The 288,358-nt window shown below is 40.9% G+C and overlaps 5 protein-coding genes and 2 long non-coding RNA genes across 24 annotated transcripts; 3 read left to right on the top strand and 4 right to left on the bottom strand.

The window, feature by feature from the left end:
* Window positions 1-81,416: 81,416 nt before the first annotated feature.
* On the top strand, window positions 81,417-147,700 carry LOC124279981 (potassium channel subfamily K member 12-like). The gene is made up of 2 exons (XM_046715861.1): window positions 81,417-82,481; window positions 145,941-147,700. The coding sequence occupies exons 1-2, from the start codon at window positions 82,142-82,144 to the stop codon at window positions 146,813-146,815; spliced, it is 1,215 nt and encodes a 404-aa protein (XP_046571817.1). The 5' UTR covers window positions 81,417-82,141; the 3' UTR covers window positions 146,816-147,700.
* A 15,322-nt stretch (window positions 147,701-163,022) lies between these two features.
* Window positions 163,023-164,395, top strand: LOC124280007 (spore wall protein 2-like). The gene is made up of 2 exons (XM_046715887.1): window positions 163,023-163,504; window positions 164,260-164,395. Exons 1-2 carry the CDS (start codon window positions 163,023-163,025, stop codon window positions 164,393-164,395), a joined length of 618 nt encoding a protein of 205 aa, XP_046571843.1.
* Window positions 164,396-177,672: 13,277 nt separating this feature from the next.
* On the bottom strand, window positions 177,673-178,753 carry LOC124280087. Its single transcript, XR_006899574.1, has 2 exons — window positions 178,405-178,753; window positions 177,673-178,342 (listed from the first exon to the last, which is right to left on the bottom strand). It is a non-coding gene; the product is annotated as an uncharacterized LOC124280087 (long non-coding RNA).
* Window positions 178,754-179,192: 439 nt separating this feature from the next.
* LOC124280086 (F-box only protein 44-like) lies at window positions 179,193-187,635 on the bottom strand. Of its 3 annotated transcripts, none has more exons than XM_046715965.1 (7): window positions 187,442-187,635; window positions 186,093-186,403; window positions 183,968-184,072; window positions 182,259-182,358; window positions 180,702-180,731; window positions 179,907-180,039; window positions 179,193-179,681 (listed from the first exon to the last, which is right to left on the bottom strand). In XM_046715965.1, exons 2-7 carry the CDS (start codon window positions 186,346-186,348, stop codon window positions 179,487-179,489), a joined length of 819 nt encoding a protein of 272 aa, XP_046571921.1. In that variant the 5' UTR covers window positions 186,349-186,403; window positions 187,442-187,635; the 3' UTR covers window positions 179,193-179,486. The 3 variants fall into 3 exon arrangements, with proteins under 3 accessions (XP_046571921.1, XP_046571922.1, XP_046571920.1); XM_046715966.1 differs by lacking the exon at window positions 180,702-180,731 and adding an exon at window positions 186,690-186,697 and having other exon boundaries at window positions 179,194-179,681; window positions 182,229-182,358; window positions 187,387-187,634; XM_046715964.1 differs by lacking the exon at window positions 180,702-180,731 and having other exon boundaries at window positions 179,194-179,681; window positions 182,229-182,358; window positions 187,442-187,633.
* A 333-nt stretch (window positions 187,636-187,968) lies between these two features.
* Window positions 187,969-212,273, top strand: LOC124280088 (protein farnesyltransferase subunit beta-like). Its single transcript, XM_046715967.1, is given in 14 exon segments — window positions 187,969-188,086; window positions 192,306-192,373; window positions 193,691-193,766; window positions 195,200-195,291; window positions 196,476-196,525; window positions 197,250-197,352; window positions 198,627-198,710; window positions 200,998-201,084; window positions 204,011-204,140; window positions 205,505-205,637; window positions 207,705-207,747; window positions 207,749-207,814; window positions 210,289-210,403; window positions 211,597-212,273. Coding segments are annotated over 14 exon segments (1,260 nt in total). The 5' UTR covers window positions 187,969-187,984; the 3' UTR covers window positions 211,708-212,273.
* A 7,587-nt stretch (window positions 212,274-219,860) lies between these two features.
* Window positions 219,861-221,474, bottom strand: LOC124280092. Of its 3 annotated transcripts, none has more exons than XR_006899577.1 (2): window positions 221,448-221,474; window positions 219,861-221,090 (listed from the first exon to the last, which is right to left on the bottom strand). It is a non-coding gene; the product is annotated as an uncharacterized LOC124280092 (long non-coding RNA). The 3 variants fall into 3 exon arrangements; XR_006899576.1 differs by lacking the exon at window positions 221,448-221,474 and adding an exon at window positions 221,401-221,443; XR_006899575.1 differs by lacking the exon at window positions 221,448-221,474 and adding an exon at window positions 221,166-221,273.
* A 696-nt stretch (window positions 221,475-222,170) lies between these two features.
* On the bottom strand, window positions 222,171-243,367 carry LOC124280090 (protein max-like). Of its 14 annotated transcripts, none has more exons than XM_046715968.1 (7): window positions 243,238-243,357; window positions 243,042-243,122; window positions 234,080-234,208; window positions 232,555-232,569; window positions 229,886-229,900; window positions 225,685-225,808; window positions 222,171-224,797 (listed from the first exon to the last, which is right to left on the bottom strand). In XM_046715968.1, exons 1-7 carry the CDS (start codon window positions 243,274-243,276, stop codon window positions 224,628-224,630), a joined length of 573 nt encoding a protein of 190 aa, XP_046571924.1. In that variant the 5' UTR covers window positions 243,277-243,357; the 3' UTR covers window positions 222,171-224,627. The 14 variants fall into 14 exon arrangements, with proteins under 14 accessions (XP_046571924.1, XP_046571925.1, XP_046571926.1 ...); XM_046715969.1 differs by having other exon boundaries at window positions 243,045-243,122; window positions 243,238-243,356; XM_046715970.1 differs by having other exon boundaries at window positions 234,095-234,208; window positions 243,238-243,356.
* Window positions 243,368-288,358: the final 44,991 nt, after the last annotated feature.

Here is a 288,358-nt window from a genome sequence, read left to right on the forward strand (position 1 = left end):
ACTAAACATGTGTTGACTTTAACAATGGACACACACGCCGTTCAAAGCTAACCGTGCCTTGTCCTGATAAAACTTAGTTCAACAGTATCAGTGCTGTGTTACTGAGAATATAAGTGATATGAAGGGACGGTAGGGTAGACTAGTGGTCAAAGCGTTCGCCCAGCACGCTGTAGATCCTGGTTCGAGTCCCTAAATGGGTACAATGCGTGAAGCCCATTTCTGGTGTACCCCGCCGAGACATTCTCTGAATATTGCTAAAAGTGGCGTAAAACCGAACTCATTCACTCATGCTGTTGTACATAAAGACACATGTAGGGACGTGACCTTCTTGCACATACGTAACACGATGTTTGTCTGTTGTCCGCTGTAGTGGAGGGCATGGCTTTACTTGCTTGAAACGATTGCTTGTGATACATACTGTTGTACAGTTATCCAATATTTAGGTATAGTACGCAGCCATTCAACGTATTTCTACTCCTGGTTTTGGACATTGTTTCAGCGACGATTATGTGTAAGAATGTGCTCGCGTGTTCTTTAAGTGCATCATTAACCTTAAACTGATGACTTATCTGACCTCTTTTCTTCATTACATGCTCAGTTGGCATCGCAAAGTACCGGAAGTACCATCAAGCAGCTGACAGGTCATTTCCGGCCCCGCAGCCATCATGGTGAGACATTCAAGGCCAGCTACTGGAGGCTGGGAACTGTCATCATTCAGCCGGGTTTAAAGATCTGCCAATTTACTGCCAGAGAAAAACAACCCCTTGGAACACTACAACCATGACAGGAGTACTGCTGTGTGGCATCATGCAAGAAACAAATACTGACTTTTTATGTAAATTGTGAGTGACTGGTGCTACCGGTAGGGTAGGGCATACTACAACTCTTAGCACCCCCTGGGGTCATCACTTGTTTTCAGTGATCCATTCACATATGTTTAGTGATATTTTCCCATTTACATCGAGACTGGTGATTGTCCGGTGTTGCATGTGAGGGAGCCAACCTGATCACCTAATACTCGTCGCTACGAGGCTGGCATAATGCCGATAGTATAATCTTGACTCACTCACTCACCACCAATGCTTTTTGTATCCACTTTAAGGACTCTTGTGTTTTAATCAATGCGTACAAGCAATATAGATTTACATAGAAATCAAGGCCGTCGGAAAATCGGATTTGTTCAAAATTGTTACGTAGACGTTACAAGGCTGAGAGAGAGAACAAGAGATGTAATAAACTAAAACACAAGTTGAAACCAGATCATGCGTAAATCATCGACAGTTTCCTGATAATACTTTGTTCAACAGTATCGGTGCTCGGTTTCTAAAGTTATATTCTCAGAAGTTAATATACTGAGTGCGTCAGCCAGTGCCCAAAGTAAGTGATACATTTACCAGCATCTTCGTGTCGAGCCGATCAGATATGTGTAAAAGATATTACGTGTCATGTCTGGCTTCTGCCTCACAGCTCTTTGCAACCCGAGAGTAGATTTAATTTCAAATTTATTTCCTTCAGAAAGCTGCATGTTCGCGTTGCTCGAGGAATGTGAGGTGTTTACGTATTTTTATCAGAGCTTGCTCCGTGCAAAGAATTCATCAATTTGTAGAGTTGCAGGCGAAGTGTATTTTATAGGTTGAACGTGCGGGGCCGTAATCCCCAGCAGGCCGGCATCCCCTTGGAGACTACAGTGGAGTCTAGGCGCTGTTACAGTTAGGAAAACACAACTAATCTTACTCGGACTTTAAATCTTTCCAAGGATTATATTAAACCAGTCCTCTGTAATCAGACGCTTGCAGGGGATATAACAAGAGTCAAATTGAGGAAACTGGGGAAATCTATACTGTATACCAAGTGCAAGTTTTCACACAATCTGATTGTGGATGTAAGTGAGGGTTAGCGTTGTGTCTGATAAACCACGAACCTATTTCCACATTAACTGTGAGCTAAGGGCATTGGAATTGTACTTGTGTATCTATTCAGTGGCGTCTTCGTGGAAGTGAACATGTAGTTCCTCTTTAAGTATCATGTCCATTTATCTTGGAAGTGGATTTCCCGGCATTGAACTTGAAATGTCGGCTTGTAATATTCTCACTGGGCACGGTTAACCCCGTGGTCCAAAACGCCACACTACATTGTTTAGAGTTGCGCCCCTTAGACGTGAAAGCAACCTGTGATCGTGGGTTCGAATCCCGGTTGACCCTGATTCTGTTTCTATGTTCGTAAGCACCATACACATGGTTTGTACGCAAGTTTGAAAACGTCTGAGACTTCCATCACTTCGGGGTTCTCTCCCACATTAAACAGACACTCCGCGATATCAATAGAAATCTATCCAAAGCGTTGTTTAACTCATACATTGTCACCCATTACTGATTTTTAGATTGAATATGTTGTTTCAATTCTCCGAGCAAAGCTAAATGAACCCTCAGTACACTAAACTGTTATAAACACAGTGTTTAAATATATCATGGACATGAACTCGAATGGCTGAATTAATGAATTATTGTCCAAGAATATGGTGTCATTAACGAAGAATGTGATCTGTCACAAACAAAGAATATATTTTACTCCAATGATATATCAGTATGTTTTAAAGATTTCTTGGATTTCCAGAACACTGTCAATAACATGAACATAATTGCTATTTTATAGCTGGTTGCTATACAGAGACTGAGAATGTTGAGAGTACCAACCTCAATTTCCCAGTAATCCCGAAAACCACTTAGCTTGTCTTTGCATCCAATTTACCTCGTGAGTCGTATCAGTGTACCCAGCTGGTACACGTAAATCACACTGGGACTTTCACACAGAATGCTTGACAGTGGGGGTTCATAGGCTTGAAGCAGTATATTGCATCGAATTGTCGTCCTTTGCTACAAATTTGACGAAAAAACAAAGTCAATTCTAAAATATTGAAATCCGCGTATCAGAATAAAATTTTGTGGCATCCAACATACTGAACTGTGGCATCTGGAATACCGCTTTGCCTGGCTTGGCATCCGGTGGTATAAAGGGTTATCCTAAGGTGCACTCTTCACAAAGACAAATAATGAGAATGTTGATTTTGCTTATTCCTGAAACATGAAATAGAAACGTAGCATTACTGATTGAACGTTGTTAGCCAGATATCCGTTTAGTACTGTAGTCCACAAATGCATCCGTTACAACGTTTTGTAGCTTTATTCATCATTTTGTACAAGACTGCACGAAAATGTGCGGAAAGGACACTAAAGAAGAAAGCACATGCATGTTGTGGAAACCATGTATAGTGACAATGGCTATGAAAGGTCAAACGCAAGTCACCATTTTGCCATACGGTTGTCGACTTATTGGACCAGCCATGACCTTACACTTCTCTGGATCTGAACACGTCCGAGCATCTGTAAGAGAACTGGATAGACGTGTAGGTCAACGACAACATACGACACAGGCACCTTTACAACTGACCATTTCAGGCAGAATAGAGGAGAATTCCATGGACAGCTTTCCGTTATGTCTTCATGTGACCGTGGAATGAGTTTTGAAGATAGCATATGCGTTCCTTTGTTTAAACAGTGTGTTTTGTTCTGAAGTTATTGTGAAACATGCCATTGCTCATGAAGATCGTATATTAACATATTGAAGACTGCCAGAAAGCTGACATTGTGATGGTAATCAATGTGAGACATGACTGTAGCGTAATAACGCTGTAACGTCGTATAACATTAAGCCATCAAAGATGACATCTGCCAAATTACAATCGTGATACCTGTGGATTTGATGGGATTAGCAATGAAATATTATATACATCTACAAATATCAAATCGATTTCCCACTTAACACCGAAATGACTTTTAGTCTGTTTGACAGGCAATGTGGTTTCCTGATCACTGTACGTAACGTTTAAACTAGCTTGCGTCAATCACCAACATTGTCTTGAATGATTATAATGCTAATGCCTTTTTTCTTCATAGAAACTTCATATTTATTTTATGCTTATGATGTCATTTGTTAATTTAACCGAAAAATCAATTTAACTTTCAAAAGTAAACTAATTAATTTGCTGTTTGATTTGTAATTTTAAATAAATTGCCATTTCTCAACTTCATTGACTCACCTCACAGAATAAACCATTAAGCCCCGTTCTTAAGTAGGGAGCATTATGGCTGACAATTTCTCTTTCTTTAAAAGTCAAGTACTTTTTCAAGCATTTTCTGACACAATTTATTTTCTTTTGATCAACGTCCCAGCCCCTCGAATATCAAATCATCGGTTTGTTAGGCTACTTTGAATCTAATGGGAAACGTTTGTTAAGTGAATTCCGCTGTAAATTTAACTTCATTATTTGTAGAACACGACGTTTCGGAGTATATTCTTATCTTGCTCCTTCATTAGGTGGATCCATAAATTCTCGCCTCTATGTGTATCACTTCTAAATGAAGTTCAAATGCTCTTATGCAAATAACCCCTATCATGATGATTACTGCATACTATATCGATGCTCATTTATGTAGACTGTGAAGATGTGAGGTAGAAATGTGGGGTCGACTGTTTGGGGGGTAGGGATGGACATAAGGGGGCTGGCATTTCCACACTAGCTATGCTTGCAGCTAAATCTGTAAGACCAGAACATATCAATATCACAACATCAAGCCCAATCTATCTGTCACAGAATAAGTACTCCTTTCACCAAGGCATCTTTTTTCAATGGCTGACGGCTTCTTTTTCTTTAACAGTCAATTACTTTTTCAAGCATTTTCGCTGCACCTGAGTCTTTACGTTTGTCTATTTTAAATCTAATTGGAAGCGTTTGTTGAGTGAATTCCGCTATGAACACAATAATTAACCAATCGTGATCAAAAGTTGGTATTTGGTGATCGTGGTCTGTTTCACCACGAGAGACTGTTCAGACGAGATGCTACTCCTAAGACGGAATGGAGGACACAGGGCAGTAATCAGCCCGAAGGCGATGTTTATAGCCCAATTCACGCTTAATTGCAGCACGTCCAAATTGCTTCCTCTTCCTCAACTTAATAAGACTGCCAATTATGGCCTCGCTAAATACTTAATTTAATAATACTTGCAGATGGTATGTGGACTTAATGACGTCATGAATGGGATGTGACTGTGCTAAATGGGTTAGAGGTTAGAGTGGAGTCATGTTAAAGTTGTAAAAGCGGTTAGAGGTTAGAGTAATCATGTTACAGTTCTGACTGGGTTAGAGGTAGGGTTAACTCCTGTAACCTAGGTTAGAGGTTAGAGAAGAGTCATGTTACAGTTTTAAAACGGGCTAGAGGTTAGGGCAGTGTTGCATGGCTCCTATTCGAGTTGAAACCGGTCGGTGTGAGAGTATATCTGTCCACAGTAGAAAGTATTACCACTGTAATGACAGCGTTAATGTTTTGTATCCATGGTATCATGTGGCGATATCAGGACAACACAATTTAAAGAATGTATTGTTAAGAATGTTTTAATTAAACCTGATATCGAATAGCTGTTTATGCTTAGTAATGCCAGTAAACGTAATAGTCAAACCTGCATTTCAGTTTGTAATCGCAGATAGTGAACGTTTTACACCAATAAACTACGGTTATATCGAATTCAAAAGGGACCCCTATAGTTAGTACACATTGGGAATAAATATACAGCAAGTGGCCTGGACCAAGAAAACAGTTCTTTATATCCGTCAGTTCGTTACAAGCGTGTTTGTTATAAACATAGTTTACTGCATATAATTTTTATAACATTTTTGTGACTATGTAAATTGAATTTGTCCATCATATTTCTATTGAATAGTTCTGTACATTTTATCAGTGTTTATTTGTACAAGTCTGTTTCATATATGTACAGAGGTGAGACATTAAATACCTTTTGTAGGCCCTTATGATATAAAGACTGGGTAGAGTAGTGTGAGCAGGATCCATGAATCAGTTCCATGAGGCTATCCGTAATTATCTCTTGTCTTCAATCCACTAGTTCAATATAAACCACTTTGTTTTCCACTGGAACAAAACAGCCACTGTGGCGGACATCATTTGATATTTGTTTAAATATATGATGTGTTTATATCGACATCTGTTGACATACATTAAACTGTCTCTCAGTTATAACATGGCACCCACTTCCTCTTCAGCAGTCAGTAAAACTACCCTTTATCGATAATCATTCTTTCATGGAAATTACAGAAAACATATTTTGGTCAAAGGAAAACCCTGGTATATGGTGAATGAGTGAGTTTGGTTTTACGCCACTTTAACAATATTCCAACAATATCAAGGCGGGGACATCAGCAATGGGCTTTATACATTGTGTACCAATATGGGGGAATCAGACGAGCCTTCGGCGGGACTTTGCGAATACTTTAACCTTTAGGCTACCCACCGCCCCTCCTGGTAATGAAATAAGGATGTCGTGAACTGAAAAGGCAAATAAGGACGATAGTGTATGTCGACAGATGTTATGGCTGAAACAAGGGCCACCCCAGCTACTGAGACGGACATCATTTTGATATTTGTTTAAATATATGATAAGCTTATATTGATAACACATCCTTTCCGTTGACTTTACATTAAACTGTCTGTCGGTTATAACATGTGTCTTACCACCTCCAGTCTAATGGGTGGCACCCACTTCCTCTTCAGCAGCAGTGAAACTAGCCCAGATCGTGAATAGATAACACGTGTTATGGATAACAGCTTCATTTTAGTCTTTTTACGACGTTTCCAGAGCTAATTCTTATGTTACTTCATTGAATGTGTTATTCATAAAACGTGTCGTGTTTTATGCTTGCAATATGGGAATTGAACCCGAGCCTCGGCGGGATTTGCGAATACTTTAACCTTTTAGGCTACCCGTACCTCACCCCTCCTGGTAAATGAAATAAGGATGCTTAAACCGAAAGGCAATAAGGACGATAGTGCGTATGTCGACAGATGTTATGGCTGAAACAAACAGCTACTGGAGACGGGACATCACTTTGATACTGCCGAAATATATACAAGCTTATATTGATAACGGGGGCGGTGGGGTATCCAATGGTTAAAGCGTTGGACTTCGTCACTGAAGTCCCGGGTTCAATCCCCACATGGGTACAATATGTGAAGCCCATTTCTGGTGTCCTGTGATGTTGTTTGAATATTGCTAAAAGCGGCGTAAACCAAACTCAGTCAGTTATATTGATAACACATCCTTTCCGTTGACTTACATTAAACTCGTTCTGTCAATATAATATGTGTCTTACCACCTCCAGTTCAGGTGGCACCCACTTCCTCTTCAGCAGCATTTGAAACCAGCCCCAGATCGTGAATAGATAACACACGCGCTGGCGGACTAACAGCTTCATTTTAGTCTTTTACGACGTTTCATAGCCAATTCTTGTTACTTCATCGGAATGTGTTATCCGCAAAACGTGTCGTGTTTTATGCTTGTTCAACTTCTAAATGCCTTTTCGGCAACCACCGCCACTGACCGATTCTTTCATGGAAATTACTTTTCAGGAAACACTTTTCGGTCGCAAGAAAACCCCTGGTATATGACATGCAGTTGTTGTAAAAGTGAATAGAAACATGTGATGGCGTATTTTGACAGCCGTCCAGGGGCTGCAAACAGATGTTCCCCGGTGTGATGTTGAAGACGTTTCTTGCTTGTTTTCATTTTGTCTGCCACAAACGTGTGTATATACTTTCTTTTTGTCCGTCAGTATAGAAAATCCTAATTTGTTCCTTCTCTTCATTTCCACTGTTTGTCTCTTTTACCGACAGAACGATATTGGGAATCTACGTAATATTCGTGTCGCTGTTCCTTTTATCGACGCATTAAGTAATATTTAACATCGTGATTATTTTTCTAGTAATCAGATCAGGCGATCATGCTATCAGCTAAACCACATACCCTGTCCATCCAATCCCCTTTTAACCGACTCTACTACAGATAAGCAGGTTACTGAGGACATATTGCTATCTAAGCCCATTGAGCATTTGTTTGATACAATGCCCATATGAACTGTAATCTATTATCAAAGCCTCGCTATCAGGTAATTTATCTGGGCTGGGTGTTCCCATCACTGTATCCTGTACACGTGTAGGTTACATAACTCTCTATTGTATTAGCCGTGATGGTATGGTGACTGACTGTAAAAATGAAAATCATGCTAAGCCTGCAGTTTCATGTGTTTAGTCTATGAAGGATACTGACGAATATGTTTGTCCAGTCAACCGTCATTAATGGGACGCCAGGCGCCCTGAGGATAATCACTATCGTAACGGACACGGAGCCGAGGCGTGAAATTACGAAGCCTCGTGTTGTATACGAAAGCGGTATATAAAGTAAATACCACGCAATCATTAACTGGGTTTTAACTGAAGCAGCACAATGACATTAGCATTTGTCTATAACACTACTCCAGCATTTTTTAAGGCTCGAGTTTGGTTGATGCATGTCATCGTATCCCAAATGGCGCACTCTATCCTCTCAAAATGTCAGTCACTGGTCTGTTTGGTCCGGATTCAATTGTTACAGAACGTTGTGATACAGCTGGGACATTGTTGCTTAGTGTGGCGTTAAACAAAGAAACCATAATGCGGTAAAAACGGATAAAACACCTAAGCGAAGACAAAGAGAAACTTTGAGAGCAGGTTGTATGATATAAAGCTGGAAGTGTCCACCTAAGCCTGGGATGAGATCGTATCCCAATGGTGCGAATCTATGCTCAAAATGTCAGCTAATTTCCCTTTGCGTCCAGTAGATGATGGAAACTGGCTATGTGAGGCCTAACACCCGTCGCTATTTGATTTGGGGCCAATGTCTGAAAACGTCGTGCATAATCTTGACTCAATCAACTCCCCACCAAGAGTGAAATACACAAGTTGAATCCTGATCAATGCAAATCATTTCACAGTTCCTGTTGGGTCTGATACACGCGTTGTTCAACAGTATCGGTGCTCAGTTTCTAAAGCTATATTCTCAGAAGTTAATATACTCGAGTGCGTCAGCGAGTGTCTGAAGTAAGTGATACATTTACCAGCATCTTCGTGTCGAGACGATCAGAGATGTGCAATTTTACGTATCATGTGGCTTCTGCCTCACAGCCTCTTTTCATTTTCAAATGTATATCTTTCAGAAAAACTGCCGGGCGTATGCTGCTCGAGGAAAGTAAGGTGTGGAACGTAATTTCCCATCAGAGCTTGAACCGTGGAAAGAAATTCATCAATTCTCTCGCATTTCTGTCGGTTGAACGTGCGGGTCCGTAATCCCCAGCAGGCCGGCATCCCCTGGGAGACTACATATGGGGTCTAGGCGCTAAGTTACAGTTGGGAAAGCACAACCAATCTTACTTGGAATTTAAATCTTTCAAGGATTATATTAAACCAGTCCACTGTAATCAAACGCTTTGCAGGGGATATAACAAGAGTCAAATTGAGGAAACTAGTGGAATTCTATACTGTATACCAAGTGCAAGTTTCCGCACACAATCTGATTGTGGATGGGTGAGGGTTAGCGTTGTGTCTGATAAACCACGAACCTATTTCCAAATTAATTGAGAGCTAAGGGCACTTGATACTCTGTGTATCTATTTAGTGGCGTCTTCGTGGAAGTGAACATGTAGTTCCTCTTGAGGTATCGCTCCATTTATTTTAGAAGTGGATTTCCCGGCATTGAACCTCCTGAAATGTCGGCTAGTAATATTCTCACAGGGCACGGTTAGCCCCTGCAGTCCATAACGCCACACTTCATTGTTTAGAGTTGCGCCCCTTAGACATGAAAGCAACCTGTGATCGTGGGTTCGAATCCCGGCTGACCCCTGGATTCTGTTTGAACGTTTGTCAGCACCATACCCATGGTTTGTACGCAAGTTGAAAAACGTCTGAGACTTCCATCATTTCTGGTTTCCTCCCACATTAAACAGACACTCCGCGATATCAGTAGAAATCTATCCAAAACGTTGTTAAACCCTAACTCAGAGTGTTTAACACACACTGTCACCCATTACTGATTTTGTAAACTGAATATGTTGGTTCATTTCTCCGAACAAAAGCTGATGAACCCACTGTACGGTAAACTGTTCTGAACGCAGTGTTAATATCTCGTGGACAGGAACACGAATGGCTGAAATAATGACATACACGTATTGTTCAAGAATATGGCGTCATTCACGAAGAACGGGGAAATAATGTGTCATATAATTAGGAGATCTACTTTCATACTGCATACACAGAATTAATTTTATTCCAATAATATATCCGTATATTTTAAAGATTTCTTGAATTTCCAGAACACTGTTAATTATATGAACAAATTCACTATTTTATAGTTGGTTGTTATACAGAGACTGTGAGAATGTTGAGAGTACCAACCTCAATTCCCCAGTAATCCCTGAATACCACTTAACATGTCTTGGCATCCAATTTACCTCGTGAGTCGTATCAGTGTAGCCAGCTGGTACGTAAATCACACTGGGACTTTCACACAGAATGCTTGACAGTGGATGATCATAGGCTTAGGAAATATATTTTATCGATTTGTCGGCCTTTGCAAGAATTAAGACGAAAAATGAATTGGGAACTAAAATGTTGGCATCCGCGTATAAGATAATCATTTCGTGGCATCCAACATACTGTGCCGTGGCATCTGGAATACCACTTTGCAAAGCTTGGTATGCGTTGGCAAAAAGAGGTTACCCTTACATTCTCAGCGGATAATGAGAATGTTGATTTTGTTTATTCGTGAAACATTAAATACAAATGTAGTATTTATGATTGAATGTTCTCAACCACATGTTAGTTGCGTGGTGTAGTCCACAAACTTTTGATTTTGTTTATTCATCAAACATTATATGCAACGTTGCTAGTCATATGTTCGTTAAGTGGTGTAGTCCACAAACTTTTGATTTTGTTTATTCATCAAACATTATATGCAACGTTGCTAGTCATATGTTCGTTAAGTGGTGTAGTCCACAAACACAACCGTTGCAAACCTTTGTAGCTTTATGCATCATTTTGTACAAGACTGCACGAAAATGTCAAGGAAAGGAAACTAAAGAAGAAGGCACATGCAAGTTGTGAAAACCATGTATAGTGACAATGGTTATGAAAGGTCAAACGCAAGTGAACATTTTGTCATGCGGTTGTCGACATATTGGACGCGCCATGACCTTCCAGTTCTCCGGATCTGAACACGTCCGAGCATCTGTAGGAGAACTGGATAGACGTGTAGGTCAACGTCAACATACGACACAGGCACTTCACAACTGGCCAGCTCCTTGCTGGGAGGAGGAGAATTCCACACCGACGAGGTGAAGAGCAGTATTAGGAGCACACAGCGGTCACTTCAGACTGACCTGTGGGCACTTTTCGTGGACGGATGTGTCTCGTGGCAAAACAAGGCATATTACCGTCAAGTCAACATGTGACTACGGGAATGAATTTTGAAGCAGATGCGTTCCTTTATTTAAAGAGAGTAGTCTTTTTCTGAAGTTGTTGTGAAACATGCCATTGGTAATGAAGATCGTATGTTAACATAATACGAAGACTGCCAGGAAGCTGACAATGGGATGGTAATCAATATTAGACATGACCGTAGCGTAATAAAGTTGCAACGTCGTATAACATTAAGCCATCAAAGATGACGCCTAAGATGAAATCTACCCAATTACAATCGTGATACGTGTGGATTTGATGGGATTAGCGATGAAATACTGTAATATATATCTACAAATATCAAATTGATTTCCTACTTAACACCGAAATTACTTCAATCTGTTTCTACAGGCAATGTGGTTTCCTGATCACAATAACGTTTAAACTAGCTTGCGTCAATCACCAACATTGTCTTGAATGATTATAATGCTAATGCCTTTTTCCTTCATAGAAAATACATGTTTATTTTATGTTTATGATGTGTTTTGTTAATTTAACCGAAAAAAATAAAAATTAAAAAAATTAAACTCATCTGTAGGGATTATAATGCGAATGCCAATTATTTTCATAGAAAACACATGTTTATTTTATGTTTATAATGTCATTTGTTGATTTAACCGAAAAATCAATTGAATTTTCAAAATAAAAAACCCATTAATTTGCAATTGATAATAATATTCGATTAGAATAAACCATTAAGCCCCGTTCTTAAGTAGGCCGGAGCACTTATAACCTTGCATCCCCGCCCGTCCTTCCCAGGTTTTAATGCCATATTTACCACTGGATGAAAGGTGGCTTTATAAGCAGAGAGGATATATAAATATTTTTTCATATCACCCTTTGAGATAGACATGTTATTGTTCAAGGAAAGCCAATCTCGTTTTTCCCCCTGTACATATGCCGATATTTCCTTAGATTTAAAGTAAAACTTCCATGAGCTTCTATAGTCTGCTGCACTGTCACTGCGGTTTTCATTTGACACTGAAATACAGTAGTAAGATAACATATCTGGCTATTCCTATCATGTTTATTATTTCTTTTATGACTTAATGAGTTTCTGTTTTTGTTGTTGTTTTACTTTTACTGTATTCCTTTGCCGCGTGGATAAACCTGTAACATTGCTGACGTCAGCATGAAAAACAGGTTTCATTCATTTACTCACTACAATTCAAAATGGAAGAATGACGCTGAGGCTTGGCGTGACGTCAGTAATTAAGGTATAGAGTAATGACAAAAGATGGACAGCGTCCACTAGAAGACAGTAGAGATGTCATGCAACATCTTAGTTCATAGCAAAATTATGTATTTGGTTTGTAACTATTCTAAACAAATATACATATATATCGGGTAAATTAACAGTGAACTATTTCTTTTTTCCCAAATAAAGCGAGAATGTATGGATGTCAAGACAGGAGAGATGTCATGCAACAACTTAGTTCATATCCAAAGTATATACGCGGTTTGCACAATTCCAACAAATATACATATAACGGATATTAACAGTGCACTACCTTTTTTCCAAATAAAAGCGAGAATGTATGGATGTCAAGACAGCAGAGATGTCATGCAACATCTTAGTTCATATCCAAAGTATATACTTGGTTTGCACAATTCCAGCAAATATACATATAACGGATATTAACAGTGCACTCACTTTTTTCCAAATAAAAGCGAGAATGTATGGATGTCAAGACAGGAGAGATGTCATGCAACAACTTTAGTTCATATCCAAAGTATATACGCGGTTTGCACAATTCCAGCAAATATACATATAACGGATATTAACAGTGCACTACCTTTTCCAAATAAAAGCGAGAATGTATGGATGTCAAGACAGCAGAGATGTCATGCAACATCTTAGTTCATATCCAAAGTATATACTTGGTTTGTAACAATTCCAGCAAATATACATATAACGGATATTAACAGTGCACTACTTTTCCAAATAAAAGCGAGAATGTATGGATGTCAAGACAGGAGAGATGTCATGCAACATCTTAGTTCATATCCAAAGTATATACTTGGTTTTGCACAATTCCAACAAATATACATATATCTACGGATATTAACAGTGCACTACCTTTTTTCCAAATAAAAGCGAGAATGTATGGATGTCAAGACAGGAGAGATGTCATGCAACAACTTAGTTCATATCCAAAGTATATACGCGGTTTGCACAATTTCAACAAATATACATATAACGGATATTAACAGTGCACTACTTTTTTCCAAATAAAAGCGAGAATGTATGGATGTCAAGACAGGAGAGATGTCATGCAACATCTTAGTTCATATCCAAAGTATATACTCTTGGTTTGCACAATTCCAACAAATATACATATAACGGATATTAACAGTGCACTACCTTTTTCCAAATAAAAGCGAGAATGTATGGATGTCAAGACAGGAGAGATGTCATGTAACATCTTAGTTCATATCCAAAGTATATTCTTGGTTTGCACAATTCCAACAAATATACATATAACGGATATTAATAGTGCACTACTTTTTCCAAAAAAGCGAGAATGTATGGATGTCAAGACAGGAGAGATGTCATGCAACATCTTTGTTTATAGTTTTGCACAATTCCAACAAATATACATATCAATGGCATCAATAAAACACATTTTTTTTCTAACTAAGGGCAAGAATTGATGGATGTCAACTTCTTTATTTGTGGAAGACAACGTTTCGGAGTATATTCTTATCTTACTCCTTTATCAGGTGGATCCATAAAATCTAGCCTTTATGTCTATCACTTCTAAATGACGTTTAAAGACTAATGGAAATGACGCATAAAACCCCATCTGTCATAATCATTGCACACCACACCAATACTCATGTTTGTAGAGTAGGAAGGTAAATCACAGGTACAATTTGAGGGGCCAACTATGTGATGTTTTGAGCGGGTTGGGTGGACGTATGGAGCTGGCATTTCCAGACTAGCTATCTTTGCAGCTACATCTGAAAAGACCAGTAAATTTCAATATCAAAACATTGAAACCAAACATTCTGTTACAGAAGAAGTCCTTCTTTCATCAAAATATTCTTTATGGCTGACAATTTCTCTTTCTTTAACAGTCAAGTATGTTTTCAAGCATTTTCTGACACAATTTATTATTTTTTTAATTAACTTCCCAGCCCCCCTCGAATATCAAATCATCGGTTTGTTAGGCTACTTTGAATCTAATGGGAAACGTTTGTTGAGTGAATTCCGCTGTGAATTTAACTTCTTTATCTGTAGAACACGACGTTTCGGAGTATATTCTTATCTTGCTCCTTCATTAGGTGGATCCATAAATTCTCACCATTTTGTATATCACTTCTAAATGAAGTTCAAATGCTCTTATGCAAATAACCCCAATCATGATGATTATTGCATATTACTATATCGATGCTCATTTATGTAGACTGTGAAGATGATGTGTAAGGTAGAAATTGAGGGCCGACTACATGCAGGAGGTAGGGATGGACATAAAGGGGCTGGCATTTCCACACTAGCTATGCTTCTGCAGCCATCTGTAGGACCAGAACATATCAATATCACAACATCAAGCCCCAATCTATCTGTCACAGAATAAGTCCTTCTTCACCAAGGCATCTTTTCAATGGCTGACAGCTTCATTTTCTTTAACAGTCAATTACTTTTTCAAGCATTTTCGCTGCACCTGAGTCTTTACGTTTGTCTATTTTAAATCTAATTGGAAACGTTTGTTGAGCGAATCTGGATATGAACACAATAATTAACCAATCGTGATCAAAAGTTGGTATTTGGTGATCGTGGTCTGTTTCACCACGAGAAACTGTTCAGACGAGATGCTACTCCTAAGACGGAATGGAGGACACAGGATAGTAATCAGACTGATGGCGATGTTTATAGCCCAATTCACATTTCTTAATTGCAGCACGTCCAAATTGCTTCCCCTTCCTCGGCTTAATAAGACTGCCAATTATGGCCTCTACTAAATAATTTAATTTAATAATACTTGAAGATGGTATGTGGACTTAATGACGTCAAGTGAATGTCTAGATGTGACTGTTCTAAAATGGGTTAGAGTATGTTAGAGTGGAGTCAGCGTTAAAGCTGTAAGAGCGGTTAGAGGGTTAGAGTAATCATGTTGCAGTTCTGAATGGGTTAGAGGTAGGGTCAACTCCTTGTTACCTAGGTTAGGAGGTTAGAGAAGAGTCACGTTACGGTTCTAAAACGGGTTAGAGGTTAGGCAGTGTTGCATTGGCTCCTTACTCAGAGCTGAAACCGGTCGGTGTGGAGGAGCATATCTGTCTACAGTTGAACGTATTACCACTGTAATAACAGCGCTACAGGGATGAAGTTTATGTCTTTGTATCCCTGTATCATGTGGCGATATCAGGACAACACAATTTAAAAGAATGTAATTGTTAAGAATGTTTTAATTAAACCTGATATCGAATAGCTGTTTATGCTTAGTAATTCCAGTAATCGTATTAGTCAAACCTGCATTTCAGTTTGTAATCGCAGATAGTGAACGTTTTACATCAATAAACTACGGTTATATCGAACTCAAAGCGGGACCCCTGAGCTAGTTAATACATTGGGACTAAATATACAGCAAGCGGCCTGGGACCAAGAAAACAGTTCTTTATATCCGGGCTCGTGTCTGTTACAAGCGCGTTTGTTATGTAAACATAGTTTACTGCATATAATTTTTATAACATTTTTTGTGACTATGTAAATTGAATTTGTCCATCATATTTCTATTGAATAGTTCTGTACATCTTTATCAGTGTTCTATTTGTACAAGTCTGTTTCATATATGTATAGAGGTGAGACATTAAATACCTTTTTGTAGGCCCTTATGATATAAAGACTGGGCAGAGTAGTGGAGCAGGATCCATGAATCAGTTCCATGAGGCTATCCGTAATTATCTCTTGTCTTCAATCCACTAGTTCAGTATAAACCACTTTGTTTTCCACTGGAACAAAACAGCCACTGTGGCGGACATCATTTGATATTTGTTTAAATATATGATGTGTTTATATCGACATCTGTTGACTTACATTAAACTGTCTCTCAGTTATAACATGGCACCCACTTCCTCTTCAGCAGCAGTAAAACTACCCTTTATCGATAATCATTCTTTCATGGAAATTACAGAAAACATATTTTGGTCAAAGGAAAACCCTGGTATATGAGTGAATGAGTGAGTTTGGTTTTACGCCACTTTTAGCAATATTCCAACAATATCAAGGCGGGGGACATCAGCAATGGGCTTCACACATTGTACCAATATGGGGAATCGAACCCGAGCCTTCGGCGGGACTTGCGAATACTTTAACCTTTTGGCTACCCCACCGCCCCTCCTGGTAATGAAATAAGGATGTCGTGAACTGAAAAGGCAAATAAGGACGATAGTGTATGTCGACAGATGTTATGGCTGAAACAAAACAGCTACTGAGACGGACATCATATTGATATTTGTCTAAATATATAATAAACTTATATTGATAAAACCTCCTTTCCGTTGACTTACATTAAACTGTCTGTCGGCTATAACGTGTGTCTTTACCACCTCCAGTCTAATGGGTGGCACCCACTTCCTCTTCAGCAGCAGCAGTGAACTAGCCCAGATCATGAATAGATAACACGTGTTATGGATAACAGGTTCATTTTATTCTTTTACGACGTTTCTGAGCTAGTTCTTGTTACTTCATCGGAATGTGTTATTCATAAAACGTGTCGTGTTTTATGCTTGTCCAACTTCTAATTGCCTTTTCAAGAACTACCCATGACCGATTCTTTCATGGAAATTACTTTTCAGGAAATATTTTTTTTCGGTCACCAGATAACCCTGGTATATGACATAAGGTTGTTGTAATGAAACATATTGGTGATGGCGTATGTTGACAGCTGTCAGGGTTGCAAAATGATGTTCCTGACTTTGATGTTGAAGACGTTAAGGATGTTGGGAGGAACAATTGGAACCCTCTGAGACAATGCCTGAATGTTTCCATACCTGACGCTCATGCTGTGCGTTTCCAGTGACGATAATTTCTGAATCACACGTTATCGGTTTTATCCTTCGTGAAGAACTGGCTGAGAACTGATTTTCAGCCTGTGACCAAAAAAATAAATCCTAGCCTGAATCACACGTTATTTGATATCAATCACGGTATCTTCTTGTCCAGACTCTATTTATACATCAACAATCTGTTCTCAAGAACTCACATCGACATCCTGTAAACATTTAATTGTCGCAATGCAATCATTGAACTGCACTGAAGAGCCAAAAACCTTGTTATGTTCAAACGGAAAAGCAAGAAGCATAACCATGTAATCATTCACTATGATACCTGCTTTCTGTGATAATAGTGTATGCTATATACAGTTGAAAACAGGCTTTCATGCAAAATGCATGATTGTCAACAGAACTTTCACTAGATTGAAAACAGTTGCTGAGACACCTCACACCATTGGTCCAAACACACCTATGACAACCAGTATCATAGAAATCAATGTCAGATAACCGTTTCTTGCTTGTTTCATTTTGGCTGCCACAAAACGTGTGTATACTTTCTTTTGTCCGTCAGTATAGAAAATCCTAAATTTAATCCCTCCTCTTCACTTCCACCGTTTGTCTCTTTACCGATAGAACGATATTGGGAATGTATCTAATGTCAATGTCCTTTGTTGTTTTTATTCCTTTTATCGACTACAATAAGTAATACTAGTATTCCTGCTTTATCGTGATTATTTCCAAGTAATCAGATCCAGGTGATCATCACTATCAGATAAACCACATACCCTGTCCATTCGATCCCCTTTTAACCGACTATATAGATAAACATGGGTTACTGAGGACATATTGCTATCTAGAAAGCCCACTGACATTATTGTTGATACAATGCCATGTGAACTGTAATCTGTTATCAAAGCCTCGCTATCAGTGTTATCTGAGCCGGGTGTTCCATCATTGTATCCTGTACACGTGTAGGTTACATAACTCTATATTGTAATGATAGCTTATGGTATTGACTGACTGTAAAAATGAAAATCCATGTACAGGTTCATGTGTTCGTTCTGTAACGAAGGATACTGACAGACCATGTTTGTCAAGTCACCGTCATACGTAGTTAATGGGACGCCAGGCGCCCTGACGATAATCACCATCGTAACGGACACGGAGCCGAGAGGCATGGAGTACAGCCTCGTGTTGTATACGGCAGTATATAAGTAAATACCACGCAATCATGAACACAGGTTTTAACTGAAGCACCGCCATGACATTAGCATTTGTCTATATCAATACTCCAACACGTATGGTGGGCGTTAGGGAGACGCAGACAAAGTATATGCCTCCCAGCTGTAAAGGTTCACATTAAATGACCACCATGACATTGACTTTTGTCTATAACACTACTCCAATTTTTCAGGCTCGAGACTTGGTCGATGCACCTTATCGTATCCAAATGGCGCAGATCTATGCTCAAAATATCAGTAACTGGTCTGTTTGGTCCGGATTTGATTATTTACAGAACGTTGTGATACAGGTGGAACATTGCTTAGTGTGGCGTTAAACAAAGAAACAAACAAACAACACGATAAAACGGATAAAAACTAAACGAAGACAAAGAAACTTTGGGAGCAGAGTTGTAGGATATAAAGCTGGAGAGTGTCCATCTAAGCCTGGGGATCGGATCGTATCCCAATGACGCAGATCTATGCTCAAAATGTCAGTCACTGGTCTGTTTGGTCCAGATTCGATTGTTTACAGAACGCTGTGATACAGTTGAAATGTTGCTTAGAGTGGCGTTAAACAAACAAACAAACAAACAAAAGATAAAACGGTCAACTCTAAACGCAGACAAAGAAACTTTGGGAGAATTGTTGTATGATATAAAGCTGGAGTGTGAAACTAAGCCTGAAAATAAAGAGATTCTTGATAACAAAAAACCCCATCCAGTTTAAAAAAATAATTTGACCAGGTGATTACGGAAATCTGGTGGCATGTTTCTTTGCGGAAATACATACGTTATGCACTGCTTGTGACCCTTAAAAATAACAAACCGCCGCCGAAAGGCAAGCCAAAGCCCAAGGCAAAACCCGAGCCTAAACCTAAGGGCAAGGATGGTAAAAATAATAAAACATGTCGCAACTACCAAGACGAGCCCAAAGAATCTGGTGGCATGATACACTGTGTGTATAAGTGGTCAAACAGGATAAGATTGTTTGCATTGATTATCCCAAGAAAGCATGAAAATAGCTATGACGTCGATAATGCAAACCTTCGTGAATCCTGGGTTTACACAATAGCAACTAATTACCAACGTCGAGCGTGTGCTGAAGCCTGTACTTTCTTAGAGCCATCATATCAACGATTTACGTAACTTCACGTCCGTCAGCCACATCAATTTTCTGGCTGCAACTCGCCAATCTGCAGATCATTGTGTATCCTATAACACCCCAGTTTCAACCCGTTACACACACATGACAAAACACTTCATCGACTCTGCGGATCTGAGGAAGAGTAATTTCTGGCATACCCCAGATATGTTTATTGTTCCAATAACATGGGGACTTTACATTCAGTTGATAGGAGGATTAGGCAATTGTTGTGTAGCGTAAAGATCTAATAAGATAAACACTTGTACTGTCCTACTTGAGAAATATGCAACATACCAATGCTGCTAAACATGTGTTGGCTTATAATAATAGACACACACGCCGTTCAAAGCTAACCTTAAATGACATAAAGGGACGCTGGGGTAGACTAGTGGTTAAAGTGTTTGCTCGTCACGCTGTAGATCCGGGTTCGAGACCCAAAATGGATATAATGTATGTAGGGAAATATCTGGTGTCCCTCGCCATGACATTTCTGGAATATTGCTAAAAGTTTGGAATACATATTGTTTTATAGATATCTAAGATTTAAGCAACACTGCGCAGCCATTCATCTCCTGGTTTGGCGCATTGTTTCAACGACGAATGTGTAAGAAGGTGCTTGCGTTTATTAAGTGCATCTTTAACCTTAAACTGATGACTTATCTGACCTCTTTTCTTCATTACACCCTCAGTAGGTGGCGCAAAAGTACCGGAAGTACCATCAAGCAGTCGACAGGTCATTTCCGGCCCCCGCAGCCATCATGGTGAGACATTCAAGGCCAGCTACTACAGGCTGGGAACTGTCATAATTTAGCCGGATTTAAAAGCATCTGCTTATTTACTGCAAGAGAAAACAACCCCTGGAACATTACAACCATGACAGGAGTACTGCTGTGTGCATGAAACAAATACTGACTTTATGCAAATTGTGAGTGACCGGTACTACCGGTAGGGTAGGGCATACTGCAACTCTTGTGACCACCTGGAGTCAGCACTTGCTTTCAGCTAATTTCCCCTTTTCGTCCAGTGGATGATGGAAACTGGCTACATGGCTTAAATAATGTTGAAACGTCGTATAATCCTGACTCAGTCACTCCCCACCAAGAGTGAACACACAAGTTGAATCCTGATCATGCGCAAATCATTGACGGTCTCCTGTTGGGTCTTATAAACGCTGTTCAACAGTATCGGTGCTCGGTTTCTAAAGTTATACTCTCAGAAGTTAATGTACTGAGTGCGTCAGCGAGTGCCCAAAGTAAGTGATACATTTACCAGCATCTTCGTGTCGAGCCGATCAGAGATGTGTAAAATTTTTTACGTATCATGTGTGGCTTCTGCCTCACAGCTCTTTTCATTTTCAAATGTATATCTTTCAGAAAACTGCATGTTGGCGTTGCTCGAGGAAAGTAAGGTGTGAACGTAATTCTATCAGAGCTTGAACCGTGGAAAGAATTCATCAATTTCAAGTGTATTTCGTCGGTAGAACGTGCGGGTCCGTAATCCCCAGCAGGCCGGCATCCCGTGGGAGACTACAGTGGAGTCTAGGCGCTGTTACAGTTGGGAAAAACACAACCAATCTTACTTGGAATTTAAATCTTTTCAAGGATTACATTAAACCAGTCCTCTGTAATCAAACGCTTGCAGGGGATATAACAAGAGTCAAATTTCCAAATTAATTGTGAGCTAAGGGCGCTTGAATTGTACTTGTGTATCTATTCAGTGGCGTTTTCGTGGAAGTGTAGTTCCTCTTTAAGTATCACGTCCATTTATCTTGGAAGTGGATTTCCTGGCATTGGAGTAGAAATGACGGCTTGTAATATTCTTACTGGGCACGGATGGCGCTGTGTTCGAAAACGCCACACTTCTTTGTGCAGGGTTGCGTTCTTTAGACGTGAAAGCAACCTGTCATCGTGGGTTCGAATCCCGGTTGACCCTGATTCTGTTTCTATGTTTGTCAGCACCATACCCATGGTTTGTACGCAAGTTGGAAAACGTCTGAGACTTCCATCACTTCGGGTTTCCTCCCACATTAAACAGACACTCCGCGAGATCAATAGAAATCTATTCAAAGCATTGTTAAACCCAACTCACCGTGTTTAAGATACACTGTCACCCATTACTGGTTTGCTGACTGAATATGTTGGTTCAATTCTCCGAACAAAGCTGATGAACCCACTGTACGGTAAACTGTCCTGAACGCAGTGTTAACATTATCTCGTGGGCATGAACACGAGTGGCTGAAATAGTGATATACACGTATTGTTCAAGAATGTGGCGTCATTCACGAAGAACGGGGAAGTAATCTGTCACATAATTAGGAGATCTACTTTCATACTGCATACACAGAATTAATTTTATTCCAATAACATATCCGTATATTTTAAAGATTTCTTGAATTTCCAGAACACTGTCAATTATATGAACAAATTCACTATTTTATAGTTATTGTTATACAGAGACTGTGAGAATGTTGAGAGTATCAACCTCAATTCCCCAGTAATCCCGAATACCACTTAACTTGTCTTGGCATCCAATTTACCTCGTGAGTCGTATCAGTGTACCCAGCTGGTACACGTAAATCACACTGGGATTTTCACACAGAATTCTTGACAGTTGGTGATCATAGGCTTAGGGCAATATATTTTATCGATTTGTCTGGCCTTTGAAAGAATTAAGACGAAAAATGAATTGGGAACTTAAATGTTGGCATCCGCGTATAAGATAATCATTTCGTGGCATCCAACATACTGTACCGTGGCATCTGGAGTACCACTTTGCCTGGCTTGGTATGCGTTGGTATCAAGAGGTTACCCTTACATTATCTGCGGATAATGAGAATGTTGATTTTGTTTATTCGTGAAACATTAAATACAAATGTAGTATTTATGATTGAATGTTCTCAACCACATGTTAGTTGCGTGGTGTAGTCCACAAACTTTTGATTTTGTTTTTTCATCAAACATTATATGCAACGTTGCTAGTCATATGTTCGTTAAGTGGTGTAGTCCACAAACTTTTGATTTTGTTTTTCATCAAACATTATATGCAACGTTGCTAGTCATATGTTCGTTAAGTGGTGTAGTCCACAAACTTTTGATTTTGTTTTTTCATCAAACATTATATGCAACGTTGCTAGTCATATGTTAGTTGAGTGGTGTAGTCCACAAACTTTTGATTTTGTTTTTTCATCAAACATTATATGCAACGTTGCTAGTCATATGTTAGTTGCGTGGTGTAGTCCGCAAACTTTTGATTTTGTTTATTCATCAATCATTATATGCAACGTTGCTAGTCATATGTTCGTTAAGTGGTGTAGTCCACAAATGCACCCTTTGCAAACCTTTGTAGCTTTATTCATCATTTTGTACAAGACTGCACGAAAATATCAAGGAAAGGAAACTAAAGAAGGAAGCACATGGAAGCGAAGAAACCATGAACAGTGACAATGGCTATAACAGGTCAAATTCTGTCACCATTTTGTCATACGTGTGTCGAGTTGGCCGCGTCGTGACTTTCTAGGTCTTTGGATCTGAACACGTCCGAGCATCTGTGGGAGAACTGGATAGACGTGTAGGTCAACGTCAACATACGACACAGGCATTTTCACAACTGGCCAACTCCTTGCTGGGAGGAGGAGAATTCCACACCGACGACGTGAAGAGCAGTATTAGGAGCACACAGCGGTCACTTCAGACTGACCTGTGGGCACTTTTCGTGGACGGATGTGACCGTCAAGTCAACATGTGACTACGGAATGAATTTTGAAGCAGATGCATTCCTTTATTTAAAGTGTGTAGTTTTTTTTTCTGAAGTTGTTGTGAAACATGCCATTGTTCATGAAGATCTCATGTTAACATATTGAAGACTGCCAGGAAGCTGACAATGTGATGGTAATCAATGTGAGACATGACCGTAGCGTAATAACGTTGCAACGTCGTATTACTTTAAGCCATCAAATATGACGCCTAAGATGACATCTACCAAATTACAATCGTGATACGTGTGGATTTGATGGGTTTAGCGATGAAGTACTATAACATATATAACATAAAAATCAAATTGATTTCCCACTTAACACCGAAATTACTTTCAATCTGTTTCACAGGCAATGTGGTTTCCTGATCACAATAACGTTTAAACTACCTTGCGTCAATCACCAACATTGACTTATGGGATTATAATGCTAATGCCAATTATTTTCATAGAAAACACATGTTTATTTTATGATTATAATTTCATTTGTTGATTTAACCGAAAAATCAATTGAATTTTCCAAATATACAAACATTAATTTGCAATTGATAATAATATTCGATTAGAATAAACCATTAAGCCCCGTTCTTAAGTAGGGAGCACTTATAACCTCGCATCCCCGCCCGTCCTTCCCAGGTTTTAATGCCATATTTACCACTGGATGAAAGGTGGCTTTATAAGCAGAGAGGGATATATAAATATTTTTTCATATCACCCTTTGAGATAGACATGTTATTGTTCAAGGAAAGCCAATCTCGTTTTTTCCCCTGTACATATGCCGATAGTTTCTTAGATTAATGTAAAGCCTTCCATGAGCTTCTATAGTCTGCTGCACTGTCACTGCGCTTTTCATTTGACACTGAAATACAGTATTAAGATAACATATTTGGCTATTTGTATCATGTTTATTCTTTTCTTTATGACTTAATGAGTTTCTGTTTTTCTGTGGCTGTTTTACTTTTACTGTATTCCTTTGCCGCGTCTATAAACCTGTAACATTACTGACGTCAGCATGAAACAGGTTTCATTCATTTACTCACTACAATTCACAATGGAAGAATGACGCTGAGGCTTGGCGTGACGTCACTAATTAAGGTAGAGAGTAATGACAAAAGATGGACAGCGTCCACTAGAAGACAGGAGAGATGTCATGCAACACGTTAGTTCTTAGGAAATTATGTATTTGGTTTGCACAATTCTAACAAATATATACTCTCCCAAAAAAGAAACGCATATAGGAATTTCAACTGTATTTTATGTTTATTTTGAAACATCTTGTAGGCTTTATGAGTTAATGAAATATAAAGCGAAATTGCACACTGAGAATGCAGTGTTATCCGTCTTCTGGCACCAACTCAAGGAAAGTCCAGTTTGAGTGTCACATGGAGACGTGGTGGCGCTGAAGTCAATACCTCGTGTGATCACCGTGGGCATCCAGAACTGCACGGCATCGCCTCGGCATCGAACGAATAAGTCTCAGAATCTCTTGTTGCCCAATCGCAGCCCACTCTGCCTGTAGTGCCTGTGCGAGTTGCTGGAAGTGTCTGGGGCTGAGGGTTACGGCGTCGCACCCGTCTGTCCAGGGCATCCACAGATGTTCGATCGGGTTTAAGTCCGGTGATCTTGAGGGGCCAGGGGAGCACATTGATGTTGTGGTTCTGGAGGAAGTCTCTAGTGTGACGTGCTGTGTGGGGGTCTGGCATTGTCCTGTTGAAACAACTCCCTCTGGCGATCAATGATTGGAAGGAGGTGTGGGCGTAGGATTTCGTCACAGTACCGTTGAGCTGTCAGGTTGCCCTGGATCATCGCAAATCACTTCTCCTACGGCAGGTGATCGCTCCCAACATCCTGCGCCGCAGTGGTCGCCTCGAGGTCGCCCACTACGAGGGCATCTGCTACCGCATTCTGCCGGCGATATCTCTCCCAGAGCCGTGAAATGGTGCTTTGGTGAACATTCATGCGCGGGCAACTGCACGTTGAAACTGGCCAGCTTCAAGCAAACCATTGGCGATATGACGGTTGGCTTCACTTAGACGTGGCATTTTGCGTTCGTCAACAATATTCCAAATACAGTAAATAATCAACAGACAGCGATCAACCTTTTATACCCATCATTGAGATTATCTGATCCCCAACTTTCACGTGCATTGCATGTGAATTGTGTATTCTGTGACTCTACACGCCGAAATTGAAAATCATGCTGTTAAATACGGGTATTTTACGGATGGTGCGATTTGTTGTGATGTTTCAAAACATATACACCATAGGACTCATAAACAGAGCAAAACCTTTTGTAAAATGAATCACGTTTTAATTCATTGCTACATGAAATTGCTATTTTCATGATGCGTTTCTTTTTTGGGAGAGTATACATATAACGGGTATTAACAGTGCACCACTATTTTCTAAATAAATGCGAGAATTTATTGATGTCAACTTCGTTATTTGTGGAAGACAACGTTTCGGAGTATATTCTTATCTTACTCCTTTATCAGGTGGATCCATCAAATCTAGACTTTATGTCTATCACTTCTAAATGATGTTCAAAGACTCTAATCCAAATTACGTATAAAACCCCATCTGTCATAATCATTGCACACCATATCAATACTCATGTTTGTAGAGTGGGAAGGTAAATCACAGGTAGAATTTGGGGGCCAACTGTTTGATGTTTTGAGGGTGGACGTAAGGGGCTGGCATTTCCAGATTAGCTATTTTTGCAGCTACATGTACATCTGAAAGACCAGAAAATTAAATTTCAATATCATTTTATCATTGAGACCAAACATTCTGTTATAGAAGAAGTCCTTCTATCATCAAGATATCTTTTTTATGGCTGACAATTTCTCTTTTATTAACAGTCAAGTATTTCTTCAAGCATTTTCTGACACAATTTATTTTGTTTCGATCAACTTCACCAGTCCCTCGAATATCAAATCATGGGTTCGTTGGGATATTTTGAATCTTACGGGAAACGTTTGTAGAGTGAAATCCTCTGTGAATTCAACTACTTTTTTTATAGAACACGACGTTTCAGAGTATATTCTTATTTTACTTCTTCATTAGGTGAATCAAAATTCTCGCCTCCATGTGTATCACTAAAATGCCGTTCAAATATTCTAATACAAATACTTTCTAAAACACCTGTCATGATGATCATTGCACACAATGAAAGTGCGAGAAGTAGTGCGAGGTAGAATTTGGGGGCCGACTACTTGAGGGGTAGGGATGGACATAAAGGAGCATTTCAGACTAGCTATGGATGCAGCTATATCTGTAAGACCAGAACATATCAATATCACAACAATGTGCCCAATCATTATTTCACAGAATAAGTCCTTCTTTCATCAAGGTATCTTTTTTCAATGGCTGACAACTTCTTTTTTCTTTAACAGTGAATTGCTTTTTCAAGTATTTTTGTGACACAATATATATTTTTTATAAAGTTCCTGCACCTCGAATATGAAATAGTCTTTTGTTTGTCTATTTTGATCTAATGGGAAACGTTTGCTGAGTGGATTCTGCTGTGAACACAAATAACCAACATCAGCAATGTTACAGGTTTCTCGACGTGGCAAAGGATAACAGCCACAGAAAAAAAGAAACTCATCAAGTCAAAAGGAAAAATCAAACATGCTACAAACAGTCAAGTATGCTTTCTGAATTCTGTGGTTTACTGATGTGTAAAAGTACAAACCGCGGTGACATCACAGCACACTAAGAAGCTCCTGGAAAGCCTTACTTTGATCAGAGGAAACACTGGCATACAACAAAGGAGTTCCAACATGCACAGGGGAAAAACTAGATGATCGATCTTCCTTGAAAATAGCACGTCTATCTCAAAGAGTGATATAGCAATTATTATATATACAGCCCTCTCTGCTTATAAAGCCACCTTTCGTCCTGAGGAAAATATGGCAGTATAAGCAGGGTAGAGTAGGGTGGAGGGTGTGTAGGTTATAACTAGGGAGGCAAGTTCAGGACTTACTGGTTTATTCTAAAGAGGTGAGTCAGTGAAGTTGAAAAAAGTGAATTCATTTAAACTTACAAAGCGAATATTATCATCAACGGCAAATTAATGTGAAAGTCAATGATTAACAGTTTCAAGAATTGGACACAGAATGATGTTCTCATTAAATTAACAAATGACATGTATTGTGCTATGAAACAAATTGGTGTTAGCATAATAAGTATGAAAGGAAATGGTGGTAATTCACGCAAGATGACTTAAACGTTAATATGATCAGGACAACACCTCGTCTCTCAGTCAGATTGAAAGTAATTTCGTTGGTTAGTTACAAATCGATTTGATGTTTGTATATAAATATAGCATTTCATCGTTAAATCCATCAAATCCACACGTATCACGATTGTAATTTGGTAGATGTCATCTTAGGCGTCATCTTTGATGGCCTAATATTATACGACGTTACAACGTTATTACTACAGTCATGTCTCACATTTATTACCATCACTGTCACCTTCCTGGCAGTCTTCAATATGTTCACATGAGATCTCCACGAACAAAGCCATGTTTCACCACTTCTCTTTCAATAAAGATACGCATTTGCTATCTACAAAAAGCATTCGATAGTCACTAACGGAACGCAGCTCTGCCACGAGACACGTACGTCCACGAGAAGGGCCCACAGTTCAGCCTGAAGTGACAACAGTGTTCTCCTATTGCTGTTCTTCACGTCGTCGCTGTAGACCGAATAAGTCTACGGATTCTGTCCTGTGAAATTATCCTCCATTCTCCCAGCAACGAGTTGGCAAGTTGAGAACGTGCCTGTGGCGTGTGTTGACGTTGACCTACACGTCGATCCAGTTCTCCCACAGATGCTCGGACGTGTTCAGATCCAAAGACCTAGAAAGTCACGACGCGGCCAACTCGCACACGTATGACAAAATGGTGACAGAATTTGACCTGTTATAGTCATTGTCACTGTTCACGGTTTCTTCGCTTCCATGAGCTTTCTTCTTTAGTTTCCTTTCCTTGACATTTTGTGCAGTCTTGTACAAAATGATGCATAAAACTACAAACGTTTGCAACGGTTATTAATTAATACTACATTTGTATTTAATGTTTCATAAATAAACAAAATCAACATTCTCATTATCAATCTTTTTGAAGTGCACACCTAACTGTAACGTTTTATACCACCTGATATCAAGCCTTGCAAAGCGGTATTCCAGAAGCTACAGTTCAGTATGTTGGATGCCGCGAAATATTTCTTTAATACGCAGAAGCCAATATTTTAGTACTGTTATTTTTCGTCTTAATTCTTGCAAATGACTACAAATCGATAAAAGATATTGCTCTTAGCCTCGCATCACCTACTGTCTAGCATTCTGTGTGAAAGTCCCAGTGTGGATTTACGTGTACCAGCTGGGTACACTGATACGACTCACGAGGTAAATTGGATGCCAAGACAAGTTAAGTGGTATTCGGGATTACTGCAGAGCTGGGGTTGGTACTCTCAACATTCTCACTGTCTGTATATGCGCCAGTTATAAAATAGAAAAGTTGTTTTTGTAATTGATAGTATTCTGTAAACCAAAGAAATCGTTTTAAAATGTTTTGGTAAATTATGCATAGGTTAATCCCCTACAAGGTAGTTATTTAAATAACTACCGTCGTGAGTGTGATTAAACGGCTTACACCACGAGGGCATACTTATTTAATACGCGTGTAGTGTGTTAGGCATGATGAAGATTATCAAAATGAATACAATTTTATTGCTTTTTAATAGAAATAATTGCCCTAGGGCAGTTACATGTATTCAGTTATGCTGATAAAACACTTCCAAGAACAATGGACATAACTTTCCCTAGTGGTTTAATTTGTGTGCAGTTAGTAATGACATTACCTTGTCTAATTATGTGAAAGATCTCTTCCCGTTCCTTGTGAATGGCGTCATATTCTTGAAACTATGTCTATTCCATTAATTCAACCATGAGTGTTCATGTCCATGACCTATTGTTAACACTGTGTTTATAAAAGATCAGGGTGCTGTTCGTTCCTTAGCTTCGTTCGTGAAATTGAATCAACAAATTCAATCTGCAATCAGTAATGAGTGATAATACATGTGTATATCAACGAATTGGGTTTAACAACACTTTGGATAGAATTCTGAAGTGGTATAACGGAGTGTCTGTTTAATATGGGATGGAAACCCGAAGTGATGGAAGTCTCAGACGTTTAGGACGTATGTGAAAACCACGTGTATGTTGCTGACAAATATAGAAATCTTTTAAAATTTAATGATATTTTAAGTGCACATTATCAGGCGAGGTATGTCCATTAATAATACAAGTTTTATTCCTAATATATGATATTAATAATACGGAAACACACTCGGTTGATAATCTCTATGATCTCGCCCAACTATGTGAAGGATCCGACACGGCTCTTCCCCGTTCTTCGCGCATGACGTCATATACTTGAACAATGCATCTATTAATTAATTCTGTTCATGTCCGTGATATACTCATAGACAGACAGACATATATAGTTTATTAAGGTGTCACGTGAACGATTACATGAAATAAAATACATAGTAAAATATCGTTCACCCAGCCAATAAGGCTTATGAGACACCATACACAATTTAATAACTATGTACATTTCGTTTTAGAGTAAAATATAAGAGGTAGATCTAGTTTAAATGAATAACATTTTACAGGAATAGAGTCGTCTCTCAACATGTTATTCACAGTGGTTGATAAAATTAGCACTGCATTGTTTAATGAACTGTGTATTAATGTGCTTTTTCGGAGAATTGAATCAACATATTCAATCTGCAAATCAGTAATGGGTAAAAATGCATGTGAATATCGCCGAGATGGGTTTAACAACGCTTTGGATAAGAATTCTAGTGGTATCCGGAGTGTCTGTTTAATGTGGGAGGGAAACCCGAAGTGATGGAAGTCTCAGACGTTTTCCAACTTGCGTACAAACCATGTGTATGGTACTGACAAACATAGAAACAGAATCAGGGTCAACCGGGATTCGAACCCACGATCACAGATTTCTTTCATGTCTAAGGGACGCAACTCTAAACAATGATGTGTGGCGTTTTGGACCACGGGGCTAACCGTGCCCAGTGAGAACATTACAAGCAGAAATACACATCCAAGATAAATGGACGTGATACTTAAAGAGGAACTACACTTTCACGAAGACGCCACTGAATAGATTCACAAGTACAATTCAAGTGCCATTAGCTCACAATTAATTTGGAAATAGGTTCGTGGTTTATCAGACACAACGCTAACCCTCACTTACATCCACAATCAGATTGTGTGAAACTTGCACTTGGTATACAGTATAGAATTCCCCAGTTTCCTCAATTTGACTCTTGTTATATCCCCTGCAAGCGTTTGATTACAGAGGACTGGTTTAATGTAATCCTTGGAAAGATTTAATGTCCGAGTAAGATTAGTTGTGTTTTCCCAACTGTAACAGCGCCTAGACTCCACTGTAGTCTCCCACGGTATGCCGGCCTGCTGGGGATTACGGCCCCGCACGTTCAACCTATAAAATACACTTCGCCTGCAACTCTACAAATTATTGAATTCTTTGCACGGAGCAAGCTCTGATAGAATTACGTCCACGCCTTACTTTCCTCGAGCAACGCGCACATGCAGTTTTCTGAAGGAAAAACATTTCAAATATAGTCTACTCTTGGTGGCATAAGCTGTGAGGCAGAAGCCAGACATGACACGTAATACCCTTTACACATCTCTGATCGGCTCGACACGAAGATGCTGGTAAATGTATCACTTACTTCGGGCACTGGCTGACGCACTCAGTACATTAACTTCTGAGAATATAACTTTAGAAACTGAGCACCGATACTGTTGAACAGCGTTTATAAGACCCAACAGGAGACTGTCGATGATTTGCGCATGATCAGGATTCAACTTGTGTGTACGAGAGTTCACTCTTGGTGGGGAGTGATTGAGTCAAGATTATACGACGTTTCAACATAATTTAAGCCATATAGCGACAGGAATTAGGTGTTGAAGTTGGCCGCCTCATATGACCAGTCTCCATTATCCATTGGACGTAAAGGGCAAATTAGCGGTAACAAATATATGAATCGATCACTGAAAACAAGTGATGACTCCAGGTGGTCACAAAAACTGCAGTATGCCCTACCCTAGCGGTAGCACCCGTCACTCACAATTTACATAAAAAGTCAGTATTTGTTTCTTGCATGACGCCACACAGCAGTACTTCTGTCATGGTTGTAGTGTTCCTATGGGTTGTTTTTCTCTGGCAGTAAATTGGCAGATGCTATAAACCCGGCTAAACGATGACAGTTCCCAGCCTGCAGTAGCTGGCCTTGAATGTCTCACCATGGTGACTGCGGGACCGGAAATGACCTGTCAGCTGCTTGATGGTACTTCCGGTACTTTGCGCCACCTAATGAGGGTCTAATAAAGAAAAGAATTCAGATAAGTCATCAGTTTACGGTTAAAGATGCACTTAAAGAAAACGCGAGCACCTTCTTACACATATTCGTCGTTGAAATAATGTCCAAAATCAGGAGTAGAAATACATTGAGCAATCTTCGTACTGCGCCATGTACCCAGAAACAATCGTTTCAAGCAAGTAAAGTCATGCCTTCCACTACAGGGGACAACAGGCAAACATTGTCCTACTTTAGTGCAAGAAGGTCACGTCCCTGCATGTGTCTTTAAGTACAAGGGTGTGAGTGAGTGAGTATGGTTTTACGTCACTTTTAGCAATATTCCAGACATTTAATGGCGGGGGATATTTCCCTACTCACATTGTATCCATTGGGGACTAGAACCCTGATCTACAGCGTGACGAGCAAACACTTTAACCACTAGTCTACCCCAGCGTCCCTTTATGTCACTTATATTCTCAGTAACACAGCACCGATACTGTTGAACTAAGTTTTATCAGGACAAGGCATGGTTAGCTTTGAACGGCGTGTGTGTCCATTGTTAAAAGTGAAGTCATGTTTAGTAACATTGGTATGTTGCATATTTCTCAAAGTAGGACAGTACAAGTGTTTTATCTTATTAGATCTTTACGCTACACTATAATTGCTTAATCCTCCTATGAGCTGAATGTAAAGTCCCCATGTTATTGGAACAATAAACATATCTGGGGTATGCCGGAAATTACTCTTCCTGTGATCCGCAGAGTCGATGAAGTGTTTTGTCATGTGTGTGTAACGGGTTGAAACTGGGGGTGTTATAGGATACACTGATCTGCAGATTGGCGAGTTGCAGCCAGAAAATCGATGTGGCTGACGGATGTGAAGTTACGTAAATCGTTGATATGATGGCTCTAAGTACAGACTTCACCACTCGCTCGCCGTTGGTAATTAGTTGGTGTTGTGTAAACCCAGGATTACCAAAGGTTTGCATTATCGGTGTCACACCTAGTTTTATGCATTCTTGGGATAATCAACACAAGCAATATTTAGTTCTGTTTCCTTCTCCTGTTTGACCACATATACACTCGCTGTCATATCAGTGTATCATGAAGTGGCATGCCACTTTAACCAATGGTTTCGTAATCCTGAGGTCTAATTCATTTTGAAATCATCTTTTATTGTTAATAATCTCTTTGTTATAAAGATAATGGTTTAAAACCTTATCAGCTATTTAACGGTCACGATGTGGACTAAGGCTTAGCTCCACACTCCAGCTTTATATCATACAACTCTGCTCCCAAAGTTTCTTTGTCTTTGTTTAGGTCTTCCATCCGTTTTTATCGTTTTGTTTGTTTGCATAACGCCACTAAAAGCAATATTCCAGCTGCATTACACTGTTCTGTTAATAATCGAGTCTGGACCAAACAGACCAGTGGCTGACATTTTGAGCATAGATCGGCGCCATTGGAATACGATAACATGCATCAACCAAGTCTTGAGCCTGAAAATCCGATCCCGTTAGTCGCGTTTTACTCGCCATCATGGGTTCCAGAAGACTGCCGCAATCGGAGATTCCAACCCAAGCTCATAGAGTGTGGCACAAACTCGCCAGCATATACAGTCAGTGGCGTGGGATACAGGTAACAAATAATGGCTATTAAGTGTGAACGTTTACAGATGAAAGGCATATACTTTGTCTGCGTCTCCCTAACGCCCACCATGCGTGTTAGTGTATTGTTATACACAAATGTCAATGTCATGGCGGTGCTTCAGTTAAAACCTGTGTTCCTGATTGCGTGGTATTTACTTATATACTGCCGTATACAACACGAGGCTGTACTTAATGCCTCTCGCCTCCGTGTCCGTTACGATGGTGATCATCCTCAGGGCGCCTGGCGTCCCATTAACAACGACGGTTGACTGGACAAACATGGTCTGTCAGTATCCTTCGTTACAAAATAAATACATGAACCTGTATTGGTACTTAACATGATGTTACATCTTTGCAGTCAGTCAATACCATAACCTATCATTACAGTGTAGAGTTACGTAACCTACACGTGTACAGGATACAGTGATGGAACACCCGGCTCAGATAACACTGATAGCGAGGCTTCGATAATAGATTACAGTTCATATGGCATTGCATCAACAATAATGTCAATACGTCCTCAGTAACCCATGCTTATCTTTAGAGTTGGCTAAAAGGGGATCGGATGGACAGGGTATGTGGTTTAGCTGATAGTGATGATCGCCTGGATCTGATTACTTACAGATGGTCCTGATAAAGCAGGAATATTGCTGATTGTAGTCGATAAAAGGAATACAAGCAAAAAAAGGACATTAACAGTACATAGATTCCCAATATTGTTCTATTGGTAAAGAGACAAACGGTGGAAATGAAGAGGAGGATTAAATTTAGGATTTTCTATACTGACGGACAAAAGAAAGTATACACACGTTTTGTGGCAGCCAAAAATGAAACAAGCAAGAAACGGTTATTTGACATTGATTTCTATGATACTGGCGTCATAGGTGTGTTTGGACCAACAGTGTGAGGTGTCTCGGCGACTGTTTTCAATCTAGTAACGTTCTGTTGACAATCATGCATTTTACATGAAATCCTCTTTTCAAGTGTATATATCATACCCTATTATCACAGAAAGCAGGTATCATAGTGAATGATTACATGGTTATGCTTTTTTGCTTTTTCCGTTTGAAGATCACAAGGTTTTCGCAGTTCAGTGCAGTTCGACGATTGCATTACGGCAATTAAATGTTTACAGGGTGTCGGTGTGAGTTCTTGTGAACAGATTATTGAGGTACAAATAGAGCCTGGACACGAAGATACTGTTACGGTTAATAATTTGCCGTGACAAAAGGTTTAAGAGTCCCTTTGAACCAGCAAAATAGAACACAGACACGTCTAAAATATTCAATAATATATTGAACAAACAATGAGCAAACTACAATAAATGACAATGCAGATTCAGAAATCTAAAATATTGGGTCACAAATATAAAATACTAACTCACCAGAGTCTTGACATTTACAGCGAGTACAGATATACTAACTGAAGGTTGTTTTCAAAGACAGCAGTTGAATAAACCAGCACGGCTGGTCTTAAAACGTTGATCAACTTGACGATGGCAGACAGATGTGTATAACTCCAGTCATGTGTTAAATCCCGGCGCACAACTCAACAACCTTCCTTTATATAGCTCTTACACAGTTCTCGAGCATTCTAGCAAAACTAGGCTCCATCACTAATCTCTCAGAACGTTATGGAAAATTCCTAGGCATGACGAAAGCCGGATGTCATATACCAGGGTTTTCTGGTCACCAAAAATGTTTCCTGAAAAAGTAATTTCCATGAAAGAATCGGTCATGGGTAGATCTTGAAAGGCAATTAGAAGTTGGATAAATATAAAACACGACACGTTTACAGATAACACCTTCCGATGAAGTAACAAGAATTAGCTCTGAAACGTCGTATAAAGAATAAAAAGAAGTTGTTATCCATAAACAGTGTTATCTATTCACGATCTAGGCTATTGTCACTGCTGCTGGAGAGGAAGTGGAAAGTCAACGGAAAGGATGTGTTATCAATATAAACAAACATATTATCTATTTAAACAAATGTCAAAATGATGCCCGTCTTAGTGGCTGTTTTGTTCCAGTGGAAAACTAAGTGGTTAATATTGAACTAGCGGATGCAAATCAAGAGATAATTACAGTGAATTTCACGAAACTGATTCATGGATCTTGCTCCCACTACTCAGCCCAGTCTTTATAACAAACGGCCAACAAAATGGCATTAATGTCAGACTTCTGTACATATATGAAACAGACTTGCACAAATAAACATTGATAAAATGTACAAAACCATTCAATAGAAATATGATGGACAAATTAAAATTACATTGTCACAAAATTGTTATAAAGACTATATGCAGCAAACTACGTTTGGAACAAACACGCTTGTAACGAACTGACGTATATAACAAACTGTTTTCATGATCCAGGCCGCTTACTGTATATTTAGTCCCAATGTGAACTAACTACAGGGGTCCCTTTGAGTTCGTTATAACCGTAGTTTATTGGTGTAAAACGTTCACTATCTGCGATTACAAACTGAAATGCAGGTTTGACTAGTACGTTTACTGGCATTAATAAGCATAAACAGCTATTCGATATCAGGTTTAACTAAAACATTCTGAACAATACATTCTTTAAATTGTGTTGTCCTGATATCGCGACATGGTACCAGGGATACGAAACATAAACTGCATCCTTTAACGCTGTTATTACAGTGGTAATACTTTCTACTGTGGACAGAGATACTCTCCTGCCAACCGGTTTCAACTCGATTAGGAGCCATGAAACACTACTCTAACCTCTAGCCCTTTTTAGCCCTGTAACGTGACTGTACTCTAACGTCTATAACAGGAGTTTACCCTAACCTCTAACCCATTCAGAACTGTAACACGATTTCTCTAAGCTCTAACCCGTTTTAGAATTGTAACGTGACTCTACTCTAACCTCTAACCCATTCTGAAATAGAACAGGACTGGACTGTAACCTCTAACCCATTTAGAACAGTAACAACACATTCATGACGTCAGTAAGTCCACACACCATCTGCAAGTATTATTAAATTAAGCATTTAGTGAGGCCATGATTGGCAGCCTTATTAAATCGAGGAAGGGGAAGCAATTTGGGCGTGCTGCAGTTAAGCGTGATATGGGCTAAAGACATCGCCTTCAGTCTGATTACTATCCTGTGTCCTCCATTCTGTCTTGGGAGTGGCATATTGTCTGAACAGTGGCGAAACAGACCCCACTCACCAAAAACCAACTTTTGATCACGTTTGGTTATTTGTGTTCACAGCGGGATTCACTCAACAAACGTTTCCTATTAGATTCGAAATAACCCGACGAACCAATGATTTGATATTTGAGGGGCTGGGAACTTTATCAAAACAAAAGCCATTGTGGCACCATATGCTTGAAAAATACATTGACTGTCAAAGAAAAAGAAATTGTCAGCCATTAAATAAGATATGTTGATGAAAGAAGGACTTCTTCTGTAACATAGTGTTTGGGCTCATTGTTGTGATATTGGTATGTTCTGGTCTTACAGATATAGCAGCATCCATAGCTAGTCTGAAAATGCCAGCCCCCTTAGGTCCATCCCTACCCTTCAAGTAGTCGGCCCCCAAATTCTACCTCACATCTTCACAGTCTACATAAATGAGCATCGATATAGTGTGCAATGATCATCATGATAGGGGTTTTAGAAAGTATTTGTATTAGAATATTTGAACGGCATTTAGTGATACACATAGAGGCAAGAATTTTGATTCACCTAATGAAGAAGTAAAATAAGAATATACTCTGAAACGTCGTGTTCTACAAATAAAGAAGTTGAATTCACAGCAGAATTCACTCTACAAACATTTCCCGTTAGATTCAAAATAGCCTAACGAACCCATGATTTGATATTCGATGGGCTGGGAAGTTGATCAAAAAAAAGAATTGTGTCAGAAAATGCTGGAAAAAGATAACTGACTGTTTAAGAAAAAGAAATTGCAAGCCATTAAAAACATACCTTGATGAAAGAAGGACTTCTTCTGTAACAGAATGTTTGGTCTCAATGATTTGATATTGCAATTTTCTGGTAGATCAGATGTAGCTGGAAACGTATAGCTAGTCTGGAAACGCCAGCCCCTTTACTTCCATCCCGAATCCTCAAAATATCGGATAGTCAGCCCTGAAGCTCTACCTGGGGACTTCATCTGTAACAGAATGTTTGGGCTCAATGTTTCCACATTGAAATGTTCTTGTCTTGCAGAATAATTGATGTAGCTGCATGCACAGCTAGTCTGGAAATGCAAGCCCCGTACGTCCTTCCAACCCCCAAAATATCAATTAGTCGTCCCCCAAATTTCAACCTGTGGTTTACCTTCACAGTCGGTACACATGAACATTGATATGGGGTGCAATAATGATTGTAAGTGTTTTTTTACCCATAATTTACATAAGAGTCTTTGAATGGCATTTAGAAGTGACACACAGTGTATCCATCTGATGAAGGAGTAATGTAAAAATATACCCTGAAAAGTCGTGTTCCACAAATAAAGATACTGACATCCATAAATTCATGTCTTTATTTGTTTTTTTTAGTTTTAGAAAAAAACAACGTGGTGCACTATTAATACCCGCTATATGTATATTTGATGGAATTGTGCAAACGAGGTATATAATTTGGCCATGAATTGACGTGTTGTATTGAATTTCTCCTGTCTTCTAGTGAACAATGTCCAGCTTTTGTTATTACTCTATACCTTAATTACTGACGTCACGAAAAAACCGTAACATAATTCGTCCATTGTGTATTGTAGTGAGTAAATGAGTGAAACATGTTTTCCTACCAAATGGAATTACAAATTATTATGGATGCTGTCGAAACGTGCCAAAGGAGAAGGTGAACTTGTGGAATGTCTTACAGAGTGAGTTAAGTCAGTACGTGATGTTGTCATTGGTAGAATACATAAACTGAAAAAGGAAACAGACTTGGAATAAACCTATTCTGTCCCAACAAGCTGTCATCCAACGTCTGGCTGTCCTGCATGAAAGGTTTGTAGTTATAGTATGACCAGAAATTATTGAGAATTTTAGGAATATGTTTATTTGGATTTCTAGTATTAACAACCTTGACCAGCTATCAAGTGCTTGTTTTCATTCAAGAGAGACAACTCCGTAAATCCTTTTTCATTAGTTTGTGAAGAGTTATCCCCCTTTGTTTACTTGCTAGCAGACGACATTTTCAGTGATCCTCAGTATGGATGATTTAGAGAAGAGGAAGTTGATTTTAGAGTATTATAACAAGGACATCAGATCAGCTAAAGTGATTTCAAGTAGGACAGGCATCCCTTTGTCCACTGTTCATCGTGTTTTGAAAAATATTGCAAATGGATACGGCATTGAGCACCAGGGAGGCGCAGGTAGGCCCAGAAAATTGACTGTCGGTGACATGAGGCGGCTTGGTATTCTTGTTTCTAAAAACAAACGAAGGAGTTTAGAAAACTTAAGGCTGGATATAATTGATAGAGGAACTGTGGTTGTCTGTAAGGAGACAATTAGAACTGAGCTGCATGCGATGGGGTGGCAGAAAAGTCGAGGAATTCCATCACCAATCATGAAACCTGAACAAGAGGAGCGAAGGTTGAACTGGTGCTTACAACATAGAAATTTTAACTGGGACAATGTGATTTTCTCAGATGAAAGGTCTGTGTGGCTGTTTCCTAATGCACTGAAACTCTGGACCAAAGAAACTGAAAAACCTTTGTATCAGCGCCCAAAGTACAGTCCGAAATTTAACGTGTGTGGTGGCATATCTGTGTTAGGGGCAACGCCCCTCTGTGTATTTGAAGGGAATATGAACAGTGAGCGGTACACAGATATTCTCGAATAACATTTACTTCCATCTGCTGACGTGTTCTATGGAAATGTTTGGATTTTCCAGCAGGACAACGATCCAAAACATCGTTCAAAGCACTCACAGGCCTGGTTTCGGACCCAAAATATGACATTATTAGATTGACCAAGCTATAGCCCTGACCTAAATCCAATAGAAAATGTTTGGGGACTTATGAAGGAAAGTGTCAATAAGAAAAATCTGACAAATATTGCTGAAATGAAAGAAGAGGTGGTCCGATAGTGGGACAGCATGGACCACGACTTTCTAACTTCTTTGATCAGTAGTATGCCCCGCCGCATTGAAGCCTGCATTGCTACCCATGGTGACTTGACAAAATACTAACTGTTCACCTGTCTTTGAATCTGGAGTTATGTTCTGCTAATATTCACATTTAATACGTGAGTAATGAGTGAAAAAACAAAAAAATTACAATCTTAAATTCTCAATAATTTCTGGTTGTACTGTATTTGCACTGACAAGGCCTCAAATAACATAACCATTATATGTAAACATCATTACGTGAATTGTTTGATTGAGCTTAGTATACGTCTCATATAAAATAATGCCACATACATGTATAAGGCCAGTATATCAACTGTGTAAGATATCTGCCTAAACCGTTGAAGGGTGCTATCAACGTTTAACTTGACTCTTAAACCTGAAGACATGTCCATTCCTCCACTGCACTGGATTCCAAAACGACATAAAAATCTGTACAAGGAGAGATATATTGTTGGTTCCAGCAAATGTACCAACATATCTATCTTCAGAGCTTCAGGACAATGTTTCAAAAATGAAAGAAAATGTCATTTGAAGTTTACCGAGGAAACAATATGTGAAATGCTGGACTTTCTTATTGATAACATCTTTGTGAGATTTGGGGGTATAACATTTCGCGAAGAAGTAGGCATCCTCATGGACACCAATTGTGCTTCCCTTCTTGCGGATCTGTTTCTTTATGCATATGAATCAGAATGTCTGCTTGGGTTGGAAAAAATATAACAAGATAATTTGGACAAGAGGTTTAACTTAAGCTTCCGGTACATCGATGATCTAATATCGTTCAATAACCATCAAATAGTCCAATGTCTTCCACTAATTTACCCACCTGAAATTAAGGAGACAAGTGAGACGGCCTCAACTGTTTCTTATTTATATCCATGCATAAAAACACTCCACAAGGCCATATGACAAAAGGATGATTTCAACATTTCAACAGTCAACTTGCCTTTCATGTCAATGTTGACAGGGTTTTGTCGCTTCTATGTACGCTGACGTCAGCAATGTTACAGGTTTATCGACTCAGTAAAGGATTATAGTTAACGTAAAACAGTCACAGAAAAACAGAAACTCATCAAGTGATAAGGAAAAAGCAAACATGCTAAAATAGCCAAATCTTAATTCTGTATTTTACTGCTGCATAAATCACAGTGGCATCACAGCAGAGTAAATAAGCTCCTGGAAAGCGTTACTTTAATCAAAGGAAATGTCTGCAAAAGACAAAAGACTTAAAACATGTACAGGAAAATTGATTGGCTTTCCTTGAAATTTAACACGTATATCTCAAAGAGTGATATGACAACTTATATATACATCTCCCTCTGCTTATAAAGCCTCCTTTCGTCCAGCAGATTATATGACATTATAACCGGGGTGGGACGGGGGATGGGGTGTAGGTTATAACTTGGGAGGTCAAGATGAGGACTTTCTGGTGTATTCTAAGAGGTGAGTCAATAAAGTTGAGAAATGGGAATTATTTAAACTTAGAAAGCATATGTTATCATCAACAGCAAATTATTGTGTTAGTTGATGATTCACAGTTTCAAGAATATTCGACAGAGATTGTTTTTCTCGTTAAATGATAAATAACCAATGATTTCATAAACATAAATAAACATGTATTGTTCTATGAAACAAACTGGCATTAGCATCATAATCATACAAGAAAATGGTGGTTGGCGCAAGATGATTTAAACGTCAATCTGATCAGGAAACCACCTCGTCAGTCAGGTAGACTGAAAGTAATTTCGGTGGTAAGTGAGAAGTCGATTTGATATTTGTAGATTTATATATATAGTACTTCATCTTTAAACCCATCAAATCCACACTATCACGATTGTAATTTGGCAGATGCCACCCGAGCCGTCAATGTTATACGACGTTACAACGTCATTACGCTACAGTCATGTCTCACGTTTATTACCATCACACTGTCAGCTTCCTGGAAGCCTTCAATATGTCAACATAGAAACATGGCCAACGTCACTACAACGTCAGAAATAACTACACTCTTTGAATAAGGAAACACACACGTCACATGTACACATACCGCAACGCATCGCTCTGCCACGAGACACGTACGTCCACGAGAATGGCCCACAGGTCAGTCTGAAGTGACAACTGTGTGCTCCTATTACTGCTCTTCACGTCGTCGGTGTAAACTGAATAAGTCTACGCATTCTGTCTTGTGAAATTCTCCTCCCTTTGCCCTACAATGAGTTGTCAGTTGTAAAGGTGCCTGTGGCGTATGTTGACGTTGACCTACACGTCTATCCAGTTCTCCCTCAGATGCTCGGACGCGTTCAGATCCGGGCAATTGGAAGGTCACTACGTGTCCAATAAGTCGACAAACTATGACAAAATGTTGACTGACATTTTATAGCCATTATCACTATTCATGGTTTCCACAATTTGCAAGTGCATTCTTCTTTAGTTTCCTTTCCTTGACATGTTCGTGCAGTCTTGTACACAATGATGCATAAAGCTACAAAGGTTTGTAACGGTTGCGTTTGTGGACTACATCACTTAACGAACATGTGACTAGCAACGTTGTATTTAATGTTTGATGAATGAACTAGTCTCTGACTGTTTGAGACTGCACCTAAGGGTAACCTCTTCATACCACCTGATATCAAGCCTTGCAAAGTGGTATTCCAGATGCCACAGTTCAATATGTTGGATACCACGAACTTTTTTCTGATACGCAGATGCCAATATTTTAGTACTGAATCTATTTTTGACTTAATTCTTGCAAAGGCCACAAATCGATAAATATATATTGCCCTAAGCCTCTGATCATCCACTGTCAAGCATTCTGTGTGAAAGTCCCAGTGTGATTTACGTGTACCAGCTGGGTACACTGATACGACTCACGAGGCAAATTGGATACCAAGACAAGTTAAGTGGTATTCGGAATTATTTGAGAGTTGGGGTTGGCACTCTCAACATTCTCACAGTCTCTGAATAACAACCAGCTATAAAATAGTGAATGTGTTTATGCATTTGACAGTGTTCTGGAAATCCAAGAAATCTTTAAAATATACTGATGTATTATTGGAATACAATATATTCTTTGCATGCAGTATGAAAGTAGATCTCCTAACTATGTGAAAGATCACTTCCCCGTTCTTCGAAAATGATGCCATATTCTTGAACAACACGTGTTTATCACTAATTCTGCCATTCGTGTTCCTGTCCTCGAGATATTGTTAACATTGCGTTCAGAACAGTTTACCGTACAGTGGGTTCATCAGCATTGTTCGGAGAATTGAACCAACATATTCAATCTCCAGTAATGGGTGACAATGTATGTTAAACACTCTGAGTTAGGTTTAACAACGCTTTGGATAGATTTCTATTGATATCGCAGAGTGTCTGTTTAATGTGGGAGGGAAACCCGAAGTGATGGAAGTCTCAGACGTTTTCCAACTTGCGTACAAACCATGTGTATGGTGCTGACAAACATAGAAACAGAATCAGGGTCAACCGGGATTCGAACCCACGATCACGTTGCTTTCACGTCTAAGGGACGCAACTCTAAACAATGAAGTGTGGCGTTTTGGACCACGGGTCCAACTGTCTCCAGTGAGAATATTACAAGCCCACATTTCTACTCCAATGCCAGGAAATCCACTTCCAAGATAAATGGACGTGATACTTAAAGAGGAACTACACTTCCACGAAGACGCCACTGAACAGATACACAAGTACAATTCAAGTGCCCTTATCTCACAATTAATTTGGAAATAGGTTCGTGGTTTATCAGACACAACGCTAACCCTCACTTACATCCACAATCAGATTGTGTGAACCTTGGCACTTGGTATACAGTATAGAATTCCCCAGTTTCCTCAATTTGACTCTTGTTATATCCCCTGCAAGCGTTTGATTACAGAGGACTGGTTTAATGTAATCCTTTGTAAGATTTAAATTCCAAGTAAGATTGGTTGTGTTTTCCCAACTGTAACAGCGCCTAGACTCCACTGTAGTCTCCCACGGGATGCCGGCCTGCTGGGGATTACGGACCCGCACGTTCAACCTATAAAATACACTTCGCCTGCAACTCTACAAATTGATGAATTCTTTGCACGGAGCAAGTTCTGATAGAATTACTTCCACACCTTACTTTCCTCGAGCAACGCGAACATGCAGTTTTCTGAAGGAAATACATGATTTCAAATCAAGTCTAATCTTGGTTACAAAGAGCTGTGAGGCAGAAGCCAGACATGACACGTAATAACTTTTACACATCTCTGATCGGCTCGGCACGAAGATGCTGGTAAATGTATCACTTACTTCGGGCAGTCGCTGACGCACTCAGCACATTAACCTCTGAGAATATAACTTTAGAAACCGAGCACCGATACCATTGAACAACGTTTATCAGTCCCAACAGGAGACAATTTACGCATGATCAGGATTCAACTTTTTTGTCTGAGTTCAGTATTGGTGGGGAGAGATTGAGTCAAGATTATACGACGTTTCGACATTATTTAAGCCATATAGCGACAGGTGTTAGGTGGTGAAGCTGGCCGCCTCTTATAACCAGCCTCCATTATCTATTGGATGTAAAGGGAAAATTAGCGGTAACAAATATATGAATCGATCACTGAAAACAAGTGATGACTCCAGGTGGTCACAAAAGTTGTAGTATGCCCTGCATGACGCCACACAGCAGTACTCCTGTCATGGTTGTAGTGTTCCAAGGGGTTGTTTTTCTCTAGTAGTAAATTGGCAGATGCTTTAAACCCGGCTAAATGATGACAGTTCCCAGCCTGTAGTAGCTGGCCTTGAATGTCTCACCATGATGGCTGCGGGGCCGGAAATGACCTGTCGTCTGCTTGATGGTACTTCCGGTACTTTCCGGTTGAGGGTCTAATGAAGTAAAGAGGTCAGATAAGTCATCAGTTTAAGGTTAAAGATGCACTTACAGAACACGTGAGCACCTTCTCACGCATAATCGTCGTTGACAAAGTGTCCCAAACCAGGATAAATTCAGTCCTATGTCTAAATATTGGACACTATGTTCAACAACATGTGTCCCAAACAGTCGTTTCAAGCAAGCATCCCCTCCACTACAGCGGACAACAGACGCACAGTGTGTCAGTTATGTGCAAGAAGGTTGCGTCCCTACATGTCCCTCTATGTACAACCGCATGTGTGAATAAGTATGCTTTTCCGCAATATTCCATGATTATCTAGGCAGGGTAAACTGCACACGTACCCATGTGAGGACTCGAACCCAGATTTTCAGCGTGTCGAGCGAACGCTTTAACCACTAGGCTACTCCACAATCTCTTTGTATCACATATTATATCAATAACTCAGCACCGATACTTTTGAGTATTATCTGTCATGATTAGCATTGCTTTTTTAAGGGGTTTCTGTTTGCTTTTGATTGTTTCTTTGTTTGTTCAACGCCACAAAAAGCAGTATTCGAGCTATATCACAACATTCTGTATATAACCGAGTCTGGACCAAACAGACCAGTGACTGACACTCTGAGCATAGATCGTCGCCATTGGAATACGATGACATGCATCAACAAAATCGCGAGCCTGAAAATCCGATCCCGGGAGTCGCCTTTTTCACAAGAATCATGGGCTGGTGAAGACTAACCCTATCGGGGATTCCAACCCACGCTCTTAGAGTGTGGCACCAAATCGCCAGCACGTACAGTCAGCGGCTAGGGATATAGGAAACAAATAACGGCTATTAAATGTAACGTTTATTGATGAAAGGCATGTACTTTGTCTGCGTCTCCCTAACGCCCATCATGGGTGTTAGTGTATTGTTATAGACAAATGCTAATGTCATGGTGGTGCTTCAGTTAAAACCTGTGTTCATGATTGCGTGGTATTTACCTACATGCTGCTGTATACAACACGAGGCTGTACTTAATGCCTCTCGGTTCCGTGTCCGTTACGATAGTGATTATTCTCAGAGCGCCTGGCGTCCCATCAACTACATATGACGGTGACTGGACAAACATGGTCTGTCAGTATCCTTCGTTACAACATAAACACATGAACCTGTCAATGCCATAAGCTATTATTACAGTGTAGAGTTACGTAACCTACACGTGTACAGGATACAGTGATGGAACAACCTGCTCAGATAACACTGATAGCGAGGTACAGCCAGATTACAGTTTATATGGCATTGCATTTAACCATTATCTTTATGGAGATTCCAGATAACAGTATGTCCTCAGTAACCCATGCTTATCTTTAGAGTCGGTTAAAAGGGGATCGAATGGACAGGGCATGTGGTTTAGCTGATAGTGATGATCGCCTGGATCTGATTACTTGGAGATAATCCTGATAGAGCAGGAATATTGCTGATTGTAGTCGATAAAAGGAAAACATAACATAGGACATTGGCATAAGTTAGATTCCCAGTATCGTTCTATCGGTCAAGAGATCAACCGGGAAATGAACAGGAGGATTCCCTATACTGACTGACAAAAGAAAGTTTACATATGTAAACGGTTATTTGATATTGATTTATGCTGGTGTCATAGTTGTGTTTGGACCAAGAGTGTGGACGTTTTTCAGCCTTGCAACTTTCTGTTAACACTTATGTTTTTTAGATCAAATCCTTGTTTTCAAGTGTATACAGCACACACTGTTCACATACAGGGATTATCATGCTTCTTGCTTTTCTCCGTTTGAAATTAACAAGATGTTTCAAAGTTCTGTCAATAGTGTGTATCTGAACACAGCATCAACATTATAAATGCTATGCAAAACACTTGTATAAAATGCATCATAAGTGAAATACAAATTACTTTCAAAGCAATGGTTTTACACAAATACATCACCAAGATACTGAGAAGTATTTTATCTCAACATTACATATACTTCCGACAATAATGCTTTAGAATACCATGAACCAATTTAAATATTTGTGTACTGTTTATCCTTCATAAAATACATTATAATACATAAAACTAAACTTCAATTTCTACAAGACAAACCAGTGTGTTCCTGGTGAAGTTGTCAGCCAGGATGAAAATTACTGAGCATCTAGCCTTGGATAAAAAGCATGAGCTGCAACTTACAGCTAATGAGAAGTCGTAAGGCTTCTTCACAAACTTTCAGCCAATCAGCACAGTTGGTATAAAATATGAACTGAGAGCAATCCTTACATAGGTGGCAAGGCTCCAAATGAGAGGTACTGAAGGTCCCTACCTCATTATGAAAGTAACAATATTTTAAAGCTTATAATTAAAACCCAAACACCAAACAATACCAAAATAAATACGTTATTTACCATTTTCCAACGCCACTGACGAGTATATGCCGGCGAGTGGGTGCCACACTCTATGAACGTTGGTTGGATTTCCCGATATGGCTAGCCTTCCGGAACCCATGATGGCGAGTAAAAGGCGAGTAACGGGATCGGAGTTTCAGGCCTGATATGAGACTTGGTTGATGCATGTTATCGTATCCCAATGGCGCCGATCGATACTCAGTCTATGTCAGTCACTTGTCTGTTTGGTCCAGACTCGATTATTTACAGAATGTTGTGACACAGCTGAAATATTGCTTAAAGTTGCGTCATACAAACAAACAAACAATAAAACAAACAGCAAACACTGATAGAAAACAATAGCATAAAGATGGAAAACAACTGAATACACCCCAACCAAATCAAAGACGAAGAAACTATGGAAGCAGCTGTATGATATAAAGCTGGAGTATGCACCTTAGCCCTCACTCACATCGTGACAGTTAAATAGTTTAATAGTTTTTAAACCATGGCTTTATCAAAATGAAATTCTTAAAAGCAAAAACAGTTTTTCAAAAGGAATTAGATCAGAGGACTACGAAATTCTGAGTTAAGGTGGCATCACACTTCCATTAATGCGAGGCGGCCAAACAGGAGAAGGAAACAGTACTAAAATTGTTTTCGTTGATTATCCCAAGAATGCATAAGAAAGCTGTGACACCGACAATGCAAACCTTTGTAAATCCTGGGTTTACACAATAGCAACTAATTACCAACGGCGAGCGTGTGCTGAAGTCTGTACTTAGAGCCATCATATCAACGATTTACGTAACTTCACATCCGTCAGCCACATCGATTTTCTGGCTGCAACTCGCCAATCTGCAGATCAGTGTATCCTATAACACCCCCAGTTTCAACCCGTTACACACACATGACAAAACACTTCATCGACTCTGCGGATCTGAGGAAGAGTAATTTCCGGCATACCCCAGATATGTTTATTGTTCCAATAACATGGGGACTTTACATTCAGTTTATAGGAGGTTTAGGCAATTTATGTGTAGCGTAAAGATCTAATAAGATCAAACATCTATAATGTGCTACTTTGACAAATATGATCGAAATATTGTTCAAAGAGGCGTTAAACCTAACTCACAAATTCAATTAATATTGAGAGTACTTGAACGTCTCGAGAGACGGCATGTCAGATGTATTCATAATGGCGCGTACTTGTGTTCCTATGGGAGAGAAAGTGTTTGTCTCGCGTGGTTTGTTTCATGGACTTCCAGGACAGTGTGGCGCTGACATAATTCTGTAATCTGATGTAGGGAAGACAGATCTTCAGAAGACATGGGGTTTGTGTTAATTCTTCCGACAGATGCAGCAATGCTTGTCCGTGTTTTGTATAGAAACCAACTGACGAGATTGTCAGTGTTGCTTCACGAGCCCGATTGGTGACATTGTGTGTCTGTCTCTGGATTCCGATTGGTGACGTCATGTCTGTCTCTGGATCCCGATTGGTGACACTGTCTGTCTGTCTCTGGATTTAGATTGATGACACTGTCTGTGTGTCTCTGGATCCCGATTGGTGACGTTGTCTGTCTGGCTCGGGATCCCGATTGGTGAGGTTGTCTGTCTGTCACTGGATCCCGATTGGTGACGTTATGTCTGTCTCTGGATCCCGATTGGTGACGCTGTCTGTCTGTCTCTGGATCCCGATGGGTGAAGTTGTCTGTCTGTCTCTGGATCCCGATTGGTGAGGTTGTCTGTCTGACTCTGGATCCCGATTGATGACATTTTTTGTGTCTTGTTTGGAACCCGATGTTGAGATCGTAAGTGTTTTGTCTGGATCCCAACAGGTGAGGTTCAGAGTGTTGTGTGGAGCCCGATTGTCAGCATGTCCTATAAACCGAGACTGGTGAGGTTACCCCACTTCCCATGTCTAAACACTCCTAAAGACCACCACAAACAACATGGATCGACTGACGAAAAGAAAGAACAAGGTCAACTGACTACTATAAACAACAAGGATCCACTGACTACTATAAACAACAAGGTCCACTGACCACCACAAACAACAAGGCCCACTGACTACTATAAACAACAAGGATCCACTGACCACCACAAATAACGAAGCCCACTGACTACTATAAACAACAAGGTCCACCTGACCACCACAAACAACAAGGCCCACTGACTACTATAAAGAACAAGGTCCAATGACTACCACAAACAACAAGGATCCACTGACTACCAGAAACAACAAGGATCAACTGAGCACCACAAACAACAAGGATCAACTGACTACCACAAACAACAAGGATCCACTGACTACCACAAACAACAAGGATCCACAGACCACCACAAACAACAGGGATCCATTGACTACCCCAAACAACAAGGATCCACTGAGTACCACAAAGAACAAGGATCCACTGAGTACCACAAACAACAAGGATCCACTGACTACCACAAACAACAAGGATCCACTGACTACCACAAACAAGAAGGATCAACTGACGACAACAAACAACAAGGATCCACTGACCACCACAAACAACAAGGATCAACTGACTATCACAAACAACAAGGATCCACTGACTACCACAAACAACAACGATCGACTGACTACCACAAACAACAAGGATCCACTGACTACCACAAACAACAAGGATCTACTCCAAGCCTCAAACAACAAGGATCCACTGACTACCACAAACAACAAGGATCCACTGACTACCACAAACAACAAGGATCGACTGACTACCACAAACAACAAGGATCTACTCCAAGCCTCAAACAACAAGGATCCACTGACTACCACAAACAACAAGGATCCACTGACTACCACAAACAACAAGGATCGACTGACTACCACAAACAACAAGGATCCACAGACCACCACAAACAACAAGGATCCACTGACTACCACAAACAACAAGGATCGACTGACTACCACTAAACAACAAGGATCTACTCCAAGCCTCAAACAACAAGGATCCACTGACTACCACAAACAACAAGGATCCACTGACTACCACAAACAAGAAGGATCCACTGACTACCACAAACAACAAGGATCCACTGACTACCACAAACAACAAGGATCTACTCCAAGCCTCAAACAACAAGGATCCACTGACTACCACAAACAACAAGGATCCACTGACTACCACAAACAAGAAGGATCCACTGACTACCACAAACAACAAGGATCCACTGACTACCACAAACAACAAGGATCCACTGACTACCACAAACAACAAGGATCCACAGACCACCACAAATAACAAGTATCAACTGCGGCATACATAAATCCCTCTGAATACCACACATAAAACAGTTTTCCTGTTGATGCAGCAAACAACGTGGTTCTCAGGATGGTTCATATATTTAGGTTAGCGATCCATCGGGGCTATTTCTACTGTGTCATCTCCTCTTCCGCCTCATCTTCAAGGAATTCCTTCAAATTTACAAGACTTCTCTTCAGTCTGTGGGAACAAAGTGATTGACTCGTTGACGAGTGGCGGCGGAGGTTCTGCGGATTACAAGTGCATTTACCGGCTTCACCAACTCTTGATAACAACTCTTGACAACCACTCTTGATAACCAATATATTCAACGCATGATTGATTTGTTGGCTTGTAATGGCTGAATCAGAAACCACATTCATTTGTGTGTACTGAGAAATCAGAACTGCTCCTTTACTTGCCTTCGTTAACTCACACAGTCTCTGTCAAAAGAAAGTACGCGCCTACGTTAATATTGTCCTGATATTTAACAAAAACAAATTGTTATTCGTTACTTGATTCGAGGGGCATAGTTGTGTTTTTCACCTACATGGCTTAATTTTGCGGTGATTCGGTGATTAATTTCAGCCTAGTAGCGTTTTGATATCATTTAAACCTTTTGGTCAAATCGTATTTTCAAGGTGGCACTTTATTTTGTTCCGTAGTTTATATGATAGGATGTGCAAAACAAATCATTTCTAAGCAAAGGTGGGTTTGTGTCAACCCGAAAGTGTGGATGAAAACAAGGGCTTAAATTGTACTCAGGTAAAGTCCAATGGCCAAAAAGTTCCTGTAATTCTATTCTGAAAGCTTAATTACAACGGAATTACCGACAGCGAAATAGTGAAGGGTGATCAATATTTCATGTTACTGAAAAATAAGTCCCACAGGATGATACCTACAGCGAAGACTTCCCCTCACCTTGCTCAGGCGCTTCCGGTGTTTAAGTGGTGTCGATCAGTTACATGTGTCGCCTTTATCTCTGTCTCCGTCTCTCATTCTTTCTCTCCGTGCCTACCTGAGTGTCTCTCCTCCGTCTCTCCTCACTCTCTTTGTCTTTCACTCTCTGTCTCTCTTTGTATCTCTGCATCTGTATACCACTCTATCTCTCTCCCTCTTTCTCTCTGCGCCCCACTGCCCCTGTAAGTGCCTCTCTCTTCGTTCTCTCCGTCTCTCATTCTCTCTGTACCTCTTCATGCGTCTTATCTGTGTCTCTTGCCTTCTCTCACTCTTTTCTCACTACAGCTGTGAGTGCCCCTCTCTGTCTTTTCTCTAGATCTCTCTCTGTCATTCTCTCACTTTCTATCTGAGTGTCCCCGTCTGTCTCTCTATATGCCTGTCTCTCCAAATCTCACTCTCCCACTTTCTCTTTTCTTTCTTTCGGTCTCTCTCCGCCTCTCACTTTTTTCCTATCTGGGTCTCTGTATCTCTATGTTTCTCTCTCATACTCTCACTCTCTCATATTACGAGAAACAGCGTGTTGCTGGTCAACCCTGAGGTTATGTGACGACTATGAACTGCAATAACATATTTATTACACCTGTGGGAATAACAGAGCTACATTTTAACACCCGTCTCAATAACAAGGCTGTGTTGTGGAGATACAGTCCGTTAATCGTTCAATAGCGTCCCATTAATAAATTGATTCCATGGATTCTTAAAACCGTTTCATTGCATGTGACTTACGAATCATACACTCATTTCCCCCTTGCATGAGTTATTGATAGATGTATCTGCAATTAATTACCCATGATGGTAGAAGTCCAAAGAATATAGATTGATGTGGCGTCCCGTACTCATAATTGTCTGTTTACACTTGGGGTTTTCTAAACAGCAATTGGTTGATAGAAGTCTATTGAAACATTGGCTGCATCAGCCTGTAGTGTTTAAACATGCCTAGGACAAGCCAACTAGTGGTGGATAGTGTGAGAATTGTCTCAAGCAGATCACCTTCGATAGATAGTATGATCATTGACCCAATCAGACAGCGAACGATGGATAGTGTGAACATTGCTCCAATCAGAGGGCGTTCGATAGATAGTGTGGGCATTGATCCAATTAGAGGGCATTCGATAGATAGTGTGAGCATTGATCCAATCAGAGGGTCTTCTATAGATAGTGTGGGCATTGATCCAATCAGAGGGTCTACGATAGATATTGTGAGCATTGATCCAATCAGAGGGCATTCGATAGATATTGTGAGCATTGATCCAATCAGAGGGCATTCGATAGATATTGTGAGCAGTGATCCAATCAGAGGGAATTCGATAGATATTGTGAACATTGATCCACTCAGAGGGCCTTCGATAGATATTGTGAGCATTGATCAAATCAGAGGCCCTTCGATGGATAGTGTGGGCATTGATCCAATCAGATGGCCTTCGATGGATAGTGTGAGCATTGATCCAATCAGATGGCCTTCGAAACATTGTGTGGGCATTGATCCAATCAGAGGGCTTTCGATACATTGTGTGGGCATTGATCCAATCAGAGGGCCTTCGATAGAGAGTGTGAGCATCGATCCAATCAGAGGGTCTTCGATGGTTAGTGTGAGCATTGATCCAATAAGAGGGCCTCCGATAGATATTGTGAGCATGGATCCAATCAGAGGCCCTTCGATAGATAGTGTGAGCATTGATCCAATCAGAGGGTCTTCTATAGATAGTGTGGGCATTGATCCAATCAGAGGGTCTACGATAGATATTGTGAGCATTGATCCAATCAGAGGGCATTCGATAGATATTGTGAGCATTGATCCACTCAGAGGGCATTCGATAGATATTGTGAGCAGTGATCCAATCAGAGGGAATTCGATAGATATTGTGAGCATTGATCCAATCAGAGGGCCTTCGATAGATATTGTGAGCATTGATCCAATCAGAGGCCCTTCGATGGATAGTGTGGGCATTGATCCAATCAGATGGCCTTCGATGGATAGTGTGAGCATTGATCCAATCAGATGGCCTTCGAAACATTGTGTGGGCATTGATCCAATCAGAGGGCTTTCGATACATTGTGTGGGCATTGATCCAATCAGAGGGCCTTCGATAGATAGTGTGAGCATTGATCCAATCAGAGTGCCTTCGACAGATAGTGTGAGCATTGATCCCATCAGAGACCCTTCGATAGATAGTGTGCTCATTGATCCAATCAGATGGCCTTCGAAACATTGTGTGGGCATTGATCCAATCAGAGGGCATTCGATAGATAGTGTGAGCATTGATCCAATCAGAGGTGATTCGATAGATAGTGTGACCATTGATCCAATGAGACAGCCCACGATGGCTAGTGTGAGCATTGATCCAATCAGAGGCCCTTCGATGGCTAGTGTGAGCATCGATCCAATCAGAGGGTCTTCGATGGCTAGTGTGAGCATTGATCCAATAAGAGGGCCTCCGATAGATATTGTGAGCATGGATCCAATCAGAGGCCCTTCGATGGATAGTGTGGGCATTGATCCAATCAGAGGGCCTTCGATAGATAGTGTGGAGCATTGATCCAATCAGAGGGCCTTCGATAGATAGTGTGGAGCATTGATCCATTCAGAGGGCCTTAGATAGATAGTGAGAATTGATCCAATCTGACAGCCCACGATGGCTAGTGTGAGCATTGATCCAATCAGAGGGTCTTCGATCCATTGTGTGGGCATTGATCCAATCAGAGGGCATTCGATAGATAGTGTGAGCATTGATCCAATCAGAGGCCTTCGATGGATAGTGTGAGCATTGATCCAATCAGAGTGGGCCTTCGATAGATAGTGAGCATTGATCCAATGAGACAGCCTTCGATGGCTAGTGTGAGCATTGATCTAATCCGAGTGCCTTCGATGGCTAGTGTGCTCATTGATCCAATCAGAGGCCCTTCGATGGCTAGTGTGAGGATTGATCCAATCAGAGGGCCTTCGATAGATAGTGTGAGCATTGATCCAATCAGAGGGTCTTCTATAGATAGTGTGGGCATTGATCCAATTAGAGGATCTTCGATAGATATTGTGAGCATTGATCCAATCAGAGGGCATTCGATAGATATTGTGAGCATTGATCCAATCAGAGGGCATTCGATAGATATTGTGAGCATTGATCCAATCAGAGGGAATTCGATAGATATTGTGAACATTGATCCACTCAGAGGGCCTTCGATAGATAGTGTGAGCACTGATCCAATCAGAGGGCATTCGATAGATATTGTGGGCATTGATCCAATCAGAGGGCCTTCGATAGATATTGTGAGCATTGATCCAATCAGAGGCCCTTCGATGGATAGTGTGGGTGATCCAATCAGATGGCTTCTTCGCATCCAATCAATCAGATGGCCTTCGAAACATTGTGTGGGCATTGATCCAATCAGAGGGCATTCGATAGATAGTGTGACCATTGATCCAATGAGACAGCCCACGATGGCTAGTGTGAGCATTGATCCAATCAGAGGCCCTTCGATGGAGAGTGTGAGCATCGATCCAATAAGAGGGCCTCCGATAGATATTGTGAGCATGGATCCATTCAGAGGGCCTTAGATAGATAGTGTGAGCATTGATCCAATCAGACAGCCTTCGATGGATAGTGTGAGCATTGATCCAATCAGAGGGCCTTCGATAGATTGTGTGGGCATTGATCCAATCAGAGGGCATTCGATAGATAGTGTGAGCATGATCCATTCAGAGGGCCTTAGATAGATAGTGTGAGCATTGATCCAATCAGACAGCCCACGATGGCTAGTGTGAGCATTGATCCAATCAGAGGGTCTTCGATACATTGTGTGGGCATTGATCCAATCAGAGGGCATTCGATAGATAGTGTGAGCATGAATCCATTCAGAGGGCCTTAGATAGATAGTGTGAGCATTGATCCAATCAGATCAGATTAGTGTGGCATTGATCCAATCAGAGGGTCTTCGATAGATTGTGTGAGCATTGATCCAATCAGAGCATTGATCCAATCAGAGGGTCTTCGATAGATAGTGTGAGCATTGATCCAATCAGAGGGTCTTTGATAGATTGTGTGGGCATTGATCCAATCAGAGGGCATTCGATAGATAGTGTGAGCATTGATCCAATCAGAGGGCCCTCGATAGATATTGTGAGCATTGATCCAATCAGAAAGCCCACGATGGATAGTGAGGGCATTCATCCAATCAGACTGCTTATGATAGACAAATTCATCGCACAGCGTAGGAGGGGATTTCACCTGATTTCAACATGGCGGCCTCACTTCGGGACTGCTAACAAACTCAGAAATGACCTGCGGAATGCCAGAGACGTTAACTTTTCTTCTCAGGAACGTGAGGCTTGCATCCGTTCACCGAGGGCATGGATTCACATCTTTCTGACTCAGGCTAGTCTGGATTGAATTGAATTGCAGATCACGTCAATTACATAGATCAAGGCTGGATTCAGTACTCCAGGACTGGGCCGTCCTCCTCATTGACTGTATCACACTTTGAATCTGACGTTGAGGTATTGTGGTCCATTCTTGACGGAACGCTTGTCCCCAACACATCACGCATTCTGCGACCCATAATGTCCTCAAACATGCGTAATGGGATGGAGATTTGGACTCCTGGCGTGCCAAGGATGAGTTTCTATCGCCTCCAGACGTAAGAAATCACCAACGATGCGTGCACGATATTGCTTAGCATTGTCGACCATGAAGACTGGTCTTGGTCAGAGGATGGTCATCTAAATGACTTACAGCAGCCATGTCTACCGTTTCACCGTCACAAGGTCAAGTTTATAGTAATGTGAGAGGCACCCCCGTACCATCAGAGAACCCAATTACATGAATGTTTCAGCATTTGAGTGAGTAATTACGTTTTTTCGCCATAGTTAGCAATAATTATCAATATTACGGCAATACACCAGAAATGGTTTTGAAACATGATATCCATGTGAATAATCGAACCTTGGCGAGTGAGAGAGTGAATATGGTTTTACGCCGCTTTTAGCAATATTCCAGCAATATCGCGGCGGGGGACACCAGAAATGGACTTCACACATTGTACTCATGTGGGGAATTGAACCCGGATCTTCGGCGTGACGAGCGACCGCTTTAACCACTAGGCTACCTCACTGTCTCCATAACAAGTAAAATATCCCTCCCAAGATATTACGTATGTGTCCTTCTCGAGGAGTCTATCCACTTCTTCTGAAGCTGACACAAATCGTTCGATAAAAACTTAATATAATTTAATGAATGCGAATAATTACGCAATGTATCGACAGTTCAAAGGTTTCCTTTTATCGACGATCATGCATTGGGATGGTTATAGTGGAACAGAGACGGAGTCGGATGAAAAACAATTCGGCAGCCGCTTGTGATGAAATCTTATATGTCCCAGACTTTTACAATAAAATCAAATTAATTGGTCTGGAAGGATATCCTTTCGAAATCAACCTTGGGTACACTGTCGATTACTGTAACAGCAAAGACCGTCTCCTGATTCAGCTGAGAACATTGATGAGGAGGTCGTATCACATCAGCTGCTGCCCCAGCCACGTCTCCCTGCGCCACCATCGGCTCTCCGGCGTTTCCGGAAATGTGTTCCGAATGCCTGGTTGTTTAAACATTACGATTAAATTTCCATATTGACTATTTCCATCGTGTATTATTCCCCTGAAACATGTGCCTCTAATTGACCGGCTCTTGAGATCTTGACCTGTTTTATATTCCGAATGGTTCCAATGCCACTCATCAAAGAGTCATTGTTTCTACAGAGGCTGTAAATACAGTTTACGTGAGACAACTAGGATGATATATTCACGACAGTTCTCAGAATTTTCGATTATTTCATCAGTCATCTGTAAAGAGCATAACCACTAGCTACGAGGCTTCAATACAGCGAGTGAAATAAGCTGTGGATACCAAGTGTATATAGTGGGATAAAGCGCTGTCCTCCCCAGGGAATATTTAATATCATCAACAGAGTAGGCATAAGCGGGCCGCATAATCAATGTGACTGGGTAAACCTTTAAATGATTGATGGAAAGGCAGATTGTTTTAGACGCGTCCCCCATCAGGTGATCAAACTGTCGTAAACCTTCCCGGGTCTGGCAGTTGTAGCTGTTGTATCCCATGACAGCGTGGGCAATGGTACAGCATTTGTACACACTCCGGTGGGCGCTTCATAATATTGACCCAGAGATCGGGGATGGATGTGTACAAATTGTTCGTGTACACAACGGAAAGGCAAAACAATAAAGGTCAGAGATGTTATTAGTTACGTTAAGTGTTTTAACACCCCCAAGTGGAATGGATAAGGTTGCGTAGTGTATTATTACGCAGCTCTTGGGCTTTGAAATAACAGTGTAAATGTTTTAATTCGGGCTCATATAATGAAGCCGCTTTGCAGACAATCAGCTCTGTAGACTCACACAAAACACCAATTATGTTATTTTGCAATCCTGTAGATTTGAACAGTCACGACGTAAATTTGCGACACTACATAGTCACGCCACACGCAGTCACGTCACACACAACCAGTCACGTTACACGCAGTCACTTCACACACAACCAGTCACGTCACACACAACCAGTAACGTCACACGCACAGTCACGTCACACACAACCAGTCACGACACACACAACCAGTCACGTCACACGCACAGTCATGTCACACAAAACCAGTAACGTCACACACCCACAGTCACGTCTTACACAACCAGTGACGTCTCACACAACCAGTCACGTCACACACAACCAGTCACGTCACACACAACCAGTCACGTCACACACAACCAGTCACGTCTAAAAAAACAATCACGTCACACGCAGTCACGTTTCACACATCCAGTCACGTCTCACAACCAGTCGAGTCTCACACAACCAGTGACGTCACACACTAGTCACGTCTCACAACCAGTCACGTCTCACACAACCAGCCACGTCACACACACCCAGTCACGTCTCACACAACCAGTCACGTCTCACACAACCAGTCACGTCACACACAACCAGTCACGTCACACACTCACAGTCACGTCACACACAACCAATCAAGTAACATACAACCAGTCACACGCACAGTCACGTCTCGAACAGTCACGTCTCACACAACCAGTCACGTCTCACAACCTGTCACGTCTCACACAACCAGCCACGTCACACACACACAGTCACGTCTCACACAACCAGTCACGTTCCACACACACAGTCACGTCGCACTCAACCAATCAAGTCACACACAACCAGTCAAGTCACACACACAGTGACGTCTCACACAACCAGTCACGTCACGTCACAACCAGTCACGTCACACGCACAGTCTCATCACACACCCCCAATCACCCATTTTCTGTGAAAAATTAATTGCAGAAGAAGATTCACAAAGTGTTTGCAGTCAGTAAGTATCAATTTGAGTTTAAAAGGCAAAAGATTTTATGAACTGCAAAGTTGGTTTCAAGGACGTAACTTCTTGATTTTCAGCATAATTTTTGCAGGGTAGTGTTTATATAAAAGTACTTATTTAAGATGAAACTTGTTGATGTTTTATGTTGCTTCTGTAAAGACTTGAATGACAGCGTTTGTCATTTGTAAGAGGAATGTATCGAAACACTATTATTCTGGAATAATCTTGAAATTTGGCTAATCAAAATTTACCTAGTAATATTAAAGCATCAAGATCCCTGAGTTGGTTTTGCAAAAACTACAGACAAATTATTGAGTCACGCAAAAATCTGCTCAAAATTGTTATGTAGTATATAAATATATGCTTCCAAATTTAATAAAATCAGTGAAAGAAAGATTTCTTACGGAAAATGTATAAAGAAACAGTGTAATGAACAAATTGAACCGCATTTGGCAACCTCTATTCCCAGTGCACAGTGACTATTTTGAATGTTTCCTTGTTTACACACACATACTACCACAATACTGAGCTTCGAAAATCGAGGCCCTGGTTCTGAGATAAAACTATTTGTCCTGCATACCCACGGCCTGTGTGCATATAACCTTTAAGTATGGCACAATAGCCAGACTCATATATTGTGGCAAAATCATTCCCGTTTGTTGTTAATGAACCCGACCTGAGTATGTTAAATAATCGTTTATATAATGTAATTGGTAAGTCTCTCGGCAGGATATAGCTGACGGATAAAGGTTTATCCGTTGGGTCACGTAGGGATGCATATACAGGAACAGGTCGGCACTGCTTCCTGGATTAAAATATGGTGTCGACCTTGTCTATAGCCGACTGAGTCATAATTAACAAGTCATAGAGATAATATTATTATACAAACATCAAAGACATCAAAACTCAGTGTCTCTGTGGGGCGTAGCTGAAACGTTTTACAATTGACCGCCACAATGGATACATAAATACAGGTGTTCAGTGGAGGCGATAGACTATCACTGTCAGCGTCTAGACCTCTTTGTCTGGATCGACTCCCCACATGGGTACAATGTGTGATGTCCCCCGCCGTGATATTGCTGAAATGTTGCTAAAAGCAGGGTAAAAACAAACCCATTCACTCATTCACTTTGTCTGGGGATCTTTACCACATCTTCAAGTACTTCAAAATTATGTTTCATTTTCTCGGTGTGTAGGACGTATGGGCGCATTCGTAACGTTATGACCAGGCTGACCCTGAACAATTATGACAGCTCATGAATATACTAGAGTCGCTTCCCTTTGATAAAGGTCACCTGCTCCACCAGACGGAGCAATGGATTGTCGTGAAAGACGATCAGAGACAAAGATATTCTTATGTCTTAAAACTTTATAGTGAAAGCCTGTTAGTAGACAAATGTGTTTTTGTTTCTGAGGTAGCTACGCCAAGGTATAAAGACAAGTTTCAGTAGGAACTATATTATCTGTTGTCACTGACTGTGTGAGTTATCACTGAGCTATATTCATGCGCAGATTCAAGAAGCACTAATTTAAACATTAAAGCATAATATGATGAAATGTCATCAAGATTATGTGTTTTTGATGGTAAATAGCCTATCTATTCCTAATTCTTGATATTCAGCGCCCCAAAACCCATTCGCATGTCGACTCCTGCATATAATTGGGTCCGACTCCGAACCGCTCGCAGCGCTACGAATATCTTGACTCGTACGCGTTGTACATACGTACGACCGTCGACTCGCGCGTTTTCAGACGGACCCTGAACCATATCGTAAATAACGATACAGATATCGACGTTTTCACGCCTTCCTGGCCTCGTATTGTATCTGAGCCTGTTAACGTCTTGTCATTCCGCCACCAGCTGTTGTTACAGGCGATGATTGACAAGTAATGTGAGACATCTACATTTAGATGGTGTTTCAGCTGACCCACTTCCTGGTGTTGAGAGCAGCACGTGACATTACCAGCAGGTGGGGGTCAATTTCGTTTCCCTTGCAGTACAACAACAAAACAGCATTCCTACTTTTCATCTCACCTTCCGCTTTTGGCATTTAAAAAATCTCTGAGCGGAATGTAAATAGTAAGTGGAAATACCAAGGATCACTGCAACGATGGACTTTACAAAGACACGTTCAGTCGAACTGGCGACGTGGTCTTCAGATGTTCGTGTATCAAGTGTTCAGACATGTCGACCGTATGTCATGTCTATATAATTATACTGTGGCGAGGTGAAAGTCAGGGTCCTACATTAACAGCATTTCTCGCGAGCGAATTAAAGGCGGAGATCACATAACACCACCATTAACTCCAGCGAGATAAAGACGAGGGTCTCACATCAATGCTCTTTCTCTCTAGAGAGGTGAAGTCAAGGGTAGTATTATCAACACTCTATCTGTGTGGAGGTGAAGACCTGGGTCCCATATCAATGGTGTTTCACTCTGGTGAGGTGAAGTCAAGGGCAGTATATCAACACTCTATCCCTGTGGAGGTGAAGACTAGGGTCCCATATCAATGGTGTTTCACTCTGGTGAGGTGAAGTCAAGGGCAGTATATCAACACTCTATCTGTGTGGAGGTGAAGACCTGGTTCCCATATGAATGGTGTTTCACTCTGGTGAGGTGAAGTCAAGGGCAATATATCAACACTCTATCCCTGTGGAGGTGAAGACTAGGGTCCCATATAAATGGTGTTTCACTCTGGTGAGGTGAAGTCAAGGGCAGTATATCAACACTCTTTCTGTGTGGAGGTGAAGACTAGGGTCCCATATCAATGCTCTTTCTCTCTAGAGAGGTGAAGTCAAGGGCAGTATATCAACACTATATCTGTGGGGAGGTGAAGATATGTATGTATCCCAAACAGTCGTTTCAAGCAAGCATCCCCTCCACTACAGCGGACAACAGACAAACATTGTGTCAGTTATGTGCAAGAAGTTCGCGTCCCTACATGTTTGAAATTGCCTTCACACGTACCAATGTGAGGACTCGAACCTCGATTTTCAGCGTGTCGAGCGAACGTTTTAACCACTAGGCTACTCCACAGCCCTTGGTATCACATATTATATCAATAACTCAGCACCGATACTATTGAACTAAGTATTATCTGGCATGATTAGCATTGCTTTCTTTATCTAGGGGGTTTCTGTTTGTTTTGTTTGTTTCTTCCAGCTATATCACAACATTCCGCATATAATCGAGTCTGGACCAAACAGACCAGTGACTGACACTCTGAGCATAGATCGGAGATATTGGGATACGATGACATGCATCAACAAAATCGCGAGCCTGAAAATCCGATCCCGGGAGTCGCCTTTTTCACAAGAATCATGGGCTGGTGAAGACTACTCCTATCGTGGATTCCAACCCACGCTCTTAGAGTGTGGCACCAATCTCCAGCACGTACAGTCAGCAGATATAGGACACAAATAATGGCTATTAAATGTGAACCTTTACAGATGAAAAGCATGTACTTTGTCTGCGTCTCCCTAACGCCCACCATACGTGTTGGAGTATTGTTTTTGACAAATGGCAATGTCATGGTGATGCTTCAGTTAAAACCTGTGTTCATGATTCCGTGGTATTTACCTACATGCTGCCGTATACAATACGAGGCTGTACTTAATGCCTTACGATAGAGCGCCTGGCGTCCCATTAACAACGACGGGTGACTGGACAAACATGGTCTGTCAGTATCCTTCATTACAGAATAAACACATGAACCTGTAATGGTATTTAACATGATGTTACATCTTTACCGTCAGTCAATACCATAAGCTATCATTACAATATAGAGTTACGTAACCTACACGTGTACAGGATACAGTGATGGAACAACCTGCTCAGATAACACTGATAGCGAGGTACAGCCAGATTACAGTTTATATGGCATTGCATTTAACCATTATCTTTATGGAGATTCCAGATAACAGTATGTCCTCAGTAACCCATGCTTATCTGTAGAGTCGGTTAAAAGGGAATCGAATGGACAGGGCATGTGGTTTAGCTGAAAGTGATGATCGCCTGGATCTGATTACTTGGAGATAATCCTGATAGAGCAGGAATATTGCTGATTGTAGTCGATAAAAGAAAAACATAACATAGGACATTGGCATAAGTTAGATTCCCAGTATCGTTCTATCGGTCAAGAGATCAACCGGGAAATGAAGAGGAGGATTCTCTATACTGACGGACAAAAGAAAGTTTACATATGTAAACGGTTATTTGATATTGATTTATGCTGGTGTCATAGTTGTGTTTGGACCAAGAGTGTGGACGTTTTTCAGCCTTGCAACTTTCTGTTAACACTTATGTTTTTTAGATCAAATCCTGTTTTCAAGTGTATACAGCACACACTGTTCACATACAGGGATTATCATGCTTCTTGCTTTTCTCCGTTTGAAATTAACAAGATGTTTCAAAGTTCTGTCAATAGTGTGTATCTGAACACAGCATCAACATTATAAATGCTATGCAAAACACTAGTATCAAATGCATCATAAGTGAAATACAAATTACTTTCAAAGCAATGGTTTTACACAAATACATCACCAAGATATTGAGAAGTATTTTATCTCAACATTACATATATTTCCAATACTTTAGAATACCATGAACCAATTTAAATATTTGTGTACTGTTTATCCTTCATAAAATACATTATAATACATAAAACTAACCTTCAATTTCTACAAGATAAACCAGTGTGTTCCTGGTGAAGTTGTCAGCCAGGATGAAAATTACTGAGCATCTAGCCTTGGATAAAAAGCATGAGCTACAACTTACAGCCAATGAGAAGTCATAAGGCTTCTTCACAAACTTTCAGCCAATCAGCACAGTTGGTATAAAATATGAACTGTGAGCAATCCTTACATAGGTGGCAAGGCTCCAAATGAGAGGTACTGAAGGTCCCTACCTCATTATGAAAGTAACAATATTTTATAGCTTATAATTAAAACCAAACACCAAACAATACCAAAATAAATACGTTATTTACCATTTTCCAACGCCAATGTTTTTATATGCCGGCGAGTTGGTGCCACACTCTATGAACGTTGGTTGTATTCCCAGATATGGCTAGTCTTCCGGAACCCATGATGGCGATTAAAAGGCGACTAACGGGATCGGAGTTTCAGGCCTGAGACTTGGTTGATGCATGTTATCGTATCCCAATGGCGCCGATCGATACTCAGTTTATGTCAGCCACTTTTCTGTTTGGTCAAGACTCGATTATTTACAGAAAGTTGTGACACAGCTGAAATAATGCTGAAAGTTGCGTCATACAAACAAACAAACAAACAAACAAACAAACAAACAGCAAACACTGATAGAAAACAATAGCATAAAGATGGAAAACAACTGAATACACCCCAACCAAATCAAAGACGAAGAAACTATGGAAGCAGCTGTATGATATAAAGCTGGAGTATGCACCTTAGCCCTCACTCACATCGTGACAGTTAAATAGTTTAATAGTTTTTAAACCATGGCTTTATCAAAATGAAATTCTTAATAGCAAAAACAGTTTTTCAAAAGGAATTAGATCAGAGGAAATTCTGAGTTACGGTGGCATCACACTTCCATTAATGCGAGGCGGCCAAACAGGAGAAGGAAACAGTACTAAAATTGTTTTCGTTGATTATCGTAACTACGATTTACATAACTTCACGTCCGTCAGCCACATCGATTTTCTGGCTGCAACTCGCCAATCTGCAGATCAGTGTATCCTGTAACACCCCCAGTTTCAACCCGTTACACACACATGACAAAACACTTCATCGACTCTGCGGATCTGAGGAAGAGTAATTTCCGGCATACCCCAGATATGTTTATTGTTCCAATAACATGGGGACTTTACATTCAGTTTATAGGAGGATTAGGCAATTTATGTGTATCGTAAAGATCTAATAAGATCAAACATCTATAATGTGCTACTTTGACAAATATGATCGAAATATTGTTCAAAGAGGCGTTAAACTTAACTCACAAATTCAATTAATATTGAGAGTACTTGAACGTCTCGAGAGACGGCATGTCAGATGTATTCATACTGGCGCGTACATGTGTTCCTATGGGAGCGAAAGTGTTTGTCTCGCGTGGTTTGTTTCATGGACTTCCAGGACAGTGTGGCGCTGACATAATTCTGTAATCTGATGAAGGGAAGACAGATCTTCAGAAGACATGGGGTTTGCAGCAGGTGAGGTTCAGAGTGTTGTGTGGAGCCCGATTGTCAGCATGTCCTATAAACCGAGACTGGTGAGGTTACCCCACTTCCCATGTCTAAACACTCCTAAAGACCACCACAAACAACATGGATCGACAAACTACCACAAACAACAAGGCCCACTGACTACTATAAACAACAAGGATCCATTGACCACCACAAAGAACGAAGCCCACTGACTACTATAAACAACAAGGTCCACCTGACCACCAGAAACAACAAGGTCCACTGACTACTATAAACAACAAGGTCCACTGACTACCACAAACGACAAGGCCCACTGACTACTATAAACAACAAGGTCCACTGACCACCACAAACAACAAAGCCCACTGACTACTATAAACAACAAGGTCCACTGATGACCACAAACAACAAGGCCGACTGACTACTATAAACAACAAGGTCCACTGACTACCACAAACAACAAGGCCCACTGACTACTATAAACAACAAGGTCCACTGATGACCACAAACAACAAGGCCGACTGACTACTATAAACAACAAGGTCCACTGACTACCACAAACAACAAGGCCCACTGACTACTATAAACAACAAGGTCCACTGATGACCACAAACAACAAGGCCGACTGACTACTATAAAAACAACAAGGTCCACTGACTACCACAAACAACAAGGCCCACTGACTACTATAAACAAATAAGGTCCACTGACTACCACAAACAACAAGGCCCACTGACTACTATAAACAACAAGGTCCACTGATGACCACAAACAACAAGGCCGACTGACTACTATAAACAACAAGGTCCACTGACGACCACAAACAACAAGGCCCACTGACTACTATAAACAACAAGGTCCACTGACTACCACAAACAACAAGGCCCACTGACTACCATAAACAACAAGGTCTACTGACTACCACAAACAAGAAGGATCCACTGACTACAACAAACAACAAGGATCCACTGACTACCACAAACAACAAGGATCCACTGACTACCACAAACAACAAGGATCAACTGACTACCACAAACAACAAGGATCCACTGACTACCACAAACAACAAGGATCCACTGACTACCACAAACAACAAGGATCCACTGACTACCACAAACAACAAGGATCCACTGACTAGCACAAACAACAAGGATCCACTGACTACAACAAACAACAAGGATCCACTGAGTACCACAAACAACAAGGATCCACTGACTACCACAAACAACAAGGATCAACTGACTACCACAAACAACAAGGATCCACTGACTACCACAAGCAACAAGGATCCACTGACTACCACAAATAACAAGGATCCACTGACTACCCCAAACAACAAGGATCAACTGACTACCCCAAACAACAAGGATCCACTGAGTACCACAAACAACAAGGATCCACTGGCTACCACAAACAACAAGGATCCACTGACTACCACAAACAACAAGGATCCACTGACTACCACAAACAACAAGGATCCACTGACTACCACAAACAACAAGGATCCACTGGCTACCACAAACAACAAGGATCCACTGACTACCACAAACAACAAGGATCCACTGACTACCACAAACAACAAGGATCAACTGACTACCACAAACAACAAAGATCCACTGACTACCACAAACAACAAGGATCCACTGACTACCACAAACAACAAGGATCAACGGACTACCACAAACAACAAGGATCCACTGACTACCACAAACAACAAGGATCCACTGACTACCACAAACAACAAGGATCCACTGACTACCACAAACAACAAGGATCAACTGACTACCACAAACAACAAGGATCCACTGACTACCACAAACAACAAGGGTCCACTGACTACCACAAACAACAAGGATCCACTGACTACCACAAACAACAAGGATCCACTGAACGACACAAACAACAGGGATTCACTGACTACCACAAACAACAAGGATCCACTGACTAGCACAAGGAACAAGGATCCACTGAGTACCACAAACAACAAGGATCCACTGACTACCAGAAACAACAAGGATCCACTGACTACCACAAACAACAAGGATCCACTGGCTACCACAAACAACAAGGATCCACTGACTACCACAAACAACAAGGATCCACTGACTACCACAAACAACAAGGATCCACTGACTACCACAAACAACAAGGATCCACTGACTAGCACAAACAACAAGGATCCACTGACTACCACAAACAACAAGGATCCACTGAGTACCACAAACAACAAGGATCCACTGACTACCACAAACAACAAGGATCAACTGACTACCACAAACAACAAGGATCCACTGACTACCACAAACAACAAGGATCCACTGACTACCACAAACAACAAGGATCCACTGACTACCCACAAACAACAAGGATCCACTGAGTACCACAAACAACAAGGATCCACTGACTACCACAAACAACAAGGATCCACTGAGTACCACAAACAACAAGGATCCACTGGCTACCACAAACAACAAGGATCCACTGACTACCACACAAACAACAAGGATCCACTGACTACCACAAACAACAAGGATCCACTGACTACCACAAACAACAAGGATCCACTGGCTACCACAAACAACAAGGATCCACTGACTACCACAAACAACAAGGATCCACTGACTACCACAAACAACAAGGATCCACTGACTACCACAAACAACAAGGATCCACTGACTACCACAAACAACAAGGATCCACTGAGTACCACAAACAACAAGGATCCACTGACTACCACAAACAACAAGGATCCACTGACTACCACAAACCACAAGGATCAACTGACTACCACAAACAACAAGGTTCCACTGACTACCACAAACAACAAGGATCCACTGAGCACCACAAACAACAAGGATCAAGTGACTACCACAAACAACAAGGATCCACTGAGTACCACTAACAACAAGGATGCACTGACTACCACAAACAACAAGGATCCACTGAGCAACACAAACAACAGGGATCCACTGACTGCAACAAACAACAAGGATCCACTGACTAGCACAAGGAACAAGGATCCACTGAGCGACACAAACAACAGGGATCCACTGACCACCACAGACAACAAGGATCCACTGAGTACCACAAACAACAAGGATCCACTGAGTACCACAAACAACAAGGATCCACTGACTACCACAAACAACAAGGATCAACTGGCTACCAGAAACAACAAGGATCCACTGACTAGCACAAACAACAAGGATCAACTGACTACCCCAAACAACAAGGATCCACTGACTACCACAAAGAACAAGGATCCACTGAGTACAACAAAAACAACAAGGATCAACTGACTACCGTAAACAAGAAGGATCCACTGACTACCACAAACAAAAAAGGATCCACTGAGCACCACAAACAACAAGGATCAACTGACTATCACAAACAACAAGGATCTACTGACGAAAACAAACAACGGATCCACTGACTACCATAAACAACAAGGATCCACTGACTACCACAAACAACAAGGATCTACTCCAAGCCTCAAACAACAAGGATCCACTGACTACCACAAACAACAAGGATCCACTGACTACCACAAACAACAAGGATCCACTGACTACCACAAACAACAAGGATCCACTGACTACCACAAACCACAAGGATCCACAGACCACCACAAATAACAAGTATCAACTGCGGCATACATAAATCCCTCTGAATACCACACATAAAACAGTTTTCCTGTTGATGCAGCAAACAACGTGGTTCTCAGGATGGTTCATATATTTAGGTTAGCGATCCATCGGGGCTATTTCTACTGTGTCATCTCCTCTTCCGCCTCATCTTCAAGGAATTCCTTCAAATTTACAAGACTTCTCCTCAGTCTGTGGGAACAAAGTGATTGACTCGTTGACGAGTGGCGGCGGAGGTTCTGCCGATTACAAGTGCATTTACGGGCTTCACCAACTCTTGATAACAACTCTTGACAACCACTCTTGATAACCAATATATTCAACGCATGATTGATTTGTTGGCTTGTAATGGCTGAATCAGAAACCACATTCATTTGTGTGTACTGAGAAATCAGAACTGCTCCTTTACTTGCCTTCGTTAACTCATACAGTCTCTGTTAAAAGAAAGTACTCGCCTACGTTAATATTGTCCTGATATTTAACAAAAACAAATTGTTATTCGTTACTTGATTCGAGGGGCATAGTTGTGTTTTTCACCTACATGGCTTAATTTTGCGGTGATTCGGTGATTAATTTCAGCCTAGTAGCGTTTTGATATCATTTGAACCTTTTGGTCAAATCGTATTTTCAAGGTGGGCTTTTTATTTTGTTCCGTAGTTTATATGATAGGATGTGCAAAACAAATCATTTCTAAGCAAAGGTGGGTTTGTGTCAACCCGAAAGTGTGGATGAAAACAAGGGCTTAAATTGTACTCAGGTAAAGTCCAATGGCCAAAAAGTTCCTGTAATTCTATTCTGAAAGCTTAATTACAACGGAATTACCGACAGCGAAATAGTGAAGGGGTGATCAATATTTCATGTTACTGAAAAATAAGTCCTACAGGATGATACCTACAGCGAAGACTTCCTCACCTTGCTCAGGCGCTTCCGGTGTATAAGTGGTGTCGATCAGTCACATGTGTCGCCTTTATCTCTCTGTCTCCGTCTCTCATTCTTTCTCTCCGTGCCTACCTGAGTGTCTCTCCCTCCGTCTCTCACTCTCTCTCTTTGTCTTTCACTCTCTGTCTCTCTTTGTATCTCTGCATCTGTATACCACTCTATCTCTCTCCCTCTTTCTCTCTGGGTGCCCCACTGCCCCTGTAAGTGCCTCTCTCTTCGTTCTCTCCGTCTCTCATTCTCTCTGTACCTCTTCATGCGTCTTATCTGTGTCTCTTGCCTTCTCTCACTCTTTCTCACTACAGCTGTGAGTGCCCCTCTCTGTCTTTCTCTAGATCTCTCTCTGTCATTCTCTCACTTTCTATCTGAGTGTCCCCGTCTGTCTCTCTATATGCCTGTCTCTCCAAATCTCACTCTCCCACTTTCTCTTTTCTTTCTCTCGGTCTCTCTCTCCGCCTCTCACTTTTTTCCTATCTGGGTCTCTGTATCTCTATGTTTCTCTCTCATACTCTCACTCTCTCATATTACGAGAAACAGCGTGTTGCTGGTCAACCCTGAGGTTATGTGACGACTATGAACTGCAATAACATATTTATTACACCTGTGGGAATAACAGAGCTACATTTTAACACCCGTCTCAATAACAAGGCTGTGTTGTGGAGATACAGTCCGTTAATCGTTCAATAGCGTCCCATTAATAAATTGATTCCATGGATTCTTAAAACCGTTTCATTGCATGTGACTTACGAATCATACACTCATTTCCCCCTTGCATGAGTTATTGATAGATGTATCTGCAATTAATTACCCATGATGGTAGAAGTCCAAAGAATATAGATTGATGTGGCGTCCCGTACTCATAATTGTCTGTTTACACTTGGGGTTTTCTAAACAGCATTTGGTTGATAGAAGTCTATTGAAACCTATTCTGCATCAGCCTGTAGTGTTTAAACATGCCCAGGACAAGTCAACTAGTGGTGGATAGTGTGAGAATTGTCTCCTTCGATAGATAGATAGTATGATCATTGACCCAATCAGACAGCGAACGATGGATAGTGTGAACATTGCTCCAATCAGAGGGCGTTCGATAGATAGTGTGGGCATTGATCCAATTAGAGGGCATTCGATGGCTAGTGTGAGCATTGATCCAATCAGAGGGCATTCGATAGATATTGTGAGCATTGATCCAATCAGAGGGCATTTGATAGATATTGTGAACATTGATCCAATCAGAGGGCCTTCGATAGATATTGTGAGCATTGATCCAATCAGAGGGCATTCGATAGATATTGTGAGCATTGATCCAATGAGAGGGCCTTCGATAGATATTGTGAGCATTGATCCAATCAGAGGCCCTTCGATAGATAGTGAGGGCATTCATCCAATCAGACTGCCTATGATAGACAAATTCATCGCACAGCGTAGGAGGGGATTTCACCTGATTTCAACATGGTGACCTCACTTCGGGACTGCCACCAAACTCAGAAATGACCTGCGGAATGCCAGAGACGTTAACTTTTCTTCTCAGGAACGTGAGGCTTGCATCCGTTCACCGAGGGCATGGATTCACATCTTTCTGACTAAGGCTAGTCTGGATTGAACTGAATTGCAGATCACGTCAATTACATAGATCAAGGCTGGATTCAGTACTCCAGGACTGGGCCGTCTTCCTCTTTGACTGTATCACACTTTGAATCTGACGTTGAGGTATTGCGGTCCATTCTTGACGGAACGCTTGTCCCCAATACATCACGCATTCTGCGACCCATAATGTCCTCAAACATGCGTAATGGGATGGAGATTTGGACTCCTGGCGTGCCAAGGATGAGTTGCTATCGCCTCCAGACGTAAGAAATCACCAACGATGCGTGCACGATATTGCTTAGCATTGTCGACCATGAAGACTGGTCTTGGTCAGAGGATGGTCATCGAAATGACTTACAGCAGCCATGTCTACCGTTTCACCGTCACAAGGTCAAGTTTATAGTAATGTGAGAGGCACCCCCACACCACCAGTGAACCCAATTACATGAATGTTTCAGCATTTGAGTGAGTAATTATGGTTTTTTTCCGCCATATTTAGCAATAATTATCAATATTACGGCAATCCACAAGAAATGGTTTTGAAAACATGATATCCATGTGAATAATCGAACCTTGGCGAGTGAATATGGTTTTACGCCGCTTTTAGCAATATTCCAGCAATATCACGGCGGGGGACACCAGAAATGGACTTCACACATTGTACCCATGTGGGGAATCGAACCCGGATGTTCGGCGTGACGAGCGACCGCTTTAACCACTAGGCTACCTCACTGTCTCCATAACAAGTAAAATATCCCTCCCAAGATATTACGTATGTGTCCTTCTCGAGGAGTCTATCCACTTCTTCTGAAGCTGACACAAATCGTTCAATAAAAACTTAATATAATTTAATGAATGCGAATAATTACGCAATGTATCGACAGTTCAAAGGTTTCCTTTTATCGACGATCATACATTGGGATGGTTATAGTGGAACAGAGACGGTGTCGGATGAAAAACAATTTGGCAGCCGCTTGTGATGAAATCTTATATGTCCCAGACTTTTACAATAAAATCAAATTGGTCTGGAAGGATATCCTTTCGAAATCAACCTTGGGTACACTGTCGATTACTGTAACAGCAAAGACCGTCTCCTGATTCAGCTGAGAACATTGATGAGGAGGTCCTATCACATCAGCTGCTGCCCCAGCCACGTCTCTCTGCGCCACCATCGGCTCTCCGGCGTTTCCGGAAATGTGTTCCGAACGCCTGGTTGTTTAAACATTACGATTAAATTTCCATATTGACTATTTCCATCGTGTATTATTCCCCTGAAACATGTGCCTCTAATTGACCGGCTCTTGAGATCTTGACCTGTTTTATATTCCGAACGGTTCCAATGCCACTCATCAAAGAGTCATTGTTTCTACAGAGGCTGTAAATACAGTTTACGTGAGACAACTAGGATGATATATTCACGACAGTTCTCAGAATTTTCGATTATTTCATCTGTCATCTGTAAAGAGCATAACTACTGGCTACGAGGCTTCAATACAGCGAGTGAAATAAGCTGTGGATACCAAGTGTATACAGTGGGATAAAGCGCTGTCCTCCCCAGGGAATATTTAATATCATCAACAGAGTAGGCATAAGCGGACCGCATAATCAATGTGACTGGGTAAACGTTTAAATGATTGATAGAAAGGCAGATTGTTTTAGACGCGTCCCCCATCAGGTGATCAAACTGTCGTAAACCTTCCCGGGTCTGGCAGTTGTAGCGGTTGTATCCCATGACAGCGTGGGCAACGGTACAGCATTTGTACACACTCCGGTGGGCGCTTCATAATATTGACCCAGCGATCTGGGATGGATGTGTACAAATTGTTCGTGTACACAACGGAAAGGCAAAACAATAAAGGTCAGAGATGTTATTAGTTACGTTAAGTGTTTTAACACCCCCAAGTGGAATGGATAAGGTTGCGTAGTGTATTATTACGCAGCTCTTGGGCTTTGAAATAACAGTGTAAATGTTTTAATTCGGGCTCACATAATGAAGCCACTTTGCAGACAATCAGCTCTGTAGACTCACACAAAACATCAATTATGTTATTTTGCAATACTGTAGATTTGAACAGTCACGACGTAAATTTGCGACACTACATAGTCACGCCACACGCAGTCACGTCACACACAACCAGTCACGTTACACGCAGTCACTTCACACACAACCAGTCACGTCACACACAACCAGTAACGTCACACGCACAGTCTTGTCACACACAACCAGTCACGTCACACACAACCAGTAACGTCACACGCACAGTCACGTCACACACAACCAGTCACGTCACACACAACGTGTCACGTCACACAACAGTCACGTCTCACACAACCAGTCACGTTACACACAACCAGTCACGTCTCACACAACCAGCCACGTCACACACACACCAGTCACGTCTCACACAACCAGTCACGTCTCACACAACCAGTCACGTCACACACAACCAGTCCCGTCACACACTCACGGTCACGTCACACAACAGTCAGTCACAACCAGTCACACGCACAAGTTACGTCTCGAACAGTCACGTTTCACACAGAACCAGTCACATCTCACACAACCAATCACGTCTCACACAACCAGTCACGTCTCACACAACCAGTCACGTCTCACACAACCAGTCTCGTCACACACTCACAGTCACGTCGCACACAACCAATCAAGTCACACACAACCAGTCACGTCACACAGAACCAGTCACGTCTCACACAACCAGTCACGTCACACAGTAACGTCACACAGTCACGTCACACACAACCAGTCACGTCACACGCACAGTCACGTCTCACACAACCAGTCACCGTACACGCACAGTCACGTCACACACCCACAATCACGTCACACACAACCAGTCAGGTCTCACACAACCTTTCACGTCATACAGTGACGTCACACACAACCAGTCACGTCACACGCACAGTCACGTCTCACACAACCAGTGACGTCACAGACAGTCACGTCATCTACAAACAGTCATCAATGTGCAACACAACATTGCCACGTCACACACAATCATCGATGTGCAACGCCGTTGTTAGAAACAGTCATCTATATGCGGCACCGCATAGTCACACACAAACAATCATCAACGTGCAACACGAATAGTCACACTCAAACCATTAGCAATGTGCAACATTAATAGTCAGACTCAAACCATCAGCAATGTGCAACGTCAATAGTCAGACTCAAACCATCAGCAACACTAACAATCACACACAAACGATCATCAACACTAAATAGTGACACTCAGTCATCAATGTGTTTACTGCATTTGAAAAGATTTACTAAAACATTGCAAAGGATCTAGCCTTTTCTGTGATAAATTAATTGTAGAAGAAGATTCACAAAGTGTTTGCAGTCAGTAAGTATCAATTTGAGTTTAAAAGGCAAAAGATTTTATGAACTGCAAAGTTGGTTTCAAGGACGTAACTTCTTGATTTTCAGCATAATTTTTGCAGGGTAGTGTTTATATAAAAATACTTATTTAAGATGAAACTTGTTGATGTTTTATGTTGCTTCTGTAAAGACTTGAATGACAGCGTTTGTCATTTGTAAGAGGAATGTATCGAAACACTATTATTCTGGAATAATCTTGAAATTTGGCTAATCAAAATTTACCTAGTAATATTAAGGCATCAAGATCCCTGAGTTGGTTTTGCAAAAACTACAGACAAATTATTGAATCACGCAAAAATCTGCTCAAAATTGTTATGTAGTATATAAATATATGCTCCCAAATTTAATAAAATCAGTGAAAGAAAGATTTATAACGGAAAAATGTATAAAGAAACAGTGTAATGAAGAAATTGAACCGCATTTGGCAACCTCTATTTCCAGTGCACAGTGACTATTTTTGAATGTGTACTTGTTTACACACACATACTACCACAATACTGATGGTCTACTTGTTTGTCAACTGTACTTTACTATAACTTAATGTAACCATGGGAACGAAAACCACCGCCACCACCCAAAAAACAAATCCACACACAACACACAACTAAAGCAAGACAGAATTAAACACAAACCGCTGGTCGCCACTTTCTCTTTCCCCCCCCCCCCAACACACACCCACCACAAAAACACAAAACAAGGAAAGAAGTAAATAAATATAGAAACACACCAAAATTCATCAGTGTGCAATACTAAATTGCCACCTACAAACGTCATTTTACAAGTTGAACACTATATCCACTCACGAATAATTATCAGTGTGTAGCAGTACGTTATACATAAAAGTACAAAAAATATCATTGACATAACATATCCTATATAAAACCATCTACCTCTTTTGGATTATACATAGTCAAAAGCATAGATCTATAGTGTATTTGCCGTACGAAGGTCCACCGTATGTCGTAATACCCGAGCCTAGAATTTCAAAGCTCTCTTAGTGTTAAGATGGTCGTAAGTGCCATCAATTAACGTTAACTTTCAACTGTCTTAGCTCTAAGAGAGCTTCGAAAATCGAGGCCCTGGTTCTGAGATAAAACTATTTGTCCTGCATACCCACGGCCTGTGTGCATGTAACCTTTAAGTATGGCACAATAGCCAGAATCATATATTGTGGCATAATCATTCCCGTTTGTTGTTAATGAACCCGACCTGAGTATGTTAAATAATCGTTTATATAATGTAATTGGTAAGTCTCTCGGCAGGATATAGCTGACGGATAAAGGTTTATCCGTTGGGTCACGTAGGGATGCATATACAGGAACAGGTCGGCACTGCTTCCTGGATTAAAACATGGTGTCGACCTTGTCTATAGCCGACTGAGTCATAATTAACAAGTCATAGAGAAAATATTATTATACAAACATCAAAGACATCAAAACTCAGTGTCTCTGTGGGGCGTAGCTGAAACGTTTTACAATTGACCGCCACAATGGATACATAAATACAGGTGTTCAGTGGAGGCGATAGACTATCACTGTCAGCGTCTAGACCTCTTTGTCTGGATCGACTCCCCACATGGGTACAATGTGTGATGTCCCCCGCCATGATAATGCTGAAATATTGCTAAAAGCAGGGTAAAAACAAACCCATTCACTCATTCACTTTGTCTGGGGATCTTTACCACATCTAAAGTACTTCAAAATTATGTTTCATTTTCTCGGTGTGTAGGACGTATGGGCGCATTCGTAACGTTATGACCAGGCTGACCCTGAACAATTGTGAGAGCTCATGAATATACTAGAGTCGCTTCCCTTTGATAAAGGTCACCTACTCCACCAGACGGAGCAATGGATTGTCGTGAAAGACGATCAGAGACAAAGATATTCTTATGTCTTAAAACTTTATAATGAAAGCCTGTTAGTAGACAAATGTGTTTTTGTTTCTGAGGTAGGTACGCCAAGGTATAATGTCAAGTTTCAGTAGGAACTATATTATCTGTTGTCACTGACTGTGTGAGTTATCACTGAGCTATATTCATGCGCAGATTCAAGAAGCACTAATTTAAACATTAAAGCATAATATGATGAAAGATACATATCAAGATTATGTGTTTTTGATGGTAAATAGCCTATCTATTCCTAATTCTTGATATTCAGCGTCCCAAAACCCATTCGCATGTCGACTCCTGCATATAATTGGGTCCGACTCCGAACCGCTCGCAGCGCTACGAATATCTTGACTCGTACGCGTTGTACATACGTACGACCGTCGACTCTCGCTTTTTCAGACGGTCCCTGAACCATATCGTAAATAACGATACAGATATCGACGTTTTCACGCCTTCCTGGCCTCGTATTGTATCTGAGCCTGTTAACGTCTTGTCATTCCGCCACCAGCTGTTGTTACAGGCGATGATTGACAAGTAATGTGAGACATCTACATTTAGATGGTGTTTCAGCTGACCCACTTCCTGGTGTTGAGAGCAGCACGTGACATTACCAGCAGGTGGGGGTCAATTTCGTTTCCCTTGCAGTACAACAACAAAACAGCATTCCTACTTTTCATCTCACCTTCCGCTTTTGGCATTTAAAAAGTCTCTGAGCGGAATGTAAATAGTAAGTGGAAATACCAAGGATCACTGCAACGATGGACTTTACAAAGACACGTTCAGTCGAACTGGCGACGTGGTCTTCAGATGTTCGTGTATCAAGTGTTCAGACATGTCGACCGTATGTCATGTCTATATAATTATACTGTGGCGAGGTGAAAGTCAGGGTCCTACATTAACAGCATTTCTCGCGAGCGAATTAAAGGCGGAGATCACATAACACCACCATTAACTCCAGCGAGATACAGACGAGGGTCTCACATCAATGCTCTTTCTCTCTAGAGAGGTGAAGTCAAGGGTAGTATTATCAACACTATATCTGTGTGGAGGTGAAGACCTGGGTCCCATATCAATTTTTAATGTTATTTCTCTCTAGAGAGGTGAAGTCAAGGGTAGTATATCAGCACTATATCTGTGTGGAGGTGAAGACCTGGGTCCCATATCAATGGTCTTTCACTCTGGTGAGGTGAAGTCAAGGGTTGAAGTCAAGGGTAGTATATCAACACTATATCTGTGGGGAGGTGAAAACTAGGGTCCCATATCAACGCTATTTCTCTCTAGGGAGGTGAAGTCAAGGGTAGTATTATCAACACTCTATCTCTGTGGAGGTGAAGACTAGGGTCCCATATCAATGGTGTTTCACTCTGGTGAGGTGAAGTCAAGGGCAGTATATCAACACTCTATCTCTGTGGAGGTGAAGACTAGGGTCCCATATCAATGCTATTTCACTCTAGAGAGGTGAAGTCAAGGGCAGTATATCAACACTCTATCTCTGTGAAGGTGAAGACTAGGGTCCCATATCAATGGTGTTTCACTCTGGTGAGGTGAAGTCAAGGGCAGTATCAACACTCTATCTTTGTGGAGGTGAAGACTAGGGTCCCATATCAATGGTGTTTCACTCTGGTGAGGTGAAGTCAAGGGCAGTATATCAACACTCTCTCTGTGGAGGTGAAGACTTGGGTCCCATATCAATGCTATTTCTCTCTAGAGAGGTGAAGTCAAGGGCAGTATATCAACACTATATCTGTGTGGAGGTGAAAACTAGGGTCCCATATCAATGCTACTCTAGAGGTGAAGTCAAGGGCAGTCAGCACTATATCTGTGGGGAGGTGAAGACTAGGGTCCCATATCAATGCTATTTCTCTCTAGAGAGGTGAAGTCAAGGGCAGTATATCAACACTCTATCTCTGTGGAGGTGAAGACTAGGGTCCCATATCAATGGTGTTTCACTCTGGTGAAGTATATCAACACTGGTGAGTGAAGTCAAGGGCAGTATATCCACTCTATCTTTGTGGAGGTGAAGTCAAGGGTAGTATATCAGCACTATGTCTGTGTGGAGGTGAAGACTAGGGTACTATATCAATGCAATTTCACTCTAGAGAGGTGAAGTCAAGGGCAGTATATCAACACTATATCTGTGGGAGGTGAAGACTAGGGTCCCATATCAATGCTATTTCTCTCTAGAGAGGTGAAGTCAAGGGCAGTATATCAACACTATATCTGTGTGGAGGTGAAGACTAGGGTCCCATATCAATGCTATTTCACTCTAGAGAGGTGAAGTCAAGGGCAGTATATCAACACTATATCTGGATGGAGAGGTGAAGACTAGGATCCCATATCAATGCTATTTCTCTCTGGTGAGTTGAAGGCCGAGGTCCTGTGTCGACGCTTATCTCAAGCAATGTGACTTAGGTCTAAGACTAGGCCCCGTGTCAACAATATATACTCTCCCCAAAACGAAACGCATCATGAAAATAGTAATTTCATGTAGCAATGAATTAAAACGTGATTCATTTTACAAAAGGTTTTGCTTTGTTTATGAGTCCTATGGTGTTTATGTTTTGAAACATGACAACAAAACGCACCATCCGTAAAATACCCGTATTTAACAGCATGATTTTCAATTTCGGCGTGTAGTGTCACAGAATACTATGCATGTGAAAGTTGGGGATCAGATAGTCTCAATGATGGGTAAAAAAGGTTGATCGCTGTCTGTCGATTATTCACTGTATTTGGAATATTATTGACAAACGCAAAATGCCACGTCTAAGTGAAGCCAACCGTCATATCGCCATCGGTTTGCTTGAAGCTGGCCAGTCTCAACGTGCAGTTGCCCGAAGCATGAATGTTCACCAAAGCACCATTTCACGGCTCTGGGAGAGATATCGCCGGCAGAATGCGGTAGCAGATGCCCCTCGTAGTGGGCGACCTCGAGCGACCACTGCGGCGCAGGATCGCTACATCCGGGTACATCACCTGCGTCATCGAACAGCTACGGCGACCAGTACCGCTCGACAAATACCCGGATTGAGGAGGCTTTCTGCACAGACCGTCAGGAACAGTTCGAGAGAGGCTGGTTTACGTGCCAGAAGACCCTATTTTGGCCCTGTGCTGCGACAACAACATCGTCGACATCGAGTTCAGTGGTGCACCAACGTTCAGGCCTGGAACCTACCGAATTGGCGTAGAATCTGGTTCAGTGATGAATCACGATTTCTATTGCGGGTGTACAGACGTCGACGTGAACGTTTCGCCGACGCTTGCGTTCCCCAGGTGGACAGATTCGGCCGGGGAAGTGTTATGATGTGGGGAGCGATCACCTACCGTAAGAGAGGTGATTTGGTGATGATCCAGGGCAACCTGACAGCTCAACGGTACTGTGACGAAATCCTACGCCCACACCTCCTTCCAATCATTGATCGCCAGAGGGAGTTGTTTCAACAGGACAATGCCAGGCCCAACACAGCACGTCACACTAGAGACTTCCTCCAGAACCACAACATCAATGTGCTCCCCTGGCCCTCAAGATCACCGGACTTAAACCCGATCGAACATCTGTGGGATGCCCTGGACAGACGGGTGCGACGCCGTAACCCTCAGCCCCAGACACTTCAGCAACTCGCACAGGCACTACAGGCAGAGTGGGCTGCGATTGGGCAACACGAGATTCTGAGACTTATTCGTTCGATGCCGAGGCGATGCCGTGCAGTTCTGGATGCCCACGGTGGTCACACGAGGTATTGACTTCAGCGCCACCACACGTCTCCATGTGGCACTCAAACTGACTTTCCTCGAGTTGGTGCCAAAGACGGATAAGTCTGCATTCCCAGTGTGCAATTTCGTTATATTTCATTGACGCATAAAGCCTACAAGATGTTTCAAAATAAACATAAAAATACAGTTGAAATTCCTATATGCGTTTCTTTTTTGGGAGAGTATATAACCCTACTCAGGTGAAAACTAGTTTCAATTTTTACAATATTTCTCCCTTGCTAGACTAAGACTTGGGTCCACTATTTCTCTCTAACGAAATGAAGAAAAGGGTCCAGTATTTACACCAATTCTCTCCGGCGAGGTAAAGACTGCACCATACCAACACTATTTTGATATTAGGAAATGAAGACTTCGGTGAGCACCATCCTATCTCAGTGAAGGCCAGAGTCGTACAGCAACACCATTTTACAGCAAAAAAATGCAGTATTTGCAGTAACTAAGATTTATATTCATAATGATTGACATGAATATGCATTTGCGTTTATGGTGATATAAGCCTGTGTGCACTCTTCGTGTAAATCCGCGCGGAAGAAAGAAACAATTTGCATAACTACACGGTTTTTTTGCGTGTACATTTCCATAAACATTGAATTTAATTTGTGATTACCTCTTGTACAGGCTGTGCATTCTGTGTTTACGGAACGATTAGTCCGTGTTAGCAAAAATGGAACAAGATGTTTGTGTGTTTGCATTTGTTATGAATGAACTCATTTCAAAACACATTCATGCGATCCTTTTTGTCAATTTCTTTGAAAATTCATTTTGCGTTTGGTTCAAGCTAAAAAGCCCGGAATAGGCCGGGATTAAAAGAATAATGATAGATCATTTTGCACGTTCATTGTAGTGGTCTGTGTGTACTGTGTCCTCTGAAAGCCTTACTGGGGTAACTGTCTGTCTGTCTGTCTATCCCTACCTCTATCTATTCATCCATCTATCTTTCTTACGTCCATACATTCACCCAATCATCCATCCATCCACTCATCCATCCTTTCATCCATCTACCTTTCTATCTATCCATCCATCCATGCCCACATACGTATACCCCATCATTGATCTATCTCTCCCCCAATCTCTAAATCTCTCTATCCATCCTTCTATTCATCCATCCATCCTTATAATCTGTTATCTACCTCGCGCTTTACAATGCCGTTATATAAGTTGTAATTATCTTTCAGTGTGTCAAGGTGCGATTATCATGAGATGATGCGACAAATCAGCATCTGCTCTGATGAGGATGTGTCCTACATGGCACTGATCCCCGCAGATGACGCGCATCTGCTGTGACGACCATCCAGTGTTTATATTTTGATTGTATTCATCCCGTGGCAATGTTGCCGTAATTACAGGCCCAGCGCTGCCACCAAAAGTAGCTAGTGTTTAATGATGAGAGTTATTGTCGCACATGTTGCTGGTGAGCTGCTGATCACCCCGTCAGGCAGGCAGGCCGTCAGTGAGTCTCATGCCAGCCTATGCTGCTGCTTCACTCGCTCAGCCTACCAGATATTGACGATAATGCTGAGTTGTACGTATCCACTACTCTGTAGTGACAACTGACAGAGCCCGGGCGATGCCGAGTCATAAAGTCGGGATCTGTAGCGGACATACCTCCACCACTGAAACTTGTCACAGAGAGACGGTCAATGTCCAACAGTGATATCCAGAGGGCCTGTCAAGAAGAGATGCAGAGGAACAGGGAGGATGGAATATACGGAAATGGGGATAATTGAGAGGGGGCTCTGACAGTCTCTTGAGAGGTACATGACCTGATTAGGAGAGTGACGTTGCAGAAGCGGCTCGGGATGAGATACGGGTGTTTCGCGACTTCACCTGGAGTAATTGTTTGTGTTCGCCATGGTAAGGTTTACCCGGGCACCTGCTGACATGGCTTAATGAACTCAGTCCCGTTACGGGGTATTCTAACAAGCGACAACATTGCTTCTGAAAGTACTAAACGGAATGGGTCCAAGAAGGAAACTTAAAATGACTAGATGATACGTCACCGTGGTCAGTTTTGATACGATGGACAAGGCTTATGTAATTTACCTGACAACCTGTCACACGCTTATCTGATATATGTTTGTTTTTGTTGACAACGCAACGGTGTGACGGCATCCCCCGAGATCCAGGTGTGTGTGTGAGGATCGGTGTGGGGGCGTGGCGGGTATCAGCCCGGGAGTGTGGCAGCATGAGCCGGCCGGGGAGGAGGGGGTGCTGTGCTCTCCTTCACCTACGAGAAGACAACGCCCGTTTTATCCTACTGTTCGTAGTGATGGCTATTTACATGGTGGCGGGTGCCGGGATATTTATGTTGTTGGAGGCAGAAAACGAAGCCACGGAGAGGAAGGATTACCAGGATGCTGTGGATACCTTTTTGAGCCAGTACCCGGAAGTAAACCGGTCCCAGCTCCAGGCTCTTCTAGACCTACACGGTCGGGCGGAGACAGCTGGTATAGTGGGGGACAAGCGGCCACGTTGGGACTTCCCCGGAGCGTTCTACTTCGTTGGCACCGTCGTCTCAACCATAGGTGAGTCTTTAAAGTTAAATAACATTGACTTACATATTATATGTCTCACACACATCCAATGATGGATTTTTATAGACGGTGGGAGAGAGGAGGGGGGTAGGGGTGAGTTCGGAGTGCATCTGTTGTAAGAGACCCTTATGTTAACAGCATATCTAGGGCAATTAGGGACCCCAATCATGATGGAACCTCCATCAATATCACATTCCCCACCCCATCCCGACACAATCCCCCCATGGACTCCCACCACCATCCTTACCCCCATCAACACCCCATCCCCACCCCAGGTCAATCGTTTATCCGAATAGTGTATCCGCGTTATCGCCTCTGAATGCTTCCCAAGTCCCATCCATTCCCCATTTCTAAACAACTCCCCCATCCAAACCCCCATCAACACCCCATCCCCACCCCAGGTCAATCGTTTATCCGAATAGTGGATGCGCGTTATCGCCTCTGAATGCTTCCCAAGTCCCATCCATTTCCTCATTTCTAAACAACTCCCCATCCAAACCCCCATCAACACCCCATCCCACCCCAGGTCAATCGTTTATCCGAATAGTATCCGCGAATCCATTGGATTTCTAAACAACTCCCCATTATCGCCTCTGAATGCCCACCCAAAGTCTATCCATCCCATTCGCCCCATTTCTAAAGTCCATCCATTCCCCATTTCTAAACAACTCCCCATCCAAACCCCCATCAACACCCCATCCCCACCCCAGGTCAATCGTTTATCCGAATAGTGGATGCGCGTTATCGCCTCTGAATGCTTCCCAAGTCCCATCCATTCCCCATTTCTAAACAACTCCCCATCCAAACCCCCATCAACACCCCATCCCACCCCAGGTCAATCGTTTATCCGAATAGTGGATGCGCGTTATCGCCTCTGAATGCTTCCCAAGTCCCATCCATTCCCCATTTCTAAACAACTCCCCCATCCAAACCCCCATCAACACCCCATCCCCACCCCAGGTCAATCGTTTATCCGAATAGTGGATGCGCGTTATCGCCTCTGAATGCTTCCCAAGTCCCATCCATTCCCCATTTCTAAACAACTCCCCCATCCAAACCCCCATCAACACCCCATCCCCACCCCAGGTCAATCGTTTATCCGAATAGTGGATGCGCGTTATCGCCTCTGAATGCTTCCCAAGTCCCATCCATTCCCATTTCTAAACAACTCCCCATCCAAACCCCCATCAACACCCCATCCCACCCCAGGTCAATCGTTTATCCGAATAGTGGATGCGCGTTATCGCCTCTGAATGCTTCCCAAGTCCCATCCATTCCCCATTTCTAAACAACTCCCCATCAAACCCCCATCAACACCCCATCCCACCCAGGTCAATCGTTTATCCGAATAGTGTATCCGCGTTATCGCCTCTGAATGCTTCCCCAAGTCCCATCCATTCCCCGTTATTTCTAAACAACTCCCCATCCAAACTCCCCATCCTTACCCCATCAACACCCCATCCCCACCCCAGGTCAATCGTTTATCCGAATAGTAGATGCGCGTTATCGCCTCTGAATGCTTCCCAAGTCCCATCCATTCCCCATTTCTAAACAACTCCCCCATCCAAACCCCCATCAACACCCCATCCCCACCCCAGGTCAATCGTTTATCCGAATCGTGGATCCTCGTTATCGCCTCTGAATGCTTCCATGGGTGACCCTCAATTACTGTGATAATATAGATACACTATTTGTCTCACCGCGGAGGTGGTGTTACTGAAGACAATGTATCTCCATCCCAGCTGCTGCATCTACTCGCATAAAGACACCTGTCACAACAGCGTCATTGTCCTCCTTCCCATCTACAACAGATACTGGAGATTGTGTATCGATAGTTGACATACATGTTCTCACATATAACCAACATTTTAAACTGGAGGTTGTGTATAGATAGTTGACTTGAAACCGTTATAAACGGGGAACATTTGCCATTGACATGAACTTATTACAAATGAAAACATTTTACATTCATATACTCTAACAGGGAATAGTTAGATTTGCCATTTACACTTATCACAAATACATGTGTATATATTTGCCATTGATATTCTGTTATAACTAACATGTTTTACTAATATACATACTTACACTTTAACATTATACTATAACAAATACCAAAATCCCAGTAGCGTTTCAAGCATTTTACATACCCCGTCCTACCACTATCCAACTTGTACAGGAGACTTCTCACATACGCTACCCCACAACTATCCAACTGGTAGAAGAGACTACCTACATACCCCTCACCGCCACTATCCAACTTATGCAAGAGACTCCGTACATTCCCCACCCTTCCATTGTCCAACTTGTACAAAAGACTAACTACATGCCCTGTCTACCACTATCCAACTTGTACAAGAGACTCCGTACATATCCTGCCCCACCGCTATCCAACTTGTACAAGAGATTCCGTACATTCCCCACCCTTCCATTGTCCAACTTGTACAAGAGACTACCTACATGCCATGTCCACCACTATCCAACTTCTCCAAGCGACTCCGTACATTCCTCACCCTACCATTGTCCAACTTGTACAAGAAACTACCTACATACCCTGTCTACCACTATCCAACTTGTACAAGAGACTCGTACATTCCCGCTCTACCACTATCCAACTGGTACAAGATACTCCGTACATTCCCCGTTCTACCACTATCCAATTTGTACAAGATACTCCGTACATTCCCCGTTCTACCACTATCCAACTTGTACAAGAGACTCGTACATTCCCCGTTCTACCACTATGCAACTTGTACAAGAGACACCTGCAATAAATACGTTCAGGAAATGAAGACGCTGATCATTGGTCCCAAGTGGTCACTTCAGTACAAGCCATAACAGTCAGATGTTGTCTATAAGTAATCCCGCGTCCCCTCAGACCGTGTGTTGCCATGGCAACATATTAACGTTCTTCCCGTGTTTAAACAATTGGATTGTACCTCGTATTTGTAGTTCATTAATAACTATACAAATCTGGCACAATAAAAGCTACCAATTCTCAGTAAATTCAGTAGGTATCCCCTTAGTGATGCATCAGGCGGAACGTCAAGGGATTGGTGGATATTGATGTATTGCGTTTGCTCTTTTAGGAGTACAAGTGTGTGATCTAATAGCAGCAAATAGCCCTGCTTGTTTATATTCTATTTGCTTCATAAGACTTGCAAATGATATGCCGAATCCTTATCATAATGGCGCGGTCGACTGATGGCAGTTAGCATACCATTTCAGAGGCTTCATCCCCTTATCTTCTGCTTTCCTTACACAAAACATTCAACGTTGAAGCTCCTCGCGGACATTAGATCGGTGCGTGGTAATGGTGACCTTGAGTTGCTGCGGCAGTACCACGCCATTATGTGTTTTAATAGATTATTGAAGGATATCATATCGGATGGATCAGCTATTTTTACAATCGATATAAAGTCAGTTGGAGTATTTAATAGTGTTGTGTGCAATCCAGCATCGTCAGTAGTACTGTGATACAGCTGTAATATTGCTGACAACAGCACTGCCATGATACAGCTGCTGTAATATTGCTGATAACATCACCGCCGTAATGCAGCTGTAATATTGCTGATAACAGCACCGCCGTGATACAGCTGTGATATTGCTGATAACATCACCCCCCGTGATACAGCTGTGATATTGCGGACAACAGAACTGCGGTGATACTTCTGTTATATTGCTGATGACAGCACCGCCGTGATACAGCTGTAATATTGCTGAAACAGTACTGCCGTGATACAGCTGTAATATTGCGACAACAGTACTGCCGTGATACAGCTGTAATATTGCTGATAGCAGCACTGCGGTGATACAGCTGTTATATTGCTGACAATAGTACTGCCGTGATACACCTGTAATATTGCTGATAACAGCCCCGCAGTCATACAGCTGTAATATTGCTGATAACAGCACTGCGGTGATACAGCTGTAATATACCTGAAAACAGCCACGCCGTTATACAGCTGTAATATTGCTGACAACAGCACTATGTTGGGACAGTTCCACTATTGCTCGTTCACCCATCATTAAAAGATGCATTAGCATTTTCTGTACTTCTGTGAAAAAAGTACATGTCATAATATGTAATTATTACCGAAATGCATCCGGTGTTGTCAGATCATGGCAACAGTGTCAATATTTGTCACCAGCAGCAGAACGCCCCTTCATCAATTACACAGAACATAAACACCACGCTAACCATAACACACCTCCTCATATACAAATATTTATGACGCTCTTGAGCAGCTATAAATTATGTCATCACAAATAACACAGGAACTGACTGTGATTCTGTTTGAACTAACCAAACCCTTAATTGTGATCTGTAACGAATGACCGCCAGTAGTGGTGTTTTATCAGTGAAACAGAACCAGATTAGGATCGTTGACCTCTGCCATTAGAAACGCCGTTCGATGGTAACGCAGTGCGTCATGCTATATTTGCCGAATCTGACCTCTAACATGTTCCAGCACCAATGGAGTACTGTAAACAGTCAACAGTCACGATAGCGGTGTACAAGTTCAAATATCGTGTAAAATGTTGACTTGAATAAGTACAATTTGGTTCTACACAAGAACATGACTGACGTGACCTTGATCTGACGTGACCTTGTTTGGAGAAACTTGTAGGTGTGAGTGGAGACGTGTTTGCTTAGAGACCATCTTCATTCGAAGATTGTTGTTTGTTTTCGGATGATGAAAGAAATACTCTTTTGATTATTCTATTATTTGAAATTATCTTGTTCCATGGGGATATGTTACAAATCTGTTCTGGCACAAGAAGTCTTCGGCAATATGCCAGATGCGAAGGAATGGCTGCTGAGGTCTTCATGTCCTCGAGTAATATCTCTGTAATCATTGCGAATTAACATTCGTGAAACACTGAGACTGTACAGAGGATGTAGCTTTGTTTCTTTGGTGGTTTGTGAATAGGTCATACCGATTGTGGACATGAGATGGCCAATTTTGGTTTAATATCTGACGACGTCGGCGAAACCTTATTTCAATATTATTTCCAAGCATAACAGACTTGAACAAAACATGTGTTCGTTATTCATATTTAATCTTTGTTTCATGAATAAATGCATCTAAAAAAGAGCAACTTATTTCGCAGAAAGTTTGGTTGTAGCCATGGGCATATGGTAGTGTTCATGTGTATATTTACTACTACTACTACGACGACGACGACGACGATGATGATGATGATGATGATGATGATGATGATGATGATGATGATGATGATGTTGATGCTGCTGCTGCTGCTGCTGATTTGGATAATGATAGCACCAGTAGCGAAGGAAAAAGTTATTTGTCCATGACTAGAGAGAGTTTTTACTTGAAGTACACAGATCAAATGTTTGGTATCGGGTCGGATCCTTCCATTTGGAGTGATGAGCAGAAGCAGGTCCCAGAAATAACTAGGGTTCGATTAAGTGTACCATTGGTATGCAAGACAGTAAAATTTGAAAGCGATTCGTTGTTTGATTAGAAGCCAGTATAGACCTCTGTCGATAGGAGTGTTGTGGCTGGACTTCAGAAAGAGAGAGAGAGAGGGGGGACGAGCAGCAGCACTATCTCGGTTACGTTGAAATCGGTTGTGGAGAAGGTTTACATTTAGAACTACATAAACACTAAAACCACATGAAAGTCTTCAATCTTAATGATAATGTGTGCATTGTTTCAATGTAACTTGGTTACATGTTTATAATTCGTACGGGCGTTCTGTGGTATATGGGGGGTTTGGGGTTGGGGGTTGGGGGGTTGGGGTTGGGTGGCGTGTGGTGGTTGTTGGGGGTTCGTCCGTCATGCTGAAGACCTGGGTTCGACTCTCACATGGGAACAATGTGTGAAGTCCCTATCTGAGGGAATATTGCTAAAAGCGACTAACTCACTGTGGTATATGGAGTGTATTTGTCACATAACTGTTCCGTTACTGTGGTTACTCGTAGAAAGGGATATTTTTGTATGTTTCAATAATGTTCAAACCGCGTCTTTTAAGAATGAACTACAATATTTATTGTAACTGGAACGCATTTAGGTGTATTGACGAATCATCTAAGTGAGTCCATTATTCAAGTAAGTGATGTATATTGATATGGCCATTATTCATGTAAGTGATGCGTATCGACGTGTTCATTATTCATGTAAGTGATGCGTATCGACGTGTCCATTATTCAAGAAGGTGATGCGTATTGACGTGTCCATTATTCATGTAAGTGATGCGTATTTACGTGTCCATTATTCATGTAAGTGATGCGTATTGACGTGTCCATTATTCATGTAAGTGATGCGTATTGACGTGTCCATTATTCAAGAAGGTGATGCGTATTGACGTGTCCATTATTTAAGTAAGTGATGCGTATTGACGTGTCCATTATTCAAGTAAGTGATGCGTATTGACGTGTCCATTATTCATGTAAGTGATGCGTATTGACGTGTCCATTATTCATGTAAGTGATGCGTATTGACGTGTCCATTATTCATGTAAGTGATGCGTATTGACGTGTCCATTATTCATGTAAATGATGCGTATTGACGCGTCCATTATTCAAGTAAGTGATGCGTATTGACGTGTCCATTATTCAAGTAAGTGATGCGTATCGACGTGTCCATTATTCATGTAAGTGATGCGTATTGACGTGTCCATTATTCATGTAAGTGATACGTTTTGACGTGTCGATTATTCATGTAAGTGATGCGTATTGACGTGTCCATTATTCAAGTAAGTGATGCATATCGACGTGTCCATTATTCATGTAAGTGATGCGTATCGACGTGTCCATTATTCAAGTAAGTGATGCGTATCGACGTGTCCATTATTCAAGTAAGTGATGCGTATTGACGTGTCCATTATTCATGTAAGTGATGCGTATTGACGTGTCCATTATTCATGTAAGTGATGCGTATTGACGTGTCCATTATTCATGTAAATGATGCGTATTGACGTGTCCATTATTCATGTAAGTGATGCGTATTGACGTGTCCATTATTCAAGTAAGTGATGCGTATCAACGTGTCCATTATTCATGTAAGTGATGCGTATCGACGTGTCCATTATTCAAGTAAGTGATGCGTATCGACGTGTCCATTATTCAAGTAAGTGATGCGTATCGACGTGTCTATTATTCAAGTAAGTCATGTATATTGATAAGTCCATTATTTATATAACATATTTATGTCCCTCTAATCTTTCCGGTATTGCAAGGAATTCTTTAACCTCTTCCTGAGTTTTACAACTAACTGTTAAATACTTTAACGGCCGAACGATATAACAATCAGACATTTAAAATATCAGTAAGCACCGCATTTTCCACCAGCTCAATCATGATATTGACTCTCGTTTAATATTAGAGATAACATTTGCCTGTTCGATAGCATCATGGCTTTTGTAGATATGGTTTTCGAAATTGATCACGACCATCTCAGCTACATTATATGTGATAACGAGATGTGCCATTTAATACAGATGTATCAAGTTAACATTTACACATAAACATTAGTTTGTCGATGGCAGCTAAGTGGGTCAGACTTCCCGTCGCGATCCATATTCCAATATCCTTTATGATATATACACTAATTAGTACATAAAGTACAAAGCAGATTGCTTGTTTGGAAAGTTCCAAAAGCAGCGACCTATTGTGCTGGAGCTCTGTAGTGCCAATATGCATTTGATGAATAAAGAACACATATAATTACCATGGCATAAGCTGCAGGTTGTGATAACACTGTATAATGTGTTATATTAGCAGGGAGCCCGTATTCACAGCGTGGCAGCTTGTTTACAGGCTGGCAAGTCGACAGGCTGTTACTTATGTAACATGGTAATAGGCTCGCACGTTTCGCACTATTTCTGTTATTGTTAGGTGTTTTCTCATTTGTTACGTTTGTCGTTAGTTGTCATGGATGTTCAGGTCATCACTTCTTTGTTAGGTTTCTTTACAAACCGCCATTGCATTAAAACGGTGATCGGAAAGAAAACCACAGAAACAAATGTCACGGACAAAAGTCACAATACAATCATAATAATATATACTCATGCCAATAATGGTTGTCACCCCCCCCCACCCCAACCCCACCCACACCACCACAATTCCCACACCCCTCTCCAATTAAAAACTTGAAGGGGGTGACAACCATTATTGGCATGAGTATATATAAACACTGACCACAATAGATTTTTTATCTTTTTGTGTCATTAGTTTCTGATTCTGACTGAGTGTTAGAGCGAGTACACCGTGTTTTGTTTAATAAAGTGGTCTTTCAAATGTTTTCAAAACACTATGACCATAATTACTTTTCCATCATGTATTTTATTAAGGGCAACAAAGGCGGTTTGAAAATAGTATTTGAAGGACACATGTACAGTAAGCATGCAAGTCGTAACAACGAAATCTGGTGGAAATGTACAAAGAGGTACAGTATGTCATGAACTTAATAAAATTGGTTATTGTGACATTTGTCCTGTGACTTTCTTTCCTACATTCAATAACAAAGCATGGGTGCGGCGTCAAGCGACAAAAACATATTCTTTATTCATATTCTGTTCAATCAATCAATGTTTATTCAGAACACTGAAGGCCACGGATAAATAGTACAATACATAGTTTATACAATGTTCAACAGCTGAGCAAATTTCTCTTCATAATAGTATGATACATAAATAAAGCAATATTTTCAACTGATATACGGTTAGCAGCTGACAATAGCTAGTTAAAAATGTGTTTTGACGTTTTTTTAATGCTGTTCATGGCGGGTGATGTTGTTAGGACAATAGCTGGTTAAATATGTGTTTTGACGTTTTTTTAATGCTGTTCATGGCGGGTGATGTTGTTAGGACAATAGCTGGTTAAATATGTGTTTTGACGTTTTTTTAATGCTGTTCATGGCGGGTGATGTTGTTGGGACAATAGCTGGTTAAAAATGTGTTTTGACGTTTTTTAATGCTGCTCATCGCGGATGATGTTAGGACAATAGCTGGTTAAATATGTGTTTTGACGTTTTTTTAATGCTGCTCATCGCGGGTGATGTTGTTAGGACAATAGCTGGTTAAAATGTATTTTGACGTTTTTTTAATGCTGTTCATGGCCGGTGATGTTGTTAGGACAGGACATGCTAGCAAACAGGTCTCTTCATATCATTTTCAGCGATTTTTACATCTAGTGGAATCTGGTTTGGTAAATAAAAGAGTTTGGGAATATCCTTCCCATGACGTTTTATATTGGAGTGAGAGGGAGTGAGTTTGGTTTTACGCCGCTTTTAGCTATATTCCAGCAATATCAGGGCGGGGAACACCAGAAATTGGCTTCACACTTTGTACCCATGTGGGGAATCGAACCCGGGTCTTCGTCGTGACGAGCGAACGCTTTAACCACTAGGCTACCCCGCCGCCCTTGTATATTGGAACGAACGAAATTAATGGTTTAACGTCGGCTTTTAGCATAGCCAATGTCGCCGACGGGGTAGGTGGGGTTTGAAATAAATGAATTAATAGTGTGTTAATAGGGATAAACCACCATACCCCAAAAAATGTAAATTTTGGGGGATTAAACTTAACTGAGTTTAAAATAAAACAGTTATAAATATAATATAATATAAATAAGATAAGATAAGATAAAGTGGTCTAGTGGTAGAATACTGTATATTGGACAACAATGTGCAAGGATAAGTACACCTGGAATCGTCTACGTCTCACGTCACAGATCTGAACCTCTACAAAAACAACACAAAGCGGAATGATGTTGTGGAAACCTGTTTGCAACAACATTCAGATACAGTGTAGCAACAACATTCAGATACAGTGTAGCAACAACATTCAGATACAGTGTAGCAACAACATTCAGATACAGTGTAGCAACAACATTCAGATACAGTGTAGCAACAACATTCAGATACAGTGTAGCAACAACATTCAGATACAGTGTAGCAACAACATTCAGATACAGTGTAGCAACAACATTCAGATACAGTGTAGCAACAACATTCAGATACAGTGTAAACTGGCGTACAAAAGAAAGTACACACCCGGAGCTTTTGGATTACTTTCCAAAAACCGACGCAAATGTTTTGAAAAGAGTTTTTACAGTGATATATAAGTCACAGACTTTCCTAATATGTTGCCAAAACACCACAGATATCATGCCCAATTGCGCAGTTGCCAGTCAAAATCATAACACTTTTCAAATAATCCTAAAACACCAGGTGTGTACCTTCTTTTGTACGGCAGTTTATTATAATGAATCAAACAACATACAGTCAAGTCTCGTTAATCCAACTCTCGTTTATCTGACAATCGGCTTTATCCGACACTTTTGTTGGTAACAAATTGAATCAACGTAATTTAGTCTCGTTAATTTAGTCCCGCGTTCTGACTCCGAAAGCCCCAATTACAACCGTCTGTCGTAATCACTTACTAATTCGTCCCGTTAATCCGACACTGAGATTAGCAACACGTGTGATCAATTACCCGTGAATACACTGCCACGTGTCACTGAAGATGTTAAGATACGCGAGGAGCAATGAGGATTATGAACACAAATTCGTCCATCTGATGAACATCTTATAACTGCTGTAAAACAGGAAAGTGTATTTGAAACTGAAAGGCTAAACGGCTGCCTCAAATAGGTAAAATAGTGTCTCATTAATCGTATTTCATAACATATGCTAGCTTTGAGTGAGTGAGTTTAGTTTTAAGCCGCTCTTTGCAATATTCCAGCAATATCACGGCGCGGGACACCAGAAATGGGTTTCACACATTGTACCCATGTTGGGAATCGAACCCGGGTCTTCAGCGTGACGAGCGAACGCTTTAACGACTAGGCTACCCCACCGCCCCTGCTAGCTTTGAGACCCAGATCAGCTTAAGACTTCTTTGAAACTGAAAGGCTAACTGTGTATGGTAACGTATTACACCCAAACACTGCTTAACAAAAGAAAGCATGCAGAAATGATATGCTTGAAGCTAAAAATTAAACAAACAAGAAACAATTACTCGATGGTGTTGTAGGTGATGCCGTTGTAAATATTCAAGCCGTTGCATTTTGGCGACCGTTTACATCTTAGTAACATTTGAATATTTTATGGCTTTGGACGAATCCAATTTTCGAATGTAAAAATTGCTTTTCGCTGCAATTTAATTATATTTCACCAGTATTATCGACCGCTTGAGACAAAATATCTGTTCAGTCAGAGTCGTTTGAAACAGAAACAGGATGTATTTTCAGCCAACCCGCGTTTTTCTTTTGCAATGAGGGTGCCACGCAATTAATCTCGAGAACATCCAGCACGTCTAGTAAACGATTTAGTTGTTTTTGGTATGCCCTGGGGCATTTTATTGTTTCTTTTTGATTAATCATCCAAACGTGGCGTGAACCAGATCAATTGCAAACGCTTAATTTCGCTCTCAAATCTGTCCTGTTAACAGTTAAGCCTTCAAACGTTATCGTTATAATACGATCTTCTCTCAAAAACATGAGCATCGTTTGCCGTAGTGTAACAGAGAACATACTGAATAAGATTTATCCGCTAATCGCTCGGCTCAAGCGACTGGCTCGTTTATCATTGTGCCAATACGCTGCTCTCAAGGGGGAAGTCTAGCTTTTCACTGTGCGAATACGTTTTACCTGATTGCTGGTCTCACTGTGTGAATGCGTTTTACCTGATTGCTGGTCTCACTGTGTGAATACGTTTTACCTGACTGCTGGTCTCACTGTGCGAAAACGTTGCACCTGATTGCTGGTCTCACTGTGCGAATGCGTTTTACCTGAAGGCTGGTCTCACTGTGTGAATATGTTTTACCTGAAGGCTGGTCTCACTGTGCGAATACGTTTTACCTGAATGCTGGTCTCACTGTGTGAATACGTTTTACCTGATTGCTGGTCTCACTGTGCGAATACATTGCACCTGATTGCTGGTCTCACTGTGCGAATACGTTTTACCTGATTGCTGGTCTCACTGTGTGAATACGTTTTACCTGATTGCTGGTCTCACTGTGCGAATACGTTTTACCTGAAGGCTGGTCTCACTGTGCGAATATGTTTTACCTGAATGCTGGTCTCACTGTGCGAATACGTTTTACTTGATTGCTGGTCTCACTGTGTGAATACGTTTTACCTGAATGCTGGTCTCATTGTGTGAATATGTTTTACCTGAATGCTGGTCTCACTGTGCGAATACGTTTTACTTGATTGCTGGTCTCACTGTGTGAATACGTTTTGCCTGAATGCTGGTCTCACTGTGTGAATATGTTTTACCTGAATGCTGGTCTCATTGTGCGAATACGTTTTACTTGATTGCTGGTCTCACTGTGTGAATACGTTTTACCTGATTGCTGGTCTCACTGTGCCAATACGTTGCACCTGATTCCCGGTCTCACTGTGGCAATACGTTGGTCTTGATTCCTGGTCTCACTGTGCCAATACGTTGGTCTTGATTGCTGGTCTCACTGTGGCAATACGTTGGTCTTGATTCCTGGTCTCACTGTGCCAATACGTTGGTCTTAATTTCTGGTCTCACTGTGCCAAACGTTGGACTTGATTCCTGGTCTCACTGTGCCACACGTTGGTCTTAATTTCTGGTCTCACTGTGCCAATACGTTGGTCTTAATTGCTGGTCTCACTGTGCCAATACGTTGGTCTTGATTGCTGGTCTCACTGTGCCAATACGTTGGTCTTAATTTCTGGTCTCACTGTACCAATAATTTGGTCTTGATTACTGGTCTCAGTGTACCAATATGTTGGTCTTGATTACTGGTCTCACTGTGCCAATACGTTGGTCTTAATTTCTGGTCTCACTGTACCAATAATTTGGTCTTGATTACTGGTCTCAGTGTACCAATATGTTGGTCTTGATTACTGGTCTCACTGTACCAATGCGTTGGTCTTGATTGCTGGTCTCACTGTGCCAATACGTTGGTCTTAATTGCTGGTCTCACTGTACCAATAATTTGGTCTTGATTACTGGTCTCACTGTGCCAATACGTTGGTCTTAACTGCTGGTCTCACTGTACCAATAATTTGGTCTTGATTACTGGTCTCACTGTACCAATGCGTTAGTCTTGATTACTGGTCTCACTGTGCCAATTCTCTACTTGACCAAGCGACCAGGAGATGGCAGAACGACGTAGGAATATAGCCCTGGTTGCATGTTCTGGTGGACATGTCAGACTGTGCATACGCCAGAAACAGTAGGTTAGGTGGCCTTACAACCCATAACACGTGGGCTTGATACAGGTATTGGTAAGGTTAGACAAGGAAGGCAGAGATCAGTAGCTTACACTGCGACTTGGATATGCGTCCGTCCGTATTTATGTCTGGACTAATGCCGGTTTTATAATGGGCAGGGCACAAATGCCATCTTTCAATGAAATTTGGCATGATGCGCCTGAGGATCTAACCAACGACCATCCGTTTCTGGACAAACTTCTTTCCACTGGACCATGAAGTTCATCGAATGCGGAAGGCGATTGAGTCATAGATACATATGTAGGATAGGTGAACACGCCAGAGATACATGTATAGGTGATGTGAACACGTCAGAGATACATGTGTAGGTGAGGTAGACGCGTCATAGATACATGTGTAGGTGAGGTGGACACGTCAGAGATACACGTCAGAGATACATGTGTTAGTGAGGTGGACGCGTCATAGATACATGTGTAGGTGAGGTGGACACGTCATAGATACATGTGTACGTGAGGTGGACACGTCGTAGATACATGTGTAGGTGAGGTGGACACGTCATAGATACATGTGTAGGTGAGGTGGACACGTCATGCATATAAGAGCTGACCTCGTAACCTCGACCCATCTTCCACTCATTTAATTTGCAGAAGAGAATGTAGGCTTCTGTTGTCATTGGAAGAAGGCTTGATCGATGCCTATGTCCCTGAAGGAGACATATGTGTATTTCGATGTATGTGAGGTGAGGTGAGGTGAGGTGAAATTGGGTTTAACGTCGCGCTTGAGAATATTTCGCTCATATGACGACGTGCATGCGCGTGTATGTGTATGTGCGGCTGCTTGTACTAGCCCAGACTTCAGCTGGCTTTATAGTGCTAGCACAGAGATACCATGCCGCAGTGAAGCATGAATACCCCACTCAGACACATTATACTGACTCCGAGCCGACCAGTCCTTGTTGTACCCATTAATGCCGAGCGCCAGACAGGGACCAACAAGTACCATATTTTAACGTCTTTTGGTATGACGCGGTCGGGGATCGAACCCGCGACCTTCCGCTCTCCGGGCGGACGCTCTAACCACTACACCACTGAGGCGGTCTCTTCGATGTATGTAATTGTGTACTTTTAAATCTCAACCTCTGAACACCGTCGCGACGTATCAATGAAACATACATGTTATTTTTAGATAGATACCACAGTCAACTCTATGGTATTCGATATGATCTAATTTTGATATATCAAACAAATATGTCGAGCTTCCTTGAAGAGGTCAAACATTTGATAACCTCGCTTGAGAAGTATAAATGAACCCTAGCCCTCATCGTCGTAGATGTAGAAGTATTAAGTTGATTGACGGGAACGTTGGCGTCGATATGATGACAATAGCTTGACCCTGTGTGTGGCTACTACCAGTGGTCAGTACGGTCACAATTCTCACCCCAAAGCCACCGTCAGTCATTATCGATCACTCTCTAATATGATTTACCCCTCAGAATATTGATATTGTGCTTTCGGGTGAGAAGAGCACATGGTTAATCGGTGTAAGACAGTTTGTATTAGTCCTCAAACTCTACACACGTGGTTCTAGCTACTTACGTGAAATATTCATGCCAGTAGGACAACGCTTGTCCGATAACTTCTCTGTTGCGTATTTATTCAACTCTGGATGTTGTAGCAAGATCAATATTCGGAAAGCAGACTGCAATAACGGTATTTTCTGTCTCGGCGATGTGATTTAGAATAACAACCCAAGACCAATCCGTGTTACTGAACCATTCAAGTGTGAGACCAGTCGTCAACTGCGTGTCATGCGGACCTTCAATAGCTGGTGTTGAACCTCCCTGGCGTCGGAGCTCATGGTGCGATAAGCACAGTCTGTATGTCTGGTGGAAATAGAACACATACACGTTTGTTGATCTGTACATTAGATCCAGAGCTCTTTGGTAACTTGATTTTTCGGATGGTTTCTGTAAATAAATATATTATAGACGCTGTCTCGAACATTCTTGGTCAGAACTGGGATGGGTGAGATGGCCGTCTTGGTTATTAAGTTTGATATTTATTTTGGGATATTCGAGATGCTGTTTAGAACGCAACATTGTAAGAACAATGTACACATCATGGCGGTGTTCACCACAACAGAACATGTTAAAACGGTGCAAGACAAAAGCATTGCACGACAAAAAAGTACATGACAAGACACAACATAACATGACACAACCAACAGCACATGGTACATCACGACACAACTTCATACGATACATCAAGAAACAGCAGCACATGACACAACCAACAACACATGGTACATTACTACACAACTTTATACGATGCATCAAGAAACAGCAGCACATGACACAACCAACAACACTGTACATTACTACACAACTTTATACGATACATCAAGACACAACAGCACATGACACAACCAACAGGACATGGTACATCACGACACAACTTTATACGATACATCAAGACACAACCGCACATGACACAACACGACAGCATATGGTACGACACAGCAATGCAGCGCATGGCACATCACGGCACATGACCTAATACGAGACTACAGAACATGGCACATCACGACACATGACCTAATACGAAACTACAGCACATGGCACATCACGACACATGACCTAATACGAAACTACAGCACATGGCACATCAAGACACGTGACCTAATACGAAATTACAGCACATGGCACATCACGACACATGACCTAATACGACACATCACGAGTCAACATTACACAACGACATATGACCCGACACAACATCACGTGACCTAATATGAGGCTACAGCACATGACACATCGCGACACAGCAGCGCATGACCTAATACGAGACTAGAGCACATGGCACATCGCGACACAACAGCACATGACCTTATACGAGTTTAGAGCACATGACACATCGCGACACAACAGCACATGACCTAATACGAGACTACAGCACATGACACGTACCAACACAACAGCACATGACAGACAACAAAACAACGCGGTTGTGGTTTGCCAAACGCAGTCAGTTATGATAAGAATAAATATCAATTATGAATGAAGTAGAAATAATTGTTGAAACTCATCTACTTATATGGTTATAAAGTACTCCTCAATCATTGTTTGAAAACTACTTACTTATGAGCGATTACATATCATAAACTGATTATATATTCTATAGATACTAATAATCATAAAAATCAATTCATACATTGAAGTTGTGCGATGATGGAATAGTCGACGCAATGTTTGGGATCATGGTACACGTCTGATTGAGGACGACTTCAGTATATTTTCAGATGCTCTTATTTTCGGACACAAAACTGACTGACTGACTGAGTTTAGTTTTACGCCGCTTTTAGCAATATTCCAGCAATATCACGGTGGGGACACCAGAAATGGGCTTCACACATAACGCCCATGTGGGGAATCGAACCGGGGTCTGCGGGGTGACGAGCCAACGCTTTAACCACTAGGCTACTCCGCCGACCCTCGGACACAAAACAAAGCACTAGTGTGCTTTCGTTTAGAGGTTTCAATCGAACGTACATCCGATACCTATCAATTTCATTCGAAACCCTATAAAGAAACTACAGGTTTGAAATCGAAATTTAATATACTATTCAAACAAAGAAACGCATAACCCAGAAATCTGTTGCGAAAATGTTGTATTTTCAAACATGTATAATTCGACCACAAATAGACTTTAGCATATGAATTCTTTGTATCAGTTTAGAAGAAGGAAATGTCTATACAACAAAGTGGATAATTTTAGATAACGGAGACGTAGCACGAACCCGACGTCGGATTTCCTGGCTCTCAGTCCAATCTCTCTTAACCTGTTCTGTACAGTTTGACCGGATACCCTCCGAAGTCCAGACACCCTGGCTGCTGTGCTCTCACCCGTGGCAGTACGATCACGCAAATGTAGTACCCGGATGTACCGATCTTGGGCTACAGTGGTGACTCGAGGTCTGCCTGTACGGGGCGGTCATTTGTTGTGCCTGTTTGGTTGTAACGAGCTGTAAGCCGTGATATTGTGCTCAGACTAACATTCAGACGCCTGGCAACAGAAGATCGGTAATCTCCAGCGTGCATTCTTTCAATGGCGATGTTCGGTATCGCAGTGTCAAGACGTGGCGTAGTGATTTGACCTTGACACTCCTTGAAAACGAATGCCAATTTCCGAAAGTAATCTGGATTTTTATAGCCAGACAGTGCATGCCCTTTGCTGTACAATTTCAACTGGACGGTGATTTCTGTTTTTGTTGTGGTGATGCATTTTTAATCCTTGTAAGAAATCTCATAAAAATCAACATTTTCCGGAAAAGGCGATTTTTAACTTGTGCAATTGTGAAAATTCATGTTATCAACACTTTGGTTACATATTTTAACGATTGTATGAACACAATAATTAATTAATAGATTTATGAACACAGCATATGCGTTTCTTTTTAGTATTAATAGATGTTTTGAAAATACCACAACGCCAATATGCCGAAATAGTATATCTAATGCCATTTTCCCTTTTCATTAGTCGCTAACAACGGCGAGACTACATCGCTGATTTAATCTTGTTTATAATCAGAGACAGGAATCGATGCCAGACCCGACAGTAAGGATCAATGCCACGCCCGGAGACACCAAACATCCTGATTCCGGGACTAAATTGTCACATATCTGAATATTTTCCCTTTAGACTAAGAGAAGGCATCACTGATGCAAGTTTACAAGATACTTTTGGAAATCGTTTAATGATTTAAAAATTACTACTCAGGTCCCCAGCTTACCTTCCGACGGGTTTACGAGGTAGAATTGGCCTGTCGGAGTTCAGTATTGAATGAATGCTGTTTTCTGCCGCGTTTATCAATATTCAGGCAATGTCACGGGGACAGCATAAGTGGGCTCGCATAATTTACGGATGCTGGTGATCGAACTGGGCGTTTGGCGCGACGATCGAACGCTTTAACCACTAGGCCACCAACGTCCATGATGTTGTATGCCCTGAAGATCCAGGTTATAATTGGTCTTCAGCAACCCATATTTGTCGTAAGAGGCGACTAATGGGATCGGGTGGTAAGGCTCGTTGACTTGGTTGACACATGTCATCGTATTGAACATGCGTAGATTGATGGTCATGCTGTTGATCACTGGATTGTCTGGTCCAGACTCGATTATTGGCAGACCGCCGCCATACAGCTGGATTATTGCTGAGTGCGGCGTAAAACAACAAACCAACATTGCTTGACATAGAACAGTGGCGATGGTCCGGTCAGACCAAACAAATACCTCACACACACACACACAAATACGCTTTGCAGAATTTCTGCAGCGGATTTGCCTCTGTTGTTCAAAGGGCATCTGACAGGACAACGGAAGGTCGAGATCGGGTTTTCGATCTCACTATTCGGCATAAACAATACCAATAACAAATAGTACCTGCTGTTACGCTGCCTGCATCTGTGTCAGTTTGTTGTGACGGAGAGGCTGCTGTGTCAAACTACGGCTTGTTATCTCAGTAGGCTGGCACATGAATACATAATTGAACGAACGAACGAACGAACAAAGAAAGAACGAACGAATGAATGGATGAATATGGTAATTATATGTGCGTGTGTGCATGGTCTAGCCTTAAAATAATATTGGAAAAAAATAATAATGACTACCTCAAACAGTTCTTTTATTCAAGTACAGGAACTTATGCAGACCAGTCCAAGTTCCCGCATGAAATTACCTGTCACTTTCAGCATAAGTCATCATGTTAAAAATCAAGTTCTTAATAATTCTTAAAATAATATGGTCAATTTTAATGGCTTGATGTACATTTAAAAAAACACAAGCACTTACACAAAATCACCCAATTACATCTGCCAGATTATTCAATCAGCAAAAGGTGCTTGTTAAAGTACGGATTCTGATCTGGTGTAGTATAACCTGAATGAACATTGCTACATGAAAGCAATCGTCGTGAACCGACGTTAAACCAATATCACCTGCTACAGATTGTGGCAAGGAGATGTTCTGGAACCACCGTTATCGTTATCGATGAGTGTCCTCATCAGCTGAGAAGATGCAGATTGGTAAAGACTTGATGAAACCATAAAGATACCCCCATTTGAACTTACAAGACACGTACTCCACGTTAGAAATGTCTAATCAGTAATTTTCAGGTCGACAGGATGGGAACAACATTTTCCCACTTACCAGGGTAATCCTTATCAGTTATCTAATTATGTAAAGGACTTGTCGGTGAGAAGTCTGGGTTAAGGTCAGCTAATAATGACCAGTGTGTGGCAAGTGACTAGATCGATGACACCAAGATAACCGTCAGGACGATCTCGTCGTGTATCTGTCTTCGTGAAATAATTAAGCTGAAGCTTTACACATTCACGGCTGATACCGCGTCACCTCGCCCAGGATTGCTTCTTCTACGTCATTCTCTGTGGTAGATACTGTCTTCGAGTATAGTTTACTGTATAGCGAGTGTATTGTACGCTGCTAAAACTGATGGTACTCTACACTATAACAAAGAACTATTGGTTACAATACAGCAAGGAGTATTGTTTACACTACAGCGAAGTGTTGTTTACACTACAACAAGAACTGTTGTTTCTCTACACTGTAGCGAGAACTGTTGTTTCTCTACACTGTAGCGAGAACTGTTGTTTCTCTACACCGCAGCAAGAACTGTTGTTTCTCTACACTGTAGCAAGAACTGTTGTTTCTCTACACTGTAGCAAGAACTGTTCTTTCTCTACACCGTAGCAAGAACTGTTGTTTCTCTACACTGTAGCAAGAACTTTTGTTTCTCTACATCGTAGCAAAAACTGTTGTTTCTCTACAATGTAGCAAGGATTGTTGTTTCTCTACACCGTAGCAAAAACTGTTGTTTCTCTACAATGTAGCAAGAACTGTTGTTTCTCTACACTGTAGCAAGAACTGTTGTTTCTCTACAGTAGCAAGAACTGTTGTTTCTCTACACTGTAGCAAGAACTGTTGTTTCTCTACACTGTAGCAAGAACTGTTGTTTCTCTACACTGTAGCAAGAACTGTTGTTTCTCTACACTGTAGCAAGAACTGTTGTTTCTCTACATTGTAGCAAGAACTGTTGTTTCTTCTACACTGCAGCAAAAACTGTTGTTTCTCTAAACTGATAGCAAGAACTGTTGTTTCTCTACACTGTAGCAAGAACTGTTGTTTCTCTACATTGTAGCAAGAACTGTTGTTTCTTTACACTGCAGCAAAAACTGTTGTTTCTCTAAACTGAAAGAACTGTTGTTTCTCTACACTGTAACAAGAACTGTTGTTTCTCTACACTGCAGCAAGAACTGTTGTTTCTCTACACTGTAGCAAGAACTGTTGTTTCTCTACACTGTAGCAAGAACTGTTGTTTCTCTACACTGTAGCAGAACTGTTGCAGCAAGAACTGTTGTTTCTCTACATTGTAGCAAGAACTGTTGTTTCTCTACACTGCAGCAAAAACTGTTGTTTCTCTAAACTGAAAGAGCTGATGTTTCTCTGCACTGTAGCAAGAACTGTTGTTTCTCTACACTGTAACAAGAACTGTTGTTTCTCTACACTGTAGCAATAACTGTTGGTTCCCTGCATTGCACCAAGAACAGTTACTATATTCCGTATAGCTGTTTCAGCAAACGTGGTACAATACAAAACCTATAGCCCTATTCAGTTTGCCTTCTGGTGCATGTAACCTGCTGTGCTGCCATCTGTACAGTTTAAATTCCTAATACATATGTATGATTTCCAGTCAGATTCCATATAGCGTGCAAATGATGTACCCTTGAAGATACCCGTTAGAACCGATCATAAGCAAACTATACGACCAACGGGATAGGGTGGTCAACGGACAAGGTGGATGGAATGGTATCACAACTGCGTAGACCGTTGGTCCTATATGTGAAATAGTTGTAGGTGCAACGCAAACGCATAAAGGAACAAAACAAGCGTCTTGTTTAATTGACTGAACCAACACAACATCCCTGAACCAGTCTAGCCCTTGCCAATATCAGAATGTTAAAGCGTATTGGAAACTGCGGGGCACGATGAATGTCGAAACTACTATAGATTGAGAACTGGAATTCACTTAGTCACAGCCTACTTTGTTACAGATGCCTTACCCGAATATTGGTTACTTCACGAATGATGGGACACGTTTTGTGGAGCTGACGTTTTGTCAATTGATCGATCAGTTACATCCGCCTGTGTACATTCAAGCAGAGCTTGTTACGCGTGTATGTATGCTGTTAAAAGAGATTAAAAAACCCATCGGTTCATATATATAAAAGTATATGAATGAACTGGTCGTTCTATACTTCTTTTGACTACTTTATACCTTGTTTCCTTGCAATGATATCTTATCTTGATATGTTATGGGTATATGTGTATATTATAATCTTATCATAATGTGTATACGATCATAGTGAATATATTATGGTGTATGTAACCAACTGTAACCAACTGCCAGAAAATGTGAAATCATGTCACAATTTCTAAAGATTTCAAACTCTTGTCAAAACCCATCTCTTCAGGGTGGCATACCTCTAAAACTCTTTCCTACCTACTTCAAAGCACATTGAGCATCACATTGAACGTGAATATAGAGCTATAGAAATGGACTTTTAGTCATCTATTATATTATATTTAATTTATGTGTGTATATTGATACCTCAGCATGACGTATATACGACCATAATGGTTATGCTATGGGTATGTGTGTTGTAGTGTTCTTAACATACGGGTATACAGTCTTAGTAAATTGCTTTAGGATTGTGTGTGTATAGTTTTCACGACACGACATGTATTTCATCCAGTACTGACACGAGTGTATCATGTATCATGCCTAGTTGTATCCCCTATAGCTAAGTGACCTTCGGCATCTCGTCATGCCAATATCTGATACAGCAACTTTGTATATCTAACATGCTGTCTCCATGGCAACAGGTTGCAGGTGAAAACGGCATCAGCAAATGTCGAACACCTGGCTCGTATTCATGTATTACAGTATCCGTTTACAGAATCCGTTGAATTACATACGGAGCGTACACGTTTTAATATGATTACAGGATAGCAGAGACAGGTATGTTGGTTTACAGGAGAGTCTATAATACGAACATTAACTGATGCCAATGGTATCACTTCATTGTGTTCCTAATAATGGTAATATATCGAGATAGTGTTTGAAATTCTAATACATTGCTCGTACTGAACAACCTATGTAACTTAATAACGTCACATGATGTTGATATTATGCAAGATAACATGTTGATTGTATAATACATATTTGACACAGGTAATAAATGTCTGAGGCAGACAATGTAAGCCTGAAGCTGGCAAATCAATCAATTATGCTAGGTGATCAAAGAAAGTTAAGCGTAACCTTTGCACCACCGGAGGAAACACACGCAAAGGCGGGTCAATTCTTCATCTGACATGACATCTAAGTATCCTGATCTAAATATGACAAAAAGCAGGTAGTTTCTGTGGTCGCCTACCGTTATTCAAGAATATTTGATCATCGATATAGCTGATTCTCGAGTTAAACTTCTCAGCCCTTCTTTGGGTGGAATGTTTTAGACGTTGGAGAGTCAGATAAGGACAAACCTTATGGATGAACAGTTTCTTTATTCGGGTGATGCGACGTTTCGATACAGATGCTGAATACCTGCTTGACAACGGTACAATATCGGTATCAAAAGTTGTATGATCCCCAGGGAGTTGAGATTGAAAATTACGATGTGCCGTTGAGATTGGCATCCAATGATCACGGGAAAAACAAAGCTCTTTGAGCATGCATGCACATGGGGTTGTCTATAGCACTATATAAGTACCCTTCAGTACATTTAATGGTCATATCTGATGATCTTAATTTGTACCATGAAGTCACCATTACCAGAACAATGTCTGATCATCATAACGTAGAAAGTCAGTTCACACAATTAACACAGAATCACTTCTGATTATGCTTATAAATGCTAAAGCACAGTTTACAATATTATTATCGTAGGGCCACGCAAGCATTATCCTAACAAAAAAGGTTCAGTTCACCCCACTAAAAAAGAGCAGTAGCATATTACCCGAACGCAGAGTATCAGTTCAAACCACCATTGGAGAACATTATATTATAATCATGTTCACATCACTATCAGTGAATAATATCTGATTATCCCGTCGTAAAGGATTTTTCAGAAAATAATATCTGATTGTCTTAACGCAGAAGGTCTGTTCATAACGCCACCAGAGAATATAATACCTGATTATCTTAACGTAGAAGATCGGTCCATAGCATCACAATCAGAGAATAATATCTAATTATCTTAACGTAGATTATCAGTCCACAACGCCATCAGAGAATAATATCTGCTTATCTTGACGTAGATTATCAATCCATAACACCACCATCAGAGAATAATATCCAATTATGTTAACGTAGATTATCAGTCCATAACACCACCATCAGAGAATAATATCTGCTTATCTTAACGTAGATCAATCCATAACGCCACTAGAGACTGGTACAGTTTATTTTATAATTAATGTAAATTATAAAGGATACCCCATTCAGACACATTATACTGACTCCGAGCCGACCAGTCCTTGTTGTACCCATTAATGCCGAGCGCCAGGCAGGGACCAACAAGTACCATATTTTAACGTCTTTTGGTATGACGCGGTCGGGGATCGAACCCGCGACCTTCCGCTCTCCGGGCGGACGCTCTAACCACTACACCACTGAGGCGGTCACACACCGGCTAGACACATTACCTGTCAGTGTGCTCACGATTATCGGAGTGACCAAACGCAGGGAAAGAGAAACACAAATCAAGGTTTATTCCGCTAACCAAATCAAAGTAACTAATCTCAGATTTATAGAGCAGAACAGAATCAAGCCTACGTCTTATATCTGTAATGTAAAATGTGTCTGGCAGAAGTGGCCCTCGGGACAAAGACAAGCTCTGGGCCCCCAGACCTTTTCACCCTAAAACTAATTTACTCCACAATTTGCACTAAAAATTAAGAAAAATGTTCACGGTAACTGAACAAACCATTGACCATTGTTGTATATACTCTTCCCCTGAGACAGATCTGTAAGTGTTTAATCTTTCGTTAAAAGCTAACTCATCCAGTAATTGTTCAGCAAAGCATTTGTTCGGGAAAAAATTAAGAAACATGTTCTCGGTAAATGAACAAATCATTGGCCATTGTATAAAATGTTCTCCTCAGACCCATCTGAAAGTGTTTAATCTGGTGTTAATATTGTAAAAGGTTACAAAAAAGGCCCCTGTAGTCAGTCTGCTTCAGATATGATTGTTGAATGTGACAATACGATCGATTTTCGCATCTTAATAGGTGATGCCTGACTTTGCCCTCCAGCTCATGGAATCAGAGACTGCCCCCGACAGTCCCAGCATAATAATGAAAATCAATCATTTCCGTGGCTTCTTATTACGACTCAATCCTGACTTGCCTCCTCCAGGTTCTTGTTTAACTGACGACCATATGTTGCTGCTTTACCTTCTGTTGGCGAGTAGGAATACCAAATAATCAGAACATCTATGTGCTCAACGACCTCACTTGAATAACAGTGTGACAACAATACTCCTGGCTGCACCTGGAGAGCAATCGTGATGGCAGAGAGTCTTGTAGTGGCTGTTCACTCTGGACTGTAAATACGCAGCAAGTGTTTTAGCAACGCGAGGCCTCGGCGTTTTCAGAAACAGATGGATCTCGGGTTTAACTGCTGTACACGGGCACTTGACATAGCTTCTGGCGATGTGACACCAAGTAAACCGGGACTCATGTCGTTATATTTACAGCCACTTGCTGGTTGTGTTGGAGACCAGGAAAGAATTATTGAGTGGGACGCGAACGGATCCGGTCTGGCTCTAATGAGAGATTTTATAAGTTGATGCCATGGTTGACGTGACAACCCGACAGGTGTTGACGTGGCTAGTTAGCACTGTTTGAAGCACCTTCTACACCCGTTGAACCGACAGTGGTATTGGTGATGTAGCAATCTTGTACAGAGGTTTTAACAGTGAGTGAGTGAGTTCAGATTTTACGTCACATCGGTAGTATTTCAGCCATATCGTGACTAAAACAAGTTATAGATTCATAATGAAATATAGTTGCAAGCAACGATAAGGGCTACTTGGCTTTAGTTCTATCCATTGTATTTGGAGGCTAGAAATCATCGTCCAAAACGGAGCCAGACCCCGTTTTTGACAGGCGAGCGGATCTTTCAAATACAGCCGGGGTCGCTGGGGTCATGTATGTTTTTAAGAAGTTCTGGAGAAGAAATAGTTCACTCTTAAAAAGGCTGTATCTCAGTTGTTCTGGGGTCAACGGTCAAAACAATTTGTGTTCTGGAATCACCAAGACTTCATCTACCTTACCGGCACCTTTTGTGCAGAATTTGCACAATGGTTACTGGACATCAGTAGTGGAAAGTTTCGAATGCCTAGAGCTGATGGTTCGAGCTCAGCACATTTTGGGAGCAAACTACTCAGAAAACTGCTGAAAAACATGGCCAAAAACTGAAAACAAAAGTAAACAAACGGTACATTTTAGCGACTTGACCCGTCCAGGCAAAATTGTTGGGAATTCGATTGTGCAACTATACAAAAGATTTGGAAATGCTGGAACAATTAGTTCTTGAGATATTTGCTGTCAAACTTTTGAATTATCTCCCCTTTGGTATTGGGCCTAGAGCCTAGGGCCTAGAGATTTTTAAGGGGAATATCTTCACCTCGGTGGGCATCTGTGTGATTGTTTGTAAGCGATTCGGAGCATTGGTTTAGGAGGTATGTTTGGTACAAAAATCGGCGGAATAATAAATAATAATAATAATAATCCGAACGATTACAATAGGTCTCCTGCCTAGAGGCAAGGAGCCATAATAAAGGTCATTTTTTAAAAACCTGTCAACAAAGCACAGTAAAGTTTAACAGGACTGAAAAAGCCTTAGTTTCTGTTGGTTGTTCATATATGGACGTCTACGGCTTTTTCTCGCAATGAAGAATGTTTAACAACGGCCGATGTCTATTCTATTCTGTCTTTGTATAGAATTACCATCCTGTATTTAGGCACCATGTCACTCGCCTGTCTTTCAAATGCAGTAAACTACGTTTATGACGATCTCGCTTATAACGAACTGACGTATATAACGAACTCGCTTATAACGAACTGACGGATATAACGAACTGTTTTTACTCCCAGACACATACTATATATTTTAGTCGAAATCCGAACTTCGCTTAGAACCAACAAACATGAGTGGTCCCCTTCAGTTCGTCACAACCGGGGGCGGTGGGGTAGCCTGGTTGTTAAAGCGTTCGCTCGTCACGCTAAAAAAAACCCGGGTTCGATTCCCCACATGGGTACAATGTGTGAAGCTCATTTCTGGTGTCCCCCGCCGAAATATTGCTGGAATATTGCTAAAAGCGGCGTAAAACTAAACTCACTCACTCACTCTCGTAACAACCGTAGTTTACTGAATATAAAACTAGCTATACTACTCAACATTTTCTAAGAAGCACATGTTCACTAAAGATGACTGTTCTTAGCAAGAGTTGAACAGTACACATACATCTGCAGTTAGAGAGAAAGATAATGTTATGCCCTAACTCGGCTCATATCGAAATCAACATTTACCAAAAGACGTTAAAATATGGTCGGGTTCGATTCCCCATGGGAATGTGTGAAGCTCATTTCTGTTCCCCGCCGAAATATTGCTGGAAAGCTAAAATAAACTGTTCTCACTAGCAAGAGTTTACTGAATATAAAACAGCTATACTACTCAGCACATGTTCACTAAAGATGACTGTTCTTAGCAAGAGTTGAACAGTACACATACATCTGCAGTTAGAGAGAAAGATAATGTTATGCCCTAACTCGGCTCATATCGAAATGGGAGAGCGGAAGGTCGCGGGTTCGATCCCCGGCCGCGTCATACCAAAAGACGTTAAAATATGGTACTTGTTGGTCCCTGCCTGGCGCTCGGCATTAATGGGTACCAACAAGGACTGGTCGGCTCGGAGTCAGTATAATGTGTCTGAGTGGGGTATTCATGCTTCACTGCGGCATGGTATCTCAGTGGGCTAGCACTATAAAACCAGCTTAAGTCTGGGCTAGTACAGGCAGCCGCACATACACATACACACGCATGCACGTCGTCATATGAGCGAAATATTCTCAAGCACGACGTTAAACCCAATTTCACCTCACCTCATATCGAAATGACACTCTATAGTGAGGTGTGCTGAATATCATATTCCTATGCTACGTGGCCTGTTGGACGTAATGATATGGAAAGTGTTTCTCTTCGTTCGTGTTTCTTAGCAGAGAAGGTATCACTATTAAGATAAACGGTTATTCCATAATGAAATCTCCGGCACGCTCGCGGTGCCAATGTTGACTTCATTCCCTTCGACGATTTCTTTCCAGCGTTTGGTTAAATCATTTCGAAGAGCCAAAGAAATTCCTGTTTTCAAATTACTTCAACAAGACCGGTTATTCCCCTAATTTCTACTATATTCAAGGGTTTGATGGGAAATGTTAGAAAAACAAGTCCATTTTGAAAACACTTAATCCTATTACTCGATTCCTCAAGCTGTTAGCGTCAAAAATTGTTTGAAGAAAGTAAATAATTTATCAAAATGCCTTCCTCCAAGTAGATCTCTGCGCTTAACCGGTGTTAGTTAGAAGCATTCAGGGCGCCGATTCTATTCCATTACCAGGCTTCAACGTCATCTCATCAGCTTAGCCAGCGGTGGCCATATTGGGATGAATCAAGCACTTGACACACGCGATTCAGCGCTTCTAAGGTAGAATCACATCATAACCATTTCCGTGTCTGTATCACAGATTGCGTCTGTGTAGATACCTGTCTGTTACTTTCGGTTTACATTGCGATCAGGTTGTTACTAAAAAATTCAGTGTAAATACATTATGCACAGATACTAGTAGTGGATAAATTGGGAATGTAAGCAGTGGGTTGTGTGTGCCTAGTAGCTGATAACCTGGGATTTCTAGCAGTGTGTGTGTGTGCGTGTGTGTGTGTGTGTTGTAGTGAATAAACTATGGACGCAAGCCGTGTGTTGTGTGTCTAGTAGCTGATAAGCTGAGAATGTAAGCCGTGTGTTGTGTGTCCAGCAGCTTATAAGCTGGGAATATAAGCAGTGCTGTTTGTGTCTAGTAGCTGATAAGTTGTGAATGTAAGTAGTGTGTCGGGTGTGTCTCGTAGCGGATAAGCTGGAAATGTAAGCGGTGTTTTGTGTGTGTCTAGTATCGGATAAGTTATGAACGCAAGCCGTGTGTTGTGTGTCTAGTAGTGGTAAATTATGAATGTAAGCAATTTGATGTGTGCATCTAGTAGGTATTTAGCTGAGAATGTAAGCAGTGAGTTGAATGTGTCTAGTTGTGGACAAGCTACGAACGTAAGAAGTGTGTCGTGTTTGTCTAGTATCGGATAAGCTATGAATGTAAGTAGTGTGTCGTGTGTGTCTAGTATCGGATAAACTGGGAATGTAAGCATGGCGTTGTGTTTGTCTAGTAGCGGGCAAGCTAGGAATGTAAGTAATGTGCCGTGTGTGTCTCGTAGCGGATAAACTGTGAATGTAAGCCGTGTGTTGTCTGTGTCTAGTAGCGGGCAAGCTAGGAATGTAAGCAGTGCGTTGTGTGTGTTTAGTATCGGATCAGCTATGAATGTAAGCCGTGTGTCGTGTGTGTCTCGTAGCGGATAAGTTTGGAATGTAAGTAGTGTGTTGTGTGTGTCTAGTACTGAATAAGCTTGGAATGTAAGCCGTGTGTTGTGTGTGTCTAATATTGGATAAGCTGGGAATGTAAGCTGTGTGTTGTGTGTGTCTAGTATTGGATAAGCTGGGAATGTAAGCCGTGTGTTGTGTGTATCTAGCATTGGATATGGTATGAATGTTAGCAGTTTGTGGTGTGTGTCTAGTATTGGATAAGCTAAGAATGTAAGCAGTGTGTTGTGTGTCTAGTATTGGATAGGCTAGGAATGTGAGCAGTGTGTTGTGTGTCTAGTAGCGGGCAAGCTAAGAATGCATTTTCCTAAGCATTTCCCATTTCATAGATTACCTCATGTATTCACAGAATCAATGTGTTGGATCAACTTGCCCCAATCGGAAATAACAGGCACAATTACAAACGGGCCGGAAAAAATAGGCTCAAAACCGTTTATCATTAGACCCCTGAGATACAATAATTGCTTGTCAATAAAATATTGTCATCCTTCAAGTCAAAACTTTTCAATATATAAAACATTAAATACAGAGATCCATTAAGTGAGATTGTCCAGCCCCCAATCAACGTTCGACCGGTTTAACAACAAACTGGCTCTCTGCATTTTATTTCCATTGGAAGAAGAGAGATGGCTCACTTGGGGCTGGGATGCGACACCTTGCTGTACGATGCACATTCGTCGCAGTTGACTTTGATTAAATGTTATCACGTCAAACAAATTGTTTCCAATATAAAGCTGGCTCAAGAGAAATGAAAACCATCTTGCCAGAAGTTCATCGATCAGTCTTCAGCGGAGTGATCCCGTTCGAAAGGTGCGGATGTTATTAAGTGGATTACCCTCGAGTGCTTTGACTCCCGGAAAAAAGAGAACTTGGATGACCTTCTTTCTACTCAATGAAAGTCGAATTTCCCTTGATAACGATCCACACCCTCCATCTGTTGGAAAGTCGAGCTTTACTGGATGGCGATCAATTTCGGTTTTACCCCGAGAGTCGAAACCCCGAGGGTGCGACGCTTGCTAGGTGGTGATCCGATCTGCTCATACTAGAAAGTCGTAGATCTCTAGGTGGCGATCCAGATCCTCATACCTACGGGGGTCGAATCTCCCTAGGTTGTGATCCAGGCCCCTCATCCCTACGGGGGTCGGAGATTCCAGGTGGAGATCCATCGCCTCATCTCTACGGGGGTCGGAGATATCCAGATGGAGATCCATCTCCTCATCTCTACGGGGGTCGGAGATATCTAGGTGGAGATCCATCCCCGCATCCCTACGGGGGTCGGAGATATCCAGGTGGAGATCCATCTCCTCATCTCTACGGGGGTCGGAGATATCTGGGTGGAGATCCATCCCGCATCCCTACGGGGTCGGAGATTCCATCCATCCCTCATCTCTACGGGGTCGGAGATTCCAGGTGGAGATCCATCTCCTCATCCCTACGGGGGTCGGAGATTCCAGGTGGAGATCCATCGCCTCATCTCTACGGGGGTCGGAGATATCTAGGTGGAGATCCATCCCCGCATCCCTACGGGGGTCGGAGATATCCAGGTGGACATCCATCTCCTCATCCCTACGGGGGTCGGAGATATCCAGGTGGAGATCCATCGCCTCATCTCTACGGGGGTCGGAGATATCTAGGTGGAGATCCATCCCCGCATCCCTACGGGGGTCGGAGATATCCAGGTGGAGATCCATCTCCTCATCCCTACGGGGGTCGGAGATATCCAGGTGGAGATCCATCGCCTCATCTCTACGGGGGTCGGAGATATCTAGGTGGAGATCCATCCCCTCATCCCTACGTGGGTCGGAGATATCCAGGTGGAGATCCATCCCCTCATCCCTACGAGGGTCGAAACGTGGTGGCGATCCATCTGTCCATCCCTATGGAGTTGGAAGCTCTCGGGGGGGAGATGTCCCTGCACTATAAAACCAGCTTAAGTCTGGGCTAGTACAAACAGCCGCACATACACATACACACACATGCACGTCGTCATATGAGCGAAATATTCTCAAGCACGACGTTAAACCCACCTCACCTCTCTAGGGGTAGATCCACGCTCCTTTTCCCTTCAGGGGGGTAGATTATGACTAGGTGGAGATCCACGCTTCTCGTCCCTCCCCATCCTAGAAAGTCGAAGCTCTCTAGGTGAACATCCATCTCCACATCCCTACAGAGGTCGAAGCTGTCAAGGCGTGAGGAGCGGTGGGGTAGCCTAGTGGTTAAAGCGTTCGCTCGTAACGCTTGAGACCCGGGGTTCGATTCCCGACATGGGCACAATGTGTGAAACCCATTTCTTTTGTCCCCCGCCGTGATAATGCTGGAATATTGCTAAAGGCGACATAAAACTAAACTCACTCACTCACTTCCTCTGGTCCCTCACCATCCCCCACGGGGGTCGAAATTCTCAAGGTGACGATCCTCACTTCTTTATCCCCTCTGTCCTCCGGCGCTTGTCGAAGTTCAGTAAACGACAACGCTTCTCCACTCAAAGCTCACCAGGGGCGATCCATGTTTCCATATACGAGGTTAATTTAGGGAGTCATTGTTTAACGCGGTTGTATTACTGTCAAAGCAAAAATGCGTTTAGAACTAGAACCGTCTGTGCTCTGACAGGAAATCAATATAAAATTGCAGCATAAGAAGTAACACCAGAAGAGGATGGAGTAGGATCTGATTGCGACACAGGGAGGGAGATAGGGATCTCTCAGCATGTTCTGTTAGAACTGTGATCCTGTTTTCTAAACATAACCGCCTCTCAGACAATTTCTCAAACATTTTTCATGCATCATTATGAAATGTCGCATGTTTTTTTATATCCCGGATAACAGACACTCTGGCTTTGGCACAAAAATAATAATATGTAATAATATGTAGTAATAATCCATTTATAAAGCGCCAAACTCCTCACTAGGTATGCTCATGGCGCTAACAATGAATAGAACAACACATTATTACCCCGGATAACCCAAGCTGCCTGTGAGGCGCAAGGAGGTTATAGTCACATGACTTATACCACCGGGTACCCATTTTCTGCTGGGTGAACAGAGGCAAATTTGAACAAACTCACTTGCCTAAGGTGAGACCACATGTGTCACATGTGCTTCGTTGTGAGGTAGGAGTGATGTCCTAGAAATTCTCAGGAGTCAAGCTGCCAAATACGGTCACCCATCCAAGGACTCTCCGCACCCAAAGTTGCTGAACTTCACCCGATTTATGGCCTGAACAGGACCATACATGTCCAGGTTTATCTACATTACATCTTATGTAATATAGTCCGAGACACTTACGTGCTTACCAAGCTGCCATCAGAGAAAAAAATGCTATAATGCATTTATAATGTTGTTTAACAAATGCCAGCTGTATGTCGCCGGTCTGTAAATAATCGGATCTGGATCAGACAATCCCGTGACGACATCATGAGCACTGATGTCATACATCAGCCAGTTCAGCGAGCCTGACCACCCGGCTTCGTTACTGGCCTGTAGCGACAAGCGTGGGGTCCGGAAGATCAATTTTAACCCGGATCTCCACAGGACCCCAAGCCTAATGATCGAGTTTCAGCGTCAGCCCCTATGACAGTATACAACCCAAGCCACCTCTGAGACGCTAAAATATTTAAGAGTCACATTGCTATCTAATCCTACCGGGTACCCATCCACTGCTGGATGAACAAAGGCATATCACCAACAACGTCTCTTACCACACGAGACACAGCGTACGCTACATGTGTTTCACTGGAGTGCGTGACATTTAACCTCCCAAACATGGTTACCCATCCACCGGCTCTCCGCCATCAACAATTTTATGAAATCTGTATCTGAACAATAAACGAACTACAAAATGTTAGTTAATGCAACGTGTACCCCATATTTCCGAACAAAATTAAAAATAATTTTAAAAAGCATTGGAATCAATACCGACGTATCCGCCTTCGAGCAACGTACATGAACCTTGAGGCTCTCCATTTCTCAAACACGTGCTGCACTTTCAGCGTTCATGTTGTAATGCAATTACTCCCCTTTATATCTATGACATCGCCAGCTGCTTACTGCTAGTACCCTCTCTCCTGCTACAGTGACATATCATGACAGAACCGAACATAAACCTTTACAGACTTGCAAACATCCCCAGAGAATCCACGAACACCCCTTTCCACTGTTTTCCACTCATATTTATGATGGTTGATTGATAACTTCTGAGCCTGCCCAAGAAGGAATTGCTTAATTGTGAATTTTGTTTGTTATGGAGGCATATCCACAAGAGCCTGAGTCAGTTATGCAAATAGTTTCGCTGTTGCATTTAAGTAATATAAACAAGGGTCTGTGTCGTTCGGAAAATGGACAAACTTGAGGAACATGCATTGATCAAATATTTGCAAAAGAGATCTAGAAAACATTCAACGCCAACTATGAACATATAAATACAACAGCAGTGCAGGATGCTTTTTGTGCCACCATAAAGAGGTGGCAACCCCAGCGAGGAGTGCCGTAACCGTCCTGCAAGTCCTGTAACGCCAGCAACATAGAAATGATCCTGAGAATCTTTAAAATTATGATGGCCAACCTGCGAATGACCTTACACTATATGGCTTTTTGCAAAAGAGAGCACACTACATAGTTACAGAAAAACTACACTATTATCAGCTCTTAAGCTCCTAAGCTTCTGACAAAAACGCACCAGGAACAACTGACGGAAGCTGATCCAGAAAGGTTCTTGTAACAATGTGTGACAATGAGTGAAATACTGATCCACCACTTCGAGAGTCTGAATAAAACAGTCAAAACAATAGAGGCAAAACTGCAGAAACTCGCCCAGTTGCTAGAAAGGTTGTGTCATCTGGGTTGAAGACTGCAGAGGGTGTGCTTATTACGAACAATCTTCTAAGAGGAGACTTGGAAGCTGAGAAAATGTGTCTTCTACCCCGTACCATTGTACACATCAGTCATTACCTTGGCTACAACCTGAACGCCTCCAGCACCACCGTACTCTTCTGACCTCGCTGCGTCAGATTTCCCTATGTTCTCAAACAAGAGAAAGCTCGACTCGCAACCCATTTCAACTTGAAGGATATCACCATAGCAGCAGTGGATAATGTAGGCATAGGAACCAGCCGGTATAGCCGGGACACGTGTACCAACGTTACAGGGGTAATCATTTTAATGTCTTTGGTCGGAGACCATAGCGCATGTGAGACTCCCGACGTATCAATCATACTTGTAGCCTCAGGGAAATGGCGTACTATCCTCATTCTGTTCTATAGTAGCCCTAAGAAACAGCGCATTTACGGTAATAAGCATTGCTATATATAATCCAGAGAAACAGCAGATTTACGGTAATTAATCTGTTGCTATATATAAACCCGGATAAAATCTGCTGACTAACGCTAGGACACCATTGTTACTTACAGACCCGGGGGAGCAGCTTAGTAACATATCAATAGTTTTGCATTGACCTAGAGAAACAACGTATTCGCGTTAATAAAACCATTGCCGTATACAGACCCTATGAGCGTATTAGCGTTTATAAACAAATTATACATATTGGACCAGTATATCAACGTTAACTGCTCTGCTCCTATATATAGCCTCAGATAAGTCTCTGATGTATGTAAACCCTTGCAAGCAGCATCCTGTCATCAGTGATTGTTGTGATATATAGATATACCCATGAGACACAGATTATTAATGAGCAAGTTTTGGTTTTACGCTGCTGTTAGCAATATTCCAGCAATATCATGGCGGGGGACACAGGAAATGGGCTTCACACATTGTACCCGGGTCTTCGGCGTGACGAGCCAACGCTTTAACTCCAAGGTTACCCCAGTATCTTAGGGCCCGTTATACATTTTCTATGTTAGAGCAATGGGACCGACTTACATCTTTGTTGTCAGAGAACTGGGTCCGTCTTACATGTTTGTTGTCAGAGAACTGGGTCCGTCTTACATGTTTGTTGTCAGAGAACTGGGACCGTCTTACGTCTTTGTTGTTAGGGGAATGTGCCCATTATACATTTTCTATGTTAGAGAAATGGGACCGACTTACATGTTTGTTGTCAGAGAACTGGGACCGTCTTACGTCTTTGTTGTTAGGGGAATGTGCCCATTATACATTTTCTATGTTAGGGAAATGGGACCGACTTACATCTTTGTTGTTAGAGAACTGGGACTGACTTACATCTTTGTTGTTACAGAACTGGGTCCGTCTTACATGTTTGTTGTCAGAGAACTGGGTCCGTCTTACATGTTTGTTGTCAGAGAACTGGGTCCGTCTTACATGTTTGTTGTTAGAGAAATGGGACCGTCTTACATCTTTGTTGTTACAGAAATGGGACCGAATTACAGCTTTGTTGTTAGGGAAATGGGACCGAATTACATCTTTGTTGTTAGGGAAATGGGACCGAATTACATCTTTGTTGTTAGGGAAATGGGACAGACTTACATCTTTGTTGTTAGGGAAATGGTACCGACTTACATCTTTGTTGTTAGGGAAATGGGACAGACTTACATCTTTGTTGTTACAGAATTGGGACCGAATTACAGCTTTGTTGTTAGGGAAATGGGACCGAATTACATCTTTGTTGTTGGGGAAATGGGACCGAATTACATCTTTGTTGTTAGGGAAATGGGACAGACTTACATCTTTGTTGTTACAGAATTGGGACCGTCTTACATCTTTGTTGTTAGAGAAATGGGACAGACTTACATCTTTGTTGTCAGAGAACTGGGACCGAATTACATCTTTGTTGTTAGGGAAAAGGGCCCGACTTACATTTTTGTTGTTAGGGAAATGGGACCGACTTACATCTTTGTTGTTGGGGAAATGGGACCGAATTACATCTTTGTTGTTGGGGAAATGGGACCGACTTACATCTTTGTTGTTAGGGAAATGGGACCGAATTACATCTTTGTTGTTGGGGAAATGGGACAGACTTACATCTTTGTTGTTAGGGAAATGGGACCGACTTACAGCTTTGTTGTTAGGGAAATGGGACCGAATTACATCTTTGTTGTTAGGGAAAAGGGCCCGACTTACATCTTTGTTGTTAGGGAAAAGGGCCCGACTTACATTTTTGTTGTTAGGGAAATGGGACCGACTTACATCTTTGTTGTTAGGGAAATGGGACCGAATTACATCTTTGTTGTTAGGGAAATGGGACCGACTTACATCTTTGTTGTTAGGGAAATGGGACCGACTTACATCTTTGTTGTTAGGGAAATGGGACCGACTTACAGCTTTGTTGTTAGGGAAATGGGACCGAATTACATTTTTGTTGTTAGGGAAAAGGGCCCGACTTACATCTTTGTTGTCAGAGAACTGGGACCGAATTACATCTTTGTTGTTAGGGAAAAGGGCCCGACTTACATTTTTGTTGTTAGGGAAATGGGACCGACTTACATCTTTGTTGTTAGGGAAATGGGACCGAATTACATCTTTGTTGTTGGGGAAATGGGACCGACTTACATCTTTGTTGTTAGGGAAATGGGACCGAATTACATCTTTGTTGTTACAGAATTGGGACCGTCTTACATCTTTGTTGTTAGAGAAATGGGACCGACTTACAGCTTTGTTGTTAGGGAAATGGGACCGAATTACATCTTTGTTGTTAGGGAAAAGGGCCCGACTTACATCTTTGTTGTTAGGGAAATGGGACCGACTTACATCTTTGTTGTTAGGGAAATGGGACCGAATTACATCTTTGTTGTTACAGAATTGGGACCGTCTTACATCTTTGTTGTTAGAGAAATGGGACCGACTTACAGCTTTGTTGTTAGGGAAATGGGACCGAATTACATCTTTGTTGTTAGGGAAAAGGGCCCGACTTACATCTTTGTTGTTAGGGAAATGGGACCGACTTACATCTTTGTTGTTAGGGAAATGGGACCGAATTACATCTTTGTTGTTACAGAATTGGGACCGACTTATGACAATGCATACTAGAGAACTGGTACCGTACGTGTCTTAAATCCTTGTTGTTAGGGAAACTTTACCGTCTTGCACCTTCTTCATTGCGGCAATGTATGTTAAAGACTTGGAACCATTTTTCATCTTCTTTGTTATGACCGGAAATGGGACCAACTGTACCTCATCAAAGGCCCTCAGTATGACAATGCATACCAGAGAAGTGGGAACGTTTTACATCTTCTTTGTTAGAGAACTGGGACCGACTTACATCGTTTTTGTTAGAGAACTGGGACCGACTTACATCTTCTTTGTTAGAGAACTGGGACCGACTCTACATCGTTAAAGACGCTCAGTATGTCAATGTGTGTTCTGGGAATGTCTTGGAAAAATATGACCATCTTATATCTTCTTTGTTAGTGGGGGCCTACAGTACATCGTGAAATGCCCTCAGTATGTCAGTGGTTCTATGGTAGAGAACTGGGACCGTCTTACATCTTCTCAGACCCAGGGATGGGTAATGCGGGGACGGTAGAACTGTAAGCAGATGCTGTCAACACAATCACATATGTTTGTAGTCCTGCTGTCACCGACTTGCCCTGTATCTGCCCGTGCCCATCGCCAGTGGAATCCGGACACAAGTATTCACCAGGAAGTAATGAAACACTCCCTTGGACTCTGCAAATGCCGTGCCCATCACCAGTGGAATCTGGACACAAGTATCCACCAGGAAGTAATAAAACACTCTCTCGGACTCGCCATGTCCCTCTGAAGACATTCTCACACAAGAAGACAGATGAGCGTGACCAGACCCTTCTTTACGTCGTGAAAACGAATTACCAATGGATCCTGGAGCGGCAGGAAGTCCACTAATGTTTCAAATTACACAGCTTGCACAGCGAACAAATTGACCCGCATGTATTCTGAGTGGACAGTGCAGGACATGTGTGGTGGTCTGGAACACGTTTTGCTGAATAAGCATAACGACTAATCCCAGTGGCATAATGGCATCAACGTGCAAGACAAATTATAAGATGTATAAATTCAATATGTCGACGTGGTTGGACCTTTTGTCACCTAGCTATGGTTGTTGTCCGTCGTGAAACTATACAGTTTGCCTGACCACTACAAGAAGAAAGAGAACGCTATCTCCTGAACGTAATTAGTTCCGACATATCGAATCCATACAGAGCTTTAAATACAGTCATAAGCCCTGAACGTCAGCTCTCATAATGCGTTGTGCGGCGAAACGTGTACTTACAGTCACAGCGGCGTCGAGAATAGTGGCGGATATATTTCCGTACAGCACCGTTCCATAGTTTCATTAAAACAAATTGAATTAATATTTCTAGGTCGAATAACAAAGATGTATTTATCTTCCGTGTTAGAACATTGAACTTGTAACACTTCTATAATTGTAACTATCTGACACGAACAGGTAACGAAGAAAAGTGTGATGTGTGTGTGTGTCTATGTGTGTGTGTGTGTGTGTGTGTGAGAGAGAGAGAGAGAGAGAGAGAGAGAGAGAGAGTGAGAGAGAGAGAGAGAGAGAGAGAGAGAGAGAGAGAGAGAGAGAGAGAGAGAGAGAGAGAGAGAGAGAGAGAGAGAGAGAGAGAGAGAGAGAGAGAGAGAGAGAGAGAGAGAGAGAGAGAGAGAGAGAGAGAGAGAGAGAGAGAGAGAGAGGGTGGTGACAGTTTATAGATGTCAACTTCCATGAGGAACATGGCGTCTTGGAGTACATTCTGAACTAATCAGATCATACATCCGGTTTGTTTGAAGCTTCAGTTAGTCTAAATGAACATGTTCGCTTTGTCGTTAAATCTAGATTGTTGTCATTGCAATATCCTCCTGTTTGTCTAATGAAGCGGAGACCATTTATTGGGCACTTTGTACTTGTTATTTGCAATAGCACTGTCCTCAGTGCCCGTCTAATTCAGAATACTGCTGACAAATCGACAAACAGCACTAACAAAAGGGGTAGTTTTTCGGAAGAAGCCATCATCCGTGAACTGCACTTGTGCTTTTCAAGTTAGTGAGCCGAGAATCTAATTGACTGACTCATTCGTGCAAAGTTAAGTACTCAATTAAAGCCACTTGACTTCCCGTGGCGTCACACTATCTAAGAACTTTTCAGCTGACCGGTCATGGTTGTCCAGGGGTCGGTACTCTGGCTGTGGGACCTGCTTCAATGGCGGCTGGAACTCCTTCGTATCCCGTGTACCTGCGGTGATCAGAAATGACAGAGTACTTGGAGCACTTGTAACAGCTGAAATGCATCTGCTTCATCCGTAACAACGTAACATAGGTTGTAGGGGTGCGATGCGGTTTATGTACTGCATATGAACTATCAGCCAACACGTATTGCTATATCTTTATGAAGATCATTCTAATTATAATGTCTGTCCGTGTCATTTGATGAAGCAATAAATCTCAGTTCTGACCAACAATATAGAAATCTGACCTCTAAGGGTTTGGTGACCGACACTGACCTCGAATGTTGACTGACTAGTGGCCTGTCACGTGATCAACGTTGACTATAGTCTGTTTGCAGTGAAAACGCACCGATGAATTTCACTTTAAACAAAAAAGTAAATCAAATTAAGTGAAATTAAGATTGCAAATCCTCATAATTTTACCTTGCCAATTGAAAATTTAAATCTCAGAATTTTATTTAACTTAGGATAAAAGTTGTTTAACAAACGATCATAGATTGAAATCGATATTACTGGTTTGTATTACAAGGGGGTAAGCGCAGTAGTTGGAACAGTGAAACAAATGCACGTGCGGTATGTGAAGAGCGTTAACTTAGAACAACCCTTCTCGTTCTCGGTGGTCCATTTGATGTGCATACCCCCTTGTAATACAAACCAATAATAGCGATGTGAATCTATGATCATTTGTTAAACAACTTTTATCCTAAGTTGAATAAACTTTTGAGATTTCAATGTTCAATTGGCACGGTAAAATTATGAGGATTTGCAGTCTTAATTTCGCTTTATTTGTTTTACTTTTTGGTTTTAATTGAAATTCATCGGTACGTTTTCTTTGCAAACAGACTATTCGTTGGGTAAAAGCAATATGGAGTCTGCGAGTGTGAATAGACGGTTCGATGATCTTTCTGACAATTCCGATTGAATTGTAACTGTATCATAACAGGAGACTGCAAAAAGCAGAAATTAGACTTTTTTATAATAAATTGTGGCATAAAAACCTTATTATTATTGGCGAGATCATTATCAAATCACGGGCCGAATGACCAAACCGAAAGTGGCTTGCTTCGAGTCATCCGGTCCTTGTTTTCGTATAATGGCCTCACCAAAAGTAAGTATTTTTCCGTGAGTTCATACAGGAAATTGGTTTAAATTTTTCTTGTGAGCCTTTGGAAGATTCTTGTCGTATGTTTACCTGCGTCGTGGTGGGAATCTTCTATTAATCACATGACACTGCCTGGGCGCAACTATGATCTATATGCACATGAGCCTGTGTAAAGAGAACTATTCATCACAAACACAACTCCAGGACACAGATAACTCATTTCAAATGATGCCCGTTGCAGTTCCTTGTTTTGTCCTGCACTTCTTATAGACGGGCTTTACAGGTGAACAGTTGACCTACTTGTGTCTCTAAAGGGTCTGACAATTTGGAGTTTTCCTTGTTTCTGAGGTTAACGTTACATTACCAGTATTCTAGATCTCTGGGGGCAATGGGGGTAGCCTAGTGGTTAAAGCGTTGCCTTTATGCTGAAGACCCGGGTTCGATTCCTTACATATATACAATGTGTGAAGCCAATTTCTGGTGTCCCCCGAAGTGATATTGCTGAAATATTGCTGAAAGCGGTGTAAAACAAACTCACGACTCACTCAAGCTCTGAGACAGTCTTCTGTATAAGCTCAAGTCTGCATCTGACAATTCAGTGAACATCGATCCACTCACTTGGGATACATTATACTTATCAACCAAGTCAACGAGCCTGACAATCTGATTCCGCGAGACTAACCATCTGATTCCATGTACGAATAGCATGAGTTTCTGAAGATCAATTCAAAACCGAATCTTCATTGTGGAGCAGGGCGTTCTGACCTTTCAAGAACACCTGGCATTATCGCAATTCGTTGTGATTCTTACGCACATGCACGTGGTATAATAGTAGTACAATGGGCTCTGATTACAGTAGATTTCATCTGATTATGGAAAGTGTGCTGTTGCTTTTTTCTACAAATATATGCAGGTGTTGACAATGCGAAGCAATGGTTCGTTGTGGCGTTTCATCATCGTCTTTGGCAGGTCTTTCGGCACGAAATAGTACTGTATGTGTTACTTACGCTGGTGTTTGTTTGTCTGTTTGATGTTTAAATCCGCACTCAGCAATATTCCAGTCTGTAAACACTCGAATCTCGACCAGACAATACAGTGATCAACAGCATGAGCACCGGTCTACGCAATTGTGATACGACCACAACCAAGTCAATGAGCCTGACCACCCGATCCCGTTAGTCGCCTCTTACGACAAACATGGGCTACTGAAGATCAATTCTAACTCGGATCTTCACGGGTCTTTTAGGAGAGGGAACATGACAATCATATCATCATGCATTCTTGTTGATGAAGCGTAACTAATTTCTGGCAGCCACAACGGCGTCTTTCACTGGAAGTACCCGCACTGTTTCACCTGCTTCAAAGATCAACGTCCAATTAACATTGCTTTTTATCTATTTCAAGATTTCTTTTGGCGTTTTATTGAACTGAAATATACCGTCCTCCATCCCCGGCCGCAGTTGAAGAACAATCGACTGTTGCTAAGGTGGAGGGTGACGTTGCTAGGGTTGAAGGTGACGTTGTCGCTGTCGGCTGACGCTGTGCAGTACCCAAAAAGAAACAGAATACGTTTTAAAGAAATCTGAAATGCGATTAGTAGTTAGGAAGACACTAAGACTTCTGGACACCGAACTTGTGATGGTATTCCGGTGTAATTCACAATCTGATCATGAAAAGTGCAAGTTTCCTTTGAAAAAGACAAAGGCATGAGAAACGTCTTTCACATTCGACTTTCTTCTCGCAGAATCTGCATATTTGATGTTTATCGATTGTTGAAAATACAAACAAAGGTTATCTTGTTTTTCGCTAGACATGCCTCGTGTAAAAAGTGTTATGTAGTCAGTATACACGCAGGAGCTGAGTGTGATAAACATGCATGCCTAAATTGACATTGTAAAGCATTCACTCATACGTTGAGCATGTAAAGCATTCACTCATACGTTGAGCATGTAAAGCATTCACTCATACGTTGAGCATGTAAAGCATTCACTCATACGTTGAGCATGTAAAGCATTCACTCATACGTTGAACACGTAAAGCATTCACTCATACGTTGAGCATGTAAAGCATTCACTCATACGTTGAACACGTAAAGCATTCACTCATACGTTGAGCATGTAAAGCATTCACTCATACGTTGAGCATGTAAAGCATTCACTCATACGTTGAGCATGTAAAGCATTCACTCATTGGTTAAGCACGTAAAGCATTCACTCATACGTTGAACACGTAAAGCATTCACTCATACGTTGAACGTGTAAAACATGCATGGACAAGTTGAGTATTGACAATCATGCACTCATGCGTGTAAAATATGTACGCATAAGATGAATATTTAAAGCATGTACATGTATTCACAAGTTGAACATGTGAAGTATGCACTTACACTTCGAACATGTGAAGTATGCACTTACACTTCGAACATGTGAAGTATGCACTTACACGTCGAACATGTGAAGTATGCACTTACATGTTGAACATGTGAAGTATGCACTTACATGTTGAACATGTGAAGTATGCACTTACACTTCGAACATGTGAAGTATGCACTTACATGTCGAACATGTGAAGTATGCACTTACACTTCGAACATGTGAAGTATGCACTTACACTTCGAACATGTGAAGTATGCACTTACACGTCGAACATGTGAAGTATGCACTTACATGTCGAACATGTGAAGTATGCACTTACACGTCGAACATGTGAAGTATGCACTTACACTTCGAACATGTGAAGTATGCACTTACACGTCGAACATGTGAAGTATGCACTTACACTTCGAACATGTGAAGTATGCACTTACACTTCGAACATGTGAAGTATGCACTTACGCGTTGAACATGTGAAGTATGCACTTACACTTCGAACATGTGAAGTATGCACTTACGCGTTGAACATGTGAAGTATGCACTTACACTTCGAACATGTGAAGTATGCATTTACGCGTTGAACATGTGAAGTATGCACTTACGCGTTGAACATGTGAAGTATGCATTTACGCGTTGAACATGTGAAGTATGCACTTACACGTCGAACATGTGAAGTATGCACTCACGCGTTGAACATGTGAAGTATGCACTTACGCGTTGAACATGTGAAGTATGCACTTACACTTCGAACATGTGAAGTATGCACTTACGCGTTGAACATGTGAAGTATGCACTTACACTTCGAACATGCGAAGTATGCACTTACACGTCGAACATATGAAGTATGCACTTACGCGTTGAACATGTGAAGTATGCACTTACACGTTGAACATGTGAAGTATGCACTTACGCGTTGAACATGTGAAGTATGCACTTACGCGTTGAACATGTGAAGTATGCACTTACATGTTGAACATGTGAAGTATGCACTTACACGTCGAACATGTGAAGTATGCACTTACACTTCGAACATGTGAAGTATGCACTTACACTTCGAACATGTGAAGTATGCACTTACACTTCGAACATGTGAAGTATGCACTTACACTTCGAACATGTGAAGTATGCACTTACACTTCGAACATGTGAAGTATGCACTTACACTTCGAACATGTGAAGTATGCACTTACACTTCGAACATGTGAAGTATGCACTTACACGTTGAACATGTAAAGTATGCACTTAGACGTTGAGCATGTTAAGCATGCACTCATACGTTCAGCATGTTAAGCCATAATTAAATATTGATAGCGAATTGATATTTTACGGTTTCTCGTTTAATGTTATAAAATATCACGGGCCTAAGATGAATGTATTAGGTGGCAGTGGTAATGTTGGTTTTCCAATTGTTTATGAATTATTGGTAAGCAGTGCGGGTGTCTGGTGAAACACAGATTAACTCGTATCGGTATCTGATTGGATTGATGTCTCCTCTGATGGGAATCCTACACTTGGTAGTCCGTGATAACAATAGACTTAGTCTGCATCTGACGCCATTTCAAACTTTCTGTTGTTTGCTTGATCTATCAGCCACTAATCGCCAACACCAGGAAGGTTATACAAATAATGGAGTGTTCTGTCGTCTAGCCACGGTCGTGGGACCATCTACTCCTGTGGAGGGTGACGTTGTACTGACGTTGAGTGTTGCAGCCACAATAGGAGAGAATACAGGGACACCACGCTGGCTGCTTGCCAAATTCCACTTACGAAGATCTGGAAGAAAAACACATAGGGAAGACTGTAGACAGGCAGTGTTAAGTGGGAGCAAAATTAATGCCATTTCAAGTTGAAGGCTGATTGTTCTTGGAGCAGGGGAATTGCTACTGAATATACTTACGTCTGAAAAAATAACCAGACAGAATGGTAATTGAAGTGGTCGGGGTGGTTGAAATTATGGTGATTGTGTACATGTTTGCTGTTCATGGGATATCTGATATGACTAATAATTAACTATATAACAGTAAAACATCCAATAACGATATGACTGAAGTATTTGTTACAGGGCCCTCACTTTAACCCCCAAACAAACCGCATGAACATGTACCAGAAGGACTAAGTCATGCTGTCCCATTTAGAAGATAAAAAACGGTTTCATAATAATAAGCAGTGTTTAACGGAGATTGTACGATACGGTGCATGTGTTGATGCATTATGTGTACGTGGTGATCGTATCTTGTTCCATCATTGGCATCTGTCATAAACACATGCAAGTGCAAGTCAATTGTTCAAATAAAAATCTCATATGGTACAAGTCATAACAGGATATTGAATCGGATATATGTTTTGACTCTGATATGTCAAATTGGAAAATTCTTTGATTGGCATTCTAGAAGTTGAGTAGATGAAGAATGGGGACAATTTTTATGGATATACTGCTTCTTTATTCTGTATAGGCGACGTTTCGACATAGATTCACTTGCTTGACAACGACATTGGAATCTATGTCGAAACGTCGCCTATACAGAATAAAGAAGTGGTATATCCATAAAAATTGTCCTCATTCTTCAAATTTGGAAAAGTCTAAAATTTATTGCACTCCCTTATAATATCCTTTTAACCCTCCAGAACGTTCATTTTCAGAATGGAGTGACTTCATCTGATTAAAGCTCTTCATGGCTATCAGGGGCTAGACATAGTTACAAGTCATAATAGGGAACTGAATGGGGTATCTGTTTGGCTCTGACATGTCAAATTTGGAAATGTCTAAACTTTTTTTACACACCCTCATTTTACCATGTTACCTCTGCAGAACTCCAGGTAAGCTCACTCCAGGAAGCACTTCACTACTATGTGGAGCTAGACATATTTACTAGTCTAAACGAACTTTGGAGAGTCATGTTCTTAGACACGCGTGCACTTTAGATGATGCATTCCCTGCAGCAGATTAAGAATGGCACACATGTTATTAAATTGCTGTGCAATGCGACCACCACTCCCACAGACAAGACATTTAATTACATTTTATAACACTGAACAGTTTCGGGGTTTCTTGTTTTGAATGTGATCGTCTCACGCGTGGTGGATAAACATTTCTGAGCCCAGGGATGTTGGTCCGTGTTGATGGTTTTGGTTGCCAATTATTTTTCCAAAATAATCTCCTTCGTCAAGGTCAAGATGCCTGGAAGCTTTTTTTGTGTTGGTGTGAAAGGTCACCCAAAGCAGACTTGGTGCCGTCGTCATGTACACATCATGTCTGACAGACAGATACTTCTTTAAGATTAGGAACTGGCTGAATTCTTGCAGTGCCATCAGATGGAACAGACTTCACCTTCTTTAGAGTGGTTAGAAGCTTTCGTAACTGATTGTTGTTTAGTCTGTGCGATTGTAGTGTATCCCCCCATATCGTCCATGGCTGCAAATCGGTCCAGAAAAGCAGAGTTTGATCACGCGAGATGATTGGCGTTTCTCGTCAGCACTGTCAAGGTCATTCATCCAAATGTTCTCAACCCCTTCATAAGGGAATCTTACTTTTTTGGCTACGTTTTCGCAATTGATTGTTGGTTATTCTTTGAATGATTGTGGTTATCCCAGCGTCTCATCCACGGCTACAAATCGGTCCAAAAACAGTTGAGTTTGCTCACGCGAGATGATTGGGCATGTGGTGAGTCATCCATATTCATATCGTGTATTTTATCAACAATTTCATCAACATTTACATCGGTCGCAGTTGAAGGTCTTTCTGATCTTGGATCATCTTCATGTCTTCCTCCTACCCCCTAAGGTTGATGCAATCTCCGCATGGATGTCTGTTCGAGTTATCCTAACAGATGCTTGATGACACAGTGGTAGCCGGTTATGTCCATATTTTTATTAGCTCTTTGATGCCTACCAAAATATTATGGCTGTGTATTTTATGAATTTGTGTATTTGGGCAAGGTGCAGCGTGTAAGTTTGGCAAGTGATGTACTTAATGCACACACAACCGTAAGGATTTAAAATGCATCCTTCATAGTTACAACCTCTCAGTCAACCGTCGTATATTTCGCAAAGGACCAGAACAGGGATTTAATAGTGTTCAGATGACTTGGCTGTATCAAACAATGCCAGTTCTTTCATTCTACATGCAATACACTCAATCCAGTTGATGACAGTTGAAGACGCTGAAGCATCTAGTCATTTGTCTGAGACATTTGACTTAAAACTTGTGTGTTCTGAACATCTGGCGAAAAGATTCCCTTAAAAACTGATGTACTATACTGAGTGAGTGAGTGAGTGAGTGAGTGAGTGAGTGAGTGAGTGAGTCTGTGCGACGCCACGGTTTATCGGCTTAACCTGTGACGAAGTTACTCAACCGGGTTTTGGGACCTCAGGATAAAAAGATTGAATATCCCTGTTTACCTTCGTTTCTTGGAACCTCAAGCTCCAGATGAAGAGGTGTTGATTTGCTGTAATAAGAATCGATAAGGGTTAAACATAAAACAAACTTACTCCACGTCAGTCTTACCTTAAAAACCCGACACCGATCTAAATTTCAATTTTCCTACATGTAAAGATGTCGCTTTTTAACATTTAACCAAAAAACAGCACACAAAAAAATCACAGACCGTGCGAATCATTTGTCACGGAAATGTAAAAAAGTTTAAATCTCAACAGTAAAGGGTTAGACATTGGACATACATGTAAATGTTAGAATTGAAGCCGCTCCGTTGAAAACAAGAAATCTGAATACACAAATTCCAAGTCGTCTAAGACTACTTCATAATAACGTTTTGACATTATCAATAATAACATATGGGAACAAGGATAAATCACGAAATTGGCAAAAGTTTTAAAAGCGATAAAAGAAATATCTACTAAAAGTTTAGACGATTGTATAATTCTTACTTTATCATAAGCATGTACTTATGAAGACTATAAAATATTGCTGACATCTGTGATCCCGATAATGTTTGCGTATCCTGGCCCACTGATGATACCGTCACAAATACATGCAAAGGCAAATCAATTGATCAAAATTGCAATAAATCTAAAACTTCTCACGAGTTAAATGGTTTTTGATTGATTGTTTGTTGTTTAACGCCACAATAATCAATATTCCAACTATAAGGCCAGATAATCCAGTGACCAATAGCATGAGCATGAAGTTACGCAGTTGAGATACAATGACGTGTATCAACCATTTAAGCAAGTCTGACCATCCCGTCAGTTGTCTGTTACGATAAGCATGGGTTGCTGAAGACCAATTCTAACCCTGATCTTGATGGAATGGAATGGATTGTGTCAGTGGTACAAAACCATATTAACTGAACACGGTCGTCTTAGAGTCGTCTTGGAGTCGCCTTGGAGCAAGCTCTGACGTCACACAATTTAAAGGATGGAGTTTTCAATGCCACAAACCTCACCATAAATGTGTATCATCATCATGACGATTTTGCTGGTGTCACAGAACATCCACCATTGTTACAACGTCGTCGGCAAATCGTTTGACATGGAGCCGTCGTCATCAGCGTTGGGACCAACATCACTGATGCTCACTATCGTCCTTAAATGAGACCGAATTTAAAATACCATTTACTGTTTACCATAGGCGTACACAGGCGGCGTCCTGAACGTTTGAGGAAGCTGTTGTAGATGTAGATGTGATTCCATAATACCGTGGCGGCATTATGGGGCGGCTTCAATTCTAACATTTATGTCCAATGCCTAAACCTATGGGGCGCGGTGGGCGACCTGGCTCAGGCGTCAGGTTAGTGATCCAGCGAGGTTGAGGTGTCGGGATCGAGCCCGCCTGTGACCGGGTGTAAAAACCTTGGAGTCAACTTTGTGTGCAGACTCTTTCAGTGTTGTCACAACCCCTAGTGTATAGTACACAACCCTGTGCACTTAAAAGAACCCAAGAATCCGTTGGTATATGGCCAGATGGTGGCCACATGAATACGAGCAAACACCTAGTTGCGGGTACAGCAACGTGCAGTAAACTTGGACAAAGTACTGTGACTATGTGTCCCAGTCCACCCAGCTGTGAATGGGTACCTCGATAAGATGAGAAAGCCACAATAACTCGGTGCGCCTAGTGGCTGCAAGAGTTGTATACTCCCCAGGAAGTTGAGATAATACGATGTGCCGTTGAGATTGACATCCAATGATCGAGGAAAAAAATTACCAGCGCCTTGAGCACGCACTAGTTGTCTGGATATGTGCGCTATATAAATATCCAATTATAAAATTACAACGCTGCTGGCAGTAGCGTAGCCTAGTGGTCAAAGGCTACCACTCGTCTCGGGTTCTATTCTCCATATGGGAACGATGTGTGAAGCCCGTTTATGGTGTATTGCTCAAGCGGCGTAAAAACTAAAACTCCCTTGTGTGAAATCATGTTTAACGTCTATGCTTGTAAATAAGGGTACCGTAAAATGATGACAGTACCTAACCACAACAAGGCATTGAGGTCGGATGGGCCTGCTTCATCACCAAATAGAAGCTCAATTGAACATCTCTTGAATGGGCTAGGGTTAAAGAACCCACCGTGCTCCAGGGACCGACATCGAAGTAACAGTGAGTGAATGAATGAATGAGTGAGTTTAGTTTTACGCCGCTTTTAGCAATATTCCAGCAATATCACATCAGGGGACACCAGAAATGGGCTTCACACATTGTACCCATGTGGTGAATCGAACCCGGGTCTTCGGCGTGACGAGCGAACGCTTTAACCACTGGGCTACCCCGACCCCGTAGCAAGAGAATTGCAGGAAGCTGTAGCAAGTCAATTCAGTATTACCTGGACCAACGTCTTTTGTCATGTGACCGACACAGCTCGTGTGACAGCTGCTGCATAGGTCAACGTCTACGTCATTTTAGGTGACAGAATCCTCTATAGGTCCAGGGCGGTGGGGTAGCCTAGTGGTTAAAGCGTTCGCTTGTCACGCTGAAGACCCGAGTTCGATTTCCCGCATGGGTACAATGTGTGAAGCCCATTTCTGGTGTCCCCCGCCGTGCTGAAATATTGCTAAAAGCGATGTAAAATTAAACTTACTCACTCTACAGGTCCAAATCAGGGATATGTGACCAGAGAGGCGGTCAGCCTTCCTGAGCCCAACAAAGAAACTTTTCAGCAGCCCCTGTCTCTGACAAGATGGAGATAAAAGTAGCTCACTGCAAATGGTTTTTGATGGCTAAACAATGAAACGTACGTGTAGACTATACACAATCCACCTCGGGTTTCTGATATGACATGTATGACGTTAGACATCGTTATCAAATGTAGACAACAACGTAAGGCCTTCACTCTTTGTTTTCGTGAAGGCCTCAGACCAATAATCAAGACCACAGCAACGGATATTACACCATACATCAAAACTAAAATATACGAAGACAATATGTGCGTGTGCGTGTGCGTGTGCGTGTGCTTGATGCGTGTGTTTGCGTGTGTGTGGGGGTGCGTGTATATATGTATGTTACAATAAATATATATAATCAGTTAATATGTATATTTACAGATTTCTTCAGTGATTATGTATATTTACTGATTCCGTTAGAGAATATGTATATTTTCTGAATTTTTTAAAGGGAAATTTACGTATACACTGAAACCTACACTGATTCAATTTTCATATTTAGTGGAATCAAGATCTGATATAGGTACAGTTAGTAAATGATCAAAAGGTATATGTATGCTTGCGTACGTGTGTGTGTGTGTGCTTGCGTGCGTGCGTGTGTGTATGCGTTCGTGCGTGTGTAAGTGCGTGCGTGTGAGTGAGTGCGTGCATACATGTCCGTGCGTGTGTCTGACGCTTCTACAACTTGGTTCAACGTTGACTATCTTCAATGATATTAAGAAAGAAATGGAAACGTCTTGTCCATGCCTTGTTGGCGTTGAAGCAATGCGTTATTTGATATTTTCACAGCTCACTTTCCAAATGCCCGGATGTACAGGGAACACGTAATGTCTTTACGCCTGTCACCTAACTTCGCGTTAATTCTAAAACTGACAAGTGACGATAATTTGATTAACGACGCCGAGAATTTATTTATCGACGACGATCTGATATTAATTTGTCGATAACGACGACGATCGAGAACTACTTTTGATTAACGATGATTCGAGAACGACAGCATGATATTTCAGATCTGATGACTTCGCCGAGATCTATGACGAGATCCATATCGAGAACGACGAGATTTATTAACGACTTTGATTAACGATGATTCGAGACGACGATATTTATATCTGATATTGTTTTTCGAGATCTGTTATGATTTCGAGATCTGATGCCGACGACGAGACGCGCCGATAACGAGACGATGAGACGAAAGACGATGAGATTTGCCGAGAACGACGAGACGCCGAGAATTGATTAACGACGGACGACGATGACGATGAGACGACGACGACGAGCCGAGAATTATTTATGACGATGCCGAGATCGAGACGAAAGACCATTATATTTACGAGACCATTTGATTAACGATGCCGATTCGATAATTATTTTGATTAATTTATCGATTTAACGATGAGACGATGATAACGACGAGACGATGAGACGAGCGACGCCGAGACGCATTAATTGTTTAACGATGACGCCGAGCATTACCTACGATGAGACGAAAGACGATGAGACGAGGACGCCGAGATCGAATATGACGAAAGTTTATAACGACGACGCCGATAATTTACGGATTAACGATGACGCTTTATAACGATATTTATCTGATTTGCCGACGATATTTTGTTTTATAATTTACGATGCCGAGAATTATTTTGATTAACGACTGATTTCGGACGCATTTATATTTTATTTTATAATTACGACGAGCCGAGCACGATAATTTACGAGACGAGATCTGATATTTGTTTTTCATATCTACTTAATTTTATTTTCCATAATCTTAATTTTGATTAATCTATTTATTTCGAGCACGCATTTGATTACCCATTTATTTTCTTCGAGAATTCATTTATAATTTTATTTTCATAATTATTTTATCTGTTACAATTTTCTATAATCTATTTATATTTTTATATTAATTTATATTTCTTCTTATCTACGACGATGAAATTTATCTGTTTAATTTTCTATCTATTAATTGTTTTACACTTACTATATTTTTCTATAATTCATGACTAATCTACTTTTCGATCTTTCAACAATATTTTTTCGATGATCTGATGATGACGGTTTTTCTGTATTCATATTATTTTCCATAACTACTTTATTAATTCTTTTTCTATAATTCATTTGATCAACTACTCTCTGTTTCTAACTACTCACAATGCTCTAGCACTTCACACGTTTCTCCACAACTACTCTCTCATGGGAATCACTCACACTACTTCCTCCATATCCGGACATACACTGCCTTTCTGCCAACCAATACACTACTTCCACAAATTACCTTGATCAACTATCTCCATCTCTTCATGTTCAATTCCTTTGATCAACTATACTCTTCCATTCTCTCTAACTACCATACTACTTCTCCACAGCTACTTTCACACTGCCTTCCACAACTACTCACACAAGCTTCCTCCACAACTACTACAATGGCTCTTCACATACTGCCTTCCAAATCCACCACACACCACTGTATCCTGGACACACCGCTTTCCTCCACAACCACTACACTACTCTCCCACAAACTACTCTGATCAACTACTTCTCCATTCTCCTAACCACTACACCACTTTCCACAACTACTCACACTACTCACAACTACCATACTCACTACTACCACTACTCACTACTACTCACTACTACACTACCACTACACTACTCAATACTACCTCACTTACTACTCACACTACCACTACCACTACCACTACCATACTCACTACCACTACCACTACTCACAAATTACCACTACTCTCATACTACTACAACTACTCACTACTACTCACTACCACTACCACCATAACTACTACATAATTACTACCACACCACTACTCACTACTATCAAGCACACTACTCTCCACAACCACCACACCACTACTCCACAACCACCACACCACTTCTACCACTCCCACACATTCGCTTTCTACCACAGTCTACCACTACCATCAACTACCACACCACCACCACACCACTCCCTCCACATCCTCCTGCCACTACTGCTTCTCCACATCCACCACACACCGCTCCTCCACAACCACCACACCACCCACTTCCACAACCACCACCACCACCACTTCCACATCACACACACCTCTACTACTCACATACAACCACCTCCACCTCTTTCCACACACCGCCTACCACAACCACCACACAAACTTCACTACCACTCACCACCTCCTCAACCACCACAAACCACACTACCACAACTACCACCACTCACTACTCCACTATCCACAGTACACACTACTACTACATCACAATCACACCACTCCTCCTCCACTACCACCACACTACCAATGTATCACCTCCACAACCACCACACCTCACCACCACACTACGACATACCACTCCTCCACCCCTACCACTCACTACACCACAACCACCATACCCGTCACACCTACCACACACCACCACCTCCACAACCACCACCACCACCACACACCACTCCTCCACATCCACCGACCACACCGCTCACATTGGCCAACCACCACACACCTCTCCACACTACCACCACAACTACCACACCACTCACTCCCTCCACAACCACACACCACCTCACAACCACTAACCTCCACATCGGTCACACCTCCACACGACATACCACTCCACTACCACCTCCACGCACCACCTCCACAACCACCCCTACATCAACCCTCCTCCATCCCCTCCACAACCACCACACCACCACCACATCCAACACCACCCTCCACATCCCACCACACCACTCCTCCACAACCACCACACCTACTTCAACAAACCACCTCGATCAACCACTCCTCCCTCCACAAACACACCACCACCACCTCCACATCCGACACCACCGCACCTCCACATCCGACACACCACCTCCACAACCACCACACTTACTCCTCCACAAACCACCACACTCACCCTCCACATCCCACCACCTCCCTCCCTCCTTATCCCTCCACAAACACACCACCACACCCCTCCTCCACAACCACATCACACCACCCTCCACAACCACCACACCACTTCCCTCCACAACCACCACACCACCTCCACATCCGACATACCACCCTCCACCACACACACCACCACCACAACCACCACCACCACCTCCTCCACAACCACCACCACCACCACAACCACTCCTCCATCTCCTCCTTAACCACCACACCACCACCACAGCCACCACCACCACCCTCCACAACCACACCACCACCACCACCACCACATCCACCACCTCCACAACCACCACACCACCACCACCACCACAACCCACCACACCACTCCTCCACCACCACCCACACCTCCACATCCACATACACTCCACCACACACCGCCCTCCACCACCACCACCACACCACCCTCCACACAACCACCACACCACCACCACACCACCACCTCCACCACCACCACTGCAACCACCACATACCTCCCTCCACAACCACCACACCACCTCCACCACATCCCACATACCGCCTCCACAACCACCACCACCCACTCCTCCACAACCACCACACCGCTCCTCCACAACCACCACCACCTCCTCCACACATCCCACACCACACCCTCCTCCACAACCACCACACCACCTCCACATCCCACCACCACATCACCTCCACAACCACCACCACGCCTCCCACAACCACACACCACCTCCACATCCGACATAACCGCTCCTCCACAACCACCACACCACCTCCACATCCACATCCGACCACAACCGCCTTCCACAACCACCACACCACTCCTCCACATCCACACCACCTCATCTCCACACCACCACATACCACAGCACAACACTCTTTCCGGCCAAACTTCCTCCACAACCACCACACCACTCCTCCACATTCAAACACCGCTCCTTCTTCAACCACCACACCACCTCACAACCAACACACTCTCCTTCCACAACCACCACATCACTCCACATCCTCCCACACCCTCCACAACCACCACACCACCTCCTCCACATCCGACACACACAACATCCACCGCTTTCTCCCACAACCACCACACTACTCCTCCACAACCACCACACCACTCCCTCCACATCCGACACCACACCACATCCGCCTCCACATCTGACACACCGCCCTCCACAACCACCACACCTCTTCCACAACCACATTGATCAACTCCTCCTCCACAACCACCACACCACTCCTCCACAACCACCACACCACTCCTCCACATCCGACATACCGCTCCTCCACCTCCGACACACCACCTCCACAACCACCACACCTCTCTTCCACAACCACATTGATCAACCACTCCTCCACAACCACCACACCACTCCTCCACATCCGACACACCACTCCTCCACATCCGACACAACCCTCCTCCACATCCGAGACACCACTCCTCCACATCCGACACACCACTTTTCCACAACGTCCACACCTCTCTTCCACAACCACATCGATCAACCACAATCTGACCACCACCACAACCACGATCAGCCGTTCCCTGCCCACCATGCCTTCACCCACACATACCATTATTCCAGAAGTACACCCTCGCTAATTACCACTACGACAACCACGACAATTCCCTGAGGATTCTAATTCTTTTACTGACCAAGCAATAACATCAATATTGTCACTCTTAAAAACAGACTCGGAAACATAATCTGCGAGACATCTTCTTTCCCCAAAACATTGTGTAAATATTTTGGTCAAAATCTCCTAGTTTGCTCTTAGAAACAGCACGTCTCTAACAGGAAACGAAATATTGAATATTCTTTGAACTGTTTGAGTTAGTGAAACCTAAGTGTAAATGTTTGGCTTGTATCGATCAAAAGTTAAAGAGTAGTAATAGCGTTATTAATTGGTTGACCTAAGTATTCATATTTCCTGGGAGTTCCGACCAGGAGCTGGCCTAATTGGTCCTGCATCGACTGGCGCCTTATTTACTCAAACACCAGCAATGATCATATTTTGCTTATGTCAAGAATGCTATCGTGTATTAGAGGAATGTATTTGCTTTTCTCAGTGTTTTGCTGTACAAGTTGCACCTATCAAATATCCAATCTAGAGGGAGTAATAGCTTCTATACTTTAGTGAGTGAGTGAGTTTAGTTTTACGCCGCAATCAGCAATATTCCAGCTATATGGCTGTGGTCTGTAAATAATTGAATCTGGATGAGACAATCCAGTAATCAACAGCATGAGCATGGATTTACGCTATTGGGATACGATGACATGTGTCAACCAAGTCAGCGAGCCTGACCACCCGATCCCGTTAGTCGCCTCATACGACAAACATGGGCACTGAAGATCAATTCTAATCCGGATCTTCACGGGTCTTCTATGCTTTAAGTTACTGTTATTTGTGGCTTGAACAGTATATGAGTCAAGACTGACAAATTACTGTTGTTTGCATCTTGTGTTAACACTGACTAACTGACTGACTGAGTTTGGTTTTACGCCGCGGCGGGGAACACCAGACATGGGCTTCACACATTGTACCCATGTGGGGATTCGAACCCGGGTCTTCGGCGTGACGAGCCAACGCTTTAACCTTTAGGCTACCCCCCCCACCCCATCCCCCTGTGTTAACAAGTACCTTACTTATAGTATACTGTGGAGACAGTGGAGACGGCGGGGGTGATGGGAAGGGGAGGGGGGGAGTAGCGTCAGGATAGCGGTGACATAGCACAAATGCGTTAACGTGGGTTATGCTGGTACATGGCTCTAAGTTCAAACTATACATACAAATGTTTCGATTGATTTCTAAAGTGTCAGCGACATGGTTGCTAATTGTTTTAGACTATGGCACCAATACACTTTCATAACCATTATTTTCAAGATTCCTCTCCTCATGATATGATACTTAGAATTAGAATGACAGTTTGAGCCATAATGTCAATAAAATCATGCTCGTCTATTCCGATCCGGTATTAAACAGTCATCCGTCGGCCATTGTTGGTAATAGTAATTCTAAGCATACATCCCTGTAGCACCAGCTTGTGAATGTCTGAAACCATTGTTTATGAATCAGAAATTCTGTGTATATGATCCAATAATCATTTGAAAAGTGCTCCCAGAATTTAGATCCAATTTTGAATTTCGGATTATTCAAACTGCCTTACCCGAGGACTAACAAAACTGATGTCTGGCATTTTTATGTTATGAGGTGTGACTGAAAGGTTCCTAGTCCAATTTCGAAGCAGGTATAGTATACAAATACCAATTTGGATGTATAATATACAATGCGTTCAATGAGTGAGTGAGTATGGTTTTAAGCCGTTTTAAGCAATATTCTAACAATATCACGGCGGGAGACACTAGAAATGGACTTCACACACAGTCAGTGAGTATGGTTTTACTCCGCAATATTCTAGCAATATCACTAGAAACTAGGGCACTAGAAATGGACTTCACACAATGTTCCCATGGGGGTATTGAACCCTGGTATTCGGCGTGACGAGCGAACGCTTTAACCACTAGGCCACCCAATGCGTTTAAAGACTAGGTATCAAAATCTTTGAATGGCATTTAGAAGTGGTATAAATAAAGGTGACGCGTTTGTAACATCAATAACGCATCGTTTCGGAGTATATTCTTAGTCCTTCATTACATAGCTCTAGTATTCTGAGGTACGTGATGTTTCGGATAGGTATTGATGAATGCAACATTATTGGCCACTGCGATGTAATGAAGTACCTGCAACTGAAAGGGCTGACGAGTCGTCCATATGTGAAGATGCTAATTTTAGGGGATGATGCTCCTGTGCTTTAGCCCCTGGGGACAAGTGAGTTCAAAAGGGGGAGAGAAAGCCTGAGGGGCGATCCCAGATCCCAGGCATAATACAGTCACCTCTGACGAAACTGTAAAATACCTGAAATGATTATTGATTATCGATGACCTACCTCACGTGATATAACCATTGTGGTGGGCGTCTCTCACGACATCGAATTGACAACGTCTTGAAGAATGACCCGGGCTTTACAAAGGTTTCAGCACACTAGGTTCAAAGGCTTCTGTTCAGAAACGCTCATGGTCCATAATGTCTCGTGAGAATGTAGGTGGGGTTGAAGCAGATGCCGCTGATTGTGTTGAGCATGTGTTGACCTTGTGTTGAGCTTGTGTTAACCATCAACCAGTCAACAGTGAAAGCAGAAGCGATCCGTGAAGATCAATTGATCTTCAACAACCCATGCTCGTCTTAAGAGGCGACTAACGAGATCGGGTGGTCAGGCTCGCTGACTTGGTTCACATATGACATCGTATCCCAACTGCGTAGATCGATGCTCATGCTGTTGATCACTGGATTGTATGGTCCAGACTCGATTATTTACAGACAGCCGCCATATAGCTGGAATATTGTTGAAGAGACAAACAAAGAAAGAAAAGCAGAAAAAGGATTCTGTTCAACAGCTGGCAAGGTGACAGCTTTAGATTTCTGGGATCCCAAACGAATCCTGCTTGGGAACTCCCCTCCCGAAAATCAAACCTTTATTGGCCAATATTGTGGTAATCTTCTGGCACAGCTGCATGAGAATATCACGGATAAACGTCGAACAAAATTCGCTTATTTTGTGTTCAACCAGGACAAAACACCTGTACACATGTCCCTTTGGCGTAATACAGGATTGTGGCTTTAAGCTCATCGAACATTATTTGCATTGATCGCATTTAGTACTGCTGGAGATCCGCCAGCTCCTAAACTTGAATCAACAACTGTTTGGAAAGAATTATGCAAATAATGATGATGTCATCCCTTATGTGGAGGGCATTTCACCCCAGAAGGAGGAAGCCTTCTATCTCGCTGGGGCGGTGGGGTAGCCCAGTTGTTAAAGCGTACGCTCGTCACGCCTAAGACTAGGGTTCGATTCCCCACAAGGGTAAAATGTGTGGAGCCAACCGTGATATTGCTGGAACATTGCTTCAAGCGGCGTAAAACTAAACTCACTCACTCACACACTCAGAGTCTAAGCCGTGTGTTCCTGGTCCTCCAGCATTCATGACAGAGGTGTGGACCTGAGAGGGGACGATGTTGAGAACGTTATTAGCAAGACACCTCATGAAAACAATCTATTAAAGTTCAATTCAGGACTTCAGGCATCTCCGTTATGTGCATCAAACAAAGAAAATGATGTTTTTGTTCATTTTGTAAATCACCATCACACACGCGCGCGCGCGCACGCACGCACGCACGCACACACACACACACACGCGCGCGCGCACACACAACAAACACTCTCATACACACACAAACACAAAAGCAAACACGCACACAATCAAACACAAACGCGCATACACACAGGCACAAACACAAACACGGGCATATACACAAACACTCACGCGCACACACATGCACACACACACAATGGACGAATAGGCCGTTCATTGTAAACGATCACGGAAAGCCAGTCAGCATCTATGACCATTGCAAGATGTCACGTAAGATGTTGCCTTCAATAACCATCATTCAGTTACAAGTGATATAACCACAATAGGGGAGGTGAGGTAGCCTCGTGGTTAAAGCGTTCGCTCGTTACGCTGAAGACCGGGTTCGATTCCCCACATGGACACAATGTGTGAAGGCCATTTCTGGTGTCCCCCGCCTTTATATTGCTGGAATATTCCTAAAAGCGGCGTAAATGCAAACTCACTCACTCACTCACTATAACCACAATAAAGATAACCACTCTCAGCATTAGTAGAGCCTCTTTCATTAATATTTTAAAACAGGAAGACCTTAATGTATACGCCATTGTCATGTAGTAAGCTTGTTTCGAAACAAAATGATATTTCTGCTCACTTTTCGCGTTTTCAAACTTGTTTCCAATTTCAAAAACTTTTGCCACCTTATAAGCTATATTCGGATATTTTTCACTTTGTTTAATACAATTTGAATTCAATGTTTCTCATCAAGAAACTATTTGTTTGCTTTTTTGCCCATATTGTCGATTAGTCTTGAATATTTATGCATTAGGGGCGGTGAGGTAGCCAAGTGGTTAAAGTGTCCCCTCCTCATGCCGAAGACCCAGGTTCGATTCCCCACATTGGTACAATGTGTGAAGCCCATTTCTGGTGTCCCCCGTCGTGATATTGCTGAAATATTGCTACAAGCGGCGTAAAACTAAATTCACTCACTCATTATTAATGCATTAATCATTTAAATACATGGTAAATGAAATTTTATTTTTTTTCACTTATAAATGTAGTTTAAGCTTTTCAGCTGTGAGTTACAATTTCGTCGCCGGGTCTATTTCGTATGACATACGTCTGTAATAATGACTTTACCTGGAACCAAGGGGGCGTGGTGGACGAGCTGGCTAAGGCGCCAGGCTAGTTATCCAGCGAGGTGCCGGGATCGAGCCCACTTGTGACCGGGTGTAAAAACGTTGGAGTCAACTTGTGTGCAGACTCTCTCAGTGTTGTCACAACCCCTAGTGTACAGTAGACAACCCTGTGCACTTAAAAGGACCGTTGGTATATGACCAGATGGTAGCCCATGAATACGTGCAAATACCTAGTTGCGGGTACAGCAACGTGCAGTAAACTTGGACAAAGTACTGTGACTATGTGTCCCAGCTGTGAATGGCTACCTAGTAAGGATGGGGAAGCCGCAATTACTTGTGGCTCCCCAGGGAGCTGAGATTGTTAATAAGATGTGCTGTTGAGTTGACATCCAATCGATTTGATCCAGGGGAAAAGTACCAGCGCCTTGAGCATGCACACGTACGTGGATATGTGCGCTATATAAATATCCAATAATAATAATAAATAACCAATAGCAGGAACGTCAACATATCTTTCCGCAATAGAGCATGCGTCTACAATTACAAAGAAATTTCTCCGTGTCTTGCTCAAAATTGGTTTGATCAGGTTTAAAAGAGCCATGGCCCAAGAAAAGCTTTCTAAATCGATTGTCGTAAACGTGATTTGTGTTGTGGTTTATATGTTCACCATTGCGGACCCCTGCTATAATGACTATGTGGTAGTGATTCATAAGCACGTGCTCATCATATGTTCGTTAGTGTCCAAAGGACCTGATTAAAGCAGACATTTTGTATGATCATGGAAAGGGTTACTTTATTCACAATAATATTTGGGCGTGGGCGACAAGGGCGTGTCATCGGTTGAGAGGAAATAGTGTTCACTGCAAGATGCTGTTTGCTTTCATGACAACGGATGCCCCATGGTATGGAAGCGTATTAGTGCCAAAGTCACACCATTCTAACATAGGCGTAGATAATGATTACATCTATGTAGATGGTATTAACGTCTACCGTAGATGATTTGTTAAAGATATTTTCGTCAAACTTGCCTCTGTTCACCCAGCTGAAAATGGGTACCCGGTGGGATAAGTCATGTGAGTATTAACCTTTTTGCGCCTCACAGGCAGCTTGGCTTATCCGGGGTAATGATATCAGATTGTAGCCCTTTGAACGTGCCCCTCCGTGGTGCTGAATTCAGCTCATTACAAATTCCCTTATTGTTATTATTATTACTTAGATGATGTTTAATGTTTCATATATAATATCACATTCTATAGAGGCTCTATTGAGGTACTATCAGAACAATTAATAATGTGTCGAAGTTTTGTTAAAATGAATTTATTCGAGGTTTTTCTTTTTCATTTAAACGCTGTTACTTTGAAATAAAACACAGAAAAGGCCAACTTAAAATACAACATGAGTATTTTATACGTAGATAAAAGTATCATCTACATAATTAAATTCATCTTCCTTGATGAAAGTATCTTCTACATAGATGTAAGTATCATCTACCTAGACGAAAGTGCACTCTACGTAATAATAAGTATCTTCTACGTAATTAAAAGTATCTTCAACGTAGATGAAAGTATGTTCTACGTAGCTAAAAGCACCATCTACGTAGAAGAAATTTAAGTATTCAGGAGAAAGTATCTTCTCCGAAAATGATATCTAACATTCTAGAGTGTGGCCCGTACACGCACCCATACCACATATTTACAAGGCGCAGCAGTAATCTGCATTGTTTCGTCTGCCTGGTCGGGGAAGATCATATGATCCAGTCTGCAGTGGTGTCGTGATGCTAGCTGTGTTCAGAATTGTGATACCTACTACCAGAGTCACTTCCCCACCACAATAAAATGGTATAACATTGGGAACGTGGAACGTTGTGTTTATCAAAGTCACCCACGCACGAAAACTTCTCAGGCATATGTCATGACTTGATTTCTCGTTTGACATGTAATGACATGTGTCGTGGGGCGGCGTTATCCTTTGATGTATTATTCACAATATCCGATAGTCCCGCTTTGGTCAGAGAGAACGTACGTGTGTTTTAATTTCAATTTACACGAGTGAAGTGTAACTGAAGATTACACACACGACATAAAATGGTGATTTGTTCCTCCGGCTTGGTAATGTATCTTCCAAACACAATCTCCCGGCAACTCAGTCAGATAACGTGTTATCAAGAGCTGTCAACAAGACTTTATATACAGATCAGGGGATTAATTATCCGAGTATGAAACCCGTTGTAGTCAATCAATACCCATTACTGGCTGTCTCCATGTGAAGCGTGTATGTCTTCTATAACGCGAAGTTCTACAGATGTGTGCCTATTGCTTTGTGCAGTGCTCCGGTGTAGGGACAGGGTCGTGATTGCCATCTACTTGCTCTCTGATTGCATTACCGGGCAGTTACTCGGTTGAAGGTCTTTCATAACACAGATGATTATAACGTAGATCGAAATACTCAAATAGCTGTGTACTATGACTGAGGAGACCGCCGACACGGCGTGTTAGATCTCTGCTGATACCTCGTAACTTTGTGTTCTATCTCAACTGATACCTCGTAACTTTGTGTTCTATCGCAACTGATGCCTCGTAACTTTGTGTTCTATCTCAACTGATGCCTCGTAACTTTGTGTTCTATCTCTGCTGATGCCTCGTAACTTTGTGTTCTATCTCAACTGATGCCTCGTATCTTTGTGTTCTATCTCTACTGATACCTCGTAACTTTGTGTTCTATCTCAACTGACCTCGTAACTTTGTGTTCTATCTCTACTGATACCTCGTAACTTTGTGTTCTATCTCTACTGATACCTCGTAACTTTGTGACTGATGCCTCGTAACTTTGTGTTCTATCTCAACTGATGCCTCGTAACTTTGTGTTCTATCTCAACTGATGCCTCGTAACTTTGTGTTCTATCTCAACTGATGCCTCGTAACTTTGTGTTCTATCTCTACTGATGCCTCGTAACTTTGTGTTCTATCTCAACTGATACCTCGTAACTTTGTGTTCTATCTCAACTGATGCCTCGTAACTTTGTGTTCTATCTCAACTGATGCCTCGTAACTTTGTGTTCTATCTCAACTGATGCCTCGTAACTTTGTGTTCTATCTCTACTGATACCTCGTAACATTGTGTTCTATCTCTGCTGATGTCTACTGATACCACACACAAACACACACACACACACACACACACACACACAGACAGAGAGACAGACAGAGGTCTGCCTCCTCTCGCTCAAACCATATAAGGTAAAAATCCTACATGGTCTGTCTCAAACGATGCAAAATCAATCGCTGATTATAGATACACTATAAACTGTCTCTCTTGATACAACAAGCATAAAAGATCCGTCTCTGATTTTACAAACCATATTAGGGTGCAACTTTGCTGATAAAATCACTGTAATGTATCTCTCTGATGTAAAGCCCCTCGGGGCTATCTCTGATGATACAGAGATTCTAAGGTAACGTCACTAAGCGCTTCAAAGAAACAAAAGGGGAAACGAAGATAGCTTCATATTTCGAAAATATATTTAGACATCCACCTCTGCTACCGTAAATGTTCTAACTTTACTACATTGTATGTTGCAGGATTCGGGATGACAACCCCACAGACTGTACCTGGGAAGGTGGTGCTCATATTCTATGGGTTTTTCGGTTGTGCTGGAGCTATCTTGTTCTTCAATTTGTTCCTGGAGAGAATCATCACGTTCCTAGCCTACATACTGCGAGCCATACACGAACGGGAATTAAAACGGAAAGGTCTCATGAACGATTCACGGGACTCCAAGGACCGACGATCGTCACAGATATCCGAAGACGAGAACCTTGATTCGTGGAAACCCTCTGTCTACTGGGTCATGCTTATTCTCCTGCTGGGGGCGGGTATTGTCGCCTGTTGTGCCTCGGCTATGTACTATCCCGTGGAAGATTGGACATACTTCGAGGCAATGTACTTCTGTTTCGTGACATTTGCTACTATAGGATTCGGTGATTATGTAGTAAGCCAAAAAGCCAACTACATCAATGTCCACTTCTATCGTTTAGGCAACTTTATTTTCATTGTGATTGGATGTTGTTGCATATACAGTTTATTCAATGTGACTTCAATTGTGATAAAGCAGTTTCTAAACTGGTTGTTGCGAAGGCTGAACTGCCAGTGTCAGGTTCGAAAGCCGACTCGAACCCGTCGTAATGCAATTACCCCGGGACACTTACACAGGGGAACGAAGCCTCCTGCTGTTACTGTCGCAGAACCAGACGGCGACAGCGACTCTGAGTACAGGCGTAACTCAGGAGAAATGATATCTATGAGGGATTTCTTGCAGGCCAACAAGATATCTTTGGCAATGATGCAAAAACAGTTATGGGAAACTTCGCAGCGAGGAAACAGTTCTAGCGGATTCCAAGGCGGTGTGGGTCCTCTAGCAATTCTGAACCGGAAGTTGGGACAGGATGAAATCTGATCCCGGTGTATGACGGGAAATGTACGTTTTCCCTCCCTCAGTGCCCTATTTATAAGTGTGACAGTTATATACGCGAATTGTTTGGGGGATTTTAACTTATGTTTATCACGATCACTACTTGTGTATGGCTGTAACAAGATTCATTCGTCATCCTTGCAAGGAATCGCCTTGGGAAGTATGATGTCATCATGCACATTTTCAGAGCAAACTGTTGATTATTTTCTTCATATTCATATCAAATGTTGCATCACTTCGTAATGCAACACAATAACCGCCATACACATAATACACGTAATTGCAGCACAGTATAACACAATTATCTAATTGGTAATAACCTGATTGAGTAATAACCTGTTCTAACGGTAATTTCAATATGGCCGTCACGGTATTTTATGCAAAGGTCCGTGTGCAGTGATGTATGTAGAGACTTTGTGGTGGGTCTGGAAATATATTTGACGTTTTGCTCCGTTGATTAATAGTTTTAATCTCATTCACGATCATATTTATTTTAGTGATATCATATAATGCCGTTTTCATTAGTCATTGGTGAGAATCAAGTTGTTTCTTTGTCCAGGGATGCAAACCGATTAACGTTCCACGCCAATTTACCTTCATTTTAAATAGCTAAGAATATGTGAAGATCATTTGGGACTAAGTTCTAATCAATGTAAACCTTGTAAAAATTTCAGATAAGATGACATAATTTGGAATTAAAAGGATGTTGTGATTTAATATATCTCGTAAGCAAAGTAAATATGAGTTTTTCATATGAGTGACATCGAAATACGTTAAATATTTTGTAAATCTATACAATTCATCATTAATTTAGGCAGGCATCAATATTGAAGTCCTAGCATTTATACTTTGATTAAATGTTTTCGTCGAAATCGTGTGTATTGCTAAGTTTCTTTTCTTTTGGCTAAGGTCCCTACATGGGTACAATGTGTGAAGCCCATTTTTGGTGTTCCCCGCCGTGATGTTGCTGGAATATTGCTAAAAGCGGCGTAAAACCAAACTCAGTCAGTTTTGGCTAAGGCCATATAAATTCCGTGTAACAAACTCTCTTTTAAAGATGTGTGGTCCACATCTATCTTGATTAGTCCAAGAATTCCTGACGCATTAGCATACCAAAATAAAAAAATGCAATGAATGTATGAATGTATGGTTTCCGCCAGGTAAGCCATATTGAAAATTGTGCTTTGGGGCCATCGAACTGTATATAATTAGGCATAAATTATATGAATCCAAAAGCCCAATTTGAACATGCATCAACCATTTGTATCTGCATTGACACTCATTGAAAACGCATATTCGATGTTTTTGAAATAATTGGCAAACTGACACAAAAATCTAATTTAGTTGTTCTGGGTATTTAGGCAGATGTCAACACAACAATGTGGTTGCCAGTGTGTAGATCTCATCTCGATTCGCTTGTTGGACAGCATCAGAATCTCCGATCTGTAACTAATCCATCTTGAAACTACATCATTTTTTGAAGATATTCCAATGTCGAAGTAGAATACATGTCCCTTTTGGCCCATAAGAGCTACGGATATGTTTTAGAACGGAAATTTCAAGATATGTTCAGATGGCTGAAAAAAATGCTACCAACTCATTTCTTTCTAATTTGCGATGTTTGAACTTGCAGCCTGCCCATTTTCAATTAATATAAAAACGCTGAAGACCTCTGAAATAAGCCTTTTCAGCATTACCCATAAATTGAGTATTACCCATGAAGTTTGCAAAAACAGCATGGAAGTGGTGATTGATGGAAAACAAATTTTCTTTGGGAAGGACACATCTGATATCCCTTACGATTTCTGGAGATTTTCTTATACGTTAAACATCCTAGGGCAAAAACTGGCTGTCATCAAACATTGTCCGTCATCGCTAAGATTTTGTATTCTGGAGCAATTACGTTCCCCAGCTTTCTGACAAACCTGTTCGACTGGCATTATTTCCCATTGGAAACCATGTTATATTCTGGATTTTATACTTTTTCAGTTGAGAAAGCTGAACAATATGAGGAGTTTGAAGTCTTGCTTTTTTGTGATACAACATATCTTTCCAGGTTGTGTGTCGACAAATGTATGATTGAATATCGATTTTAGGCTGTAGCAATGATATAGGACATTGCCCTAACAGTGAGGGCCCATCTTCAGCAGCCCGTGCTTGTCGTGTGAGGCAGCTAACGGGATTAAGTTGTCGTGCACGTTAATTTCGTTGATGCATGTCAACGTATCCCAACTGCGTTGATCGATGCTCATAATGTCAGTCATTGGAATGTTTTGTCAAAATAGATTTTTCAAATCGTAGATGGAAAATTACTCAATGCTATGTTTAGATACAAACAAAAACATATTTTATCTTCGAGGACAGGAACGACAGGGAGACATTGAGAGGACTGATATCACACATGTATACCTTGTCATGAGCTTTGTGTGCATGTATGGATTATATGTTAGTTGTTAGGGCAACCAAGTTGTTGTTAGGGCGACGAAGGTCAAAAAGTCCATATAATGAATAATGCCAACTAAGGAGATCGTTAAGCTCACATAGTCGCCAGACAACGCCCCACCGTCCACGGGTTTCCATTGACTTCAACTAATAGGCCGTTTAACGTGACCATTCTGATACTGTGGACGAAGCCTTATTTCAGGTAAACATTACTATGACACGGAAATGGGTAGGTTTCAACCCTTCATTTATGTTTAATGACGTCGGAGGACGTGCCCAGCTCATTTAGTTTCCACAACATGTCCATGTCTTGTGATAATAAGCAACAAAACATGGCCTGTCTCACTGCACCTTCTGAAGAAACCCTCCATGGCGGACGGACAAATCAGTTTCTGGACTTCTTCCATCTCGAGCCCTTGTGACCCATCTTTAACCACGGTGCAATTGTCATCACAAGGATTATCAGTTCTCGGTGGAAATTTGCTTTGTCCTCATTTGCGGCGTGTTCCTTAACGACGTTCTCGTTCCATTTGCCACAATCACCAAAATTTGAATTTTCGCTGAAATCCGTGCTATGATCATTACCGCGGTGCCGCGACCCTATTTCCAATAACGTGGTTACGCGGACAATCAAGCCGCTGGCACCGGTGATTCCTGTTTATTTGGCTACTTAGACACACAGCGCCGAGAAGACATTTGGACAAACGCGTTTCTCTTGAATTATAGGACTTCCTGGAGTAGGTGGAAAATATAGGGCAATTAACGCGAAGAGCTGTTTAACACATGCTGTAATTCTTTTTGCATCGTAGGGTACAAAGCCTGGAATGGAACGTTACAATAAAAAACAAAAAAACGAAGAGACACATATACGTTTTACACTTGTTGTAATGATATGTTATGGTGACAATGTTCTTCATTATAGCAAACATTCACGCAGGTTTATACTGCTCAAAATAAGTTAACAACCACCTGATTCTTTCATATTACTCTAGTTAGAATGTCATGGAAGGTAGTGTAGTATGTGTCAAGACAAGACAAAATAACTATGATAATAATAACGATCGGTGATCCTTAACTGTTTTGAGTAGTATATAGCCAGAACAATCTAGGGTGGAATACATACATCTAGGGATGGACGACACGTAAATACTTGACACAATAACTATAATAATAAAAAATAGCAATCGGTGATCCTTAACTGTTTTGAGTAGAGTACAGCCAGAACACTGTAGGGTGGAATAAATACACATAGGGAAAGACGACACGTAGAATATTTGACAAACTAACTATAGAAATAATACAAATTAGTTGATCCTTAACTTCTTTTGAGTAGTATATATCCAAGACACTCTAAGGTGGAATAAATACATAAAGGGAGAGAAGATAAGTTAAACACTCCACAAACTAACTGCTGTAAAAATTACATAAATGAGTTGATCCTTAACGTCTTTTGAGTAGTATATACCAGGACACTCTAAGGTGGAATAAAAACATAAAGGGAGAGAAGGTAGGTAAAATACTTGCAAGATTTCTTGGAATTAGAGACTTCGAAGTTTCGTGTTTATATTGTTCCTCATGCCAACAGGTGACCAGTGTTAAGAATTCTGGGTGCATGATTGTGTAGCAAAGTCGTTCATTGACGTTCATACATGCATCAGGATGTTACCGTTTTCTTTTCCACCATCTTGGCATTGAAAATGTGGGCTGCTTTACGTTACTTTCTGCAATCACATCTTGTACAATAATGGTGAATGTTTTCTGACTAAAAGGCGTATCTGGACTGAGATTTGTACAGCATTTTGTATTAAACTAATTTCGTAATATATTTGTCCCATGTTGTGTTGAAACATTGGTCTTTCTACGTGCAGATCAGATCAGAGTGCATGGGTGGGTGAAATTGGTTTAACACCGCTTTGAGCACTGTTGCATTTATAACACGGTTGACGCATGTCATCGTATCTCAATTGCGTTGGTCGATGCTCATGCTGTTGATCACTGGATTGTCTGTCAAAGACCATTGTTCAACCTTCCACCAACAGACCTTCATGTTTCGACTGTGAGGGGTTCTCAGATAGTGAGAGAACGGTAGCTGAGATCGAGGAGTATATGAGAAAGTCCAGGGACAATGATTCTTCACCAGCTGATTGTGTTGTGCTTGTGTTGAGCTTGTGTCAACCATCAACCAGTCAACAGTGAAAGCAGAAGCGATCCGTGAAGATCAATTGATCTTCAGCAACCCATGCTCTGAAGATCCAGGGTAGAATAGGTCTTCAGCAACCCATGCTTGCCACAAACGGCGACTATGCTTGTCGTAAGAGGCGACTAGCGAGACCGGGTGGTCAGGCTCGTTGACTTGGTTGACACATGTCATCGGTTCCCATTTGCGTAGATCGAAACTCATGCTGTTCATCACTGTTGATCTGGTCCAGACTCGATTATTTACAGACCGCCGCCATATAGCTTGAATAAACAACAAACAAACGAACATTTATAAGTCGGCCTGCCAGCTTAATGTAAGAACACAATATCTAGTAAGTGAGTGAGTGAGTGAGTGAGTGAGTTTAGTTTTACACCACTTTTAGCAATATTCCAGCATTACCACGGCGGGGGGACACTAGATATGGGCTTCACACATTGTACCCATGTGGGGAGTCGAACCCGGGTTTTCGGCGTGACGAGCCAACGCTTTAACCACTAGGCTACCCTACCGCCCCTCAATATCTATTGGGACAGTTTCACCACTTTGGTAAAACCAAACATCACGCGTATAACAAGATTGGGCTATCCAGGATTCGAACCCTGGATCTGCATTTTCTGGCATGCCCAAGGGGCGCAACTCTACACAGCAAATAGCGGCACCTGGAAAGTATAGGCCACCCGGCCACATGGTGAGAACCATCCAAGCAGATGTATGTCCACCCAGGTGATCCACCCCAGGCAAAGTATGACGGCACATTGTATAATAGAGCACATACACATTACCTTCACTTGTATACGATGCATGTACAAATCGTTACAATCATTACTCAGTCCATTAGAGTCAGGTATAAAACGCCTGTCACAAGCGTTTTATGTCACGAACAAGAGCGACAGTAAACACACCTTTATTAGCGTGTCTTTTGTCGCCCACCCTGTCTATCAAAATGATAAATACCATTGCGCAATTATAAACAATGGGTTTAATTTGAATTATTTGACGTCAGCGCAAGAGAATAAGAAGTCTCGATATCCATCAAAACCTATTCCATTGTTTGGTTGGTTTGTTTGTTGTTTAACGCCGCACTCAGCAATATTCCAGCTATATGGCGGCGATCTGTAAATAGTCGAGTCTGGACCAGACAATCCAGTGATCAACATTAAGAGCCGCATCTATGCAATTGGGATACGATGACATGTGTCAACCAAGTCAGCGCGACCAGCCAATCCTGTAAGTTGCCTCTTACGACAAGCATGTGTTACTGAAGATCAATTCTAACCCGAACCTTCACGGGTCAAGACAAATTCTATCCCATTGGGCATACAGGCACAGTTCTGCTGTCGTTGGTACTTCCGAGGAGGCTGGATGCAAGCCAACTACAGCACCTGTCACGTGTCAGTTTCTCTGTCGTCTTAATCGAATGCAAATGTTGCATGCTGATCTTCAGGGAACTGTATCAACTCACAGCATTGTAATTCAAATACATGTTGCCATGGGCACATTCTTGTCAATTTCAATTTCCGTGTCACTGACGACGTTGTTGCTCTTTGTCCCTGTAGATGTAGTGAACACACAAGACGCAACGTGCCTTCTCAGGAGTATGGCCAAGTTGTCTTTACTTATACGCGTCGGAGTCGCTGCGCTTGTACACTGCGGACGAGCTTCGAAATTGACATAGGCAAACACCGTCATGTCGAACTTTGATGTGTCGAAATGACAGTTGTTTCGATGTTATTTAATGTTTGGTGCGGTCCCCTGCGTAGTCCATGTAGATTTAGTCATCGTTTGCGCGGATTGCGGATTGCAGTAACTTCCGGATTGCAGTAGCATGTGGATTACAGCAACATGTAGATTGCCGTAACATGCAGATTGCAGTAACTTACGGATTGCAGTGACATGTGGATTGCAGTAACATGTAGATTGCAGTGACATGCGGATTGCAGTAACATGTAGATTGCAGTAACATGTAGAATGCAGTAACATGCAGATTGCAGTAACATGTAGATTGCAGTAACATGTAGATTGCAGTGACATGTAAATTACGCAGATTGCAGTAACATGCAGATTGCAGTAACATGTAGACTGCAGTAACATGCAACACGCAGATTGCAGTAACATGTAGATTGCAGTAACACGTAGATTGCAGTAAACATGCAGTAACATGCAGATTAAATAACATGTAGAGATGCGTAACATGCAGTAACATGTAGATTGCAGCAGTAACATGTAGATTGCAGTAACATAGAATGCAGTAACATGTAGATTGCAGTAACATGTAGATTGCAGTAACATGTATTGCGGTAACAATGCAGTAAGATTGCATGTAGAACATGTACAGATTGCAGTAACATGTAGATTGCAGTAACATGTAGATTGCAGTAACATGTAGATTGCAGTAACATGTAGATTGCAGTAACATGTAGATTGCAGTAACATGTAGATTGCAGTAACATGTAGATTGCAGTAACATGTAGATTGCAGTAAAATGCAGTAACATGCATAGATTGCAGTAACATGTAGATTGCAGTAACATGTAGATTGCAGTAACATATTGCAGAACCACGTAGATTGCAGTAACATGTAAATTGCAGTAACATGTAGATTTCAGTAACATGTAGATTGCAGTAACATGCAGATTGCAGTAACATGCAGATACGCGGATTGCAGTAACATGCAGATTGCAGTGACATGCGGATTGCAGTAACATGTAGATTGCAGTAACATGCAGATTGCAGTAACATGCAGATTGCAGTGACATGCAGATTGCAGTGACATGTAGATTGCAGTAACATGTAGATTGCAGTAACATGCGGATTGCAGTAACATGTAGATTGCAGTAACATGTAGATTGCAGTAACATGCGGAGATTGCAGTAACATGCAGATTGCAGTAACATGCAGAATGCAGTAACATGTAGATTGCAGTAACATGTAGATTGCAGTAACATGTAGATTGCAGTAACATGTAGATTGCAGTAACATGTAGATTGCAGTAACATGTAGATTGCAGTAACATGTAGATTGCAGTAACATGTAGATTGCAGTAACATGCAGATTGCAACATGTAGATTGCAGTAACATGATTGCAGACATGTAGATTGCAGTAACATGTAGATTGCAGTAACATGTAGATTGCAGTAACATGTAGATTGCAGTGACATGCAGATTGCAGTAACATGCAGATTGCAGTAACATGCAGATTGCAGTAACATGTGAGACATGCAGATTGCAGTAACATGTGTAGGTAAGAATGCAGTAACATGCAGATTGCAGTAACATGCAGATTGCAGTAACATGTAGATTGCAGTAACATGTAGATTGCAGTAACATGTAGATTGCAGAACCATGTAGATTGCAGTAACATGTAAATTGCAGTAACATGTAGATTTCAGTAATATGTAGAATGCAGTGACATGCAGATTGCAGTAACATGCAGATTGCAGTGACATGCGGATTGCAGTGACATGCAGATTGCAGTGACATGCAGATTGCAGTGACATGCAGATTGCAGTAACATGCAGACATGCAGATTGCAGTAACATGCGGATTGCAGTAACATGCAGATTGCAGTAACATGTAGATTGCAGTAACATGCGGATTGCAGTAACATGTAGATTGCAGTAACATGTAGATTGCAGTAACATGCGGATTGCAGTAACATGCAGATTACAGTAACATGTAGATTGCAGTAATATGCAGATTGCAGTGACACATGCAGATTGATGACATGTAGATGCAGATTGCAACATGCGGATTGCAGTAACATGCAGATTGCAGTAACATGCAGATTGCAGTAACATGCAGATTGCAGTAACATGTGACAGATTGCAGTAACATGTAGATTGCAGTAACATGTAGATTGCAGTAACAGTAATGTGATTGCAGTAACATGTAGATTGCAGTAACATGTAGATTGCAGTAACATGTAGATTGCAGTAACATGCAGATTGCAGTAACATGTAGATTGCAGTGACATGACATGTAGATTGCAGTAACATGTAGATTGCAGTAACATGTAGATTGCAGTAACATGTAGATTGCAGTGACATGCAGATTGCAGTAACATGCAGATTGCAGTGACATGTAGATTGCAGTAACATGCAGATTGCAGTGACATGTAGATTGCAGTAACATGCAGATTGCAGTGACATGCGGATTGCAGTAACATGCGGATTGCAGTAACATGCGGATTGCAGTAACATGCGGATTGCAGTAACATGTAGATTGCAGTAACATGTAGATTGCAGTAACATCTAGTTATGACTAGCGCCGTGTGTCCTGATGCCTCCATACAACCTATAGGCAGCCAAAGCTCTGCAATGCCCCAAGACAAACAAGTTAGCTTCTGTTTCCAGGGCGTGTGGAATGTTACTGTATCGAGTCAATAGACCCTTCATTACGAATCGCCATTTTTCGAAACGGAATTTCTTAATCCGAATATGAATTTTGAAGCATGCTGCGTCTGGTTTAGTCACATCGCAGCTGTGAACTCATCTTCCACTGTTTTGCAAGTACTGGTCGTTAAACATACCTCTGCGATTCTCTTCTGCAGTATTGTTCTGTCTTAGCTTTCTGGTCTGTAGATAAAGTGTTTACCTGGCGAGCAGAAGGTCGGTGGTCAGATCCCGTGGCCGAGTCATATCATACAAAAATGTGGTATTGGGTTTTCCCACCAGCTTTTTTCGGCGCACGCCATAATGAAGAGCGGGGTATCTCAGAGACGTAGTGTATGAAACGGACACTTTTCCAGAATGGTTTATGCTGACACACGCACGCACGTACTACTTCAAATTTCGCCTCGTTCGTCTCTTTTGAATCGAAATACTATGTACAAACAGGTAAAGCATTTGTGAAGTCAAAGATATTGCAATCCCGATGTGGAGACGAGTGAGTGAGTGAGTTTAGTTTTGCGGCGCTTTTACCAATATTCCAGCAAAGACACGGCGGGGGACACTAGAAATGAGCTTCACATATTGTAACAATTTGGGGAATCGAACCTGTGTCATCGGCGTCAGAGGCGGCGGGGTAGCCAATTGCTTATAGCGTTCGCGCATCAAGTCGAAGCCCCGGTTCGATTCCCCAAATTGGTACAATATGTGAAGCCCATTTTTGGTGTCCCCTTCCGTGATATTGATGGAATATTGCTGAAAACGGCGTAAAATCCTATTCTCTCAGTCACTCTTCGGCGTCATGAATGAACGCTTTCATCACTACTTACTCCCGAGGGGCGGCGGGATAGCCTATAGTGGTTAAAGCGTTAGCTCGTCACGCCGAAGACCCGGGTTCGATTCCCCACATCGGTACAATGTGTGAAGCCCATTTCTAGTGTCCCCTACCGTGATGTTGCTGGAATGTTGCTAAAAGCGGCGTAAAACCCAACTCACTCACTCACTTACTCCCGAAAGGAAGAGAGCACCGCGTGAAACCGTCATCAGTACGGACATCCTACAACTGTGGCTGGGGAGGGAGGGAGGGGGTGGGGTGTGGGATCCCTCATGGACGCATGCTTCCATTACTATATTTTCCTCTAAAGGAGGCATTGATTTTTCTCCCTAGGGAGAAGCAGAAAAGACACTAACAGAATTTGCCAAGCGGCATTGGCAGAAAAGCTACCACTATTCCTTTGGTCAATTTGCCGGAATGGCATCTCGCGTGGCCAGGGCGTGTACAGCGTTACGATGGCGATAATCAAAGCGCCCCCGGGATTCCGGCAGACTGTCTTTACACGTCTCCCCCCACAAGGCACTGTATGTAAATCCTATCATGCTGCAATGATGCGTTTACTCACTGACAGATCCCATCAACACGCTGAGCGAGCGGGATACACTGTCTTCCTCTGTCAGTCGTCATCAGCAGCCGTCAATTCATGCCAACCACGATGCCGATCTTTTGGCCCGGATGTAGAAATACTAAAACTGAACCATGAACGATATCCCTATCAGCTAATGCATCTGAATGTTTTTCTTCTCTGAAGCCGTTAACAGTCATACTGAATACCAATGTTTTAGACATACTCATTCTCGAAGTCGCGGCGGTGGGGTAGCCTGGTTGGTGAAGTGTTCGCTCGTCATGCCGAGGACCCTGGTTCGATTCCCCATATGGGTACAAAGTGGGGAGACAATTTCTGGTGTGCCTAGCCATGATGTTGCAACCCGTGATGATGCGGGTTAGAATTGGTCTTCAGCAACCCATGGTTGTCGTAAGCCTAGGCGACTAACGTGGTCAGGCTCGCTGACGTTGTTGACACATGTCATGGTATCCCAAATACGTAGATCGATGCTCATGCTGTTAATCACTGGATTGCCCGGTCCAGACCACCAGATAACTAGGATATTGCCGGATGTGGCGTCAAACAACAAACCAAACCATAATGTTTCTGCAATATGCTAAAAGAGGCGTAAACCTTTACTCACTCACCCTATATGACTCCGATTCATCGTTCTGTCACTATTCACAATGTGCTCATTCGTAAACCCCACTTGAGCTACAGGTGGGTTAATTTGCCATGAATGAGTTTACTGAACCAAACTGAATCAGAGGATGCATTATCTTTTACAACCAAACCTATTGCTGAGGGATTTGTCCATTTCCTCTTGTGTATCGACCGCAACGCTAGCCAAACGTGCCCAACATGAATAAAACAGTTGTATTTCTCCAAAAATGAAAGAATATTCTCCCTGAGGAATGTTTGTCGTTTTCAGAAACCACGCACTTGCCTAATCTGTTGAAATCTTTAGGCTAAGTGATTACGTGCTGTTACATCCTTAGTTATAAGATATTTATGTTTTAAAACATTTGTACGTGTTCAGCGTGAGACTCGATGTACATTTAGTGATGAGGGTGGTTATTTCAATGTTAACCATATCTCCACCGAATGTATGCCCAGCTTGAGATTTTACGGACGTTGTCAGTGAATGAAACACATGATGAAATGTTTCACGTTGCTGGTAGTTATGAGAAGACGTTTTGGTGACACCGTACCACCACATTATCGGGGAGGAATACCAAATAACACTTTGCCCTAACACAGTACAGACTTGATGACAGTGATATTTTACAAGCGAATCAATTGTTTACCTGGGGGTGTTTTCTATACCGATAAATCGACTCCGTTTTAATGATTGATTGATTAGATGTTGTTTAACGCCGCATTCAGCAATGTTCCAGCTATATGTCAGCGGTATGTAAATAATCGAGTCTCGTCCAGACAATCCAGTGATCAACAGCATGATCATCCATCTACGCAATTCGGATACAATGACGTGTGTCAACCATGTCGGTGAATCTGACCACCCGATCCCGTTAGTCACCTCTTACTATAAGCATGGGTTACCGAAGGCCAATTCTAACCCGGATCTTCATGCGTTCCTTTCGAATGGAAACGACAAGTAACAATTCCATGACAGTAAGAAGTGAGTGAGTATGGTTTTATGCCACTTTTAGCAATATTCCAGCAATATCACGGCGGGGGACACCAGAAATGGGCTTCACACATTGTACCCATGTGGGGAATCGAACCCGATTCTTCGGCATGACGAGCTAACGCTTTAACCACTAGGCTACCCCACCGCCCCAATGACAGTAAGACATTTCTACAGAATACGTTGAACGATTCCGACTATAACATGATCATGTGTTTATGAATCACAGTCACATAGTAATGATTACAGGGGTTCGCAAAGAGGGAGCGTATCCTGCCTCACCGAAGTGCTTATACGCGTCGGTGCGTGAGAGGGTGCCCTCGCTTAATTTAACAGTACATCGAGTTGCAAGGTACAAAGTAGCACCAAGCACGGTTGCTCACAATATGATTGAGAATATAGTCGTTTTTGTTAAATAAACCTGATAACCTAACTTCTTAATGGGGCGGTAGGGTAGGCTAGTGGTTAAAGCGCTCGCCCGGCATGCCGAAAGCCCGGGTTCGATTCCCCTCTTCGGTACCATGTGTGAGGCCCATTTCCCCGAGGTGAGCGTTGAAGTTCGGGGCCCGAGCCTTAGTGGATCCCGCCTCGGGAGCAAGTCTTATTGGTGGTAGTAAATAATCAAACGGTAGCCTAGCTGTTAAAGCGTTCGCTCGACACGTTGAAAACCTGGGTTCGGTTCCCCTCTTTGGACTATGACGATTATGAAGATCTAGCATCGTCAGTTGATGTCCTCAGTGTGTGCTTGACACACATTGCCTGGTGAGTCAATTCAGATTAAAACCCAAGCGTATTCACAACCGGAAACCACATGGGCCCAGACTAGACGGACCTACGGATCTTGACCTCAAGTCTGAGAAAGTTCACCCTTCTGCTCAGGAAATTAACTCGGTCGGATAAAGTATTTAATCACGATCCCACCAGCGAGCCTTTGCTTATCACGTGGATTGTATTCATCTGTAAGCTATCGCAACTGTAGAGGAATCCGAGAATTAACTCAGCATGATTGACAGTCAGCCCCAAGGTCGGAATTTCCGGATAAGTGCTTGTCATCTGAACTGAGAGATCAAAACGAAGCGAGCAATATGACGTCTCCTGTCCTGCAGTGTTCAACTAGACTGGAGCTGGTGGCGGATTAATGGAGGCAGTTAAGTGGCGAAACCGTTCACTCGTCGACTGGTTTGATTGCCTTCATGGATTACAACGTATGAAGCCAACTTCTGGTGTCCCTCGCTGTGATATGGCTGAAAATTGCTGAAAGCGGCGTAAAACCATATTCACTCACTCACTCACTGCAACAGGGACATGTCTATTGAACTCACCTGAAACAACCTCAGCTAATTTCTATTTAACACTTTAGGTTAGAATTAAGGTTACCTTCACAGAGCAGTGCCATCTCGATTTACAATCAATGTCCCAACCTTAGCGCTGAATTTGGTTTGATGAACGGCGCCCAGAACAAGTTTGTTTTGATTCTGTGGGAACTTGTGGCTGCAGGAGTTAACAATGTTGTAGCTGAACGTGTCAGTTTATCCCTCCACGTTCGCAATCAAATATAGGAAATTGTCTAGTTATGTCATTTGAAGAAGTCGGCTTCTACAGTAAAATGTTGCAGTATTTTGCGTGACAAACGCAAACGGAGAAAAAATATCAACCTGTCAGCAAATTGAGGACATTTACAATATACCATTGCTCAGTCGTGTACCGGGGCGGTGGGGTAGCCTAGTGTTTGCTCGTCACGCCGAAGACCCGGGTTCGATTCCCTACATGTGTGCAATGTGTAAAGCCCATTTCTGGTGCCCTCAGCCGTGTCCGAAATACCATGCCATAGCAACACAAAGCTGTTAAGGTGACAAGGTGTCAAGGTGTCAAGGCGTGAAGGTGTCAAGGTGTGGATGTACACACGCACTCTACAATGAGACTGCCCGGTACGAATACATGTCTAAAGAACTAATGAGTAAAGTCCTTGGCAAAATCATTTCGTTTGAACAGAATGCAAATTCAATTGATTTCTCCTTATGGGCAAACAAGATGCAAGGAGGATTAACCATATAGAGAGCGCCTGTATAGATTATATAAGTAGTTCATCCTCGCCTGCAGTCTAGCACAATCAGCTTTAGTCTTGCTATAATTACAGATGTTGGAGAAGGTGTTTTGTGGAGGGTCCCTTGGTCAATCATTTAACAGTACCATACAACGTAAAGTGACATCAGAGCAAGTGACCTGGGATGGCCGCCGTCTGTTGATTGATTATTGTTTGTTATTTAACGCCGCACTCAGCGTTATTCCAGCTAAATGGCGGCGGTCTGTAAATAATCGAGTCTGGACCAGACAATCCAGTGATCAACAGCACGACCATCGATCTACACAATTTGGATACGATGACATGTGTCAACCAAGTCAGGGAGCCTGACAACCAAATCCCGTTAGTCGCCTCTTACAAGCATGGGTTTCTGAAGATCAATTCTAACCTGGATCTTCACGGGTCTGCATGGAATACAAATTGACTGTAAACGTGTACGGTGCAGACATTAAGGGTCTTCTGCCGTTACCGCATGGGAGTGCATTTTGTTTGTTATTTATTTCTGGTTTGTTTATGATGGGGAAAAAAGACTTCTTACACGTTACCGTCTGTAACGCGTTGACGTTGGTCTGTCCCACGTACTATACAAGCCATTATGCTGAAAGTATACAGTGATCGACATCGTGTCGCCCATTAGTATATTGGAGAGCAAGTGCGGTCATAAGCAAAATTTGACGTTCTAATTGCCTTTCTAAAATGGATTCAAGGATTCAAGGGTCAATGGACTCCAAGAACTCTAAGAACATCTCTTTCAGGTGTACTCATTATCCACTCGTAGTGGGGGATGTATCAAATTTCGTTACTGTTGATAATAATCTAAACTTTATATGTTACCCTAAATGCCTTGTTCGGATTAATTCCACATGCCAACTTAGTAAGAACTGACAGCCATAAAGTGCCATGAGCATTCGACATAGTTAAGCTCTGAACTGGCTTTCATTCTATGGCTGTCGGGTTGAAGATAAATGTGGTTTGAATTGCGATCAATTCTTGAAACGTGAGATCTGTTTTCGATGAGACATTGTCTGAAATTCAGGGTTTGTGGTCTTCAGTAATCCATGCTTGTCGTAAGAAGCGACGTCTAACGGAATCAGCGGTCAGGGGTCGCTGACTTGGGTCATGCATGTCATCGTATCCTAATTGCGTAGATCAATGTTCATAAGTCGATCACTGGATCGTCTGTCCTTTCAGACACGATTTTTTACAGAACGCTGTCATATAAGTGGAATATTGTTGAAGAAACAAAAGCCGCATTTATAGCATGTAATGTTTCTTTCTTGCAAGAGTGTAAGATCCATTATCCACATCACGTGGCCAGTATACAGTATATACTTTATTATTAAGGATCCATTATCCACATCGATCGTCAATCTCAACGGCCAGTATTATCAATCTCAACTCTCTAGTATACTTCTAGGCGCACCGATTATTATCCTAAAAATTCAAGCTGGGTGGACTAATAGTAAACACTATAAAAACTTATATACAAAAAGAATTAATAAAATTTCTGAGCACAGTCACGCAAATCGTATTCGACTTTTTATAACATCGTGTTCATTATCAAATGAAATGTTGCTGAAAACTTTATAATTAATCAGATGGGCAAAACAAAGAATTAATAAAATTTCTGAGCACAGTCACGCAAAGTGTATTCGACTTTTTATAACATCGTGTTCATTATCAAATGAAATGTTGCTGAAAACTTTATAATTAATCAGATGGGCAAAACATTCTTGTGAAAAAGGCAATGTTAACAGTACCATGACGCGAAGTTTTCACTTTGACATTGATCCGCCTACACGTAAGTGAAACACCTGTTCAAAACTCCACACATTCCTTAAGTTCACGAAGTGACAATAAACAACTGTTTTTCAAAGACGAAGTGTTTGGATTTCTGAAGTAATCTGAACTCGCGAACATCGGGCAATGACGTGTGCGCTTTAACAACTAGTGAGAGATTTCGAATCACTGGGTAATAGATATTTTAACATTAAGTGATTTGATAGCATGGCTCTCATTGGTCATCAGTCTCGCTGTCGTAGGGAAGGGGATGGGATGGGATGGGATGGGATGGGAGAGAGGGGTGGGGAAGGTAGGGGAGGGAGAGGGAGGGGGGGAAGGGGGAAGGAAGGGAATGGAGGGCATGGAGAGGGGGAGGGAGGGGCAGGGAGAGGTGTGGAAGAGAGGAGATGGGAGTGGTGGGGAAGGGAGAGGGGTGGGGATGGGGAGGGATGGATGGGAGGATGGGGATGGTGGGGAAGGGGAAAGGGAGGGAGGGAGGGTGGGGGGAAGGGAGAGGGGTGGGGAAGGATGGGAGGGGATGGTGGGGAAGGGGAGGGAAGGGGAGGATGGGGATGGGAGGGCGGGGAAGGGGGATGGGATGGAGGGGAAGGGACAGGGGAGGGAGGGGTGGAAAGGAGAGGAAGGGCGGGGAGAGGAAGGGGAGGAAGGGAGAGGGAGGGGGGAGGGAAGGAGGAGGGAGGGGAGGGGAGGGGGAGAGGGAAGGGAAGGGAGGGATTTGTCTTTCTGTGTGTAAGTGAGTACAAACACAATTCACAGTATCCAAATAACCAGCCACTACATTGCGACAGTGCTTCTTAATTCGCAAGACAAGACAATTACTCTAATGTAATTATATTATCATAATGGCTTCTTTTATGGACGCTAATTTGGCTCACCAATTAATATGACAGAAAAGCTAAGTAGCTAAATTCTCCCCACGGTGCCCTGAATCTTCTCAGAACCAGAGTCTTCTTAGCCTTGTGGTTCCTGAGAGGAACATCTTCGCTTTGTAATAATTACACTTTTCTTCCCTAAACTTACATTATTAAACACATCTCGAAATATGATAAGTCAAAATAGACAAGTATGCAAGTGATGGCCCTGAAAGTTCCAAACAGGGCAATTACACGTGTCTCTCCATTTCTATTTGACGGACGCCAATGGTAAGAGATGGTTGACCAGGCTCCTAGTTCCCTGAACGAGAAGAATGGCGATGGTGGCATGCATTGTTCCTTCCCTGGACGTCAATTATATCGTATTACGTGTCCATGGTTAACGTTCTCAGCATCGAAAGGAAACAAATTTGCTTTTTTCTTTGTGAAGTATAATTGCATTGGAACAAATTTATAACAGCAGTCCAGATTCTTGAAATTGTTAATTCCACTTTAGAGCGTTGGCGGTGATGATCTGGTACTGATGGTAGCTGTGCTTTCTGGTACTTGTCCTCACGAGAAGGGAATCAAATTTGTTTTGTTTTCTTTTCTTTTCTTCTTAATTCATCTTAGAGCTGATGGTGCTAATGGTGGCTGTGCTCCCTGGTGTTTGCCCTTCCGAGGAATTAGGACTTCTTTGCCGGCTCATCCTGGACCTGCTGCTGCTGCTGCTGATGATGATGATGCCGACTCTCCTGTGCCTGAGTAGAAAGCATAAGATGTACGCTGAAGAACTCGGATCGTAAGGGGACATTCTAGTCAACACCATCGTCAACGTCGGTCCTCTCGTAATGCAGGTCTTCACTTGAGGCATCTCTGAGAAATATAGCGGCGGCCTTGACTTCGAAAATCTTGACCTGCACCATCTCTCCAAATGTCACCTCTTTCGCTTGCGAACATCCAGGAGTTACAACGTCCGCATCCAGACGTTTGAGGACTGACTTTGGTGGTGTATCCACTGCCGTCTCATGCGCTGGAAATTGGAAATACTGATTTTTTAGCCATGGGGCGTTTCTGCTTAGTATGCACGACCATAACGATCAAAGATGTGGACAAAAATGTCATTTGTGCTGCCATCTTTTGAATATTGATGTGCGACCTGTGCATTTGTTTTGTAACATATAACTGTACATATATTGATTTTAAATGCTTACAAACAGTGACTAAATAAGAAGTAATGTTATATATATGTCAGCTTCCTCGGTGATGTTTCAGTCAGAGGTGGGTTATGAGGTTTGAAAAAAATTACACTATTAGCCAAATTATGTAGAATTATAACTCAGGGTACACGTTTGCACAACCCACACATAAAGCTACTCAGAACACCGTGGTTGCCAAGAGAAATGATTCTTGATTCCAATCCCGATTTGCCTTTAGTATTTTAGTATTTTTTTAGGGGAAGGACATACCCGTGTTCGTAGTTTCCACTTAAGTTTTAGATGTCTAAGATCTGCATCACTCCGGGATTTCCTCCCACATCACACCGACACACTGTGATTTGACCGAAATACTGTTCAAGGCGGCGTTAAACCAAACTCACTCAAGTCTTTCCGCATTTTTGATCAACATTCATCCAGTCAGAGACTTATATTGCAAATTAATCAAATTGTTCATTCTGAAATGTTGGGGTAATATTATCCTTTAGAGTGGTCATTATCATCTCACCATCACGAGCTGATTCTGTTGCTGCTGATGGGCAAGTAACAGCCTGTGAGCTGTTTCTGTCTTTCCTCTTTATTCTGAACACCCAAAGCCGATAACGTCTCTTCTTTTTCGTTGCCTTCTCTTTCTGGACATCAATCCGAGCTGATCTTCGCCCGACACACACCCTGAACACCTGTTGTTGAAACAGACACCATAAAATAGGTCTCTGACAATGTGTCTCAGACTAAATCATTGAATCCTAATATAACAAAACTTACAGTCAAAGGCGGCAGTGTCGAAGCTCAATGAACTGACGTATATACTTCGAAGATCAACATAACGGCACAATGTATAAATTAAAGACGGATTATGTTCAAAGGGAAATAGCCGTTAGTTCGACACCACTGGGTTCAGCTGTACTATGTGGACACTACAGGGGAATTGCATTATACCTGTACGGCGGATTGAAACCATCTGGTCATTCGTCCCATGGTCAATGTAGGCCACTGTGATTCTGAAATCAGAAAATAAACTCGTTTTAGAGAGTAATAGGCGTCTAACAGGCGGAATATACAAATATATAGCTCGTTCGTGTGCATGGTGTCAGGGTGTAATCGCTAATTCACAAATAGGCTGACGTTACGTTATCCACAGGGGCGCATGTATTTGGCGAGACAGAAGACACCAGGTAACTAGCAGAACGGTACTTATGCCCCGTTTAAAGAATAACCACCAAGTACAGTTAATGACACAACTGATGCATGTACAATAGACTATATTATATACTATATGATCAACATAACTGTTTATTACATTATTCCAGGGAGAGGGGGCAGCTGATCTGCATTATTACCTGGTATAATAAATTAAAAAGATCAGGGTGTCGTTGTACAAGCGATCTTAGCGCAGAGGTGACCATAACTCCCATACCTTACATAGACGTAGTCCACAGAACTACCATAGAAGGTAGTCTTATCGCTAAAGTTGGCTTGTACTAAAGCACCCAGGTCTATAACCCCACAGCTGTACTATGTACCCCGTCCTGAGCTACCAGGAACAAGTCAGATACAGCTGTACTATGTACCCCGTCCTGTGCTACCAGGAACAAGTCAGATACAGCTGTACTATGTACCCCGTCCTGTGCTACCAGGAACAAGTCAGATACAGCTGTACTGTACCCCGTCCTGTACCCCGTCCTGTGCTACCAGGAACAAGTCAGATACAGCTATACTATGTACCCCGTCCTGTGCTATACCAGGAACAAGTCAAATACAGCTGTACTATGTACCCCGTCCTGAAGTACCAGGAACAAGTCAGATACAGCTATACTATGTGTACCAGGAACAAGTCAGATCCTGTACTATGTGCCCCGTCCTGACCCAAGTCAGATACAGTCCTGTGCTACCAGGAACAAGTCAGATACAGCTATACTATGTACCCCCTCCTGCGCTATCAGGGAACAATGTGAGGCAGTTGTGTTGGACGGCATAGTCGTCGTCTTTATGGTGGTCTTGCCATTCCTTACCTCTCACCGCAGTTAAATCTGATCACTGTAAAAACACACGTCACACCCGTACTGGTGTCAGCATTGAAGTGAGCGCTACGGGAACAGAAGAGTGACGTCACAGAACAGACTGACGTCATATCCGTCACTGAGTCGTACAGCCATACTCCGGTGCAGCGATGACTTGACTGGCCGCATGGAACTCTGGGCAGGAGAGTACATGCAGTGGAAGATGATTGTCCAATGCCATGTATTTCATTTGTTTACGTAATAAACATTTCTTGTGTTGATGGAATGGCGGTCTACAAACTACAAACTTTACAAATTACATCACAATACCTCATTACGTAATTTGTGAAACTTTGTTACCAAAGACAATGCTCTATGACGTCATGACTCTTACTGGGTTATTGAGGGTGCACAAGCTCCTCTAAGTGTTCTATTGTCTCGGTACGCGATAAGCGCTGTTGGGAGTTTGTGCTAGCCGGCAGCGGCGCATTTTATAGCAAGCGCCAGTTTTTTTATGTTTAATGTTTAAATATAAATGGGAAGTAATAAACATATTGATGCTTTATTCAGTAATTTGCATCATTACACAGGAATTATTATATTGAGTACATTGATCGAATCTGCACACATCCACCGGATATCCATCGTCACATCTAGCATCATTCTCTTCCCACAGAGGTTACTTGTCATTTCTTCCTACGTAGGAACATATGGCAAGTAACGTCAGTGGAATGAGAATGACCTAGCATGGGACATCTTGTGCAATATATTAGTTCGTTCTTTTGACTCTAATGAAAACGACGAGAATTAGTTAGTTTGTCAGCCATACATACCGTGAATTCGACGTCTGACGCCTGACGTCTTCAGCCAATTTCAGTTCCAGCCATCTCGGCTCATCCAAGCCACTCGATCTTCAATCTAAGTATCTTGTTGATTACGGAATGGATCGAGTGCGCCAAATGGCACCGGGATCATTCGTAAATTGTCCGTAGATTAAGATCACGAAACACCATGTTTAACGGTAACCTCCATAGTGGTTCGTGACCTAATCTAGGCGAGTAGTGTAAGCCCGATAGGTTGCAAAGCTTTATATGTCAATAGTATTGAGGTGACGTGAGGTGAAATTGGGTTTTACGTCGTGCTTGAGAATATTTCGCTCATATGACGACGTGCATGCGTGTGTATGTGTATGTGCGGCTGCTTGTACTACCCCAGACTGAAGCTGGTTTTATAGTGCTAGCTCACTGAGATACCATGCCGCAGTGAAGCAGGAATACCCCACTCAGACACATTATACTGACTCCGAGCCGACCAGTCCTTGTTGAACCCTTTTATGCCGAGCGCCAGGCAGGGACCAACAAGTACCATATTTTAACGTCTTTTGGTATGATGCGGTCGGGGATTGAACCCGCGTATTCCGCTCTCCGGGCGGACGCTCTAACCACTACACCACGGAGGCGGTCCAATAGTATTGAGAGCTTGCCCAACTATAACAGCAGAAATCATGTGTAAGCCCGGTTTTTTCATAATGGTAGCTACGCCCCTGTAATCGACCCTTTCACTTCATTTCCGAGACCCTCAAGGAATGACTAGATATATTCATACGTTGAATAACAGTGTGGAGGTAATAAAGCGTACGACTTTATGGAAAAAACTTCTTGTTTATTGCATAGAGCGACGTTTCGGTATAGATTTTAACGTTTTCGCCTGAAAACGGTTTAAGACTCGACACCGAAATATTGCTCTGTGCAATAAACACGTTGTTATCTGAACAAGTCGTATGCTTGATTATTGTCTCACCAACTTGTAGAATGCCGATCTAACAATCCGAAGGTCGCGACTTCGTGTTCGACGGATTCTCACAAAAACATGTGACCAACGACAGAGACCACGCAATGTGTATCTACAAAAAGTAGGATGTACAACTCGTGGAACGAAATAGTTCACCAAAAACGTTTTGAACAATATTACAGTATTTGAATGGCATGACCGACGTATACATGGACGACCAGCCATTTTGCTGAAAGTCTACAGTCATGCAATCGGCGCAGTGTAGTAGGCCAGTGTTGTAGCCATTTGGGATTCGAACTCGGCTCTTCGGCATGACGAGCGAACGCGTGAACCACCGGGCTACCCGACTGCCCCCAGTGTCTTAGGTATACGTTAATATACGTTTATAATGCTAAGACCCCATCAGTGACAGTATACATGTATATACATTGAAGCGAACGCTTTAACTTGAGGCTACCCCGCCGCCCCTGCGAGGCCACAAGTGTGCAAGAGAATAACTGCAGCCATAACCGAAATTTGAAATTCTAATTGCCTGTCTAATATGGAATGCAAGCATTCAAGAAGTCAAAGGATTCCAAATTTAGCTCTAAATTATAGGAAGATATGTTTGAGATTTACTCATTGTCTACTCATAGTGGGAGATGCATCGTATTTCGTTTCAGTTAAATTAATCTGAACTTAATATGTTACCTTCAATCCTTTTTCAGATTAATTCCACAAGCCAACTTCTAGTAAGAACTGGCAGCCATGAGCATTCGACTTAAAAGCTCTGAACTGGCTTTCATTCTATGGCTGGCGGGTTGAAGAGAAATGTGTTTTAAATCGCGAACAATTCTTGAAATGTGAGATCTGTTTTCGATGAGACATTGTCTGAATAGTTGGATCACATCTGCCATGTGTTCCAACCAGGCTTAGAATTGGTCTTCAGTAATCCATACTTGTCGTAAGAGGCGACGACGAACGGAATCAGAGGTCGCCGATTTGGGCCATGCATTTCATCCTATCCTAATTCCGTAGATCAGTGCTCATAATGTCACTGGATCGTCTGTCATTTACAGACAACCGTCATATATTTTTAATGCGACGCTAAGAAACAATAGCCGCAGATATAACATGTAATGTTTCTTTCTTCCAAGAGTATATGATGCATCATCCACATCACGTGGTATTCATTGTATACAGAAAAGAGTTTCGCAAATTTACTTCAATAACGGTTTATTACATCGTGTATATCAGAAAAGAAATGTTGCTAACGCATTAATCAGATTTAAAAATCGTAATTCTTGTGAAAAAGGCAATATAACAGTAATAACGGTTTATTACATCGTGTCCATTATCAAATGACATACATGTTGCTAACAGATTTGCATTAATCAGATGGTGAGAGATATTTGAACATGAAGTGATTTGAAAGCATGGATCTCATTGGTCACCAGTTTCGCTGTCAGGGGGAGGGTTGGGAGAGGGAGGAGGGGAAGGGTGGGTGGGAGAGGAAGGAGAAGGAAGGTGAGGGAGGGAGAGTGGGTGTGAGAGGGAAGGGTGAGGGAAGGGAGGGAGAGGGGGGAGGAAGGGTGAGGAAGAGGAGGAGAAGGGAGGGACGGGAAGAAGAGGGAGGGGAAGGAGGGAGAGGGAGGGATGGGAGACAGGAAAGGAGGCGAGAGGGGAGGAAAGGGGAGGGAGAGGATGGGAGAGGAGGGAGGGGAAGGGGCCTCTTTGTGTCTTCGGGTGTTTTTTAAAATACAGCACACAGTAACCAAATAGCCATCCTCTACATTGTCTCTTTATTTGCAACACAAGAAACACTTCTGTAAAGTAATTAACTGTTGTACTGATTTCTTTTAAACTACAGTTTAATTATGGACGCTAATTTGGTTCAACAAAGAAAGTGATAGATACTAAAGAGGAAAGCTTGTTTTGGTAACATTTGGCACAAGTATAGTAATTGCACGTGTCTCTTGACCATGCTCCGATTTATCGTAGGCAACAACATGACTACAGGGAAGGTAGCATTCACTGTTCCTGAAAAATGCTAGTTTGTGAAGTATAATTGCACTGGCCCAAATATATATCGGCAGTCCAGATTCTTGAAATGGTTAATTCCACAAGCAAACTTTAGAGCGTGGGAAGTGATGGTCTGGCTGTGCTTTGTGGTACTTGTCCTCACGAGGAATGGGTCGTCTTTGTCGGTTCATTCTGGAATAGCTGCTGATGGCTGTGCTCCGTGGTGCTTGTCCTCGTGAGGCACGAGGCCTGTCTGTGTCCACTCGGTGCTTGCCCTCCCGAGGTAAGAGCCCTAATTTTCTCCACTCATCCAAGAGTTGTTGCTGCTGCTGGCTGTCCTCCATGGAGCTTGTCCTCCCGAGGTAAGAGACCTGTTCTTGTTCCCTCGTACGAGAGCTGTTGCTGCTGCTGCTGCTGCTGGTTGCTATCCCCCGTGGTGCTTGTCCTCCCGAGGTAGGAGGCCTAATTTTCTCCACACATCCAAGAGCTGTTGCTGCTGGCTCTCCTCCGTGGAGCTTGTCCTCTCGAGGTAAGAGGCCTAGCTAATTTTCTCCACTCATCCAAGAGCTGTTGATGCTGCTGCTGGCTGTCCTCTGTGGTGCTTGTCCTCCCGAGGTAAGGGGACTGTCCTTGTTCCCTCATCCTGGAGCTGCTGCTGCTGGCTGTCCTCCGTGGTGCTTGTCCTGTCTTTGTCGGTTCATCATTGAACTGCTGTTGATGGGGACAGTGCTTCGTAGTGCTTGTCCTCACGAGGTATGAGGCCTGTCTTTGTCTGCTCTTCCTAGAGCTGCTGTTGCTGGCTGTACACCGTGCGCTTTGGTGCTTGTCCTCTCGATGTATGAGATCTTTCGGTTGACCTTGGAGCTGCTGCTGATGCAGACTCTCGTTTAAAGCATAAGATGTACGCTGGAGAACTCGGATCGTAAGGGTCATTCTAGTTAACACCATCGTCAGTGTCGGTTCTGTCATAACGCAGGTCTTCACTTGAGGCATCTCTGAGACGTCCAGCGGCCCTGACTTTGAAGACCTTGACCTGCACCTTCTCTCCAAATGTCACCTCTTTCGCTTGCGAACATCCAGGAGTTACAAGGTCCGCATCCAGGCGTTTGAGGACTGACTTTAGCGGTGTACCCACTGGCGTCTCATGCACTACCGCTGGAATATGATATGTGGATACTTGATGTGGCGTATTTCTCTTCTTCAGTTTGGCTTCTGGTATATCTACTGGTTTTCCCCCAGCCCTTTTCTGTGCATGTCTGGCAGGAGGAATCTGCACTCTCTTTCCCAAAACAGGCCTGGTTGCTGCCTGATGTGGCGAGCTAGCCTTCATCCTTGGTGTTGACTGATACCCACCCGTCGTTCCCTTGCGCCTAGTTGAGACCTTTGGCTCAGCCTGCTGTGTTTCTGATAGTCCTGATGAATTGTTCTTGGTAGGCCTGGCTACTGCTAATGCTGCATCTTTCTCCATGGGCCCAAATACTGGTAGACGAACCATGTTTGTGGGCCTAGCTACTGATGGTGCCGCACCTTTCTCCAGGGGCCCAAATACTGGTAGACGTGCCATGTTTGTGGGCCTAGTGCCTAGCTCCTGATGGTGCCGCATCTTTCTCCAGGGGCCCAAATACTGGTAGACGTGCCATGTTTGTGCCGCATCTTTCTCCAGGGGCCCAAATACTGGTGGACGTGCCATGTTTGTGGGCCTAGCTCCTGATGGTGCCGCATCTTTCTCCAGGGGCCCAAATACTGGTAGACGTGCCATGTTTGTCTTCCTTCCACATGTTTTTGCCGACAAATGGCTTTGACTGTTCTTGATGTGAACAGAGTGTTGTTTTCCAGGCTTCTTGTTACCACTGGTAGTTGAGGACGCTCCACACCTTCTCTTCACAAGCTCTTGTCTGACTCGTCTGGAAGCGCTATTTCCATAGAGAGGCTTCTTTGTAGACGAACCAGTAACCTTTAAACCTGTAGGAGAAAGATTTAGTTATAATAAAGCATAACACCATGATCATAGATGTGGTGATCGCCAAGAGAAATGATTACTTCCGCTTTCAGTTTTGGTTCGAATCCCGGTTAGTCCTGAGTAGTTTTCTAGGGAGGGCATCACCATACCCGTCACTTCGGGACACCACTTTAAGCCGATAAGCCGTGATATGACTGAAATACTGGTCAGGGTGGCGTTAAACCAAACTCACTCAGTTTGGGCTAAACATTCATCCAGTCGGAGATTTATATCGCAAATTAGTCAAATTGTTCATTCTGAATTTCTTGGGTATTATTTGTATTTAGAGAGGTCATTATCATTTCACCATCACGTGCTGATTCTGTTGTTGTTGTTGCTGATGATGTCGGTGCTGCTGGGCAGGAAACAGCATGTGGGCTGCCTCTGACTTTCCTGTTTATTCGGAAAACCCACAACCGATAACTTCTCTTCTTTTTCGTTGCCTTCTCCTTCTGGACATCAGTCTGAGCTGATCTACGTCCGACACACGCCCTGAACACCTGGTAGTGAAACGAACACCGTGAAGACATCTCTCTGATGATGAATCTCAGAATTAATCATTTAGTCTTCATATAAAAATACTACAGTCAAACGCTGAAGTGTCGAAACTGAATGGACAAAAGAATATATGTCAAGGTTCAACACAAATTTGAACTCATGAAACTAAAGAAGGATTATGCAGGCACATAACTTTCACTTCGAAACAATATAAAGATGGATTATGCAGGCACAAAATTTTCACTAAAAACTTTCAGGATTCTAAACAAACTAAAGAAGGATTATGCAGACACAAAACTTTCACTTCTAAACAAACTAAGGAAGGGTTATGCAGGTACAAAACTTTCACTTCTAAACAAACTATGGAAGGACAAACTTTCACTTCTAAACAAACTAAAGAAGGACTATGCAGGCACAAAACGTACACTTCTAAACAAACTAAGGAAAAAAGGATTATGCAGGCACAAAACTGTCACTCCTAAACAAGCTAAAGAAGGATTATGCAGGCACAAAACTTTCACTTCCAAACAAACTAAAGAAGGACTATGCAGGCACAAAACTTTCACTTCTAAACAAACTAAGGAAAAAAGGATTATGCAGGTACAAAACTTTCACTCCTAAACAAGCTAAAGAAGGATTATGCAGGTACAAAACTTTCACTTCTAAACAAACTAAAGAAGGATTATGCAGGCACAAAACTTTCACTTCTAAACAAACTAAGGTAGGATTATGCAGGCACACAATTTTCACTTCTAAACAAACTAAGGTAGGATTATGCAGGCACAAAATTTTCACTTCTAAACAAACTAAGGAAGGATTATGCAGGCACAAAACTTTCACTTCTAAACAAACTAAAGAAGGATTATGCAGGCACAAAACTTTCACTTCCAAACAAACTAAAGAAGGATTATGCAGGCACAAAATTTTCACTTCTAAACAAACTAAAGAAGGATTATGCAGGCACAAAACTTTCACTTCTAAACAAATTAAAGAAGGATTATGCAGGCACATAACTTTCACTTCTAAACAACCGTAAGTTCGACACCTCACAGTTCGACACAACAATCTCGACTGTCCTTTGTGGATACTACAGGGAAATTACACAATACCTGTACGGCGGATTGAAACCATCTCGACATTCGTCCCATAGTCGACAATATAGGCCACTGTAATTCTGAAATCAGAAGACAAACCTTTTACGTGTATGTTTAGTACCCGTTATCAATAAGGACGCATGTATGTAGCGAGACTGTGCATATCGTGCATGTAACTAGGCCGGGGTGGAAGACACCCGTATCAGACAGGACGGGATGGACGACACCCGGTATCAGGACGCGTGGATAAGACGAAAACGGCACGTGGTGTTCGTGCCACTAGGTCACTTACCTCTCGGTGCAGTTGAATCTGATCACTGTGAAAAAACCCACGTCATTCACGCACTAGTGTCAGCACTGAAGTGAGCGCTACGGGAACAGAAGAGTGACGTCATAGAAAAGACTGACGTCACATCCGTCACAGTGCAGCCATACTCCGGCGCAGCGATGACTTGTGTCTGGCCGCTTGGAACTTCCCAGGAAGGAGAGTGCAGTGGAATTTATTTCATTTGTTTAATTAATGGATATTTATAGTGTTGATGGTATGGCCTAGTGTGTATCTACAAAAGTAGGATGACAGCTTAACTAATTGGCACAACCTGTGGAACGAAAGAGCGCACCTAGAATAAATGTGTGCGGGTTACAATTATAGAATTAAATGACGTCAAGCAAAATAATGAGCAGAGAAATTCATAACAAATTTTACACTTCCTGTGTATCAAGGAAAATCCCCGATTCAATATATATCAAACGCAGCTTCAAACTCAATACAAATCCAGATGATAACAAAGAAGTTTTCCAGCTGTTAGACGGTTAGCAAAGGTTTTTGTTGTGAAAACGAATAAGGGAACACATGAAAGTACAAGTGTTCTTTTATTTATTTCCAGAATTTCACCCACAGTGCAATACATACCTTGTGAAAAAAACTGGAAAAGAATAAAGGAAACACTTGTACTTTCATGTGTTTCCTTATTCGTTTCCATAAGTATATATCTTAAGAAGCCATCGGCATACTCATAACCGACACTGAAAATAAGAAACTTGAAATTAAACTATATAATAATCACTGTTTTTCTTCTACGCAGTATTGTTATAGAATAGAGATCTATTAGAGTGCCCTTTTTCATTTATTACAATTTTGAAGAATGTAAAGTCAGAAAATACTGAAGCGTCAAGTACCGCCGCTCGATGAGTGATGACATAAAGTAAACATGCAGGACAAGAGGTGACATCTTGTTCAGTATGGAGATATTGTGCAGAAAAGTATAGGTCAAGGTCATGAGAACCAGATAAATCGTGTGCATATTGTTAGCGTCAAGTACCGCCACGACAAACACGAACACTAAACTTCCTCAGGAATATGTTGGGGCGGTGGGGTAGCCCAGTGGTTGAAAAAATTATTCGCTCGTCACGCCGAAGACCCGGGTTCGATTTATTTCGGGTTCCGGGTTCACACCAACCTGGTACACGATCATAGGCTGTACATACCTAGGTTCGATTCCCCACATGGGTACAATGTGAAGCCCATTTCTGGTGTCCCCTGCCGTGATATTGCTGGAATATTGCTAAAAGCGGCGTAAAACCCAACTCATTCTCACTCGTGATATTGCTGGAATATTGCTAAAGCTGTAAAACTAAACTCAGTCAGTCAGTCAGTCCAATCCTAGTGCCTGTGATGGAGGATTCTCATTTTGACTGCACTTCAATTGGCTATAAGCGGATTGGGATTAACAGTCCAATGCTTGCAGAATTATAGTCTGTTCGAGTATGCTCCATGTTGTCAATCTATATTTTGAAACCATGGCAACCAGTCACCATCTACTCATTATACTGAGTAGTAGGTGTGAGTTAATTACATCTTGTATGGCAGGTCGATCCTCCTCATCAACAACTCTCCGGTGTTTGTTGTTTCACGCCCCCACTCAGAATTAATCCAGTTGTATGGCAGTGACCTGCAAATAATGTCCGGGCAAGACAATCCAGTGACCGGCTTGACCAACGATCCGCGTCCTTTAGTTAAACGGAAAACAATCGGCCTTGCCACCGAGTCACGGACCTGGCCACCAGGATTCATTTAGAGGCCTCTTAGCCCCAGAATAGGTTGCTGGGGACGTATTCTAACCCGCGATCCCCAAGGGATCCTCTCCATGATTCCCTTCACTCCCAGTTTGTAAAAATCACTCACTCATGCATGACTCACGTTCTGTGTCAAAACACTGGACAATCCCAGTGACCCAGCGTTGACCCTGATAAACCCCATCACCTTTGATTGACTTCGTAGTTTATTTGACCAAGACTGTCCGTACACATCATAGGTGCGGCTCTCCAGTTTAACAACTTCCTGGACATTCTTAAGGGCATTTAGTTTGTTGGTTTATTGTTTAACGCCACACTCAACAATATTCCAGCTATATGGCAGCGGTCTGTAAATAATCGAGTCTGAACCAGACAATCCAGTGATCAACAGAATGAGCATCGATCTACGCACATTGGGACAAAATGACATGTGGGTCAACCAAGTCAGCGAGCCTGACCACCAGATCCGTTTAGTCCCTCCTTACAAGCATGGCTTGCCGAAGACCAATTGTAACCCCGATCTTCATGGGTTTGACAATTCTTTGACTGAAACTGGGAGATATACCTTATTTTAAGGAAAAGCCTGCTAGGTATGTAACTAAAATAGCATAAAAACAAACATAACAAAACTCTCCTAGGCAGTATGTACTGCATTGGGCCTCTGGTCTCATCAGTGGATTGGTTGGTTGGCTTGCTCTTTAACACAGCACTCAGCAATATTCCAGCTATATGGCGGCGGTCTATCGAGTCTGGACCAGACAATCCAGTGATCAACATTATGAACATCGATCTACGCAGTGGAGAAGGGTAATACACATAATCACTGGGGAAGCTACACCTAAAACTTTGTCTAGCAGTGAAACACTTGATAACCTCTAACACCTGTGTAACAGTAATACCCATGGCAGACATTGTGCTTTACATCTAGGGCTGCACTTCATTTGTTCTATTCAGAGTAATGTCCCATGTTATCTTTAATTGACATTGGTTAACGCAGGCTGAATGAAGCCAACTCTGGAAGCCAGAAATGTGCTAACCTTTATTGACTTAGCTCACTCGGATATAAATACTTGAACACACTTTTAGCATAATTACTCTTTTAAGGTTTCATATATTCTAGTTTCTCACACTTGGCTGTGTAAATAGACTGACATCATCATCATCATCACCATTATCATCACCAATCATGTTTATCATCATCCTTACCATCACCAATAAATCATCATCATCAATCATAATAATCACCATCATCAATCATAACTATATAACTATTTTAAATTGTTATTTAGATATCTAAGTTTGTGTGTAATCACACTTCATGGACACATGTTTCATACATTTCATGAAGCAAGGAAATACTCTTTACACAGTTTAAACAATCACATATTTATTGAAATAAACAGTTGTTTAAAACAACAGTAAAACAACATGCCATTGTTAACAAAGTCTGTACTGTAACACAACATATCACAGTCCGGAAGCACTCTGTATAAATATCACAATCCAACATGTAAATGGTGAGCACTTGATAAAGATATCATAATCAAACAGGTGGAAATCATGAACACTATAACTGATACAAAGTCTCTATATGAGTATCTGAAAATTTCCTTTACGCTCATTCTGGAATTCAAAACATTCCCCTCCATTAAGAAAGTCACTGCAAAAAATTAACATATTTTTTCATGCTCTTTTCTCATCTGAAACATATCAGAATGCTATTATCAGATAGATAGAGTTTCATCTTCTACAAGGCACATGCACAGGGTGTAGTTCAGAATTCAGAACTACCTGTATGTCACTTTGCACCAAGATGCATGTGAGGTTCTTATTTGGAATACTGTGAGTGAATTTAGTTTAATGCCGCTTTTAGCAATATTTCAGGGAATTGAACCTGTGTCTTCTGCTTGACGAGCGAACACTTTAACCACTAGGCTACCCCACCGCCCCTGGAATACTGTGGACTGGGACAGAAAAACTACTTGTATGAGTGAGTTAAAAATTATAGTCAGTATGTCAATATTTCAGCCATATTGCGACCTACTTGTATGAGTGAGTTAAAAATTATAGTCAGTATGTCAATATTTCAGTCATATCGCGACCTACTTGTATGAAGAAAATGATACAGCCTGACCTCCCAACAAAAACAAAAAAGATTATTATCAACTTGGCCTTGAAAAGGAAAGAAGTTTCGACATTTATCAACTGTTCTTTTGACACCTTTTTTTCACATTATCAATATTACATTGGAGTTTTCAACTTGAATATTTTGAGCAGTAGTTAATCCCAACTCTGGTGTTATTTTGGTGACGTTTAGTGACGTCAACAAGACAAGGAATTGATCGAGTGACATCCTCGATAATCTCCTGGGTATACGTTACGATCACTCTCCACTATACCCTGGATGCATCCACGGCTTGGCACGATGATTTTAGTACCTCCCTTGGCTGGCTTTTTATCCAATCAGGTGTCTACGCTGGGAAGTTGAGTGAACCAATCACAACTCACAACTCATTTTCGCTTCTTAAATTATCTAACCGTTTAAACTTGGCAACACAATTGATGCAGAGGTACTCTGAAAGAGGTAAAAGGAGTTCTTTATATATTTTTTGAAAGTTTCAGATCTGTCAATTTGTCTGTATGTTTTCCTCAAAAATCTGACTGGCACCGCGACCGCTATCTTTGTTGACACTGGCAAGCTCGGATGTAACGGTGGCTTAGTTGATTGGCTACTGTGAGAATGCGGAGCCAGCAAAGGGAGGTAATATAATTATCGGGCCAAGCCGTGGATGCATCCAGGGTATAGTGGAGAGTGATCGTAACGTATACCCTGGAGATTATCGAGGATGAGGGAGTGAGGGAGTATGACTTTATGTCGCTTTTAGCAATATTCCTGCAATATCACGGCGGGGGACACCAGAAATGGGCATCATGCATCATACCCATCTGGGGAATCAAACACAGGTCTTCGGCATGACAAGTGAAAGCTTTAACCACTGGGCTACCAAACCACAAATAAATATGTGGTCAGCAGGAAAGACCACATAAACCTTCAATGTCCAAATAATTCAACAACAATTCAAGGAACTACAACCACTGAAGGTCATAGCCATGATACAGTCGGTCTAGGACAAGTCATGAACCTCAGACTGCTATGAAAACACTGGGGAAAATTGTCCATTGTTTAATCCTCTGACACTTTATGTGTTCTCTGGTTATTTGAAAGGCTTGCTGTGTGGCTTGGCGTGAACTTCAGGCGGACGGACGACAGGGTGAACTTGACTCCATGATGTCCTGGCAGGAACTCCATGTCCTTGCCGCCATGACGGAAGTCGACATAGCGTACACCAGGTTGGTAGTCCTTGAAAGTGTGGCTCACCTGGAACACATCAAACGGGGATTTAAACTGTTGTTTACAAAATTGGATATATGTCTGAAGTTGTCAAAGCTACAAGCATCCTCAGAAATTTTAAAAGAATAATCTAGACTCGCTTAGGAAAGATTATGATTAAAAGCTTAAGATCTCTGAGGCACTTACATGTTGTATATATGTAGCTAATGACATTACAATTGTAGCTCCATTTTGACACAGATTCTAACTCACCTGATGCCAGTCTCCTCCCTCACCACGCTGAAACTGTTTGAGGAACACATGGCTGTCTATCTGATGTCCCATCCAATCCAGTAAGCGGACAGTCATTTCATAGGCACATCCGCTATCATGACGAGCTGCATACCTGAAACACAGTCCGTGACTTCACACCCTCAAATATAATCACTTACCACTCAGGCACCTCTATATGTGGCTTCACACCCTAAAATATCATCACTTACCATTTGGACACCTCTATATGTGGCTTCACACCCTAAGCTATCATCACTTACCACTTGGACACCTCTATGTCTGGCTTCACACCCTCAACTATCATCACTTACCACTCAGACACCCCTATATGTGGCTTCACACCCTCAACTATCATCAATCACTACTCTGACACCCCTTTATGTGGCTTCACACCCTCAAATATCATCACTTAACACTCGGGCTACCCTATGTGTGGCTTCACACCTTCAACTATCATTACTTACCACTCAGACACCTCTATATGTGGCTTCACACCCTCAAATATCATCACTTACCATTTGGACACCTTATATGTGGCTTCACACCCAAAGCTATTGTCACTTATCACTTGGACACCTCTATGTGTGGCTTCACACCCTCAAATATCATCACTTACCACTTGGACTACCCTATGTGTGGCTTCACACCCTAAGCTATTATCATCACTTACCATTTGGACACCTCTATATGTGGCTTCACACCCTCAACTATCATCACTTACCACTCAGAGACACCTCTATATGTGGCTTCACATCCTCAACTATCATCACTTACCACTCAGACACCTCTATGTGTGGCTTCACACCCTCAACTATCATCACTTACCACTGAGACACCTCTATATGTGGCTTCACACCCTCAAGTATCATCACTTACCACTGAGACACCCTATATGTGGCTTCACACCCTCAAGTATCATCACTTACCACTGAGACACCCCTATATGTGGCTTCACACCCTCAACTATCATCACTTACCACTCAGACACCTCTATATGTGGCTTCACACCCTCAAGTATCATCACTTACCACTCGGACACCTCTGTATGTGGCTTCACACCCTCAAATATCATCACTTAACACTCGGGCTACCCTATGTGTGGCTTCACACCTTCAACTATCATTACTTACCACTCAGACACCTCTATATGTGGCTTCACACCCTCAAATATCATCACTTACCATTTGGACACCTTATATGTGGCTTCACACCCAAAGCTATTGTCACTTATCACTTGGACACCTCTATGTGTGGCTTCACACCCTCAAATATCATCACTTAACACTCGGGCTACCCTATGTGTGGCTTCACACCCTAAGCTATTATCACTTACCATTTGGACACCCCTATATGTGGCTTCACACCCTCAACTATCATCACTCACCACTCAGACACCCCTATATGTGGCTTCACATCCTCAACTATCATCACTTACCACTCAGACACCTCTATGTGTGGCTTCACACCCTCAACTATCATCACTTACCACTGAGACACCTCTATATGTGGCTTCACACCCTCAAGTATCATCACTTACCACTGAGACACCCCTATATGTGGCTTCACACCCTCAAGTATCATCACTTACCACTGAGACACCCCTATATGTGGCTTCACACCCTCAACTATCATCACTTACCACTCAGACACCTCTATATGTGGCTTCACACCCTCAAGTATCATCACTTACCACTCGGACACCTCTATATGTGGCTTCACACCCTCAACTATCATCACTTACCACTCAGACACCCCTATATGTGGCTTCACACCCTCAACTTTCATCACTTACCACTCAGACACCTCTATATGTGGCTTCACACCCTCAACTGTCATCACTTAACATTGGACACCTCTATATGTGGCTTCACACCCTCAAATATCATCACTTACCACTCAGACACCTCTATGTGTGGCTTCACACCCTCAACTGTCATCACTTACCACTCAGACACCCCTATATGTGGCTTCACACCCTCAACTATCATCACTTACCACTCAGACACCTCTATGTGTGGCTTCACACCCTCAACTGTCATCACTTAACACTCGGGCACCTCTATACGTGGCTTCACACCCTGAGCTATCATCACTTACCACTCGGACACCTCTATATGTGGCTTCACACCCTCAACTATCATCACTTACCACTCAGACACCTCTATATGTGGCTTCACACCCTCAACTGTCATCACTTACCACTCGGACACCCCTATATGTAGCTTCACACCCTCAAATATCATCACTTACTACTCAGACACCTCTATATGTGGCTTCACACCCTCAACTGTCATCACTTACCACTCGGACACCCCTATATGTGGCTTCACATGGTCCATTATCCACTCCTCGACACCTTCAGCTTTAAGATCCACCTCTTGAGACTTGACACACCAGTAGTAGGATGTGGTCCACACCTTCACATCAGGCTCTGAAATAACACATGTAGAACAAAGTTGAACACAACTGATAGGCAATGGCTTCACTGCATATTAATGGACTGATCCACTTGATATATATCTATTGCATAACAAAAACAAATTAGTGTCACTCTCAGAAACAGTCTAAAATGGCTCCAAATACAGTTTGCATTGAATTTCAAATATTTTCTGCAGTAACAGTTAACGTAACACAAAACTCAATGGATACAAAATAATAACAATAAAAACAATAATAATAATATGTGATATTTGTACAGCGCCAATATCAGCTCAGCCCAACTGCTCAAAGGCGATTTGCTTTTCCCCTCGATCATTGGATGTCAATCTCAATGGCACATTGTATTTTTCAATCTCAACTCCATGGGGATCATACACCGAGTTAATGTGGCTTTCCCATCCTTACAAGGTACCCATTCACAGCTGAGTAGATTGGGACGCATAGTCATTATAACAAAGAGGTGAGGTGAGGTGAGGTGAGGTGAGGTGAGGTGAGGTGAAATTGGGTTTAACGTCGTACTTGAGAATATTTTGCTCATATGACGACGTGCATGTGCGTGTGCGTGTATGTGTGTATGTGCGGCTGCTTGTACTAGCCCAGACTGAAGCTGGTTTTCTAGTGCTAGCCCACTGAGATACCATGCCGCAGTGAAGCATGAATACCCCACTCAGACACATTATACTGACTCCGAGCCGACCAGTCCTTGTTGTACCCATTAATGCCGAGCCAGGCAGGGACCAACAAGTACCATATTTTAACGTCTTTTGGTATGTCGCGGTCGGTGATCGAACCCGCGACCTTCCGCTCTCCGGGCGGACGCTCTAACCACTACACCACGGAGGCGGTCTATAACAAAGAAAACCCTTTATGCATCAGTGTGGCAGTCAGGTGAGAAGAGATCTCCGGAACCAATATACCTTTTGAGCAAATTCAAGACCATGCTCATCATGCTAAAAACAAGCTGAACTGTAAAATACTGAAAAGTGAAGCCTAGCATATATGCTTAGAATCCAACACTAAACTAAACAAACATCAAAGTAATGGCCATAAATAATGTTTGCAATATGGTTGCTTTGGCGCCATTACATTAAAATACAAATCAGGTCTGAGTATTTTGAACAAATTGAGGAGTTGAAGAATGAGGACAATTTTTATGGATATACAACTTCTTTATTCGTCACGTTTCGACATAGATGCTAATGTCGTTGTCAAACAAGTGGTACATGAGAGGTGATATTACAGGAGATCTTTATACATTAGATGAGGGATGAGGCGAAAATGAGTTGTTTATACAATAGAAGAGGTTGATAACACAGATGGTATACAGGATTAAGTAAGTTGATTGGAGTGATTGAGTGAGTATGGTTTTACGCCGCTTTTAGCAGTATTCCAGCAATATCACAGGGGAACACCAGAAATAGGCTTCATACATTGTACCCATGTTGGGAATCAAAGCTGGGTCCTCGCCGTGACGAGCGAACACCTTAACCACTAGGCTACCCCACCAGCCCATGTTGATTGGAAGCCAGTGTTATTTGTAGAGGAGTTGTCATTGTGGGGAAAAACATATTACTTAGTGCTGAAGTCATTACTGAACTTACCTTCTACATGCACAAATTCAGAAAGTGGCTTCACATTGTCAGGTATATCCTCCACACCAAATCCATTGCCACCATCTTCCTTTATCCTCCATTTACTGCAACCCACTAGTAAGAAAATAGATATTAAAATTGCTTATTATGTCTGTATATTTACTGAGTACATTTAATGTCCATGTCCAGGAATGAACACTGCTCTCACAATTTAATACCTCTAAAAATCAGTTTTGGTGCTGTCATTTATAATATACCATACACAGTAGTGCTGGAAATTGGTTGAAATCTCATAACTGATGATTGCTTCATTACCAACGAACAATCATCGATAAAAATTGGTTAGCGTCAATTTTCAGAGTTTCCTATCCAGGTTGTTATTGCAGATATGTATAACATGATGCACCTTGCTACTTTAAAGTGATGTTGATATATCATGAACATAAACCTTCTGGGGTCTTCAAGAAATATTCAGTCATGACTTTTCAGTTAGTGAAGTGAGTTTTCTAAGAATTAAACAAGTTTTCAGGCCCTGACAACTTCGAAGTTATGTTCCATCGTCAAGTGTTTCTAAGACTAAAACAGCAGTTCCAAAATCGTTTGTGTTCGATTATGAGAAAATGTGATCGATTGCTTGGTCGTTTGGTCACTTCGACCAATCTTCGATTATTTCAATTAATCTGAACACCACTAATACACAGTTGACTGTTTCACAATTTTCAAGCACTTGTCTATGCTTAACTTATGACCTCTGTGCTTGGGGAACCATATGTTACAATCAGTAAAGTACTGTAGTCAGTTTAGATATACCATCCAATAAAAGTAGGGGATATTGGATTTACAAGATTTATAAAATGCAAATGATGAAGTCAAGGAGGAAGCAGATGATGAAGAGAAATTAGAGAGAAATGTGACAATTTATTCCATTCCTTTGGAAACGTTTCATGTGTATGGATATATATTACTTTTTCTCATATGCATTGGCATTGGCTAGTGGTATGCTCGCAAAATGGAATATCCCCTACTTTTTTTGAATGGTATATAAATCTGGGACCTCCATATCTTTACCTGACACTCCTACAATCAATAGTTTTGAGTCCAGGGCCAATCCCTGAATTTTCCAACAGACAGTACTTGAAGGAATCATTCTCACTAATGATATGTTTGTGTTTATACCTTTCTATTACCCCTGACCTTCTCTTTAAAGAAACTGTAAATATGAGAATCAAGAAATAACTGAACAGCAGCATAATAAATGGATTACCAAAAATAGAAACTACACTTACAACAATATGTCCAGAATTCTAAATTATAGACCCTGCTAAGCAGTTTTGTTAAAACTTGTTAATTTTTTCAAATTAGTCTGTTACATAACATTGGTTACTATCATCTACAAGAAGTAAGAAACTTGTAATACAGTCGGGAATTTCTACAGGCATTTGATGAAGGTTTGGGGCTGAATATCAGCCCCTTAGCAGTCCAGATAAATCCCTGCTTTAATCAAGATGTTTTCATGATTAAAACACCAGAATATTTCACACATACAAAGAAACAGATCTAATACTGAACTGTAAACCCATGTATTTTACTTGTTACCATGGTTACAGAATCTAGTCATCTGACTGACCAGTTACCATGTTGCAAACTGACATAAGACATCTCACTGTCCTGTTTTAAAACCAATGTTTTCTGAGTATCCTATCTCAAATCCTGAGTTGTCTGATGATCCTGTTTTTAAAACCCATGTTGTCAGCAGGGGTTGAAAAATACCATTGTGGAATTCTCCAGTCGGTCAAATAAATATCCACATCAAACTTTACCATAGTACAGTAGTGCCAGACTACTGAATTGTTCGACATATCTATTTTGATGATGAAATAAAAATGCAGTTGTCTGTTGTTTATAATTGATAAAGATTATTAGCAAAAGAAACCAAATTGTTCATTGTGGTCAAGTGAAATTAATATTTGGTCTAGTGGATTTTGAAAGTTTACTGGACCTGTGTCCAGTGGAGTTTTGAAAATATTTTCAACCCATGTTGTCAGGCTGTCTTGGTTTAAAACCCAAGTCATCTGACTGTCCTGTTTGAAGGATCAAGTCATCAGACTGCTGTCATTTCATCAAGTTGTCATACCTTTGGCACAAAAGTTTTTCAGCAAATTTCTCCCATATGGATTGAAGAAATAAAGTCTCTTGTAGTCATCATTGTGAGGTGGAGGTGTGATGTTTGGTATGAATTTCCCTGTCTTCTCACACTTGCTTTGCCAGAGATGAGAGCTGTTGATGATGTCTCTCCATTTCTGACATACCAGGATGCAGTTTCTCACCAAATCAGACCCAGGTACATAAACTAATACTAGGGTAAGGACTTCATTGGGCAGACCTTCCATTTATGGAATTCTTGAATTTGTATTTTTTCTGATATGAGCATCTGATGAATCATTCCTGAAAATAAATTTGAAACTCATGTAAGATCAGAATGATCATGATTATCAATATTAATGTTCGCCAAACTATTCTTGAGCACTTTTCACAAACAATTGCCAATAAACTAGAAGTTTGTTGGGCTCTGTTCGCCTTATTCTGTCAGACCAATAACTATACAAAGGGAACAGTCTTATCCCATGACCAGTCTTATTTCTTGCCAGAAAAAAATGTTTTACTCCGAAATAAAGAACAGAACCATCAAAACCATTTTGGTGCAAGCCCGTGAAGATCCAGGTTAGAATTGTTTTTCATCAACCCATGTTTATCGTAAGAGGTGACAAATGGGATCATCTGTTCAAACTCACTGACATGGTTTATGCATATCAGTGTAGATCTATACTTGGTTGGGGCATGTCATTGTAGATCTATACTTGGTTGGGGCATGTCACTGTAGATCCATACTTGGTTGGGGCATATCATTGTAGATCCATACTTGGTTGGGGCATATCATTGTAGATCCATACTTGGTTGGGGCATGTCATTGTAGATCTATACTTGGTTGGAGCATGTCATTGTAGATCTATACTTGGTTGGGGCATGTCATTGTAGATCTATATTTGGTTGGGGCATGTCATTGTAGACCTATACATGGTTGGGGCATGTCTTGGTTGGGGCATGTCATTGTAGATCTATACTTGGTTGGGGCATGTCATTGTAGATCTATACATGGTTGGGGCATGTCATTGTATCCAGTTGTGAAGATCAATGCTCATGATGTCAATCACTAGACTGTCTGAGTCAGTTATCTTGTTGTGACAATGCTCGACTTAAAACAAACGAGGCATTTATGTTGCAATCTGTAAATTACTTTGATAAACACTGGGTTCTAATCTATTAGGTCTCTATTAAATCATGCTTCAAAGTTCAATGTAGTATTTCATAATCCGTTTCATTGAAAGCATTATAGGGCTTCATTTTGTTGCTAAAACGTAGGTTGGGTTGGAAAAGAGGGACGACCAAAAACTGCTAGGTGACAAATATACGACCGCGAGTTACCCCATCTTGAGTAGGTTCACTGCAAGCTCCTTAACAGTGCGTGCCACCTTCGTTACGCGCCCGGTTGACTGCGCTGTTGCATGCGTAAGCTAGTAGGTTAAAAGTGTTAAGCTTGCGGCGCGTGAAACACCGTGGAACCAGTTTACCCTCCCGCTATGGTATAGAGAACACGGCGAATGGCTTATCAGTGTCAGGAGCTTTTTCTTTACCGTAATTGTAAATATATTCATTCTGGTTTCGGAATTCTCATCATTGATTGGACCATGGGTCCCTTAAGTGAACCGAAAACGGTTTCCATAGCTGGAATATCATTCCGGATTTTGGGAGTGTTTATTATACTAAATAACAACATCCGTAAACGATGGCTAATGATTAATGACAGTAATTATCATATGGATGATTAGATGCATAATATGTTTCAATAAAATTTCAAATGAATAATTATTCAATATTTTTATGGTGAGAATTTGAATTCAACATGTACCACAAAGATAATATATCCCAACAAGTACTCCCAAACACCGTCGAACAGAATCTGAAATCATGGAAGATGACAGCAAACTCCGTCAAAGATGCACTTGGGAAAAATTTGAAAATGAAAAATTCGGAGACGATAAAGTATGGTCAGAAACATCTGACGAACAGGTACTTATGTGATCAAAATAACGGGTAGAAAATAAACGCAACACTCACAGTGATATTTCATAATGCATCTGATCAAACTGCTCTTCCAGGTCATTGCACATTTCTACTGTAGATAATCTTGCTGTTGGTAAATCGTTGCAGTGGAACGATGTAAATGTCGTTGTCTTTAGTTACAACTAGACATGCGTTTTGAATTCCGTTTACCGCTTGCCTTGTTATGCTAGTGTTTGTTAAACTTAGGACAGTTGGACAAGTTTCATGACGATATGGTCTGTACTGTTTATGGAAATCTTACGACGTTACTTACTGTGAACATGTTACAAGTTTCCTCTAAATATGAAAGGTGAAAATGAACATTTAGGTCACAAGTGAAACCCGCAGCATCTTTTCCATTTGCTGATTGAATACCATTTTGGAGATTACATCATTCATCCTAAATGCTTCCAAACATGTGCCTATTAACATGGAAAATTAGGAGATGAAGCTACTTACTTTCGAAATTTGAGGATGTGTCTCTGTAGGTTAGAACTTAGATACCTTCTATTTCAATTTAGAATCATGTTAAGTTTATGTTGTTATACATGCGAAAATGCACATTGGTTTGTTTTGTCCTATGTTTTGTGGGTTCCCAATCTGAATAATAGAAACAGCACCAAAAGTCTTCGACAAACTATAACATGCTTATTCATTAGGTTTTCACTTAATTGTACTTTTCTTTATCTATACCAGATATAGGACAGGTATTGAAAATGTGTCGCTCAGATATTTCCTTTGTCAACATAAAGAAGATACCCTAAAGAAATGAAGCTATCTTCACAAGGTTTAGTTCTGAACTGCTCATTAATACTAAGACAGGACACTTCTCTTTGTGATGCAGAAGATAAATTACCGTGGGCTACAGAAAAGCTTTGGTTGTCTATTGAACTTGAAATACTCTCTCTAGTTGTTTTCTGTCATGTTTTCTGCATGAAAGTCACTGATACATTTATTGTAATCATAACTCTACATATTGCAACCTATAATCAGTCAGAGACGTAACGTGTACGCGAGACGGCCTATCGTCTCTTGTACGCGAGATGGGTGTGCTCCGCAGTACTAACTGAAGTGCTTGACCCTAATTAATTCAATCACCGTGGAACCAACTGGATTGGGTGCAAACACGGTGCGGGGTGATTAAAGCGTCCCGTAAAATCACCAAGGGTGGTGGTTACTTGACAGTTGTGAATAAACAGGTTTCTGGGGAAGAAACACCACGCCCAGGGTCGGTTGTTTACATATGCAAATTACGTAAAAAAAATTAATTTCATTTGAAAAAGTGATTTTATTTTAGTGTCATGGCTAATTTTAGAAATGTTAGAGTATTCATCTTTGGAACATTTTGAAACTAATATGACCTCTAACGCCATTGCATCTTGCATGAATCAAAACTTACTTCGTCAAGAGTAATCCTGCAAACAACTATAAAGTCATTTGCATATTTTCTGGAAGTGACGTATTGTGTACCTTCACCTGCAAATACAGCACACGGCTCGCTTTTTAAAAAGCGGAAACAATTATTGTTATTGTGTATCCAAATGAATAGAAGTCTCAGATGTTTTGTTTAAAATGATATTACTGATCTCAATTCCTAAATTCCTAAATAGTTTTTAATATTTAAACTAGTTTAGATTGTCCTAAGTAAATGTTTGACAATGGTTTGTATATTGTGATCGTGTTGAACGAGTTGCGACTATGTGCGACAGAATTGAAGATAAAACATCAGTCAACCGAAAATATAAAAAATGCCAAATGTCAATAAGCGTTCATAATCCCGATACCGATAACATTACCTATCGCGTTAATGGAAGGGTCCGATGATGCATGTCTCGGCTACCCGAACTGTACATACTGTCTTGATAATTGAAAAAAAACCACAAAAATATATTCCAAATACCTACCAAAGGAACGTGAGCTTTTCATGGTACTATTATGTAATTAATATCTGACGAATTCATTCATATGTTACACGTTTTCTCATCTTTTTTCTTGTAGGAGATTATACACGTAATGTTTTGTATCAGTGCCATTTCAAAGTAAATATACAACCTTGGCAGGTCATTCAAAGTTCAGTGCATGTCATGGCACAATTCAGTATTATTCCTTTGTCTCCAGTTTTTTCCACATTGTCACTGATCACCTGCTTGACGTTTTTAATATCATTGAGATCAGGTGAAACTGCAGGACCTTTAGATCAGTCACTCTGTTGGTCATTATCCATCCAGCTGCTGGTGAGGTGAAATTGGGTTTTACGTCGTGCTTGAGAATATTTCGCTCATATGACGACGTGCATGCGTGTGTATGTATGTGCGGCTGCTTGTACTAGCCCAGACTGAAGCTGGTTTTATAGTGCTAGCTCACTGAGATACCATGCCGCAGTGAAGCATGAATACCCCACTCAGACACAGTATACTGACTCCGAGCCGACCAGTCCTTGTTGTACCCATTAAAGCCGAGCGCCAGGCAGGGACCAACAAGTACCATATTTTAACGTCTTTTGGTATGACGCGGTCGGGGATCGAACCCGCGACCTTCCGCTCTCCGGGCGGCCGCTCTAACCACTACACCACGGAGGCGGTCTCAGCTGCTGGTAAATCATAAGGGTTGTCTTGTTTAAGAAATTCTCCTGAAATGCTAACCAAAGATGCCCATTGTAAAGCCTTGCTGATTTATTTTTAATTTAATCTTCTTGGAGCTGTCAAGAGCAATGTTATTCAGAGTTTACTGATCCAACCTACTTCATAGTCAAAGAGAAACTTGAGAAGAATTTAGGATTCTTTGTAAACCATTATCTGCCTCTTGACTATGTTTTTCTTCCAAAAGAACTGAAATTTGGATTCATCTGTGAATATCACATTAGAAATATGTTCCGCTCAACTATGTTGCATGACTAAACTCATCTCCTTGACCACCAGGTGCGATGGGGGGCCTAATGGTTAAAGCGTCTGCTCGTCACGCTGAAGACCCGGGTTCGATACCCCGCATGGGTACAATGTGTAAAGCCCATTTCTGGTGTCCCCAGGTGTGATATTGCTGGAATATTGCTAAAATTCAGCTTTCGATTACCTTCTCTTAAAACAAACAGAGCTCGACAGTCTTTCATACCATCCAGTATTCGTGTTATTAATGCAACAAATGTTTTTTAATAGTCATTATGCATTCGATAACTACTACCTCAGCCTCTTTACCTTTGTGGTTAATTGTATGGAATCATCAGCATTCATTCTGTGCATGTAATTATTGTGTATATTTTTGTGAATTTTGTATATATTCATTTCGAGACCGTTTTTGATACAAAAATAATTTCCTCCAGGATAAAAAAGTTATATCTTATCTTATCTTAAAAGAGGCGTAAAACAGGGATTTACAGGACCCGAATTCCTGCGTCCTATACGCATAAAAATTGACAATGGACGCAACAAAATTTATTAGTGCATCCACAGGGTTGCAGAAAAAGTCCAAATACTTTTTGTATAAATTCCAATCAAGTAACAATAAGTTGTCACTGAGCTTGCTACTAGCTGGGTTATGATATCATTTGCAATTTAATTACTGTAACAATGCGATGATCATGATACACAATACAATAACAGTATTAAATAATATTTAAGTGTCTGGGACCCCCATTTTGTTATTCAGGACCCCTGGAAATTAAGAGTTTGAGACCCAGGGATCCTCACCAAACTCACTCACTCACTCACTCACCTTAACCACCATATAGCTGGAATATTGCTGAGTCTGGCTTAAAGCTACACTCAGTCACCCACTTCCTCACTAACTTGTCTCTTTATGTCCTGCCTTGATGTGGGGAGTTTTCTTGTTATTTCCTGATGGGTTAAGCACAACTATTAGTATTAGTCCCGTCTGAAACCATAGACCCCCACTGCGGGTCAGAAAATCTTAAACTAAGCCCTGGTTTACTATCCAGCCCCCCTACTATATAATATGTAAAGGTTCATCACATTAATACAGACATGATCGAAAAACGGACAATACACACACATCAAGGAGTATATATCGTATTTTAAAAGTCTCATCGGTATCTAAAGCTTTTGTCCATATTTCCAATGTTTGTAGGAGGCATATACACATGCTTTCATGGGGATGCAGACCTAGTGTATATGTAGATCGCTTTGTCAGGAACCATGGAGGGTGAGTCACCATGATGTCTGTATGTTTTCAGATGCGAGTGGAGAGATCAATCGCTGCCCTATACACTGCTTTCAAGAACAAACTTGATATCAGCCCAGAGTAAGTGAACTTTACCTGTATTCAACTGCTCTCTGTTGAACCCTGAATGACCTTGACCTATCAACAGTAAACAGAAATTGCTGACAGGCTAATATCTGTTGAGATTCTAGGAGAGAATAGATCCCCAGTGCCTTATGCTTGTCTGACATTTTGTTAGATGAATTTATCGACAACTACCTCATTAGAGACATATGCTTAACAAGTTCAGCATAAGCGTATTATTTATTAATAGAAGCCTAACTTTTGAACATACCTTCTTATGTTGTGTTAAAGGAGCTATAGGGGCTGTGGGGTAGTCTAGTGGTTATAGCGTTGGGTCGTCACGCCGAAGACCTGGGTTCAAATCCCCACATGGGTACAATGTGTGAAGCCCATTTCTGGTGTTCCCCGACGTGATGTAGCTGGAATATTGCTAAAAGCGGCATAAAACCAAACTCAGTCAGTCAGTTAAAGGAGCTATAAATGTAAATAAAACCCAGGATTATTCGTTCATCAACAGGAGATATATTGGGTAGAGGTGTGATGATACGGAAATGTCACGATACGATATGTGTCGTGATATCTTGGAACGATTCATTTCGATTTGATGCATATCACTATATGCTATATTTAGTTATTTTCTTTTAAAAAGCATATTTTGATAGCAAGTAACAATGTACAGTTTTACATTACTGTCAATTTCTAGTGAACATTAACAATTTTTAGGTCAACGATACATATCACTATATAAACAAAAGTATCGATCTATGTTTTGTCAGATAAAGTATAACGATTATCGATGCTACGATATAACGCCTCAGCTCTAATATTGGGGTCAGTTCTTATAATAGCTGTGCAGTGTATTCTTGTGATTGGTATTGCCAGGAGGCTACCTGAATAAAGAACGAAAAGTCAGTCATGACATGAACTAATTCAGAATATCATCATCACTTTCTTGATAATTCTTTCTCTTTCCTAGCCGTGAAGATCCCGGTTAGAATTGATCTTCAGTAACCCATGCTTGTCGTAAGAGGCGACTAACGGGATCGGGTGGTCAGACTCACTGACTTGGTTGACACATGTCGTCGGTTCCCAATTGCGTAGATCAATGCTCTTGCTGTTGATCACAGGATTGTCTGGTCCAGACTCGATTATTTACAGACCGCCGTCATATAGCTGGAATATTGCTGAGTGCGGCGTAATACTAAACTTGCTCACTTTCTCTTTCCTAGCCACATTTCAACTAATGACTATTTTATGTAATATGTCATTCCTAAGTATTTACATTCACAAGCACTAATAATCTCTACAAATCTGTGTCAATTCCATGTCTTGCAGCATTCCAGAGTTGGACAGGAACTCCCACAGGATATTTTTGTGGAAGGGCTTGAAGAATTTGTCATCGTCATATGAGGTGTGCTTTAGTTGTTTTGTTGGTATTTATAACATATAGATAATGAACCTATAGTTGTCAAGAAATCCTTTAACCCGTGAAGGTCTGTGTTAGAATGAACCTTCAGTAACCCATGCTTGTCATAAAAGGCAACAAACGGGATCGGGTGGTCAGGCTCGCTGACTTGGTTGACACATGTCATTGGTTCCCAATTGCACAGATCGATGCTCATGCTGTTGATCACTGGATGGTCTGGTCCAGACTCGATTATTTACAGACCGCCGTCATATAGCAGGAATATTGCTGAGTGCGGCGCGTAAAACTAAACTCACTCACTCATTCAAGAAATCCTTTACACTAAGGATAAAGGCAAGATACTTTATGGATGAAGACTTACGTATTATGTTATGATGCAAGGTTTTGGTATAGATTGTTATACCATTATCATGCAAGAGTGATGTACTACAGCAGAGAAACCGCCTCCGTGGTGTAGTGGTTAGAGCGTCCGCCCGGAGAGCAGAAGGTCGAGGGTTCGATCCCCGACCGCGTCATACCAAAAGACGTTAAAATATGGTACTTGTTGGTCTCTGCCTGGCGCTCGGCATTAATGGGTACAACGAGGACAGGTCGGCCCGGGAGTCAGTATAATGTGTCTGAGTGGGGTATTCCTGCTTCTCTGCGGCATGGTATCTCAGTGGGCTAGCACTATAAAGCCAGCTTAAGTCTGGGCTAGTACAAGCTGCCGCACAAGCACATACACACGCATGCACGTCGTCATATGAGCGAAATATTCTCAAGCACGAAGTAAAACCCAATTTCACCTCACCTCACTACAGCAGAGACCATACTTATCTACACATAATAGATGTTTGATGATTTTATGAGCAAGATGCTTTTTTATTTTATGAGCACATGTTGTACATGTTATGATTGTACGACTAAATGTAGTAAACTAAGATGCTAATTTCAAGATGTCTGAAGTAAGGATTGAACTTACATACTGTATATGTTTAGATTGTTAACATATCATTCCATTGAAATTTTGGTTAGAATAGGCCCATAGCAACCTATGCTGGTATTAGGTGGAGGTGGGTGATGCTGCTGTTGGTGTGTCATCAAACCCTGACGCTGTTGCTCTTAATGTCAATCACCAGTTTACAGGTCACATTATAGAGCTTGAATATATACTCATGGTAACAAATAAGGGAACACATGAAAGTATTCCCGATCAAGTGTTCCTTTACTCTTTTCCAGGTTTCTTCACAAGGTATGTATTGCAGTGTGGGTGAAATTCTGGAAATAAATAAAAGAACACCTGTACTTTCATGTGTTCCCTTATTCGCTTCCATGAGTATATTTGAGTCCAATGTTAAGCCCCGAGTGCACAGATATTACGATGATTACATTTATGAAGGTATGGAACTACATGATGTTGCTTGTCTTGTGTTTGACAGTGTTTAGATGCGAGTCGGCCGTGGTTGTGTTACTGGATCCTGCACAGTCTAGAAATCCTCAACGATCCTGTTCCAGAGGATATAGCTTTGCAGTGAGTGATGAACTGGTTTTAGGATTCTAAAAATGACCATTGCCTGTGTACAGTAATATTTACAGGTCAAACTAGTTTGTCCATAGCTGGTACTTGAACATTGTCCACTGACCCAGGTATTCTGTTAAAGCAAGTTTGAATTAAAGAGTCATTACAGATACAGGCTCCAAGTCATGGTAAGCAATAGAGACATTGGTATGAAACTCCCAGAAATTTCAGCCTGACCACAGGGCTGGTTAGATGTAAAACTTGGCAGCCCTGACCAAAAGTTACCTGCCCACAAAATATCTTCATACATGTCTAAATTTTAACCTGACCGTCGGGCAGGTGAATTTGAGAATCTAGCAGTCCATGTTGAAAATAACCCGTCCCGGGCGGTGGGGCAGGCAGGTATTTCGAACGCTCCTAGTCCAAGCCATGATTAAAGCGATATGAGAATGTTTCTAAGGGTCACTAGCTGCTGCCGTTGTCAAGCTTCCAACATGGGCCTGGGTTGGGAATCCAGGGTGAAAAGTATTGTAGTATAAATGACAGAACATGCTACGTTAGACTATGTTCGGATATCCATTGGCATCCCTAGAAACTTCCAGTCTAGATATTGCAACTACCACACCCCTGCCCTCTACTGAATCTTAACAGAAACAGTCTAATACAATTACAGCAGCTCTCCAATGATTAACACTGCCCTAACAACCTCCAAACCTTACCAACTTCCGCACCAGTTAGTTAGCTCACTTTCCAAGCACCCAAACAAAGGTAGGAGTTTTCAGTTATAGACTACGAAGTAACCACATGTATTGTTGAAAATGTTCTAGTTTCATCAACACCAGAACTAAATTAGTTCACTACCACTACTAGCTTGTTTGGTTTTAAATAAATTCATCATCACAAAAAACCCAACAATTTTCTAATCACTCTTGCTGCTGATTATGACCAATACAGTAAGGTCATCTTTCAGGTCCTAATTTCACATTTGAAAACTTTTGATGATATATTATAATCTTCCTGACGCTTTTCTTCATGGTTTTTTGATGAAGTGATATGTTGCTCATGCACTTGTGGATACAGATGCCCACTGAAGCATTGTCAACAATATGTAGTCGTTTTTTAAACTTGTTGTGTTTAATAAGTGAAGTGTTCTGTTTTCCTGGGATCCCCATTAACATCAGTGTGTATCTGTGCAGAGTTGTTGACTTCTTGAAGCGGTGTCAGTCCCCAACAGGCGGGTATGCAGGTGAGTCTGTCGATCTGGGTGGACATCAGGATTATACAATTTACCAACTTACACAAATGCCCCTGTTAACACTTAACAGTGTGGAGGGTTGGTGGAGTAGTGGTTAAAACATTTGCCTGTCATGCCGAAGACCTGACAGGAGCGTAGCAACCATCATTAAAAAAGTCCGGGCTTACACATAATGGTTGATAAAATGGTTGGGCAAGCTCTGAATACTGTCTAAATATAAAGCTTTGCAACCTAGCAGGCTTGCACGAAAAACATGGCTTGCTACGCGCCTGCCTGATTTCTATTCCCCACAGGGATACAATGTGTGAAGCCCATTTCTGGTGTCCCCCGCTGTGATATTGCTGGAATATTTCTAAAAGTAGCGTAAAACTAAAGTCACTAACAGTGTGGACTGCTGCTCGCAGTGTAGATCACTAGATTGTCTGATCCATATATACTTTAGTGTTACAACAATCACACACATATATAACATATTAGTAACTGCCTTATACATAAAATTTAGACAAGATATATTCATAATAACATCCCAATCCTGAAAGAACTGATGACGGTAACTTACCTCCCAAATGCAGACAATAACTGAAAAGTGAAATGAAAACAGGAAGTATGTCTAAGGGAGATAATTTGGGGTATTTGATATTCAACCCACTAGCAGTAGGAAAGTAGTTCCTGATAAGTTTGTTCTAATAGTAACTGGATGTGGATGTTTGTGCAGGTGGCCCAGGACAGAATGCTCACCTGGCTCCAACGTATGCTGCTGTCAACGCTCTCTGCATCCTCGCACCAGTCACTGACGAGGCTTACAAGGCAATCAACAGGTAACTAATGCACTGATTACTTCAAACAGTGAAGAGGTGAGGTGAGGTGAAATTGGGTTTAACGTCGTACTTGAGAATATTTCGCTCATATGACGACGTGCATGCGTGTGTATGTGTATGTGCAGCTGCTTGTACTAGCCCAGACTGAAGCTGGTTTTATAGTGCTAGCCCACTGAGATAGCATGCCGCAGTGAAGCATCAAACAGTGTAGAGGGCACAGGTACCATATAGGTCCAAGGCTGGCAATTTGCTGTTCAAAGTTGCAGTCCTAACTTATGCCAGGATCTGCTGCTAAAATCTGATGTCGCTTGGATTATGTTTCTAGGTTCACTTGTGTGTTTCACCAAAGCAGTAAATATCTTTGACCGGCATCAGTTAAGACTTGACTCCAAGATCTGTTGATGTGATGTAGTATAATTGAACAAATATTCACAGCAGTATCGGAGATTCTTGTCTTCACAAGAACTAAGACAATTCACTGAAGTTTATATATATGCATCCAGGTAATTTGTGCCATGACACCACTTCAGGGCTCGATTTAAGAGATGTTAACCTACTTGCACCAGGTGCAACCTAAGATTAAAACATAGTTGCACCAGTCAGATTTCAGTTGCACTGCTTTTATTGCAATATGTAATGAAAGAAATATGCTGTTGAATTATTCAGATGTTTTATTTAGAAGTTTACCCACTCAAAAATTGACTTAATTTTTTCAATTATACTTAAGTTCGATTAATAACTAGGTTGCACTATATAGTATTGGGTTGCACCAGTGCAAGTAATAAAGCACTAAATCGAGCCCTGCACTATGGTATCCTGAGGTCATGTGTCACACAAGTGCTGCTATATATATTCAGAGGAGAGTCAGGAGAACTTTTCTGACAAATATTCAGCCTGGTCAGTTTGGTGGAATTGAAATCATTTGGATGAAAAATTGAAATAATTGTATCCCACTGGCAGTTCCATGGGAGGGAAAGGCGCTCACTCCCTTTTTACTGACATTTGACTGGGATTTTGGTACTATGTGCACCAAAATATCCATAATCTGCCTCTGTTTTCTTGTGTGACCTTAGTTTTGTGTTTAGTATTAAATTTTTTGTAGACTGTTTCATTACCGCCATATTGTTCTCAAATAGTTGAAAATAGTTTCTGTGTGAATTTTGTTTCTGAATAATATTTATAAAATATTTTCTGATTGTCTACAAATTTAGAAAATGAAAAAATTCAAACCATTTGTAGTACATCTTAGTAAAATAACACCTTTTGTATTTCAGGGAGACATTATACAAATTTTTAATGAGGATGCGGATGCCCGATGGTTCGTTCAAGATGCACGATGGTGGAGAAGTAGACATCAGGTAACTGGGACAAACTGCATTAAAGAATACCCAACCTTTGAAGATCTGGGTTAGAATTGGTCTTCAGCAACCCATGCTTGTCGCAAGAGGCGACTAACAGGATCGGGTGGTCAGACTTGTTGAGTTGGTTCACACATGTTATCGTAACCCAATTGCGTAGATCAATGCTCTTGCTGTTGATCACTGGTTTGTCTGGTCAAGACTCGATTATTTACAGACCGCCATATACTAGTAGCTGGAATATTGCTGAGTGCGGCGTAAAACTAACTCACTCACTTTCTCTTTCCTAGCCATATTTCAACTAATGACTATTTTATGTAATATGTCATTCCTAAGTATTTACATTCACAAGCACTAAAAATCTGTTTCAATTCATATCCCAATTGTGTAGCTGGATGCTCATGCTGTTGATCACGGGATTATCAGGTTCAGACTTGAATTATCAGGTTCAGCGCGAAGCGGGGGATATAGTATTAGGCTACGTGCGTCCGTACGTCCGTACAAATTGGAATATCTTAAGAACCGTTCTCTAGATTCTTTTCATAATTGGTACCTAGGTTCATCACAGTATAAGAAAGGTCCAAGTCAGGTTTGGTGACCTTGACCTTAATTTCAAGGTCACAAGGGGACTTTAACGTTTTACCTGCATGTTAAGCTATCTCAAGAACCGTTCACTGGATTTTCTTCATATTCAATACAAAGCTTTATCTAGGGAAGGCGCAGGGCCCAGTCGATTTTGGTGACCTTCACATAATTTTCAAGGTCATGACGACACTTTGAAGATTTCATCATGTAAACCTGCATGTTAAGCTATCTCAAGAACCGTTCACTAGATTTTCTTCATATTCAATACAAAGCTTTATCTAGGGAAGGCGCAGGGCCCAGTTGATTTTGGTGACCTTCACTTAATTTTCAAGGTCACAGAGACACTTTGAAAATTTGAGCATGTTAACCTGAATTGTCAGCAAGATATTTCAAAAACAGTTCACTGGATCTTCTTTAAAGACTTTCAAGACTTATCTTAAATGTTTTTCCAAAAGCAATTTCTTTAGTACTATTTTTGCATATTTCATACACTATGACATTCATGTCAAAGTCAGTCTTGAAAATATGTGTGTGTTTGAACACCTAAAGAGCAAGACATCAAGAGAGGTTGACTGGTCATGTTTTTGTTGACATTTAACTTAAACTTTCATTACTTTATAAGTTTGATTTGATAATTTTACAGCGGGGGATTATGTCACCTTAGTGACAATGCTTGTTTACAGACTCGTTTATTTATTGCTGAGTGGGGCGTTAAAGAACAAACAAACCAAGACTACCATGTGACTGTAACTGGCTCAGTAGGACCTATGTGTGCGAGACTGCCTCATTAAACATAGGGATAGTGTGTTTCCATGGAGATTTGGTGGTTTGATCCCCGATCGCGCGTCATAGCAAGAGGCGTGTTGTTTGAATGTTTGGTGCTGGCAAGCTAATATTGGTCCAGACTAGTCTTGGTTTTATATTGCTAGCCTTCTGAGATTCCATGCTGCAGTTTTACATGGATAGCCACTCAAATATATGCTGACTCAAAGTCCACTTGTACTTGTTTCGTCCACTGAATGCTGAGCGACAGACAGTGTTAGAACTAGGGGTGACTATTGAGGGGGAAACAACTATTGCTATAGCGATAGTCATTTGCAACATAGTATTGTGATAGTGATAGTCTACTGCGACCAACTATTGCAATACTATTGCAGTAGGGTTTTTTACTCCTTGACTTGTCTCATTTGAAGTAATTCCCAAATGAATGTATAGTTTATATGACATAAAAACAAGCTGAAGTAGTTTCAGTCTCTTTTAATAACTGACAAGAAAGTAGAAACGAAACTTGAAACCCAATTCAAGTTTGTTTAAGAGGTAACAGGGGCGGATAACTCTAAATCAAAGTGAACGAATCTGGTACTTCCTGTATTTTGCACTGCACATTTATCAAGGAAGTCAATTAAAATGACCATCGATAGTCACACATACTATCGACGCATCAATATTTTTTCGTTTCTACAATCCTTTTTAATTGCTATCAGAGACTCAACAATTGCAATGCATCGATAGTTGCATCTTTACGGCACTAGTTAGAACTAGCACTATGTATTATGTCTATGGTATCATGTGGTCAGGTATCATCCAATGACCTTCTTTGTCTTCAGGTAGACGCTGTATCCACTACACCACTCTTAGATAACATTACACTATATAACCATGGCAACCATAGGTCTGACATAGAAGCGGTGATTGTTTTCAGGGGAGCCTACTGTGCAGCCTCCGCAGCGAGACTGACAAATATAGCCACGAAGGAGCTATTTAAAGACACATCGTTATGGATTGCAAGGTCAGTGCCATTGTCGATAGTTCCTGGAGGTTTACTGAAAACATTATGTGATTGTGGAGTATTCAGTTTCAATAGAAATTCACTCATTCCAAAGCATGCCAACTTATTTTAAAGGAATAAAGGTTGTCGACATGAACCACTTAGGTGAATCTATGAACCCATGTGCTTACACAAAATAGGTAGTGGACAGGGACAGAGGTAGTCCCATTAATCCTTTCCTACATTCATAAGGTATTGCTTTTTTCTTGGTAAGAGCTTTGATGATGTGGTTGACAACTGTATCGCAATTGTGTAGATTGATGCTCATGCTGTTGATCACTGGATTGTCTGGTCCAGACTCAAGTATTTAGAAACTGCTGCCATATAGCTGGAATATTACTGAGTGCAATGTTAAACAACCAACTAATCCAATGGAATCAATGCTTTTTCTTGTGTAAAATGTCAGGTTCTTTGTTTTAACCTATTAGTGACATAAGGTAGGGTCAGTTCTCCGAACATATGTCATTAATTGGATGGCAAACGCAGTTCCTGGAACAGCAGTCAGTCTGAGATGATGCCAGACCTGTAGTGACAGTATTGCTGACTCAGCATGCTCTCACCTCCGAAATCTGGTTGAAGACTTGATGATCAACAACCCTGGCTTGTCATCAGAAGTGGCTGACAGGATCAGCTGGTCAGACTTACTGACTTGGATGATTGATGCTCATGATGTCAATCATTGGTCTGTTCTTGATATATATTACTCCTCAAATATTTTGCTCTGTTAACAAGATACTGTAGGCCTTCAGACTGTGCTTATGAAACTTAAAACATCCTAAAATGTGTGACAAATTGAAGAATATCTAAGAAGCGAAGGGGACAATATCCGCCACATTGTTCTTTCATGTAACATGTTTTGCTATTTCGGTTGACCCTAACCGAAATGAAGATTTGTTTACATTGTGTCACGGCTTTCTCAGCCTGTCTCTTTTTGAGCTTTGTGGCGTACCAACTCAATGCCTAGTAGTGACTAAAAACGTTAAGCAAAAACAATTTTGTAGTTACAAGAATTGTCAGTGTTTGTAAATACTTTGCAAAGTCTTAAACTGCTATTTGTTGTCATCAATTGGTAATGATTTTGCACATGTGCAAAAGTGTGCAAAATTGTGCAAATTCTCATCAGCAGGCAGACGTAGGTTTCCTGAACGATGGTGCAGACATTTAACTGATCGAGAGGCCTATCGCGTTTCTTGATCCGCCTCCATTTTTGTTGTCTTGACCGTAATGGTTTTGTTAAGGTACACATCCAATCGCAGCAATATGTAATAAATATAGCGAGTGTAAATGGCATAATTCGAAGCACATCGCTTCGGATGCATCGTTTGACCCCGGAAATAAGTCTGACAAATCCACACAGTGCCCCCGGCCTGCTGATTGGCCAAAATTGACGCATGCGCCAGTTTTGATTGACAGACTGGATCGGTCTATTGCTATCAGAGACTCAACAATTGCAATGCATCGATAGTTGCATCTTTACAGCCCTAGTTAGGACTAGCACTATGTATTATGTCTATGGTATCATGTGGTCAGGTATCATCCAATGACCTTCTTTGTCTTCGGGTAGACGCTGTATCCACTACACCACTCTTAGATAACATTACACTATATAACCATGGCAACCATAGGTCTGACATATAAGCGGTGATTGTTTTCAGGGGAGCCTACTGTGCAGCCTCCGCAGCGAGACTGACAAATATAGCCACGAAGGAGCTATTTAAAGACACATCGTTATGGATTGCAAGGTCAGTGCCATTGTCGATAGTTCCTGGAGGTTTACTGAAAACATTATGTGATTGTGGAGTATTCAGTTTCAATAGAAATTCACTCATTCCAAAGCATGCCAACTTATTTTAAAGGAATAAAGGTTGTCGACATGAACCACTTAGGTGAATCTATGAACCCATGTGCTTACACAAAATAGGTAGTGGACAGGGACAGAGGTAGTCCCATTAATCCTTTCCTACATTCATAAGGTATTGCTTTTTTCTTGGTAAGAGCTTTGATGATGTGGTTGACAACTGTATCGCAATTGTGTAGATTGATGCTCATGCTGTTGATCACTGGATTGTCTGGTCCAGACTCAAGTATTTAGAAACTGCTGCCATATAGCTGGAATATTACTGAGTGCAATGTTAAACAACCAACTAATCCAATGGAATCAATGCTTTTTCTTGTGTAAAATGTCAGGTTCTTTGTTTTAACCTATTAGTGACATAAGGTAGGGTCAGTTCCTGGAACAGCATCATGAGATGATTAGTGACAGTATTGGTTGACTCAGCAGTCTCACCTGGAACATCAGTTCAGACTTGAGATGATGCCAGACCTGTGGTGACAGTATTGCTGACTCAGCACTGCTTGGATGATTGATGCTCATGATGTCAATCATTGGTCTGTTCTTGATATATATTTACAGGCTGCCCTGGCTTGTCATCAGAAGTGGATTGTGGTGTTCAGCAACAAAGAAACTAACTGACCTCGATGACAGATTGCTGACCTGATGAATAATTGTTAAAATTGTTCTGCATGTCATGCTTTTCATGATGCTGTCTTGTATGTTTTATTGTAGAAAGTTCTAAAAGTGATGTTATATCTGTCTGGAGATTACTTGAGATGCTGCCATCATATGCTCTGTTTGGTGGTATATTGCTGATTGTGGTGTTCAGCAACAAAGAAACTAACAAAAATCTGTTTGGTGATTACCTGAAAGAATGCTCTGTTTGGGGATTACAAGACAGAATGCTCTGTTTGGAGATTACCTGAAAGAATGCTCTGTTTGGAGATTACCTGAAAGAATGCTCTGTTTGGGGATTCCTTACAGGATTCTCATGATACAACTCAGAAAACTATTCTTGAAACATGTATGTACCACTGCCACTTCTGTTTCCAGCTGTCAGACATACGAGGGAGGGTTTGCAGGCTACCCTGGGCAAGAAGCCCATGGTGGCTACTCCTTCTGCGGGCTGGCTACCCTAGTCCTACTCAACGGTATTCAGTACTGTAACATCAAACAGGTTCTGGTGAGCATAGAATTACTCAAGACACATTTCATTTCCTTGTTTTCTGATGTTGAAAGGCAGTGTCACATTTCAAATGTTTTATAAAGAGGTGTCACATTTCAAATGTTTTATAAAGAGGTGTCACATTTCAAATGTTTTATAAAGAGGTTCTTATTTTGTACAAAAGATTTGGTTTGCCCTTTTGGTGCACAAGAATTGTATGACATAACTTAGTTACTGATCTTATGTTTGTGTAACCAATATGTCATGAATAATAACCACATAGGTAATAACCATTTCTTCCGATAAAAGTTAATTCCACAGTTTGTATTTGTTTTTCAACTCAGGGCAGAATTATCAACTTCCAAACCCTATACACTCCATGTCACCTTGGTTACACTTTCTGTCAGGAATGTCTACTTGTTGAGTAAAGGAGAGTGCCTTTAGGAATAACTCTGAGATCTCCTAGCTGGTGCATGAATTAACCAGCCTTCCCTTGCTCTATGTCCTTAATGACAGAGATAAAAAGTATGAGGTTTGTGGTCAGTGTTAAAAATTGCTGCTTTTCCAGAGACCCGAGGGCAGTGAATTTCATTATGGGCCTAGATTTTTTAGGCTCTCTTAGTGCTAAGAAAGTTGTAAGTTAATGTTAATGTATGGCTTTTATGACTATCTTAATGCTAAGAGAGTTTTGAAAATCTAGGCCCAGCATTTTAGAGAACTCCCAGGACCTTTGAACCGTCAATATTTCAGTAGAAAAGTTGAAAAAAAAATAAATCCTAAGAAGTTATAATTTTTTGAAACATTTTATTGAGGTTATAATTTGTAAGAAAAAGGAACATTGTGCATTAAGGAAAAATACTTGACCAATGTCTTTCCAGACTCATTTCCAGCGCTTTTGAGTGGCACATGCCAGAAACTAGCGCTATATAAATATTTGTATGTATGTATGTTATCAGTTGCCTTTGAATACAGTTTGTATAAGTCGCATTAAGATCTGTTTTATTGTTATGAAGTTATGAATATGGACAGGGCCAGCTGATACTTGTTAGGAAAGGCTGATAAGAAAAGTTACTGGTGAGGGGGGGACCAATGAGCTGTAAAAGTAGTTTCTAACACTGTTTGTTGTGTAGTAAGAGAGGTCTTGAGATGAGCTGTGTGTCAGTAATATGCAGTTGTCTGTTTTACTTCCACGACATAAATGTGTTGCATGTTTTCATAAATATGCCCTCTTCAGATAATAATACGTACTATATGAATTCCAAAGTCAACATGCACCTGAAAAGCATTAGTTTTGATTTTGTTGACGTTAATATTTTTGTATAATCATGGTTTGTAACTGAAGGCCTGAAAAGGTTTACATTGCTTGAATGTTTTGTTTGTAGAGGTGGACGGCAAATCGTCAGATGCGATATGAAGGGGGGTTCCAGGGCCGGACCAACAAACTAGTAGATGGGTGCTATTCATTCTGGCAGGGAGGGAACTTCCCCCTGCTTCACATGGTGCTGTGCTCTCAAGGTAACCATGACAACAGTCATCAAGTAGTCTGGTTCGGAGACTGGGGACTTTTTGATGTATTGTGTAACCTGTCTTCATCAGAAGATAACAGTATCTTAATGTGTTTCTACATAGTGTCCTCATCTTGGGCATGGTTGCGTTGTGTCTAAATTGTGTGCAAAATGTCTAAACTGTGTGTCTGTGATGTGTGTCTGTGATGTGTCTAAATTGTGTCAGTGATGTGTCTAAGCTGTGTGTTAAAATGTCTAAACTGTGTGTCTGTGATGTGTCTAAATTGTGTGTTAAAATGTCTAAACTGTGTCTGTGATGTGTCTAAACTGTGTCTGTGATGTGTCTAAAGTGTCTGTGATGTGTCTAAAGTGTGTGTTTGTGATGTGTCTAAATTGTGTCTGTGATGTGTCTTAACTGTGTGTCTGTGATGTGTCTGAACTTTCTGTCCATGATGTGTCTGAACTTTGTGTCTGAACTGTGTGTATGTGTCTGAACTGTGTGTCTGTGATGTGTCTAAACTATGTGTCTGTGTTGTGTCTGAACTGTGTATCTGTGATGTGTCTGAACTTTCTGTCCATGTTGTGTCTGAACTGAGTGTCTGTGATGTCTGAACTGTGTATCTGTGATGTGTCTAAACTGTGTGTCTGATGTGTCTAAACTGTGTCTGTGATGTGTCTGAACTTTCTGTCCGTGATGTGTCTGAACTGTGCATCTGTGATGTGTCTGAACTGTGTGTCTGTGATGTGTCTGAACTGTGTGTCTGTGACTTAGATGTACTGTAAGTCTGTGTGTGTTAGATGTACCTAAAGTGTCTAAAGTGATGTACTGTGTGTTGTGTGTCTAAAGTGTGTGTCTGTGATGTACCTAAAGTCTGTGTGTGCATTGTGTGTCTAAAGTGTGTGTCTGTGATGTACCTAAAGTCTGTGTGTGTGTGTGTGTGCATTGTGTGTCTAAAGTGTGTCTGTGATGTACCTAAAGTCTCTGTGTGTGTGCATTGTGTCTAAAGTGTGTGTCTATGATGTACCTAAAGTCTCTGTGTGTGTGTGCATTGTGTGTCTAAAGTGTGTCTGTGTTGTGTGTTAGCTATGTGTCTTTGTTATGTGTCAAATTTTGTGTGTGAGTGTCTGTGTATGACTTTCCAGGATATGAAAAGCAAGATTTATGGATGTCAACTTCTTTATTGTGAATAACACAACGTTTCGGAGCAAATGCTTGCTCCTTCATCAGGTGAGCATATGCTTGCTCCATCAGGTGACGAAAGAGCAGCATATGCTTCAAAACGTCTTGTTATTCACAATAAATCTGCATTTCTTATGCTTTCCACTTCTAAATGACCATCAAAGATCTGATTTGATGTTTGGATCCAGATTTCATATCAATGAAGTTGCTTGACTTCTGAGCACAAGAAATGAGCATGGATGTCATAAAACTGTTGACATGCTGGATTCTGATAAAAGTATAACTATAGTATAGGTCCAAACTGTTATGGCCTGAGCCCTTTAATACTGGCAAAACATGTTGTTACTGCTCCAAGCTATTAAGATACTGCTCCACCGCCTCAGTGGTGTAGTGGTTAGGGCGCCCGCCGAGAGCGGAAGGTTGCGGGTTCGATCCCAGCTGAGTCGTACCAACAGACGTTAAAATATGGTACTTGTTGGTCCCTGCCTGGTGCTTGGCATTAATGGGTACAACAAGGACTGGTTGACTCGGAGTCAGTATAATGTGTCTGAGTGGGGTATTCCTGCTTCACTGCAGCATGGTATCTCAGTGGGCTAGCACTATAAAACCAGCTTAAGTCTGGGCTAGTACAAGCAGCCACACATACACACGCATGCACGTCATCATATGAGCGAAATATTCTCAAGTACGACGTTAAACACCATTTAACCTCACTTACAATACTGCTCCAAGCTTTAGTAGTACTGTTCCAAGCTGTTGGAATACTGGGCTAAGATGTTGAAATAATGGTACAATCTATAAAAGTACTGGTTGAAGATGTTGAAATACTGATCCCATCTTTAACAATACTGATCCAAGCTGTTACAATACTGGTTAAGGTTGTGTTCCTGTTGCCAGATGACCAGACTCTCAGTGCCCACCGGTGGATGTTCCATCAAGAAGCTGCAGGAATACATCCTGATCTGCTGTCAACACCCTGGGGGAGGTCTCATCGATAAACCTGGCAAGTAAGTAATGGATCATCCAGGCAGTGTATGCAATGCTTTAATTTGCCAATTGCCCATCAGGGCCTGTGATCACCTTCAGGCTTTAAAATCTACAGGCCTGAATGAAATCTGCAGGTCCATTTTGTTTAAGTCAAACCAATAAAAGCAAATTGGACTCCAGTGTGCACAGGTTCACGCTGTTTAATTCTGTCATTGTAACTAGTACAACCCAGTAAATGTGGAATGACATCAGATTCAAGTAGCTAGTAAACTACAGTGAGTATGCCCAGTCAAACAGCTCCTGATCATCTCAGTCACTTCATTTTTATTTGTTGACTGGTGTTGACATTCCTATAAAGCGCTGAAATACAAGGAAGTGAAGCTGTAAGTTATCGTAACAGGATGGATCATGGATGATTCCCCAAACGTTGCTGAAAAAAAAATTAGGGGAAAGATTCCAGTTGAAATTTTTTTTTTACTGAAGGTCACAAGGGCCTGCAAATATTTGAAACTGCTGACCCGATACAATAACAACTGGCACTGGGCCTCCGGGTCATCAATTATTTCAAATGCTGCATCCAGGATACTTTTACCCGCAACTGATGTGGGGTGGTGGGGTAGCATAGTGGTTAAAGCGTTCGCTCGTCACGCTGAAGACCCGGGTTCGAATCCCCACATAGGTACAATGTGTGAAGCCCATTTCTGGTGTCCCCTGCCGTGATATTGCTGGAATATTGCTAAAAGCGGCGTAAAACTAAACTCACTCATAACTGATGTCCAGGCTATCATGTAGCCAGTGTTTTGCTGTTTATTATACTATTGACAGGGTTATACCTTGACTTACAATAGTTGGGGTCAAGTAGATATCATCAATAAATGTTACTGGCCCTTGTTGGTAATATGACGGTCCTGTAAAGTTTGGAATGGTGTAGTGTAGTTTATTACCTACGAGGGCAAACATATCGGGGTTCATATTTTGCATACGATGCCCTAGGGCAAAATATCACTTTGTCATGGTGGCGTGACGTCATGAACAATGCTATGACGTCACATTTCTTCTGTGACGTTGCGTCCTACATGCAGCGACGGCGAGCAGACAGCCTATGTTTGAAAGTAGATTTGGGTTATTTTCCTCAATTTGACAACTTCGGTAATAAACAGAATATTATATTCGTGACCATATCATACTATGTTTAGGACACTCGTGCCTAAATGTTGGTATTTCCCGAGCGAGAGCGAGTCGTAAACATAGTATGACATGGGCACTCATGTAATATCCTCTATGTATGTTCAGATAGTTACTTCAGAGGCTGGAATGAATCAGTGGTCATGTATACAGTGGTCGTGACTGATGGGTTAAATAGCACACACAGATAACTATTCTGATGCATTGTACGTATGCTCTAGGTATGTTTGTGTTTCTTTCAGGCCCTTGAAACAGATTTTGACCTCATATAAAGTCTGTAATTGTTTGTTATGTCATAACTAGATAAAGGCTGATTCAAAATCTCATTAGCTAAAAATAAGTTGATTTGCTACATAAACCATGTCGACAGAGTTAAAATATCATGAGTGACCTCATCAAATAAAATATATCAGTGTTGACTGTTGTCCTGCCATGCCTTGATAAATAACACCCAACTTCAAATAAAAACAGTCTATTTTGAAACAATCATGAATATTCAATAAAAGTGATTGTGAATCGCGAATTGAATTTATGAAGGGAAAGAGTTCTATGCACCTAATACATGAGTGAATGTAGAAGCCCTAATGGTTACTGTAGTCACTAGGGGTGGGTATTGCAGAGAAGTTTCATATTGCGATATATTGCGATGCGAAAGCATGTATTGCGATATGTATTGCAATATATTGCATGAAGTATTTTTAAACAAAAAACTACTTATAATCAAGTTAATTCTTGATTGTTAGAGCAAAAACACAACAAAATCACTAGGCTTGATTAAGCTTTAATAACAACTTTTAATCATGATAAAATAAATAAAAATGTGAATAATATTTGGCACAAATGAAACAAGGGCATATCCGAAGATTTCCGAGTGTTACGAAGTTTTCCGAATGCAAGTCAAAATACCGGTTTTCGATCAGCGTATCGCAATACGTATCGTTTTCAGGTCTGAACCGGTAAATACCGGTAAACCGGTTATATTGCGCAGCCCTAGTAGTCACTACTGTCAGTGCTCTTGTAGCACTAGAGAAACAAACAACCTGACTCTGTGTCTGATAAAGGTATGACAATGGTTGACAAATCCCAATTGCTGAGATCAATGCTCACGATGTTGATCACTGGATTGTCTGGTCCAGACTCAGCTGTTTACAGACAGCTGCCATAAGGCTACAATATTGCTGAGTGTGGCATTAAACAGCCCCAAAACACTTAAAAACAACAATCCTCGAATTTCTCTTTCAAGAATGAATGCTTACAATATTTTGTATAACTCTGTTGAAGCATGTGTTGTGTGTTGTCCTGTTCACAGATCCCGAGACTTTTATCACACGTGTTACTGTCTCAGCGGTCTCTCCATCGCTCAACACTTCACAGGGGGCCATCTGGCGGACACGTATATTGTCGGAAACACCAAGAACGAAGTAGTAAGTGCAACCGTTGAAACTCATGCTAATCAGCTATCCCAAGACTTCTGTGCTGGGGACAAGTGGAAATTAAATCATGTAGTCCTCATTGATGAGTAGCCTTTGGTTCTACGCCCATCACCTGTGAAGATCCGGGTTAGAATTGATCTTCAGTAACCCATGCTTGTCGTATGAAGGCGACTAACGGGAATGGGTGGTCAGGCTCGCTGACTTGGTTGACACATGTCATCGGTTCCCAATTGCTAAGATTGATGCTCATGCTGTTGATCACTGGATTGTCTGGTCCAGACTCGATTATTTACAGACCGCCGCCATATAGCTGGAATATTGCTGAGTGCGGCGTAAAACTAAACTATCTCACTCACTCAACACAACATTGTTTGACTGTACAGTGTTCACAGAAGGAAAAAAAGCTTTGCGTTTCTAAAACGCATAGCCCTTTGAATCTTGCACGTGCATATAAACCTGGGGAATTCCAAGTTTCTGTAACATCACCATATCAAAAAGGACGATGTTATATTTCAGTATCATGAGAATTAAGGAAGTAATTTAGAAATGTAACTACCAAGAACACAAAATGCTTTGCGTGCAGAACACGCATGTAGAAAATATTGTGCTTGAAATGTAGATTTATTTGCGTGAAACATGCATGTTTTTGTGTTAACACTCCTATATAATGATTATCCATACACTAAGCAAAAATACCGGTTGATCAATGTAACAGAGTGGGTTGTGCAGCACATAGTATGTTATTCTTGAAATACAATTCAGTTGGACAAACTCAAAACATTTGTTGTGTCTGATTAAATGACCACCCAATCCTGTTAGTTGCCTCTTACGACAAGCATGGGTTACTGAAGATCAATTCTAACCCGGACCTTCACGGGTGCTGTTGTGTTGAACTTTGATGTGTTAGATTTTGTGTTGAAGTTAAAGCTGTGTATTCCCTATTTAGTCTCATTTCAGGGTTGTGCAAACTCAAAGTACTTACAAATGTCCTTTTAATTGTCATACAACTGGGTTTGTCTGTAATACAGGTTTATACATGTTAAGGGCAGAATATGAGCTAGTTTCAAGGTAGCCATAACTTTAAAATCTTTATCAGTGTGTCAAGGGAACCTCACAACATATACACTTCGATCCCTACTTTTTGAATGAAGTTACAAGTTGAAGTCATTCTGTTTATTTTTCAGAAATCTGTGCATCCTGTGTACAACATCGGTATTGATGCCGTCATCCATGCCAATGAACATTTTAACTCACTGCCAGTTCCGGGAACGTCGGGGAAACACGAAGAGAAGTAACCTACCGTTTCTCCAACATTCTTTTCTCATGAGAGGCAGGACTGTCAGTATTGTTTATTGAGACAACTACATCACACATCGCGGTCAACCAAGTGATAACCAGATTTCACTAGCACTGAATGTTTGTCAAGATTTCGTCAATGTTTTTTATGGTTTCCAGCATAGATCTATAAACATGGTCCTAACATGGGCTAGCAACCAATTATTTACCAGTAAGGGAAGAGTGTTTTATGTGTATATCTACATAAAGGCCAGGGATGTTCAGGTCGTTTTTGTGTGCGTGATAGGATAGAGAGTGCCAACCCCATGTTGTGGAAGATGCCAGTTTAGTGGTATTCATGATGACACTTGTCTGTACACTAGATGCCATGAAATATATACAGTCAGGCCACGGTAATCCGAACACTTCCGTTTTTCGTACGGATAGTGAAACGTACAGACTACTGTATCTGGAACGTAGATATCCATTTCAGTGTTGAACTTTTGTCTTTTCTGCAAAAGGGTGGTGGGGTAGCCTAGTGGTTAAAGCATTTGTCTGTCACGCCGAAGACCCGGGTTCGATTCCCTGCATGGGTACAATGTGTGAAGCTCATTTCTGGTGTCCTCCGCCATGTTATTGCTGGAATATTGCTAAAAGCGGCATAAAACTAAACTCTCACTCACTCACTTTTCTGCAGTGTCAAATCGATTAAATATTTTGCTTAAGCTTATAAGCACATGTTGATACATTCTATTTGGAAATCCCAGTCCAATTTAATGCTCTAGCTGTACACTGATATCATCAAAAGTCCCTATTTATCGACTACATCTAAGGGCAGAGCACTCATGATTTGCTAAAATGATTTGGTATGACAGATTCCCACATAGGGGTTGACAAGATCAGGATAGTTCCCTTTTTTACAATGGCAGAAGAGTTTACTAAACTGTGATAAAGTAATTCCTAACATAACCTTAAACAAGGAAATAAAATAATGGCAGTTAAAAAATGCAATATACTGTCCCAAACCCTCACTGTTGCGTAGGTGACTTGGTAGCAGTACAGGTAGTACAAGCATTTATACCAGTATCCGAGGAAACAAGCAGTGCCCTAACATGCTTATGTTTTTCAATATTTTTTTCTGTGTTTCTTATCTCCTGCCTGCCCTGGGGTGGTGGGGTAGCCTAGTGGTTAAAGCGTTCGCTCGTCACACCGAAGACCCGGGTTTGATTCCCCCTGGGTACAATGTATGAAGCCCATTTCTGGTGTCCCCCGCCATGATATTGCTGGAACATTGCTATAAGTGGCGTAAAACCATGCTCACTCACCCCCGATGTTTGATCTAAATTTTACAATTGCTGAAAATATGTTTGATATTTTGTGAAAAACATTTTTATTTTTTTCATTTTAATATATTTTTTTAATTTTTGGTCAATCTCTTGTTGGTTGAGGTTGGACTGAGAAACACATAAAAAAATATGGATACCCCGAGGAGTACGCAAATCATTTAATGTCTTCCCGCTTGTTTCAAGCTATCCACGGTAACTACAGCTTTTTACTCTCATTTCCATTATTGAAGAGGAATTGTCATCTACTCTTTCATAACTCACATGGGCTTGACCAGGGAATAAGTGTTTTACTTACTTTGTTCATTACTATAAGATATAAATGAGCATAATTATTAATAATGTGGTGGTCTGATATAAAAAAGCACTTGATCACTTGTACTGATCACGTGCCATGCATTTTCCAGATGTTTGTTTTAGACTTTTGTGTCTAACCATGTATTTACAGTGTTATGTTCCAGCCATAGTGGGAATTTTCAGATACACCATTGTTTCAACACCAGAAAGTGTTTGTTTTATTGAGTAGGGCCTAGATTTTCAAAGCTCTCTTTGCGCTAAGATAGTCGTAAGTTAATGTTAATGTATGGCACTTACGACTATCTTAGTGCTAAGAGAGCTTCGAAAATCTAGGCCCAGGAGTCATCAAGTTATTTTGTTTTGTATCCTTACATGCACTCCCTGTTTTCATAGATTTGGTAGGCAATATATGTCTTCCGAATCTAAAGATGGAGTGAAACAATGTTGTGTCGCACTTCGATGTGTCAAACTTTGTTTTCTCCAAATATTAGCTTGGTGCTGTGTATTTCGTACACTGTTTTGCGGCTAAAACGAGTAATTATGAAGAGTCTGTCAACTTCATCATGGGTCGGTGGGATAGCCTAGTGGTTAAAGCGTTTGCTTGTCACAGCGAAGGCCCGGGGTCGATTCCCTAGTAGGGTATAATTTGTGAGGCTTATTTCTGGTGTCCCCCGTCGTGATATTGCTGGAATATTGCTAAAAGTGGCGCAAGACCCAACTGGAATATTATCTGAGGAAATCTACGATGCTAAAACATTAAAACTGTATCCCACCAATGTAGATCGGTGTTTATTGGGGCCGGTACTGTTGGTATACTTGTTCGCAAATCCAGTGAAGATCCAGGTTAGAACTGGTCTTCAACAACTCCTGTTTATCCTAAGAAGTGACTAATAGTATTAAGTGGTCATGTCTGCTGACATGTTCAGAATATGTTTAACATCATTGAATACAAAACCTGTGTATTGGTTTGTTGACAAGGTGGATGGATATCTTGTGGATGCTATCTTCAAAATATGGGGGTGTAACACCTGGCTAAAATGTATCAAAATTTAGCTATTTTATGTAACAGTACAATAGCTGTGAAAGATCAAAGGCAAAGTATTATTTCTATAAGAATGATGGTCATGAATTGAAAACTCATTGTTTAACAAATTTCTCTTTTTTAATTCAAATGGTAAATTGGTGGAGATTTGAGCAATATTGCCAGGCTGCAGATATGATGACGTTCCCTTCTGTCATCACAGTTGCGAGGTGGCAAAATTTATCATTACAGTGGAAGCTGTCAAAACCGGCAGTTGTCCAATCCGGGAAGTTGTCCACATCGGCATAAAATCTCAGTCCCGTCCGTGGCTAGTTCAATTATCATCATTTAAAAGCTCTGCAATCCGGCAGCTGTCAATTCCGGATCTCGGCATGAAATGAGTCGCAATATGGGTTGATACTGTAATCAGCGCTGTCTAATCCGGCGTGTGGCGAGGATTCGGCTGGAAATGTATTGTCACCAATTGATCCTGCGTTGAAATACATGGTTGCCGACAAAGATAATTTAATCTTAGTTCAGCATGGGTATACATGTACATGTAACTGGTGAGTTGACATGTTTTATTGTGATACAACAATGTATATGAGAGTGACAAAACTTGTTCACTTCTCGTCGGAAGTAACTGTGTCATCTGTACAATCCCTGCACGCTGTCTAAACCGGATTACTTGTTTAGTCCTGACGAGTGCCGGTTTAGACAGCTTCCACTGTACTATGCCATATACTACAGCCATACACACTATCACATCCTCAACGAGCTTGGAGTTCCGAATCTCTTTGCATTGATGGAATGAAAGAAAACATGTATTGAAGCAACAGGTGGTCAGAAAAGTAATCGCTTGTGTTAGATTTGAACTTTTAAACCTCACACTAACACCACTGTCAGTTACTCTAGGGGTGATCTGAAACATTGTCCTCTGGGATATGTTCAAACTGAATGTTTCAGATTATACTCTCATATCATTCATTTGGCAATATCAGTGATAATTGTTCTTCTATAAATTCTGAACTTGCTGTACAGTTTTTGAAATGCATGAAATACATCTGAACTGTTGAGTCAATTTGTCAACATATCAATTTAGCTCAACCTTGTTAGTGTATGTTCTCGACCTTACAGGCATTTGTTGGATATGTCTGCATACACATAGAAACAAATCATTTTACAATTGCCTGTTGTTGTTTTATTAATCTGCAAATTTGATCTTGTAGAATGGTCTGGATTTGAAAGTTGCAAGATCAGGTGCTTTCAAATTTCTTTTATGAAAGTTTTATTTTTTTCTGAAAAGGGTCGAAAAATTAACGTTTATTTCTGTTGTGAGGAGACATTAAGATAAAAAAGGGCAATCCACTAACATGTATTGACTTAAAGTAGATACATCAGAATCTGTGCCTACAGATATAGCGACAAAAATGTCAGTTCCTTTTACATGAAAGAGAAATATATATAACTGGGGTTGGCGACATAATATATCATTTTCCCCATGAGAAATGTTTGAGTTTGAATCCCAGGTGCCTACTGCTTATGATCCATGGTTTGCACGTTCCTGTACGAGGCTTTTGGGTTTCATAGAAGTGGAACAACTAGCTACACTTTCTTTCAATATTATTGTTAGCATACCATGAATTTCTGCTCAAAATGGCATTGAACTCAAAACATTTACAATTTGCACATTTAACATAGTATATTGATGTGACATAGTATATTTTTCCTCAGGTTTATTCTTATTCAAACTAAGCTACCACGTCACATATCAGCCGTCTGAAGAATGACAGGATTAGCTCCCCTTATAGTTTCTGGAATTACCTGCCCTACTCTGTATTGAGAGTTATGTCCCCTTATGTTATTTCAAGAATTACCTCCCCTCTTAGTGGATTGGGAGTTACATACCCTACCAGTTTACAATATATCTGTGGAAATCAGTACAGGTGAAAATGAAGAATTTTGTCCATATTTTTGGTTCAGATGTTGTACCATATATGTTGCTTCTTACGAGTCAGTAATGGAGAGCCAGATCTGACATGGAGACTGTGGTGTCAAGTATGTGTCAATGTGATGTCGTCTGCTAGTTTTGTACCATGCGTATCAGTAAGATGGATGTTACATATAAATTATATCTTGACATGTGATGTATATACTGTCATGTTACTTTAAGTTACTGTGTCATATTTGTATGCCAGATGATTCATTTCACAGCACACTTGTCTTGCAGAAGTATCATCAACATTTCTGAAAGTAAAGTGCCATTTACTATCACTGTGTTTTGTTATTTTTGTTAGTGCTGTGTTAGGTGCAGAGATATTGGTTAGAATTGGTAACTGGCAACCCATGCTTGTCACAAGAAGTGACTACTAGGATCTGGTGGTCAGGCTCAGGGAGTGAGTGTGTGTGATTAGTTTTACGCCACACTCAGCAATATTCCAGCTATATGGCCTGTAATAATAGTCTGGACCAGATAATCCAGTGATAAACAGGATCAGCATCGATCTACACAATTGGGATGACGTCAGTGTTTGCAATACTTTAATCTGCCAGTTGGCCATCAGGGCCTGCTACCGCCTGAAGGCCTTAAAATCTACAGGCCCTGAATGAAATCTGCAGGCCCATTTTGTTAAAATCAAACCAATAAAAAGTAAATAGACTACACTGATTCATTTAGCGAAGCCTATGGCGCTGAGAGAAGCATTTATTTGTTAAAGACTGGTGTTGACATTCCTACACTCAAAAGCGCTGAAATACCAGAAGGTGAAACTGCAAGTATCGTAACATGATGGATCATGGATGATTCCCGAACGTTAATAAAGAAAAACAATATGGGAAAGATTCCAATTGAAAAAACAAAATACATTGACAGATAATTTACTGAAGGCCATAAGGGCCTGCAAATATTTGAAACTGCGGTCCCGATACAATAACAACCGACGCTGGGCCTCCGGGCCGGCGATTGTTTCAAACGCTGGATGACGTGTCAACCAAGTCAGCAAGCCTGACCACCCGATCCCGTTAGTCGCCTCTTACGACAAGCATGGGTTACTGAAGATCAATTCTAACCTGGACCTTCACGGGTGCCACATGGTATCTAATTTCATTAATCAGTGCTCATGGCAGTCACTGGATTTTCTGGGCCAGACTGGATTTTTTACAAACAGCAAATGCTATGCCAGATACCTGTAATATAGCTTATGAGGCTAGTGTTTTTTCACATCTTGATGTCATTGCATCCTAATTGCATAGATCGATGCTCATGATGCTGATCACTGGATTGTCTGGTCCACATTCGATTATACACAGACCGCCACCATATGGCTGGAATATTGCTGAGTGCAGCATTAAACAACAAACCAACCAACCAACCTACCAATCACATCTGAAATATATATACTAACAGAAATAAGCAACTGTGCTTCATATACAACAGTGTTATACTACTGAAAGTAACAACATACCACTCTTCCTTTGCCCAGGATCATGAGCAAATAAAGATAGCAATATCCTGTGTTACCCAAATTCCAAATGACAGGCATTCACTTCATGTGAACAGGTGCTTGAAAGGCACTGTGTGGAAGTGTCCTGAAAGATTCATTGTTCACCATTATCAGAGAGCACAGCAATATTTGTTTCTGTCGAATGCAACAAGTGAAAGCACCTTTGATCCTACGCCAAAGACATATGAGTTAGGAATTAACACTGCACTGTATGTAACCCCCCTTAACCCCCCTATTGGCTCCGCTAACGCAAAACAAATCTTCAATGTGCTCTTAAGTCATTTTCTAAGGGGGTGGGGTTTTTTTTCGAACCACCCACCCCCTGGATCCGCTAATGTATATTATAGGTCCTCTGTCTGGAAATTTTATCATCCTCGCCATTTTCACTAAGACTTATATTATTGTTTTTTATTAAACTACTGAAGAGACCACATTTTGGCTGTGAAATTTATTTACAAGGACTGACTGTGTATTTGTTTTCGGCTTAAAGGGGTATGAATCTAAGGAAGGATAACAATATATGGATTAAACAACTTCTTTATTATAGTGAAGTATTTCACATTTCGGTGAAAGTAGCTTGGTAACAGTGTTTGGACCTACACTGAAACGTCGCTCGAACAATAAGAAAAGAAGTTGTCTATCCATATATTGTTATCCTTCCTTGCTGTCCCACCTTCTAAATGCCTCTCTAAGAAGGGCATGAATCTTCTTTCAGCTGTATCACGATGGGCGACAGGTTAATAAACGAGTCACTTTCCTTGGTAATGACCACTGTGGAAGACTGACTGACTGACTGACTGAGTTTGGTTTTACGCCGCTTTTAGCAATATTCCAGCAATATCACGGCGGGGTACACCAGAAATGGGCTTCACTCATTGTATCCATGTGGGGATACGAACCCGGGTCTTCGGCGTGACGAGCCAACGCTTCAACCACTAGACTACCCCACCGCCCCCACTGTGGAAGAAAGGACAAAAACCAGTGTATAGTAATCAACACTTTAGTCTACAGGTTACAATATACATATATGATGAAGACAATCTCATTGGTAGACCAGTATATTGGACAGCACACTGCTGTCAAGGGTAAGACAATTGACTTCATGATGAATGCTTCACATTAGATACCTCGCCTGTAGCTCTTGGAGGAACATTGTGGTTCTGCAGTATCTGACAACAAAGACAAAGTGCTCATACCGCCAGAAAACACTGATTTTCATCTGGTCCTGTCCATGGTTTAGCCGTTGCTCAGCAATATTACAGCTACATAAGGGCACTGCACATACTGCTCAAAACAGGTTAAGAACACCCACAATTAGAAGGCAACCCACTTCCCATAAATTAACTATAGTCATATGAAATAATCAGGTGTTCCTAAACATCTTTTGAGTAGTATACAACCAGATATGGTTATGATATGACCAAATATCCAGTGATGATGATCTGTGCCATTGATGTATAATTACAAGATGTCTAACAAGTCCCGAGTCTGATCATTGATCCATTATAGTCTGTTTGCAGTGAAAATGTACAGATGAATTCCACTTTAAACAAAAATGTAAATCGAATAAAGTGAAATTTACATTGCAAATCCTTATAATTTTACTTTGCCAAATGAACATTTATATCTCAGAATTTTGTTCAACTTAGGAGAAAAGTTGTTCAACAAACGATCATTGATTCAAATCGCTATTATTGGTTTGTATTACATGGGGGTAAGCGCAGTAGTTGGAACCATGAAACAAATGCACGTGCGGTACGTGATGGGCGTTAACTTAAACCAACCCTACTTGCTCTCGGTGTTTCATTTAATGTGCATAACCCCTTGTAATACAAACCAATAATAGCAATTTGAAACAATGATCGTTTGTTAAAAAACTTCTATCCTAAGTTGAATAAAATTCTGAGATTTAAATGTTCAATTGGCAAGGTAAAATTATGAGGATTCTCAATCTTGATTTCACTTTATTCGATATACTTTTTTTGTTTAAAGTGAAATTTATTGGTACATTTTCACTGCAAACAGACTATAGTTGAGGCTGAGTTCAAACTCTTGATCATGACATGGACGCGAGGCCCAGATCTGGACAGTAATTGCAGAGCTGAGACCTCTAAGCCCCCCAGTTCAAGATTGATTTTATGTTGTGAATTTAGATGGGCTTCACACATAGTACCCACATGGGAAATGGTCTCCGGCGTGATGAGTGAACGCTTTAACCACTAGGCTACTAGAAAATACTTGAAAACTAGATTTGAGCAGCAACACACAGTCTATGTTGTCAGATGTGGAGCAGTAGCAAAGATGGTTATCAGCCTACAACAGGTCTACAAGCCGCTCAACACATGCACTCCTTGATTTAGATTAAACTGTATGGAGGTCAGTCATCAGCCAACATGTTGGCTACCAGATGATAAGGTAGAAAATTGGAAATGACTTGTATGGAACATGCAGGATGTTTCAGGCATTCATCTTTCTTGCATGAGCAGGTCTAATGTTGTCAACATGTGGGTAACCTCCCTTTGTCCACTTCCCTTTGATCTCCGACATCACATTCAACATGCATGGTTTTAATGAGCACCTTGTAGAGTTTCTACCTGAGGCGTTTATCATGAACATGGTTAATTTAGTGGAATATGGGCCTGATACTTTCTCAGGATCATGGTGAAATGTCATGTGTATACGGTAAATGTCTATGGTAAGATACGGTACATCAGAGAGGGAAACAAAATAACAATTAAATGATTGGAAATTGTGGTAAGCCACTTTGCTGACTTCTAAATTATAGGTTTTCAATTAAGTAGTACCAACAAATTTTAATTTGAAAAATCTTAAAACACACACTGTGAATTTGATGGTCAGAAAAACATTTTCCAGCTGAATACAAGACATTGGTCCTCAAGACTTCACACTAGAAAAACTGATTTTAGGACTTGCGGGGTCATGTCAAATCATGTAGGAGAGGCAAACTATCTTATATTCCAGGAGAAAACAAGACATCTTTAAATTGTATATAAACTTTGAACTCAGTATAATATTTGTATCATGATCTTTCATCCACGAGTCATGACCAGTTTAATATCCACAAGGTGTCATGACAAAATATCCCCAAGTTCTCATGACCTGTAATATACATTGTATCGTGACCATTTACCCATGAGGTATCATAACCTGTCATCTACGTGATATCATGACCCATTATCCATAAAGTGTCATGACTCATATCCTTAAGGGATCATGACCTGATATCCATCCTTAAGGGATCATGACCTGATATCCATAAAGTGTCATGACTCATTTCCTTAAGGGATCATGACCTGATATCCACAAAGTGTCATGACTCATTTCCTTAAGGGATCATGACCTGATATCCACAAAGTGTCATGACTCATTTCCTTAAGGGATCATGACCTGATATCCATAAAGTGTCATGACCCATTTCCTTAAGGGATCATGACCTGATATCCATAAAGTGTCATGACCCATTTCCTTAAGGGATCATGACCTGATATCCATAAAGTGTCATGACTCATTTCCTTAAGGGATCATGACCTGATATCCACAAAGTGTCATGACTCATTTCCTTAAGGGATCATGACCTGATATCCATAAAGTGTCATGACTCATTTCCTTAAGGGATCATGACCTGATATCCACATGAGGGATCATGACCTGATATCCACAAAGTGTCATGACCCATTTCCTTAAGGGATCATGACCTGATATCCACAAAGTGTCATGACCCATTATCACAAAGTGTCATGACCTGATATCCACAAAGTGTCATGACCCATTTCCCTAAGGGATCATGACCTGATATCCACAAAGTGTCATGACCCATTTCCCTAAGGGATCATGACCTGATATCCACAAAGTGTCATGACCCATGTCCTTAAGGGATTATGACCTGATATCCACAGTGTCATGACCTGATATACAGGGTCATGACCTGATATCCACAGAGTGTCATGACCTGATATCCACAGAGTGTCATGACCTGATATCCACAGAGAGTCATGACCTGATATCCACAGAGTGTCATGACCTATTACCCATGAGATAAATGTATCACTGAACAATAACCTGTTACCTGAAAGGTATCCAGACAAATTATTCACTTGGTACCATGGACCGATATCCACTTAGTACAATGACCCGTTATCCACATCACATCCCGACCATCTGATATCCACATAACATCCTCACAGCGGTGTTAGCTGACACAAGCAGTCCAGTTGTTCAGTAGCAGCAGTCTTCGGAGGGGGTACATGTTCACCATGGAGAGAGTCAAACATAATGTGCACAGCCACATGAACAAGGGGTGTCTACGATGGGTTTATTTACACATGATATCTCTGATACAGTCTCAGCACCATATCAGATGAATACACAGAGATGCAGTTCCTGAATCCTCCTGTCTAACCTAACCCAAAATGTTTCTCAATTTTTAAACAAATATTGTTCGTTCTACAAGGAGCTTAAAAAGTGCAACATTTACAAATTCCTTTAATCATTCATGTTGAAGGATAACAACAAGTCTTATATGCGCTACCATCCTGTTATCCAATACAATACCATCCTGTTATCCAAAACAATATCATACTGATAACATATACAATACCATTCTGTATTATCATACACCTGTAGACCTATGTGGGAATGAAATAAATACACCGTGACTAAAAATTTTGTTTGTATAATATACATGTCATTTCTACAACTTAAAATGTTTTTGCATTTTTGTACAATAGGTACAGCACATACATAACAATTCAGGTATTGATCCTCCGTTAACTTAAACTATAACAAACTCCATTAGAGCTTTAAAACCACTGTAGTATCTCAACGCCAACATCGTGAAGGATACCATCTACTTTTCTGCATTGATTAGAACTAAGGTAGCAACTGGTCTTGCTTCTGTCTGGTTTCAGCATTAGTACAATACAGTTACATTTCTAGTCTGCAACACAGTTAGAATACAACAGAATACAACTTTTGTTTATGATTTCATACTTGTTTTGCATACTTCTCTTACAGGGGCTTGTAATGCCAAAAACAAACAGGCATCAAGGTAAATACTGTCATTAACAGTGTCTTAGGTGAGTGAGTGAGTATGGTTTTACGTCGTTTTAGCAATATTCCAGCAATATCACAGCAGGGGACACCAGAAATGACCTTCACACATTGTACCCATGTAGGTAATCGAACCCAGGTCTTCGGCGTGACGAGCGAACGCTTTAACCACTAGGCTACCCCACAGCCCCCAGTGTCTTCGGCATAAGTTTCATATCTTGCTAAGACCCTATCTGTGACAGTATATACATTGATGTCTGTTTTTAACCTTACAAGCCCCTGTGTACTACTCAAGTGACAAGGATATTGGATATCTTTTCATCCTGTTAGAAACTTTTAGACAAAATATTGTTGTGTCATGTGGTTTTGTTTAATTAGGTTGACGTGAAGCCAAATCTGATTTCGTTTCACTGTAACATGAAATACTTTTTGCATGACATTTTCAAACAATCTCCACCAGAAATCAAACAGACCACCCAGAATATCCCATCAAAAGTTGGGTAGGTAATTTCAAATACATTCCTTATCTGCATATCACAGCCTTTATATGAAACATTTATTTGTTTATGGTAAAATCCTTCATAACATCATAAAGATAGAGGCCATTAGAAGTGTCTACCTGTAGTTCCTTTTGACAGATCTTATTCCAGTAATAAAACAGATTGACAAACATGTAAAACCTTGCTATCTAAACAAAGGCAACCTGTATCCTAAGCATTCATTAAGCCCTGTGGTAGATAACAAAGCACACATGGTAACTGCTTGTCTACAGGTCTGTTATACCCTGACAGCTGGTGGGGGATCAGTTTGGGTGAGTTTAGTTTTTTGCTGCTATTAGCAATATTCCAGCAATATCATGGCGGGGTACACCCAAAATGGGCTTTACACATTGTACCCATGTAGGGAATCGAACCTGGGTCTTCGACGTGACGAGTGAACGCTTTTACCACTAGGCTACCCCACCGCCCGGGGATCAGTTTGAGCAACATTGGAGTAATATCAGGAACACAATATCTTCTTGAAATACGACTCTCAGCCTTTAACATTGCATACAAACTAGAAATATATTTCACATGGGATTTGAGCAATCTGAATCCTTTTCAGATGAGGGCATGAAGTCAAATTATTCTAGACCTTATCATCGTCTGGTACAGAACCTTAATACTAACGTGCATCAGTTGAGGTGGGAAATACATCGTCCAGTTTGATGTTAAATTTGATTTTCGAGGCATACAATCTTTGAATTAAAAAGGTTTCCTGTGACATTTTTCACACACTTTTACAGCCGAATAATTTTCAAGTGATAAAAACATAACATGCAAACACCATATTGCTCTTTCTTGCAAAATGTAGAAAATACACTCATGGAATTACTTCATAAAATGACCAAATTGAGATCTTTAGTTTGCCCATTTGAATCCACAGAAGCTGCTGCATTCTGTCCTCCTTGAATGCTGAAGTTACTATCCGTCTCCTCTGGTACGGAAACCATTCCTCTGGCAAGTACATGTCCTAGTTGGCATGAAGCTGAACAGTTAAATGATAATGAGCATCAACCCTACACACATCTAAATCCCTGCAGCGATCCAAGTCCATTTCGCCGCATACTGCATGAATCAGATGTCATAGAGTTGATCTGCACGAACATGTGAAGGATAAAATCCCGAGCAATGATTTGCTGCCTTACGTCATGTGACAGATGTCCCTCAGCTGGGTGCTGTCTTTAATTTCTTACGTCTACTCCCAGCTGATTTGTCCTCTACATCGGAACTTTCCGATTCTGAGCCACCATCAAATGGCATCTGTCCTCCACGTAGATTGACCCCAGTCTGTGAGGCAAATGCTCCTGTGGATTTAGCTTTTTCTAGAGATCGAACTGAAACGTAAAAGTAGCAACATGAGACACTGTTTGTAGCTGAACAGCATGAACATCAATCTATGCAAATGGGATACAATGACGTGTGAACAAAGTCAGCGACTGGCTGAGTATGGTTTTACGTCGTTTTTAGCAATATTCCAGCAATATCACGGCGGGGGACTGCAGAAATGGGCTTCACAAGTTGTACCCATGTGGGGAATCGAACCCGGGCCTTTGGCGTGACGAGCGAATGCTTTAACCACTAGGCTACCCCACCGCCCTTCCAAGTCAGCGAGTCTGACCACCCGATCCTATTAGTCTCCTCTTATGACAAGCATGTGTTACTGAAGATCAATTCTAACCCGGATCCTGACAGCTACCTTTAGAGTAAAAAGACAAAGTAGGAAGCTCGAGTCAGTATTATTGAGCATCTCTGAAGCCATCAGGACATGACAACACATAATTAGTGAAGTCAGAAAACAATGGGGTTTAACGTCATACTTAAGAATATTTCAATCATATGATGACGTATGTGCATGCATGTGCATGTGTGGCTGCTTGTACTAGCCCAGACTTAAGCTGGTTTTATAGTGTTAGCTCACTGCAGTTTAGCATGAATACACCACTCAGACACATATACTGACTCCGAGCTGACCAGTGGTTGTTGTACCCATTAATGCCGAGCGCCAGGCAGGGATCAACAAGTTCCATATTTGACGGTCTTTTGGTATGACGCGGCCTTCTGCTCTCGGGGGCGGACGCTCTAACCACTACAGGACATTGAACCATAAGGGGATTTAAACTGTCTGTGTCTTTAGCTGTGTCTGTTTAATTAGTGAACACTTCTAATGGATCCCCAAATTCCTGCTGTCAAGCAAACATTGTAACATTTTTAATCAACTTACTTTGTTGTTCAAGGATGTTATTCTGTTTCTTGAGGTCATCTATATCTTGCTGGTGACTGTGGTTTTTCCTCCTCATGAACTGAATATAATCCGCTGCCTTCTTCAGAATCTGTGCCCGTGATACCTGTTACAAAAATCAAAATTGCTAAGTAAAATGTCACTACTCAATATGAGACGGTGGGTCCATAGCGCTACTGGCTGCAGGCTTTGCCCGCATCAGCAATAGTACAGCCATGTTACAGCAACCAGTCTAACTAAGCAAATCTTGGTTCAGTGAAAACTAAATCTCCCATGAGGAAAGCAGGTGCATTTGCAGGTACTTGCCAAAAGAAATCCCCCAAATGGCAGTCCATAACAATTATTTAGTCACAGACCCCTCAAAACAATAAATAGCCCTAAGGTCAACCAGTCTGAAAACGCCCCTACTTAAGGGAACCTGATATTCACAGAAGATCAAACCCGATAATATACATTAATCTTGCCTAATAAGTAACTGAAATTTACTTCCTATCTAAAAATAACCCGTGAAGATCCAGGTTAGAATTGATCTTCAGTAAGCCAAGCTTGTCGTAAGAGGCGACTAACGGGATTAGGTGGTCAGGCTCACTGACTTGGTTGACGCATGTCATCGGTTCCCAATTGAGCAGATCGATGCTCATGCGGTTGATCACTGGATTGTCTGGTCCAGACTCAATTATTTACAGATCGTCGCCATATAGCTGGAATATTGCTGAGTGCGGCGAAAAACTTCACTCACACCTATCTAAATACATTAATTCTGGGCAAACCAAGCCTCATACAGGAAGTCCCATTACTCAACCTATGTTGTTTTTTTAAGAAATACAGTTCACTGTACCCTATGTATACTAATGTAATAAAGTATACCTTTGCCCTTAACTATTACAGTTAAAGCATGCGTCCAAGCCTCATACAGGAAGTTCCATGCCCCTACCCATGTTTTATAAAAATGGTAATGAGCACCTCTGAAAATCTGATTGAGTCACTTCCAGGCCAGGTATACATTAACAAATTGAGGTGAAAAGATTTATTTAATGCTGCACTGTGGATGTATGCCTGTAAGTAACTGTTGCTGGACTTGACAATCCAGTGATTGATACAGTCCACCCTCTCTGCATGCAATGACATGCTGTCAACCAAGTCGATAACTATCCGATCTATTCTAGCTGCATACGACCAGCATTTGTTGGTCAGGAACAATTCAGCAATTCAGAGTTTCTTTTGCTGAAATCACTGTTCAGGATAAAAAAACAGGAAGTCATTTAATGATAAACCGACTTTTCACGTAATGGAAAGTATTTGATAGAGCTTGGACAAACAGAACAGCCCAATCAATTCTGTTTCCAGAGGCACCAAACACTGTATTACCATGTCTCCCGAATCTGATACTATTACTTTCATTTTTTTCACAGACAACCCGATAGCTATCCAGTACATTAATTTCAGGTCAATACTTAAGTATTAGGAAACATGGGTGCAAGCAATTACAGACATTCCATAACACCAATGTCCATTCGAGTGACCTTGACCTTCAATGACTGACTGACTGACTGACTGAGTTTGGTTTTACGCCGCTTTTAGCAATATTCCAGCAACATCACGGTGGGGGACACCAGAAATGGGCTTCACACATTGTACCCATGTGGGGATTCGAACCCGGGTCTTCGGCGTGACGAGCCAACGCTTTGACCACTAGGCTACCCCACCGCCCCGACCTTCAATGAAGTTATTCAGAACATCACATCCATGTCCTACTCTACAGATGACTTGTATTGAACATCATCTGGCCACAGTAAACACTTGTGGAACTATAAGGGAGGTAAAAGCCGACCCTTCAAGTGTCAAATGTATGTTTGTCTCGTAACAAAAGCACGGTCACTACATATCCTTTCTGAGTCATCATTTTGTGGTTATGTCGAGCCCCAGATGACACGAAATATTAATGTAGGCCTCTTCAAACAGCGTTTCGGCTGTAAGTTATTGTTCAAGTTTACATAGGCTGGAAAATGTACTGAGAAAATCTGCCAAAGATTAACTTTGGGGTGAATATGAACGTGAATACATGTACCAATAAAATAGGATTTCAAGAACAACCCAATGACAATACAGTAGTTTTTTAAGTCAATTGTCCCTTGAATTAAATTCAATTAAAACCACACCATACCCTGGTATTCTAATCATGGACAGAAAGTATTCTAATCATGGACAGAAAGTATTCAAATCATGGACAGACAGAAAGTATTCAAATCATGGACAGAAAGTATTCAAATCATGGACAGAAAGTATTCTAATCATGGACAGACAGAAAGTATTCAAATCATGGACAGACAGAAAGTATTCAAATCATGGACAGAAAGTATTCAAATCATGGACAGAAAGTATTCAAATAATAACACTACTGCAGCCATACCATCTAACATCAACTCAGAGGTTTTAACAAGGAAAGGCATTTTAGTGAAAATGGCAATCATACTGTACATGTACACAGGCATGGTTTCAAAACAATCTACAACAATAGCATCTATTCTTTTACAAGGGACTACTCTAAAACATTTGTCACAAACTCATGTTAGTCCGGGACAAATGAATGACTTGTAGCCCCCTTTGGTAGGATCTCATATTGGCGTGAGAACATCAGACCTACCTCAAACAAGAATGGTAATTCTACTTTTGTTTAACTCAAACAGCAATGTAAATATTATTGAAGCACTTGCATAATAATTAAGATTTTAACCAGTTTTAATTCATAATGATGATACTGATTTGTTGAAACTATATTCTAATGTAATTATTATTACCAGCTGTTCACCTTATATTTCCAAAGGTATATAAAAAACAAAATACAATAGACAACACGGACTGCCATGCACATTTTCTAGATTAGTAAGGGGCATTTACACAGAATACCTACAAATTGCTCTTGGAGATAGTCAGGGGGCCGTGATATGAGGAATTTGGTATCAGCAAAAGCAATATTTAATAGGACTGTCCACAAACCAGGTCTTGAATCTTCTCATCTTGTGACCTTGACCTCCGATTCCTCAAACAAAGCCCTGACTCACAGTACAGACAAAACACTAATACCACAATCCTTTCAGACAGCAATCAGTAGCCATCCTCTCAGATCACCATATTCTTTTACAAGGGACTACTTTAAAACATTTGTCACAAACTCATGTTAGTCCGGGACAAATGAATGACTTGTAGCCCCCTGTGGCTCACCAGCTTTTGTTTTGAGCTGAAACTTTTGTCCCCACCCCCCTAAAATATTTTAGAATACATTTTCAAAACTAGAAAAATACTCAGTTTTTACTATATTTGATCAGTTAATGTTCAGTCTTCACATATTTAAACTAGTTTTCATGATTTGAGACTCCCACAACTTATCTGAACAATTTCCATAATTTGAGATTCCCACTACTTATCTGAACAATTTTCCATGATTTGAGACTCCCACAACTTATTTGAACAATTTTCGATGATTTGAGACTCCCATTACTTATTTGAACAATTTTAGATGACTTCAGACTCCCACTACTTATTTGAACAATTTTCCATGATTTGAGACTCTCACTACTTATTTGAACAATTTTCCATGATTTGAGACTCCCACTACTTATTTGAACAATTTTAGATGACTTCAGACTCCCACTACTTATTTGAACAATTTTCCATGATTTGAGACTCCCACTACTTATTTGAACAATTTTCCATGATTTGAGACTCCCACTACTTATTTGAACAATTTTCCATGATTTGAGACTCCCACTACTTATTTGAACAATTTTCCATGATTTGAGACTCCCACTACTTATTTGAACAATTTTCCATGATTTGCGACTCCCACTACTTACTTGAACAATTTTCCATGATTTCAGACTCCCACTTCTTATTTGAACTATTCAACACGATTTGAGACTCCCACTACTTATCTGAACCATTTTACACGTATTTCAATTTTCTTATTTGATTTATTTAAAGTGATGACTGAAGTGTGTGAATGTTGGTCAACACCGTAGTCAGCAATATTACAGCTATATCACAGCATCCTGTAAACAGCTTGGGCCAGGCAAACAGTGGTTGATAGCATGAACAACGATCCACGCTGCTGGGGTACAATGACACGCATCAGCCAGGCCACACATTGTATAACAGCCTAATCCTGATGCAAGTGGACTCTTACCGAAGGGGCTGCAGCCTGGAAAAGAATGCAAAAGCATCATACTTTTTTGTCTCAAAACCAGAAAGTAAAAGGCAGGGGCACATAATCAACATGAAATGACTTCCTGACAAGCACATGCATACCAAAGGTCACTAATGAAGAGGATAGTGTAATACATGACCTTAACCTTGATCCTATCACACTGAAGCAGTTAGATTGTACGACATCAGGAAATTGGGTCAGTTTACAAAAAACTATTCATTGATGGGGGAAGTATCATTTTCAGTAAGAGTTGCAAAAAAATGTTTCTCATCAGAATGAAGGTTGTCTGGAAAACGTACATTAAACATTTCATGAATTAAACTTGGCTTTGGACAGGTAGTCAGATGCTCTGTCATTACGAATCAGTAAACATTTAAAGAAATACCTCAGCCTCAATATCAATCATATAAACGCTGCATATACAATCTACACATGTGGGTAACTTTCAATAGAGGCTAAACACTGCACTCCAATGAATTAAATTAAAAAAGTACTGAAGTTGTACACAAGATTAAATAGTCAGCTTGGAGCCTAGCTTACAGTAGACTGGTTCACTCGTACACTACTGGTACAGAAGGTACAGTGTCCACGTTTGATGAGTGCTCCAGAGAGATGGAATGATAGATAACCTAAACATCGGTGACCTGTTGCCCTGACCACATGATTACTGTACTATAGTCTGTTGGCAGTGAAAATGTACTGATGAATTTCTCTTTAAACAAAAAAGAAAATCGAATAAAGTGAAATTTAGATTGCGAATCCTCATAATTTTACCTTGCCAATTGAAAGTACTTAATTGTTTGCTTGTTAATTTAACGCTGCACTCAGCAATATTCCAGCTACATGTATATCACTACTGGCTACTATTAAAGTTACATTTGAGGTCAGTGAGTGAGTGAGTTTGGTTTCACGACGCTTTTAGCAATATTCCAGCAATATCACGGCCGGGGACACCAGAAATGGGCTTCACATATAGTACCCACGTGGGGAATCGAACCCGGGTCTTCGGCGTGATGAGAGAACGCTTTAACCACTAGGCTACCCCACCACCCCCATTTGAGGTGAAACAAACACTGCCACAAATAGACTTGTAGTCCTGAATCTTGATTGACTTCATCAAATTGTGACAAATGTCATGTCAGTTTCGTTTTAAGTGTTCATTAAAAGGACTCTCTAGACATCTGTAACACAACTGTTGAAGACTGCAATCGCATATTCCCCATACCTTGTAAATTCAAAAATAGTTTGAAAAATATTGAAGAAATAATTGTGTTTTGTATCCCGTAATTTTAACATCCCTATACAGGAAACAACTGATGAAAATAATGGAAATTTACACCACGATATTAACGTTACATACAAAAGCTTCAAGGCACTGTGGCTCACCAGCAACTTTTGTTTTGAGCTGAAACTTTTGTCACCCCCCATAACATTAGCTGTTCAACATATTTAGTATGAGTATATCTGTTTTGAAGAAGAAAGATGCTTAATTTTTACATGACACACTCACGATAATGATGGAAGGTTAAATTGCAGTCGTATGATACAATATTTTCTTAAATTCTTTTGAGCAGAAAATCTTCAAACTCCTTTGCCATTCAAAGAAACAAACTTGGTTTGGAAATTGTTCCTTTGTGCCAAATCAGCAATTCGAAGCCTATATCATGGATACTTGTAATTAACTAATGATTTGTTGCAACCATATTCTAAAGTAATTATTACCACCTGTTACTTGTAATTAGCATCTTAATTGATAAATTGTCTCTGGAGGCAAAGCAACTGTTGCTAGCATCAGGAATGATCAAATCCATGTAACTGATTACGATCATCAGATGTTGACACAAATCAATAACAGAAAAATGTAAATCTTCGCCATTTAGCACGATAACAAAACCAGCACAGGAACTTTGGGCACTGTCATAGTATCTCTGCAATGTTTTGATAAATATTAACAGAATATCTAAAGCATAGGCTGAATCCTAAATATAATCTCACATCATGTGGGAAAATACAAAATTGATTTAAATCCTTATCTGGAGTATTTATTCAGAACAGGGAAGTCCATGTAAAAGTACACGAAAAATATTTTAGAATACATTTTCAAAACTAGAAAAATACTCAGCTTTTACTATATTTGATCAGTTAATGTTCAGTCTTCACATATTTGAACAATTTTCATGATTTGAGACTCGNTCACAATTTATTCAACAATTTTCCCATGATTTGAGATTTTCCATGATTTGAGACTCCCACTACTTATTTGAACAATTTTCCATGATTTGAAACACCCACTACTTACTTGAACAATATTACATGATTTCAGACTCCCACTTCTTATTTGAACTATTCAACACGATTTGAGACTCCCACTACTTATCTGAACCATTTTACACGATTTGAAACTCAGTCTCAACTATTTCAATTTTCTTATTTGATTTATTTAACTTGATGACTGATGTGGGTGAATGTTGGTCAACACCGTAGTCAGCAATATTACAGCTATATCACAGCATCCTGTAAACAGCTTGGGCCAGGCAAACAGTGGTTGATAGCATGAACAACGATCCACGCTGCTGGGGTACAATGACACGCATCAGCCAGGCCACACATTGTATAACAGCCTAATCCTGATGCAAGTGGACTCTTACCGAAGGGGCTGCAGCCTGGAAAAGAATGCAAAAGCATCATACTATTTTGTCTCAAAAGCCAGAATGTAAAAGGCAGGGGACCATAATCAACATAAAATGACTTCCTGACAGATGCTCTGTCACTACAAATCAGTAAACATTTAAAGAAATACCTCAGCCTCAGCCTCAATTATAAAAACCCTGCATATACAATCTACACATGTGGGTAACTTTCAATAGAGGCTAAACACTGCACTCCAATGAATTAAATTAAAAAAAGTACTGAATTTTTACACAAGATTATATAGTCAGAGTAGGCTGGTTCACTCGTACACTACTGGTACAGAAGGTACAGTGTCCACGTTTGATGAGTGCTCCAGAGAGATGGAATGATAGATAACCTAAACATCAGTGACCTGTTGCCCTGACCACATGATTACTGTACTATAGTCTGTTGGCAGTGAAAATGTACTGATGAATTTCTCTTTAAACAAAAAAGAAAATCGAATAAAGTGAAATTTAGATTGCGAATCCTCATAATTTTACCTTGCCAATTGAAAGTACTTAATTGTTTAATTGTTAATTTAACGCTGCACTCAGCTATATTCCAGCTATATAGCAGTGATCTGTAAATAATCCAGTCTGGGCTAGGCAATCCAGTGGTCTACAGCATGAACTTTGATCTATGTAATTGGGATACAATGACGTGTCATCCAAATCACCCTAACCATCTGATCCCGTCAGTCACCTCAAATTCCAAATCTGCTTATGTGGTTCATTAGCAAGGACTAGAACGACTCTGGATTAGAGTTAATTTCCATTTTTTTGAGAAGTTGCAGAGAGGAAAATGGATATTTTTTAGATTGTCAGCAATACTTTATATCTTTCTATTATAACATTTAATATAATTTTCAAGCCTCAAAGTTTGTTTGCTACTATTGTAATGGTTGATACCTTTGGCAATACTATTGCTAAAGTGTGAGGTACTATTGCTATACTATCGCAATCGTGACAACACCCCCCTACAACTACCAACAATCACGACATACCAGATCACACTTAAAAGGTTGTTGTTATGTCAATGTTGGTCGAGGGTAAGTCATCCAACATACAGGAAACACAGGTGTCTGGAAATACTTTCTATTCCCCTCTCTCTATCACCCTCCCCCGAAAAAATATATAAAAAATGACAGCAATTGCACCAATTACCGCCAATTTCCATAATGAAATGACAAGACTTCCAGTCCTAATTCATAAGACCAGCAAATCTAATTGTTATGAAGACATGCCCCTTATTATCACAGGTATGCCCCTTATTATCACAGGTGGGCCCATTAGGCCCAACCTTTTCCCCATCACTGGATTTACAGTGTTTCAAAGACAGTTGTTCAATGGCTCAATGTTCGAGGTGTTACAAGACCTAGGACTATCCCTAACAATTACACTTGACAGACAAAACAATACAGCCCACACAGACCTCTGGTCCAAGTGGGCTCAACATTATAGAAGTAAATACTGTGAATAGTTTCCACAGGTTGCTTTGTACTTTGTTCATGCCTACCGAGACCTTTTCCCCTTCCAAGGCCGGGACGGAGTCGCGGAGGCTGTGGAAACTCTCCTTGATGTGGTCTCTGCGCTTCCGCTCCAATGCATTGTGGTGCGCCCGCTTCTCGGCCTGAAGAAAAATGATGAGAATTAGGACAGGCATTCAAACGTAACAAACATGAGGTAAATTCTGCTGCATACAGTCTTGACATCCATCAGCTAAGTGTCTAAACGTACACACTTTGTTACAAAACACCCAAGTTTCATGTAGTATTCCCTTGTCTGGCAAATTGCAAAAAAAATGGTATTTTGTACCAAATTATGGTTCTTATTTTCAGAGGAAGTAGAAATAAATCTCTTCCTCCTCTCTAGTCCTGTTATCAGTGAATACAAGTCACCTCGGCCAAGCCACATCTGTTATAACCCTCTCTATAAGATTTGGCGTGAGTTTAGTTTTACACTGTGGGGGACACCAGAAATAGGCTTCACACATTGCACCCACGTGGGGCAAGGAACCCAGGTCTTTGACATGATGAGCAAACGCTTTAACCATTGGGTTATACCCCCCACCGCCCCTATAAGATTTGGAATCAGATCTGGGGCAGAATATGTGTGAAGCCCATTTCTGGCGTCTCTGGCAGCGGAAAACTAAACCCACTTCCTCTAACATACATTGCATGATTCAAATCATACTAATTTCAATCTAAATTCTGTTTCATGCTTGTGAGCTTCAATGAATTCAGTGACGGTTAAGCTTGAATATTGTCCAGGGTGCCAACAAGATGTATGTCAGTAAATGAACACGGCCATGATATCTCATGCCTCGATCTACCTAGACCTGCACAGAAGCTGGTCCTTGGCCAAAAGTCTGCATGTCAGTAAACATTCTCAAACTGGAAATTTAGATTTCCCTAATCATATTTAACCAGTGTTACAGATTGGTGACTTGTATTTCACTGATAATAGAAATACAGGGTTTATGTTTTGGGCATTAAATACACTCTTACAAAACTCAGTTTCTGAAAAAATACATATAAATAAACTTTAGATAAATCCATGTTTAGCACAAAAATCATTTTTTTCCCCTGCACATTTGCCTGCCGAGAACACTTACTTTGAAACCATAGGTAATTCTCTCAGAGTACAAGCTGGACTGTGGAAAATGTGAAATTTCCATCTTATTTTACAAATATATCAGCATGGAAACTAGTTGAATATTAAGACATTCAAGAGACATAACATTTAAGAACAGTTAAATGTCACCGAAGCTGCTTATCAAGTTTTCAGTGACATCAACAATGTTTTTTTGTGGAGCTGGTGCACCAAGCTCCTTTGACAAATTTCCTCTGCCAACCATGTCCAGATCTTGGCCAAATGCCATGTGATCACAATCCATTTGCGTGTAGCTGGAGGATATGAGAAGTCTGATCTATATATGACAATGAATGCAACATTGTGTCAAACACAAATGCATCCAGTTCCATATCCTGAAAATCATTACTGCTGGTCTCTGACATTGTGAGGGAAATTGATGAGATTCCAACAGAAGCAGAACCTACACAGGGCTTCACATGAACTTTGCTGGCTGAAAGCCATCTCACTGTATCTTTTATTTGAGAAGAATTGACAACTGTGACTTCTTTTTGGAAAAGTAAAAACACCACATATAACATCAGAAGAATTTTGGTCCAGCTTTAATTTTATCATTATGTAAGATTCCAGATGAACTGACAAGGCTTAATTGATATTCCAAAATGAACATTTAACTTGCAGTAAAAATTCAGGGCTGCAATGTCACACACAGACAAACAAGTAGACATTGTAAATTATGTTGCAATTGATGCTGTTTCAAGTATTTCATCAAAACATTTTTATCCTCCCAATTCAAGATCTTTGTCATGTGAAACCCTGGATGTGCACTTCGGGGAATTCTACTTTCCGCTGTTGTCTTACAGCCGCAAACAACATATAAACATAAACGTTGAAAAATTCTAAAAATAAAATAAAATAATTGAACATTAAATCTGATGCATTAAGATTGTGTTGAATAATGAAACGGCAGCAAAAATACAGCACAAATTATGAATTAAACACTTAAAATATTTTCGAACAACTAACTATGCATTTATATTCAAACAAATTCAACCATGCAGGACACCAAAACTAAAGCGCGCTGAAAAAGTGTATAAAAAGTGGTATTAGTAAATCAATGACATTATTAAACACAGCCTGGGAGATTCTTCATAATGCAGGGAATTAAATTTGCCATTTGGTTATCATAAGCATCCTCAATCCCTCCTAGTGTTATAACACGACCATAGCTTCCTGCAAGAAATATGACCTCCTGCATCCAGCTAATCATAAACTATTTTCATAGGCAAGTGTTAGTTAGCATGATACTGTGTTGTGATTTTGATTTTGTTTAAAAAAGCCATGCTAGTGAATGAAGATGTTCTACATAAAATAAATGAAGCTGAGGTTGAAGTGTAACAATGCATTTCATGGCTGAACTTGGTCACAATAATCCAAAATAAATAATGTTTGTATGCTAACATTTTGGAACAAATAAAAATTCCGCAAAAGAAAAATTGCCTTAGCAAGCTTAGTTAGCTTTGCAGGGAGCAATGATATTCCCTATATGACATAATTTCTTTTTATTCTTTTTGTTTCAGAGGTAATTCTTGCTCCTTCATCAGGAGAAATGTTTGTCCAACTTCTAAATGCCTTTCAAGAACTTTAATGATATTCCTGTGCAATTATCTGCTATATTTCTTGCTATATCTGTTTGCTGACTGTACACTATGGTATCTCAGTCTGACTTAAGCCACCGGTCGCCTCAGTGAAGTCATATCTGGCCAAGCAAGCTTTACTAATGAAAGTGCATAAATAAACACAATGGTACACTGACAACCTAATGTCAAGAGACAGGTTTGGACCAATACATTTATTTGCATAGATAGCTCTCTTAATGTTTCACTATTTGCTTAATCACAACAAAACCTTTGCACAAGTATGGTAGTGGGTACGAAAATAATTACACATCAGGAAATATTCTATGTAACATAAGGCTCGGCTTCAGGATGGGGACTAATAGTGTCTACTATTTGTAATGGCATCAGAGCCCCTACAGGGATATATTGTGTAACTGAACATCAATATGGCTGCAGGACTTCGCCACTGAAGCATTATCATCAATCATTTCAATATGATACATAATTATGCCTTGGTCAATATGCGCAGACATACCAGGTGAATCGCTTATTGAATCAAAGTGAATTCAACTGGGACAAAAACAGACGATGCCAATAGTTGTGACATGTATTTCAGACCTGCTGGTGTCAGCGTGACACACTACAGCTGCAGAGAATACACTACACAAACACGATATGTTTTACGAATATATAGTAACAAATGCGAATATTTATTCATGAAAATTTTACGGTGAATATCTAGAAAACAACATAACATGCCACGTGATTCCGTTAGTTGAAACATTTAAGCGATATTTTATAAAAACCCACAAAATGAATACATCATGAACAAAGAGCCTAATGACAGAGTGGAGAGAGGGGCATACTTCAAAACACAATTTACTCTACTGCATGGCTTGGATGTATTCTATTTTACGTCGCTCTCTTAGATAAACAACAAACTAGATCCAAATAATAACACTCTCCTGAACATATTCGTAAATATTTGATTCTAGTGACCACGAGTAATGAATTGAATTCCTGAAAAGATATGGTTCGATTCACAGAATATGTGAGTGAATCGTAACAAGACTGACATACATCATTATTTTAGTGGCTTCACTTTCCTGTTCATTATCATGGACCTACATGGGCCATGCAGCTACTAAATATTACAGATATAGGACTGCCATATGGAAACTAATTCTCAACCAAACAAAACAACACTATCACATTCACAGCTGCTAGTCCATAGTCTAGTAATTATTTCTAGTCCAGTAAGCTCAACTATTAACAGTACAATAAGAACATTAACATCTACAGAAGCTGTCGCTTTTAGCAAAATTCAGGCCAGTGAACCTAACATTCTTGGCAGAGACTGTCATTCATGTCCAGCACTATATTACGATTAAATAGCATAGTCAGACAACAGTTATTACCAAAAAGAAAACAATCCTAAAAAATTCCTAATTTCATTGTAACCTGATAAAAGGTTCCTGTCAAGTTAACCAGATTCTTATATGATTACACAAACATAACCTATTTGCCAAATCACCGATCAGAAATATTTCAACATGTTCAATCCACATGACAACATTCAACACCTACATCTGGCCTACAGCATCATCACAATCAACAATAAGAAGCAGTTGTCTATCATCCCAACCGTAACAAAGTTCATTTTCTAATTAACCCAGAGGGTGCAGCTATTGTCCACTGATTATAAAATATTGAAACTTACTTTGCGACGGACAGGCATTTTGTGTTCAGTGTATATATCTATTTAAATCTGTGTCTGTGTTTAGTGCTGACACATGTTGGCTAAACCTGCTAGCTACTGTCAGTTTGAGCCGGTGATCAGACCTATAAATAGCCAATGTACTTGCCCACACTGCTGGTGGTGCAGGTGGTTTTAGACCCAGTGTTTGCATATTATTGTCATTTTGGCGATAAACATTTCACATGTAAGCAGGGCTTAACTTAGCATGAATCATGAATACAGCCATACAGGTATCAAGTTTCCCTTCATGGACATAAATTGTTAGCATAGTTAACTATTGTGAAACAACCTAAATACATTGGAAAGACAACGAATATCCGAAGACACAACTAATGAAGTCTGTGACTTCAGTAACAAATCTGTTGCCTATTTCTGTATAAAAGTCCTTTTATGCTGTGAGCTTTATTTATATACTTCCTGCCTATTTCTGTATAAAAGTCCTTTTATGCTGTGAGCTTTATTTATATAATTCCAAACAGAAAAACGACAATTTACTGCAAATGACCTCAAGAGACAGTTACTGGAGACTGCAATTACTGGTAAAAGTATAACGGGATATTGATTGTACTGAATCTGTATGATAAATATGATTTCTATGAACTGTCAATGTTAACACTGCTTATTAACACAATTTGCTTTGACATTTTCAAATGAAACGAGTGAAAGTGTTCCTTTCACTTTCCTATTCCCAGAGCAATAGGATCTTATTTTCTGGTTATAGACATAACCACTGAGTATATCACTACTTGCTAACCCGTATGTTATCACAGGATCAAACACAAGATTAAATAATTCACCCCATGTTACACAGCTATCATCCCAAGCCCACTTAACATGATCAGAGGTTGCATGATTGCCTCAAGGAGGAAGGAGTAATATCTGTTACTTTAAAAACACAAGATAAAGTTGATTCTCACAAAACAAAGTGTTTAGAAAGCTGTGATAATAGTCCATATTACGCACTACTCATCATTAGAGGTGTGACGATACAGAAATTTCACGATACGATATGTATCGCGATATCTTGAAACGATACAATTCAATTCGATACATATCACGATATGCTTTCTTTAGTTATTTTCTTTTAAAAATCATATTTTAATAGCAAGAAATTTTTACTGACTGACTGACTGATTTTGGTTTTACGCCGCTTTTAGCAATATTCCAGCAATATCACGGTAGGGGACACCAGAAATGGGCTTCACTCATTGTGCCCATGTGGGGAAGAAATTTTGATATAACTGTCAATATCTAATGAAAGTTAAGAATTTTAAGGTCAACGATACATATCACGATACGAAAAAACGTGTCGATATATTGATCGTCAGATAAAGTATCACGATTATTGATACTACGATATATCGTCACAGCTCCACTCATCATTGGATAATAGTCCATATATTCAGACTATACCTGGCCTAAAATGATGTCCAAATATGCACGTTTCGGCTAGATCACTCAGCTGACTAAGAATAATGATGAAAGTTTTGACTTGCTGGACAATGATATGCATTGTAGCATGGGGTAAGTATCTGGGTCATTTAGGATGTACTTTCAGAACTTTTTCAGTGTTACTAGCATGAGTGACTTGGGTATAATGATCTCAGCAGCTATAGCAAAAGGAATAAATAAATCTTGCATTATACCACATCAACTTCTGCAGCGAGAATCAGTTATGACAAATTAAATCCCTTTCATATAAACAGTTGGAAAAACTAATGCAAGGGACCACACAAAACATCTGTCATGCATGTACATTAGGGCTGCAACGAATACACTAGGTGGCGAATATGATACGAATCATGAATATTGGGTAACGAATACGAATAATTATACACCGAATACAATATTGTAGTTAAGTGATTGATGTACAATATGGAACGACCATGTTGACAGTTTTGATTTGTCACAGCAATAACCAGTGATCTCATGACACTCAAATTTGGTATGTAATAGTTATAGTCGACAGTACAATGTGCGGCCTTGGCAGACTAACATCACTTCGCTACTGCAATGCTAGTATATCTCACTTTCCAAAAGTAGACACGGGTTCAAGTAAAACATGCTCCCTTAAAAAAATCTTAAATATTCAGTTCTGGTGACCATGAATAACAAATTGAATTCATGAAGGGCTACGGTTCGATTCACCGAATATGCGCGTGAATCGTTACAGCCTTAATGTACATTACAGGTAATCAACTGTTTCAGCCTAAATAGATATTAAATGTGTCATAAAGAATTCTTTCGGTCAAGAATGTCATAACTGTATTGTTAACAATTTGTGCCAAAGGTTACTTCATCACTGAAACAATATGATACATTAATGCTGAATAGTAAATGCTGTGTTAGTTAAAGGGGTGTTTCATGGGAAAGAGAAGTGGACAAAAGTACACACAGGACCATGACCTTCCCAAGGAGTGAGTGAGTTTAGCTTTACGTTGTTTTTAGCAATATTCAAGCAATATCAGGTCAGGGGACACCAGAAATGGGATTCACACATTGTGCATATGAGGGGAATCGAACCCGGGTCTTTGGCATCACAAACAAACACTTTAACCACTAGGCTACCCCACCACCCCCCTTCCTAAGGAAAGCAAGGGTAAAACGTGGATATCTTTTAGATTTTACTAGCACTGTTTTGGATGTCCTGTGTGTCCTTCAGCTCTTGGACATATGACAAATATTGTTATGACTTATGATCGGCAGAATATTCTTCTGCTTGTTAGTAATATTGTGTAACTCTTTTAACTGTGTGCCAGTTCTTTGAACTGTCAGAATATACAATAAATATTAGATGCAAAATTTGATCCCTTCGAAAGTGAGCACCAGATAGTAATCTGTGCAGTATTCTCAATCTCACGTGTGCTTGTTAATAAGACCTAAAAAAGAAATGTTGTGGTTCCAATTACCCGACCAACCCTTGACTTCTGGTGCCGACCCTATTTTTTTTAAGCGGAATGAATAAAATAAGCTTTCAGATACCATTGTTTTCCCCGGCACCAACAGATATCTGTCATTCTGATAGAGAAAGTCGATATGATGGCCGCAAGCTTGATAGAATAAACAATTACACATTGATAAATGTGTTTTTAGTTTGTACTTTACTTCTAAAAAAAGATACAAAATTTCCGACCTACCTACCCTAAATTTTTAAGAGGTGTAATCAGGTGTTTATTTGGCCTAAGATGAAAGCTTTCTTGTGGACAATTATATGTTATATGGCAATAAGACATAATTAACACTTGACTAACAGATCAGACCAAAAAGTTCTGCCTTTTTAAGTCTCATATATGTCAAATTTGGTTTTAATAGTTCTCATCCAGTATGAGCTGTGAAGCAACGAAAGGTATGACACAAGACAAAAATTTCCTTACAATGATTAAACTTGAAGTTGCATTGTCATTTTTGAGAATCCACAACACGCAAATTCAGTAAATTAGTGTCTTTTTTAATGAATAAACAAAAAGAAAAATGCATGTTTTTTTCCTGAATGGGTAACTTCTTAAATAATATGCAGAACATTTAGGAAAGATGATATATATACATTTAACACATTTTCTTGAAAGCTACAAAAATGGTAATTCTCAAAGAACAGATAGAATAAATTGGGCCAAGAAATGTGCCCTCCGACCAAACCAGCAAATCAAGAAGGCAAGTATACAAGAAGACTAGAAGTGCTTTTCGTACCCCATCAGCCTTAGTTGGGACAACTGCATAGCGCAAAACCTAGTCAGTGCCATTCAGGAACTGTAATGCATCCAGCCAGTACTTAGTATAGGGGCTTGATTGAACTATCTAAACTGGTTGTAGGCTTGGAAAATGTAAAGTAGAGTGCAAAACATGTTGCATTCTTACTTCCATATACATCCTCCACCAACTTGGACATTGAACACTGAAAAGGGGAACAATTATGGTCAACGGCTATGGCAGAATTCTTTCCTAACAGAAACCTGTGCTTATGGTTTGAACTCCCACAGGAACTATCAGCAACTGGTCTTGCATGAATAAACATCAGCCTCACTTGTATGGAAATATCTATTTTATCAACCAGTTTGACTATGCAACAGCCCTACATGAACTGTAGGCTGCATCGGATTCATATATGTCAGTGTTTGCTCTGCATGATTGGCAAGTGGTATAGATTAACACATGTTGGTATTTGTTTACATACAGGTGTGACGTCACTGGATCTATCACACCAAACTGGATGAGTTGACGGCTACAATGCATATATTTCATTGTGCAGACTATCTGCAAGGTTAAAAACCGTATGTGGTTTGTGTACTGTGAGACTAAACTACAATATTGCATGCATATAAGCGTATCTCCGGGACTTGATCACCAACTGACAGCTCGATGATCACGTGGTCTTGTCGCTGATTAGCTATTCACGTGCACTTCTGTCAAAACATAAGCGAATCTACCCCCACCTTACAAATAAAGAAATTGACAGAACTGAAGAAAGCATTAAATGTGTCAGCTTCCGTACGGACTACCTGACTCAAATATGGGCCAGAAGCCTGGGATCCCGACGTTGGCGAATCCAGGCAGATACTCCCGTCATCGTCGTCTTCCTGCAAGTACAAACGCGTACGGATCAGACTTCACCCTTCATCTGACCCATACTAGCGTCTTTACAAATGCAAGGAATGGATTAATTGAAAGCTGAGAATTTGTTTTACAACTCACGTCACTTTCAACGTCCACATCCCTGTCCTCATCGCTCATCCTTCGATCAAAAACCCACTCCGCCCGACACGGCCCTTCTCGCAAACCACAACAAAATGGCGAACTCTACACGCCACGCGGTCAAACCACGTGCACACTGAACAACAACACAAGCTATGACGTAAAATTTATTTGCATTATTTTCCCGGGGTAAGTACTATAAATGTACTATATATACTACACAGATAGAGTTTGAAATTAGCTAACGAGCCAAGAAATGTTTATTTTCGACCTTGACAAAAATATGTAATAAGGTCAGAGTTCAACTTGTGACCTCATATGACCTCACAAGGCTGTGGGCGTGTGGCATCATCAACAACAGTGAAATCAACAAGGGTTTGTTCGCAAACAAGGAAATGAACAGACTGACACGTACAGCAAGGATTCAGAGTATCGTTAGGACCGTCTGTAAAGAGTTCATACTCGAGTCTAACTGTTTCTTTCACAAATTATTATGCATTTAAATATCCCAACAAACCCAGGTGTATACTCGTTCAAATTTCACAACAGAATTCTGAAAATTTAAGAATATATATTATTATATATATATATATTGACTTGTAATAGTGATACATATGATATGTATTAATTAGCCTTCAAGGTAGAGAAGACACGACTGGACCAACACCTCAGCATGCGGCGCCATATACCTCAAGACATCCAGTTAGACGCACCTCTATCCTATATTTTGTAGACATAAATGCTGTTTCGACTGATATAAGCTCAATATATAATGTAGGCATTTTTGTCAAATGTTCGATGAAGCTTGAAAAATATAGGCTAGTTTTTATTTAAAATTCTGTTTATGGTGAGGTGAGGTGAAATTCGGTTTAACGTCGCGCTGGAGAATATTCGCTCATATGACGACTTGCATGCGTGTGTATACATGTACATGTGTATGTGCGGCTGCTTGTACTAGCCCAGACTTAAACTGGTTTTATAGTGCTAGCCCACTGAGATACCATGCCGCAGTGAAGCATGAATACCAACTTAGACACATTATACACATTATACAAGTCGACCAGTCCTTGTTGTACGCATGGACCAGGTTTTTACTTCGTGACAACCGTTATAATAGTTCGACACAATGGTGTAAGACTGTTTATACATTCAGAGTCCTATTGCTAGCAGGTTTTTCTGAATATTCTACTTATTCCGAAAGGAAATATATGTGATTCGGAATTTAGCGACATTGTTAACAAAGAAGCGAACTTGATCTTATAAGAAGAAAGGAAATAGCTTAAGGTTTTGATTAATAGACGATTTACATTTCATACAGGAATCTTTCACCGATCTTGCGTGTTTCATCTCGTCTCGTCCTAGGGTTCGCTACCCGTGAAGGTCCGGGTTAGAAAATTGATCTTCAGTAAACTATGCTTGTCTTAAGAGGCGACTAACGGGATCGGGTGGTCAGGCTCGCTGACTTGGTTGACACAAATCATCGGTTACCAATTGCGCAGATCGATGCTCATGCTGTTGATCACAGGATTGTCTGGTCCAGACACAATTATTTACAGAATGCCGCCATATACCTGGAATATTGCTGAGTGCGGCGTAAAACTAAACTCACTCACTCCTAGGGTTCGCTCGTCACACCAAAGGCCCGGGTTCGGTTCCCCATATGGGTACAATGTGAGAAACCCATTACTGGTGTCCCCCGCCGTGATATTGCTGGAATATTGTTATAAGCGGCGCAACACAAAACTCACTCACTCATTCTTCCAAACTTCCCTACTTTTGATATCCAGACAACTGCAGGCGATGGCGTAGCTTAATGGTTAAAGTGGTAGCCTAGTGGTTAAAGCGGTAGCCTAATGGTTAAAGCGGTAGCCTAATGGTTAAAGCGGTAGCCTAACGGTTAAAGCGTCACGCCGAAGACCGGTTTTGATTCCCCACATGGGTACAATGTTTGAAGCCTATTTTCTGGTGTCCCCAACCGTGATATTTCTGGAATATACTAGTAGCTAAAAGCGGCGTAAAACTAAAGTCACTCACACTCACTCCAACCAGCCCTGAATTTTCATCCCCGATGTTGATCTAAATTTTACAATTGCTGAAAATATGTTTGAGATTTTGGGAAAAACAATTCTTTGATTTTTTCATTTTAATATATTTTTTATAGTTTGTTCAATCTCTTGTTGGTTGAGGCTGGACTGAGAAACACATTAAAAAATATGGATACCCTGAGGAGTACGCAAATCATTTAATGTCTTCCCGCTTGTTTCAAGCTATCCACGATAACTACAGATTTTTACTCTCATTACCATTATTGAAGAGGAATTGTCAAATGGTTAAAGCGTTCGCTCGATAAGCCGAACACCCGATAAGCCGAACACCCGGGTTTGATTCTCCACATGTTTGATGGTCTACTTGAGTTTGTTGGAATATTGCAATGTTCATTGTGAGATTGTGTAAGGTTTTACGCGCTTTAACAAAAATATTTCAGGGATATCATGGCGGGATCCAGAATTAAACACTCGCACTGTCTAGCCAGACGGCCTTCTGGGGGACTCACCATAGTTGAATGGCCGGTCAGAAAGTTGCTAAAGTACTGTCGGAAATGCGAGAAATATGCTTTTTAGCCTTAATACTTTGATAAAGGTGATAAATGTACTATGTTGTCAATATATCAACTCGCCTATAGTGTACCTAATTTCTATTTCAACCGATTTAACATTCCCATGCCTTTAAGGGGCAGTTTACAGGAGAGAATATGGTACCAAAACAACAACTTAAAATTTTTCAGAGTTCACCACCAGAAATCTGAAATAGTCTTTACATTTATGCTAATAATACAGGTGGTGTAAAAATATGAATCAACGTTTTTCTTAACAAATAAATGTTGAATGTTTTTGTTACTTTACTTAATTATCGTTTCTTTATTGAAGAAATATTAATATAAATGTTAAGTCTTGATAAATAAGTTTCCCGTCATGCAAGCACATCTTTATCACAGCGTCCACTATGGCCAACTATTTGCAGTCAATTGTTGCAAAGGTTTATACGTTTTTTGTGCTTGAAAAAGACAGAGGTAAACCTTTCATTAGTTTAGAAAGGGTTTATTACAGAACTTGTAGAGCTGTTGGTATGCCTTACCAACAAGTTTACAATATTGTAAACAAATGAGACAAGACAGGGGCCGTCTCAAAAGCAAACCCGGGACGTAAAACCATCCTTGACAACTTTGACAAGGGAGTACTTAGACGGGCGGTCTACAAACTTTATGAGAAGAAGAATATATAAATTCTAAAGAAGCTACACCAGTGACTTCGTTAAATCTTTGGCCAATGTTCACAACTAGAATAAACTGACCGAATTACATCCATATTTTTGCAATGAAATATACTGTTGACATGCAAAACATTTATTAAAACGTTGCACATTTCTACAATCAATCTATAAGATAACACAAGTGATAGGATTCTTTCCAATGTACAGTAATTCGTATGTTTATTTCAAACCAAACACACATACACACATACACACATACACACATACACAAATGCTCCCTTACATAACCAATACGTATACTATACTTACACATATTCAACATTTTGAAGAAAACATCTATTGAGATGACCCCTCGCCCGTGCGCGTGCTCAGGTGTCAATTTCACCTGTCGATACCGTGCATGCTGATGACGTAACACAGGCAGTTAATGTTTGTATCAAATAACGTCCCACTACCCGTTATTTTTCTAAGTTTTTGGTATTTTCATCAGTAAAAACACATTTTAGGGCATGTCTCAAAATTTATTCCCTCGGTCTACATTAGGTAGATGTTTCTTAAAGTGATATTTGTTATTTAAGGAACTGTAATACAAAAAGCTGTTTTAAATATAAGTAAAAAGCATTTTTCTAGCATTTCCTACAGTACTTTAGTCCAGATTTTGTAAGCTTGCCAGCTCTGAATAGTACCATAGTACAATCACGGGCAGTTAATGTTTAATTGACAATCAACACGTCATATACCAACTCTTTTTATAAATAGTACATTCACGGCCACTTAATGTTTAAAATACATGTATCATTTCATTTTAATCATGAATTTTTTGATTGTTCAAGAATATTAACACATTTTCACCATAACAACACATTCCACATACACAGTTGGCATAGTTTTGTTGCGAAGTTGAAGGGACCTACGCATGTGTTTCGAGTTAATCAAATTCGACAAAGTGGTGACCAACGAAGGAATACGCAGGAATCAAGCTTGAATAACGTACATTAACACTTCGAGACATCCGGACGTTCAACACAACAGCATCAGGCTGACGATGGTAGATAGTAACATAGTCCAGCACTGTTGTGTCGAAGTTGAAATAACGGACATTAACACTTCGAGTTACCCGAGGTTCGACACAACTGCGTCAGACTGACGATGGTAGATAGTAACATAGTCCAGCACTGTTGTGTCGAAGTTGAAATAACGTACATTAACACTTCGAGACATCCGGACGTTCAACACAACAGCGTCAGGCTGACGATGGTAGATAGTAACATAGTCCAGCACTGTTGTGTCGATGTTGAAATGACGTACATTAACAATTCGAGTTACCCGAGGTTCGACACAACCGCGTCAGACTGACGATGGTAGATAGTCCGGCACTGTTGTGTCGAAGTTGAAATAACGTACATTAACGCTTCGAGTTACCTGAGGTTCAACACAACTGCGTCAGACTGACGATGGTAGATAGTAACATAGTCCTGCACTGTTGTGTCGAAGTTGAAATAACGGACATTAACACTTCGAGTTACCCGAGGTTCGACACAAACGCCAATGTTGACTAATGAAGGATTACGCTGGGATCGAGCTTTTACTTCGAGACAACCGCGAAGTTTGACGCATCGGTGTTTGACTGACGGTGTTAGATGGTAACATAATAACACTCAGTTTCTTGTAGTTATATCGATAAATCAAGATATATTATCAAAATCATGGTTGCATAACTTGAATAAATCTCTAGGTGAGGCTTTATGCCCAAGGCTATATGAGTTCTAAAAATAGAAAGTTCTATTCCTACATCTTACAGGTAAACGTAGCTCAAAGAACCAACACGACCATCGGTCGAACATTTTTAAAAGTTCTAAAAGTTAACTTCCCATCTCGGACGGTGTTGAAGGCAGCTATTTCCAACTTTGAATATTGTTTAATGCGACGCAGAACGATTACTACTCCCTCACTGTTCTCACAGGATCTTAAAATTGCACAATACAATCTCTAGTGTAAAAACGTCACGCCGAAGACCCGGGTTCGACTCCCCACATGGGTACAATGTGTGAAGCCCATTTCTGGTGTCCCCCGCCGTGATGTTGCTGGAATATCGCTAAAAGCGGCGTAAAACCAAATTCACTCACTCACTCTAGACTTAGTGTGAAAAGAAATAAAGGTCGTCAAAATAATTGTATTTGTCTTTTGTTATAAATCTCAATGGCATTAGTTGATCCCAGTAAAACAAAAGTAATAATAATAAAAATATTAATGCCGATGACGATGACGATTTCGATAAATGAAGTATTTGTAGAAAGCAGGATACCTGCTCAATTCAACTCCTCAAACGTGTACTTGGAGACTGCATGGCGCTACATGTTTGACTGGGTAAACAAGTGAGATTTAAGTGGTCTAAACATATTTATTTCATGAAGAAAGCAAAACAACAAAATTCATGAACTGGATTGGTCAACAAGTTCAAAAGAAGTTATATGAAGACCGCTCCAATATACAAAGATAGATAAAACAATATCATGACACAAATTATATCTAACGAAAATAGATGTTTTGAGTTATGACATGTGAGGTGAGGTGAAATTGGGTTTAACGTCGTGCTTGAGAATATTTCGCTCATATGACGACGTGCATGCGTGTGTATGTGTATGTGCGGCTGCTTGTACTAGCCCAGACTTAAGCTGGTTTTATAGTGCTAGCCCACTGAGATACCATGCCGCAGTGAAGTCATTATACTGACTCCGAGCCGACCAGTCCTTGTTGTACCCATTAATGCCGAGCGCCAGGCAGGGACCAACAAGTACCATATTTTAACGTCTTTTAGTATGACGCGGTCGGGGATCGAACTCGCGACCTTCCGCTCTCCGGGCGGACGCTCTAACCACTATACCACGGAGGCGGCCAGTTATGACATGTAGTCAAAAGATTAAGATCATGATGGTTGTATACATTTATGGCATTTGCAGTCGGGATCAATAGTAGTAGCCATAGTTTTAAAAATTATAAGTTGTACTGTATGATTTTCTCAGTTAAAAGGTCTAGTTTCAATTAAAAATTGATGGACTGATTTTAAGATATCGGATTGAGTTTGTGGATTCATGGAAGACTTTCCATATATTATTGTTTCTAATGAAAAACCGTTGGTATAATACAATTTATTTACTCTTATAGAATAAAATCTGGAACATACGAAGAAGTAATGACGTGCATCTTCAGTAGGGTGGCCACACAAACAATCTGCTCTCTCTGATATATATCTGTTGTGTTTGTCAGCGTTGAGATCGCTACATCAAGTTTATGTTCAGACTGAAAGGTGGACAGCTCCTGAATGCTTCTGACATGATAGATGAAGTTTGTTCCATAGCGTTGGAGCTGCTCTCGCGAAACAGCCATTTCCAAAAGTAGTGTTCTCGAGGAACAGAGAGGAGATGTTGACTTCTTGATCGGAGATTTACCCATGGCCGATACACTTCAATGAGTTCCTGAAGATAGATTAGGGCTAATCCTTGTCCGGCTTTAAAGACTAATACAGGAATCTTGCATTGTATTCTTGCAGCAGCTTTCAGCCGGTATAGATCCCTCAGAACTGGTTATTGTGCCGATTTTATTGTTTGTATGGATCTGACAGCTATTGAAGCGTGGCAGTGCTAGTCTAAAACGTTTCATCATCTACGCAGATGATACTTACATCGCCAAGGCTCGCTAAATACAATGCTTATTCCTAATGCAGGATATTAACCATCCCAAAACACACTCGCGTGATAACCAATATTTACGTAGATGATACTTACATCTACGTAGAGGATGCTAATATTTACGCAGATAATACTTACATCTACGTAGAGGATACTAACATTTACGTACATGATACTTACATCTACGTAGAGGATACTACCATTTACGCAGATAATACTTACATCTACGTAGAGGATACTAACATTTACGTACATGATACTTACATCTACGTAGAGGATACTAACATTTACGCAGATGATACTTACATCTACGTAGAGGATACTAACATTTACGTACATGATACGTACATCTACGTAGAGGATACTAACATTTACGTACATGATACTTACATCTCCATAAATGATATCATAATCTTACGACCATTGTTGAATATGGTTTAGATGAAAGTACCATCTACGTAGATGTAGGTATCATCTTCACAGACGATGAAAGTTGTTTTAGACTGTGACACTAACACTATTCCACCGGCTTTGTTCTGTGTGAGTTAGTGAGTATGGTTTTACGCCGTTTTAGCAATATTCCAGCAATCACGGCAGAGGCCACCAGAAATGGGCTTCAAACATTGCACTAATATAATGTGGAGAATCGAACCCGGTCTTCGGCGCGACAAGCGAACGCTTTAACCACTATTTTTCTTATATATATATAAAATAGGCTACCCCACCGCCCCGCTGCTTTGTTCTGACATGGTTGGACTTTATCGGATGTTTCGGAAGACCAATGAGCAGACAAACGGCAACTGTACCAAAGTGGCAGCGGTTTTGGTGTCGATGTCCGGTGGTGTCCGGCTGATATTCATGATGTTCAAATATGCTACTGTCTTGTAAAGTTGGCCGCAGTGGGATTCAGTACTACGGGACGAGTCATACAGATTACAAGCCTCACTGCAAGGTTTAATTTTCATCTCCTGATCTTGACCACTGGTTGTCAGGCTGGTTCTTGGTGACCTATAATCAGTACTTCGGTCTTGTCGTTGTCGAGTTTAAGATTTTTTGTTTGTTTGTTTATTGTTTAACTCCGCACTCGACAGTATTCCAGAGTCAGGTCCAGAATTTTAGGAATATGTTTAATTGGATTTCTAGTATAAACAACCTTGACCAGCTATCAAGTGCTTGGTTTCATTCAAGAGAGACAACTCCGTTAATCCATTTTCCTTAGTTTGTGAAGAGTTATCCCCCTTTGTTTACTTGCTAGCAGACGACATTTTCAGTGATCCTCAGTATGGATGATTTAGAGAAGAGGAAGTAATTGATTTTAGAATATTATAACAAGGACATCAGATCAGCTAAAGTGATTTCAAGTAGAACAGGCATCCCTTTGTCCACTGTTTATCGTGTTTTGAAAAATATTGCAAATGGATATTGCATTGAGCACCATGGAGGCGCAGGTAGGCTCAGAAAATTGACTGTCGGTGACAGGAGGCGGCTTGGTATTCTTGTTTCTAAAAACAAACGAAGGAGTTTAGAAAACTTAAGGCTGGATATGATTGACAGAGGAACTGTGGCTGTCTGTAAGGAGACAATTAGAACTGAGCTGCATGCATTGGGTTGGCAGAAAAGTCGAGGAATTCCATCACCGATCATGAAACCTGAACAAAAGGAGCGAAGGTTGAACTGGTGCTTACAGTATAGAAATTTTAACTGGGACAATGTGATTTTCTCAGATGAAAGTTCTGTGTGGCTGTTTCCTAATACACTGAAATTCTGGACCAAACAAACTGAAAAACCTTTGTAACAGCGCCCAAAGTACAGTCCGAAATTTAACGTGTGGGGTGGCATATCTGTGATAGGGGCAACGCCCCTCTGTGTATTTGAAGGGAATATGAACAGTGAGCGGTACACAGATATTCTCGAGGGACATTTACTTCCATCTGCTCACGTGTTTTATGGACATTTTTGGATTTTCCAGCAGGACAACGACCCAAAACATCGTTCAAAGCATTCACAGGCCTGGTTTCGGACCCAAAATATGACATTATTAGATTGGACAAGCTATAGCCCTAACCTTAATCCAATAGAAAATGTTTGGGGACTTATGAAGGAAAGTGTCAATAAGAAAAATCTGAGAAATATTGCTGAAATGAAAGAAGAGGTGGTCCGATATTGGGACAGCATGGACCACGATTTTCTAACTTCTTTGATCAGTAGTATGCCCCGCCGCATTGAAGCCTGCATTGCTGCCCATGGTGACTTGACAAAATACTAACTGTTCACCTGTCTTTGAATCTGGAGTTATGTTCTGCTAATATTCACATTTAATACGTGAGTAATGATTGAAAAAAATATAAAAATTACAATCTTAAATTCTCAATAATTTCTGGCTGTACTGTAACTGCGATGCAGTATAAAACGGCGTTCAACTCACTCATTCGCTCACTGACCCATGGAGATCCGGGTTTGAATTGGTCTATTGTGTAGATAGGATATGAGGTTCCTCGGGAATGAAACCACTAGGCTACACGGTACATGTGAGCTGACGGTGTATGTATCGTACCGGGACGTATATATCTACCAATGTACAATTTCCTCCTTATACATGTACAAAAACCCAGGCGTATGGACCTGGATGTGCACGATTCAACAGCAAGTCACGCAGTCATCTGGGGAAAATGGAGAACTGGGTCGATATATTAGAATATATATTAGATATATCTCTGAAATGAGCATATTTTACAGAAAAACAGTTTTTAAATCAAAACAAAATACAATAAAAAAGGAGCCAAAAGACTTTTTTCATTTTTTCAGACTGAAACTGTGCTAATCTAGACTTGCCACACACTCTAGACTTGCATGGGCTGCATTGGGTATATTTGTTTCAGGGTCTGTATGGCCATAGGCAAACTGTAGTGCAAATAGGGTTGCGTAACAGAGATAAGATGACCAGTCTTCCTATTCGCTCTCGGTAATTTTTCTCTGTGTTGCGCAACCTTATTTGCACTACAGTTTGCCTGTGGTATGACAGATTACCGATCTTCACACATCCGAGGAACTTAAAATATTCTAATTGCTGTGTAAAACTACTCCTTCGTTAACTGACTGAGGGTGAGTTGGGTAGCAGGAAAACCACCGGGTTTAAACTCTGTAACAAATATATATAAACAAATAATATCAACAAATTGCGGGACAGTGCTACATCAATGATGTGGCTATGTTAACGTTAATATTCATGCATCGAAATATGTGATTTTATAAACAAAGTGGCCACACCAAAGGTGTATGTTATGCACATAACTAGGTACATTTACAACAGCATGAACACGACAAATGTAACTCTGCCACATTATTACCTCGTGATTACCTCCGTGGTGTAGTGGTTAGAGCGTCCGCCCGGAGAGCGGAAGGTCGCGGGTTCGATCCCCGACCGCGTCATACTAAAAGACGTTAAAATATGGTACTTGTTGGTCCCTGCCTGGCGCTCGGCATTAATGGGTACAACAAGGACTGGTCGGCTCGGAGTCAGTATAATGTGTCTGAGTGGGGTATTCATGCTTCACTGCGGCATGGTATCTCAGTGGGCTAGCACTATAAAACCAGCTTCAGTCTGGGCTAGTACAAGCAGCCGCACATACACATACACACGCATGCACGTCGTCATATGAGCGAAATATTCTCCAGCACGACGTTAAACCCAATTTCAAGTCACCTCATACGAGGCGACACCCGTGAAGATCCGGGTTAGAGTTGATCTTCAGTAACCCATGCTTGTGTAAGAGGCGACTAACGGGATCGGGTGGTCAGGCTCGCTGACTTGGTTGACACATGTCATCGTAGCCCAGTTGGCGTAGATGGAACCTCAAAATGCCAGGTGCATGATCGCCTGGTGCATACTCAATTGGTAACAGATAGCCGCTATATAACAGGGTAATTGCTGAGTGTGACATTAAAAAACTAACGAAAATACACTCGGTTACTGTATGGTAAACGAAATGAGATTTTATGACGCTTCGTATGGTTTAGTAAAGACGAAAAGAAGAAAAAAACAAAATAGAAAAGCAGGTTGGAGACAGAGAAGAAGTAATTACTCAGCAGTTGTTGTATGCACCGGACTTTAATTGAGGTTCCTCGTGTATTGGACAGAGTTGCGTAGAGCCAATCCTACAAGCTGGGCTTTCATGATACGACACCGCGCAATGGAGGTCACCAAGTAGGAACTATTTCCGGGTTCCCACGGACCTCTGTGCAGGATACAATGCTACAGGACAATCCCGTTAATTAAGATTATTTACAGCGTCGTGATTAACAGATTTCTACATCTTCTGGGTTTACAGTAATGTTTGTAGTGTACACTGAGGCATTTTCATGGATGTTGACAAATATACTGTCTGATCTAGTCACACCTCGAAAATATTGTTTTGCCCCGTCGAAAATAGCTACAGCTATCTTGTTATATATATTTTTAAGTGTATTTTTAACATGTACTGCATTATGTAGTGTTCATGATCTGTAGTGATCTTGTGATCTTGGCGACACCTGACCTATCTTCCTTGATCAAAGGGCGGCGGGGTAGCCATGTGGTTAAAGCGTTCGCTCGTCACGCCGAATGCCCGGGTTTGATTCCCCACACGGGTACAATGTGTGAAGCCCATTTCTGGTGTCCCTGTCGTGATATTGCTGGAATATTGCTAAAAGCGGCTTAAAAAATACTCACTCACTCCTTGAACAAAACCGTCCTGCTTTCAACAGCGTAATATGGTTGTTCAGATGGGTTTTAATGCTTGTCAGATGTATGGTGCCTTAGAAACTGGCATAATGTGTATATCAAGGTACATCACAGCTGTAGTATCAGTTGTAAGCTTTATCAGGTTGTTCTTTTAAGCAGTGCCAAAAGGGGGGCAACTCTTGTAATCTTCGCGAGCAGATTATTGTTGTAAATAACCCTGTGACCGAATGTCCATACTACTACTACTACTACTACTACTACTACTACTACTACTACTACTACAACTACTACTACTACTACTACTACTACTACTACTACTACTACTACTACTACTACTACTACTACTACTACTACTACTACTACTACTAACTACTACTACTACTACTACTACTACTACTACTACTACTACTACTACTACTACTACTGCTGCTACTACTACTACTGACACTACTACTTACTACTGCTACTAGCTACTACTACAGTGTGACATCTATATGCTTCTGTGAGGTGTGTGTAGAATGACACCTACTATGCTTCTGTGAGTGTGTAGAATGACATCTATATGCTTCTGTAAGTGTGTGGGAATGACATCTATATGCTTCTGCAAGTGTGTAGAATGACACCTACATGCTTCTGTAAGTGTGTGTAGAATGACATCTATATGCTTCTGTAAGTGTGTAGAATGACACCTACATGCTTCTGTGAGTGTGTGGGAATGACATCTATATGCTTCTGTGAGTGTGTAGAATGACATCTATATGCTTCTGTGAGTGTGTGGGAATGACATCTATCTGCTTCTACTGTGAGTGTGTAGAATGACATCTATATGCTTCTGTGAGTGTGTAGAATGACATCTATCTGCTTCTGTGAGTGTGTAGAATGACACCTACATGCTTCTGTGAGTGTGTAGAATGACATCTATATGCTTCTGAGTGTGTAGAATGACATCTATATGCTTCTGTGAGTGTGTAGAATGACACCTACATGCTTCTAGTGTGTAGAATGACATCTATATGTGAGTGTGTAGAATGACACCTACATGCTTCTGTGAGTGTGTAGAATGACACCTACATGCTTCTGTGAGTGTGTAGAATGACATCTATATGCTTCTGTGAGTGTGTAGAATGACATCTATCTGCTTCTGTGAGTGTGTAGAATGACACCTACATGCTTCTGTGAGTGTGTGTAGAATGACATCTATATATGCTTGACATCTATCTGCTTCTGTGAGTGTGTAGAATGACATCTACATGCTTCTGTGAGTGTGTAGAATGACATCTATCTGCTTCTTTAAGTGTTTAGAATGACACCTAAATGCTTCTGTGAGTGTCTATAATGACTCCTATATGCTTCTGTGAGTGTCTAGAATGACATCTATCTGCTTCTGTGAGTGTGTAGAATGACACCTACATGCTTCTGTGTGTGTGTAGAATGACATCTATCTGCTTCTTTAAGTGTTTAGAATGACTCCTATATGCTTCTGTGAGTGTGTAGAATGACACCTATATGCTTCTGCGAGAGTGTGTAGAATGACATCTATATGCTTCTGTGAGTGTGTAGAATGACATCTATATGCTTCTGTGAGAGTGTAGAATGACACCTACATGCTTCTGTGAGTGTGTAGAATGACATCTATATGCTTCTGTGAGTGTGTGTAGAATGACATCTATATGCTTCTGTGAGTGTGTAGAATGACACCTATATGCTTCTGTGAGTGTGTAGAATGACACCTACATGCTTCTGTGAGTGTGTAGAATGACACCTATATGCTTCTGTGAGTGTGTAGAATGACACCTATCTGCTTCCTTGAGTGTGTAGAATGACACCTACATGCTTCTGTGAGTGTGTAGAATGACATCTATATGCTTCTGTGAGTGTGTAGAATGACATCTATCTGCTTCTGTGAGTGTGTAGAATGACATCTATATGCTTCTGTGAGTGTGTAGAATGACATCTATATGCTTCTGTGAGTGTGTAGAATGACATCTATCTGCTTCTTTGAGTGTGTAGAATGACACCTAAATGCTTCTGTGAGTGTGTAGAATGACATCTATATGCTTCTGTGAGTGTGTATAATGACATCTATCTGCTTCTGTGAGTGTGTAGAATGACACCTACATGCTTCTGTGAGTGTGTAGAATGACATCTATCTGCTTCTTTAAGTGTTTAGAATGACACCTATATGCTTCTGTGAGTGTGTGTCTATAATGACTCCTATATGCTTCTGTGAGTGTGTAGAATGACATCTATCTGCTTCTGTGAGTGTGTAGAATGACACCTACATGCTTCTGTGAGTGTGTAGAATGACACCTATATGCTTCTGTGAGTGTGTAGAATGACATCTATATGCTTCTGTGAGAGTGTAGAATGACACCTACATGCTTCTGTGAGTGTGTAGAATGACATCTATATGCTTCTGTGAGTGTGTAGAATGACATCTATCTGCTTCTGTGAGTGTGTAGAATGACACCTACATGCTTCTGTGAGTGTGTAGAATGACATCTATATGCTTCTGTGAGTGTGTAGAATGACATCTATATGCTTCTGTGAGTGTGTAGAATGACACCTACATGCTTCTGTGAGTGTGTAGAATGACATCTATATGCTTCTGTGAGTGTGTAGAATGACATCTACATGCTTCTGTCAGTGTGTAGAATGACACCTACATGCTTCTGTGAGTGTGTAGAATGACATCTATATGCTTCTGTAAGTGTGTAGAATGACATCTATATGCTTCTGTGAGTGTGTAGAATGACACCTACATGCTTCTGTGAGTGTGTAGAATGACACCTATATGCTTCTGTGAGTGTGTAGAATGACATCTATCTGCTTCTTTGAGTGTGTAGAATGACACCTACATGCTTCTGTGAGTGTGTAGAATGACATCTACATGCTTCTGTGAGTGTGTAGAATGACATCTATATGCTTCTGTGAGTGTGTAGAATGACACCTATATGCTTCTGTGAGTGTGTAGAATGACATCTATATGCTTCTGTGAGTGTGTAGAATGACATCTATCTGCTTCTGTGAGTGTGTAGAATGACACCTACATGCTTCTGTGAGTGTGTAGAATGACACCTATATGCTTCTGTGAGTGTGTAGAATGACACCTATCTGCTTCTGTGAGTGTGTAGAATGACACCTACATGCTTCTGTGAGTGTGTAGAATGACATCTATATGCTTCTGTGAGTGTGTAGAATGACATCTATCTGCTTCTGTGAGTGTGTAGAATGACATCTACATGCTTCTGTGAGTATGTAGAATGACATCTATCTGCTTCTTTAAGTGTTTAGAATGACACCTAAATGCTTCTGTGAGTGTCTATAATGACTCCTATATGCTTCTGTGAGTGTCTATAATGACATCTATCTGCTTCTGTGAGTGTGTAGAATGACACCTACATGCTTCTGTGAGTGTGTAGAATGACACCTATATGCTTCTGTGAGTGTGTAGAATGACACCTATATGCTTCTGTGAGTGTGTAGAATGACATCTATATGCTTCTGTGAGTGTGTAGAATGACATCTATCTGCTTCTGTGAGTGTGTAGAATGACACCTACATGCTTCTGTGAGTGTGTAGAATGACACCTATATGCTTCTGTGAGTGTGTAGAATGACATCTATATGCTTCTGTGAGTGTGTAGAATGACACCTACATGCTTCTGTGAGTGTGTAGAATGACATCTATATGCTTCTGTAAGTGTGTAGAATGACATCTATCTGCTTCTGTGAGTGTGTAGAATGACACCTACATGCTTCTGTGAGTGTGTAGAATGACATCTATATGCTTCTGTGAGTGTGTAGAATGACATCTATCTGCTTCTGTGAGTGTGTAGAATGACACCTACATGCTTCTGTGAGTGTGTAGAATGACATCTATATGCTTCTGTAAGTGTGTAGAATGACATCTATATGCTTCTGTAAGTGTGTAGAATGACACCTACATGCTTCTGTGAGTGTGTAGAATGACATCTATATGCTTCTGTGAGTGTGTAGAATGACATCCTATATGCTTCTGTGAGTGTGTAGAATGACACCTACATGCTTCTGTGAGTGTGTAGAATGACATCTATATGCTTCTGTGAGTGTGTAGAATGACATCTATATGCTTCTGTGAGTGTGTAGAATGACACCTACATGCTTCTGTGAGTGTGTAGAATGACATCTATATGCTTCTGTGAGTGTGTAGAATGACACCTACATGCTTCTGTGAGTGTGTAGAATGACACCTACATGCTTCTGTGAGTGTGTAGAATGACATCTATATGCTTCTGTGAGTGTGTAGAATGACACCTACATGCTTCTGTGAGTGTGTAGAATGACATCTATATGCTTCTGTAAGTGTGTAGAATGACATCTATATGCTTCTTTGAGTGTGTAGAATGACACCTACATGCTTCTGTGAGTGTGTAGAATGACATCTATATGCTTCTGTGAGTGTGTAGAATGACATCTATCTGCTGACATCTATATGCTTCTGTGTGTGTAGAATGACACCTACATGCTTCTGTGAGTGTGTAGAATGACACCTATATGCTTCTGTGAGTGTGTAGAATGACATCTATCTGCTTCTTTGAGTGTGTAGAATGACACCTACATGCTTCTGTGAGTGTGAATAAATGACATCTATATGCTTCTGTGAGTGTATAGAATGACATCTATCTGCTTCTGTGAGTGTGTAGAATGACATCTACATGCTTCTGTGAGTATGTAGAATGACATCTATCTGCTTCTTTAAGTGTTTAGAATGACACCTAAATGCTTCTGTGAGTGTCTATAATGACTCCTATATGCTTCTGTGAGTGTCTATAATGACATCTATCTGCTTCTGTGAGTGTGTAGAATGACACCTACATGCTTCTGTGTGTGTGTAGAATGACATCTATCTGCTTCTTTAAGTGTTTAGAATGACTCCTATATGCTTCTGTGAGTGTGTATAATGACTCCTATATGCTTCTGTGAGTGTGTAGAATGACATCTATCTGCTTCTGTGAGTGTGTAGAATGACATCTATATGCTTCTGTGAGTGTGTAGAATGACACCTACATGCTTCTGTGAGTGTGTAGAATGACATCTATATGCTTCTGTGAGTGTGTAGAATGACACCTATATGCTTCTGTAAGTGTGTAGAATGACATCTATCTGCTTCTTTGAGTGTGTAGAATGACACCTACATGCTTCTGTGAGTGTGTAGAATGACACCTATATGCTTCTGTGAGTGTGTAGAATGACACCTATCTGCTTCCTTGAGTGTGTAGAATGACACCTACATGCTTCTGTGAGTGTGAATAAATGACATCTATATGCTTCTGTGAGTGTATAGAATGACATCTATCTGCTTCTGTGAGTGTGTAGAATGACATCTATATGCTTCTGTGAGTGTGTAGAATGACATCTATATGCTTCTGTGAGTGTGTAGAATGACATCTATCTGCTTCTGTGAGTGTTTAGAATGACACCTATATGCTTCTGTGAGTGTGTAGAATGACTCCTATATGCTTCTGTGAGTGTCTAGAATGACATCTATGCTTCTGTGAGTGTGTAGAATGACACCTTCATGCTTCTGAGAGTGTGTAGAATGACACCTACATGCTTCTGTGTGTGTGTGTAGAATGACATCTATATGCTTCTTTAAGTGTTTAGAATGACTCCTATATGCTTCTGTGAGTGTGTATAATGACTCCTATATGCTTCTGTGAGTGTGTAGAATGACATCTATCTGCTTCTGTGAGTGTGTAGAATGACACCTACATGCTTCTGTGAGTGTGTAGAATGACACCTATATGCTTCTGTGAGTGTGTAGAATGACATCTATATGCTTCTGTGAGTGTGTAGAATGACACCTACATGCTTCTGTGAGTGTGTAGAATGACATCTATATGCTTCTGTAAGTGTGTAGAATGACATCTATCTGCTTCTGTGAGTGTGTAGAATGACACCTACATGCTTCTGTGAGTGTGTAGAATGACATCTATATGCTTCTGTGAGTGTGTAGAATGACATCTATCTGCTTCTGTGAGTGTGTAGAATGACACCTACATGCTTCTGTGAGTGTGTAGAATGACATCTATATGCTTCTGTAAGTGTGTAGAATGACATCTATCTGCTTCTGTGAGTGTGTAGAATGACACCTACATGCTTCTGTGAGTGTGTAGAATGACATCTATATGCTTCTGTAAGTGTGTAGAATGACATCTATATGCTTCTGTGAGTGTGTAGAATGACACCTACATGCTTCTGTGAGTGTGTAGAATGACATCTATATGCTTCTGTGAGTGTGTAGAATGACATCTATCTGCTTCTTTGAGTGTGTAGAATGACACCTACATGCTTCTGTGAGTGTGTAGAATGACATCTATATGCTTCTGTGAGTGTGTAGAATGACATCTATATGCTTCTGTGAGTGTGTAGAATGACACCTACATGCTTCTGTGAGTGTGTAGAATGACATCTATATGCTTCTGTAAGTGTGTAGAATGACATCTATCTGCTTCTTTGAGTGTGTAGAATGACACCTACATGCTTCTGTGAGTGTGTAGAATGACACCTATATGCTTCTGTGAGTGTGTAGAATGACACCTATCTGCTTCCTTGAGTGTGTAGAATGACACCTACATGCTTCTGTGAGTGTGAATAAATGACATCTATATGCTTCTGTGAGTGTATAGAATGACATCTATCTGCTTCTGTGAGTGTGTAGAATGACATCTACATGCTTCTGTGAGTATGTAGAATGACATCTATCTGCTTCTTTAAGTGTTTAGAATGACACCTAAATGCTTCTGTGAGTGTCTATAATGACTCCTATATGCTTCTGTGAGTGTCTATAATGACATCTATCTGCTTCTGTGAGAGTGTAGAATGACACCTACATGCTTCTGTGTGTTAGTAGAATGACATCTATCTGCTTTCTTTAAGTGTTTAGAATGACTCCTATATGCTTCTGTGAGTGTGTATAATGACTCCTATATGCTTCTGCGAGTGTGTAGAATGACATCTATCTGCTTCTGTGAGTGTGTAGAATGACACCTACATGCTCTCTGTGAGTGTGTAGAATGACACCTATGTGCTTCTGTGAGTGTGTAGAATGACATCTATATGCTTCTGTGAGTGTGTAGAATGACACCTACATGCTTCTGTGAGTGTGTAGAATGACATCTATATGCTTCTGTAAGTGTGTAGAATGACATCAATCTGCTTCTTTAAGTGTGTAGAATGACACCTACATGCTTCTGTGAGTGTGTAGAATGACATCTATATGCTTCTGTGAGTGTGTAGAATGACATCTATCTGCTTCTTTGAGTGTGTAGAATGACACCTACATGCTTCTGTGAGTGTGTAGAATGACATCTATATGCTTCTGTGAAGTGTGTAGAATGACATCTATCTGCTTCTGTAAGTGTGTAGAATGACACCTACATGCTTCTGTGAGTGTGTAGAATGACATCTATATGCTTCTGTAAGTGTGTAGAATGACATCTATATGCTTCTGTGAGTGTGTAGAATGACACCTACATGCTTCTGTGAGTGTGTGTAGAATGACATCTATATGCTTCTGTGAGTGTGTAGAATGACATCTATCTGCTTCTTTGAGTGTGTAGAATGACACCTACATGCTTCTGTGAGTGTGTAGAATGACATCTATATGCTTCTTTGAGTGTGTAGAATGACACCTACATGCTTCTGTGAGTGTGTAGAATGACACCTACATGCTTCTGTGAGTGTGTAGAATGACATCTATCTGCTTCTTTGAGTGTGTAGAATGACACCTACATGCTTCTGTGAGAGTGTGTAGAATGACATCTATATGCTTCTGTAAGTGTGTAGAATGACCTCTATCTTCTTCTTTGAGTGTGTAGAATGACACCTACATGCTTCTGTGAGTGTGTAGAATGACACCTATATGCTTCTGTGAGTGTGTAGAATGACACCTATCTGCTTCCTTGAGTGTGTAGAATGACACCTACATGCTTCTGTGAGTGTGAATAAATGACATCTATATGCTTCTGTGAGTGTATAGAATGACATCTATCTGCTTCTGTGAGTGTGTAGAATGACATCTACATGCTTCTGTGAGTATGTAGAATGACATCTATCTGCTTCTTTAAGTGTTTAGAATGACACCTACATGCTTCTGTGTGTGTGTAGAATGACATCTATCTGCTTCTTTAAGTGTTTAGAATGACTCCTATATGCTTCTGTGAGTGTGTATAATGACTCCTATATGCTTCTGTGAGTGTGTAGAATGACATTTATATGCTTCTGCAAGTGTGTAGAATGACATCTATATGCTTCTGTGAGTGTGTGTAGAATGACATCTATATGCTTCTGTAAGTGTGTAGAATGACATCTATCTGCTTCTGTAAGTGTGTAGAATGACACCTACATGCTTCTGTGAGTGTGTAGAATGACATCTATATGCTTCTTTAAGTGTGTAGAATGACATCTATATGCTACTGTGAGTGTGTAGAATGACATCTATATGCTTCTGCAAGTGTGTAGAATGACACCTACATGCTTCTGTGAGAGTGTGTAGAATGACACCTATATGCTTCTGTGAGTGTGTAGAATGACATCCTATCTGCTTCTGTGAGTGTGTAGAATGACATCTATATGCTTCTGTGAGTGTGTAGAATGACATCTATCTGCTTCTTTGAGTGTTTAGAATGACTCCTATATGCTTCTGTGAGTGTGTAGAATGACACCTACATGCTTCTGTGAGTGTGTAGAATGACATCTATATGCTTCTGTGAGTGTGTAGAATGACATCTATCTGCTTCTTTAAGTGTTTAGAATGACTCCTATATGCTTCTGTGAGTGTGTAGAATGACACGTACATGCTTCTGTGAGTGTGTAGAATGACATCTATATGCTTCTGCAAGTGTGTAGAATGACATCTATATGCTTCTGTGAGTGTGTAGAATGACATCTATCTGCTTCTTTGAGTGTGTAGAATGACACCTACATGCTTCTGTGAGTGTGTAGAATGACACCTATATGCTTCTGTGAGTGTGTAGAATGACATCTATCTGCTTCTTTGAGTGTGTAGAATGACACCTACATGCTTATGTGGAGTGTGTAGAATGACATCTATATGCTTCTGTAAGTGTGTAGAATGACCTCCTATCTTCTTCTTTGAGTGTGTAGAATGACACCTACATGCTTCTGTGAGTGTGTAGAATGACACCTATATGCTTCCGTGAGTGTGTAGAATGACACGTATCTGCTTCCCTTGAGTGTGTAGAATGACACCTACATGCTTCTGTGAGTGTGAATAAATGACATCTATATGCTTCTGTGAGTGTATAGAATGACATCTATCTGCTTCTGTGAGAGTGTGTAGAATGACATCTACATGCTTCTGTGAGTATGTAGAATGACATCTATCTGCTTCTTTAAGTGTTTAGAATGACACCTACATGCTTCTGTGTGTGTGTAGAATGACATCTATCTGCTTCTTTAAGTGTTTAGAATGACTCCTATATGCTTCTGTGAGAGTGTGTATAATGACTCCTATATGCTTCTGTGAGTGTGTAGAATGACATTTATATGCTTTCTGCAAGTGTGTAGAATGACATCTATATGCTTCTGTGAGTGTGTAGAATGACATCTATATGCTTCTGTAAGTGTGTAGAATGACATCTATCTGCTTCTGTAAGTGTGTAGAATGACACCTACATGCTTCTGTGAGTGTGTAGAATGACATCTATATGCTTCTGTAAGTGTGTAGAATGACATCTATATGCTTCTGTGAGTGTGTAGAATGACATCTATATGCTTCTGCAAGTGTGTAGAATGACACCTACATGCTTCTGTGAGTGTGTAGAATGACACCTATATGCTTCTGTGAGTGTGTAGAATGACATCTATCTGCTTCTGTGAGTGTGTAGAATGACATCTATATGCTTCTGTGGAGTGTGTAGAATGACATCTATCTGCTTCTTTAAGTGTTTAGAATGACTCCTATATGCTTCTGTGAGTGTGTAGAATGACACCTACATGCTTCTGTGTGAGTGTGTAGAATGACATCTATATGCTTCTGTGTGAGTGTGTAGAATGACATCTATCTGCTTCTTTAAGTGTTTAGAATGACTCCTATATGCTTCTGTGAGTGTGTAGAATGACACGTACATGCTTCTGTGAGTGTGTAGAATGACATCTATATGCTTCTGCAAGTGTGTAGAATGACATCTATATGCTTCTGTGAGTGTGTAGAATGACATCTATCTGCTTCTTTGAGTGTTTAGAATGACACCTACATGCTTCTGTGAGTGTGTGTAGAATGACACCTATATGCTTCTGTGAGTGTGTAGAATGACATCTATCTGCTTGTTTGAGTGTGTAGAATGACACCTACATGCTTCTGTGAGTGTGTAGAATGACATCTATATGCTTCCGTGAGTGTGTAGAATGACACGTATCTGCTTCCTTGAGTGTGTAGAATGACACCTACATGCTTCTGTGAGTGTGAATAAATGACATCTATATGCTTCTGTGAGTGTATAGAATGACATCTATCTGCTTCTGTGAGTGTAGAATGACATCTACATGCTTCTGTGAGTATGTAGAATGACATCTATCTGCTTCTTTAAGTGTTTAGAATGACACCTAAATGCTTCTGTGAGTGTCTATAATGACTCCTATATGCTTCTGTGAGTGTCTATAATGGCATCTATCTGCTTCTGTGAGTGTGTAGAATGACACCTACATGCTTCTGTGTGTGTGTGTAGAATGACATCTATGTGCTTCTTTAAGTGTTTAGAATGACTCCTATATGCTTCTCTCTGAGTGTGTATAATGACTCCTATATGCTTCTGCGAGTGTGTAGAATGACATCTATATGCTTCTGTGAGTGTGTAGAATGACACCTACATGCTTATGTGAGTGTGTAGAATGACAAGAAAGTAAGAAAGTTTATGGATAACAACTTCTTTATTATATATGATGCGACGTTTCGGTATGGATTCTTATACCGTTGTCAAGCAAGAGTGAAGTACTACAGCACAGAACAGACTTATATACATGAACAGGGATTAAGTAATAACAACATGTAGGACTGAATGAGGGGGATTAACAATAACAACAAGGCACGGTGGCAATAATGTAGTGACAATAGGAAGCCAATGGTGGTGGAGGTAAAAAACAAAATATACATGCAGATGAGATTAATTAACAATGATGGCTGAGGTGCTCTAATCTGTTGTTTTTATGAGATCATTGTATGCAGAAGGGATGAGATATCCCTGGTCTCTGTTGATTGAGGGTTTGTGTCTCCGGATTTGAACTGCTTCTGCAAGTTTCCTTTTTGGTGAAGTCCTGGTGGTTTTTGGATAATATCTCCACATTGTCCCAAATTATGTTGTGATTGGGGCAGTTGATGATGTGGTCTGATATTGCTGATTTTCTATCAGATTTAGTGGTAGATGATAAGTGTTCTTTGATTCTAATATTTATGGGCCGGGAGGTTTCGCCTACATAGGCCTCGCCACAGTCACAGTTGATTTTATAGACAACACCTTTGGGTTGATGTTGTCGTTTAGAGGTGTTCCTGCCATTCGCTTTCAGTAGGGTTTTAGTGGTGTAGAGCTGGTAAAGTAGGTTTCGATGCCTGCTTCTCGCTTGAGGAGACGGCTGATGTGGTGAGAGAGGTTTCCCTATGAAGGGGAGGGAGATACGAATAGGTGCTGGTTCAGGTTTGTTGGAGGCCGGTTTCTTGTTGGGTGGAGTGTGGTGCTGATAATTTTATCGACTAGTTTCGACGGGTAGTGGTTGAACTTGGTGAAAACATGGCGGAGAGTGCTGTATTTCTGTAGTGGGACTGGTGGAGGAAAGGTTGATGGCCTCGTCTGGTGAGGGTGGAGATAATGCCAGTTTGGTTCTCAAAGGGTGGTTGGAGTCAAAAATGAATGTATTGGTCGGAGTGGGCTGGCTTTCTATAGACACTGGTACGGATCTTGTTGGCTGGTGTTCTGGTTACAAGGACATCTAGAAAGGGAAGTTGACCACTGGATTCTGTTTCTAAGGTGAATTGGACCCGGGGTGCTGTTGGTTTGAGGTGTTGCAGGAGGGCTGCTGGGTCTTGGTCTTGTCGGAGGATGACAAACGTGTCATCGACCTTCCTGTACCAGCAGGTTGGTTTGATGGTTGAGGTGCTGAGTGCTTGCTGTTCTGAAAGGAGGTCATGTAGATTTCTGTGAGTATTGGGGACAGAGGGGAGCCCATTGGCAGGCCGTGGATTTGTTCATAGTAGTCGTCTCCCCAGGTGAAGTAAGTGGAGGTGATGCAGGCAGAGGTGAGGGCAATGATGGAGTCAGTGGCGAGGTTGGTGTCAAGGGGGGTTTCTAATTCAGAGATGCGTTGGCGGAGGATTTGGAGAGTTTCTTCTATGGGGACACTTGTGAAGAGGTCCACAACATCGTAACTCAGGATCTGGTCTGCTTCAGTGATTTTGAGGAGTTTGTTACAGAAATCCGTTGAGTCAGAGATGTAGGAGTCCGCTGTTTTACCGAGTGGGGCAAGGATTTCCGTTAGGTGTTGGGCGGTACTGTAGAACACAGTGTCTCTGGAGCACACAAGCAGTCTGGCCTTGGGTGGGTCTTGTGGATTTTATCGTGGCTCTGGCATACGGTGGCTGTGGGTTGGATGTGGCTAGTTTGTAATATAGTTGCTGGCTGATTTATAACAACATAATTTGGGACAATGTGGAGATATTATCCAAAACCACCAGGACTTCACCAAAGGAAACTTGCAGAAGCAGTTCAAACTGGAGACACAAACCCTCAATCAACAGAGACCAGGGATATCTCATCCCTTCTGCATACAATGATCTCATAAAAACAACAGATTAGAGCACCTCAGCCATCATTGTTAATTAATCTCATCTGCATGTATATTTTGTTTTTACCTCCACCACCATTGGCTTCCTATTGTCACTACATTATTGCCACCGTGCCTTGTTGTTATTGTTAATCCCCCTCATTCAGTCCTACATGTTGTTATTACTTAATCCCTGTTCATGTATATAAGTCTGCTCTGTGCTGTAGTACTTCACTTTTTGCTTGACAACGGTATAAGAATCCATACCGAAACGTCGCATCATATATAATAAAGAAGTTGTTATCCATAAACTTTCTTACTTTCTTATTAGTCACCAACTTCTAAATGCCAATCAAACAGATCGTGTAGAATGACATCTATATGCTTCTGTAAGTGTGTAGAATGACATCCATCTGCTTCTGTGAGTGTGTAGAATGACACCTACATGCTTCTGTGAGTGTGTAGAATGACACCTATATGCTTTTGTGAAGTGTGTAGAATGACATCTATCTGCTTCTTTGAGTGTGTAGAATGACACCTACATGCTTCTGTGAGTGTGTAGAATGACATCTATATGCTTCTGTAAGTGTGTAGAATGACATCTATCTGCTTCTTTGAGTGTGTAGAATGACACCTACATGCTTCTGTGAGTGTGTAGAATGACACCTATATGCTTCTGTGAGTGTGTAGAATGACACCTATCTGCTTCCCTTGAGTGTGTAGAATGACACCTACATGCTTCTGTGAGTGTGAATAAATGACATCTATATGCTTCTGTGAGTGTATAGAATGACATCTATCTGCTTCTGTGAGTGTGTAGAATGACATCTACATGCTTCTGTGAGTATGTAGAATGACATCTATCTGCTTCTTTAAGTGTTTAGAATGACACCTAAATGCTTCTGTGAGTGTCTATAATGACTCCTATATGCTTCTGTGAGTGTCTATAATGAGATCTATCTGCTTCTGTGAGTGTGTAGAATGACACCTACATGCTTCTGTGAGTGTGAAGAATGACACCTATATGATTCTGTAAGTGTCTAAAATGACATCTATATGCTTCTGTTAGTGTGTAGAATAACACCTACATGCTTCTGTGAGTGTGTAGTATGACACCTCAATGCTTCTGTGAATGCGTAGAATGACACCTATATGCTTCTGTGAGTGTCTATAATGACATCTATCTGCTTCTGTGAGTGTGTAGAATGACACCTAAATGCTTCTGTGAGTATGTAGAATGACACCTATATGCTTTTGTAAGTGTCTATAATGACATCTATATGCTTCCGTGAGTGTGTAGTATGACACCTACATGCTTCTGTGAGTATGTAGAATGACACCTATATGCTTCTGTGAGTGTGTAGAATGACATCTATATGCTTCTGTGAGTGTATAGAATGACATCTACATGCTTCTGTGAGTGCGTAGAAGGACACCTAAATGCTTCTGTGAGTGTGTAGTATGACACCTACATGCTTCTGTGTGTGTGTGAAGAATGACATCTATCTGCATCTGTGAGTGTAGAATGACTCCTATATGCTTCAGTGAGTTTAGAATGACACCTAGATGCTTCAGTGAGTTTGTAGAATGACATCTATCTACTTCTGTGAGTGTCACGGTTGATTGACACCTACATGCTTCTGTGAGTGTGTAGAATGACACCTACACGCTTCTGTAAGTGTGTAGAATGACATCTACATGCTTCTATGAGTGCGTAGAATGACACCTAAATGCTTCTGTGAGTGTGTAGTATGACACCTACATGCTTCTGTGAGTGTAGAATGACTCCTACATGCTTCAGTAAGTGTGTATGGTGACATGTATATGCTTCTGTGAGTGTGTAGAATGACACCTAGATGCTTCTGTGAGTGTATAGAATGACTCCTATATGCTTCTGTGAGAGTGTAGAATGACTCCTATATGCTTCTGTGAGTGTATAGAATGACACCTATATGCTTCTGTGAGTGTATAGAATGACTCCTATATGCTTCTGTGAGTGTAGAATGACTCCTATATGCTTCTGTGAGTGTATAGAATGACACCTATATGCTTCTGTGAGTGTATAGAATGACTCCTATATGCTTCTGTGAGTGTAGAATGACTCCTATATGCTTCTGTTAGTGTATAGAATGACACCTATATGCTTCTGTGAGTGTGTAGAATGACTCCTATATGCTTCTGTGAGTGTATAGAATGACACCTATATGCTTCTGTGAGTGTGTAGAATGACTCTTATATGCTTCTGTGAGTGTGTAGAATGACACCTACATGCTTCTGTGAGTGTGTAGAATGACATCTACATGTTTCTGTGAGTGCGTAGAATGACACCTAAATGCTTCTGTGAGTGTGTAGAATGACACCTAAATGCTTCTGTGAGTGTATAGAATGACTCCTATATGCTTCTGTGAGTGTAGAATGACTCCTATATGCTTCTGTGAGTGTATAGAATGACACCTATATGCTTCTGTGAGTGTATAGAATGACTCCTATATGCTTCTGTGAGTGTAGAATGACTCCTATATGCTTCTGTGAGTGTATAGAATGACACCTACATGCTTCCAGTGAGTGTGTATGGTGACATCTATATGCTTCTGTGAGTGTGTAGAATGACACCTACATGCTTCTGTGAGTGTAATGAATGACTCCTATGTGCTTCTGTGAGTGTGTAGTATGACTCCTATATGCTTGTGTGAGCGTCTATAATGTCATATATCTGCTTCTGTGAGTGTGTAGAATGACACCTACATGCTTCAGTGAGTGTGTAGAATGACACCTACATGCTTCTGTGAGTGTCTATAATGACACCTACATGCTTCTGTAAGTGTGTAGAATGACATCTATCTGCTTCTGTGAGTGTGTAGAATGACACCGAAATGCTTCTGTGAGTGTGTAGTATGACACCTACATGCTTCTGTGAGTGTAGAATGACTCCTATATGCTTCTGTGAGTGTGTAGAATGACTCTTATATGCTTCTGTGAGTGTGTAGAATGACACCTACATGCTTCTGTGTGTGTAGAATGACTCCTATATGCTTCAGTGAGTGTGTATGGTGACATCTATATGCTTCTGTGAGTGTATAGAATGACACCTACATGCTTCTGTGAGTTTGTAGAATGACTCCTATATGCTTCTGTGAGTGTATAGAATGACACCTATATGCTTCTGTGAGTGTATAGAATGACACCTACATGCTTCTGTGAGTGTATAGAATGACACCTACATGCTTCTGTGAGTGTATAGAATGACTCCTATATGCTTCTGTGAGTGTCTATAATGACATCTGTATGCTTCCAGTGAGTGTGTATGGTGACATCTATATGCTTCTGTGAGTGTATAGAATAACTCCTATATGCTTCTGTTAGTGTGTAGTATGACTCCTATATGCTTCTGTGTGTGTGTATATAATGACTCCTATATGCTTCTGTGAGTGTAGAATGATTCCTATATGCTTCTGTGAGTGTATAGAATGACACCTATATGCTTCTGTGAGTGTATAGAATGGCACCTATATGCTTCTGTGAGTGTAGAATGACTCCTATATGCTTCTGTGAGTGTATAGAATGACACCTATATGCTTCTGTGAGTGTATAGAATGACACCTACATGCTTCTGTGAGTGTATAGAATGACTCCTATATGCTTCTGTGAGTGTGTAGTATGACTCCTATATGCTTCTGTGAGTGTATAGAATGACTCCTATATGCTTCTGTGAGTGTGTAGAATGACACCTATATGCTTCTGTGAGTGTGTAGAATGACACCTACATGCTTCTGTGAGTGTGTAATGAATGACTCCTATATGCTTCTGTGAGTGTGTAGTATGACTCTATATATGCTTGTGTGAGGTGTCTATAATGTCATATATCTGCTTCTGTGAGTGTGTAGAATGACACCTACATGCTTCTGTGAGAGTGTATGGGAATGACTCCTATATGCTTCTGTGAGTGTCTATAATGACACCTACATGCTTCTGTAAGTGTGTAGAATGACATCTATCTGCTTCTGTGAGTGCGTAGAATGACACCAGAAATGCTTCTGTGAGTGTGTAGTTTGACACCTCCCATGCTTCTGTGAGTGTAGAATGACTCCTATATGCTTCTGTGAGTGTGTAGAATTACTCTTATATGCTTCTGTGAGTGTGTAGAATGACACCTACATGCTTCTGTGAGTGTGTAGAATGACTCCTATATGCTTCAGTGAGTGTGTATGGTGACATCTATATGCTTCTGTGAGTGTATAGAATGACACCTACATGCTTCTGTGAGTGTGTAGAATGACTCCTATATGCTTCTGTGAGTGTATAGAATGACACCTACATGCTTCTGTGAGTGTGTAGAATGACACCTACATGCTTCTGTGAGTGTATAGAATGACACCTACATGCTTCTGTGAGTGTATAGAATGACATCCTATATGCTTCTGTGAGTGTCTATAATGACATCTGTATGCTTCAGTGAGTTTGTATGGTGACATCTATATGCTTCTGTGAGTGTATAGAATAACTCCTATATATGCTTCTGTTAGTGTGTAGTATGACTCCTATATGCTTCTGTGTGTGTATATAATGGCTCCTATATGCTTCTGTTAGTGTAGAATGACTCCTGTATGGTTCTGTGAGTGTATAGAATGACACCTATATGCTTCTGTGAGTGTATGGGAATGGCATCTATAATGCTTCTGTGAGTGTGTGGGAATGAGCATCCTACATGCTTCTGTGAGTGTATGGAATGACTCCCTATATGCTTCTGTTAGTGTGTAGTATGACACCTATCTATGCTTCTGTGTGTGTATATAATGACTCCTATATCCTTCTGTGTGTAGAATGACTACCTATATGCTTCTGTGAGTGTATAGAATGACACCTATATGCTTCTGTGAGTGTATAGAATGGCACCTATATGCTTCTGTGAGTGTAGAATGACTCCTATATGCTTCTGTGAGTGTATAGAATGACACCTATATGCTTCTGTGAGTGTGTTGAATGACACCTACATGCTTCTGTGAGTGTGTAGAATGAGCTCCCTATATGCTTCTGTGAGTGTGTGAGTATGACTCCTATATGCTTCTGTGAGTGTGTAGAATGACTCTATATGCTTCTGTGAGTGTGTAGAATGACACCTATATGCTTCTGTGAGTGTGTAGAATGACAGCGACATGCTTCTGTGAGTGTAAGAATGAACACCTATATGCTTCTGTGAGTGTGTGTAGTATGACTCCTATAATGCTTGTGTGAGCGTCTATAATGTCATATATCTGCTTCTGTGAGTGTGTAGAATGACACCTACATGCTTCTATGAGTGTATAGAATGACTCCTATCTGCTTCTGTGAGTGTGTAGAATGACACCTACATGCTTCTGTAAAAGTGTGTAGAATGACATCTACATGCTTCTGTGAGTGCGTAGAATGACACCTAAATGCTTCTGTGAGTGTGTAGTATGACACCTACATGCTTCTGTGAGTGTGTAGAATGACTCCTATATGCTTCTGTGAGTGTGTAAATTACTCTTATATGCTTCTGTGAGTGTGTAGAATGACACCTACATGCTTCTGTGAGTGTAGAATGACATCTATATGCTTCAGTGAGTGTGTATGGTGACATCTATATGCTTCTGTGAGTGTATAGAATGACACCTACATGCTTCTGAGAGTGTGTAGAATGACTCCTATATGCTTCTGTGAGTGTGTGTAGAATGACACCTACATGCTTCTGTGAGTGTAATAGGAATGACATCTATATGCTTCTGTGAGTGTGTAGTATGACTCCTATATGCTTGTGTGAGCGTCTATAATGTCATATATCTGCTTCTGTGAGTGTGTAGAATGACACCTACATGCTTCTGTGAGTGTATAGAATGACATCTATATGCTTCTGTGAGTGTCTATAATGACACCTACATGCTTCTGTAAGTGTGTAGAATGACATCTACATGCTTCTGTGAGTGTGTAGAATGACACCGAAATGCTTCTGTGAGTGTGTAGTTTGACACCTCCATGCTTCTGTGAGTGTAGAATGACTCCTATATGCTTCTGTGAGTGTGTAGAATTACATCTTATATGCTTCTGTGAGTGTGTAGAATGACACCTACATGCTTCTGTGAGTGTAGAATGACTCCCTATATGCTTCAGTGAGTGTGTATGGTGACATCTATATGCTTCTGTGAGTGTATAGAATGACACCTACATGCTTCTGTGAGTGTGTAGAATGACTCCTATATGCTTCTGTGAGTGTTTAGAATGACACCTAGATGCTTCTGTGAGTGTGTGGGAATGACACCTACATGCTTCTGTGAGTGTATAGAATGACACCTACATGCTTCTGTGAGTGTATAGAATGACTCCTATATGCTTCTGTGAGTGTCTATAATGACATCTGTATGCTTCAGTGAGTTTGTATGGTGACATCTATATGCTTCTGTGAGTGTATAGAATAACTCCTATATGCTTCTGTTAGTGTGTAGTATGACTCCTATATGCTTCTGTGTGTGTATATAATGACTCCTATATGCTTCTGTTAGTGTAGAATGACTCCTGTATGGTTCTGTGAGTGTATAGAATGACACCTATATGCTTCTGTGAGTGTATAGAATGGCACCTATATGCTTCTGTGAGTGTGTAGAATGACACCTACATGCTTCTGTGAGTGTATGGAATGACTCCTATATGCTTCTGTTAGTGTGTAGAATGACACCTATATGCTTCTGTGTGTGTATATAATGACTCCTATATCCTTCTGTGTGTGTAGAATGACTCCTATATGCTTCTGTGAGTGTATAGAATGACACCTATATGCTTCTGTGAGTGTATAGAATGGCACCTATATGCTTCTGTGAGTGTAGAATGACTCTATATATGCTTCTGTGAGTGTATAGAATGACACCTATATGCTTCTGTGAGTGTGTTGAATGACACCTACATGCTTCTGTGAGTGTATAGAGTGACTCCTATATGCTTCTGTGAGTGTGTAGTATGACTCCTATATGCTTCTGTGAGTGTGTATAGAATGACTCCTATATGCTTCTGTGAGTGTGTAGAATGACACCTATATGCTTCTGTGAGTGTGTAGAATGACAGCGACATGCTTCTGTGAGTGTAATGAATGACTCCTATATGCTTCTGTGAGTGTGTAGTATGACTCCTATATGCTTGTGTGAGCGTCTATAATGTCATATATCTGCTTCTGTGAGTGTGTAGAATGACACCTACATGCTTCTATGAGTGTATAGAATGACTCCTATATGCTTCTGTGAGTGTCTATAATGACACCTACATGCTTCTGTAAGTGTGTAGAATGACATCTACATGCTTCTGTGAGTGCGTAGAATGACACCGAAATGCTTCTGTGAGTGTGTAGTATGACACCTACATGCTTCTGTGTGAGTGTAGAATGACTCCTATATGCTTCTGTGAGTGTGTAAATTACTCTTATATGCTTCTGTGAGTGTGTAGAATGACACCTACATGCTTCTGTGAGTGTGTAGAATGACTCCTATATGCTTCAGTGAGTGTGTATGGTGACATCTATATGCTTCTGTGAGTGTATAGAATGACACCTACATGCTTCTGTGAGTGTGTAGAATGACTCCTATATGCTTCTGTGAGTGTATAGAATGACACCTACATGCTTCTGTGAGTGTATAGAATGACACCTACATGCTTCTGTGAGTGTATAGAATGACACCTACATGCTTCTGTGAGTGTATAGAATGACTCCTATATGCTTCTGTGAGTGTCTATAATGACATCTATATGCTTCAGTGAGTGTGTATGGTGACATCTATATGCTTCTGTGAGTGTATAGAATGACACCTACATGCTTCTGTAAGTGTGTAGTATGACTCCTATATGCTTCTGTGTGTGTATATAATGACTCCTATATGCTTCTGTGTGAGTGTAGAATGATTCCTATATGCTTCTGTGAGTGTATAGAATGACACCTATATGCTTCTGTGAGTGTATAGAATGGCACCTATATGCTTCTGTGTGAGTGTAGAATGACTCCTATATGCTTCTGTGAGTGTATAGAATGACACCTATATGCTTCTGTGAGTGTGTAGAATGACACCTACATGCTTCTGTGAGTGTATAGATTGACTCCTATATGCTTCTGTGAGTGTGTAGTATGACTCCTATATGCTTCTGTGAGTGTATAGAATGACTCCTATATGCTTCTGTGAGTGTAGAATGACACCTATATGCTTCTGTGAGTGTGTAGAATGACACCTACATGCTTCTGTGAGTGTAATGAATGACTCCTATATGCTTCTGTGAGTGTGTAGTATGACTCCTATATGCTTATGTGTGAGCGTCTATAATGTCATATATCTGCTTCTGTGAGTGTGTAGAATGACACCTACATGCTTCTGTGAGTGTATAGAATGACTCCTATATGCTTCTGTGAGTGTCTATAATGACACCTATATGCTTCTGTAAGTGTGTAGAATGACATCTACATGCTTCTGTGAGTGTGTAGAATGACTTACCGAAATGCTTCTGTGAGTGTGTGAGTATGACACCTACATGCTTCTGTGAGTGTAGAATGACTCCTATATGCTTCTGTGAGTGTGTAGAATTACTCTTATATGCTTCTGTGAGTGTATAGAATGACACCTATATGCTTCTGTGAGTGTCTATAATGACTCCTATATGCTTCAGTGAGTGTGTATGGTGACATCTATATGCTTCTGTGAGTGTATAGAATGACACCTACATGCTTCTGTGGTGTGTAGAATGACATATATCTGCTTCTGTGAGTGTGTAGAATGACTCTTATATGCTTCTGTTAGTGTGTAGAATGACACCTACATGCTTCTGTGAGTGTGTAGAATAACATCTATATGCTTCAGTGAGTGTTTAGAATGACACCTACATGCTTCTCTGAGTGTGTATAATGACATCTATATGCTTCTGTGAGTGTGTATAATTCCGGCTCAGTCCCAGAAAGAATTTGCAGGCTTTGTTGTAAATTGTATTTAGACGCTTCTGTTCATATATACCCCAGATGGCGCTACCATAGAGAGTTATTGGTTGCACAAGGGACTCATACAGACTTGTAAATATATCATAGGTGAAACCACCAGCGTCAAAATATTTAGAACATAGAGCCCCAAGGGCGGTGCTAGCGGACTTTCCAAGCTCATTTATCGCATCTGTAAAATCTAAAAATTCATTTAACCAGAGTCCAAGATATTTATAATTGTCACTGTATTCAACACTCATGTCCCCAATAGCAAACTTTTGTTGTGAACGCGCTGTAGTCTTCGATCTGAAGTGTAAAATGTTGGTCTTCTATGGATTAACGCTTAGTCTCCATTTATGACACCAGGTGTTTTCATGATCTAGTAAACACTGAAGTTTCTTCTCAATGGGTGCGATAATAACAACAGCATCTGCATACAACAGTATACTGATATTTCTTTCATTGATATTAATACCACAATTCATCTCATGTAGGGAGTCAACAAGATCGTTGATATAGAGTGAAAAAAGCATCGGTGAGATCAAACATCCTTGCTTTACTCCGCGAGGTGCATTAAACCAGGGATATAAATGACCATTCTGACTCACTGACTGACTGAGTTTTGGTTTTACGCCGCTTTTAGCAATATTCCAGCAACATCACGGCGGGGGACACCTGAAATGGGCTTCACACATTGAACCCATGTGGGGATTCGAACCCGTGTCTTCGGCGTGACGAGCCAACGCTTTAACCACTAGGCTACCCCACCGCCCCGGATGACCATTCACTCTAACCGTGTATTTGACAGCTCTGTACAAGGACTTCACTGCGTCTGACTGAGTTTTGGTTTTACGCCGCTTTTAGCAATATTCCAGCAACATCACGGCGGGAGACACCAGAAATGGGCTTCACACATTGTACCCATGTAGGGATTCGAACCCGGGTCTTCGACGTGACGAGCCAACGCTTTAACCATTATGGTTTACCCCACCGCCCCACTGCGTCCAGGAGTTTACCGGTGATACCATATCGTTAGAGTTTAAACCACAAGCAGTCACGGTTGACGTTATCAAATGCCTTTTTCATATCAATAAAACAGCAGAAAGTCGACTGTTTAGCACTTCTTCTGTTTCTAATAATACTTGTTAAACTATATATATGTTCCAAGCAGCTCCTCTTCTTTCTGAAACCATTTCGTTCTTCTGATAGAATATCATTATATCCACACCAGATACTGAGCCTAGTGTTAGTTATATCACAGTGTACTTTACACGGGATCGCCATGAGTGAGATACCTCTATATGTTGACGGGTTATAAGGATCCGAGTCTGGCTTTAAAATAGGGTTAATGATATTCTGTTGCCAAGCATCTGAAACTTCACCACTCTTAAAATAATGAGAGAGTATTTTGTACAACATGTCTACTCAGAATGGGTTCTTGATACTCTCGGCTGGTAGCTTGTCAATACCTGAAGCTTTTCTGAACTTTACACGTATGAATGCATCTTCTACTTCTCTGTGTGTAATACTTCTCTGTGTGTAATACTTCTCTGTGTGTAATACTTCTCTGTGTGTAATACTTCTCCGTGTGTAATACTTCCCCGTGTGTAATCTCCGTGTGTAATACTTCCCCGTGTGTAATACTTCTCTGTGTGTAATACTTCTCTGTGTGTAATACTTCTCTGTGTGTAATACTTCTCTGTGTGTAATACTTCTCTGTGTGTAATACTTCCCCGTGTGTAATACTTCCCCGTGTGTAATACTTCCTCCGTGTGTAATACTTCCCCGTGTGTAATACTTCTCTGTGTGTAATACTTCCCTGTGTGTAATACTTCCCTGTGTGTAATACTTCTCTGTGTGTAATACTTATCTGTGTGTAATACTTCTCTGTGTGTAATACTTCTCTGTGTGTAATACTTCTCCGTGTGTAATACTTCCCCGTGTGTAATACTTCTCTGTGTGTAATACTTCTCTGTGTGTAATACTATTCTGTGTGTAATACTTCTCTGTACTTATGCTGTAGTTCATTTTCAAGTCGATGAATGCAGTGGGATAGTCCATAGGCGCCCCACTCTGATATATTTATAAGTATGACCTATATATATAGCGCCCGACTCTGATATATTTATAAGTATGACCTATATATATATCTTTATAAGTATGACCTATATATATATCTTATATATATAGGTCATACTTATAAATATATCAGAGTCGGGCGCCTATGGGATAGTCGTAGTCTGTCATCATTGCCTAGTACAAAATCGTCCGGAAGGAACTGTCTTGTTGTAATGGCACATGTGAGGTTTCGAGTGGTATTTGAGCCAGAAATATCAATACTGATCGCAAATTCTAACAACGAGTGATCATGGGGCTTATTTGGGGGAGGGATATTGCAAGTGTTAACAACGTCGGCCATACGACATACACCAAAGTCTGTAAACATTGATAACAACTCATGCGGAACTAGAACGTAGTCAACGACAGATTTGCCTTTTGTACTTATGGATGCGAAATTATCTCTCTTCCCATGAAAAGCGGAAGTCATGAAATGGCCACATTGCATCTGCAATTCCCAACAAACAATAAGAACAGTTTGTGTCGATGGATTTGTCCGTCAAGTTGCAATCCAGCCTTGTCCGCTTCCCGTTAGATTTGTCCCTATATTGAAACCTAACAAAGATACATAACTCTTGTAATGTTCTACATCGCCGACATTAACCTTGCATTCTATCTGATAGCGCCCATGGTTACGTTTTTCGTATTTGCATTTTAGCTAGTTTCCCATAGATCACTTTCTACTCAGGAATCAAATACCTCTTTGGTATTTATAACTGTTCGTTGAAATATTCAATGTTTCCATGGAAACTCTGGGTTATGTTTAACTGAAATTTTAATGTGTTTGAATGCTGCACTGTGCACAGAGATCATGTTTGTCCTGAGTGAAATTCAATTGTATATAACATGTGTTATATTAGGGATCACACTTTCTCAGTAAAGTACAAATTCTAGTACTTCTGTTAGGGTTGAGTCCCATCCGGGATTCGGAACCCACACTCTCCGAGTCAGGCACCTAATCACCAGCACACAAACTCTGGTGCTTCCACAAACCATGGCAATTTACACGTGTCACATATGTGTGTGTGTGTGTGTGTGTTGGGGGGTGGTGGGGGGTGGGTCTACTCCAATTTGTGAGAACTCCCAGTTGTGAGATTCCCAGTTATGAGACAGTGGAGAAGGTAATTAACAACGAAAACACACCATAATCCCCTGTCTGATAGAATGGATTCACCCTAGCTAATTACTGATTTGCTATGTAACTGAATCTTGTGGAGGTAACTTACCTACTCAGATTTACTCCGTCTCCGAAACTACAAGCTATAGTTTAAAAATAACTCTGAAATACAAGAAATTTCCAGTCGAACTGCCTCTCATGCCAAACCCTTTCTACCCGACACAATAAATTTATAGAATGCCCTGCCAAATTCAAAACAGAGTCATGCAGTCTCAAAGAATTTTAAAACCTAATTACAAAACCGAAAAAGATTTATATTGATCTTACTCATATGGCTCTTGTTTTTGTCAAATCGTTCACTGTCGCCTCAGGCTCGGATCTAGCGACCCAATCGCCGATAAGTATAACAGACATTTAATAGACAGTCCACGTTGCTCTTGTGGATATCAACTACCCGTTATAACCTGGATAATATTTTGAACGGAAACAAAGAATTTACTCCTTGCGTAAACCAGAATATATTTGAATCCGTCCACGATTATATCATCAAGACACAGCGCTTCAAATTTTGTTAATTTTCTCAGGGAAATGCTTAACAACTTTCTCGTGATTGATTTATATTCCTAAAATAGCTTGTTAGACAATATTAACTGTAAGTCTCTAATTATGACTACTTAGAGAATAGTTGAATTTGATGTAATCTGCATATATTTATATGTATTTAAAATATATTTATGCAATTGTCAATATCGATGACGTCACATCCTCCATTTCGTTTTATATTTTATGTTGTATGGGAGCGGTGTTAACATAAGCAGTAATACTTCACCAATCCCAATTCATTTTCATAAATGATAATAAACTATGTTCAAACTAAAATTACTTTCAAACTTCATAATAGTCAATAAATATGTGTTATTCTTCTGAATCAATAAAATATTTATTGAACTATTTCTTCTGTGTAATATAATCTTTGAAAATCTATTTCATTAGTCAACTCATCAATGGACTATGCCTCCTGGGCTGATCACACTTTCATTGTAGGGATGTGGAAACACCACCTATGTGCACTGAACCATTAATTAATGTGTCTCACAACTGGGAGTTCTCACAAATGGGAGGACACCAGGGGGGTGGGGGGTGGGTGTGTGTGTTTGGGGTTGGGGTAGCTCTAGTGCTTAAAGCGTTCGCTCGTCACGCCAAAGACCCGGGTCTGATTCCCCACATGCTGAAATATTGTTAAAGCGGCGTAAAACTAAACTCACCCGACCCATTTTGTGGAAGCTGGGTGTTTAGGGTTAGGGTATTTTTCTTTAGACCACCAAAATTAGCTCCACTCCAGTGAGAGAGTTCGAACTCGAACACTTCATCTTCAGCAGTTCAACCTGTAGGCAACAAAAGCTCGAAACTGATCGTAGAGCTGAAGAGGTCACAAGAAACGCATGTATGGAGACCAATCCAGAAGGTTATCAAGCATCTGTGTTAAGTGCTTCTCATTTCGTGAATTCCTCCTAACGAATGAGGGGCGGTGGGGGTAGCCTAATGCTTAAGGAGTTCGTCACGCCGAGGACCCAGGTTCGATTCTCCACATGGGTACAAAGCGTGGAAGCCCATTTCTGGTGTCCCCTGCCGTGATACTGTTGGGAATAATGCTAAAGGCGGCGTAAAAGTAAACGCACTCACTCACTCTAACAAATGAATATCGATTAAATATTTTATGAAATATGATGATTTGTTATTAATATTAAAATCAAGATTTACTGACAATTGTTATTTACACCATACATATTCCCATACCTACATACATACATACATACATCGAAAAGCAAAACATTATCAGACAATAAAGGTATAGTTTTTGATGACGTAACAATTGAATAACGTTAGCCTTATCCGTCACTACGCCAATCTAGTGTGCCCCTCGTAATCGAACCATTTTACATTACACGTCACAATGTAAAGCGACGTCACGATGCATGTCAGTTGTCATCGCCTCGTACGGCCTCCTACAGTAAACTACTCCGTTGCATCCCGTTTCTTGGTTTGCAGTTGCTTCACGCAGCTAACATCACTGGTGGAAACATTACGTTTATGTTTTTACGGCGGTTAAACCGTCTCAATTCGACTCACAAGTTTTCAGCGACACGGTAACGTTCGCAATGTTTATTATCTCTCAATAATGCACAATCGTGGAATGTCGCTTGACCACTCAGCTTCAATCGGGATGTACTCACCTAAACTTACGTTGGTAGTAGAAATGCGACGTTCATATTGCCTCATATGGTTTACGTTAATGACAGATGTAATTAAAGATAATCTAGAGAAGATATTTAATCTGAACGTAAGAGCCGTCATCAGAACTGTTATCATTTGTTTTTTCTTGGTAACGTTCGTCTTAACGTAGGGGGCAGACATATGAAGATAAAACAACAGATTAGAGCACCCTCAGCCATCATTGTTAATTAATCATCTGCATGTATATTTTGTTTTTACCTCCACCACCATTGGCTTCCCATTGTCACTACATTATTGTCAATCGTGCCTCATTGTTATTGTTAATCCCTCATTCAGTCCTACATGTTGTTATTATTACTAATCCCTGTTCAGCGTATGGCAGCCGCTCTGTGCTGTAGTACTCTTGCTTGACAACGGTATAAGAATCCATACCGAAACGGGCGTCGCATCATATATAATAAAGAAGTTGTTATCCATAAACTTTCTTTACTTTCTTATTAGTCACCAACTTCTAAATGCCAATCAAACAGATCGTGTAGAATGATATCTATATGCTCTGTAAGTGTGTAGAATGACATCCGCTTCTGTGAGTGTGTAGGAATGACATCTACATGCTTCTGTTGGAGTGTGTAGAATGACATCTACATGCTTGCTCTGTGGAGTGTGTAGAATGACATCTATCTGCTTCTTAAGTGTATTGTAGAATGACACCTAGCCATGCTTCTGGAGTGTGTGTAGAATGACATCTATCTGCTTCTGTGAGGTGTGTAGAATGACACCTACCTACATGCTTGAGTGTGTGTAGAATGACATCTATATGCTTCTTTTGTGAGAGTGTGTAGAATGACACCTATCTGCTTCCCTTGAGGTGTGTGGGAATGACACCTACATGCTTCTGTGAGTGTGAATAAATGACATCTATATGCTTCTGTGGAGTGTATAGAATGACATCTATCTGCTTCTGTGAGTGTGTGTAGAATGACATCTACATGCTTCTTGTGAGGTGTGTGGGAATGACATCTATCTGCTTCTTTAAGTGTTTAGAATGACACCTAAATGCTTCTGTGAGTGTCTATAATTTGACTCCTATATGCTCTTCTGTGAGTGTTTATAATGACATCTATCTGCTTCTGTGGAGGTGTGTAGAATGACACCTACATGCTTCTGTGAGGTGTGAAGAATGACACCTATATGATTCCCTGTGAGTGTCTAGAATGACATCCTATATGCTTCTGTGAAGTGTAGAATAACACCTACATGCTTCTGTGAGTGTGTAGACAGACACCCTCAATGCTTCTGTGAATGCGTAGAATGACACCTATATGCTTCTGTGAGTGTCTATAATGACATCTATCTGCTTCTGTGAGTGTGTAGGAATGACACCCTAAATGCTTCTGTGAGTGTGTAGAATGACACCTATATGCTTCTTGTGAGTGTAGAATGACACCTATATGCTTCTGTGAGTGTGTAGAATGACACCTATATGCTTCCTGTGAGTATGTAGAATGACACCTATATGCTTCTGTGAGTGTGTATAAATGACATCTATATGCTTCTGTGAGTGTATAGAATGACATCTACATGCTTCTGTGAGTGTGTAGAAGGACACATCCTAAATGCTTCTGTGAGTGTGTAGTATGACATCTACATGCTTCTTGTGTGTGAAGAATGACATCTATCTGCACCAGGAGTGTAGAATGCTATCTGCTTCGAGAGTTTAGAATGACTCTATATATGCTTCAGTGAGTTTGCAGAATGACATCTATCTACTTCTGTGGAGTCACGGTAGAATGACACCTACATGCTGTGAGTGTGTGTAGAATGACACCTACACGCTTCTGTAAGGTGTAGAATGACCTACATGCTTCTGTGAGTGTGTAGAATGACACCTAAATGCTTCTGAGAGTGTGTAGTATGACACCTATATTCTTGGAGTGTGTGTAGAATGACACCTACATGCTTCTGTGAGTGTGTGTATGGTGACATCTATATGCTTCTGTGAGTGTGTAGAATGACACCTACATGCTTCCTGTGAGTGTGTGTATAGAATGACACCTCCTATATGCTTCTGTGAGTGTAGAATGACCTCTATATGCTTCTGTGAGTGTATAGAATGACACTTATATGCTTCTGTGAGTGTATAGAATGACACCTATATGCTTCTGTGAGTGTGTAGAATGACATCCTATCTGCTTCTGTGAGTGTGTAGAATGACACCTATATGCTTCTGTGAGAGTGTATATAATGACTCCTATATGCTTCTGTGAGTGTAGAATGACATCTATCTGCTTCTGTGTGTGTAGAATGACACCCTATATGCTTCTGTGAGTGTGTAGAATGACTCCTATATGCTTCTGTGAGTGTATAGAATGACACCTATATGCTTCTGTGAGTGTGTAGAATGACATCTATATGCTTCTGTGAGTGTGTAGAATGACACTCTATATGCTTCCTGTGGAGTGTGTAGAATGACATTTAATGCTGTCTCTGTGAGTGTGTAGAATGACACACCTAAATGCTTCTGTGAGTGTATAGAATGACACCTACATGCTTCTGTGAGTGTGTAGAATGACATCTATATGCTTCTGTAAGTGTGTAGAATGACATCTATATGCTTCTGTGAGTGTATAGAATGACATCTATATGCTTCTGTGAGAGTGTGTAGAATGACATCTATATGCTTCTGTGAGTGTGTGTAGGAATGACATCTATATGCTTCTGTGAGTGTGTAGAATGACACCTACATGCTTCTGTGAGTGTGTGTAGAATGACATCTATATGCTTCTGTGAGTGTGTAGAATGACATCTACATGCTTCTGTGAGTGTAATAGAATGACTCCTATGTGCTTCTGTGAGTGTGTAGTATGACTCCTATATGCTTGTGTGTGAGTGTCTATAATGACATATATCTGCTTCTGTGAGTGTGTAGAATGACACCTACATGCTTCTGTGAGTGTGTAGAATGACTCCTATATGCTTCTGTGAGTGTCTATAATGACATCTACATGCTTCTGTGAGTGTGTAGAATGACATCTACATGCTTCTGTGAGTGTGTAGAATGACACCGAAATGCTTCTGTGAGTGTGTAGAATGACATCTACATGCTTCTGTGAGTGTGTAGAATGACATCTATATGCTTCTGTGAGTGTGTAGAATGACATCTTATATGCTTCTGTGAGTGTGTAGAATGACACCTACATGCTTCTGTGAGTGTGTAGAATGACACCTATATGCTTCAGTGAGTGTGTAGAATGACATCTATCTGCTTCCTGTGAGTGTATAGAATGACACCTACATGCTTCTGTGAGAGTTGTGTAGAATGACTCCTATATGCTTCTGTGAGTGTATAGAATGACACCTACATGCTTCTGTGAGTGTGTAGAATGACACCTACATGCTTCTGTGAGTGTATGCAGAATGACACCTATCATGCTTCTGTGAGAGTGTATAGAATGACACCTATATGCTTCTGTGAGAGTGTCTATAATGACATCTATATGCTTCTGTGAGTGTGTATGAATGACATCTATATGCTTCTGTGAGTGTGTAGAATAACACCTATATGCTTCTGTTAGTGTGTAGTATGACATCTATATGCTTCTGTGTGTGTATATAATGACACCTATATGCTTCTGTGTGTGTGTAGAATGACACCTATATGCTTCTGTGAGTGTATAGAATGACACCTATATGCTTCTGTGAGTGTATAGAATGACACCTATATGCTTCTGTGAGTGTAGAATGACATCTATATGCTTCTGTGAGTGTGTAGAATGACACCTATATGCTTCTGTGAGTGTGTAGAATGACACCTACATGCTTCTGTGAGTGTGTATAGATTGACTCCTATATGCTTCTGTGAGTGTGTAGTATGACATCTATATGCTTCTGTGAGTGTATAGAATGAGCTCCTATATGCTTCTGTGAGTGTAGAATGACACCTATATGCTTCTGTGAGTGTGTAGAATGACACCTACATGCTTCTGTGAGTGTAGAATGACTCCTATATGCTTCTGTGAGTGTGTAGAATGACTCCTATATGCTGCTTTTGTGAGTGTCTATAATGACACATCTATCTGCTTCTGTGAGTGTGTAGAATGACACCTACATGCTTCTGTGAGTGTGTAGAATGACACCTATATATGCTTCTGTGAGTGTCTATAATGACACCTACATGCTTCTGTGAGTGTGTAGAATGACACCTACATGCTTCTGTGAGGTGCGTAGAATGACACCGGAAATGCTTTTGTGAGTGTGTAGTTTGACACCTCCATGCTTCTGTGAGTGTAGAATGACACCTATATGCTTCTGTGAGTGTGTAGAATGACTCTTATATGCTTCTGTGAGTGTGTAGAATGACACCTACATGCTTCTGTGAGTGTAGAATGACACCTATATGCTTCTGTGAGTGTGTAGAATGACATCTATATGCTTCTGTGAGTGTGTAGAATGACACCTACATGCTTCTGTGAGTGTGTAGAATGACACCTATATGCTTCTGTGAGTGTATAGAATGACACCTACATGCTTCTGTGAGTGTGTAGAATGACACCTACATGCTTCTGTGAGTGTATAGAATGACACCTACATGCTTCTGTGAGTGTATAGAATGACTCCTATATGCTTCTGTGAGTGTCATATAATGACATCTGTATGCTTCCAGTGAGTTTGTATGGTGACATCTATATGCTTCTGTGAGTGTATAGAATGACATCCTATATGCTTCTGTTAAGTGTGTAGAATGACACCTATATGCTTCTGTGTGTGTGTATATAATGACTCCTATATGCTTCTGTGAGTGTGTAGAATGACTCCTATATGTTCTGTGAGTGTATGGGAATGACACCTATATGCTTCTGTGAGTGTATAGAATGGCACCTATATGCTTCTGTGAGTGTGTAGAATGACATCTACATGCTTCTGTGAGTGTGTGGAATGACACCTATATGCTTCTGTTAGTGTGTAGAATGACACCTATATGCTTCTGTGTGTGTATATAATGACATCTATATCCTTCTGTGTGTGTAGAATGACACCTACATGCTTCTGTGAGTGTGTAGAATGACACCTATATGCTTCTGTGAGTGTATAGAATGGCACCTATATGCTTCTGTGAGTGTGTGTAGAATGACTCCTATATGCTTCTGTGAGAGTGTGTAGAATGACACTTCCTATATGCTTCTGTGAGTGTGTTAGAATGACACCTACATGCTTCTGTGAGTGTGTAGAATGACACCTATATGCTTCTGTGAGTGTGTAGAATGACACCTATATGCTTCTGTGAGTGTATAGAATGACTCCTATATGCTTCTGTGTGTGTAGAATGACACCTATATGCTTCTGTGAGTGTGTAGAATGACAGCTACATGCTTCTGTGAGTGTAGAATGACACTCTATATGCTTCTGTGAGTGTGTAGAATGACTCCTATATGCTTGTGTGAGCGTCTAGAATGACATCTATCTGCTTCTGTGAGTGTGTAGAATGACACCTACATGCTTCTGTGAGTGTGTAGAATGACATCTATATGCTTCTGTGAGTGTGTAGAATGACACCTACATGCTTCTGTGAGTGTGTAGAATGACATCTACATGCTTCTGTGAGTGTGTAGAATGACACCTAAATGCTTCTGTGAGTGTAGAATGACACCTACATGCTTCTGTGAGTGTAGAATGACTCCTATATATGCTTCCAAAAGAGTGTGTAGAATTACATCTTATATGCTTCTGTGAGTGTGTAGAATGACACCTACATGCTTCTGTGAGTGTGTAGAATGACATCTATATGCTTCTGTGAGTGTGTAGAATGACATCTATATGCTTCTGTGAGTGTATAGAATGACACCTACATGCTTCTGTGAGTGTGTAGAATGACATCTATATGCTTCTGTGAGTGTGTAGAATGACACCTACATGCTTCTGTGAGTGTGTAGAATGACACCTATATGCTTCTGTGAGTGTGTAGAATGACATCTATCTGCTTCCTGTGAGCGTCTATAATGTCATATATCTGCTTCTGTGAGTGTGTAGAATGACACCTATCTGCTTCTGTGAGTGTATAGAATGACATCTATATGCTTCTGTGAGTGTGTAGAATGACATCTATATGCTTCTGTGAGTGTGTAGAATGACATCTATATGCTTCTGTGAGTGTGTAGAATGACACCGAAAATGCTTCTGTGAGTGTGTAGTTTGACACCT

This window comes from Haliotis rubra, unplaced genomic scaffold (genome assembly GCF_003918875.1).
Source record: "Haliotis rubra isolate DU_JTF1 unplaced genomic scaffold, ASM391887v1 Scf26, whole genome shotgun sequence".
Classification (NCBI taxonomy): domain Eukaryota; kingdom Metazoa; phylum Mollusca; class Gastropoda; order Lepetellida; family Haliotidae; genus Haliotis; species Haliotis rubra.

What these genes read in the sequence shown, in the direction of transcription:
- LOC124280090 (XM_046715968.1), bottom strand. Translation starts at nt 243,276, where the DNA reads ATGAGCGATGAGGACAGGGATGTGGACGTTGAAAGTGAC. An exon ending in GCCCATATTTGAGTCAGGTA is followed by an intron (nt 234,209 to 243,041) that starts GTCCGTACGGAA and finishes ATTTTTCTTCAG; the next exon opens with GCCGAGAAGCGGGCGCACCA. An exon ending in TAACATCCTTGAACAACAAA is followed by an intron (nt 224,798 to 225,684) that starts GTAAGTTGATTA and finishes TTTACGTTTCAG; the next exon opens with TTCGATCTCTAGAAAAAGCT.
- LOC124280007 (XM_046715887.1), top strand. Translation starts at nt 163,023, where the DNA reads ATGGGATGGGATGGGATGGGATGGGAGAGAGGGGTGGGGAAGGTAGGG. An exon ending in AGGGATTTGTCTTTCTGTGT is followed by an intron (nt 163,505 to 164,259) that starts GTAAGTGAGTAC and finishes AATTCATCTTAG; the next exon opens with AGCTGATGGTGCTAATGGTG.
- LOC124280086 (XM_046715965.1), bottom strand. Translation starts at nt 186,348, where the DNA reads ATGGAAGGTCTGCCCAATGAAGTCCTTACCCTAGTATTAGTTTATGTA. An exon ending in TGAATTTGTGCATGTAGAAG is followed by an intron (nt 182,359 to 183,967) that starts GTAAGTTCAGTA and finishes GTGTTATTTCAG; the next exon opens with AGCCTGATGTGAAGGTGTGG. An exon ending in GAGGAGTGGATAATGGACCA is followed by an intron (nt 180,732 to 182,258) that starts TGTGAAGCCACA and finishes GATAGTTGAGGG; the next exon opens with TGTGAAGCCACACATAGAGG.
- LOC124279981 (XM_046715861.1), top strand. Translation starts at nt 82,142, where the DNA reads ATGAGCCGGCCGGGGAGGAGGGGGTGCTGTGCTCTCCTTCACCTACGA. An exon ending in CACCGTCGTCTCAACCATAG is followed by an intron (nt 82,482 to 145,940) that starts GTGAGTCTTTAA and finishes TGTATGTTGCAG; the next exon opens with GATTCGGGATGACAACCCCA.